General features: G+C 41.6%; 3 protein-coding genes across 10 annotated transcripts; 2 read left to right on the top strand and 1 right to left on the bottom strand.

Moving 5' to 3' along the window:
- Positions 1-3553: 3553 nt before the first annotated feature.
- Positions 3554-40125, bottom strand: ATG13 (autophagy related 13). 5 transcript variants are annotated; one of them, XM_063117475.1, is made up of 18 exons: positions 39202-40123; positions 33996-34077; positions 32515-32595; positions 30950-31069; positions 30088-30134; positions 21562-21702; positions 20047-20087; positions 19569-19665; positions 19188-19286; positions 18232-18325; positions 16327-16425; positions 14039-14149; positions 12123-12262; positions 11145-11262; positions 10791-10868; positions 10505-10621; positions 9674-9802; positions 3554-6741 (listed from the first exon to the last, which is right to left on the bottom strand). In XM_063117475.1, exons 2-18 carry the CDS (start codon positions 34062-34064, stop codon positions 6664-6666), a joined length of 1659 nt encoding a protein of 552 aa, XP_062973545.1. In that variant the 5' UTR covers positions 34065-34077; positions 39202-40123; the 3' UTR covers positions 3554-6663. The 5 variants fall into 5 exon arrangements, with proteins under 5 accessions (XP_062973545.1, XP_062973547.1, XP_062973548.1 ...); XM_063117477.1 differs by lacking the exon at positions 19188-19286 and having other exon boundaries at positions 39202-40125; XM_063117478.1 differs by lacking the exon at positions 14039-14149.
- Positions 40126-40197: 72 nt separating this feature from the next.
- HARBI1 (harbinger transposase derived 1) lies at positions 40198-45724 on the top strand. 2 transcript variants are annotated; one of them, XM_063118830.1, is made up of 3 exons: positions 40198-40267; positions 44309-45001; positions 45293-45724. In XM_063118830.1, exons 2-3 carry the CDS (start codon positions 44332-44334, stop codon positions 45667-45669), a joined length of 1047 nt encoding a protein of 348 aa, XP_062974900.1. In that variant the 5' UTR covers positions 40198-40267; positions 44309-44331; the 3' UTR covers positions 45670-45724. The 2 variants fall into 2 exon arrangements, with proteins under 2 accessions (XP_062974900.1, XP_062974901.1); XM_063118831.1 differs by lacking the exon at positions 40198-40267 and adding an exon at positions 40274-40573.
- A 12379-nt stretch (positions 45725-58103) lies between these two features.
- On the top strand, positions 58104-236030 carry AMBRA1 (autophagy and beclin 1 regulator 1). 3 transcript variants are annotated; one of them, XM_063117473.1, is made up of 20 exons: positions 58104-58348; positions 61385-61414; positions 64447-64522; positions 70725-70971; positions 71387-71445; positions 73505-73688; positions 74454-74626; positions 77501-77567; positions 78273-79738; positions 111698-111784; positions 117611-117793; positions 135660-135740; positions 135845-135945; positions 175111-175221; positions 184504-184692; positions 185101-185255; positions 195803-195942; positions 216280-216372; positions 217179-217372; positions 234274-236030. In XM_063117473.1, the coding sequence occupies exons 4-20, from the start codon at positions 70837-70839 to the stop codon at positions 234759-234761; spliced, it is 3906 nt and encodes a 1301-aa protein (XP_062973543.1). In that variant the 5' UTR covers positions 58104-58348; positions 61385-61414; positions 64447-64522; positions 70725-70836; the 3' UTR covers positions 234762-236030. The 3 variants fall into 3 exon arrangements, with proteins under 3 accessions (XP_062973543.1, XP_062973542.1, XP_062973544.1); XM_063117474.1 differs by lacking the exon at positions 61385-61414 and having other exon boundaries at positions 58109-58348; positions 78273-78419; positions 79326-79738; XM_063117472.1 differs by lacking the exon at positions 61385-61414.
- The last annotated feature ends 7678 nt before the right edge of the window (positions 236031-243708 follow it).

The raw sequence follows: 243708 nt of genomic DNA, 5'->3' as shown, positions 1-243708 counted from the left end.
TTATCCAGTGCTGCTGCTTATCTAACAGGACTGTTGCTTCATAGTTGTCTCTGCTAAAATTCATATAGTTTATTTAAAGCATCAGGCTTATAATCTAAAAGATGTGACACAAGAGGAAAAGGGATGAAGAAAAGAGCAAACTCAAGTTACAGCTTCTAATATGTGTTCTTTTTGGCAGGGAAGGGCAAAGTAAGTTCCCTGCTGCAGTTCCTTCTTTGCCCAATGTACGGAGAAAGATTGATGATCTCAAGAGGCAGGAGGTACACTCTCCCAGTGGCCCTTGGTTCTCTGACTGATGGATGAGGCTAGCTTTAATAAGTGACTTAATAACTGCTCCAGCCTGGGCTCTTGGCCATTATGCTTCCAAAGAGGAAGCTGGGGAGGGTCCAGATTCTCAAGATAAAAACACTGGCAAAATGAAGGTCTGGAAATATGCTCTTCTCCCAATACAAGTAGTTAGTTTCAAATGACGCATATTTGAATATAAACCACAGAACTTGGGTGGGCCATTCATTAATGGGGATTTAGTGCTATTCTGAATATATTTGAATCACTACAATATACCTTGCAAAGATGTTTGCATAAACTAGTCTCAGATGGGTTATGTGTGGTAGATAGGAACAATTTATAAGTTTGTGTCTAAATGTACTCTGCAAATCTCATTTTTGAACAGGATAAGTTTAATGATCTTGTTTTCCAGCAAACCTATAGGTGTTTTGAGTAGTGTTTCTTAGAGCTGTCATCTACGTGAACTATAGGTTCAACTTTTATGTCTTTCCCCTTCATAAACAACCTTAAAATAATGACAGGGAAGAAACTGGTGGTGACATTGTTGATACAACCCACCAGGGGTTGGGATAAGGCCCTTGTGGGTCATGACCTCACAAATTGGAAGTCCAATGGAGTGCAGCTCTTAACAAGGAATGGTACATTCTCCCACCCCACCCTCATAAACGCAACCAAGAAAAGGAGATGAGGCTCAGCTTAATTTGACATTGCTCCCTATTCTGACTTTCTTCCTGAGAATTGTGCTACCACTAGTTCATATGCTGGCTGCATAAATAACATAGTGGCTATGATCTAACGTTATTCATGTTTTAAGTCCCACTGAAATTAATGGGATAATTTAATTGTGACTAATGTGTCCTATTTATTTCGATAGGACATAATCATGACAGAGCGATATCAAATACGCCACTGTAGTCAACATCTTGGTAAATAAAAAGCCATGCTACTTAATGGAGTTCTGGGGCCTTGGTAACACCCAAGGGGGTTGCAAAAATGTCCAAAGATGTCTGACACAGCTTTCTGATTTTAGTATTATCTTCATAGTGGATTAAAAATTTGAAATGGATGGGCATGAGGTGCAAGTTAAGAGTCCTGTCATAAAGACTGTCTGCTAGTTTGCCCTTGGAAATGAATAAAAGTAATTGGGTCTCCCAAAGGGCTGCTGCATTAGGTAATTCAAGGCCATTCCCTTTCTGGTTACAGTAGAGCTTTAAGCAAGTACTACCTAAAGCAAATCTTATGTGATTTGCTTTCTCTTTTATAGCTCGTCTGAGGTCCTGGCAATTGTTCTTCGCACTTGTTCACCAGAACAGATGAATGCACTCTGCTACTATTAATACTGTGAACTCTACTAAGACATAGAGCTGGAGGCTGTGTCACCTGGCCCAATATGAACACAGTTACTACTATGCTCTGCCTTAAGGAGCACTTGGGTTCCAAGGGAGAAAACAACAACCCAAACAACTCATTTTCAACTCCCAAGTGACTGTGTTGAAACCATGCCACTCAAGATTTTTGTTTACACAAATTACACCTGCAAAACCAGCAGCAAGAGCATTTTACAGTCCCTTTCGGATCACAGGCAGGCACAGAGTTAATAATGCTCAATGAGTTTGTGGGTAGCTCCACACCTTGCCTGTTGTAAGCTATGGTGCTTGTGTGGCCTTTCATTGTCTCCCTGTCTCTCCCCTCCCCCAACCATAGATGCACGCTGTGCCAAGGAGTTGTTATTTAGAAAGTATTGCTGTTTGTGGCTCTAGAAATAGCACACACTCTCTGTAAACGATGTGCACAAACTAATTTTGCATGAAGCAAATTTTCTGAGCCTTTCCACATGATCAGTTTATTGCACAAGAAGTTTGCATGTCTCATTTGTTGACTTCCACAAGCTTTTAGTAGTGCACCCATTACTAATGTGGCTGTGTGAGTGTTGCCAAGGCCTAGTGGATAGTTGCAATCCAAGTATTTTATTTTAATTTCTGTCCTGACTTTCTGCAAAAATAAATGTAACAAAAGGCAGTTTTAATTAATTTCTCTATCTACACAATTTTGTGAACTTTTAAATAAAGTTACAGGATTTTAAAATTCTTGAGCTACTCCTCTCCCCCAAGAAGATGGTTGCATATTTTTCTCCTGTTCTGGATCACCCATCTACCCCACATTTTTATTTAAAAGAGGGTGAATAGTATCAAATTCTCCTTTATTTTCTGGATGTAATGCTTACATAGGGTGAACATATGAAAAGGAGGACAGGGCTCCTGTATCTTTAACAGTTGTATTGAAAAGGGAATTTCAGCAGGTATTATTTGTATATATGGAGAACCTGGTGAAATTTCCTCTTCATCACAACAGTTAAAGCTGCAGGTGCCCTGCCCTCTTTTAAATCTGGTCACTCTAGTATAGCTCCTGGACTTTAACTGTTGTGATGAATTTCACCAGGTTCTCCATATATACAAATGACACCTGCTGAAATTCCTTTTTCTATGCAACTGTTAAAGATACAGGAGCCCTGTCCTCCTTTTCATATGATCACCCTAGCTTACATTAAGTTCAAAAGGTGATCTTAGATTAGTTTACCTTTCCTCTGGTATCAACATTTTTATGTTAGAGCAGTGCTCTTCCATAGCTACCAATGTAGCTCATGGGAGACCATAAAATAAAATCGCTACAGGCATTAGAGAGAAGTAACCCTGGAAGGGGATGTAGAGTTGGCTCCCCAATCAACCTCTCTCTTTACAGGGAAGATCTGTAGAGAAGCTAACCATTCAGCTGAATGCAATTAGTTTCTCTTCAATTGATTCCCTATCAACGTGGGGAGTAGAACTGGCCCATGCATCCCCTCCAGTTCCTGTTCTCTAATGTAGAGAATAGTAGAGCTACAGTGGATAGATATAGCAGAGGACCCAGGCCAATTCCTTCTCTACGTCCTGTTAACACATTTTATAGTGGTATAAATACATTTCAAAAGATACATGTGTGGCCTTTACATGGTAGTTCTAGCACACAAGACACTACGGCTGAAGTCCTGAACATGCTTGCTTGAGAAGTACCCCACTTAACTCACAGGGCATACTTAAGAGCAAACATATAGCAGTGTGCTATCAAAAGGATGCATGTAAAGCAGCACTTAGAAATACCAGCTGAAAGGCTGGTTTTTCACTTTTTAGCAGCTGCACCACTTGTCCTGTTAAAATTTGATTCTTCAGCAGGAAAGATGGTGATCGTGCATGTACAAGGGGAACTGAGCGACTGGCTGACAGCTGAATTAAGAGTAACATACATAAAAGTTTTATTTGAAATTATATGAATAGATGTTGAAGTATTCTGAAAACTATTACCAAATAAATGTAATTCAGGACCCTTCTCCCTTCAACCAAAGCATTTGTAAGTTGCCAGTTATATATACATTCTCATTTATAGCAGTACATTGCCAAGTAGGTGGTCAGTAAAATATCTTTCTTTGAAAGTCTGCATCAGTTGATTCTATCCCACAGTGGGACTGATCTAGGCTAATAAATTAACATATTGATTAAGTAGAACCTAAAGAGTAATTTACTCTTAGAATGAGCAAGGTACTAAGACTCAGAAAATCACATAGAAAGGAGCATGTATTTTGATATAAGAAAAAACCAGCAGCTCTGAACATTCAGTAACTATTGTAAATGAATACCAACAACAGTACCTCCATGGTAGTTCTATTCTTCAATGCAGAATTTGTGACCTTGGTCTAAAATTATACTGACAGTAGGCTATCTGAACAAGCAATAACTGTAGCGAACTGCTCTTAAGCAACATAGCATTTCGGTGTGAAGATAAGAGCTAAAGAGAGGCAGTGCTGTGACACACAAAGGATCATCCATGGGAATGTGCACAAAAAACAGCAACCAGCAACCTTGTAAGCTCTACATAGTTGGCAGGTAGAGAGGCAAACTTGCACTTAATCATCACAGCAGGATCAGGACTTCTACAAGCAATGTACTTGCCAGAAGGCTGCCGGATGTTCCATGAAGTCATTTACCTGAACAGCATTGTTGTTAATGCTGTAATGCTAACTTGCTTGAACAAGGAAGGCTGGTTCTATAGCAGTACTATTGCTAACTGGTCTTAGACAAAATATTTGACACCTCATGGGTAACACAACGAATACCAATTTTCTTGCATTCACATTCCAGACTGGCTAGAAGGATAAAAGGTTTGGCAGGTGCTTTGAGACTAAAGCCCCAGATCGTGCAGACATGAGGTTTATGGCATTACTTGCTGGCAGATTCACTGGGAGGCTTTTGGGGTAGTTTGATGTCAATATCACTCCAGGCAGGCAACAACTACCTGGTAGTAATTTAGATCTCACAAAGTGGATTTGATTGTGTTTTTCATGGACCAATGGCATGTAATGATATCTCAACTAACTGCTTTGAATACAAATTTAAAATGCCATTTTTGAGTCTATATAAATAGGCATCTCACAATTTCAGTTAGTAACGCAAAATATCAGCATGCTAGAAGGCAAGAAATTTAACCTTCTGCTCACTTCTATGCAGCAGCAGGGGTTAGCAAGCTCCAGAAGCTATGTTGTTAGACAATTGCTGTCATTTAAAAAAAAATAAAAAAATCAACAAGCCCTCCCCACACCCAAACCCTTTCATCTTAAAGAAAGGTGGTGTGTAATTCAGGAAGTTAACATCTCACTAGCTTAATCAGGAAACCATAAAGGTCTTTCAAGCGTAAAAAGGCCCACAGTCATAAGAAGTAATGTCAAAGATGTAGGGAGAGGATAAAAAGGGTATTTTTTCAGCATCTTACAATGCAATCCTAAATATTACTCAGACATGCATTCTACGGAGTTTAATGAGAATTACTCCCAAGAAAGTTTAGTTTGCACAGGATTGTAGCCTCAGCCTGGTTTTTGATAGCAAGAAGGAAGGAGTTGTGCCCAGAGTCCAGCTAATCCCTGAGCTAATGCTTAGTGTCTTGTCTCTTCCCTTCCCCTTATTTGGTGAAGGACACAGAGCAGGCAGATCAAACACACAGCAATGCCAGCCAATCACATTGCTTAATGGCTAGCTCGTTACAAAAATAAACTTTTAGCCAATCAAAACCCAGCCGATTAAAACAAGTACCACAAACCTCTTAAAAATGTGCTTCTATGAATAAGCTACTTTCTAGCTGACCGCAGATTACAGTGAGCTCATTTGACAAGCCTGTCAGAATCCAGCTTTTTAGAAACTCCCTGCAAATTCACTGTACCGACATGTGCATTTTACTTATGACATCCATGGACCCGAACAGGGCAGAATGTAAATCAACTCAGTCCCCAGAATATCCATATCTTTTTCTCAAGATATATTATTATGGTTTACCCTGCAGGATGAGTGGGGGGTAGGGAGAGAAGAGAACAAGGGGGTTTGGTACAGAACTCTTGCAGTGGCAAAGGACAGAGCAGCCTATATGGCTGCATAACAAAGCGAAAACATTCACATACAATTTTTCTTTAAATATAGGTTTCTTTTAGAGTAATAAATATTTCTTGTTTATCTTATTATAGAGCAGCAACATCTGGGGGAGATAACTTTGGACTAAAGACCTCTAATTAAATAACCCTAGAGAATTAGGATTCCTAATTCATATTTACAACTACTGATGGTAAGCAGGACCTATGAACTCCAAATCTTCTCCAAATGCCACAGAAATGTGGCCTTAGGGAGAGAAATGCTTTGACATACTCTCAGTTGTCGGGTAATACATGAAAAGCACTTCTTTCAGCTTCTGTGGATTACTTCCCAACTGTGCATTAGGGAGGGAGGCTGGGCCCCTCACTTTCTATTTCCCACACATAGATGTGCAATGTTGTGTTTGTCTTGTGGAGGGTGCTAAAGTGAATCATTGGCCCCTTGCCTAATATCTGAACTGCACTCACTGAAGAGAGGCCAATTCTGCAAAGCTGGTATTTTGAACTCATGCTAGCAGGATCTGTCCAATGCTCCCAGGATAGTTTTGTTGAATTCTTTCTGCTTGGTGGCATTGAGGATCCAAGTGACAAGAATGACCCCTGGAAACCAGATCCTACCATCTTGTTGATAGAGGAAGCAAAACTGAAGACTCTCAAGGGGAAAGAGTGTGATCTTCTTGTTTCCTAATGCACTGTATTAGACATGAACCCCAAACAGGGAGGAAAATGAGTCACATCCACCCCATAACCAAGTTCAAAGAAATATACACCATTGTTTCTGCATCTGACGGGGCAAAGCAATCAGTGCCTACTAAATGGGGTGGTAGAGTGGGACAGAACAAGACACTAAGGGAAGAAAGGCAGAATGTATGGGCTTCCTTTTCCCAGGTGTCCAAGAGGAAGTTCAATGCTGCTGAAGGAGCTCAGGTTTACTGTAAAGTCTCTACAAAGGCATCAAATTCTTTGACGTTTTTCTCATGGACAGCCAGTTTCTCCGGCAGCGAGTCCTGTGAAGACAAAGAAAATTTCTGAGCAGTTATATCAACCTGATTTAAAGTCAGCTTTGAATCAATAGATAGGTTCAGAACACCATTTCTATTAATCCATGTATAATGCTCCCAAGTTCAGTACCCAAGTCTCTGAACCTGTGTGCAGAACTCTCTCAGAAAGGAACAAAATACTGCAAGCTATTATCAGCTAGCTAAGGCTTGTTCCTGGAGGTGTGTGTGAGAGAAAAAGAACAAGTGCATGAGATCTTGGTCTCTGAAGTTTCCTGGAACAGCTACAGCACAATAACAATTAGCCATCTGCTAAGAGAACATAGGAAAAAACAGTTAAGATAGGGAGGAGTAAAGACCTTAAATTCAGATATAGCTGAATAGTGGAAAGGGGAACTGTCCTAGCTAAAAAGCAGGAACAAACTGAAGGAAGAGCCTGAGATCACTAGCACTAAAGTAGGGTGACCATATGAAAAGGAGGACAGGGCTCCAGTATCTTTAACAGTTGTACTGAAAAGGAAATTTCAGCAGGTGTCATTTGTATATATGGGGAACCTGGTGAAATTCCCTCTTCATCCCCACAGTTAAAGCTGCAGGTGCCCTGCGCTCTTTTAAATCTGGTCACTCTAGTATAGCTCCTGCAGCTTTAACTGTCGTTTTAACTCTGGATTGTCCACAGGTATTGGATCTTGTCCAGAAAATCCATTCAAATTGTCCCATTAGGGGTTTTTAACCTCTTGGGGATAGTCTGGATTCAAAGCCAAAAGCAACATATTCAGATCACATATAATGCAGTGGGGAGTGGAGAACAGATGCCCTATCCTGCACCCCCACCAATGTGTCCTCCACTGCAGGAGAAAAGAAATGCCCAAAAAATCTTCTTGTAGTTATATGGTGCCACCTGTCATATGATACACTTATCAAAGGCAAGAATAATAAAGTACTTACCACAAAGAACCTAAAATAAACAATGGAGAAAACAAAAGGAGGAAGAGAAGAATGTGGGCAGAAAAGAGAGCTTAGCGGCTCCATGTTCTTGTTCTTATATAGGGAAAAGCAAAGATGAATTAGTGGAGTTGTGATAAGTTGCAACATACTTTGGGGGCCAGGGGCTGAGGGTGGTAAAAGTGGAGGTCACAAGCAATGATATGACGAGAAGCAGCGCCAAAAGATTGGGTAATGAAGAGTTTGTACTGGATATGGAAGGGGATGAAAACTCAGAGAAAGGGTCTAAGAAGAGGTATTGCCCGATCTGAGAGACAGGAAAGGTGAATGGTTTTGGCAGCAGAGCTTTGGCAAGAGAGAAGGATGCAGTAGCCAAGGTGGAGATAACCAAAGCAGGAAATGTGGTTTTAGCTAAGGAAACAAAGAGAAATAGGGATATTTTTGCAATATTATGAGGGGAGAGACATCACAAAGTGGCAGCTTAAGTATGTGAACAAAGAAGAAGATGGAAGAACACCACCTTTGGCATAGCTATGGCAAGCATAAGTGGATGGGTAAAGTGACTAATTTCCAGGCTGGGGGCGGTTAAATTAAATTAAATAATGTTAAATAACTTCAAACCCAGACTAGTACATATATTTATATTTGTACAGACCCTGAATATGTGTGTGTGTGTATATATATATATATATATATATATATATATATGTGTTGAATTATTTGACCTTTGTAACCACAACTAAAGAAAACAAAACCAAAAAACACAAAGTGGCAGTTTACAGAGCTGGCAAAGGAGAGAGAAGAATCAAAGATAAAAGCTACGTTGCAACTGAGCAATGGAGCATCTGTCAGTGCCATGCTCTGCAGCGACTCCACCTAAAGTTCGAAGCCAGTGAACCTGACATGAAGGTTCTTCATCAGTAACCATCTTGGAACTCATCAATTTTGGCTAGTTCTCGCTCTTCAGTCTGAGAATTGTTGATAGGGACACAACATTTATTTATTTATTTATTACATTTTTATACTGCCCAATAGCCGAAGCTCTCTGGGCGGTTCACAAAAACATGGCACTGACATGATGGAGTGGGAATGAGGTTCAAATTGTGTTGCTTCTCATCTAATAGGTGACTGTGATACTCATGTAACTACTTCCTAGAAAGTACTTTAAACTGCCATGACCTTGTGCTGGGAAAAGAACAGCATTTTAGCAAGATTAAAATAGTGTGGTTTGTGTTCTGGGAAAGTGGAATCCCCAAACAGAAGCAATTCCTTGTGAGATCCTGCACAACAAATGAGGAATAACTGTGTATTTGTTGTTCTACGAACTGATAAGTTGGAAAGGCCCTCACTGTTTGAGATAACCAGGGCTATGAACTTGGCAGGTACCACGATGGAATGAAAACTAGCAGCCTCTTCCTGTACAGTAAGTTAGAAATCTGACTTAAAATCTCAGTCAACAACAGATGAAGGGAAGTCTTGAAGCTATAAGGTCCCTAAAGTGTGTCACATTTCTAATGCAGAACAAGGATACATTTCACAAGCTAACAGATATAAAATGTCCTTGACAGCTGCTGTAGGCATACTACATAAAATTATCCTGTACTAGGTCTGCCTTATCTGAAGTGTTTGGAGCCAAAGGCATAAAAACAATGGTGACTTTCCAGAGTCTTTTTATGTAGCGCTTCCAAGTGTTTAAAGTATTTCACATATGATATCTCTGGAATTCCTACAACAACCCTGTAAAAGACGTCAAAATTATTATTCTCATACTCTGTGTGTGTTGGAGGTGGGTGCTTAAGGACACCTACTTTCATGGCACCTGTAAGAGACAAGATTTGAAGTGGGGACTTCCTGGTCCACAGTGCAGGCTCTTCACTATGCTATCACGGCTCTCTAACATAAGAGAGAGGTCCTCTCAAATTAAGCTTGTTCAGGTAAGTTGGGTATGGAAGGGAGTACTATGTCCCTTACGAACTGAAATCCCATTTTCTCATACCAGATCTTCTGCCATAGACTGAGCCCCAATGTCAATAGAAAGGCTGCTGAGCTGAGGAGGATTCTGAAATTCACGGTAGAATGTCCCCAGATCCATTGGGAGGATGTCATCTTTAGAAAATGCCGGTTTCTAGAATTAAAGGGACAGATGTCAATCAGCTCTACATAGGTAACACAACGGTCTGATTTGTATTATCATCATCATGTTGTACATCACTCTGAAATTGGATATGACAAAAGGATGTTACAAAAATGTTTTAAGTAAAAATCAAATCAAATCAATCAAGAGATTATCCACTTGCAATACATGTCACTGTTTCAGCCAGTGGTACAACAATGCATAGCATATAAATGAACATCAGTTTCATTTTTCTCTTATAAAGCTGGTCATTTGCCTATTTGCTAAACTGTGTGCACATCTCCACTGTAAAATATCTTCTTCAATGATGCTTTTTGCTTGTGCCATACTGTTATCTGAGCAATGGGGATAATTTGTTGAAATTAATTTGTTGGCAGTCTGTGAAAGATCCTACTTTTGGGCAGAAGCCTGTGCTAGACAGCCATTGAGTTGTAGTCCTACAAGTCTCCAAGTGTTTCAGATCCCTCAAAAGCCCCATTTTTCTGGACCACTTGCTCCATTCTTGTGCAAAGAATGAAGCTCAGCCTCTCAATATTCTTTGGGCCATTTCAGATTTTGGTTAAAGGGATATTCAGAGATATTGGACCCATATTGGTTCTGTAAAGCCACTTTTGTTCAAGAAATGTTATCGCTATTCTGCTTCAGACACTGATGCTTTACCAGAAAGACTTGTAGATGTGTCTGTGGACTTACAAAATCTACCATAACAAAATCATCATGGATGTTCCCATTGCTGCTGCCACTGGAGCCCACTGAGTGTAAGCTGCCCTGGAGGGGAGACTCAACTTCTGGAGAATCAGGAGGATTCACCTGTTGAAGAAATCAAAGTGTCAGACCAACATACCCAAACACTGGGTATGTTAAAGTTAAGCAGACGTGAGAAGCTAGCTGTTCAGTCAGAAAATACAAGCATGCTAATGTCTGGATTAGGAAATTCAGTGCTGGGAAGGCAGGGCTGAGAAGTATTGGCAGTACTTACCATGGGGTCATTATCTTCCAGTTCAAAGTGCTTGGGAGCAAACATAGCAAAAGGAATGTCCAAACTGGCCATCGTCACCTAAAAGAGGTTCAAAAGACAAAATCTCAACTGTCTTATTCAAATGTTCTCTTGTTGCCTAGCCTGCAACATGTCCCTTCAAATTTAGGCTAGGAACACTGAAACTTGTCAACCCAAGTTCAGAAATGAGAGAAATTTAAATGCTGCATAACTTACAGGCAGCATGGCCTATTGTTTTCTGCTTCCTGTGTCAAGTGGCAGGAAATTTCTTGTGCTCTTTCTTTCCTGAAGAAACAGCACGCCATGAAGCAATGCAGAACAATGAACTTAAATTACCTGGTTAATGGGTTTGTTGACAAAGGCCCCCACCTTCCGGACAAAGATGGTCTCCAAGAGATCATGTGGGGACCCACTCTTTCCTTCACTGCTGTTTGATACCGTTTCAGTGTCCTCACTGAGAGATGAAAGAGAGGGGGGTGGGAAGGTAGTTTAATTTACTCTTGTAGTTCTACACTAGCACTGGGGTGAACCACTGCTGCAGCAGTGTATATTCCAATTTATTTATTTATTTATTTACTAACAGTCTGCCTTTTTACTAGAAGTATACAAGGCAGCTTACACCACAACTAAATTCTTTTAGACTGTAAACTTGACAGCAGGGATAGAACTGGTTCGCACATAACAACCAAACATATTTTAATTACCTACGGTTGATCAGGGCTGTGTGTGAGAGTGCTTTCTCCAACCCACTCACTGCTTCCGCTTTGCATCCAGCTTAGCAAACAACCTAAGAACACGCTGTTCCTAGGTTGTTTGCTGCAACACCCGAACCTCTTGGTTGTTGAGACAGAAACAACCCAGAATTTTAACCCAAGAACAAACCATGAGATGCAAAGTGGAAGCAGCAAGCAAGTGGGAAGCAACGTGGTCACTTGTGGCCCAGACAACCCATGTATTAATAAACCAATGGGTCGTTGTTATGTGCAGAAACTGATAACCATTCTCCAAAGACCAAAAAAATACTAACCTTTAGATACTGCTGCATCAGTAGTAGTGGAAGTGATTACGATTAACTACTGAGCGACGTTGTTAAATAACTGTATTAACTCAGTTTGACTACATTTGTAGAGGTATTTTATTATGCAAAGGTTGTATCATTCCTAGAGATGTTAAGCTCCTCCAATGATCTTCCTAACTCCCTCTTCCCAAAATTACTGATCAATGTAAGAAAGCAGCTTACATCCAAGTAAATTAATTTTCATTTTAACACCTGTAGCAAGAACGTGCGCTGCAATGAAGGAATGGAATACCTACCTACTAGATGGAGTAACTGCAGGGTAATGGCCCCCATCCAAAGGGATGCATGTTACCATTCTCTCATGATCAGCCTGAGTGCCGTGCATTGGTTGGTTGGTAATCAAAGGCAGTCCTCCATCCTTCCCTGGAACAACCAACTGGAGAGGAAAGGGATGACCAAATAAGACATTTTAGTATTCATTCAAGAAAAGACTACAACAGAGGAAACTCTCGGCTCTGCTATTTTCAAGTGTTTGATTTTTTCACTCTCGATGACAGGTAACTGACAGCTGGGATGCATATCATGCTAATGATATGAGAAGCAGCTTGGCTCTGCCTGTTAAGAACTTTGAAAGCTTCCTACCACCAGACAAAACTGGAGAGGATCACAGGACAGAAAAATTGGGAGTGGGAGAAACCAAGGAAACTAGAAGCCAAGAAGAGAGATCGCTGGAAAAGAACAACTGACAAAGAAAGCAGGACAGTGGTTTTACATTCCCTTGTGTTTGACTGATCCCCTCAAGCTTTCTTCGTGTGTTGGCAGACAGCCTTCAGATGGGCAGAGCTGTGCTATTGCTCACATGGTTAGCACAATGTTGCTCAGCTCCCACTGTACCCTACAAGTAAAAGAGCAATCTTTGGACTATGGCAAAGGGGAAGAAAGTCTAGTGAGATGCTTTCTTAATTATTATTTTGTCTGTGGCTTATTTCCCTTTCCCTGATTTGTGAACCGGCCTAGTTACTGGCTTAAAGTCATCAAATGGCAGAGTGGGGATTAGAACCCAGGCCTCCAGGCCCAGTCCAACACTCTAACCACAGTCAAGCTAAACGATTTCACAGCAGTTCCATAAGATGTTCTTAGTGTTGAGTATCAAAAAGAAGAAATCAAATTCTGTAATTCTGAGATGCCTACTGAAAATAAATCTCCAATTCCCCATCATGAAGAGTAGACTCACAGATGTAATTGACAAAGAAATGCCCTTAGAGTGACATCATCAGAGAAATACTTGCTCTACCATTGCATCAGCGTAATTATGTGTGTGAATAAATTAGACTCCACCCATAGAAAGAATGCCTATTAAAATCTCACTTAATGTGAATTCAAAGCAGTATGAGATTAGCATTTTTACTAGCATTATAGATGTGCACCAACCTACAGATTCAACTCAGACCTCAAAACGGTAATTCAGAAAATGGCCCAGTTCTGCTTGGACCAGTTCAGAGGCCGAACTTGAGCCGAGATTCAGAAATCTGAGGCTTCGTGCCTCCCATTGACTATCATTGGGAGTGGCCAGTGGTCATATTATGCCAGTGTACTGACTACCAGTCCATTTCTGGGCTCAATTCAAATTGCTGATATTAACTTACAAAGCCTTAAATGGCATGGGAATCTATGTCCTATACCCAGACTTCAGCAGTTTAAGGCTTTTTTAATAGTGAAGCCAGGTGATGCTGGAAGAATGGCTGCCTCATGGTCCCATGCTTACCTTCCCCCAAAGCACAATGATCAGAGCCTCTTGTAAAATATGCCCTAGCATTAGAAGGTGGACCACTCAGTCGCTCAGCTGTCCTCCCTCCCACCTTCCACTCATTGCTGTTTTAGAAAAATGAAACACAAAACATGCTGTTTGGAGAGGAGACATAATGTCTGCATCTCCAAGCATGGATGGTTAATGAAGTCCTGTTTGGGCAGCTTCAGAAGGAAGCCCTCTTTGCCTTGGGAAGCCCACCTTGCCTCTGAATGGGCCCGATGCTGCTTGGGTTTCATCTGAAACAGATGCACATCCCTACTTAACATCTTGATCTTTTCTAAATATAAGCCTAGTTCCTTTGCCAGTGTCATATAAATGGATATAGAAGCATGTCAGCAGTTGTAAGGAATAGTGTTAGCTATGTATGAGATGAATGTAATGTCCTCAAACCTCTAAGAATACCTGGTGAGGATGTGCAGCACTCAAGCCGCCAGCAAAGACTACTGGGTAGCCCAGGTCAGTTGATCCAACTCCCAGGGCTGCAGGCTGATAAGAAAGACGAGAGCTGGAGAGCTAAGGAAATGAGAGGGGGAAGGGAAAGGGAGAAAAATGGAAAACCCCACACAGTCTGAATAATTTTCAGAATTATTGGACAAGGCCAGGAAAAGAAATCAGATTTGCAGTATAAAAGAGTAGACTGGAACTGTGGTTGTTAGATTCTAACATGCATGCATACACACACATTTCATCGATCCATCATATAGTTTCTTAGAAGAAAAGTTCCACTGTGTATAATGGAAGAATTTACTTCTAAATAGTTTTAGGATCATTATGGACCAATTCCCAAAGCTGGATTTTTCTTTATAATGGCGTACAACAACCTATAAATGATGGAAATTGCCTTAATGTTGTTTGAGAGATCACATGAAGGTGGCTACATAACATGCCAGACCACGGAGCAGTCACTCGAACACTATAATAGACTAAAGTAAACAGCAGAAGGTATTTCTCATTGAAGGGCAAGGACTGTCTCTCTACTGCATGTTTCCCAGATTTCCTGGGCCTTCCTAAATGTCAAGGACTTCATTTTTAAAAAGCTGAATGTCATTCTGTTCTCACACTTTACAAGAACTCACCAATTCTTTATAAATGCTTGTTGATGAACTTCTCCCACGGAGCATTTTTCTTAGTAGAAGAGACATCATCCCTTCCCTTTCACTACACTTATTGTTATTTATACACCAGTTGCTGTATCCTGACCCTCTTGTATAGGCATCGCCAGATTGAAAGTTAGACTAGATTGCAAATACCAGCAACTTGTGCAGCAGGGCTCTGAAGCTACCTCCCCTACCTGTAGACCTTGGACAGTCTAACAAGTCACTTCTAGAACTTGGGAGATATTTGGGGTTCACCTCTGACAGTGTGCAAAGGAGCTGGGATGGAACCAGAAAAGGGGAAAGCCAGAAATGTACGTGGAAGCCTGTGTGTGCATGGGGCTATTTGGATCCGGCTATGATCTGTTATGATCTAACATAAAAGTCTCCTCAATCTTTCTTCTCCTCAGGCTCTACAATTCCTCCTGAACCAAATCAGCATGGTTTATGGCAATATTCTTCCATTTTAAAAAAAAAAGTTTAATTCACTGTAGACTTAAAAAGATCAATGAAAGAAACTTTAAATGGGTGAACCCCAATACTAACAAAAAATGAAGAAATATTGTTTTTCTTAGTCCAGTTTTAGCTCTCTGCAGATTTTATCTGGAAAAACACTATGTAAACAGCTGCAAAAGAGAAACCTGATGTTGATGAGTTTTTTGTTTGTTTAAAATGCTAATGGAGATTTTTACTATGAGTAGGCCTGCCTGCGGACAAAGCATATTTGACAAACCATGGTAAAAATTATTCAGAGTAGTTGAAGATTAAATTCTTGACATTTATTAATCTGCACTATATTTTGCCAAATCCAGCAAAGTCAGATGCAATTCCACAGTTAAATTCTTAAATGTATACTTTAAAAGTGTAAGTCACACTGATTTCAATAGCATTTAGGCACGAATAGTTTTCAGTGGTAGAACCTAGCTTAAGAGGTCTGCTTTTGCAGGTTTTTTAATCAATTATTTTTAAATTAATTATATATTAATTATATTTTTAATTAATTATATTTTTTATGTTTGAACTCCATCAATTAAAAATCCATCATTTATTTGCACAAACTATTCTAAGCATAATATCTCTTTTTTGGGGAAGGGGGAGAACAGAATATATGTGGGTGTGCAATGGACCTCTTATCCCTTCAAAGGAGAAAAATACTGCTTAAACCCTGGGCCAGCTCAATAAAACATTTCAGCAGCTTCCCAAAGAAAAAGTTATTCCACAAGGCAATCAGGACTTCCCTAAAAGTTTTCCCTGGACCTTTTTAACAGTGTGTGAGCCTTACGCCTTTGCAAATTCCCTGTTCAGTGATAAAACAACTAATGCAATAACTTTAGAAACAATATTCGCTTCATTTCCTTCCTTCCTTCCTTCCCTCCCTCTTTCCTTTTTTTCTGGAACGTTATCAAGAACTGAAAAGAAGTTGCAAACTTCTAAGTAGAACAAAACCAAAGGCTTGCTTCATTTGAGGTTAACCCAGCCTCATAGGGATAAAGTCAAAGCAATGTTATTTATAGCTAACTGCAAAACCATTTTTGTCATGTAGTTCCTGGGTTTTAAATTTGTTAGGCCATACACGCTTTTCTACAATGAACTCACTTGATGTGAAAAGGCCAGCCCCATCATAGGGCCCTTCAAGGTATCCATCACCACAGGAGGAGGGGTCTGAAAATGTGCTTTAGTGACAGTAAACACACACTATACAAAGACAAAGACACACAAAAGAAAACACGAAAGGAAGAGAAAGAAAAGGTCTTCAGAAAGAAAAACTGAAAAGAGTTGGATGAACTGAATGCTGACGAGAGGAGGCTGCGGCCAGAGCTATTAGAAATGTTCCTGTATGTCAAGTGTCACAGAATTGCAGGGACGCTGCATGATTTCCAAAGGGTTTTAAATGACAGTGAAACTTTTATCCACTTTACACTGAACTGTTCCTAGTTATAGTTTGCATCATAGAATTTACTGCAGACCACACATAACCAACAGCCTGAGACTCTGTTCCAAATTAAGATGCATTTGGAACTATTAGCCTTACTAACAACTAGGTTGAATGATGACTACTGACAACTGAGGGTGCAGGCAGGTGGGAAAACCATATAAAATGGAGCTTACTCAATGCCTGCATACATCATCCCTTCAAAACCATATCCATGTGCATTAGGTTTAAAGATAATATGCAAGTTTTAGATAGTCTGGCTACACTAGCTTTGTGTTTCTCAATTGGTTATGCTGAATATTCCCATTCTGGAATTTATCTTATCCTATGGTTACAGAACAACTGATGAGAAAAAAACACACAGGAAAAATTCTGAACATAAACCCTAGAAAGGACAGAGAAATAGTCTTGGCCACAAATCTGTGGTGGCTACCAGAAATCCAGAAGCCATGATTCTTCAAACGTAAATTGCTTGATGAAGATTACAGCAGTACCAGATTCAAAACTCTTAAGAAGATCTGGTTTCTTTTGTGATATTTAAATTAACTATCAAGAAAGTATGGAAGGCAGAATGTCAAGAATGCTCCAAAATACATACAAATTGGATCTGGACACTAATACTCTGATCCAGAGTGAGGCAGATGACTGCATGCCCCTTTCTTTCCTCTGTCTAAGATTAAGATATGATATGATCAGCATTTTTACAGGACTGTGTGCATCCTAAATGTCACATGACTCCCCCCGCCCCCAACAGCATCTATCTGCAATTACAACAGGGACTATCTGGATTCAGAAAGTTGTTTCCAAATCAGGACTACTCTTGATGAATTGCTGCTTAAAACTAAATCTTGCTCCACCACCTACTACACAGATTCAGGGCCTTTTTTTACTGTCTTTTAAGTTCATTCAGAGTTTTTTTACAGCCATTGGCCCAAGTGTGCAAAGACTTTTAGAAGGAACACAGAAAAGAATTTGATCCATCCTTATTTGACAATTGCTTAGGTATAGAGGGTTTTTTTTTAAAAAAAAATTACAGCTGAATGGAGAAAAGTGAATACTGTATAATCAGTAGATTGTAAGAAAGATTGAGGCCATGGCTAGACCAGGCCTATATCCTGGGATTGTCCCTGTGCATCCAAATGACACACACAGGATCCCGGGAGCAGGTAGGGACGACCACTCCATTTGCCTGGGATAATCCTTAGGTCTAGCTAAGGCCTGATTTAGATCCTAAACTGTATTCTGTCAGACCAATACCAAATTGTTGTTTCATGTATAAAACAGGGATAATGTTTCATGTATAAAGCAGGATTAATTGTCTGGAGTGGTAAAATATATGGACAAGGAAACGTAACCCCATAGGCACACACAGGAAGCCCATCACCATTTAGTTTTCAGCAACATGGATTTCTGTATTTGTCTTACAGCTTACAAAAAGGTTCTATAACAGAATTGGCTATCAGCGAACTAAAAAAACCCCACTTGTTAGCAAACTTGATAGTACACTTCCTCTCTCTAAAAAAGGCATGCTGGAAAACGTCTAGAATTGCTTTGGGAAAGTCTCTTACCTGGGAGGGTGGAGAAGTAGAGAAAGAGGTGGTGCATGCTTCTTGGGAGTCTTCCACTGATGGGTATGCTACTGCATTTTCTTCACCAGCTGTTCTGTAACAAATCAATGGGATAAATTTCAGCATGGGGATGGATGTTCAATAAAACATAGAAATGAAAACTGACATAGACACTAAAGGCAGGAACTAGGACATTTTAGTGGAGTTGAAAGGAGAATTATGAAGGAGCTCTCTTTCCTTAGAAGGGCTGAAGAAAGCACTATTACGGTGGATTAAGGTGTTTTTGGATTTGATTTGTCTCAGAAGCATGAAACACTATTCTCATACCTAGGGGTGGGGTTTTTTTTAGTAGGAAGACTCTTCTGATAAATCTATTCTATGCTACTATTGCAGTGATGTAGTTTTAGCTGCTCATAAAAGCCAGTTCTAAGCACTTTGCCATTGCTTGTGGTACAACTATTAAGAAAATGCTAAGGAAGGAAAATTGACTTTAAAAGAAACAACTTATATACCAGAATTATCATACATTCACATATATGAAAAATATATCATAAAAATCTGGAATCATGCAAGCTTTCTCACACTGACACATGAGCATGAATCACTAAAATGGATGTTTTCAAGACAGTTGTGTTTTCTTTCTCCTGCAAGTCATTTGGTGTATTAATGAAGAATTTTCATTCTACATAATGTATAATCAGGAAAAACATCAACGATGCCAAGGAGATTTCTCACTAACCATTGTATGAACTGGAGTGGATCTTTAACTTTGAGAATTCCATCCACCCACTTCTAACAGAATAGGAAATGCAGGCTTTTTATTTTTTTAAATGCACTTCAATTAAGAAAGTGAGCAGGACTTACATCTTTTTCTACACCCAGGAATGCATGCTGTAAAGGCTCTATACTTGGAAATAACTGCCTTTACCTATTATTGGTGATTCCTGTTTCCTCACCTGTAATTGCAGGGGTGCATGGGAGAGGAGCTGGGATAGGGACGGTCCACAAAGTGATCAATGATAATCCCCATGATAGGTGGGGTCCTCTCAAACTGCCTGCAATGCAACAAGCAAATGGTGTTATTCATAAGACTGTTTTCCCTTCTCTACTGCAACCCCAGTTGTGGCAGCCAGAGTGCTCTTTGCATCAGCTAATGGAGAGCAGAGCGTCGCCACAATTCAACCCTGCAACTCCACATAAAAACAAGGAATTTGGTGTTCAGGAGTATAACTCAGGGCTACAAAACACCCCTCCACAAAATCCAAAAATCCCAGGATTGTGGGCTTAAGAAGTAGGTTTCTGGAAAAAGTGGTTTAGTATGGCTATGATATCCTTACCTTGTACACATGAAAGCTAGGTTGATTCTGTAGGCACAGGACAAAGTGATGGTGCCTAATGGAGTACCCACTGTCCCAACACGGACCGTCTGAAACCCTATAGAGGCAGAAGAAAAATTGTGAATGGCAACATTATTTTATTAAAAACATAACTGTCAGAAACAAAGGATGATTTGCTATTTCCCTGTCCTTGGATTACTGTTCCTGTAAAAGCTCTTTCATCAGTCCTCCAACTAGCAATAGCGGGATGATAATAATATGCTCTCCTGTGGTACACTTCAACTCACGCACGCCTAAAATATTATATATTCCTCATGAATCTCTATTATATAACCAGCATCTTGTTTTATTTTACTTAATTTGCTATTCTGTCATTCTTCATGTTCTTCTAATTCCCCAATTACCCTTATTTATTTTTTATTTACTGGTTTGTCAAAAACAAAAGCTTTCAGATAGTTTGTACATTGACCAGTCTTACCTTCACCCAAGCCACTCAGTTGCACTTCTCCAAAATATATTCTACAGGAGATGGAGATGGAGAGAGAAAGAAACACTTATTAGATTTATTTATTTGATTTATATACTGCCTGGCTGACAATGGCCCTCAGGGCAGTTTGCAATCATAAAATCCCAAAGCTATAATAAGATATCAAGACAATCGTTCAGCTGATTTAAATATAAGGGCAGAAGAAACCTAGACTTCCTAACAAAGATCACTAGTTACTTGATCCCCACCTTACCTGGGAGGTAAGAGGGTGTAACCCATACCTTGGATGCTTCCCTCACAGCACCCAGAGAATATAAAAATATTAAGATATTCAAAACATTAAGAATATTAAGGAGACAGCAGTAAAACTGAGAATAAAAATAACAAATGGAAGATTAAATGCCTGCTGGAGGAGGAAGGTCATGGCCTTGTGTCTAAATGTATACAATAAAGATGCCAGGTGTATCCACAGAGAGTGCATTCCAAAGACGGGGGGGGGGGAGGGGCACTACAGAGAAGGCTCTTTCCCACAACACCATTGTGGGCAGCAGCACCCACAGAAGAACCTCTAAAGATTATTTTAACAACCAGGCAGGAAGAAATATGAGATGGTGCTTCTTCAGGTAGACTGATCCTAAGCCATATAGGGTAAAGGTTAGCACAAACATTTTGATTCAGGCCAGAAACTGACTGGCAAACAGTGATATACTCTATAAAGTAGGGTGGAGGGAGGAAGCAGCAGCCAGGCACCTCTCCACCGTGCCTGGGTCCAGCTCCAGCTGAGAGCCCCCTCCCTCCTGCTACCAACTGTAACTGCTGAACTTTACAACTAAGATTGTAGTGCCTGAATTTGCTTTCCTTTTCCCCCTCCTCCTCCTCCCTCCCAATCCCCTTTCCTTTTGTGTCATGTCTTTTAGATTGTAAGCCTCTGGGCAGGGACTGTCAAGAAATACTTTTGTAAGCCGCCGTGAGAGCCTTTTTTGGCTGAATGGCGGCATAAAAACCCTTAAATAAATAAATAAATAAATATAAAGTACTATAGATATAGTTCGCATGATTAAACAATTCATGGATTGTTAACCATTTGTTTTTTGGGAGCGAGTGAGCGAGATGGCTGGCTCTTGTCTGCTCCCAGCACAGTAAAGAACACACTTGACAAACTGCACTCATAATTAAAGAGCTCTTGACTATTTAGTATAACAATTTCTGTGATAAAAAATTACAACTTTTTCTCACAATCTAGACAAAATAACTTTATCAAGAAGCTCAAGGAAAAAAATTAATACATAAATACATAGATCAATGAAAAGAAGATGCAAGAATATATGGAAGTTAAAGAAAAAAGCATGGGGAGGAAGAGGAAGCATGCTAGGGAAAACATTATAAATATATGGAAAAGCTACAGAAAAAGAGTAGAGACTTGAGCAAGAAGAGATGAAGAAGAGAGTGGAAGGAGTAAATATATATAGTTCTACTGTTTCAAAGGATTATCAGAGTGAGTATTACCTGTACAATATTACATATTCATGACCTTGTTTTCTTGAAAGTCTGTAGGCAGGGGTCACCCTTGTTATAGCCAGCAAAGACTTCAGCAATAGAGACAGCCTGTTATACACAGTATAGGAAACTTTGATTTCTTTATCACACCTGAAAGCACACACAAAGAGTTAGTTCAAATTTCCCAGTGAAATGACAAAAATTACACCAAGAGGAAAAAAAATCACACCAACCATGGGTTGGATCCAAACTTTATCATACATAGAACAGACCCAATGAAATAAATGGAAATTAAATTAATCATGACTAACTTAAGTCCTGTTGTTTTCAGTGGCTTTCCTCAAAGTATGACCTAGTTCACATCTCACAACAATACCTGTGTTACTTAACCTAGGAATTGTCAAGGCCTAGTAGAAGTGGACAAATTTGTTTCCTCCTGTGTGCTTGTTGCTTTTGCTTTAGAATAATCCAGGAAACCCCTGTTCCTAGGTTATCATGATGTCTAAACCCGTAATGTCAGGTTGTTTAGGGTTTGTTGTTTGGGGATTAACTCTGAGTTGTTTAACCCATAAACAACCTAGTGTTCTGGGTTTGTATGTCATGATAACACAACCCAGGAATGGTGTCCTGGTTTTTTGATTGAAAGTGGAAGCAAAGTGTTGCAGGACGCAGCACACTCACTCACCGCTGATTGGCTCTGACAATTCCTGGGTTAAACAACCTAGGGATTTTCACGACGTGTGAAGCAGGTCTAAGTCTGAATCCAACCTCATGAAATTTTAGATCTGCTTTGGAGAAACATCCATATAAGATACAAACAACTGAGATTACAACCTGCCATTAGGCTAAAAACAAATATGGCAGAGCTCAGGACATGCAAATATATTCACAGAATCTGTGTAATTTGTTCCAATACAATAATTATCTAATTCCAATGCAAAGGAGATCATAAAAAGATTCATGCATCAGAATTAGACAATTATGGTACATTTGTGAACTTTTTGCTTATATAGTTCATAGATATGTACATAATTTTATGTAGATATCTTTGATGAAGTACTTATCAATCAAGAGTGGGCAAAAGGCAAATCACAATCTCCTGATAGATCTCTGGGCAACTTGAAGCATACTGGCAAGGGTTTCTGACTTCTAACAATACCAACAAGCCAACCCCTGACCACCACCACCACGTGCTGCTGAAAACAAAGAAAGGTCTTGTGGTGAGCAAAACCCAGGATTGTTTTTGTGTGAGAAAAGGCTAAGTGTGTAGTCCTGATAATGAAAACAAACTTCTGGGGTGAGCATATGCTCAGAAGTACCCCTTACCCTTCTTTAATTCTAAGTGTATGTCTGCCCCACTGAACCACTATACAAACACTTGACTCCAATTGCTGGACCTCGGGAATCTAGTAAAAAACCTAAAATAGATCACACAAGCCTGAAGTCTGCTTATTTCTGAATTAAATGCCTATGTAATGTTTGAAGGAGAAATTAAAAGCTATGAAAAAGCAGATGCAATTACATTTGACTGATGCAGAATTTTAAAAATTTGGAACTAAACTTTTGTCTTATTGCAATTAATTGAGCTCCAGTTTTTCCACATTTGTCAATCAAAATAGGCCACTTATGGGTATGTAACCATGGGTCATCAGGAAGATTAATTATGGAGCTTTCTGTCATCTAATAATATCTGGTCTTTTTGGTCCAGGGTGGATTGATTTAAATCAGTGATTTAAAAATCATTAAAACAAAACAAACAAACCTGGTTTAAATCAAGTTTCCCATTTGTAATTCATGCATTTCCTGAACAAGAATGCATAATAACTGTCATGTCTAGCCCTGCTCCCCCTGTTTTGGAAGAAGGTGTTTCTGGTAATCAGTCAGAATCAGACTCTGAAGTAGAGGAGTCGGTGCCAGACACAGGCCAGCCTGTACCAGTGGGGGAGATAGCTCTCACGTTTTCTTCTCCAGCTGGTGATCTCTCTCCAGAGCTTATCTTGTCAAGGACAAATCATACACACTCAATGAGAAACCAACATTCTTCTGAAGGAGAGAGCTCCGACAGGCTAGTTGACCCTAGGGTGCGCCGCAGTCTAAAACGGGCGGAGCGAAAGAAAGGCGTTGCATTGTGTCAGAAGCCACCTCAGAACTAGCCTCTTTGAAGTTAACTGTGTTTTGGGAAAAGGCTTTCCATTCTCCTTGAAAGAACAATTGTCTCTCTTAATTTGCATAGTTTTGCCTAGGGGGAAGGTTCCAAGAGATTAGATTCTCTTCAGGTTTATTGCTTAAATAAAGCTTTGTGGATGACTTAGGACTCGTCATTGTCTCTCCTAAAGGCAGAAGGTTTTTGAGAAACAATGACAGTAACTCTTTAACCATAAAAACACATTGGTCTGCAATTCAATGAAGTCCATGTGCAATTAAAAGGGATAACCAAATTCCACGTTTTTTGCATTACACAACTATGCTTTGAGTCAAGGAGAGTGGGGGGAACTGTTATTTTGCAAAAACAGAAAAAAGTAAAAAAAAACTGACTTAAATCAGTGAGCGAGTTCACACCCGACCAAGACTTGTAGAAACCTGTTTGCCATGCAACCCATACAGGCAAATGTTTGTTTGCATAATCTCTTTAAATTTAGATTGTAAACCATGAGTAAACAATAGTTTGCAATCCTGAACTGCAGGGATTGTGCAAACCAGCTTGCCAGTTCAGATGAAGCTGCTAAATATAGAATCATAGAATAGCAGAGTTGGAAGGGGCCTACAAGGCCATCGAGTCCAACCCCCTGCTCAATGCAGGAATCCACCCTAAAGCATCCCTGACAGATGGTTGTCCAGCTGCCTCTTGAATGCCTCTAGTGTGGGAGAGCCCACAACCTCCCTAGGTAGCTGATTCCATTGTCGCACTGCTCTAACAGTCAGGAAGTTTTTCCTGATGTCCAGCCGGAATCTGGCTTCCTTTAACTTATTATTATTATTATTATTATTATTTATTTATATAGCACCATCAGTGTACATGGTGCTGTACAGAGTAAAACAGTAAATAGCAAGACCCTGCCGCATAGGCTTACAATCTAATAAAATCATAGTAAAACAATAAGGAGGGGAAGAGAATGCAAACAGGTACAGGTAGGGTAAGCAGGCACAGGGTAGGGTAAAACTAACAGTAGAAAGTAACAGTAGAAGTCTGCCCGTTATTCCGTGTCCTGCACTCTGGGAGGATCGAGAAGAGATCCTGGCCCTCCTCTGTGTGACAACCTTTTAAGTATTTGAAGAGTGCTATCATGTCTCCCCTCAATCTTCTCTTCTCCAGGCTAAACATGCCCAGTTCTTTCAGTCTCTCTTCATAGGGCTTTGTTTCTAGACCTCTGATCATCCTGGTTGCCCTCTTCTGAACACGCTCCAGCTTGTCTGCATCGTTCTTGAATTGTGGAGCCCAGAACTGGACGCAATACTCTAGATGAGGCCTAACCAGGGCCGAATAGAGAGGAACCAGTACCTCACGTGATTTGGAAGCTATACTTCTCTTAATGCAGCCCAAAATAGCATTTGCCTTTCTTGCAGCCATATCGCACTGTTGGCTCATATTCAGCTTGTGATCTACAACAATTCCAAGATCTTTCTCGTTTGTAGTATTGCTGAGCCAAGTGTCCCCCATCTTGTAACTGTGCATTTGGTTTCTATTCCCAAAATGTAGAACTTGGCATTTACTCCTATTAAATTTCATGCTGTTGTTTTCAGCCCAGCACTCCAGCCTATCAAGATCACTTTGAAGTTTGTTTCTGTCTTCCAGGGTATTAGCTATCCCACCCAATTTGGTGTCATCTGCAAATATGATCAGCGTTCCCTGCACCTCCTCGTCCAAATCATTAATAAAAATGTTGAAGAGCACTGGGCCCAGGACTGAGCCCTGCGGCACCCCACTCGTTGCCTCTCCCCAGTTTGAGAAGGTTCCATTGATAAGTACTCTTTGAGTCCGATTCTGTAGCCAACTGTGGATCCACCTAATAGTTGTTCCATCTAGCCCACTTTTAGCTAGTTTGTTAATCAGAATGTCATGTGGTACTTTGTCAAAAGCTTTGCTGAAGTCAAGATATATGACATCCACAGCATTCCCACAGTCCACAAGGGAGGTTATCCTATCAAAAAATGAGATCAAATTAGTCTGACAGGATTTGTTCCTGACAAATTCATGTTGGCTTCTAGTAATCACTGCATTGATTTCAAGGTGTTTACAGATTGACTTCTTTATAATCTGCTCCAGAATTTTCCCAGGGATGGATGTCAGACTGACTGGTCTGTAGTTCCCAGGTTCCTCCTTTTTGCCCTTTTTGAAGATAGGGACAACGTTAGCCCTCCTCCAGTCGTCCGGCACCTCACCCGTCTTCCATGATTTTGCAAAGATAATAGACAAAGGTTCTGAGAGTTCTTCCGCTAGCTCCTTCTTTACTCTTGGATGCAGTTCATCGGGCCCTGGGGATTTGAACTCATTCAAGGAAATTAGGTGTTCTTTGACCATTTGTTTATCAATCTCAAACTGCAATCCTGCCCCCTCAACTTCTGCTTCACTTTTTCCAGGGGGGTCATAGACTCGCTTTTGGGAGAAGACCGAGGCAAAGTAGGAATTGAGCACTTCAGCCTTTTCTTTGTCGTCTGTTATCAATTTGCCATCCTCATTAAATAGTTGAACCATCATTTCTTTCCTCTGTCTTTTACTACTCACGTATCTGAAGGAAGCCTTTTTATTGCTTTTAGCATCCCTCGCTAATCTCAGCTCATTCACAGCTTTAGCCTTCCTGACGCCATTTCGGCACTTCTGCGCCACTTGTCTGTACTCTTCTTTTGTAGCCTGGCCTTCCTTCCACTTCCTATATGTATCCCTTTTTGTTTTCAGTTCATCAATAAGCTTTTTGTGGAGCCACATTGGTTTCCTCTGTTGTCTTCTATCTTTTCTCCTTGTTGGAATTGTTTGTAACTGTGCCTTTAAAATTTCATTTTTTTAGATACTCCCACCCATCCTGCACTCCTTTTCTCTTTAGGCTCCCTTGCCACGGGACCTTACTTATTATAGTTCTGAGTTTATTAAAATCAGCTTTCCTAAAATCCAGAGTACGTGTGTGGCTACGCTTGACTTTTGTCTCCTTCATAATCAAGAATTCAAGTATGACGTGGTCACTTTCCCCCAGAGTTCCCGTAACTGCCACTTTATCCACTAAGTCATCCCTATTGGTCAATAACAAGTCAAGGATTGCCGATCCTCTAGTTCCTTCCACCACTTTCTGTAGGAGAAAGTTATCACCCATACATGTCAGGAATTTCTTGGAAGGGCCGCTTTTGGCAGTAATGGTCTCCCAACAGATATCAGGGTAACTGAAGTCCCCCATCACTACTACATCACACTTCCTTGAAACACTGGCAATTTGTTTCTCAAAAGTTTCGTCCTCGTCTTCTCCTTGATTGGGTGGTCGGTAGTAGACTCCGATTATCATATTCTTTTTATTCCTAGCCCCATTTATTTTAATCCAGACGCTCTCGACGGAGCTCCCAATCTCATCCGCCTGTATTTCTGTGCAGGGATAGGTATTTTTAACATATAGTGCAACTCCACCTCCCTTTCTATTTCTTCTGTTCTTTTTGAACAAGTTATATCCTTCAATTGCTATATTCCAGTCATGGGAGTCATCCCACCAAGTTTCAGTTATACCTATCAAGTCGTATTTGCCTTCATGTAATAAGAGTTCAAGTTCATTCTGTTTGTTTCCCATGCTCTGGGCATTAGTATATAGACATCGAAGACCATGTGTTTTATCGTCTGGCTTTGTTCCTACCTTGATGCAGACACTATTTTGGGACACTGTTGGAGCTGTTCTCTGTACTGTGGTGCGTTGGCCTTCATCCATTGTTGCCTCAAAATTTACGTCTCCCACCCCCGTAAGATTCAGCTTAAAGCCCTCCTGATGAAGTTCTTCATGCTGTGGCCGAACTCATTCTTTCCAGCCCTTGTGAGGTGCAACCCATCCCTTGCCAGCAGTCCATGTTCCAAGTAGCGTAGCCCGTGGTCCCAGAATCCAAAACTCTCACAACGGCACCACCTTCGAAGCCAGTCGTTCATCCGGAGTATTTTTCTTTCCCTTTCTAATCCTCTTCCAAGAACCGGGAGGATGGATGAGAAAACTACCTGGGCCCCAAAGTTCTTCAGTTTCCTTCCCAGAACTTCAAAGTTTGAAATGATTTCTTCGTAGCTCTGCTTGGCGACATCATTTGTTCCCACATGGATGAGAAGAAAGGGGTATGTGTCCGTGGGCTTTATGAGCTTCGGTAACCCTTCAGTCACATCTCTAATCTGTACTCCAGGGAGACAGCACACCTGGCGAGTCCATGGGTCTTCACGACATACTTGGGTTTCAATCCCACGCAGCAGGGAGTCTCCCACAACGACTACTCTTCTCTTCTTCTTGGTTGACCTACCTTCTGTCTCTTGGTCACTGTTGCATGGTGTCTCCTGTACTTCCTCCTCTGCAAACTGTCCTTCAGTCTCATTCTCCAGAAGCTGAAAGCGATTGCTTAACTCCAATGGCCCCACCGGTGCAGAACGCCCTCTAATTCCTCCTCTCCTAACTGTCACTCTTTTCCAGGGAGTTTCCTCTTCATTGGCTTTCCTCCCCTCAGCATACTCCACTTCTGCTTCAGCTGGCTGTTGTTCTTCAATCTCATGTGCTTCTTGTTGCTGTTGCAGTTCCACCGTTCGGTCTAAGAACTCCTCGACTTCTCTTATTCCTTGGAGGGTGGACACTCGCTGCTCAAGTCCTCTCACTTTTTCTTCCAAAAGTGCCACCAGCTTGCACTTGTTGCAGGTATACGCCATGTTGAGCTCAGGCAGAAACACGAACATTGCACACCCTTTGCAGGTCACCACCTCTAGGGACTCCTTTCCATCCATATTGTCGATTTCTGCTTTGGTTTTTTTCCTTTTTGATTATAGTGGAATTGTCTTTGCTTTGTTGTGTCCTCTCTGAAGGTACACAACTATATGAGTATGTCTTATTGGAAAGTAATCTTTTGGGGTTTTTTTTTTTGCTTTTGTTTGGTGGTGGTTTTGTGGGGTTTTTTTCTCTTTATGTATTTCTTTTTTCCCCCCACCTTTTTATTTTTATTTTTTTATTTTTTATTTTTTATTTTTATTATTTATTTTTTAAGAGGCCTCCCCCTTAACCTCCCCTGCCGAACTCCCCCTGTCAAACTCCTGTTTGCTCTCCCTGTTCGCTCGCTCCCTGGGAATCTGGCTTACTTTTATAGCTCCTACTTGAGCTGGGCCAGCTGCTCTTCTCTGCTTCTGCTTAGCTCCAAGTCAGGAACCAGAATGAGGTCACTGAAGTGCCAACAACAATCAACAGCAATTAGGCACTGATTGCTGAGTCCAACTGACAATCAGGCCACTCCCCCTTCAGCTCCTGCAGCAACTATAAACACCGACCTCTCACTCAGCACTCAGGAGCACATGGCAAGCACACGGCCTCTTTGAATTGGCAGCCTCCTGGGTTTCCTTGAGGCTTCTCTTCTTCCCCTTTCCTTGTCTCTTCTTCCCCTACACTCCCCCTGTCAAACTCCTGTTTGCTCTTCCTGTTAGCTCGCTCCCTGTTTGCTCGCTCCCTGGGAATCTGGCTTACTTTTATAGCTCCTACTTGAGCTGGGCCAGCTGCTCTTCCCTGCTTCTGCTTAGCTCCAAGTCAGGAACCAGAACCACATAAGGAGAGAGGGGACAGCCATAGCACAAGGCTTGTTCATGTAATGCCAAGTTATGATTTGGCATTATATGGCAACAAACTGAGTGTGTTTGATAGATGATCATGAATATTGTTCTGACATAATCTACCATGTTTATATTCAGTCCAAATTACATTTAAACTGGCTTTTTTTAAAAGGTGGAACAAAATACAATTGATATTACTTTGCTTCAATTTTTTAAACCTGATTTACATTTTTTAAAAACCAATTTATTAATGTATCATTGGTTATTATCTATCCTGCTTCTATTGTTGTATGTTATTTTTCCACATACTTCATATAATTCTTTATTGTACGATCCCACGGGGAAAGGTCAGCAGCAGCAAAGCCCTGCACAATGCAGTTGTCTTTACCTGTTTGATGGCAGGCTAGAGGATGAGTCCATCTGCTTTGGAAAGCCAATCGGCTTTTGGGATAACTTTCCATGTTACTTTTCACTACGTGTGTTTTCAGAAAATAGCCAGTCAAGAACCTTCATAATGAATAATATCTAGAGATATGTAAATACTAGATAAGCTTCTAAGAACTTTGTAATGTGCATATGTTCAAAGTCCGGGACATTAGTTGAGCAAAGATGTGCAGCTCCAGTCATTTACTGTTGCTTCCCTTTATGTGTTTTAAGAATACAAGCAGAATAATGAGAAATAGCTCTTGGTGCTTTCACTTAGAGATGTCATCTCCCATGCTCAAAGACACTAGGTTGACCAGGAAATGTTGATTCTTATCCAAAAAGCAATAACATACACTTACTTTTCATTCATTTCCAAACACCAGATTTCCAGCTCCATGGAATCCCCCTATAGTGGAAAAATGAATGCTTAAACAAAAACTTTGCGAGGAAAATGCTACTGCAGTTGATTTGTAAAGAGATTTTTTTTAATGGACAGCAACTCTTTGCAAAGTTTGTCATCATCTGAACAGATCAGCTTAAATCTCATGTGGACCTGGGGTGCTTTGTAAGAAGTTGAATTTCTTAGCATCCTAAATGTGATCATAATCTAAATTTTTAGCTATAGTTTTAATCTTGTTTGCAAATAGATTAAGGATGGGTTTATTTAAATAGGAGTCAGCCTCAGCATCATTTTTGTCCCTAACTTCCTGTTACTTTCAGATGGCACACAAACCTGCCGCTGCAGTGAATAGAGTTTTCCTCATAAGTTTAGCCCCTCCTCACATGCTTCTGGTGGGCTGTTTATTTACATGAAGTATACAAAATCTTGTATTTTGTAACCATCATACAGTCCAATTTTATTACTATTTTCTTTAAAAGACCAATAATTAAGCTAAAAAGCAGATTTAAGCATAGGTAACTTTGTCATAGGCATTACTCTACAACTCCTTCTACTTCAAAGGGGCAGAACTTGTCCCGCCGAAGCTTGATCCTGAAAAGGAGATCCTAAACATGACAACAACATGGTGACTGCAGTTTCCAGAACAGTGAGGCTCCTGCTTTTATGTATACTTCTTTCCTTAAATATGTCAACAGTAATGTGTTAAAATATTGTCCTATTATATATCATATGCGTAGCATGAAGACATATAAAGCAGCTTGACATGAGTTTCCAAAAGGGGAAGATGGCAAAAGAGGACCATATTTTTGTTTACGCTTTACCTCAGAGGTTTTGAGAGATATTTCCACGCACATTGACCGCCCAACAGCAGGCAGCTGTCCTGCCAAGGCTTTTTTTGCTTCATGGGTAACTTCTGGTATATCTTTGATTGCCAAGTTGAACTGCAAAATTAAGAGTGTAGACTTTAATTTTCAGGGACTTGATTGAGAAAACTTTCCTGTGGCATCCTGCAAAAATGTATGTATTAGAGCTCAGCTTGCAGCACATTCTGTTAATTCATGATTACAGAATGAAATATTCTCTGCTTTCACATATTGCAGTTTACTAATAACTATCTTGCTTTCCTTTACCATATTACTGTAAAGCAGGAAATACACCCAACGTAAACATCCTTTTGTTTTGTTTTCTTCTTCTGTCAATTTACCACTACTCTAAAGATTTTATCAGAGCCACAAATACCTCCATAAAAGGCAATAAAGTTCTAACCAGAATCCACCATGGAGGCAGGAACCGCTCAAACATAAACTATATTTGTATAAACAATCCCAGAAAAGGACAAAGTCATACTGTATATAGTTTTTAAAAATGGGAGCATATATTAACACTTTTGCATGGACCTATTTTATATAATTTTGCTTAAGCATTTCTGAACTGAGTTTTATTTGCCTATAGCACAAAGGCCATTACAAAATATAATACTATGTCAAATATAGCCCCCTACCAAAAATACAATATGGCAAGACAAAATACCAATGAAAGCGACCACACCAATAAAAGCCAACACACCTTTATAAAAGATCTGTAACAGATCATTTCCTGCAGACAGCTTTAAAAAATATGACGGATTTTCTGTGCTGCTACTGCAAAGGTTATCTGTGATGAAATTACTATAATCTGCCAACGTCACAGATAATGTCAGCTGGGGGGGGAGGGGGCATCCTACTCTTGTCAAAAGATCTCCCAGAAAGAAGGCCCGGGGTTCCTTATACAGGGGACAATATAACAGGTAATTCACTACATCTTCTACTTTGCCAGTACCACAGATACACAACTACTTTTCTTCCAGGTATGCTGAGGGCATTGTTTGAAAATGAAGAGCAGTAAACACCTTTCTAAGGGAAACTAAGGTCAACTTTTGAAGGTACTGTTGGAAATGTTGTCCTGTCTTAAACAGAGTGAACCATGAGGGAAATGCCTGGAATTGGCTGGCATGTGCATTTTCATAGCTATTCAACTTGAAGCTTCTATCTCTGCGAACTGTTTATCCTTATGGGCTAAGATAGCTTGATCCTCTCCAAAACAGAACAGCGAAAATGATAGCTAATAATGGGCCCATACACCTTTGGCAAGTTGCTCAACAAAACACATTTTTTGCCAAATTTCCTTCCTCAGCAATCTTTTGCCACAGATAATAGAAGCCTGAGGATTCTGGCCTCAATGGATGGGAGTCCAACTTCCAATTTCAGCAGGGAGGAAGGGGCCCGTGGAGAGAGCCCCAAGAGTTCCTTCAGGACCCCATTCTAGATGCTTAAGCATTTTTTTCATCTTAAGATGACAAAACAAGTTAGGGAGTTATGGGATTGCTCAAATAAGGAGTACGGTTTACCCAATCAGAGCCTGTTGGTGACGATGATGATCGAGTGCAAATCTTTTCTCCAAGTCGGGCCTGGACAATCACCTGTACAGTCTGAAAGAGAAAAGATGCATACTAAATTTGTGAGTAATGTTACTGTAAAGCAGGGGTACAGAACCTCACGCTGAAGGGCCAAATCTGGCCCTCCGGGGGTCCACAGAGGACCCCACCGCCTTTCCCCCAACCATAGATTGTTTGGTAGTAGTTGCATAGTTGAGATGCCCCTCCTAAGGCTTAGTTACTTAAAGCAAGAGCTTTAAGCTGAGATGTGTTGGTAGTTTGTGGGTTTGGAGTTTGACCCTTTTGCATCACATCCCTCATTGGAACATGGCTTCTGAGAGCTTAGCTGAAATGCAATTTGGCCCGCAGGCGGAAAGAGATTCTACATCTCTAATGTAGAGCCTCAGTCCCCTTGTATGATACTATACTGCAAAGAGATTAAACAAAACACAGATGCAAAAGTAGTCACTTTGAATACTGCAATCTTTTTTCTAATCTTCCAGTGTGGCACTCTGGCCCATTCTTTTATCCAGAAGTCTACCACCAAAATCATTCACACCTCTTGTTGCTCTGATTATACGACCATATACTCTAACCCTACTTAAATCCCTACACTGGCTTCCTGTCTGCTCCTGGATGTACCACAAGCTCTTCTGCCTTCCCTTCAAAGCCCTTCTTCCCCTGCTCTGATTCATCTGTCTGTGACCTTTGCTTATCTAGCTCCATACCTCAGACACCCAAACAACTCCGCTCTTCCTTCCTCGCTGTCCCATATACCTAGGACATGCCTTGCAGAACACCTATGTGAAGACATTCCCTCCACCTGATTAAAATCTCTTCTCCAAACACACTTTTTCTGTGAAATGTTTGGCACAACCCTTTAAGACCACATATTCTATTCTGACTGTGCCTAAGTATGTATGACTGGCAGAAATTTATTTATTTCCCCATCTACCAGTAACTCCATCACTTCCCTTCCTCTTGTCCCTTGTGTTGAATTTTAGATTGTAAGTTCCTTCTGTATCTTTAACAGTTGTTTAGAAAAGGGAATTTCATCAGGTGTCATTTGTACGCATGCAGCACCTGGCGAAATTCCCACTTCATCACAATAGTTAAAGCTGCAAGAGCTCTGTCCTCTTTTGTATCTGGTCACTCTAGTCATCAGCATCCATACAAAAGAACCATACAGAAGGCTGGTGTATACAAAGCTGACTGCAGGAGACTACTGTGTTTTCTTAAAATTATTTTTGCATACTATAATTAGTTGGTTTTTTTAAAAAAAAAACTAATTCAATCAAAGTCAGAGTATAGAAGAAAATGATTGTTAAAAAGGCTTAACTATTGCCTGAATCATTTTTGCATGTAGTAGTAACACTGAGATAACTGCAGGGAGTTTTCAGTTTCTCAAATTGCAACATAAATGCTGAAAAATTACACTTGTAATAAATAATTACCTTCAAGGCAAAAAATTTGATGAACTTGTCCAGGTCCTTCCTATCCTGGGAACTGAGATCAGTGTCCATTGCATATGGAAATCTGAAATAGAACAGGCATAGTCTTATTTGCGTTTCAGAATTTAGAGAGCCTCTTACATTTTAAAAAAAACAATCAAAGCCAGTGAACTGCTAGGGAATAAGCGTGTATGATTTACATCAGGAGTGTTGAACTTCTTCCAGCCCGAGGGCAAATTCCATTTCGGAGGAGCTCTCAGGGGTTGAATTCCAGTGGTTGGCAGCGCTGAGGGTAAAAGGGCAGGGTCCTAAAACAACAACAACAACAACAACAACTCAAACATACTTTAGCTAAAAGCTCCTGCTGCCAATAACTAAGCCTTTGGAGATGCATGTCAACATTTTAGAAAGGGGAAAAACTGCACGAAACCTGGAAAGCTGCCAAACAATTGGTGGTTAGGGAAAGGAGGTGGTACCATCTGGGGAAGCCCAGAGGTCTGGACTGCAACCCCAGGAGGGCTGGATCTGGCCCCAGGATTGAGGTTCTGTACATTTACATTAATATACCACTAGACTTACAGAAAGCTACCAAAGAAGAGAATATATACCAGTAAAAGTTACATTTTTAACTTTGGCAAGCTATGTGTGCCTTATCAGAATCAGCTCTGTCATGACAAGAACTGGAGCAAAAAAAAAAAAGATCACATTTAATTTAAATTGCTGAACTTGCTAGAGCTAAGTAGCAGATGAGTTAGCCATTGGCTGAGTTCGGATGACACCCTAACCAACTGGGTGGTGGTGGTGGTAATAGGAACAGAATGAGAAACAACCATTGATTATTATTATTATTATTATTATTATTATTTATTTATATAGCACCATCAATGTACATTAGCGTGTCATCCAAACTCAGCCATAATGTACAATTTAAGAAAGCAACCACATTGTCAGAGCCCAACAGCAGTCTGGAAAGAAGTATCCTGGATACATTATGCCAAGCCTAGGATGTGAGAGCAATTTTTCTGCTAACCTAAGGGCTTGGAGATTAGAATAACAGTTGGCTAACTGGATTCCCTGGGGGCATATTGTACCAGTGAAATGGCTTCCCAATGGGGTGAGCAATCAGCATAGAAACCAAAAATAAGGTTGATAGTACTGCCTCTTTAAAGACAGGGCTTGTAGGGGAATCCTCCCTCAACTGCAATTCATTGGGAAGAGAGCCTTGATCTTGTCTCAGGTCAATGAGCCTATGATGGTATGGCTGATATTATGTCCTGTAATAGGGTTGCCTGCATGGATATGCAGGCAGAGCTGGTGTCTGGCATGTCACATACCTACCTACTGTAGCTATGTGCCTAGTGACGAAAACAGTCAAGTATCCACATGGAGTTAGTCTATGAAAGCATATGCTACAGTATTTATTTATTCATTTCTTTAAGATGCCACAAGATTCCCCCCTCATATATACTTCAGAATGTTTCACAAATAGTACATATGTCTGTCTGCTTACGCAAAATGAAATTTCACAAAGCATAATTTCTCCAAAATCCTGATCATGTAAACATTTTTATTTATAACATTACGAGAACACTGGAAGTAGTAAGAGAACAAGTAGCAGTAGAGTAGCCACCATGAGCATTTTAATGGAAAAGTAGGGTATAAACATAACAAATTATAATAGATATGTAAGGCATTACACAGTTCACCTCAGTGATCAACTAATGATATGGAACAGAGCTGTGCCTGACTTTCAGATTATTTCTTCTTCAGCACAGAGGACCACCTAGCATCATCACAATGGATGTTCGTAGCTATGAACTGGTCAGCAGCTCTTGGGTTCTATCCTTGGAAATGTCATCTATTCAAAGAGTCAACTTTCTTGCATACTTCATGATATTTCTTCCAATGAAAACCAACATGCAGCACTTCTCAGAACTTATGAAGTACAGAATAGCATTCTAGCACAAGAGAAGCATAAGAACGGCAGTCTAGCACAAATTCAGGTATGTTCTCTGTGATGACCTATTTAGTGTATATTTTAGGCATGTTTGTGTGTGGTGGGGTTTTTTTTTTGCATGTTGGTAATTTCTTCAGTGCTAATTCTACTCTAGCCCGTTAACTTCTTCTGCTTTTAGTGCCTCTTTTCTGAAAAACATAATAGGCATGCTGCCTATCACAAAGTAAAGTAAAACTTTGACAGGATTTTTTAAAATCCCAGTAAAAAAATCACTTCCTGAATAAATAAGCAAATGAGGGGGTACTTAAGGGATGGTAGCTACCAGCCATGTGCAGGGGAAAGGGAAACAAATACTCATTAAAATAACTAGTTACACTGATACTATGGAAGACACAACGTTGTTCTAATAATATATCTTAAACACTCTCAACAATAATGTACTCTGTGTTACTTTCTTTGGCTGCAACCCTATACTTATTTACTTGGAGTGGAGTATACCCCACTGAATGCAATGGGATTTATTTCTGAGTACAACATGTATAGGTTGTCCATTCTGGCATCTCTACTCATTTCCTCCTTGTTAAAAAATAAAATGGAAATAATGATGGTTAAGAAATGGGTAACCCTATAGTATTTTGTTGGAAAGACAAGATGAATTAATATGTAGGTCATGTCTCAGTGCAGTGATGGCAACATAGAATGTTTACAAGGTTCTAGACTACCAGCAGTACTTTGTGATGCCCAGATTATTCACTCTGAATATTTCCCCCCTTTGGTTCAGAAGTAGCTCAGTGGTAAACCATGGGCTTTATATACAGGAAGTCTAGGTTTAATACCCAATAAAAAGGAACTCAAGTACCAGACCTGTGAAAAACCTCTGCCCAACAACCTAGAAAACTCTTTCCATTTAGAACAGCCAATACTGGGCTAAAAGCAGCTGTAGTCCAATTCCAAATGAGACTATTTCATAATGTTTTCCAATTAATGTCAGCATTTCTTTTTCCAGTACAAACTCCTTGAAAGCCACAACACCTTAAGAAGGATCCTGATTAACATTCAAAATAAAAGTCAAGAACATGTGTGTGGCTCACAAATTGTTTAAGAATCTTTTGCTTATCTACCTATGTTTTCAGAGGAGCAGCTGCCTTGGCAACAATTGCATCATCATCTCCCAAGAGAAACAGGGAGCACTAGACAGAGTTCCAAGTTAGGTGTTGACACTTTCAGGAAAAACAATTCTCCTTAAGTTCTGGTCCTGCCAAATCTACTGTATGCCACCTCACTATTAGCCTTTCTTGAGCCCAGAGAATTACTGAGCTCATCATGGCCCCATTAAAGATAAAGTTATGAGGCCTCCTGGTTGGTGTCCAGATGAGCGAGTACCTGGGAGCCCAAAGTAAGCTGTTCTGATCTTCCTGAAGGAAAAATAGGATAAACATAAGAAACAAAACATAACTTTTTTCACCAACACAAGAGAAAAACTGACTATAAAATACAAGTGAGACTTGCAACAAAAAGTTGCAGCATGGAGTGTTCCTGTACAGGTTTCCTGTCATGCAATAATTGTTCCATCCTGCAAAATTACTACATTTTCCCTCTCACCTGGTTTTCTGTCCACACCACACCCCAGTCAGTATTCTGCAGATGCTGAACACAGGCACTGAACAATCATTTCCCATTGGGCTGGTTTTGGCAATTGGGGGGGGGGGGGAGGGAGAGGGAACTGCACTGTTGAGCTTAAGATTTCAGTGGAGTTCAGCATGTTTACATTTGTGTTAGAATGTAGCCCTATCAGTTAGAAAAGTCTCACATTACTTCAGCCTCATTGTTGATTGAAAGATTTAGAAATGTCTCAAGATCAAAAATCCATGTGATCATATCACATGATTAGGACAAGGTAAAGACTGGCAGCATGACCCTGAAATGCCTACATGAGGTAATAACAGTCAGTGAAAATGTGTTCTGTGTTGTTAGAACTATTTGGACACTGGTGCTTTAAATTATTAACATTTCAAACACCATTGCAGTCAAGATTATCAGCATTGCTATAAATAAAAATCCATTTGGACATGTTCAAACATTAAAAGCAGATATGTTACAGATATACTCAAGTTCCACATCACACCATTGCAGCTGGACTTAAACCTAAGGTTGTTGCACTTATGTCATATTTTAATGACATCATTTTAAAATTTATTTGGGAACTTGAAAGTCTAACATGTCTTGTAAGTGGCCTAGAGCTGGGCCTCAACACTCAGGCAGGAATATAAGAGTGCAGGTGGTCCTTCAGATAGCTTTAAAGGTCAGTTAAGGCTTTAAAGGTTAATACCAGCACCTTAAATTTGGGCTCAGAAATTACTAGTCAGCCAATGTAACTAATACAGAATAGGTGTAATATAATCAAAATGCCTAGCTCCTACAAAGCTTCCAAAACCATCATTATGTAGAGCATACTATAGTAATCCAGTCTGGATATGACCAATGCATGTGTCACCAAGGCAAGATCGGTCTTCTCCAGATAAGGCTAGTTTGTGAACCAGGCAAAGCTGGTAAAAAGCACTCCACAGAAAGCACTGAATCCAGGAGTACTCCCAAGTTATGTGCTTAGCCCTTTAAGGGGAGGGCAACCCCATGCAGGACAAGTTGTACATGACCAGATTTCCAAACCTGCAACACTTCTGTCTTGTCTGGTTTAATTTTCAGTTTGTTTGCCCTCATTCATCCCTAAACTGATCCAAAATGCCTCTTCAAGATTTCCACCAAGATTAAAAGGGGGAAAAGAGAGGTAAAGCTGTGCATCATGTGCATACTGATGATACTTCAGCCCACACCTCTGGATGACTTCATCCAACAGTTTCATGTCGACATTAAAAAGTATGGAGGACAAAATAGAACACCGAGACAGCACAAAGGTCAATGGCTAATAGGAGGAACAGAAGGCCCCAACATGATGTTCTGGACCCTACCCAGGTTGAAAGCTGGAATGGATCTAAATCATTCATGTCCTCCAAGACCACCTATTTAATCGAGGTTTTCTTTTCAGAGCAAAAAAAGTGGGTACTGAAATGTTTATGCCTGGAAAGAAGCAGTCTTCATGACCAGATTTACCTTACTATATCAGTGCTCCATGCATTACCCTGAGATCCACTGTTGGTCCCCCTTACCTACATCCCCAGATCCTTACTTTAATCCAGCCCATTCGAAACCTGTGTAAATGTGGGTGTATCTGAGGTGCAAGAGGAAATTTATTACCTGTAGGGGGAAGACTGAGGTGATGGTTCGGGGTCTCATTCCGGGGAAGAGCCCAGAGGCTGTCCTAGCCCCTCTGCATGGCCAACCACAGGTGGGGCTTCGAGAAATCTTGATTCAAAGTGCGAGAAAGGGCCTCTTCCTCTGGATCTTTTCTATTTTCAGAGGGTGGAGGGGGCAATGTCTTCTGTGGAGAGGTCTTCCCAATAACCCAACGAAGAGACCCTAACTCCAAGGAAGCCCAGTCTAGAGAGCTACCCAGCACTCGCCTCCGTTCTCAGCGGGTGGAATTTCGATGCTGCCCAGTTCCGGCGTGGGTCGAAGCTTTTCGCAGTCCAGTCTCGGGAGAGAGGGGTCCCAACTCTTAGTCGCCCGTTTCTACCAGGGAAACAAACAACGGCCGCTCGGGGGAGGGTGAATGTAGTGGCGGTGGGCTTTAGCCCTTAGGCTAAAGGCCAGCACTCGGGCCCTGCTCCCGGCAGCGTCTCTCCCGAGCGCTTGGTCCTGCCAAGGGAGAGGGGGTGGAAATGCCCGTGGTTGGCTCACGAACGGGGACTCCGGCTGTGGCGCGCTGTCGAGGAAGGCCCTGAGCGAGCGAGGCCTGCACCCGAAGGAAGGGAACCCACTCTGTCTGCCCTGCGACCTGCCTCCCCGACAGAAGCCGCAGCGGGTCGGAGGCGCCTCAAGACCGCGGCCTCCCCCAGCCTCCCGCGGCTGCTGCCGTCACCGCCGCCATTCCTGCTGTTTGTTTTCATCCGCTTCGCACAAGCAAGGCAGCCGGCTGTTCATCCACCGCAGCACTTTCCACACGAAAGAGGTCCCACTAACTAACCTTCCTTTCCCCTCCCAGCGGAGACGTGCTTCCCCACCCCCGGAAGCAGGCTAGGCCTCAGCCCGTAATAGTGGTGGCAGAGGAGCCTGAAGGGAAATCTCAGCTCCAAGACAAGGGGGGAACCCGTCTTGGGAGGAATCTGCGTTTGGGAAAGAGCAGGCTGGGCGCCACGAGAGGGGACCGAAGCTCCGCCTCGCTGTGGAGGGACGCTGGGACCGGCTCCCTTGCGCCGCAGGGGTAAATCTGGGGCTCGGAGAGGGAGGTGAACACGTAGCGTTTTGATTCCCACGCCGCGAAACAGGGTCGAAGTTTGTCCCCCGGCTCTTCCTTTCAGTCGCCCGTCCCCGATTGTAGTAGCTCCTGTGAAACGCACCCGCCCCCCTTCTCCCGACATTCCCAGGTGACTCCTAAGCAGACCCCTCACGTCTGCTCCTCACCCCCAACAGTTCCTCTACTGTGGTTGCGAGATGCTTCGTTTAAAGGATCTTCCTGCACTGGGGATGCCGTTAGCTCATCCCTGTTCTACGGTCTCTCATTTTTAAGGTAATTTCCAGAAAGGCAGCCGCCTTTTGCAAGAAAGGCAACAGAGTTTTGTGGTATCCTAAACAGCTTTTGCCATAATAAATATAGTAGTCTTTATGGTGTTACAGGACACTCTGTCATTTTGAAATGTTAACCTGCCTATCTTAATATCGTTCTCCCAGTTTTCCCTCCTCGAGGAGCTTCTCTTATTCCCCTAATAAACTTGCTGCCATCTAGCATTAGGGGGGTCGCAGTAATGGATCATATATGGCATAGCTATCTTCAAATATATAGATTACATATTACATACAACATCCCAAAGAAATATTTAATATTGAAGTTGGGAATATCACGCTTTTTATTAAGCTTAAAATAGATTTAATTTGTTTCCAAGTGAAACTGTTGACAAGCTTTTAAAGCACAGTGATTAAAATTCAGTAGGACCATCAGGGGCTAGAAACATGGTTTAGGATCTTACTTACATGCTACCAATTGGCTATTTCTGAAGTAAGGTGAATACCTTTCCCATAGTGCACAAGTTGGGAATCCAGGGACTCTGCAGTGTGCTTGGACAGCGTAAGGCTATTGTATTCCCCTGCTCCCCAAAAGATAGAGCTCAGTTAAGTGGGCTCTGTGTGCATTACAAGACAGAACAAGACATACTTATACATTAATATGCCTGAGGTATGCCTCACACTTTCCATCTATTCCCCTCAAAATGTTGTTCTGGGTATTAAGAACACACCAGTTACAATATATTGTGAGTTTAACAATTACCTGCTTCAGATCAGAAGGAACTTTCTAAGTAGATATACAGCCTTGTCCTTTACTGTTACAAAGTAATTACCCATTTGTCAACTTTCATTACTTTTGTGTTAGCATTTGTCTTTAATGGTAGTGACTTGGTAGCAGAAGCCTGTGCTTGTGCTGGAAACTTTCCTAGCAATTGGTGTATTTATAGGTAACGCACAGTTGTTGTCATACAGTTTTTGTAGGCCCTTTCCTTCAGCCCACACCTTACTTGCGGAGAAACTTGGCATTAGACTCAAGGGCAAGCAGGATATTGGGAAGAGGGTGGTCATCACTTGGAAGTGGGGGCCTCTTTTTCAGGATCAGATTAGGGTGAAAACTTGTACCAGTTTGAAGAAGGTAACATTTTTCCAATATAATCTGTTATTCATCCACAGGATGAGTGAAGGGACAAACTAAGAATCAGTAGCCACAACAGTTGTGTTTGGATTTTTCTGTGCCTTCACATTTTTCTCTTGATTATTTTTTTGCATTATTGCTGATTAAGATATTGGGCTACATCCAGCATTGTGTGAGCAAATGCTCACTTGCACAGTGGAATTTTCCTGTCCTTTTCCTTCCTGTAGCCCCCATGTACTTTCAAAATCTTCTCCAGAGAGTCCACCAACCCTCTGACACAGATTTTTAGGGGGAGCCGCAAGGAGAAGGCGGAATTAATTTGCTGATAGACACAATTGGATTTTATCAGTTATATGGTATTGCATGATCTCTGCTGCACAGTAATGGGCAGTCATGTGATTGAGCAAATTAAGAGTTTAAAGTACTTGGATATCATTTTCTCTTCCCAGAATACTTAGAAAACTGTGTTTACATTAAAACTGGAAGCTGTCAATACATTGCAAGAAGTCTTATGATCTTATTACCAGCATGTAATGTTTTCAAAGCCAAGTGCATGTACAAATGCTTTATGAGGTAGAACTCTGGGAGCTATATAACATTAATGATCTTTAGGTCATAATGCAAAACAAATGTTTAAGCACCTTATTAAGTCTACCTTGTGACTGGGGAAGGCAATGGCAAACCACCCTGCTACAAAGTCTGCCAAGAAAACGTCAGCGAAAGCAGGCGTCCCTCTAGGAGTCAGCAATGACTCAAGTGCTTGCATGAGAGGTTCCTCCTTTCCTAAGTCTACCTACACATACTTTTACTGGTCTATCAGAATAAGTTTGGTTTCCTTTGAGTTACATCTAGGGCAAAGTATTTGTTCCCAATATTTATCTCAAACTACAGCTTTCAGAGAATTGTTTTAATGAAAAACCTGCAGAAAGGATAAGCCTTGCTAACTACTCTTGTATGGTATAATTAATTGCCTAGTATAATTAATTGCCTCCATCAGTGTTTTTTTTTTAGAGGACCAATTAACACTTTTTGAGTATACAGCGAAAGAACTAATAAGATATATTGGGCTGGTTCACATGACATGACAGGCCACCATGGGTTATTTAACCTAGTGGAGTGCAGCTGCCATTTTGCATATCCAGCCCTAAGACTATATCATGGGTTGTGTGGGGGTTCTTTAACCCTTACACAACCCACTCTCGTGGAGGTTGTATATGAAAAACGGCACCCGTGGTGTCACACCTTGTCAGGGGTTAAATAACCTACAACAAGCCATGCCATGTTGTGTGAACCAGTACACTGTATGATACTAATGTCTGAGAAGGGATTAACAATCAAACCTTGTCCGCATGTTCTGAAAGCAACCTATGCGAATATGAAATGTAAATTAGATACAGGAAAGAGCAAGTAATGCAGCTTAGGTTTTCACTTTTGGGCACTTTCCAGCAATTGAATCCAAAAGAACAGATTTTCTAGTGTAGATATAACTGTAGCCTTACAGGTTATATCTGCCAGCAAAGTGGCCCTTCTGTTGTCATTTGATTAGACTCCTACTTACCTCCTTTCTATTCCAATTACAGGGGGACATTGGCAGACATGGGGAAAAATCAGGATAGCAAGAAATAGTACTTAACTTTGTTGAAACTTTGATTTTGCACGATTGGAACTCCCTTTGGTTCCAAGAACAACAACTACTCTCAGTGTTGACAGACTTGTTTAATAATGGAAGAGAGCAGTTGGGTGGTGCCTCTCTGTTTATGTAACATGAACTTATAGGTGCATAGTTCCATTACATGTATTCATTAATTGAACAACCCTAGACTTCCTAGAGTTTTAGATTTTATTTGCGCTGAAAGAAAGAAAAAGCTGTCCTGGGAAACTTGAGGGAGTTCACAGTTTATGGATATGAATTTCAACAAAGTAACTCACAGTTTTTCAGTGCTGCATGTTTCTAAGAATAACACCAACTTAAGTATTGATTCACACCCTCATGCCTAGTACACTTCAATTAATTTTATACACCGACACAGAAAAGAGAAACAAACTTTCCTAGACTTGCTTAACAGGTTCAGAGAGAGAACATAAACATGGCACTAATTGCTTGTGGAATGTGCTCTACAATTGCATGGTTGTATATGACCCTAGGTCAATAGTAATTGTGCATTCTTGTACTGTGAATTATGTCCCATGGCACTGTGCAAAATTATACATAGTTTCAAAAATTTTCCATTATAACTTTGCCAGAACTGTGACCATGATTCATTGAACCTTTGGATGAAATTAATAAAAGGATCCCATGGAGATCTCATTTCCATCTTTCCAGTAAAGCTTTATCTAGTAGGGTTCAGGAATGTTAATAGAACTGTGGGAATGTTTATTCTATTTCTCTTACATTTTGTGAATTGCATGTTCAGTCTCACATCAACTAGAGTTAGTATGTACTAAAACCAGAGTATATATTTATAATTTCATTTTGAAATCCTATTCACAAATAGTGCCACTTTAAGCCAACAGGTATAGCTGTGCTTAACTGAACTAAGATGAAGATGGCAGTAGTAAAATATTTTCCTCTATATACTAAATTTCCTTATTTTGGCTCTTATGCAGGTGAGTACAGAGATCAACCCATCATGGCTGTTCCCATAGCAGTTCTTGATTGTGATCTCTTGCTCTATGGTCGTGGACATAGGACACTTGACCGCTTCAAGTTGGAGGATGTCACTGATGAGTATCTACTGTCTATGTATGGCTTCCCACGTCAATTCTTTTACTTTCTGGTGGATCTTCTGGGTGCCAACCTTTCTCGTCCTACCCAACGATCCAGGGCCATTAGCCCAGAGACACAAATTCTTGCTGCATTAGGATTTTACACTTCTGGCTCGTTCCAGACTCGCATGGGAGATGCCATTGGCATTAGTCAGGCTTCTATGAGCCGTTGCGTTGCCAATGTTACTGAGGCCCTGGTGGAGAGGGCCTCTCAGTTCATTCATTTCCCAGAGGATGAAGTTTCAGTGCAACATTTGAAAGATGACTTTTATGGACTAGCAGGTATGCCAGGGGTTCTAGGACTGGTTGACTGCAACCATGTAGCCATAAAGGCGCCCAATGCTGAGGACTTGTCATATGTGAATCGAAAGGGTCTTCATTCCTTAAACTGCCTGATGGTGTGTGATGCCAGAGGAATGTTACTATGTGCAGAAACACACTGGCCAGGCAGCATGCAGGACTATACTGTGCTGCAACAGTCAGCCCTCAGGAACCAGTTTGAAGCTGGGATGCACAAAGATGGCTGGCTACTTGGTAAGTTCATTCTGATGGCTGACCTCTCTGAAAGTCTGTTCTGGTGGAATTTCTGTTTAGTTCACTGACATGTAAGATAACATACTTATGTCACATAATTCCCTAGACCTTAGTGCTCTCTCTATGAAGATTAAACAAACAAAGGTTGAACAAATAAACCTTTAACTCTGTTCCCTTTGTTGGGGGGGATGACTTCAGATGGATGTCCAATGTTACTCTCAGCTACTGGAGATCAAACTAGAATTTTCTGTTCCTATTTGATTTGTGAACTCTCATTTTTGTGTTTGACAGGTGATAGTTCTTTTTTTCTTCGCTCTTGGCTAATGACCCCACTCCATATCCCTGAGACACCTGCAGAGCACAGATATAACATGGCACATTCAGCGACTCATAATGTCATTGAGCGATCGTTCAGGACAATTCGATCCCGGTTCCGTTGTCTGGATGGGTCGAAGGGCACATTGCAATATTCTCCAGAGAAAGCCAGCCACATCATCCTGGCTTGCTGTGTGCTTCATAACATCTCTCTGGAGCATGGACTGGATGTATGGTCATCTCCAACAACAGGACAGATGGAACAGCCAGAGGAAGAATATGAGCATAAAGAATCAATTGACTCTGAAGCTTATCGGGTTCGTCAGGAATTATTGCTCACTCATTTTAGCTAATATAATGAGACATACCAAGTTGGATTTAAGAATAAACATGGAAACAAACATGGTAGATCCTGGTTTCCCTTAAAATTTCAGCAAAAGAAAGCAATGGGGATGAGATTATTATATTTTGAACTAATAGAGTATCTTAGTTTCATTGTGCATGCTGCAACTGAGTCCATGAATTCTCAGTATTTCAGTACATTCTTCTTTTTAATGTTCTGACTTATTGGTGGATAGTTTATCAAGGACACATATGATAACAGAGAATATGATTGTCCTGATAAAATGTTATATGTTAAAGCATTGCAAAGTGCCATAAAAAGCATCTTGTGTACAGGGTAATCAGGTTCTAAACAACTGAGTTTAGATTGCTACCTGAAATTTATTGCAGACTTGACTTGTACACTGTGATAAATTATATAAGTATTCCTTTTTTCTGCTACATAATTTAGCACTCTTGTCTGGCCTTATTAATCCAGCAGCACCTGCAATTGTGAATGGGAATAGTATAGCGTCCTTTGTTTCATGGACAAAATTATAATGTTTGTGCCAAAGTATATTAGATTTCTCAAAGGGTATATGAAAGTATTTACAAATCCAAAAGTGAAAGGGGAGCCCCAAATATCTTTTAATAAGGAACATTAATGTGAGATGGTAAATATAGGCAAATGAGTTCATATCTGGTTGCATCAGTTTAGAAAGTTATGAAAACAACATGGATTTAAACTCATCAATCTCCCATAGCAAAGGAGAGATCCTTTATATGAACACAAACATCTAGAACTTTAAAAAGAAATGCAGGAGTAGCAACAGAAGAATGGGGTAGAAACGGAGGGAGGAACGTGCAATTATTCCAGTTACACATGCTTAGACTTAGTTTTGGGAATGTATTGGACTGGGTGTTGAACCAAAGGATTCATGAGAAACGTGTTTAAAACAGTGATTACACAAACAGGGAAATTCAAGCATAATCTAAAATTTAGCATCAATATTTTCCTTATTGTAAAGAGCTTAACTCAGACTAGAACCCCCTGAACCTCTGGGCCCTGGTAAAGTGTGCCCTATTTAAAATTACATTTCTATACCCTTTTCCTGAAAAGCACTCAAGGTGGTTTACAACTTAAAACAATGGTTTGTTATTTACAACATATTATTCACATTGTTACAATACTAGACTTGCTTAACGTGCTGAGACTTGAGGAGATAAATACCAAAGCAGGATGCAAGTACATCGTACTTGCTGTCTTAAGACATTTGAGTTCCAGGTTGTAAGCCTAAACAAACGAAGCATAATTACATATTTCTAATGGAATGAATATAGAAGGAATAGGGGGTATTGTATCAACTTTAAAGACTTTGGAGAAGATTCCATATTAGACACTTAATAAAATAATATACTTTTGCCCTGTGTTGTTGATATATTGGAACAGGGAAGGGAAGAACAAGTTGGTGGTCCAATTAAGACATGGTAAAATGTCCATCATTAAATGGAAGTGTTTAGGTTTACTTTTCTTATTCTACTGTGCTCTAGCTTGAACCTCCACTCAGGGAAATTGGGGAGGGGGGAATTTTGATTCCTGGGGAGCTGTATCCTCCCCCCTCACAGTACTTGACAGGTGGCAAAACAGTATTAAAATTAACAAATAAAAATAGCATCAATAAACCTATAAATATAATATTGTCTAAGTTCAAAACTTCACACCTCCCCACAAAGTCTAGATGTGTCACAATGACTCGCAGTCTTTAGCCTTACTCATGGTAATCCAGGGACAAAAGGCATATTGCATGGGCCCCTGCATTCTTTATACACAGACACATTGCACCCCATGAGGTACATGTTAGTTGATGTTAGATCACTGAGTGTCAGATGTGTTGGGGAAGCAGGCAGGATTGTGTCAAATTATCCCAAAATACAGCTTGTTTATTTTGTCCCATAGAATACAATGGAGCTATTGAGGACTGAGCCAGTTACTAGTCTGTCCCCCTCATCTGCACAACTCTGCTCTGGGTGTTCTTTCTTGATCATGATAGCTAGAGTGATCTGTTTTATTTGAATACTGCCTAGAGTTGATGTTTTTAACTTATTTTGTCATTTTATGGTGTTTTATTGTAAGCTATCCTGACACTGCATTTGAAGGCTGCAGTCTAAGTAAAGAATAAATAGAATGTGACAGACTAGCAAATGTCTGTTGTTATTATTATAACAGGCAGGGAAGAAAATAATTTTACAAAATATTTTACAAAATATTGTAAAAACACCATGGAGCAAGGTAAAAGATATTGTACACCTGGAGAGTTGTAGAAAAGGATAACCAAAGAGAACAAGGTGCTGGAGAATCTTCCATGCGAGAAAAGGCTACAATGTTTGGGGCTTTATAGTTTGGGATGGGGGAAGGAAGTAATGGACAACAATAAAAAATATGCATGTTGCAGAGTAAATGGATAGAAGTTTCTCTCAACACTGGAACCCAGGACCATCCAGTCAAATTGATTGGCAGGAGATTCAGGACAGACTAAAGGCACTACTTTATTCAACGCATAATTAATTTGTGGGATTCACTGCTGCAAGGTGTGATAATGGCCAGTAGTTTTAAAGGGAAATGGAGTACACTCAATGGAGTACGCTGCTGAATAATACCAATTGCTATGGAGCAACAGTGGGTGAGGGATATTGCCTTGCTGATCTTCCCTGAGGTATCTACTTGGCTTGGCCACTGTGCAAAATGGCGTTGTATCCAATGTTAGTCTAACTTTAGTCTAATCAATTTGAATGGTTCTACCCTAAGGAGGAATAACATTAAATACACCTCAGGATCCTGGACTAAATGGACCTTTAGTCTGATCCAGCAGGGCTCCTTTTACATTCATGGCAGCATCCTATAGAGATTTCTCTCTCTCTCTCACACACACACACACACACACACACACACACACACACGTCAAAGATGCTGGGGACATATTCTGTCCCACCCCCACCCCATCACAGCAGTTTCCTGCCAGTACTCTCAGGGGTGAGCAGCAGTCACTGTTGTGTATGACAGAAAGTAAAGGGGTATATTCTGGAAGATCACTGAAGTGCAGGCTAAACCTGATGTGTATCTGGTGTCTCCACTTTCTTTGGAGGGTGAAGTTTCCTGACTGCAGCCTATTTATTTTGTCCCATAGGACTCAATGGACATACCTTCCTATCTGTATTAACATGTCCTAGTTTGCATTTCTTAGGGTGCAGTCCTATTGTTTATGCCCTTGATACTCAAAAGTCTCCGAACTTAGAGGCATATGAATATCCAAAGCAGAGCAGGAGCTGCACTGCTCTTCCGGCACAGTATTTTAACTAGATGGGCATTTTCATGTATCTAGCTGAGGCATCGTGGAGGGGGAGAGTCAGAAGCAGGAGATCGCTGAGGATAGATTGTATCCCTGCTTTCCCAGTCCCCTCCCTGCCCACTAGTACCTGCTCCAAACCCTTCTCTCCACGCTGGGGTTTGCAGTGTTGGAGAGGCAACCTGCTTGGTTCTTTCCACACTGGCTGTGAGGAGGAGGACAGCTCGGAGTCCTGGGTCCGAGCCCTGTCTCTGGCCTTGGATCTAGGGATCCAAAAAATCCTATGGCCCCACAGATGCTGTCTAGGGGCCATAGGACTGCTGTCCTCGTCACACCAGACCCTACTGAATGACCAAGTTTCAGAAAACTGGGAACCAACTATTACACAGAAGAGAAGAAAAATTCTGAAGGCATTTGCAGAAAAATTGATTCCATATTCCCAAATTAATTTTACAAGACATGTAAAGTAATTGTGTTATTGTACATGTTTGCCATAACTATATTTTTAAACATGTAATAATGCTAGGAGGATGTGCTGCTGAAACATTGAATGAATGTACCACCTGTCAGTTTATCATTCTACTATTTAAACAACTCTGCTAATATATGTTGAACTCAGAAACCAGACTATGGCCATAGCTAGACCTAAGGTTTATCCCTGGATCATCCAGGGGTCAAACCTGTTCATCTAGGTGTCACACAGGGGATCCAGTGCTCAGGCAGGGTCAAACCCTGGATGATCCCAGGATAAACCTTAGGTCTAGCTGTGGCCTAAGGCAAAACTGATTAAGACTGAGAAGGCCTATGAAACTCAGTCATCTGCATATATAACAGATTGTTCCTTAAGCAGGTGGTGTAGGATCTTAATTAAACACCCATCCTTAATTATATTTGTGTTGTAATGATGATCCTGGTGAGATCATGGCAGAGCTGTCAATGATTGTGAGTGCTAAGAATAATAGAAAAGTATAACAGAAAAAACAAAGGGAACCTAGTCTTAAATTGTGAATTGAGAAAAGTTCCTCCATACCCAAAATCTCAGAAATGATTATTTCATATTATTTGTATTTAATATCATTTTTTCACATGTAGCAGCTTGGATGTTTGAGAAAAGGTATACACCTGTGTACCTTATCATTTGTTAAGATACACACATTACACATTACACACATCTATTCACTGTGCACCACCATTTGTTTACTAGACACATAGCCCTTGTAAAGGAAAACAGACTGTGCTGAGCAGAAGACCAATGGGTTATGTAGTTAGCCTGATATCAGTGAATACAAAATCTGAATGTCAAAGAACCTTGGCTGGCCACCTGGAGGCCAAGGGAGGGGTGAAACGGAGGTCAGAAGGGTAATCCTAGCATTGCTATGTACCAAGTCTGCATCACAAAGGCCCTGGAGGAACGGCAAACAGCCGTATTTATTTATTTATTACATTTATATACCGCCCCATAGCCAAAGCTCTCTGGGCAGTTTACAAAAGTGGCAAACCTTGGCACCAAGAAGGAAGTGGGAAGGCGAAAGGAATGGCAGGAAAACTAGTTTATAACTCAGAACTTGCCACAACCCTCCAGTTCTGATTTTATTGGCGAAAGGGTGTAGAGAGAACCATGATGAAGGGCGTGAGGCCCTACATGCAAGTAGGTAGCAACAGTTAAGGTTTTATTGTTTTATATGTTACTGGGTTTTTTATGCTATGCATGTTCCAAGTTATTCTTCATTGTTTTTCCCATATATTTACCCTACCCTTAATCTTAATAAAGCCTTCTGCTTTATAATTTGTGCGTCCTCTTTGTCCTAGCTTGGGTCCATGCTCGATCCGGTGTTAACGGCACACATAAAACCATGCTCAGTGTTTACAGCCCTATCCCTTAAATGCTGAGAAGCTGTATTTCTGACACATTTATATAAGAATATGGTAGTGTAAGGCTTATTACTAGAGTTCTACTGGACCGATTTTGCTCATTTTTGTTTTAAACTGAAACTTGAGCAGTGCAGACACGTAGGAATTTTTACAACTTCAAAGAAAGTACAAAGCTCAAACTTTAATAGCAAAACAGTACGTTTCTTTGCTCTGCACTAAACAGTCTCCTATTCTTCTATGATTCACTGCCGGTTTATTTGCTCCTCCCCAAACAGTGCCTGATCTGATGACCCAGCAAGGCAATTCTTCCATAAGAGTGATTTAAACCCCAGTGTAAACTTACTGATTTGAAAAGAAGTCCCACTGAGTTAATTTATTTTTTTTCCAGTGAAGAAGAGTGCGTGCTGAAAGTTGGGACTGCTGTGATCCATGTTCAAAACTCTTCTCAGTAGCTAAGTCACACTTGCTACAATTCCTCAAGTCAGATTGCAGACCAGTGCTGAAAAAGGAATAATCATTATTGCCACACTAATACAACATGGGGACAGTATCTTATACCTTTACATTTTTCTAAAAGGGCAGTGGTGGTGGTTTAAAGCTCTCCGGGTGAGGCAGTTTCCAATTGTAGCTGGAAGCCTGCTCCTCGCAGCATGGCAGGATTATTTATTTATTTATTTATTTATTACATTTATATACTGCCCCATAGCCGAAGCTCTCTGGGCGGTTTGCAAAAGTTAAAAATGGTGAACATTAAAAACAAATATACAAAAATTTAAAACCATCAAAAGCATAAAAACAATATCCATTTAAAACAACTATTCTGGGGTCAGTTAAAAAACAATAACTCAGCATATGTTGTTAAATTCCTGGCAGAAGAGAAAAGTCTTTACCTGGTGCCGAAAACATAACAATGTTGGTGCCAGGAGAGCCTCAGGGCATTCCATAATTGTGGGGGGGGGGGGAACACCACTGCAAAGGCCCTCCCCCTTGTTGCCATCCTCTGAGCTTCCCTCGGAGTAGGCACTTGGAGGAGGTGTTGGGAGAGGCGTTCCGTCAGGTATTGTGGTCCCAAGCCTGTAAGCCTTTATAGGTTAAAACCAGCACCTTGAATTTGGCTTGGAAACATATAGGCAGCCAATGCAAGCAGGCCAGAATCAGTCTTATATGTTTGAACGTTCTGGTTCTGGTTATCAATCTGGCTGCTGCATTTTGCATTTTGCACAGACTGTAGCTTCCGAATCGTCTTCAAAGGCAGCCCCACGTAGAGTGCATTGCAGTAATCTAATTTTGAGGTTACCAGAGCATGGACAACTGAAGCTAAGTTATCCCTGTCCAGATAGGGGTGTAGCTGGGCCCCCAAACAAAGTTGGTGAAAGGCACTCCGTGCCACCGAGGCCACCTGAGCCTCAAGTGACAGAGATGGTTCTAGGAGAACCCCCAAGCTACGAACCTGCTCCTTCAGGGGGAGTGCAACCCCATCCAGAACAGGTTGAACACCCACTATCCGGTCAGCAGAACCACCCACTAGCAGCATCTCAGTCTTGTCTGGATTAAACTTCAGTTTATTAGCCCTCATCCTGTCCATAGTCGCAGTCAGGCACCAGATCAGCACATCCACAGCCTCATCTGATGAAGATGAAAAGGTACTGATGACAACGTACTCCAAAACTCTGGATGACTGCACCCAACGATTTCATGTCAATGTTAAACAGCATGGGGGACAAGACTGACCCTTGTGGAACCCCATACTATAGAATCCACAGGGCCAAGTAATGTTCCCCAAGCACCACCTGGAGCTGACCAGCCAAGTAGGAGCAGAACCACTACAATGCAGTACCTCCCACTCCCAACTTAGCCAGTCGTTCCAGAAGGATATCATGGTCAATGACATTGAAAGACGCTGAGAGATCAAGGAGAATCAACAGAGTCGCACTCCCCCTGTCTTTCTCCTGATATAGGTCATCATACAAGGCGACCAAGGCAGTTTCCGTGCCAAAATCAGGCCTGAAACCCGACTGAAATAGACCCAGATAATCAGTCTCATCCAAGAGTGTCTGGAGCTGGCCTGCAAACACCTGCTCAAGGACCTTGCCCAGGAATGGAACATTTGCCACCGGCCTGTAGTTACTGAGATTTTCCAGGTCCAAGGAAGATTTCTTCAGGAGTGGTCTCACTACTGCCTCTTTCAGACAGCCTGGGACCACTCCCTCTTGCAAAGAGGCATTAACCACTTCCTTGGCCCAGCAGGCTGTTCCATCCCCACTAGCTTTTATTAGCCAAGAGGGGCAAGGATCCAATAAGGAGGTGGTTGCATGGACCTGTCCAAAAACTAGGGGTTGGGAGACCCTGCCCAGCCATGACATTCACTGAGGCCATAGCTAGACCTAAGGTTTATCCCTGCATCATCCAGGGGTCAAACTTGTTCATCTAGGTGACACACAGGGGATCCAGTGCTCAGGCAGGGGCAAACCCTGGATGATCCAAGGATAAACCTTAGGTCTAGCTGTGGCTTGAGTGGCCTTGGGCCAGTCAATGTCTCTCAGGTAGCCTAACCTACCTCACAGGGTTGCTTTGAGGGTAACATGGGGAGGAAGAACCAGGCATGCCACCTTGAGGTCCTTGAGGAAAGGCAGAGGGTAGCTCTGTTAGTCTATTGCAGCAAAAACAACAAAAAGGCTTGTGTACTTCAAAGACTAACACATTTATTGTGGCATAAGCTTTTGTGGACTCTAGTCCACAAGCACTTATGCCAAAATTAAAGTGTTAGCCTTTAAGGTGCCACAAGGATCTTTGTTTTGGAGGAAAAGTGGGATACAAACACAAATCTATCTATATAAATAAAAATGTAAATGTTTGTTTGTTCCTAATCTAAAATCTCCGAAAGTTCTTCACCGATTGCTTTGAAATTTTGACACAACGTTGCATTCGAATACGCTCGTGTTTTTATGTAACTATATTATAGATGGGGACAAAAGTGTGTCTTAGAATCGAAGAAATAGGGTATATAAAAGCCCAGAGGCCTCCTCCAAGCCACTTATGCAAATAGGAGAGAAGTCATTGTGACATCACCAACCAGTAGGCCAATCCACTGCCTCTGCCTTCTCTCCTATTTCCATGGTCTTTCCTATTTGGCGCCATCTAGCAATGTTTCTTGGAACTGCGGCCTTCTATGGAAGTTCCAAGTTCTGAAGAAAGGTAACTGCCAGGAGATTCCGGCCTAGCAGAGGGGCCAAAACCCACTAACCTCCTCACCACACCTGTGACAGGTAAAAACATTCTTTTTTGGAAAAACACAGCCATCTGTTGGACGTAAAAGCAACACATGCTGGTCAGGCTGGAAGATACATAAGCAGCAATGAAGCTGTATGGTGAATTCTTTCATTTCCCATACATGAACGAAGTCCAGCTGTTGTTCACTTAGCAGTACATCTAGAAAATGGACAACGCGTTTATTTCACAGCTGCAAATGTGCAACAAATAGCCCTGAATCCACTGGCTACAACGTTAACTGCTTTCTTCACGTTATGTCAAAATGACGCGTTTGCGAAAACACTGCTGTATTCGGAAGTGCCTACGTATTACACATGGAATGCGAGTAGAAAATAATTTGAACGACGCAAACGAGGAGAGCGAGTCGACGGACAACCTGGCGTATTCAAAGACACTACGATAGGCAGACTGTACACCGTGCATCCCAATCAAGATGAATGCTTCTTTCTTCGCATGCTGTTGATAAATGTGCCGGGTCCAATGTCTTTCCAGCAATTGAGAATTGTCAATGGCGTTACACATGCCACTTTCTGCAGTGCATGTCAAGCTCTGAATTTATTGGAGAACGACTGACACTGGGATGTATGCATTAATGATGCGTACAACACGTCACATCCAAATCAAATTTGTGCATTGTTTGCAATCATATTGACCGCCTGCTCTCCTTCATCTCCAACAGAGTTATGGGAGAAATATAAATTGCACATGGCTGAAGATATTTTCCGTCGAATACGCAAGGAAAATTCAAATATGAACATGGATTTCACAGCAGAAATCTACAACGAAGCGTTGATAATGATTGAAGATTTGTGCTTAGAAATTGCAAACAAAGTTCTCAATCGATTGGGAATGCCATCACTGAATCAATGTGCTCCTGCTTCGTTCGATGTAGAATTGCGTCGTGAACAAAATTACAACACGGGTGATCTTTTGTCGTATGTGCAATCAAATATTCCTAAGCTAACGCTTGAGCAAAATGGCATTTACGATCAAATAATGCAAACTGTCAATAACGGGGTTGGAGAAATGTTCTTCTTAGATGCGCCAGGAGGAACTGGTAAAACGTTCCTAATTACATTGCTTCTGGCAGCAATTCGATCCCAAAATGACATAGCCTTAGCTCTTGCGTCGTCCGGAATAGCTGCGACATTGCTACCAGGTGGAAGAACTGCTCATTCCACTTTGAAATTGCCATTGAACATGCAATTCATTGAAACTCCCACGTGCAACATTTCCAAAGCATCCGGCATGGGAAAAGTATTGCAGAAATGCAAACTTATGGTTTGGGATGAATGCACAATGGTGCACAAAAAATCGCTCGGGGCTCTTGATCGATCATTGCAAGATTTGCGTGGAAACATCAGACCATTTGGGAACGCATTAATATTGCTTGCCGGAGATTTCAGGCAAACATTACCTGCCTTTATGCACCATGTACATTGATGGTGCTATATAAATAAATAAATAAATAAATAATAATAATAATAATAATAATAATAATTCCTCGCTCGACACCAGCGGATGAAATAAATGCTTGCCTGAAATACTCTACTTTGTGGCGACACATAAAGACGTTAAAATTAACTACAAATATGCGTGTCCAGCTGCACAGATTGGCGTTTGCAATCACCATCAACAAAGCTCAGGGCCAATCTTTAGAATTGTGCCGTTTACATCTAGACACGGATTGGTTCTCACATGGACAATTATATGCTGCGTGTTCTAGAGTCGGCAAACCAGACAATCTCTATATCTGCACAGACAATAGAACAACAAAAAATATTGTATACCCACAAGCATTGTGAAATTAAACATATTAGAAACGTGCTCTTTCTCTTTTCTTTCTTTTCCATTTAACCAGACTGAGCCACAGCAATGCGTGGCCGGGTACAGCTAGTATTAAATAAAATAATAGTGAAATGTAGTGTGTGTGTGTGTGTGTGTGAGAGAGAGAGAGAGAGAGAGAGAGTAGAGAAAATAGCTTTGGGAACTATAGAAACATGTTCTTTTATTCTTTGTCAGTGAACAGTCTGTATCTGGTAAATACAGTAATATTATTATTTTTTGAAGAAACTTACTGCAGGAATTAAATGTGTTCTTGGGGTGTTGTTGATTTATGACTTTCTTAAAAACAACACAATTAGAGTTGGATAGCCTCATAATAAATTACAGTGCAATCCTATACATGTGTACTCAGAAGGAACTCATTGAGTTCAATGGGGCTTAACTAAGGAAAGTGTATATAAAATGGCACCTTTGGTCATGTTAGGGTGCAATACTTTGCATGTTTAGACAGAAAAAAAGTCCTACAACTCTCAGCATGTCTCTGCCAAGCTGGCTGGGGTGGGAGTTGTAGGACTTTTTTCTGTTAATATGTATAGGATTGCACTCTAAAGTTCTACAAGGTGTTTTTTTTTAAATAATAATAATAATAATAATAATAATAATAATAATAATAATAATAATAATAATAGTGCCTGTGAGAAACCTTTACTTCTGATCTAGATCCACAGTATCCCTAGAGCATCTGGTCAGTTGGCACCCTGCTGGGCAACCTGAATAGTTGTTTCATCTACCCTTATCTTACTTCTTTGTCCACCAAAATGTGAACAAAACATTAATCTCATTTCTTGAATAGGCTGGCTTGTTCCAACCACTTTTTTGTTTGTATTTGAAGTTATAGTCGTTAAGAAGGTGGGTCCAGCTATTATGTAATTTTCTGATTTGCTGGCTAGACCACAGGCATCAGAAATGGAGGTTACTGCATTGTTGGACAGACCAACCATCACTTTCTGCTAAGGGGCTGGCTTTTACTGAGCGGAGATCTCCATAAAAAAGATTCCCTTCCCTTGTCCTTCTAGAACTTTCGTATATACCAGGTGACTGGAAGCTAGATGCTCTCGCTCTCTCTGACCATCCTTTCTGCAAAAAAACTTGGCATAAGCTTTAAGACCCAAGGCTCTACTCAAGTAGGTAATGTGTATGAAATTCAATGTATATGTGATTATTGTCTTCCCTGCCCCCCTATTTCTCCCTTCCCCCAAATCAACTTTTATATTTGGTCTTTTGGCTATGTTGACGTAGGGACCGTAGTTCAGTTGGTAAAGCAAGTGCTTAGCATGCCAGAGGTTTCAGATTCAATCCCTGGCATCTCCAGATAGGGCTGGAAAAAACCCTGCCGACTTGACCTTGGGGGAGCTAGGGGTGGCGACAGCCGACAGAAAGCTCTGGCGTGGGCTGGTCCATGAAGTCACGAAGAGTCGGAAGCGACTGAACGAATAAACAACAAACCCAGGAGAACCATTGCTGCCAGTCAGTGTTGACAATACTGGGCTAGATGGACCAAGGGTCTGACTCAGTATAAGGCAGCTTTCTTCGTCCAAATGTTTTAAAATCCGATTTCTCACTGAACTTTTCCCCATCAGAAAGATCGCATGGTTACAAAGCTTGTGTTTTAAGTTGTTTTTTTAAAGGGGTTGAGACGCTCTCTGTTCCATGGCTTTGGGGAGGGAAGTCCAAAGCACCTCCCCTCCCAGGCCTGGGCTGAAGAGAGGCGTCCTTGGCAATAGGGTTCAGAAACACCCCAAGTAGTGGGACAGAAGTTCATCCTGACTGGTGGGAGCCTTTCAGCAATTCCTTTCTTGGGGAACTCAAGAAAGAAGGGGTCCACCAGGAGGAGGGAGAAGTTATCCGTCCTCCCGGTCTCGTAACAGCGCCACACTTGATCGAAGCCTTGCTCTGGAAGTTGATCACTGGGGCAGTTATAGGCGGGTGTGTGTACGAAGGATGCTGGAAAGGCAAGGGGAAGCATTGCGCCATGGATCCTCAGGTTGCAGGCGGGGTTCGCCACACGTCCCGCCTCTTTCCCCACCTTCCTAAACACGAGGGCTAAGCGATCTCGCGCTCTGCGTTCCATTCGTCAGCTCTACTCCCACTTTCTTTGCCTCTGCCGTTCGATCGGCTCGGGGCTCGTCCGTGGCGGCTCCGGGAATCGAACTGCTAGGCGCTCGACTAGGCAAACCTCGCCTTGGTAGTAACACGGAGCGGCAGCGGCGTTAGAAGCTGCAGTGGGAGACGAAGGCGGGGGAAGATCGCCGTCGGATTTGGGTTGTTTCCCCCCCTTCCCCCGGACCAGGCTCCGACCTATTCGGTACCCGCCGCCCTACACCGCTCCGGTCCTTTCCGGGACCCGAGTGCGCCAGGCCTTGGTCACTCCCTGCCCCAGGTAGGCTCCGGGCCTAGAGGCGCTGGGCCTGGTTCCTCTCCGGGGGTTCCAGGTCCTCTCAAGCCGGCGGGAAGAGGCAGCGGCGGCGGCGGCGGCCCTAAACGGGTGGGTGGGGTTGGCCAGCGGGGGAGTCCGTGCCGTCTGGCGAGCCGTGAGGGCTTTGGAGGAAGGTGGGCCTGGCCGGCGTCGAGTTCCGCCCGCGGACTTCTCCCAAGGAGGCTCCCCGGTTGTTGCCGCATCTCCGTCCCTCGCCGGGAGAGCCGTCTTGCCCCAATCACTGGCCTTCCTTCTTGGGACCCGCGTAGCGAGACTCCCAGGCCCAGGCCCACCCACTGCAGTTTCCGGGGCTATCTGAATAGTAGGAGGCCTCTGTGTAGAGAGGCAGAGGTGGTTTGCTTCTGCTGCCTCTGCCAACTTAATTTGATTTTTAAAAAGCCTTTTCTGTTTTTTGTTGTTCTTAGCACACGTAAACACTCTCGCACAGTTTCTCCTTCCACGCCCCCGTTTTCCTCTTCTCGTGTTTCTCTTTCTCTCTTCAGAGGTAGAGAGATGGGGCTGTAATGCTATCGCTTTGGTCCAAAATATAGTTTCATCGCAATCCTGGGTACATTTACCTCGGAGTAAACGGCATTGAACACGGGCTTACATCTGAGTAAATATGCATGGGGTTGCACTGTTAGAGGTATCTCTGTACAGGGGGAGTGTCGGCTACTGTGGTCACCACGAATATTTCATGTGAGAATAAGGCTGCAATCCTATGGATGTTTTTTTTGCAGTAAGCTCTGTTGAGCATAGTGAGAGGTACTCCTGAGCAAATGTGCTGAAGATTGCCCTGTAAATCAGACATTTGCCCTTCTGGGTGTACATATATATGTAAGAGAATGAATGCAAGGGAAAAGTCTAATTTGGTGAGTTACCACTACATATGTGCACATGCACACAACAGAAACAAACAAAAACATTAACGCCTCCATGTTTTCTTTTTAGTCTAGTTTTAATTTCTGAATTGCTTTTAGTTATTACAAAATACCATCTAAGGTGGCATGGCATGAGGTATAAGTAGGACAGCAAGATAATCTTTGCTGTGCAGTCTTAGGCTAAATCTTAAAATACGAATTTCTTGAGTGTTCTTTCCAAGCCATCATTTTATTGTGCAGTGCCTGTAAAATTATCAGTGATTGAAGGGATCCAATCACTGTACGTCAGCTGGTGCATCTGTTGCAGAAAAAGACTATCTTACTAGGAAAGAATTGTAGTATTTTTGTTTTTGTAAAGATGCCATTTTCCTGCACCAGTTTTAAATGTAATCATACAATCAGTATTGTATGGAAGAAGGCTATGTGAAGATTATGGTTTGGATCTAGATTTAGGCTGGATCAACTGCACTGGCAGAAGGGGAGTTCCCTGCCCCCTCCTAATCATGTCAGCTCTTCTAATCCCCTGAAAGGGTTACACTGAGAGTCAGGCGACCCTGCTGAATGGGGTGAACTGTGGTGTGGGGGGAAGGGCAGAAGTACCTGCATCCACTCTTACCTGTATCTATTGTTTAATATCATAGGAGAGACTCTGCCCTGTATTGAGGCTTTAACTAGACCTTCTAATAACAAGAGTGGTGATCACTAGCAAGATTTAGGTTTTGCTTTTGTAATAACATCTCTGCCACTTCACAGGCATTTTCATTTTTGGTCATTTAATTTAGTTTTGAAGGTGCTGAATTCTTCCTCTCCAGTAGGCAATGCACTGATTGTGTACATAATTAAAAAACATCGTAAATTTCACTTCACTGTTTGGAATATCACACAAGAAATTAACAAAACATTATTTAGGGCACACAAGACATTTCCTCCTCATCTTAAAAGCACAATGCTTTCCCCTATCTAGTCTATGCTGGCCTGTGGGATTTTGATGTAGCATTATGGTCAGAGGGAAATATAGTTGAGGGACACTTTGTAAGATCATATAAATAAGCCTTCTGTCTGTTTTTGGGCACCGTAAAATAAAATACGTATTTGGGAGCTGTATGTAGTTGTTAAAGGGAAGTGTAGTTTGTAATATTTCCTTGTCTTCTGCCGCTCCCAGACTGGAATGGCCTGCCGGGAGAGATTTGCTAACTTAACAGTCTTCCTGAATTTAAAAGGCCTACCCAGTCAAATTTTAAGATGTCTGGCTGTTATTTTAATAATGTATTAGTTTTATATTTTTAAAAATCAGTTTTATGTATTTTATAGTATTTTTGTATTTGATGTTGTTCCCTGCCTCGATCCAGAGGGAGAGGAGGGCAAGACATATATTATTATTATTATTATTATTATTATTATTGGTAAGCCATTTAAAAACACTCCAAAGAATGTTATTGAAATCCCATTCCTGGCATCTTTCTTTAGGTGGCGTGGCAAGAATGGGTCTGAAACAATTAATGTGATGAGGATTGTGAACCATGCATCCTATTTTGTACACAGGGAAGAAGATATATAGTTTTCCTGAGAACTCAATGTGCTTCTTCATATTTCTTAGAACTCTACCTAATGTAATATTTCACACCAGAATTGGAATATAGTTTTTCCTTTCCCTGTCATTGGAAAAAGTGTTTATATAACTTTTCAAAACCTGTGGACTGGTGTGTGTGTGTGTGTGTGTGTGTGTGTATGTATATGTTATTATTATTATTATTATTTATTTATATAGCACCATCAATGTACCTGCATGCGCTATACCATGAAATTCGCACTTTAGCTTAGCAGCATTTATTATGCTTGATCAATTTTTTTCAAAGAATAAGGGACTATTCAGCATGTATTTAGAAGAGAGAGCATTGTGATAAGGAATAAGTGGGTGGTGGGGACAGAGGACATGGAGCAGATCATTTGGAGAAGGAGTTCTACTCAGCTCTCCTTTCTATAATAAAATGGTCACCTTGCTAAAAAAAATACACTGTAAAGATGCATTGAAGTATGCATGCTTTTGAATAAGTTAGATGGCTGTCTGAAATTACTCAGAATCAAATTTAACCTCTACTCTGTTCTTCCACATGTGTAGGGCTCTGCAAAACTGCACGATAAAGCTCAAGTAAGTTATGAAGCTATTCAACAGCACAACCCTATACATGTGTACTCAGAAGGAAGTCTCCCAAGAAAGTGGTGATAGGACTGCAGCCTTAAATTTGTTCCCTCCCCAAACTTAAGGAAACATATTTCTGAGGGTAGGATAACAGACTATAGATATTACTAATCTTCTTCATCTCTGCTCAAACTGTAGCGTTTGAGATCTCAGTAGTTCAAGTTTATTCCCTAAGGCAGGGAATACCACAAATAATATCTGACAGATACCTGTCCATTGTGTTCTTCCTGTAAATCTAAGGAAATAAATTCTACAAATGCCTGTAGTTTATATTCACTGTTTCTTGTCTTAGAGGAGTAAATATTAGTTACTTTTATTGCTGTCTGGGGTCTTATTAAATATTTGAATGCTGGCAGCATATTATCCCTTTCTCTGTATTTAACAGGCTGGTCCCTTCAGTCTGTTTTAATCGAATTCCCTTTCCAGGCTGTTTATTATCTTTTTAGTTTTTCTCTGAATCCTATTCTGCTTACCAGCATCCTTTTTTAACTGAGGTGGCAGGTAAACAGCACACTGAAAGGAACTTCTCTGCGCACCATTGGTGAGATAATAGAAACATCAATTTCTTAAGCTTTGGAAACAGTGGCTGAGATCAGACAACACGCTAATCAGTGGTTGCTTCCCATTCCATTCCTATTACCCCCCCCCTCCCCCAGTTGATTAGCAGTGTCATCCGAACACAGCCAGTGCTTCTGCAGATACAGATCATATGATGGCATTGGGCTTTTGGCCTGCACTATTGCCTTGTTGGCTCATTTAATTTGTTATTTTTTCCTCAAAAGTATTGTTTCCTAGCCAGTTACTTCTGCTGTTAATATTTGTGTGTTTGAAGGGTCTTATATATGCATGATACTTTACATTTGTCCTTGTTGAATGTCAATTTGTTACAATCTAATCAGTTCTTCATTTTGAGAAGATCTGGATTTCTTTTTTCTTATCCTATCAAGTATTTGCCATTATCTCATTATCAGATAATGCATATAGCAAACTACTTCATCCAAGTTTTTAAAATTTCATTTTATGAACTTATTACTTTCATGACTGAAATTCCCCAGGTGATGTACCCATAAACATATAAATTGTTCTAAACTAGGGGTACGTCAAGCAGCAGTGAGCAAGAACCAGCAGATTAAAGGCTACAGCCAATGTCACACAGGTGGACATCTGCTCGTGCAGTAGACTTTACCTGCCTTCTCCTCCCCCTGCACCCCCAAAATCTGTTCCAGAGGGACCTCCAACTCCAGAGCAGATTAGGGGTGGGGATGGGGGCTACAGGGAGTAGGGGAAATCTGAACCACTGGCAAATACTGTTCTGTCAGTGGACTGACACAATTATATTTCACAAATATTTTAGGCCTAAGCACTGATAGAAGTAATGGATGAATGATGGAACTGAGAGCCTGAATACTAGGAAAACTACTTTTAAAACAAAACAAAAACGTGTGAAACTTGTTGCAAGAGACGTCAGGTTTTTTTGCTTTTGTAAAAGAAGATGAAAATAGAAATGCATTTTAATTCAGTAAAAAAAATATCCATAGCTGTTCATGTTTTCATATGAAAGCTAGAAGACATAAAGCTTACAGGTGGTGGATGAGCTGGCCTAAGGCTATCTAGGTGAGAAATGTATGTTGAGTTTTCTTTAAGGCTGCAGTCTTCCTGGAGGAAGTGACTTTGAATTCAGTTGGGCTTACTTCACAGTATACGTAGGATTGGGATATTAGTCCTCTGGTTTTGGTAGTGATTTGGGCTTTCTTGGAAATTTTCCTATGGAAAATAGTTTGCATGAAGTAATTAACATCAGAACATTTTCTGCTTGCATTGAAAATATTCTGATGCCCTTCAGAGTATCTAATTTAGTATTTTTTATTTTACTTCTATTTAGTCAATAACATAGCTAAAAAATGTGCCCCATATTAGGTTTTTTGTACCAATTTTGTCCAGAAATATTTGAGGGGGGGGAATTAAAGGAGATTTGATGTGATTTAAATGTTATATTATGTAGATATTTTAATTGGAATAAAATTTTAATTGGAAAATTTAAAGACAATGGGCAGTATCCAGTGGGGCTGTTGCACTCCTGCTGATTATGTTACAGAAGCGGAATAACAGATTGCACAACTGGGACTTAGTGGTTCCAAAAGTAGCCCTGGAAATGCTTCTTTCTGGATTGGGACAGATTAGCCGAGCTCCCTTCTGTGAGCTCCACTGACTGCCCTATTCTGGAATTAATGTTTCAGCTCATTTCCTGTTGATTTTAGAACCGCCAACTCCCCATTGCATTAATTGTTGTTTCCGCTGCTCAATAAGATACTGCCCATTAGCCTGTACTTCCCTTACTTTGTTTAAATTCAAGGGGGAGGGGGAAACAAAGGTACTGAAAACCAACACACTAATAAATTGTAGCAACTCAAAGAACTGTGCCTGATAGCCTGACAACCATTCATCTACAACTTTGAAACTGCCAAGCTTGCCTAATAGTGTATTTGCAATTGGCATTCATTGTTACTGAAGAACATATGAAATTAAAATTTTACCGTGGAAAAATAAAGCACTAGATTCATTTTTTTCAGAAACTTTTCTACTCCGCATCACTGATTTCTTTGGGTGCTAAATATTGGGTCCTGTCTAAACATGTATAGAGTTGCATCCTAGAGCGCTCTTGGTTGGCTGTTTAAGAGTGGACCCTTGTGTAGAGGTGACAGTCTTGTGGAGTGCTATGCTTCAAATCTTTCGGTGTTCAAGTCCCTTAGAACATGTTATATTGCTAGGAAACTTGTGCTTTCAACAGGTCTGTCTCAGAATGTTTCTGATTTCACAAGTTCTAGTCTGCTGTATTGCCTGAGTTTGTTCCAACAAAGGGCTGTTAATGAAAAACCTGTTTACAAAAATGATCTTCTTATGACCCCCTTTCCTGTTGGATTTGCCCTTGTGAAGTATCTTTTCTTTCCTTACATCCTTTTTTCTTTCATGTCTCCATTTAGATTGCCATTCAGAAATGCACTAGTTCTAAATCCGGCCGAGTTGTACCATCTGTGAATCAGCCTTTCCTTTGTTTAGGTAAGAAAAACCTTCGAACTATCTCTTAGAACTATTCTTGTTTTTGTTTTTTTAATGTGTTGGTTTCTGCTGTAAACAACTGGACAAGTCTCATAAATGATCATTCAGTTAGTAGGAGCTTTTGATTTGAGTTGGTAAGTTTCTCCTTTGAGAATATGAACTGACTTTGTGTTATAGATTTTTGTTGTTGTTATCTAATAGTCCAACACATCTCGGGCATCAGGATGGGGAAGGATAATGTAGACACATGCCAAGATTCATTGTTTTTTTTGTGGTCCTCTGCAACCCATTTAACAGATGTATTGGTGAGAGAATTAAATGCTGGTCTCTCGCACCATGCTTCAGGCACTCTCCATCTTAGGAAAAATATGCAGTATTTACACGTATTCAATGTAATGTATATTTGAGAGTTGTTCCCCATTTTTAAAACAGAATATATTGTTTTAAAATGTTGGAAACTGCTTTTGGGAGGAGGGGGAATATTTCACTGGTTCCTCGTGATTCAACACTGTACACCCCGAGTTTCTGCAGAACTGATGAGAAGAATAGGTTTCCCATGAGTTTGATCTAGGAGGCGAATTTTGTAAGTTGGATCAAAATGTAGAGAGTACGCTTCCACAGCTGGAACATCTGGGCACATCTTGAGACTAGCTTCTGCTGTTACAACATTGACTTTCTTTCAGTAAAAGTGAAGGCCGAGTAGGCCTGTGCTTGGCTGATGATAAAGGAGAGAACTGATCATGCTTCCCAACTGGCTAAGAATTCCTCAAAGGGAAATGCCAAACACAGCAGGGAGGTTGCATGTGTCTCCACAGGGATAAATCTTGTCCATTATGACCTGGTATTTATCACTTCGATGCATGAGTTCTGTGAAGTGAAAAGGGCAAATTAATTGCAGCCCTCCTGCTTGCGCTATAGAACCCTTGGGAAAACCACGTTTCTGTTCATGTGTAGCAATATGACTTTCTGTCCTTTGTGGTTGAACATTGAGGCACTGGCAAGGAATGGTTCTGGGAAGAACTTCCAGTACTAACATCACTGCACTCCCATTGGGCCAGAGGCTTTGTGGGATGTTGCATGTGGGCTTTTTGAGAGAGCTAGCTGCAAGGAATCTGCTTTTGAGCATTTTATTTAGCTTTTTATAGTATCTGCTTCATTTATAGCAGTGTGCACAATTCAAAACCTACAACAATAAAACATCATTAAAACCCGGTCAATATAGCAAAATAACAAAGACATGCAAAAACAGTTGCCAACGGTCAAATAGCTCAAGAACAGATTTGCAGTTTCTATTGTGTTAGTCCATCAAAAGCACCTGAAATAATAATGCTTTCATCTGCCTGTGAGTAATCATTAGAGTGGGGGCCAGGGAGGCTTCTGCTGGAAGTGTATTCCCCAGAATGGGTTTTATAAGGTAGCAGGCCTGGCTCCCTGCCCTTGTATCACAGCTGCGCGAAAGAAGGGGCATGGGGCAGGGCATTCCCAGCAGGTCAGGGAAGTACGGATGGAGAGGTATATATAGAAGAAGGCAGTTTCGCAGGTATGCGGGATTCAGACCTTCTACTGCTTTAAAGGTCAGTATCAGCACTTTAAATTGGGCCTGGAAGCAAATATGCAGTTGGTATAGCTGACAGACAACAAACATAATGAGTTCTTTATTCTGTGTGCCCATTATAAGGCGAGCTGTTGAATCTTGCGCAATCTGCAGCTTCTAAAGAATATTCAGAGGCAGCCCCTTGTCGAGTAAAAGGCAGTAATCCAAATGGGAGGTTACTAAAACTTGGATGACTGAGGCCAGATCCCTGTCCAAGAGAAACGGCCATAGCTTCCTCAGAAATTGCAAATGTAGTACATTTTGGGAAAGTAGAATCATAGAACCATAGAATAGTAGAGTTGGAAGGGGCCTATAAGGCCATCGAGTCGACCCCCCCCCGCTCAAGTTAAATATCTCTCGCACACCATTTGTATTGTTTCCCTTCTTCAGCACTCCAATTATCTGACATTTTGCTGCCCATTCTTAGTGCTATATTTTTTTTTAAAAAAAAAATCAATGTGATTTTTCTCCTTACTTTTGATCCAGAAGAGTCTCTGTCATGGTTTATGTACAATCATGGAGTATAAGTATACTAGGGCTGCTTCGATCCCCTCCAACATGTGCTATTCCCCATGCAATAGTACATATCCCTCCAAAACCCCAGTTCTCATTAAGTCATCATCAGCTTTCAATCTATTTCACTCCCATGATTGACTGGTCCACTGTCTGGTTGTGCACTCTTTGCTCCCCCCACTTCGCCGCCACCCAGACAGCAGGTCTTGTTGCCATCCAAAGGCAGAGAGGGAGGAGCTGCGTGCAGCAGGTGAGCTGCTGAGCAAGAGTAGTGGGGTTCTGTAATTCTTTACAATAAGCTTTTAGGTTTGCATCATCTGCAGACTTTGCCAGGTATTTTTTATTTAAATAAGTTCTATCAATGTACATTCCATTCTTCTAGTACATTTGCAGGCACTATTATTGATATGACAAAGAGCCTGTGCAAATTTTTGAGGGGCATACCTCACTTTATTTTTCTTTGGGAATTGACTCTTCATAGCTGCTTTCTGCGTACTATCTATTATCACTTGAAACAAACTATCTCTTGAAACACTTTGTGTTCATATTCTTGTTCTGCTTTTAGGATTAAAACCCAAACATAGGACTCATAAAATGTTTGCTGTTTCTCTCATGTGTGCATTCCTTACGTTGGCTAATCCAGTTGGTTACACAACATCGTAAGATGTCTTTGAGGAGAGCAACAACGCAAGTGCTGAAGCAATCAGTGTGAAATGATTGGCCCTTGTTTTGGCTGTTGAGGGCTTGTCCTAATACTGGATCTAAAAATTTGGGATTATTGCTTCAAATTTACCGGTAAACTTTTTTTTTTAAAAAATGATACTGTTATGGTCAAAAGGTTTATTCTGATAAGTAAATTCCATTATGCACAGCAAGCAAATAAATGTTGTTGGAATTTAATAGATACATTTTTAGTTAATTTTATAGTTTTCAGTCTTCCATATATAAAAAGGGATTTTTGCTCATTCTTATAACGTGGCAACTTATTCCATATTGTTTGGATGTGGGAAAGTTGGATTGATTTCACAGATTGCTTGTACCTGTGCTCTGGATGTGGCTTTCAGTTAAAAAAAAATCATTAAAAAATCAACAACCTTCAAGTAGGAATTGGGGAATTTATGAATTTGCTTTTGTGGTGTGGAGTTATGGGATACTGTGAATGCTACCTGGTGAAGAGCACAGAACTTCATATTCTGAGTGTAACATTGCCTGGCTAAGTAATTGTTTCATTTTAAAAAAACACATTAGGCCCATTTTTATAGTTGACAAGTACCATATTATGAGAAGTGTCTTGAATTATTTTTTTGTAAACTGCTCTTCTAGCTTCAATCTGATACTGATTGTGTAATGTAATCTGAGATGTGGATGTATAATGGGACAGATGCAGTCCATTCCTAAACATGTTTATCCAGAAGTAAGTTCCTTTAAGCTCAACAAGTCTTACTTCCTGGTGAGTGTGCTGAGGATTGTAGCTGAGACAATGTTATGTTTAATTATAATTCTTGAGGTCTTGTGTCTGTTGTTCAGGTTTCATGTTGGCTTTAGCTCTTTCTGCTTTGAACAGTCCATGAATGATGTGCATCAGCTTAAGTAGAAAAGCATAGGATTAAAATTCTGAAGACTATCAATTTAAGAGGCTTTGTTTTGGACAAATGCTATTCCAACAGTGTTAACATAATGTTTTGTTGAGTGTGTTTCCTATAGAGGATCTTGTGTGCATTCCTGCTCCTAAAACTTCTTGTTATGTATGATTATTGTTCCTTACATGCTCTGTGATATTCTCAGTTTAGAACGACACTGATTTCTTCTTTCCTACATGAAGTCTAAATATTTATTCATTAAACAAATGTGTGTCTATTGGGTAAGAAGAACATCAAGAGCATTGAGACATCCATGATGTTACTTATAAACTTGAGTGCTCTTCCACTCTCAAGTGAAAGTTTTCCCCATCTTTTCTTTGGTTCATAGGTTCTTAGCTGGTTAGCATGTCTCAAAGTTGTTGAAGTTGCACACTGACTTGAAAACTAAATTGCTGTCTTGTGTTGATTGAGTCTACCGCTAACTAAACAGGAGTTGTTACAATTATCCTGCTTGTATCTGTTTGGAATTGAAAGCAGTCGAAACGCTTTTCTCTAAAATCCACTAGATTTCTTTATCAGGTAGATCTCTGGAATGGTGAAGAGTGACCCCTGTGTGTGACACTGTTGGGGATGCTCAGTGGGATGTCAAAAGTGCTTTCAAGTGCCAGATCAGTTATTCCCAAAGGGTGCATCATGGGAGCATAAATGTATGGATTACTAAGGGCTGCTTGGCATTTCCAGTTGGTGGCAAGACAGGGTTTGAGCGATTCTCTCGCTTATTCTCCCCAGCCCAAATTATGAAAGGGGGATCTTTCTATCCCTTCTTTTCATAATGGATTGAAACAGGATAAGAAGTGCAGTCATTTCTGTGGAATACTTGAAGGAACTATAAGTGGATGAGAGTTGGAATGGACACATTTGTCTTCTGCAGAATCCTATTGGTAACTTCTTAGTAAAGGATTTGGGAGTCACATAGTTTAGATTAAGCCGCAAACCTACTTTACCTATGAGATCATACAGAAGTATAACATATTTTTTTTAAGCAAGTGTTTGAAAGAAATTAAGCCTCGATTTTCCACTCCTTCAGTTTAATGCCATTGCCTCTTGGGCTGGTTGTACTTGATTCCAATCCCTCCTCCCTCAACAACACAGATTATACTCAAAGTAGATTATGAAAGTTAATCAAACATATGCAGATTCACTAACTTCCATGTAAACTTGATTTGTTCCATCTGAGAGCAAAGCAGTTCCTCCCAGAAATTCCCTTTAGATCTCTTGTTAGCTTTCCCTTAGTTAGGAAAGTTTCTCTTTTGGAAGCTGATTAACAATATCCCTCTCTGTAAACGTCTGTTGTCTTAAGTCAGCAGTTTGGAAGTTCACAATAAAGTTAAGTTTGTAATGAGAATTCCCCAGTTTCCTTCTTTATTTCTTGGTTGTTTGTACCATTTGATACAATTCTCTTTCTTGCAAGCTTCTGAAAAGCCACTTGATAGTGTGCCTGAGCTGAACATACATTCAAATTGAAACTCAGACATGAACTTGCTATGTAGCCTTGGTTAGGTCACTGATTTCTGCCAGTGACAGAACTCATAGGGGTGTCTATAATTTATTTATTTATTTATTTATTTATTGCATTTCTATACTGCCCAATATAAGTTCTCATGGTGGTTCACAAAAACAGGAAGACAGGAAGTAATACAGCAACAGTAAAATTGTTGTGTGTGCTGCTGTCTCATTGAGTAGAATTGTTTTTGAGGGATCTCTACCTTGACTGGAAAATATTCTTATTCTAAAATAGTAGTTCAGTGTATACAAAATAAATAAACTTGAAAATAGTACAAACCAACGTTTAGTGTAGGCTAAGTAAAGTAGCTTGCCAATAGTATCCACATAACAAATAGAATGTGAAACAGGTGTTCAATGAAGTGTAGCTAATAAGAAGGAGACTTGCTGCTTGTTAAATCTCTAGCCCTAGCCACTGTGCATTGCTGGTCATACAAATTCAAGTCTGTTGCAAACAGAAGAAGCTTTTCTTGGAAGAAAGTTATTCAGGATTTCTTTGTGGACGACTATTTGCAGGCTGACACCTTTGGGATGGGTTTGGAACAAAACCATTGGTTCTGGGCTCATAGTTCTGCAACCTGAAATAAATCTGTCTTGAATTCACTGCAATTACGATGTTGTCTGTGGAAAAGTCTACCTACAGAGGCTGTAGGTTCTCCATCTCTGGAGGTTTTTAAGAAGAGGCTGGACAGCCACTTACTATTATTATCATCAATCATTGATGGTTTAACTTGTTTTCCTGCACATTGCAGAGGGTTGGGCTAGGTGATCCTTGTGGTCCCTTCCAGCTCCACAATTCCATGATTCTATGATCTATTTTCCTCCCAGAATCTGATGTTAATAAAGGAACACTGTGGTGGTGGGGAATGTTAACGATTATATTCATAAAGAGAGCTTAATTGCATTGATCCTTGTCTTTGGCTCTGTTTCAAAATTCATCTTCCCTATCTAGATTTCCATGAAGACAGCCTTGCAAGGTGTGGATGGCCCTTCTGTAGAGTCTTGGCACTTGTGATCTGGTGTCTGTCGGTGACTGTTTCCCCTGCACTGACACAGTGAAAGCCATGAAGGTTGTACCGGAGAAGAATGCTGTGCGAATCCTTTGGGGCCGTGAACGGGGTACACAAGCTTTGGGAGCGCAACGTCTTCTGCAGGAGTTGGTAGAGGACAAAACGCGTTGGATGAAATGGGAAGGCAAGGTAAGGTTTTTGATAGGACGTTTGCAAGTTGGTCTCTGAGTTTAAAAACATAAGCAGGTGCTTTAGACTGCCTAGCTCAGCTGACTGGCAGCCGTTCTCTAGGGCTTTGGATTGGTACTGAACCTTTTGCATGCAAAGCATACTGTATACTCTTCCACTGAGCTGGGGGACTGTTCTGCCTGTCTAATAGATTTGTTAGGTTGCTGGCTTTGGTTTCAATATTTGTATCTCGCACATGCCAAGTTCAGGCTAAAGACAGATAAACCTTTTAGAAGTTATATAACCCATTGATGCTCATGGAAGTATTATGAATGTGTCTTGTTTCTCCTTTGCTGACCTCTTGCGAGGGAGGAGTGATGTTATACATAACAGATACTTTGCGCTCAGAGAATATTTTGTACTCTTTGACTTTCAGAAGGTTGAACTACCAGACAGCCCCCGCTCCACCTTCCTGCTAGCATTCAGCCCAGACAGGTATGTATTTATTTCTTTTCTGTTCTCTGCTAAATATTCTGTCTTTCAGAAAAGTTTGTGAAGAGAAATGTGTCCCAACAAACTTGGAGCTGGTGGTAAGATCTTTCATGTATAAGGTTGCTGTATGTTGAGACAGAGACCAGATCATGTGCTGATGGGATTGTTGCATTGTGTCAGGAAAAAAATAAGAAGTTTGAGTGGGTGGATCTTCCTGTAGGGATGAGATAAAATAGGTAGTAAGGGAAGAAAATTCTCCAAATTCTATTTTCATATTAAAAGATAAGAGCCTTAATCAAATATTAGGGCTAGGTATTAATTAGTCAAAAACAGGTTTGGTCAATTTTCCGGTCAGCTATTGTTAAATAATAGAGATATTTTAAATATGCTAAGTGGAACAAAATCTCATAAATAAATAAATAAACATTTTATAAAAGAGTACTTACTTTAAAGTATTTACTTTATTAGAACAGCAACAAAGATTTTAATAATTAATAGGTTTTAATACTTGTGCTAATTACAAATGCAAATTAAGAGATCAATCCTATGCCCCCTGGGGGACATTGGATATGTTGGTTTATTTTATTTATTTATTTATTTATTACATTTTTATACCGCCCAATAGCCGAAGCTCTCTGGGTGGTTCACAAAAATTAAAACCACAATAAAACAACCAACAGGTTAAAAGCACAATTACAAAATACAGTATAAAAAGCACAACCAGGATAAAACCACACAGCAAAATTGATATAAGATTAAAATACAGAGTTAAAACAGTAAGATTTAAATTTAGGTTAAAATTAAGTGTTAAAACATTGAGAGAATAAAAAGGTCTTCAGCTGGCGATGAAAGCAGTACAGTGTAGGCGCCAGGCGGACCTCTCTGGGGAGCTCGTTCCACAACCGGGGTGCCACAGTGGAGAAAGCCCTCCTCCTAGTAGCCACCTGCCTCACTTCCTTTGGCAGGGGCTCACGGAGAAGGGCCCCTGTAGATGATCTTAAGGTCCGGGTAGGTACATATGGGAGGAGGCGTTCCTTCAAATAACCTGGCCCCAAACCGTTTAGGGCTTTAAATGTCAATACCAGCACTTTGAATTGGGCCCGGACCTGGACTGGCAGCCAATGAGGCTGGAAAAGGACTGGCGTAATGTGATCTCGCCGGCCAGGCCCTGTTAGTAAACGGGCTGCCCTATTTTGTACCAGCTGAAGCTTCCGGACCGTTTTCAAAGGCAGCCCCACGTATAACGCATTGCAGTAATCCAAGCGAGAGGTTATCAGAGCACGGATAGCTAGGCCATCTCTATCCAGATAAGGGCGTAGTTGGTATATCAACCTAAGCTGGTAAAAGGTGCTCTTTGCCACTGAGTTCACCTGTGCCTCAAGTGACAGTTCTGGATCCAAGAGCACCCCCAAACTACGGACCCGATCCTGGCTCTGTGCTTGGAGCCGATCCTGGCTCTGTGCTTGGAGCCAAGGAACCATGCTTCCTACCTCCTGTTACTCCCTCTGGCAGCCAGCTTGGAAAGAATTGTGCTCATTGCTGCTACGAGCTTGCGGATGTGAGCTCGTCAGCTGTGAAAGGGGTGGGTGTTCCTGGGGTGGGGAGGGAGGAGACTGGGGACTTGGGGGCATGAGATATCCCCAGTTTGAAGGGGAGCTGTAAGTTGGGGCTCAGGTATCCCCAGGTTCGGAGGCTTATGAGTAACCAGGGCACATCCTGTAGGATGTTATTGTGAAACCATGAAATGTAACTTTTAAAAGTTGTAAATATTATTATTTTTAGCAATGTTAGGTAAGGTTCCTATAACCCTAGCGTGTTTTCTTTTAATTAACAGTTAGTTTAATCTATCACTGGCTTATTTTTAAAAGCTGGGTATAATTGGTGTTAGAGCTGTGATGTCTGAGTGGTTTGGGTGTTGGGCTTAACTTGTAATGGACAATTCTCTGCACAGGTTCATATACTTCCATCCGTATGTCTATTTCAACTTCCAGTATCGCTGGCTAAATGACATGCACCACCTCCACCCTGGTCAAACTTTTATGGTGCCTTTTCTTTTCCCCAGGACCCTCATGGCTTCTACTCATGTGAATCATAATATTTACATCACAGAGGTGAAAACGGGCAAGTGTGTTCACTCACTCGTTGGGCATCGACGCACACCATGGTGCGTAACCTTTCATCCTACTATCCCAGGACTTATTGCTTCAGGGTGCCTTGATGGAGAGGTTAGAATCTGGGATTTGCATGTAAGTTCCTTCTATTGTATGTTTACTTTCATTTTATGTGGGGCTGGTTCATGCATTACCACAGTGGTGTGGAGCTCCTTCTCTGTGGCTTCATCCTATACCACTATGGTAATTATTCTGCAATCCTCATTGTTCTATGTTAGTTTTATTCACTCTGAGCATGAAACACCAAATGTTGCCTAGTTTAAGGTCTTGCGGCCAGGCTGTAGCAGCCATCTTCACTAAATAATGATAAAGCCTTTTAACAACCCTTGATTATTCCTGAATTCTATGGACATTTCTGTGAAAGATGACGGTAGGTTTCCAGAAATAAAAAAGGCCTTTTCTAGGTAGGAACCCCCCCTCTTTCTCTCTCTCTCTGTGCCATGAGGTGTGTGTTTCATGATGTTTATCCCTCTCCAGTTTGGAATAGCTCAAATGTTTGCCAACTCAAATGAGCTGTTTTAATAACTTTGGAATTTTTTGTGGCTCTTGGATAGTCTGTACAAGTTATATATGTGTGGTAAATGTGTGTGTGTGTGTCTATATACACACAATGTGCCTATTAGTCAGATAAAGAAACATAGTGATTGGATGTGCAGTTAGGGTGGGGGGGGGTGATATAAAATGGGAGCACATGTGATACTACTTGTTGTGATAAGAGACTAGCTCACTTGTATGTGTGGGATTTGTTTTAAGGAAATAAGAGAAACGTTGTGGGGTCCTGTTTGTTTGGATTTTCTTTGTTTCAAAACCATTGGTGACTGTAGTCTGGCTTGCTTTCAGGGTGGAAGTGAGAGCTGGTTTACAGATAGCAACAACGCCATTGCTTCCTTGGCTTTCCATCCAACTGCCCAGCTCCTGCTTATTGCAACTGCCAATGAGATCCACTTCTGGGATTGGAGTCGCCGGGAGCCTTTTGCAGTTGTGAAAACAGCTAGTGAAATGGAACGCGTGCGGTAAGTAATCTTACGTCAGTGTATCTCGTCAGAGAGGAAGCCATCTTTTAAAGAAATGCTCAGGATAATTGCTTGGGCCATTGTTACAGCAAGAAATTTAGAAGTAACTGTCAAATTGGGGGCTTTTTGGCATCCCTATCCATTGCACCTCGGGGTTCACTGTTAAATTAGATTATGAAAAAAATGGTTTTGAAGGCACATGATGTGGTAAATCTGCTCAAGCTGAGCATGTCTGGCACTATAGACTGCCTGGATGGGAAGCTTTCCGAGAACCATGTGTAAGCTGCTCTGAATTTTCCAAAGAAAGAGTGGGTCAAAAGTGCAAAATAAAAATGGGTATTAGTTGCTCCATTTCTAGAACTAAACACGCTATAAAATACCAAGTCAGTAGCTTGCACCAGCGACTCATGCATTTATCTTAAACTGGCAGAACTCTGAGATTAGTCATCAACATTGAACTCGATCAGAGAAGTGTTTTACTGAGTCCCAGCTCTCCTAGTTTTTCAGTCTCTAGCTACACTTTTAGACAACGACTGCAGTGTTTCAGTAGAACCATTACCAGGCAATTGGGCAATAACATGGAATTTACTACGTTTTTTTACTTAGAATCATGGCAAAGCAGTCATTGGGCTTTTAGCAGCAGAACATATGATGAAAGAAAATGTCAAAATAGGAGCAGACACTTGCCTTAATGGTTACTACTGGTTCAGGATCTCTTGGTAGCCAGAGTCTGAAAAAAGCCCAAGTTTGCCTCCTGGCAGGCTGACAGTGTCAGATTGCATCACGAGGCTTGGTCATGCTGCCTGTAAAGCCATCAGGAAAAGCCCGGAGACAGCTTGAAGCAGCCCTGCACTATTCGAGAGAGTGCTTATCTGGGAGGTAGCATTTAAGAGCAAAGAGAGAAGTGAACGATATTGTTGCTCTTTAGAAGCTGCTACTGTGGGTTGTCTGAATAAAGGACAGAAACAAATAGTTGCTGGTAGTTAAACCTCCAGTTACTAAAGGTACTTCCTTGGTAACCCCATATGGAACACAGAGATGCTTAGGCTTCTTCCACTAAACATAAATATATCCTTTGGATGACTCATAAAAGGAAGAGAAGCTAAGTGGCACACCTGTTTTAAAGTCTCAGCAATGAGAAACGGCAATTAGTAAAAGGTAGCCATTCATGTGTGACTTGGCCTATGTCAATAAAGTTAGTTAGGCTCTGGCAAGCTAATGGAAGTTCATGCATATGTCAAATTAGCTCTTACCACATTGCTAATTCTTCTGTAATAGTAAGCTATAAGCTCATGTGTTCTTTTTTTAAACAAGTATTAAAGCAGCAAGTTACTGCTACAGAAATATTAAGCAACAAAAGTGTTATCTTTACAACTTGAAAGAATTAAATAAGTCAGTTAAAACATCATAAACTAAGTTTTTAATGTTTGGAAATAAATAATTATGTTCCTGAAATGATGCAATATGCAGAACACTTGGCTCTGTTTGGAGGGTTTTCTTTTAGTTAGAAACTGGAAGCATGGGAGTCTGCAAGTGTATATACAGGCTAATTCTCTGGGGCTGGAATTCATAGGGTGAATTTGCTACTGGGCCAGGTCTGGGGTTTTGTTACTAGTATATAAAGCCCTAAATGACTTGGGACCAGGATACTTGAGAGAGTGCCTTCTCTTTTATCAACTTGCCTGGTCACTGAGGTCATCAGATGAGACACTCCTGATGGTTCCAAATGGCCCAGATGGAATATTTATTTGTTTATTACATTTTTATACTGCCCAATAGCCGAAGCTCTCTGGGTGGTTCACAAAAATTAAAACCATAATAAAACAACCAACAGTCTAAAAACACAAATCCAGCTAGAGTAGAGCCTTCAGTGTAGTGTGGTGTCTGTCTGTCTCTCTGTCTCTCTCTGTGTGTGTATATGTGTGTGTGTGTGGAAATCCCTGCCTTTGGATGTCAGGCAGGCACCAACATTATTTTGGTTCAGATGTCTTCTAAAGACTTTTTTATTTCAACAAGCCATGGTTTTTATTGGTACTCTGTTTTTAAAATAACTGCTAATACTGATTTTTATTCCTTTTATTTTTTATTGTTCACCACTCTGGAATCTGGGGAGTTGTATATAAATGTTGTAAATAAAATAATGCTGTTGTTTGTGCAGCAGGGCTTTCCCCGCCTCCCTCCTGCAGCCCCCTGGTGTGCCCCCTTCCATTTCTGCTCTGGAGGGTCTCCCAACCTACTAGAGCAGATTTTGAGGGTGCATGAGGGGCTGCAGGGGGAGAAGGAATTGCTCCCCTCCCCATTCTGCTGATAGAAACCATTCTGTCTTGCAAAGAGAGATTTATTAGATACCACTTACAGACCAAAAGTGAACAAATCACTGTACACTGATGGTGCTATATAAATAAATAATAATGTACAGAGATTTTGCCGTTTGGGCAACTGGGTGTAATCTCAGGTTCATATTTTCTTTGCCTTTATTACACATGTGGATTCAGTTTTCTCTTTCTAAGAAGGAGACCTGAAACCAGTCATGTTTTATTTCCCTTCAAAAATTGAGCTGCTTTGGAGACTGAAAATACCGACACATTATATAGCGGGAAACTCACATGCCACTGTGCCCATGCAACATTCTCAATCTACTGTGCAGTCTGTCTGCCTCGCAGTTTCTGCTGGTTAAATGTGTTAGTGTTGGGGGAACGGAGTACATTTCAGGGATGGATGAACCTCCCCCCTCCCTTTGTTAATCTGATAAACCGTGTGTGTTTTTACACTTTGTAACACTACAGAAATGCAAGACGTCTTCTTTGATAGGACTTCAAAGTACTGTTGGCTGGACCAGCTTGTTCTGAAAGAATTCAATCTTATTTTTTTCAGACTAGTACGATTTGATCCCCTTGGGCATTATTTACTGACAGCGATTGTTAACCCTTCCAACCAACAGGTAATGATTATTCTTTCACTCTGTTATAAGGTGACTAAGCTGCCCTAGCCCTAGGAAGTCTGAGGTTTTGGATACAGCTTCAAGATGTCTCTTTGTGTAGAATTTTGGTGTAGAGTTCTGTGTGTTATTAATTCAACTTTGGCATCTACTGTTTTTTGAATGGATTGAATATGAATGGCCTGGAAGCACCTGATGTTGTTAAAGCTCAATATGCGTGAATTTGATGGCATCTGGATGGGAGACTATTGGATAAGCTGCTCTAAGCTTTCTAAAAGAACCATAGGATATAAGAAGAAGAAGAAGAAGAAATGCTTATTCATACTGTGTCTGGAAAGTTCCACAAATATTTGGCTTTGTTGAGATGATAATTGCCTTGCCAGTGCACTCATCCATGCTGGTGGTCCCAAAAGCTCTTTGACCTGACCATTATTATGAGCTGCAATAGCACTTTACTGTTGTTTACTGTGTAGAATATAGCTGTGGTCCATCTGTGGCAGAACTGCCCAATTGGAGCGGGTGATCACAATATAAGGTAGGTTTTTCTGAAACTGAGTAGACTCTTTCTATAAAGTGTGGTTCACAGTAACTTTTATCCTGCCCAAGGGCAGGGCCTGTGCTTTGCTTGTTGCAATGCTTATCCTGTTGTTGTTTTCTGCCCTCTAATGTTGATACAAGGTGACTGATCACTTGCATTTTCCTCTGCAGAATGATGAAGAGGTGGAAATTCCTGTGGATAGTACAGAAATGCCACATTATCGCCAGCGCTCCATCCTCCAGTCTCAGCCTGTGAGACGCACACCACTCCTTCATAATTTCCTGCATATGCTGTCCTCGCGCTCTTCTGGCATCCAGGTGGGAGAGCAAAATGCCATGCAAGACTCGGCTACTCCCTCCCCTCCTCCTCCTCCCCCTCCACCACCGCCACCGCCACCACCACCTCCAGCTAGTGAAGCCTCTAGAGCATCTGCCTATAATGGCCTCAGTGAGCCTGTCAATTACCCCTCGGTAAAATGTTGCCAGCATCTGGGGGTGTTGTGCCTTTGCAGGCGATGTTCTAGTGCAAGACTTCCTTCTTCTCTCTTCCCGTCCCAGGACAACGCCCCTTCCACTTCCTCTGGGTCCACTGGCACGTCCTTTTCTTCTGTGCAAATGGAGCCTTACCAGCCCCAGGAGCAGGCATCTACAGCCCAGCAGGAGCAGGGCCTCCTTAACCGACCATCTGCTTTCAGCACTGTGCAAAGCAGTACTGCTGGCAACACCCTGCGCAACCTTAGCCTGGGCCCCACTCGTAGATCCCTTAGTGGGCCTTTGTCGGGCCACCCGTCCAGGATCCACCCAAGAGAGATGGCCTCTGGGTTAGAGGGTTCTGAGTGGACTCGAACAGTGTTGAATATGGGCCCTCGCTCTGAGTTGGAAGGTATGCCTCCTCCTAGAACCAGTGCCTCATCAGTGAGCTTGTTGTCGGTACTGAGACAGCAGGAAGGAAGCTCCCAGTCTTCTGTATATACTTCAGCTACAGAAGGAAGGGGTTTTCCAGCTCCTGGAGCTGAAGCAGAAAGCACCAGTAGTGCTGGCCCAAGCAATCCGGCCAGCCTTCGCAATGAGCTTCAGTGCGACTTGAGGCGGTTCTTCTTGGAATATGATAGGCTTCAGGAGCTAGATCAGGGAATAGGTGGTGAACCCAGTCAGTCACATCAAGCCCAGGAGATGCTTAATAACAACATAGAGCCTGATAGGCCTGGTCCTTCTCATCAACAGACCCCACATAGCAGTGAAAACAATTCCAATTTGTCACGGGGGCACCTGAATCGCTGTCGCGCCTGTCACAACCTGCTGACTTTTAACAATGACACGCTCCGCTGGGAAAGAAGCACACCCAGCTATGCACCAGGGCAGGTCCAAAGCACATTTGAGGGTGTGCCATCCAGCAGTAGCCAGCTACCACCTTCTGAGAGAATGGAAAGCCGAACTTCTCCCTCTAGCAGACTGCCACTGGGAAGATCCTCTAACCCGCCAGAGGAAAGGACTGTCAGAGTGGTCTTTAACCAGGAGACGGGGCACTGGGAAAGAGTTTACAGCCAATCTGCTTCAAATAGACCTGGGAATGTATCACAGGACGCCTTAAACCAGGAAATGCCTGAGGAAAGTTCAGAGGAGGATTCACTAAGGAGGTAAGACGGCTAGGCTCTTCCAGTTACTTTCCTCCTCAGTCTGTGTCATCAAATGTGAGTGACCAAAACAACCTGGAGGTCACTCTTTCTGATATGGTCACGAATGTGCCTTTTGGCAGACCTGGGTGTCGGGATGACCTGGTATCTGCAGTAGGTTCCATATCTGATGCAGAGGAAATTTAAAATATGATGGAGGAAACCTATACACATCCAGGAGTTGGAAGTGATCATTTGTTCCTGTTATCAAGTTGAAAGTGATCATTTGCTCATGTTGTCAAGGCATTGCTTCATGTAGCTAACAGGGTGGATTTGATTTAAATCACTACTCAGACTCGATTTAATCATGTGACTCCCCCCCCCCCCCCAAAGTGCACTCTTCCTCGCTATATTTTACATAACAGAGTTACCAAAGACTCATTCTTGCTGGTATAATCTTAATATTTACAACCAGCTGAAGGTTTCATTTTTAGAATAGTTTTCAGATTAGTTTTACAGTTATATCAAAAAAATACTGATTTGGTTATACTAATAGATAATTATGAAATTATTGCAAGGTGAACTATCTCCAGTTTAATAGGTTAATCATTCATATTTGGACAACTTTTCTGCTGTACTTTATTGGAAGGAGAAAAATAATCGTACAGAAACCTCTGGAAGAGCATGACATTGTGAATGGATTAATGGAATGCATTTACCAAAAAATTTAAACAGCCTCATGCTACATAATTAAAACTAATCCTTATTTTATGACTAATAACCTTTGGACTATAATGTATATTAAATAGAAAACTATCTTTAGATAGATTTTTCCTCAAAAAGCATTTTATTAAAAAAATCCGATTTAAATAAAAAAATCAGATTTTTTTGAAAAAATCATTGGTTTTTATCCACCCTGATAGTTAATCATGATACTTATTGCATTAACTATTAAACTTATTTATTTATTAAAACATTTGTATCCCACCCTATATCACTGGGATCTCAGGGTGGTGTACAGATAAAATCAGAACAATGTAAACATAAATAATATACTCAGCTAAAAAAGTATTAAATCATTAAATTAAAACCAGTAGATAATTTTAAAAGTAATTAAAACAATTAAAACTGTGTGTGACCATGGAGAATTTAGCCTTCAAAGGCTCTGATAGAGCCATGTTTTAACTTGGCGCCAAAATGATGCCAGTGTTGGTGCCCGCCAGGCCTCCAAGGGAAGGGTATTCCACAACTGGGGTGCCTCAGCAGAGAAAGCCCTCTTCCATGTCCCACTATGCTGTATGTCTTGCATTGGTGGGACGCAGAGGAAGGCTCCTACAACAGATGTCAAATCTCGGGCAGGCATATATAGGGAGAGGTGCTCGCTGAGCCGTTTATGCAGGGCATACCAATAGACTTTCCATATGTTCTCACCAATAGGCTTTCCATATGTTTTTATTTGCTAATAGTAGTAAAAGCCTGATTTCCTTTTTCTTGAAGATACAGTCAGCTGTTGATTATCATTCAGGAATAAGCTTGGATCTAAGATGGTTGAATTGCTTATAACTACTCCCCACCCCTCTTGCGAGAAATATACCAATTCTTAGGTCATCTTGCTGTTGAATTGTATGTCTGACAGTGACTTGTAAGAGGCAGTTAAGAGAACATTTTGAAGTGTTAGTTCCTTGAACTAGCCCATGCCTTATCATCTTAGAGGGAAACAAAAATGTTGACCACTGTATAATATGTAGTAATGGAATCAAATTGTTTTGGGTATTTTGTGGGGCAAGGAGGTCATCCATTTTCTTTACTGCTTCAGGACATTTGTTTCCATTTGAATTGGGCGCAGTCTTTAGCTTATCTTTGCTACATGTTGAATCTTGGTGTTGACAAAATAACCCTTCTATTTTAACTCCCCCTACTTCACTGTCTCCCCGCACTGGCTGTGCTTTGGCAGTTTTCTACCTGATTGTAAAATGAGAACTTCTTCTCTTGTCCTAAATTTACCTAATCCCAATCTTGTCAGGTTCCTGTTCTTCATGAATAACTAATCTTACCTTGAATGCCTTTGATATTTGCAGACTGTAGACCAGTTTCCCCTCCCTCATAGCTGTGGGTACATATACAAGTCTTTCCCCACCAAGTGGCATATAGTTATTGCACCAGCCCACATCATTTCCTAGCAACCAAGGGGAGTTCAGCTCAGGCTGAACTATCAGTGTTCTTTGAAAGACACTGGGCAAGGAACAATGATTGCCACATGCAGCTGGCCTGAAAGTTCAATCTTTGCCCTGTGTAACGGTTGGAAAGTCGTCACAGGCCTGACTTCTGTGTAAAGGCCTTTGCATCCAGAAGACTAAAATAGAAAGAATTAGTTGAATCTGGTTAACACGATACTAATTGATATGTTCTCCCCCCCCCTCCAAGGCTCAAAGAAACGTCCATTTGTTATACTGCCTCCAATGCCAGAAGAGGCAGCAAACGCATCTGAGATGGGTGGCTGGGTGAAGGTGTGCATGTTCATACATTCAAGATAAAATATGGAGAGGCTGTGTATATTGTTCTTTGCATTTTCCATTGCGCCAGGTGAAAGAAACATTTGTAGGAGCTGAAAAGGATAATTGGTCAGAACTCATTGACAGCAGGATTGTATCTTGTGGAATGTTGAAAAGAATGTGTGGGGAAACCTCATCTTGTGGGTCCCTTGTTCTCTAGTTCAGTTATAGGTAGAAGGAAAGTTGGTCTAGATGTAATCCATTCAGTTCCTTCCTTTCATTTCTTATGATCCAGCTGATTCAATCTTTGGGCTGTCTTAACTGTCATAAATGGTTATGTTCTGCCATCTCCTCTGAGGCAGCGGCAGCTGTGCTCAGCCAGTCTGTCAGTCATTTACCTCTTGAAACAGATGCTTCATGCTATGGTAAATGAATCTGGAGTAGGCAACCTAGTGCTTGGTCTTGCTTTGGTATTCAATCCATGGGAATTCCAAGAGCACAAAGCTCCCCCAGTAGCTCTTCTGCGCAAAACACTTCTGTGCTCCACTTCTGGCTATGCTCGGAGGTTTTTTCCTTTTTCGTTCTTCATTATGGAGCAGGAGCAGATGCCCTTGCCCCGCTTTTACTATCAGCAGTGTGAACCACTTTTCCATATCTTCTTCTCAGGTTGGTTGTATTTCATCCAGAGGGGGCCATTCAAATGGTGCCTTTCTATGCTGTGGTTGCTTGACAAAGTGGGAGCAGCAGTGATCAGGTGGGCAGATCCTATGCAATAAGCCCCTCCCATTTGGTTCTCCGATTCTAACATTACCACCAGCAGTTTAACAAAGTATTGGAAAGTGGCTGGAAGTAAATGTGAGTAGGGCCAAACACTGTTCTTGACCAAGCATTACAATTGGGGTGGGACATGGTGGGGTGAAGGTGTTCTCTAACATTCCTTATGCCAAGGGTTTTGTAGATCAAAATTGGAACCTTAAATGTTGTTAAGAAGGCAATAGAAAGCCAGTAAAGGGACTAGAACTTGGGTGTTAATTAATGTGCCTCCTGGTCATCCATCCCTGTCAAGAGGTAGTCTGGTGCTTTATGCACCAGCTCTAGTTTCTGTGCACTTTTCAAAGGCAGTTCCCATGTAGAGCACATTGCAGTCCAGTACTTGAAATCTTGAGGTTAAATTGGTATACATGATTGATGTAATGTCAAAATATGACACCAAGACCTGGAGCCCTTTCTCAATTGACAGAAGAGAGAAAAGTGCTTTTGTCATACTGTGACCTTCTTTTGCTACCATGTAGACATCCAGGATATGGGAGTGTCCCCAGACTGTAAGGTTAAATGACCAAGGGAGGCTAGAGTCTGTTAATGACAGATGAGCCCAGAGCGACAGCCACACACTTCTACATATCAAAACTGCTGAACCAGGATCGGATGTGAAGAGGAGAGCTAACTGCCATCAGTGTCCTGCTGTTGCCTTACCCCAGATTGCTTTGTTATTTCACCCAGAAGTCTCATTGCACCATTTGAGCAGGGGAAAGGAGAAAGAGAAATCTGCAGAACTCCCAAAGAACCCCCTTAGGCTGGACTGCTGGACTGGAGCTTGGGGATGATTAGAAGAAAACCATGTATTAGCTAGTCCTTCCAGCAGATGTCACACTTTACAAAGTAGTTATTGGATTAGTGGCTGCAAGCCTTGGACAAAAGTAAAAGATGAAGGACAATTGTGTTGCTATCTGTGTACAATTTGTTTCCTTGACCTGATTTATCAGTTTGAGAAGTTTTGTTTGGGAAATGTGCTTTTGCAGCAGAGGAATGGAGTTAATGATGACTAAATGAAGGCTGTCCCCGTCTGAATCACGTTTCACAGATTGGCCATGTGTGAAAAGAGAGTTCTGATGTTTGAGTGGAATTGGCTAATTATCTTAGGCTAATCACTTAGACATTAATAAACTTCTAATTGGCGTTCTTGATTGGCATCCTTGGTCTCAATGGAAGGACGTAACCAAGAACCCCATTAAAAAGAGCATATGCCCCTTCCATGCCGTTGGATCTGAAAGCAGCAGGATAGCACGACTTGCAGTTAGATTCTGGTCTAACCATGGGACTTTGGTCTCTGGGTAAATGCATAATGCAACATTTTGTGGATGTGTACACGGTAAGGTGAAATAAGGCCATATGTCTGCTTCAAAGCAATAAAGGGTGTGAAGACTTAATTTTCTCCAGTGATCTTCAGATTGGTGCTGTTTGAAGGACAGGACCATTTGTTTACAGATGCTTTCACCATCTGTCTGTCTATATCTGTTGGCCCCAGGGTGACTGAGGTTTGGAAATATTGCTGTATCAGTGTGCAAACTATTTTATCCAGTGATTCTGGTGTATGAGAGGAAACTAACAGAACAACACACGAAGTTGGTGGCCTGGTCATTTTCTGGTAACTTTCTGCAGTGTAGTTCTCTATGTTAGTGCTCTTCTAGACTGAGAAGTCGGTTCTACAGAATTCAGGATTTTCTCCCAAGTAGATATGTGAAGAATTGCAGCCTTAATATTTTTAAAGAAGGAAGCCTATAATTAAGCCTCCATGTTATTGTGTAATCCAAGTTTTCCTTGTTATGTAGAGGTTCTAAAGTTGAGCTCGAGATGCTAAGCAGATGGTGACTACCCATATGCTTGTCAAAACATTTAAATTCATTTTTTTAAAAATCTAGGTTATTGTAACTTGAAATAGTAATATTTGATTCACACAGATTATATAGCAGGTAATACTGTAGGTACTGGTGAAAGATTTTGTAGATTATTTCATTCATTAATCAGTTTTGCCAAAATTCTTAATTCCTTGGCTTGGAAAAGAATCTTAGCAACTTGTAATACTTGATTTCAATCCAAGGCAAGCATTATGACTCAGAGTTTTTATCTGGCTTCGATTGTCCAAGATGGAGAAAAACTCCCCACCCAGGTAACTGGTTCCTCTCAGTTACACAGACACTGCTTGCAGGCTTACAGTAAGCATCCTGTGGCTCCACTGAACATACTTGGTCCTCTTTGGGCTGTTTTTGGCGCTCCCTCCTTAGGGATGTTTTCTCTTAAAAGTTTGTTTTCTAAGTTCTGCAGATCTTGGAATTCCCCCTAGCTTGCTGATACTCCTTTTGTGCTTAGACGGTGCCGTTTTGATGACATAAGTGGATTATTTCCTATTAGCATATATTATGATGTGCTGACCTAAAAGATTGGAACCAATAAAACAAAGGCTCTAATATGGTACATACGGATGAAGAAGAGAAAGGAGCAGACTATGGAGACATCCTATATACTCTGTTCTGGGCCTTGAGTTCAGCCAAAAAGACTCTTAATACAGAGTGTTTATTTAATAAAGGGCCTTTTCTATAACGTCAGTATCTTTGTAGAATGCCTTACCTATGGTATTCTAGCTGGCCCAGTCCCTACCTGTGTTTAAGAAAGGGGTCAAAGCCTTCCTCCTTTGGATGGCTTATTCTTGTTTTTAAATTATTGTTTAACCAACTGCTGTAATCTTTTTTGTATGTTGTGCTTTAAATGGATTTTGTTTTAATTTGATCTTGGTGTCATTATTGCACTCATATTTATGTATGTTTTAATCCTTGTAAATTACTTCGAGGGCAATTTTGTTTTGCTGGGAAGTTTGATATAAATGTAAACAATTTGCTAGCTTAAATATATGACAAAAATATTTACAAATCCACCTTTCCCAAAATAACCTATTTTAGTTAGTACGTGGGTGCTTATGTTAAAAAGTTTCCCTTCTTGGTCATCTAGGGCCAGTTGTTACTTGCCACAGGCAACCAAGACAGTGGCTACTTAAAAGTCTGTTGTTATGGATTCATATTTCTTAAGACTCTCCCTTGTGCCACACTAACAGGGCAATTTTATACATGTTGTTGTTATATTTATTTATATCCTGCCTTTCCCCCAATACTGCGACTCAAGGAGGCTTTACAAAATTAAAACATAAACAATTAAAACATATAATTAGAAATATACAAAAGTAAAAAAATATAATTAAACCAGCTGAAATATTAAAACATTTAAAAAAGTTTAGTTGAAATATGTCCCATGTTGTTAAACGGGGCTAAATCCTAGGTAAATGTATATAGGAATGCAACCAAAAGGTGTTACCATTTCATATAATTTTACTGTAAAGCAGTATGGTAGCGTTCTATCTCCTGATGCTAAGCATCCTTGCAGACACACTGGGGAGGAGTTGTTAGCCTTCTGGAGAAGCTTGGCTCTTGAATGGCGTCACCTCCATTTTTTGGAGATGGGTTCTCTTCTCCGGGCCTCCTTTATTGAGGTAACGTTAGTTGACTCCACGTAAGTAGATTGTTCTGACCTCAGTTGGTGTAGTCTTCATTCTTCCTTTTCTCCCTCCTCCCTCTTTTAAAATAGTAGCTAAGGCACAACTTTTTAATACAACTTTAGGCTGGGGAGCAGCCTATTCTAGAAGGGGTTGCACTCTTTGAAGAATCAGGTTACAGCTTTGGGATGCTTCTGGGTCCAACATTGCTCCTGGAGGATCAGGTGGCTGATGTGGCCAAGAGTGCCTTTACCTAGTTTTGATTGGTGTGTCAGCTGTGCACCTTCTTGAAAAAGGTGGATTTTGCCATAGTGATTCATGTCATAATCATATGTTATTTAGATTATTGCAATGTGCTCTACATGGGGCTGCTCTTGAAGAGTAATTAGAAACTGCAGTTGGTACAAAACGCAGCAGCCAGACTGTCTGGTGTATACTTCATAGGCCACATAACACCACTCTTATACCAACTACACTGGCTTCCAATCTGTTTCTGGGCATAATTCAGCATGCTGGTTCTTACTTACACATCTCTAAACAGCTTGGAGCCACAATATCTGAAAGGCAGCCTCATTCCATATGAACCTGCCAATAATTTACAAACATTTTATGAGACCCTGTTGTATGTTCCACCACCAAAAGAGTTCAGGTTGGTGAGTACATGGGACAGGGCCCGTTCTCTAGCAGCACCCTGATTGCAGGACTTCTTCCCTCAGGAGGTCAGATTGGCTGTATCTTTGCCTAGCTTTAAGCAGGCCATAAAAACCACTTCTGTTCCACCTGGCAATTTTTGGTTTGTTTTTAAGATGGTTGTGTTACTGTACAAATGAGTTTGGGTTTTGATAGGTAGCTTGATTTTAAAATGTTATATCTCTGTGGGGGCCCTTACAGGCACATAAAGGTAATTGTAATTGTGTTTTTCGTAATTGTGTTTTTAACCTGTTGGGTGTTTTATTGTGGTTTTAATTTTTGTGAACCGCCCAGAGAGCTTCGGCTATTGGGCGGTATAAAAATGTAATAAATAAATAAAATAAAAATAAATAAAGGTGACTCATAAATATTTTGATAAAAAAAATAATTTTGTAACTAGCAAGTGCTAGGCAGTCCACTGGATACCGACTGGAGCATTTGCAAATCTTCTGTCAGCCTCTACTTTAATGAATCAGAGAGCAAGATTCTTGTCCTCAATTTGACATCTATTTTTTTAATGGAACAAAAGTAACCAGCTTGTAACTTGGCTTGGCATCAGATGAGATCATGAGCCAGACACAGTTTTTGAGCCAAGCTCCTGGCATCAGTTTTGTATCATCTAAGATGAGGAAATACAAATATTACCACAAAGGAGTTCAATACATTTATTTCTGCCTGCAGCAATTGTTTGCTGATAAAGCCTATAGTTTTGTGCAGAATAATGTTAATGCTGTTTTTGCTGATGGAGATGAACTGTCTTAATTCTGAATGAGTAAGAGAATGTTCTAGAACATTACTGGAAGGGATTGGCTTTGATTGTATTAGCCTGCCCGTGCCTTCATTTTCTGTATTTTCTGGCTATCTTGCAGCTCTTTTCAGAACGCTGCCTGAAATTTAACAACATTGTCTTCTGCCACAGGGGTACTGGTAAATGTTGAAGTGCAGGTACTCATCATGACAGTCCCCATAACCATGCCCCAAGGAGAAGCTGAAAATGCAGGCAGCTGTGTTGATCCAACAAATCAATTCTAGTAGTTTTCTTCTCTTCCAGGAGCTGATCTTTTATAAAGCTGTTGGATCTTAATTGCCTGTTCAAGACTAGGTGTAGTGAGTTTGAAGAGACACATTAGAACTGACAGTGCCCTATATTCTGTTTGGATGTATAGAGACTTGTGTAGTTTAATGTAGTGAGTAGATTTTAGCAGGCTTTAGTTAACCAAACTTAGGCCTCTTGTATAATGGAAGTGAGCCTCTCACACAGGCAACAGCTTCACCTTGAAGCTTTTTTGGCCAACTGGATGATTTAAATTCCTTGGAGATGAGATAAGTTTCACTACCTATGGGAATGAAGGCCATCTTCTGTGTGCCAGCTTTTCAGCTCCTGAGCTAGGGAGAAACACTTATAAAATCCATTCCACTGGCCTTGCTCTTTGTTTTTGCTCCAATGGGAAATATATGCACTGCCAGCCTGGAGAAACTTGTGGTCCTAAGAACAACTTCTCGTCTATCATGGAGACTCAGATAGACATTCAGCTGTAACAGTTTCATTGGCTGATGAGAAACATGAGCTTTGTCTGCTTACTTTTCTTTCTGCATCCATTTTCTATCAATAAACTGTCATCCTTTTGCACAAGTAGCTTTGTTTCATCTTGGTAAAAGAATCTAGGACTTGACAGAATCAAGACCCCAACTTAATACACTAGGCCATCCCAAAATACTTTGCGTTACAACAGGGCTAGCTCACAACTATGTATTGTGTTACTGAAAAACAAAATATCCCACCTCCACTAGCTGCTGTGAGGATTGTAGCTAAACTCAGAGGGAACAAGGAATAATGAGTGGGGTGGCAGATGACGTCCATGTACCTGCTAATCAAAAAATGCCAGTGTTGTGGCTTTGCGAGCCCTGGTTCCACTGCATAGGGGCATCTTACTGCTGGCTGTTTCTCAGCGCTTTATAGCTCCATGTAACTTTTTGAATGTACATATGTATATGTGTGTTGAGATTTCTCTCCTGAATTTTTAAAATGTTTTTCTTCCACTATTAGAAGATAGGGATGGTAAGTTCTTGCTGTTCGCTTTGATTGGAATTTCAGGAAAGAAGCAGATACTCTAGAATTAGGAAAGCTGAACCTGGATAAGGTCTATTGCCTAAGGTACTTTCACATACCATTCTCTCGCCACCACCTCATTCCCAGGTTAGCCTAAGTTACCTGTTAACTGGGTTCACAACACAACCTTCCAGACTCAAAGGATGAGTATGAGTTGAGTTGTGTGTTGTTGAACCTTGGGTCGTTGAGTTGTGTGAACCAAGCTGCTCTAACAAACCATTGTTTGTTAAACATGAAAAACCCACAGTTCACAACCCAACAACAAACCATTGATTCTCTTCATGGGTTGTTCATGGTTAAACGAATCAGCTTGTTAGTGTGGCTGGGTTCACAAAACACAACAACCCATGGTTCAGCAATAACAACCACAAGGTTGAGTATGGGTTGTTGTTAAATCATGCATTGTTGTGTTCTATGAACCCAGCCACTGTCTGTAAAAGCATGGGGCTGATTTCATGTTTGAATCAGTGATAGGTAAACATCCCTTGCTCAATTTGGAAGCGGCCCAGTAATCACAAGCATCATCAGAGAACTGTTGAGAAAAATATATTTTGAGCTTTGTACCTTGTAATTTTTTTAATTTATATTTTGCATATGCTTCCCTTTTAGGCTGCATGAATATTGTTGTAAGGTGGAATTGCAGTTCTATGCACTAGTCAGGGTACAGAACAGCTTGTAAATCCAACCAACCTCAAAACACATGCAAGAACAAAGAAGGGTTTAGATCTGGATTTGGTGTGGGTGAGACAGCAACCACATTTACAAGATATAATCAAGAGAGTTGATTCAGTTATTCACCAAACCAAAGGCTTGCTTGATCTGGTAGTCTGGTCACATAGCTCAGCCAATGAAAGTTTTATGAAGAGTGAGGGGTTAGGTTAGCATTCAGGAACTTTTTCACATGGCCCTACAAGACAGCTGGCTTTAGGCACACGATTTACTGAATGATGACCACTCATGATTAGTCTTGGAGAAGGGCCGCAGCTCTGGTAGAGTGCTGCTTTGCATGCAGAAGGTCCCAATACTGGCATCTCCAGGAAATTCGTGTCTGAAACCCTGGAGATCTGTTGCCAGCCAGTGTTGACAAAACTGGACTAGTTGGATGAATGGTCTCAGAATAAGGCACCTTAATAGTCTTATTTTACATCCCTTTTTTTGGTGGAGAATGTCTCACTGAAATGGTGCTTTGGAATATAGCTGAACATTGTGAATTGAACAAATTAATATTCTAAACCAAGTAATTCCAAACTTCAGCCACATTGTTTGATTGAATTCACTTGTCTTTGACTCCATATATTTCTGAGTACCTGCTTTGTTCTTATTGATCTTGCTTCTTCATATTTGCCAAAATATGGTACCTCTGTATTTAAGTGGGTTAATATTAACTGATCCTGAAATCTCTCTGTGCTTTGCCTAGTCCCTGAGACTATGACATGCCTGTTCTCTGCAGACTCCAAGGATTTCCTAAATTGCTTTTTTAAAAGCTCAACTTTTACTTGAGAGTTTTGTCAAGTGTGCAAGGCATCCCTGTTAAATGTTTAATTTATTTTATATAATCATTTATATCCTGCTTCTTTTGCCTAACTAGCAAGCGCAGAGCAAAGCCAGATGTTTTCTGTGAGGATTACCTGACCTGCTTTAGTGTAATAAATACTTCTGATGCTTAACCTGCCTTTCAGCAATGGCCTTGACCAACCTTCCCCAAACTACTGCCCTACAGATGTGTTAGATGATGGGAGTAGTAATCACCAGAAGGCACCAGATTGGGGAAGACGTACCTCGTAAATGCAGCAAACCCCCTATATATTTGTTAAAATAGGCATGGATTTACTTCATGCAAGAGTGCTTTTTCCTTCATGCCACTAGAGGGTGTGTCTCTCAAAGGTTAAACAGTAAGTTGACAGTGTCTCTTCTAATGATAGGACTAGAACGCTATTGTAAAACAGAATTACAGAACAAAAACGTGCTGGTTTTTTCATCTCCAAAGATAGATAATTTAAGGAAGCTTCACCCACCCCCCATCTCTTTTGTACAGCAGGAACAGTAGTGTATGCTGGACCTCAAATAGTATGTCATATATATTCTCTACATATGAGATTACCCTTATTTAGGAAAAATAACGTCATGTAATATGTGGGGAAAAAACTTTAATATATATTCTGTCTTGAATGTACTGACAGTCAGTTTCACTGGATAAACCTGAGTCCTAGTTTTAGGAGAATTGTAAAAAATCTGTCTAATTTAGGGGTGGGCAACTGGGGTGTGTATGTCTAGGAGCCAGAGTTGGGCAGCTATCTGTGCAGCGACTAAAAATATTAAAAACAATTTTTTTTAAAGGCGTGGCTACAGAATACCGAAAGGGTAGAAATTAGTTTTTTTGGCACCCTATTGGCATTTCACAACTGCTATGCCGTTCCTCCCCATTTTTAAAAATCGAATTCAGGGGTAGCAAGGTATCTAATTGCCCTACACGCTTTGTAATTTTATATATAATATTCCCTCATAACCACCTGACTTGTCTTTCTCTCAAAAGCTCAATCCCAGATGCTTTAGAATTTCCTTCTTGGGAAGAGGCTCCAGTCCCTTGATGATTTGGTTGTTCTTTTTTTGCACCTATTCTACCTCTACGATATCTCTTTTGAGATGGGAGTAACCGGAGCTGTACGCAGCATTCCAAATGTAGTTGCACCAGAGGTTAATATAAAAGTATTATGATACTAGCTGTCCTATTTTTCAGTCTCGTTCATAATAATCCATTGGATGAAAAATTGCCCTTTTCACCTCTGCCATACAGATAGTTAGCTGTTTCATTGAGCTGTGTACCACTATCACTTCAGACACCATTAGTGTATGAATTAGTATTAGAATTTTTTTTTGCTCCAGGGTGCATCATTTACTATGATTATTTACCTTGAATCTCACTTGCCACTTGGTTTCACTCAGTTTTGAAAATCCTCTGGAACTCTTCACAGGCCATAAGAGTTTTCATCTTCCTGAATAATTTGGTGCCATTGGCAAACTTGGATCCCTCATTGCTCATCCTTGACTTGTGATCATGTTATAAACGTTAGATAGCAGTTGTTGATCCAGATTCTTAGGGTATCCCACAGCTTACTGAAAGAGTCTGTTTATTCCTTAATCAGAGGTTACTTTTAAAACTAGGGTAATAGAAACCTGACTAGTTCAGAAAGATACGAACAAGTCCAAGGATCATAAATCATAAAAGGGAAGAAGGCTTCATTTAACAGTAAAAGACTTCACCAAACAGGACCAAAAAGGAGGCAAAACAGATTGAAATTGATAGGAAGGCAAGTGAACAAGCAATGAAAAGCATAGTACAAAAGATAAATTAGAAAATTGTTGAAATATATCAGAAGCAAGCAATTAACCATAGAGGTAGTGGGACTATTAATCAATAAAGGTGTGAAAGGATTGCTAAAGGAGGAAAGGTTGGTTGCAGAAAAGTTGAATTAAATATTTGTATATGTTTTACCATGCAATATATTGAATAGAGAGCCATGCCTGGACCATGTCTTTTCATGGAGGGCATTTGAAGAGCAAGCTGTAATAGAGATAATGAGATGAAGTTCTAGAACTCCCTTACATGTTGAGTGAGGCTATCACAAATTTGAAGTTGTAGTCAGTTCATGGTTTAGATCGGTTGCTCACTACTGTATTTACAATTGCCAGGATCTTCATAAAGCTTTCAATGGCATGTTTAAGGCAGGAGTACATGGCTTACCTTGTGTTTGAGGGTTTGACAGGAAGTCCTGTTGTTCCTGTTCAAATTATGATTCTCTTAACTGCAAAGGGTTTGGACCTACTGTTTTTCTCTTGACTGTCATTTCTCTAACTGTACTGCCCTTTATTTCTGTACAACATAATCTATCCTTAGAGTTGGGTAAACAGCTTCACTTCTTTGTAATGGTGGAGAATTCTGGACATAATGGTCTCTGGCTCCTTCCTGTTGTGATCACCCTCCTTAATCCTAGTTTGATCATCTGCAGGAAAGGATGAGTGTAAACAGACCAGTGGAGCTGTCAGTCTTGAACCTCTGATACTAATCCTTAATGTACTGCATTTCCTATGCAGACTAATTTGCTGCTTACGCATTACTTTCACTCACACATTCCCTACCTGTTTCTCTTTTGAGTACAGTAGTGGTATGTACAACAAATAGGGTCTGATTAGAGATGGCAAATACCAAAAGCATGACTGAAAATAGACAAGTAAGGAAGGATTCACACTTTGAAAACCTGTCAAGAATGCAGAGCGTTGGACATGATCAAAGGGAACGAGTGAATGTCGATCCTGAACACAATGAAATGTGGGAAATGGTCCTTTGTCCACCCCCAATTGGACAAAGGTGTTGGGGGTGGACAAATGGTCCTTTGTCCACCCCCAACAGCACTGCTGATGGAAGAAAGACAGGCTTGTATTCTTCCCAATTGTTTCCTCCTTGACTCATGCTTCTGTTTGAGCAAGCTTTTCTGCACCCACTGTAGCTTCCTATTTTAGGAACACTAATGTTACTGCTATTTCACTACTTTCGCCCTTTTACTTTGATTCCTTTTGTTGCTGAGGCTTAGTGGGAGAAATTTATGCTTGCTCCACCCTCACTTTCATAGTGACTAATAGAGGACAATATGCTTCTTCTTCTTTCTAAGTTCTGTTATAAACTAGCATCACGTGTCTGTGCGTGTGGGGGTAATAGCTGAGCCACTCCTTCCCTAGGCTTGGTTACTTTATCAATGTGATTACCGTAGAAGTAGAAATCTTGATTTTGTCACTCTAGTAATAGCTTGCTATTTGTATAAAAATGCATGTGTCATTCAAAACAGTGTTGCCAAAACACCCAATAAGTATATTCATATTTTTTTTAATTTCCAAAGAGCAGTTTATCCCTTCTTCCAGTGGGAAAAAGTATTAGTTTTATGCCACAGAGATAAGAAACAACTAAGTTCCAGTATTTCTTCATGCAGTGTATATTTAAACTATGGAATTTACTACCTCAAGATGTAGTGATGGCAGCGATTTGGATGGCTTTAAAAGAGAATTAGACAAAATTCATGGAGAATAAACATATCAATGGCTACTAGTCCTGATGCTGTATGCTATCTCCACTATCAAGGGTCAATATATTCCTCTATATGCCAGTGGCCAAGAACATAAGTGGGCAGGTGCTATTGCAATCATGTCTTCCTTGTGGGCTTCCCATAGGCAGCTGGTTGTCCAGTGTAAACAGAATGATGGATGAGATAGATCCTTTGTTTGATCCAGCATGGCTCTTATGTTCTTAGTTCATATGTTAAACCTTCCTGGGTTCTTGTTAAAACATGATACATTTTGAGAGCAGATATCGCAATATGTTGTGTGGATACATGTGTCCCAGTATGTGCACCCTGCAAAAGCATGTTGCAGAGAACTGCAACAATTTTTATATGATATAAAAATTGGAGATGTGCAAACTCACCTGGGTCCAGCTTGTGTGCCTCATGACAGACCCTGGCAGGCACCTGACTGGGTGCACCATGCTGGATGATCCGTGGGTCTCCAGCAAGCAGTGTGTGGCTGCCCACCCGCTCCCTCACTAAGCCGCCATTTTGCATAAGTGGTTTATTTACGCTTGTAATTTTGCATAAATCGACCCTTTACAGCCGCCATTTGCACAAATGGTTATTCACAAAAGAGTCTGAGCTGCCATTTTTATGCAAAATGGTGCCTCAGCGAGGGATCAGAATCCGCCACTTGCCTGATTTGGCAGTGGAGGTGTAATTTCTGTATGGAGATCAAACACTATCTTTTCAGGGCAGCTGAGCATCCAAAGGGGTAGGCAAGAAATTTGCTGTAGTCCAGCTGATGGGGGAGGTCTGGGATGATCAGAGTGAATGAAAAGTATTCCTAACTTTATGAAGAACTTCCTGAAGAGCATAGAATTCAGGGTATTATGCTAAGTAATACATGGCCCTTTTTAGAGAGGACTGGAAGTTGCTAATTAAGAGGGGACATACTATCTGGGATTGCAGGACTGGAGAGAGTCCCCCCCCCTAAATTTGTACCTTCTTTTTGGTAAGAGGTAGAGGTCAGGCTTAAATTTATATTAATTACAGGGAAGGGGGGGACGCCTTAGGTCAAGCTGAAAATGTAATATCTGTTCAATATTTGTTTATATTATTTGATTTATATGGTCACCCATCAATGCATGTTCTTTGGATGGTTTACAAAGCAATAAGCGAATGAATGAATGAATGAATAAAAACATTAAACAGTAAAATGCAGCATAAAACCTTCTTCTCTGGCAGAGAAATATGAAACTGAACACAACTTTCACAGAGAGCCCCAGTTTCTTTTGTTCACGGTGAAAGTTGTTTGAAAGGCCTGGGTGAATGAAAAGGTCTTCACCTGGTGCCAGAAAGATGATAAAGAAGGCACTAGGTGAGCCTCTCTGGGGAGGCTATTCCACAGCTGGGGTGCCACTGCTGAGATATTGTGATGTGACTCTGAGCGCCTAGCTTCTTATTTCAGTAGATGAGCTAGAAGAGCAATAAGGCACATTTCTCAGCACTGGTTTTCGTGAAAGGGCACATACATTAGCCCACTGCTTCACTGTAGTGCTAATTTGATATCCTGAAGAAACGTAAAGCTGACAAGAGAGTTAGTTTGAAATGGGCAGAACTTAGATTCATTGAACACCCACTTTGTTTCTCTGTGTCTCTTCTTCAAATCCACATGGAGCAGCTTTAGCCTTCATTTATTGCCCCAAGTTGACTTAGTTGTTTACTACGGAGTGGAAAAAGCTACAGCTCTTGGATCCAGTTATTTGGGGACCTTGAGCCCAGCAAGGTCCTTCCGAACGCAGAGAGAGGGAGACATCTATGGTTTGACAATGAGTTTAACTAGAAAAGTGATAACTTTGGCTTTCTCCAGTTTAGCCACCCTGATCTGTTGAGTAACTAATATTCTAATTATTTTTCCACGTGCTCACTTAACTGATTGCTCCAGATAGCTGGGAGTTTGCTGTGATATAACCGATCCCATTCTTTCTGTATGGAACTAAAGAAGGAATGAACAGGAAAGATCATCTTCTAGAATATGTACTAATCCTGCCCCCTACTCCCACAATAACCGATAATTTCTCTAGGATCGAGTTGCTTTTGGAAATAGAATACTAAACCTAGAAGAACCATTAGCGTGATCCAGTAAGTGTGTTCTGTGTCAGTTGTGTGCCCTTTTCCTTCTGTTTCTGAAAAAAACGCCTCTGAAGCAGGAGACTAATGTTCCTTTCTGGTAGTCATGTCTTATTTCCCAAACTTCTCACACCTAAGGAACACTTATTTCCCCCCCCCAAATTAAAACTGGGGGTACTTTTCACTGTTCAAGGCTAAGAATTACCCCTCCTCCCCCTCTAAGCAGCCTGCTTGATGTGTTCCTGCAGGAATTGCCATTCAGTGTACACCTGACTCACGCAAAGATGCAGTAGAGGCCTCCTCTGAGGGCTGGGAATTGCTGCATCTCTTGTGTCAGGAATGTTTGAATGCTGAAACTGCACTTCATGCAGTACTGAGGCAGCAAGCTAGTGTACCTTTGCTTAAATAGATAAACACAAGTTGTAGTGATTGCCACCAGTTTGGATGGCTTTAAAAGGGGGTTGGATAAATTCCTGGAGGCCAAGGCTATCAGTGGCTACTAGCCCTGATGGTTGTGTTTTATCTCCAGTATTTGAGGCAGTAAGCCTGTGTGCACCAGTTGCTGGGGAACATGGGTGGGAGGGTGCTGTTGCACCATGTCCTGCTTGTTCATCCCTGGTTGATGGCTGGTTGGACCACTGCATGAACGATGGACCTTTGTTCTGATCCAGCATGGCACTTCTTATATTCTTAATCTCTTCTTGATGTATACAGGTTTTTTGTACTCCTCCCTAAGAGCAGCAAGCTTTGAAAGTCTCATATGGGCCATAGCTCACCTGTAGAGCACCTGCTTTGCATGCAGAACGTCCCAGTAGTTACCGCGCTTTAGCAGTTTTGGGCGAATCTCCACAGAAGTTTTTAAAGTTAAATTTGTGCAAATGTCCCTGAAGGTGGAAAAAATAATGTTAAATTTGTGCAAATCTTCTCAAAGGTGTGGGTGGGTGGGTAGGGGGAAGTGTCCAGGAGGCAATGAAGTGGAGGAGTAAATTCACTATAGTCATTTCAAGACAATAGAGAGCAGATATCATAGATAATCATAGATCGTGAGATATCATAGATTAGTGAGATTGTGGGAAGCGACGGACTGTAGTCTAGTTCTCAGAACTACACTACGGACTGTAGTGTAGTTCTCAGCTGTTAATTTCAGGCTGTTCATATTTGGTGGAAGCATGTCAATATTGTATTTAAGTAGCCCCCTAACATGTTGAGACTTGAAATAATTCAGCATTTTATTCTCAAGTGGCTTTTGACCTGCTTGACCCAGGCTTTGTTTTGGGTATCTGTAAACTCATGAATGTTAGAAATGTGTGCAGTTTTGACAAATGTGGGTTTCTTGACACACATTTCTTGTCTGAGCTTGAAAAAGAAAGCTATAGTCACAATTCATGGAAATTTGGTGATAGATGTTTTCCTAAAGACCCCTAAAACATAGCATGCTGTGTTCTGTAAAGCAAAAAGAAATACAACTTTTTAAAGCTTATCCTCATTTGAATGCTATATGTATGTCGTTTCTAGCCTTATGCTTCCTTTCAGTTCACACCCCACTGTATACTTAAGTTGTAGATAATTTCCATCTTAAGTACATGTTACTTTACTCAATTACTCCTTACATTTACATTTCCTGATTCTGCATACATTTTAGGATACTTTTTTTAAATATAACTATAGAGATGCAGGTGAACATTCTAACTATCAAAATGTCCTTAAAACACTGCCTCTTCCATACTATTCCACTTGTGTGATCCACAACATAACTTCCTCTTCATTCAATACCTGTAGGCCATGTTGGGACATTACCTTAATTAACAATTGCTTAGTGAGCTACGTAGTAGTTTATTTTGGAAATAGTCCACAATGCCTTGCCACATGACCAGGTTAATAAGCTACTATGCATAGCTTATTAAACTACTGTGCCTAATCTGACCCTTCCTCCTGCCCCACTGCAGTCCTCCTATCCAAGCAGTGGGGCTGTTTCAGTCACTTATTACATCGCAGCAGAGACTACAAGGAGGGAAAATCCCAGGTGCATCCAAAAGGAGGTGGCACCCCCCCCTTGGGTGTTTGTGTTGCAGGATCAGGATCAAAATTCATACACAGCTTCCCTCTGCGAGGAGACACGCAATGCATCCCCACTTACTTTTCGCACTTGATCAGTTGGGGTTTGGCTCTGCGGATTTTTAAAAAACCCATATATCACTGTAGCGCATTAACACTATGGAGGAAGATCGCTGTTATGCCCATTCGCAGCTTCGGAGTTGTGCACTTCAGGAAAAAAGCTACTGGCACTTGGGGACAGTTCTACCCAGCTTCCCCCCATATTGCACAGAACTGCATTAGCGCTAATCTGGAGTGCCACTGTTTCTCTCATTCAGCACTTGCGCACTTCACAGACTGGGCTATTGGCACCTGGGGAAGGTTTTTCAAATTTATTTCCACTATGTCCACGCTGTTTGGTGTTTCCATTATAGAGAGTTGCACAGCAGCGAGCTGAGCTACTCTTGCCGCACAACTCTCTAGGCAAGCCCATTAACCCACTGTGCCCGACAGAAGATACGATAACCTGTCATGGGTTACATTCATTTATTTATTTATTTATTTATTTTTATTTATTTATTACATTTTTATACCGCCCAATAGCCGAAGCTCTCTGGGCAGTTCACAAAAATTAAAACCATAAAGAGCATAGAAACATCCAACAAATTTAAATAATCCACTCTGGCCATCTAAACGTCCTGTTTATATGATGGTTTTAAGCAGGTGCCATGGATGAAGGAAAATGGTAGAACCTGTCCTATATGGCAAGAGCAGACCTGATGGTAGCATGAATCTTATGTGTAGAGCCTAGACTTTTTTTCTTCCTTTAGGGGCAGTTTTTTCCATCTAGAAGATCTCATGATTTTGTCAAAACTATTTTTCAGACTGTGCTAACTGCCTCAATTCTCCCCCCTCGCCCCTGGAGAAGGTTTTGGGGTCATACAGAGACTGCAGCTGGTGGGGAAAATTCATTCTGCCATAAGTTTCTGTTCCATTAATGGATGGCCACTGTTGGATTTAACCTAGTATTCGAATGCAGGCTTAATCAACAATTGAAGTGCAAGTATAGCACCACAAGCTCAAATACACATCTCAGAAGTTGCTCCCACAATCACTCTAGTGGCTGGATCTCCAAATGTGATTATATGTTTGTCTTTCCTCTTGCGTAAAGTAGGGCATAAAACCAATGGAAGCATTCCATGGTTACTTACCATGAAATTTGAATTATGTGCATGCTTCGTCACTTCCTCTCTTTTAATTGTCAGGCTATCTCCAATTCCAGGCATTCTGTGAACAGTTGAAGGAGTTAAAGCAGGATAAGAAACTCTTATTCTGGAATTTGAGGATTCATGTGATGGAAGGCTATTTGGGTTAGTTGATTCCATCCGGCGACCTAACACAACCAGTCTAGTATAATTAATAAGTGGGAGTTTTATGGCAGCTTTAATAGCTGGTGGATTGTACTTTTTGTCAGTTTACTTCTCCAAATCCAAGAGAGAAGTCTCTTGCTTGTATAATCCTCTATGTAGTATGCTGTTTAATTTTTGTTGGCCTCATGTGAGTATTATAAATTCTCCTTAGTGGGTATCCATTAATCGTTCTCTGGATGTTGTCAGTACTTGTGTATATTTTCTATATAGTACTGTCATCTTCGGTTCTGATTAATGCGCTTTCTTATTATATGAAATAACAAATTATATTAGTAGTTTTGGGACTGCTTAGGGGAATTCATCATCCTCAATAGTATTCTTCCAGTAGCTATGGTTAAGACAAAGTTTCCAAAATTCTGCTGCTTGTCTGTGGCCTCTGTTGCTAAAACAGAGATTAAAAGTGGTGAGCCAGTTGCAACAAGAATAGAACTGAACAATCAGTGTGATATTCTTACAACCAACATGTTTGTCTACTCAATGAAATTCTATTAATTATATCAATAATAAGCTTTTTTTTTTTTAAAAAAAAGTAAAATGCAGCAAGTGTATTCCTGCTTTTTGATACTGTATGCTGTCAAACTTTAAAATATAAATAACTTATAAACATTGTAAATGATAGCAGTCCTTTCTTTTTCCAATTGTGCTTTGCAGGCTCAAATTAGAGAGGCTCACAGTATGGTCTACTTCATAGTGTTTTCCATAGACGGCTCAAATGAGTTCCCTGTAGGAAAGCTTCTTGAAGAGCGAAGAAGACTTTTCCCTATATGGAAATCATCATGTGTGAAGTATTCTTGTTAAATCAAGCGCTCCTGTTTTTTTAGTTTTTTTAAGTGATCAGAATTGCAGGATGGAATTGCAGTTGAACAAAGGCTTTTGGGCCTTACCTGTTCTCTAAGCATGCCAAGTAATGGTTGTGAAATTCATTTTGGTGACTTTGTGAGACTTGAAGAAGAGTAGGAGAGAATAGCAGCTAGCTTGTAATTACATCTTCTTCATTTTCTTAGATATTAACCTTTTTGATTCTTTGTTCTTGCTGCATTCTTGTTGCAATGTACTTTTTATGTATAGAGCGCTTTTAGCAACCAAGCATTGGAATAAATATCAGTGTTCTTATGGTTGGGGCAGATGTTAACACTGGCTTGGCCATTTAACTAGGATTAAGGGAGCAGGAGTGGAATACACAGGTTCATGAGCTTTTTCCTCCCTGTTACTCAGCTTCCTAGAATATATCTTGGTTTCCAAGGCTTTGATCTCCTCTGAGATCAGAGCTCTGTCTCCATTCTCAAGAGTGGGAGATCTGCTGCATCCTGTGGCACCTTGGGCACTGTCTAAGAGCCATAGGATTGCTCTCTCAATGGCCATACTATTGTTGGATGTGCACTTTATCGGTGCCAGGTCATGACCTTTCTCTTCTCCCAGGCATTTAACAGCATTTAACAGCATATGCTAAGTTTGTTTTTTGAATGGACCCCAGAACTGTTATTGTTTAAAATGTATACTGTTTTATACTGTTGTTTTTATATTTTTGATGGTTTTAAATTTTGTATATTTTTTAATGTTCACTGTTTTTCACTTTTGTAAACCGCCCAGAGAGCTTCGGCTATGGGGTGGTATATAAATTTAATAAATAAATAAATACCATGCTAATATCTCAGAGAACTTTGGCTATTGGATGGTATAGGAAAGGAATGAATGAATGAATTAGCCCTGATGGTCCCCTGTGAGAGATGGATTGATTATTGTCTGCTCTTTCAATGCCACATTTAATTATAATCAACAATACTTCTGCAGTGGCAAGTGTTCAAAATATTCCACTTGCATTATCTAGTTGTAATCTGTAGAGCAATCCTGCAAAGTAAGCCACTATTATTATCCCTGAACTGAAAGAGAGTGGCTTGCCTAAGACTACTTAGTGAGTTGCCTTCTGGCAGAGACAAGATTCAAATGAGGCATTTCCTGATTTCACACCTTAGTCTTACTATGCTACACCAGCTTTTCTATATAAACCTTGCAGCTGTGGTAGCACAACTTACCACATCTTGTATGTACAACAAATTTCGAGGAGTGGGTGCAATATTTAGTTATCTAATCAGATAGATTAATGGATTTTTAATTGGAGAGCAGATTTTTTTGGGGGGGTATTTTAAACAAGTACTTACAAAACACAGCATATGGCAGATGCCATCTCAAACAAGACATTTGCTTCATTTCTTTAGGACAAAATATCTCTTAAGATGGCTGCCACCCATATTGATGCCGCAGGTTTTTAAGGGAACATGGGTCCAAAGCAGCGCCGTAAAGACATCCCCCTAGTTAGGGAAATAGCCACCTAATGAATGAAGATGTTACTGTAGGCTTCAACCACATATTTATTTATTTATTTATTTATTTAAGGATTTTTATGCCGCCATTCAGCCAAAAAAGGCTCTCACGGCGGCTTACAAAAGTATTTCTTGACAGTCCCTGCCCACAGGCTTACAATCTAAAAGACATAGATGTCTTTAAATTAATTAAAATTCATTGATGTGCTTTAACAACTAAATAACCCCAAGGTGAGTACCCATAGGGTCCCCTTAGTATGCATGCCAAGTTTCAGTTGTCTAGGTTTCACAGTCTTGGAGCTATGGCACTGACAGACAAACACACATCCTCTATTATTATAGATAACAAGGAAGTTGCCTTTAAAATGCTTATTTTGTGAGGAAGAAAAAATGCACAAGGAACAACATCCATGTTGGCTGCCTCTTTTTTTTTCTTGGTGCTTGCTGACTAATTTTGCCAAGAATCTGATGTCTGAGGGCAAGGAGGTACTCTTGGAAGCACTGGCAGCTTGACAGAACCGTTTCCTCTTGATTGTGTCTCAATCTTTCATTCTGTTTTCTGTTTTTAATTCCATTCCATTCCAATTCTGGTCACAGTATCTTTGGGCAAAGAGAAGATTAGAGAAAAACTTAGGTTTAAAAACTTAGTAGCAGTGTAATTGCGGCTTCTAGGTCCATTTCTCTAGTTTTCCGCAGTAGTGTATGTTTACTTAGTCCCTGAATAACATTGAGCAGAACAGTGTCAGCTGCAAAACCCTTTCCACAGGTAGCAATATCTGGAAGGCAGACAATCTGTTGAGATCACAATAGAGAACACTGTTGAACAGACGACAATAATAAAAGACGATTTTTTTAAAAAAGTCTTGAGCTAATTTAGTAAGCTAGGTCTACAGCATCTCTCTGTGTGCATCATTAATCTCCATTATGGAGGCATTGATTGACAATCTGGAGGATGTTAATGCGTGGTTCTCCTGGAGAGCAAGGAAACCGAATAGAAATAACAGTTTCTTGTCTAATTGTGCTTTAAATGTCATTTGTGACAATTTTCATGTTGTCTAGACTGCTTGCAAAGCAATTGCTTCACTAGTGCAGCCTTGCCCTGATGTAGTTCAGGGCAATATTAGCTGAGCAGAGCTTAGGAGTCCAGGGGGAACCCCTGGCGTGACATCAAACTTGAACATAGCTTGATAAAGAGTTTCAAGAGGAGGATGCACAAATGGAGCATTTTGTTTTAATTCTTTTCTCTTTTCCCTCTTGACAAATGCAACACCCAGGACTTGTTATGTGTGTCTATTCTTAGAACATCTTGTTCAGGGCTGAAATATTCTGATTTCTAAGTGTCATAATTAAATGTTTAGGCATGAAGGACAAGGCCCTGCTCTACTCTCTCCTAGGCTATAGCCAGGGCTGTATGTGCTGAAACTATTAAAGCCAATTAAAAATGTGTGCTAAGAAAAGCTAAATCCTATAACTTGCATAAATTATGCAAACTGAGCAAAATAGCCCAATTGTCTTATTTTGTATCACTTACTCAATTTCTATCAATTGTTTTATAATTTTGTTCTCCAAACCGCACATCCAGTTTATAGACTTTAAAAAGAAAATGTTCATGAACATACAGGTTTTAAAATGTGAGACATTTTGGCACAATAAAGTGCCAGCTTCAGTTAGTGAAGCTGGCATTTTTGGCCAAAAACATTTCACATTTTTTAAAAGAAGTTCATTTAGAAAATGATTTTTAATAACATTTATAAACTGGATGCTTAATTGCTGGTTGTTTGTTTGGAGTGACTTATACATCTCACAATTTCTGCTTATTGGTTAATTTTGTTCTGATTTTAATTTTTTGTCCTTGAGAAGGGAAAGGAGATGTGCACTGAACTCTGCCCCCAAACACTAGAAAACTTGTTGCTTCTGAGACTTCAGCAGATGGTGCCCATATACTTTCAAGCATATCTTAATAACCGTAAGAACTCGAAACTTGTGTTTTGTGCTATTCTTTTTGATTTCCAGTTCAATTCTGCACACTTTAGCACAACCTGCTTTATCTTTTGTACTTCTGCACAGTCCTGGAATGCATCTCTGACTTTGCATGATCCTGTGTTTCTAAAGTAAAATTTAGTACCAACTCCCTTTTGCAAAAGTGTGTTTAAGGCAGAGGCGTTGAACCTGAGTGCAATAGTGAGTCAAACTCCTCACTTGGCAGATATCCAGGAACTATACCCATAATCCCCTCCCCCAGTACTGATTTTGATGGGGGGAAGGGAGCCAGTATGTAGGCTTAATTATTAGCTCATAAAAATACTCCACACTGCGCAGTCCAAAATCCTTGCAGCGACACTGCCCCCATTTGCAGCTCTTTTCTCCCAGACCTGAGCATCCCCCAACTCCCATGCGCCACTGTCTGCTCTCCAGAATCTTTTTTGATCACAGCACTTCCATGATTTGCTAGCCTAAATGCCCCTGTTATCAGTCTACTTGTCCACTGAGCAAAGACTGCCACCCTTTTGCACACCCTTTCTTCTTGGCTAGAGTTAGATATGAATGTTGGCTGCATTGAAGCCCCCAAAAGGCCTGGAGTGGCTCCCCACCCCAGCTATTGGCTTGAAATATGTTGGGTTGGGTAGAGAATGACCATTGGTCAGGGGTGTTGCATCTGCATCCTGCAGTGTAGAGCCTGCATTGAGCAGGGGGTTGGACTACATGGTTTCTGGGGTACCTTCCAGTTCTCTGATTCTTTGAATTCAAGGCTTGTTAGGGCTTGTTAAAATTGGAGTTGCTTTCTGTGTGCAGATTCCTGGAACTCAGCCTAGTCTCGAAAGTGACTTGTTTGTCACATCAGCATTTCTGTTGGTTTTAGACTTGTGGCTTAAGTCTAAAGAATACAAAGTGTAAGCGGCCTTAAAGCAAGACTGGGTGCTCTGAAGACTTTTAATGGCTCTATTAGTGTTGCAGGTCACAAAATCTTTGATTGTAGAAACATCTGCATTATTGAACCCATTCATCAAGCTGTTAGGATGTGCTCTTCAGTGCAGCTTGACCCTCAATGGCTTTAGCACTGAACAAGTTTATTTTAACTCATAAAATGTGGGTGTTTGTTTCAGACACAAGCATCTGCTGATAACCCCCTGGAGCACTGTATAGCACTATTGTCTCTCTGAAACCTGCAACTGTGTTCTCTCCTTGTTGGACCCTAGGCTCTCTTTAGTGTTAATGTGTCTGATGTCCAGAACATATTTTTATGCCTCTTGATATTTTGACAAGGCTCTTAACAGAAGTAAATGTGCAGAGGCTTAAAATCAATTTGGCAGCCTTTCTTCAGGCTGATTAAAGAAAACATCAGAAATGCACTGAGGTTTTCCTTTCTGAGTGCAGGGGAGGAAGAGCTTGGCTGGCATCTCTCAAGTCTTCTCCTAAAAGCCATGTTTTGCTCCCCAATACTGTGACTCTTTGAACATGGTAAAGCGCTATATTAATGCTACCATTATTATTAAAACCTTTTCTGGATTGAGGACTTCTGCCTACTGGGAATTGGGGGAGAGGAATTTCCTGTTGGCAAGCTACATCCTCATTGGAGGAAAATTAAAAGGTTTTGCACGTATCAAATTTTGTATATCAAGAAGAAGGATTCAGCCTAGTCTTCTCTGACATGGTATTTTTGTATCTGCAAGGATTTGCAGGGTGGGAGGGAAGAAAGCATTTAAATATGTACCCACCCCATGCGCGGAAGAGTTCAGGAACACTTTATGATTAGATTCTGCTGATTGTATAAATGGGCCCTCAGTGGCCAAGGATAAGTGCGGGTTTATTTTAGTAGTATGTTTGCATTCATTTTTAATGATGGTGTTTTATAAATGTTGCCTGCTTAGAGCCCTCGAGGATAAGTTGAGTTATAAATCTAAATAAATAATAGGCTGCATCTCAAAGATTGTTGAAGAAATGCATCTTCGCTGGAATGTTCATTGGAATGGATCTGGTGGGAACTCCTTCAGGGGCATTCACTTTGTAGCTGCATAATAATGGGGTGCTGGGCTAAGAAGCTATGCAGAGGCCAAGCATCCCAGAGACTTTCCCCTGTAAGCCAGGAAGCAGGATTGAACATGACTAGTTGGTAATAACCTGTGCTTTGAACGTTGCAGTTATTCAAGTTTGAGTATTAATGAACAGCGAACCTCCTTGAACTGCCCTTCTCCTAACCTGCCCAATTCCTTGATCATGCTTCAGCATTGCTACTGTCCTTCTATGTTTGAATGTATCGGATAATACTTAGTAGCTAGCCCATTCTAGACACAGATGTTTGAGGATGGTAGATTGTTGTGTGTATTGATCCTTTGGTTCACTTGATAGCTTGACCACATTGTTTCCTGTGCCCCATATTTGCCATTTTCTGTAAGACTGATGTGATGTATTGATTGTAAGTATTTTCTGTAGCTATTTTCAAATGGTTGATGTGCTGTACCTACATTATCTCAGTAATATTTGCCATTTCTCTGTAACGTATGCCAGCATTAGGCCCAAATTGCAGGTGGTGGTGGGGAAGTAGACAGCAGAGATGAGAATACTGGCTTGTCTAAGGCTACTCAATCAGTTTGTGGTTGAGGCAAAACTTAAAGTGGGGACTTTCAGCTCACACTAGTGGCCTTTACACTATACAAACTCTTGTTCCTTTTATAAGTGATTTGTACCATGCTAAAATTGCTACTAAGGGATGCTGCGGCAGAGATGATGTAAGTTACTTTCCATCGCATGCAACCTGGAGGTTGGACCCCAAACAAAGCAGAATCTTAATGTTTCTAACCAACTTCCACTGCCACACCTTCCTGTGCTGTGTGCACAGGCATGGCTGTAGTACACAGTGATCAAGCAAAGAAGCATGGGGAAGCCAGATGCACTGAGACCCACCTGAAAGTGGGTCCACAGTTTGAAAAACGCTAGTATAGGGAATGTTTTCACATTGCCACCTTAAAAGTAAGAAGTATAAGACTGTATCCACAGATCTCGAAAGCAATTTTGTTGATTTAAAATCACTAATATTACATCTTCAAAAAGATGTTAAATGAAGCAGCTATCCAACAATGTTAAATGACGATATGCATTGATGAGGTTAAAATCAGTCATGAAACTTAAAATTCAATAGTTACACATAAATACATAGAAAGCTTAATGTATATGTGAAATTGACTAGCATGAGTGGAATAGCCAGTGCATGCATGTGTGTCTGGCAGCAAAAAGGGACAGAACCAGAAAAGGCAACACATAAACAAGGTCCAATAAGGGTGAAAGAATGGAGTATTCTTTGCAAATGTGAGGAGAGAAGAGTAGTCTCAGTGCCATTTCAGCGGGGGTTTAGATGCCTAGAGAGCAAACATTGCAATGGGAAAGGGAGATAATTAGAACTGGGAAAACAGTGTCTGAAGGCATAGAGAGAGAATGCTTCTGATGAGAGGGATTTCAGAACAGAAAGACCTAGAAGAGATTTTGGACTGCAGTTTTTAGATTTTAGAGTAGTTAAATGCTCTTTGGGCGAGCACATTTATTCTCGGGAATGAAGGAAAAAGGAGGTTGTCTTTTTGTCCTGGATTTTGCACTGTGCAGCGAACAGCCAGGAAGAATGCTGTTCATTCCCTTCTTGTTCAACTCTTGAGAATAAGAGCATTCACCAAAAAGCCAAAGAAGGGGAAGACAGTAGGTTCAGCAACTATCTCCCTAGACCCATTAAAACTTGGTGAAAAACAGAATGAAAATCCCAACCAAAGCTTTTGAAAAGGGATGGAGCAAAGGAAGTCAGCGAGTTGAAACTACAAAGTTGGAAGGCAAATCTCATAAGGAACCAAAAAGAGATTGGAAGACAGGGTGGGACAGGTCCCCCCTTCCCCAATTCCTCTTACATAGGCAGTGGGATTCTTTTCTGGGGTTGGGGGTGGGGGAAGAGTCCTGATTTTCTGAGTCAACTAGTTTCAGCTTAATAATTAAAAATAAATAGAAAGACAAGAATTCTGTTTCCTAATGGTCTGTCACAACTGATTGGGATGCTTGCAAAGGTTTAAAAGGTTGTTAGTCTGAAGGTAAAATAACTGACATTCTTCCTCCTCCTGGCTTACGGAAGAAGGCAAAAATGAATATTCATCTGAATACATTGCCTTGTAGTTACAACCATGGCTGGTGCCTGAGGCATGTTTTACGGTTTTGCAAGTAATATCCGGGAGGGAGGTACAATCTCAGATATTAAGTTTGGAGACAATGTACCAGAAGAGTGATGCATTAGTCACAGCATTTCATTGAAGGATCCCAGCAATGGCAGAGATTTCTGCAATACCTTTTCTGAGAGTGGAATTGAGCCTCCTGTCCAGGCATAGGTTATGTGTTCTTAAAGCAACAGAATTTAAGGGAACTTCATAACAGGTGTTACTGGACAAAATGTATGCATCCAATGCAATATATTAGATTTTTAAAACTATTTTATTATAGTACTTTTATCCCGCCCTTTAGTCAAAAAAGGCTTTCAAGGCGGCTTACACAAATATTTCTTGAGACAGTCCCTGCCCACAGGCTTAACAGTCTAAAAAACATGACACAAAAGGAAAGGGGTTTGGAAGGGAGGAGAAAAAAAGAAGAAGCAAATTCAGGCACTAGATTCTTAGTTGCAAAGTTCAGCAGCTGCTTCCTCTCCCTCTAATAGCCTCATACAGGTGAAGGCACAATGGAGAGGTACCTGGCTGCTACTTCCTTTCCCTCTGATGGCCTCAACAGCGACAGTTGGTAGCAGGAGGGAAGGGGGCTTTCAGCTGGAGCTGAACCCAGGCACGATGGAGAGGTGTCTGGCTGCTGCTTCCTTTCCCTCTAGTAGTGTATGTGCGTAAGTAAAATATAAGCCACGTGTACTTTAGAAAGAACTGCATTTTTAAGTTCGAGTTTCTAATTCCTCTGCTAGTTCAAAGCATGAATTAACTCTTCAGACATGTTTCGCTTAAAGACACAGTTGCTTGAGAAATCCTAATTCAGTTTTAGTGCGGCATCCAACGAGAGGACGCTAAATCTGCTGTGAGTGCAGAGAAGTTTTCAGTTCAGTATTTGTGTGCTCCCTGTAGCTCATACAACATCATAAGGATGGTATTAAATGATCACTAGTTGACATGGGGTAGCTCTTGTGCAATTCATTTCTAAAGCTTTGGTCTGAAACAGGTATCTTGTGGCTCGCTGAATTCAGAAGGGTGATGATGTAATCACCAAGGTTTGAACATTGGAATTGGAAAATTCTGTAAACAATAGGCAAACACCTGTTCCCAAAACCCTCTTATGAACCTCCCCCATTCTGTGTCTTGACTTATGAACAACTATCAGTACCTAAGTAATCCTTTAATTCCCTTGTCATCCCATGGTTGAACCAACTCTCTAGTGTCTTGGTTCCAAGCCCCCCCACCAAAACGAGAAACAAAAAAGAGGTTCACTGTGCAACCCACAAAAATCTTTATTTGGTTAAAAAATACCACACCCAAAGGGAGTGTGAATGCTAGGAGCTATTCTCTAAGCTCAGTTAGCCAAACTGCCTTGCTTTGTTTCATAGAATAGCAGAGTTGGAAGGGGTCTACAAGGCTATCGAGTCCAACCCCCTGCTCAATGCAGGAATCCACCCTAAAGCATCCCTGACAGATGCTTGTCCAGCTGCCTCTTGAATGCCTCTAGTGTGGGAGAGCCCACAACCTCCCTAGGTAACTGATTCCATTGTCGTACTGCTCTAACAGTCAGGAAGGTTTTCCTGATGTCCAGCTGGAATGTGGCTTCCTTCAACTTGAGCCCGTTATTCTGTGTCCTGCACTCTCTTCTCGATCCTCCCAGATCCTCATGTTGTGCAGCTAGTCTGGTGGACCGCCTTCCATCTCCTCTGAACTCCACCCACTTGACTCTGCAGTGGACTCTGGGATCTGTCAATTCCGATCCTCCCTCTTTCTCCGACAAAGACTGAGTTCCAGTGGTGGGAGGGGGAAGGCGATCTTTGAGCCTGGGCCTCCTGGGAAGCTCTCTCCCTAACTCCTGGAGAGTCCTGGAGAATTTCCTGCCCTGCTCCTTGTCTTGGCTGCGCTTCTTCTAGTTCATTCTCACGAGTCTGATTCAGAATCTGAGGCCAAACCAGGAAGTCTGGGCCTTATCTTGACACCTTGCTAGTTTCTTATTTCTGATATATTTAAAGATATTGTTGGTCTTAATCTGGTTAAAGATATGCACTTCAAAACCTGTTTTGCATTCCCTATTGTCTACTTGGATTTTTTTTTCCTGTTTAGAGGTGTGTGTGTGTTTTCCTAATGTGCAGTAGGTATAACATCTATTTTCTGAAGAAAGCTTTTTTTCCCTCCTTGAATAGCTTCCTTGACTGCCCATTAACCATGTTGGTGATCTCTGGACATTGAAGCCCACACATTCTTCAGATATGTCAAACCTGTATTAAAATTTCTGTAAAAATTATGTGCAGGAAATGTTAGCATCTAAAGTAACCTTGAGAAGGAGGAGTATCTGGGAAATAGATATCATCTGCTTTAGCTCCAGGCTGAAATTGCTGTGCCTTGTAGGGTGGTTTCATGTGAAAATTAGATCACAACGGTTCCAATTTTTAGCCTCATGTTCTTGATAACATGTCATGAAAGAGTGATTGGGCCATGATTTTTAACAGAAATTGAAATATACTTGTGCCATGCTTAGGATGACTACAAACAGTGGGGTCATCCATGCCCTCACCTGGCCTTGCTAAATCTATATATAGGTTTAGATATCAACTTAAGTAAAGAATTAGTGAGTCATTTATTGTTAGTGGCAAGATGGTTGATAGCCAAGTATTGGAAAGATGGTAAAGAGCTTAATATCGTAAACTGGTATCAGAGAGTTTGGCAGATCGTTCTTTTAGAGAAATTGACTCAAAAGTTAAGGACTGCTTGAGGACAATTAGATAGTGACAAGTATGGAGGAAATTCATTGAATATGTAAATAAAGCAGAACATTGGAGAATGCCTCTGTTGGCATTTACAGAGCTATGGAGAGCATAGGACTAAGGAAAAGATGTTCGCTTCTGAACCTGTTTGAAAGAAAACGTGATCTGTAAACGGATGATCCAGGGTTTAAGAGTGGGGAATAATAAAACGAAGTGTATTATGCAAGTTAACGGATATCAGTATTAAAACCAGGTGGAAATTGAAACTGTAATTGTTTGTAAATGTATGATTTATTATGTAACTTATGCACCAGAATGAAAGAACAATAAAATTATCCCCCCCCCCAAAAAAAATCAACAATAAATAGCGACATGCAGTTTGCTCCAAAGTTTGATTTGGAAGAAGTAAAAAAGCTGGATGTATGTGGTGTTAGTGGCTTAATATTCCCAGTTACAATTTTTGTTTTTTCCCCTCTAGGAGGCTGTTGGAATCTTCACTCATTTCACTATCCCGTTATGATGGGGCAGGATCCCGGGAGCATCCAATCTATCCTGATCCAGCTAGGTAAGAACAGAATTCAGTCCAATGATTCGGTACTTTAATGTACCACAAAATAAGTAGAATAGGTGGCATGCCTTCTGGTTGTCTTCAGCTTCTGACTATTCCTTTTACATTATGTAAATTGTTGGTTTTCATATTTATTCCTTAATCCCTAGAGTTCCCTCCCAGAAACCTATGTGGTACATCAACTCTCCATTCAAAACCCTTATTTTTCATAAAACCTTTGGCCTAATCTCTTTGTCTTAATCCCCATATAAAATAAAAGCTAGGTAGCATTTGTTCACATTCCTTCCTTGTTATCTTTAATTCTCCCTTTCATTTTATCTCCTACACTCCGTAAAAAAAATAAAAATTATAAGCTCAACTTGGCAGAGAACTACCTCTGTTACTTATAGATACTCTATGAAGCACCACCTGTGTTGGTGTTAAATATAAAAATAATTGGGAATTGACTATAAGAAGCTACTTTATGTAGGAAGAGTCCTTAATGTTTATGCACATTTGTGAATCTTGTGGCCTTGGCTGTGCAGTGTCTGCTCTGGATAGTACAAGTGACAAGAAGACAAGTAGCTACAGAGCTAAATAGACTGATTGAGCTTCCTAGGCAATGTGAAAGATAATGCTGTCATCAGAAACGTAACATATAATTTGGAAGAAAATCTGTCTTGGATCTGTTGCTTTACTAATGGGAAGGGATTGAATGAGGGAAGCAACAAGGAAAAGTGTTGGTATTGGTGACTGTTTTTTGGGATTTACGTAAGACATGGGAATTCAGAGTGCAATGAGAGGGATTTGCAGAAAGCAACTTCTGAATTTTTTTTTAAAAATAAAGTAATGAGAGGAAGTGTTAATACAGGAGACTCTATAGATGCTGTAATTAAGGTGCCATTGATGACAGGTCCTTTTGAAGAACACAAATCCACCAAGAATAAAGAGAACACTAGTTTGGAAAAGTTAAGTATTGGATAGGCGCACACACACACACACACACACACACTCACTCTTTATGCAGGTATAGGCAAGTAAGGCAGGGAAAGGAGGATAGATGGCTCAGTGAAGAAAAAAAATAATGTTGCTGAATGGAGGTATGAGCAATGAAAACTGTTTTGTACAAATGAATTGGTAGGTGGGGGTGCTGGTGGGGATCCTGCAGGAAAAATAGGATAATCAATACATGGAAAAGATGAAATCAAGTATGTATGAAGTGGTTGATATAAACTGCTGTGTGGTTGATATAAGCTCTCTTCAAAGAAAATGAAGGCAAGGATGACCTTTTTGTGTATGGAGATAATGAGATTTTTTTTTAAAAAACATAGCTATAGATGGAATCAAGTGAAAGAGTGTTGAAAAATGTGCCGTGTGAAAGATAGCACAATCAGGGTGCTAAGGGAATTGACAAACAACATTGCTGACAATTATTTCTTGAATTTGAGACAGAAATGCTTAGGAGTCTGTTCTCTCTAGCCTACCCACCCTCCAAAAGGGGGAATTCTTAAAAGTTGTCACCCTAGCAGCCTGCTTGTTTATTTATTTACAATTAAACAAAAGCTTTAAACAGGACAAAGAACTCCTTGGAAGGGCTCAATCCTGACAGCATGTTTGGTCCTCCATTGCATTTATGTAAAGAAGAGACCAAAAAGGCATCAATGTGTATTGTAACCTGTACAAGGACAATCAGCTTATTTTGGAAACCTGGTGTATTACCTAGGAGATTCCAGTATTTGTTTGTATTATGTCTTAGAGATATTGAAGTTCTTGAATGTTAGACTATAAAGCACTCAATTTATGCCTGTCCATATTTGACTAGTTCTGTCCTCTGTCTCTTCACAAACCTCAAATGTGCTTGCTGCATAACTTGTTAACTGAAAACCTCTGTCACTCAGATCTTGACTTTGCCGGGCTGCCTGACAATCATAGTCAAATAGAATCTGAACAATTTTTTTCTTAACGTGAAGAAATGTCCATTAGACAAAAACATAAAGAGCCCTGCTGGATCAGACTAAAGACCTATCTAGTCTACCAACCTGTTTCCCTCTGTGACTAACTAGATTCTTGTGGGAAGCCCACAAGGAAGACATGAAGACCTCAGCTGTTGTTCCCCAGCAAGTGGTATTCAGAGGCATGTTGCTTCTGTTCCTAAAGAAAGTATACAGCCATCGTGTCTAGTAGCTAATAATTCCTCAGATACAGTTGGTAGGAATTATTCTGTTTGAACAAAGAGTTTGGGCCAAGCTTGACAAGATGGAGACAGATACATTTGATTAAGCATGGTTCTTCTCTGATTGTGTAGAAAACACGGCTGGGACATCCATTTTTAATACCAAATGGGAAACATGGATAAAGGATGGAGAGTTCTCTGCCTGTCTCCTGCTTAGTTTCCCCATGGTCTTTTTCAGCTGAGTTGAGATACTGAAAGCATGCTCACCTAGGAAAAAGTGTTGGAGAGAGGCTGTGGAGGAGTAAGCAGATGGTGGTGGTGGGGTTCAGCACTACCCACCTACAGGCCTCACTTGCTATTAGAAACAGACACCCCTTGATTTCTACATGTTTGGGGAGATCTGTATTTAAACATAAGGATCTACCACTATCAAGTACACTTTGGCCCTGGCCGTATGGCCTTTTTAAAGCATACAGATGTGTCTTTTAGGTAGGTTTTTTCCCTTTTATACTGTAATTCTTCACAAAGGATATATATTAGCTTCTGTTGACTTAATTTGCTACTGAAAGAGCAATATCTCCAGGCTGCTGTGCCAGATTTTGAAGCTGTCATCTATGTAGTATCACCAAACCCAGCTATTCTGTTGACATGGATTCCTGGAAGAAAAGTTGCATTGAAAGTTGAAATTCTCTGTATAAAAGAGGGTCATGATTCTTATACTGTATTTGGTTTGTTTAAACTATTTAGGATAGCTTTCATTTGAATCTCATCCTATTCAGGAAAAATGAGGAACCATGCCCTGAACGGGCATGAGTCTTTCCTTAGAGCACAGGTGTAGAATATCTGGCTTGTGGGGGCCCCCAATCTGGCCTGCACAGCCTCTTGGATTCCACCAGGAAGGTTATGCTCCAAGCCCCTCTCCCTGGAGGAAACCCCTCTGAGGGCATACAACTCTAAGATCAGAGATAACAATGGGGATTCTCCTGCTGGAGTGGGCCAGCAGCAGAACTCCCACTGTTATCTCTGATCTCAGATCAGAGATAGCGGTGGAGATGAGGGGCAGCAGGACTTGGCTATACTAGGGAGAGCAGGCACTTCCCTGTGTGTGTTGACTCCCGCCGCCTCTCATCCAGCTGCTGTTTCCAATCTCAGATCAGAAATAGTAGTGGCGATATGGGGTGGCCTGGGTCCTTTTCTCCATGCTAAGAGGAGGAACAATTCTGTACCTCCTTCCAGCATGAAGGAAAAAGAAAAAGGAAAGGGGATGATATCAGAGGGAGCTGGGTCACACTTCCTGATGTCATCTGGACTGCAGTGGGCCTGGTGGGGGCAATCTGCCCCCCATCCCTAAACAGTTCTGCACTATTGCCTTAGAGGAACTGGCTACTCTGGCTCATTTCGAGGAAGAACTTGAATTTAGAGAATAATTACTAGTGATGCTCCTTGCCTTGATCACACACTGTCAGTCTATTACTGCCAGCTGGTCAAATCCAGCAATTTTAAATATGAACTGTTGGAAGAAGCACATACAAATTTCCTGCATTGGGTTGATCTTTTGCAGAAAAGAACAAGTAATCTACATTAACACTTGTATCCCTCCTCCTCCTCCTCCTCCTCCTCCTCCTCATGGAAGAGCGGACATTGTTGTCAAAGAACTTGTCATTGTTGACGAGCTTAACAACAACCCCCCACACTATATATCCCAGTGTAACTGAGCCTGTGTGTTTGCTTGAGTCTTTCACAAACTCCAGATGTTTTAATTGCCCTCCACATCTGTTGGACTACAACTCCCTGCATCCCCCCAGCCAGCTGAAGTAGACTTGTCAGAGCTACTTTTGTTTTTTTACTAGAACCTCAAAGTCCATCAACCAGAGCCAGGTTCAAATGACATACACCTAGACTGGAAAGGCAAGGGTACCTCTGAGCTGAGGAATTTATTTTCAGTAATGGAATGGAACTGCACTCACAGTCCTTTTATATAACAGTCCACTTCTGGTTATCCCAAGCTTGCTTCATTACAGCAGTGTCATTTAGTTGAAAAAAGTCACTTTGTTGGGAGTCAGATCTACTGCACATTACAGAAAACTGCCGGTGGATGCCAATTTATCTTCTTCTTATCCCTTGACTAAACAACCAAGTAAAAAGACAGGCAGTTGAGATGTGGTTTTGGATGGAGGGAGAAAAGTAGAGCTCTGTATTCATATCATAGGCATATAGCTAGTACTGAAAGCTATGGGACTTCATGATGTCATCGGGAAAATGTGTGTAGAGAGGCAAGATCTAATCCTCGATGGACCCCAGTGGAGAGAGAAAAAGCAGAGGAAAAAGACAAGAAAAAGGAGAGGATGTATTTAATGGACAAAATTACCCATCTTTTTCTGTATATACAAGAACACAAATGGAGATACTGAATAGAGGGGGTGAGCTATTTATTTATTTATTTCATTTCTATACCGCCCAATAGCCGAAGCTCTCTGGGCGGTTCACAAAAATTAAAACCATGAAGAGCATAATAAAACAACCAACAGTTTAAAAACACAAATACAAAATACAACATAAAAAGCATGACCAGGATAAAACCACACAGCAAAAATTGATATAGGTTAAAATATGAAATTAAAACAGCAGAGTTTAAATTTAAGTTAAATTAGGTGTTAAAATACTGGGAAAATAAAAAGGTCTTCAGCTGGCGACGAAAGGAAAACAATGTAGGCGCCAAGCGAACCTCTCTAGGGGGCTTGTTCCACAGTCGGGGTGCCACAGCAGAGAAAGCCCTCCTCCTAGTAGCCACCTGCCTCATTTCCTTCGGCAGGGGCTCACGGAGAAGGACCCCTGTGGGGTCCTTCTCTGTCAGCTAGAAGAAATGATAGTTTATTGGGAGAGCAGAGCAGAGCAGAAGAGTATAGGTGTGAACTGAAGGCAGTAAGAAGGGATTGTAAGAGGGAAGAAGAATAGACAGTGAGCCAGACTAAATCTACTGGATAAATTGACTGAAAGTCATGGGATTATAGGAGAGCATGCAGAATATGGATCCTGTGCAATAATGAAGCAGATGAGGTGATGGAAAGATGGAGATACCACAAGAGAGAGTGAGAGCAAGAGAGAAGATTGATTGTATGCTTATGGAGTCTAAGCATACTCCTTGCCCACGCCCCACTGTCTTCTGGCTTTGAGAAGATAGGAAGAATTGGTGGAAGGTGGATGAAGCAGTTGTATCAGGCCTACTTTCCTAGTGTTTGTAGCTTGTAACCCCCATATGTCTGGGAAATACTCCTCACCTCTGGTTAATCTAGTTGGGCTGTAAAATAACAAATGCCTCTTAGGCCACAGCTAGACCTAAGGTTTTTCCTGGGATCATCCAGGGTTCGCCCCTGCCTGAGCACTGGATCCCCTTTGTGTCACCTAGATGAACAGGTTTGACCCCTGGACAATTCAGGGATAAACCTTAGGTCTAGCTAAGGCCTTAGTAATTATAGATAAGGGATGTTCAGGCACACATCTATAAATCATAAATTAATGATTGATAAAGCAAGTTCAGGAAGTATGGCAGCTGTTTTTCACCTTTAGATTTAGATAAAGTTGCAATCCTATTCAGACTTAACTAAGAAGTACATCCTACTGTATTTGGTATGATTTGCTTCTGAGCTAACAGTAGTCTCTCATGTTCTCAGGTTGTCTCCTGCTGCTTATTATGCCCAGAGAATGATCCAGTATCTTTCGCGCAGAGATAGTATTCGCCAGCGATCCATGCGATATCAGCAAAATCGACTTCGTTCTTCCTCATCTTCTGCTTCCACCTCTGAGAATACAGGTCCATCTGTAGAAGGAAATGATCTGGAATTTGAAGACTTTGAGTAAGTGCCTATCCTTATTTCACCAAGCCCAACGAGTGACTTTTTCTTCCTCTTCTTTTCACAAGTGCCTTGAGCTTTCTGTAGAGATCAGGTTTAGTTTATACTTCTCAAAAACCAGGAATTTAAAATATTTATCAGTCTGTTATTTTTAATACATGAAAGACAAATTACACTAACTGCTGCTCTCTCTGACTTTTCATGCTGTTTGTCATTTAGATGACAAATTAAGTAAACAGAATAGCTAGTTCAGCTGAGGTCTGTTCAGCTGTCAAAGTCAAGATTAGTATCAGTCATGAGGATCATTGTGTTCTTCTGTTGTCTTTTTCAATATGCATAATAATCCCTTGTAAGCTAAAGCTTATGTTTGCTCCCTTTATCGAATATATTATGTCTTTGTTAGGGCACAATCCTACAGTGACAGACAACAGTAGTTTCTGGAAACTGAGGTTGGAGCACTGGCTCACACCTTGGTTCCCCAAACCCGAAAAATCCTATGGCCGTCTAGACAGCATCTAGTGGCTGTAGGATTGCACCCTTAGTGTGTTAATCCTATTACTGTCACATATTAAAAGTGCAGAGCACTTTTGAGGACTGTCAATGTTCTTTGCCACAGCAACCCTGTAGACTATTCTAGCCATTGTATAACTACAGAGCTGAAAAGAAGGAGAATGGCTTATTCAAAATAGTAACTTCATAGTTGAGCAGGGTTTTGGCCTTCTGTATTCTTGGTCTGGTTTTGAGCCTGTGGATAAAAACTAACTTAATATTGGGGTGGAACATATGAATAAGATCCCTAATCAGAGCTGAAGAGTACAGTAGTAATCTCAGGCTTGCTAGATCACCTGTCTGATTAGCTTAGTCTCTTATACTATGACTCTCAAAAAGTTGTGCCTAGCTAGCTCTTTAACCCAGCACTTTTGTTTCCCAGAGTGTTCTGTGATTAGCGGATATGTGCATGTGTGTCTTTTCTGACCTGTTTTTGAGCATGCCATTAGTTTATTCAATTTCTATGTGGGTTAGGACTCTTTCATGTGATCTTTTGCATTATTCTCCGTGCTACTTAAGCTCACAACACGTTGTCGCTCCTCAAAAAACTGCAGTATTTTCTCTAGTTCTGGGCCTTCATATGACCTGTAAACTGCTTGTCCAGGTTAGATTTTTCTTATATCTTCAAAAACACTGTCCAGCTGAGACTGGGGAGATGGAGCACTTCACCACAACCTGTGCTCATTCTAGAGTGCCACCAACTGGGGCGAAATGCTAACCCCATGTGCCCTTGAATTCCAGTTAAACATCTCTAGGGCCAGGTAGTCTGAATGTGGCTCCTCCTAGAACAGCAGGAAATAATCTTCTGGAAGGAGAATTTAAGGTGGAGGCAGAACCCTTGTTCTTTGGAGCTGTCATTTCATGCTCCAGCAATTAACTACTCGGAAGCACAGGGGGAATGAGTGTGTCTTCCCCTTTTCATTGTGGTTTTGTTTGTGTAAGATGTAAATGAGTGGAGAGATGTAGAAGCGTCAGCCGCCTAATAGCTTTCCCTAAGCAGCACCGCAGGCTGCAGGAGTAGGAGTGAGGCAGCCTGCTGGGGCCCATTGTGATGGGGAAAGCTCAGCAAGAGCAACCCTTAGTTATTTCCATTACTGCCTCCTATTCATCCTCTAGGGAAAGGGGTTCGACTGCTAAAAAGGAACGGTACATTCTTCATTCACAGGGCTAGGCAGATACCTGTGGAGAAATGTGTTCCCCTGCAGATAATATTCACACAGGGAAGGGGTCCATTCAGGAAAGCGATTCAGTCAGCCATACCAAGACCGCTTTTTCTTTCATGCTGAGTGGAGGGAAGGAGTGTGTTTCTGTCCTATGCACTAGCTGCGCTTTTGCTAACAAACGTTCCATTGTGATCTCTGTCCCTCTGTGCATTTGTGGTACTCTGTCCTTTCTATGCAGTTATCCTCATTGGCTGATAGAGAAGCTGGTAGAGGGGGCTTTTGAGGTGGAGCCTTTCCCCCAGTGATATTCCACAATGATTTTTTTGTGTGTGTCTATGTGCATTGAATTTCCTGGCCTCATCCCTTTGCATTTATATGTTTATAGACTATAAATAAAATAAAATAAAATAAAAACCATTTCAGGGTGAATAGGTGGTGCAGGCTTCTCTTTGATCTTTACCAGAGCAGAAAGAGTACAATATCTTCCCCTTTCTCCAACACACATCCTTATATCCCCTAAGGATGTAAGAACATTAGGACTAAATGATTCTACGTTTTTATTTGACAATAACAATATTGTACATCACCTTCTTTAAATAGTAGATTGTGTTGCTTCTGGTGTTTTGGAGAATGACCTCAGTTCCTGAAACTTCACGGATTGCTGCACTACTCTTTAACTTGATTTAAAACTTCAAAATAATAATAACTACATTGGTATCCTGCCCTTTTGCCAAGGAATTTAAAATAGTATTTTTAGCCACACAACAATCCCATGAGTTTGTTTAGCCGTGTGTGTGTGTGTGATTTGCCCAAGGTTATCCAGTCGGTTTATTGTTGAGTGGGGAATTTCAACTTGAGTTTCCTCACATCTTACACCCAGCTCCTACATCAGGGGTGGGCAACTTGTGGCCCTCCAGATGTTTTGGCCTGCAGTTCCCATAAACCACGGCCAGCATAACCAATAGTAAGGGATGATGGGAGTTGTAGGCTAGAACATCTGCTAGCTCACAGGTTGGCCACTCCTGCCGTACATCTACACCATGCTCTCATTTAAAGCAAAAAAAAATGAAATCTGTACTTTAATTGGATATAGATCTTTTGGGAAGCAAACAAAGCACTTCTGCATAATCTTTAGATTATTACATTCTCATGTCACTTTCTTATGCAGCCAATTTGCAGAGTTCACATTTATGGGTTGCTTCAGAATTCTCCATCACACTTTGAAATTAGGCGCATGTGTTAAGATTAGCTATTGATTTAGGCTTGATTCTTATAACCCCTTCTTTACATGAAAGCTAGCTATTGTGATATATTGGTCCTGAGCATCTCCCTGGATTTGGACCTGTAGTAAGTAGTTTCCTTGATCACAAAAAGGTTAAATTTCCAGGCTGATATATTTCTGCATCTGAATATGGTATTGTGCTGAATACTGCCATCTGTCTCCAGCAAGTGATGGAGTGTATGCAGATTTTATTGTGTTTGACACAAACTGAAATTCAGATTTTCAGCACAGTGTGTTGCTCTGCTCTCTGGAAAAAAACCCTGAAATCCTTCATCACTGTTTCATAAACTGTGCCTGTTTGCCTGCCTGTCTTCAAGAATCAGCTACTTAATTGAATATAGATCAGAAAACCCTTGGAACAAAAATAATTTGTTTACAAATTGTACCTCTTTTGATTCTGCATGCATTCTCTTCATTGTGGTAGTTGTGTGATAGCTTATCTCATTAGTAGGGATCAGCGTTGTACTGTGTCTGAGTTACCTGTATGTCTTCCCTTCTGTTTTTTCCCAAGCCGGATTGTATGCAAACTGTTCTGTGCCATTCCTTTTTAAAAAAAATACCATGAAGAGAACAGTCAAGGAGGCTGCTTTCTGTAGCATGCATCAGGCACATGAATTGTCCTGAGTAGCATTTCAGTGAATATGGGTTTCAATGTAGAGAGTCTGAATAATTATTAATAATTATTTCTGGTATGCCTACATTCATGAGATGCTGTACATAAATCAAAGTAAGACATAGGCCCTGCCCCCAGGCTTACAATCTAAAAGACAAGAGACACATGGGAAGGAGACTGAAGGAAAAAGGTATGGGAGGGAGATCAGTTTGACAATGCCAGAATAAATTTGATTTATCAAGACCATCAGTCATAATAGTCATGATAAAAATAGCATAAAACCATGGGAGAAAAAAAAGTAGTGTGTGTCTAGAATGATTTAGTGCAGACTTGCTGATGTAAAGGCATATAATGCGAGCAACCTTTTCCATGACCTTTCCGAATTTGAGGTTATTTTTCTCATGGATTGCTTTTCTGTGAAGTCAGAAATAGTCTTTCCATGAGCAGAAGAAACTTCGACACTAGTGGAAGGGCACCTTTTGGATCCAGCCCTTCTTATGACCTTTGGCATCTCACCAGAGCGTGGGCTCGCTGACCATTTTAAGCTTGTTTTGGTTTTTTGGTCAGAAATTTAAATATCACTAGCGCAGAATTGTGTCTGTTTCCAAAAGTGTCTTTTAAACTCTACACATCTGGCTGGACATCTTTGGAAGCAGAATGCTGAACTAGATGGATTCTCGGTCTGATCCAGCAGGGCTGATCATATGATGTGTTGTGTTCTTTTTGTGTGTGTATAATCACTTCAATTATCTTAATGTTAAAAGTGGTGAGAGACTGATCTATCAATTGCTTAAATATTTGTTGTTTATTCGTTCAGTCGCTTCCGACTCTTCGTGACTTCATGGACCAGCCCACGCCAGAGCTTTCTGTCGGCTGTCGCCACCCCTAGCTCCCCCCAGGTCAAGTCTGTCACCTCCAGAATATCATCCATCCATCTTGCCCTTGGTCGGCCCCTCTTCCTTTTGCCTTCCACTTTCCCTAGCATCAGTCTCTTCTCCAGGGTATCCTGTCTTCTCATTATGTGGCCAAAGTACTTCAGTTTTGCCTTTAATACCATTCCCTCAAGTGAGCAGTCTGGCTTTATTTCCTGGAGTATGGACTGGTTTGATCTTCTTGCAGTCCAAGGTACTCTCAGAATTTTCCTCCAACACCACAGTTCAAAAGCATCTATCTTCCTTCGCTCAGCTTTCCTTATGGTCTAGCTCTCGCAGCCATAGGTTACTACGGGGAATACCATTGCTTTAACTATGCGGACCTTTGTTGTCAGTGTGGTGTCTCTGCTCTTAACTATTTTATCAAGGTTTGTCATTGCTCTCCTCCCAAGAAGGAAACGTCTTCTGATTTCCTGGCTGCAGTCAGCGTCTGCAGTAATCTTTGCGCCCAGAAATACAAAGTCTGTCACTGCCTCCACGTTTTCTCCCTCTATTTGCCAGTTATCAATCAAGCTGGTTGCCATGATCTTGTTTTTTTTGAGGTTTAACTGCAACCCAGCTTTTGCACTTTCTTCTTTCACCTTTGTCATAAGGCTCCTCAGCTCCTCCTCGCTTTCAGCCATCAAAGTGGTGTCATCTGCATATCTGAGATTGTTTTTATGGTGACGCAAGATACACACATACCATGTTTACCAAAAGAACGCTTGAAAAAAGGGGGTTGGACACCCTGAAATAAGCAAGGTGCTGCTGAATCTTCTTTAGCCAGGAAGGACCTGGGGAATTGCAATTCTCTCTCCCTCCCCCTTTTCTTTTCTCTCCCAATCCTGTTGTAGTCCAGATTTTTTGGGGAGTGGGAGCACACACAGAGACACACAGCATCTCTCTCTCTCTCTCTCTCTCTCTCTCTCTCTCTCTCTCTCTCTCTCTCTCTCTCTCTCTCTCCAACCCCCCCTCCCTCCAAGCCCCCCCTCTCTTTCCAACCCCCCCCCCTCCCCCCAAGCCTCACAGTATCTGCTGGGCTGATTACGACAGGAGAGCAGCAGCTCAGAGGGGAGATGGCCCCAATCTGCAACTCCTGACAGGGGAAGGGAGCCTGGTGATACCTTGCAGCAGCACAATCAGTCCTGCTCCCCACCCAGCCTGCCGGCTGACTGCTGTTCTTGGCAGCTGCTCTGCCACCCGCCGTCCTCCACATGCTCCTTCCTCTCCGCCACATGGCTGCTGCTCCCGCCTTGTGCAGCAACTATCGCGAGAGGTCTGCTGGGGCAGCTTGTAGGAGGGAGCAGCTCTGGCCGAGGGAGGGAGCGAGTGAGCAGGCGGCGGCGGCTCCAGCAGGAAAGAAGCCCTGGGCCCTCCTAGGCAGGAGAAGAGTGGGCAGAGCAGCTGAATTCGCCGCTGTTTCCTGCTCTGCTGCCTCCTGTGGGCGCTTCCCCCACCCCCTACTTCTGGTGGGGCCTGCTGTTGGCTTGAGATAGGAGGAGAGAGCGGCTATGTGAGTGAGAAAGTCCTTCCTGAGCAGGAGCGGTGTGGGGAGAGCAGCTGAATTTGCCGCTCTTTCCTGCTCGGTCCCTGGGTTTTAGGACCTTCTGGAGAGACCACCTCGAGTGCCCCCTGCTGCCCCTTTGCCTGTTAGCGCCCCCTGCCAGCGCCCCCCTGCCCTCCCTTTGCCTCTTAACACCCCCTATGCAATCCCACCGCCCCCAAGGGGCAATACCGCCCACTTTGGGAACCACTGATCTAGAGGATCACCCATTCTCCGCCCCTACTGTAGGGATAGAAACATTTACGTAGCATACTGATGCCCTGGCTCATGGTCACTGAAAGCCCCTCTCTGTACCCTACAGAAACTCCATGCTTGTGGGGGGGTATGTCTGATTATTAGAGAATTTTAGAATCCATATAAAGCTAGGCAGTCCCAGTTTTTATTTATTAAAAACATTTATATTCTGCTCTATATCATAAGGATCTCAGGGCAGCATACAGATAAAACCATACATATAAAATAGAACAATAAATATACAATTCTAAAACAAATTGAACCATTAATATTTTAAAACCAATATAAAATTTTAAAACAGAAAATCCAGTTAATATAAGACAGTGTGCAGGCTGGTGGATTTTGCCATCAAAGGCTTTGTTAAAAAGCCATTTCTTAACCTGGCTCTGAAATGAAGCCAGTGACGGTGCCAGTCGGGCCTCCAGAGGGAGGGCATTCCACAGCCGGGATGCCACAACAGAGAAAGCACTCTCCCATGTCCCAGCATAGCGTATATCTTGCATTGGTAGGGCATAGAGAAGGGTTCCTCCGAGTTCTCGAGGTCCCAAGCCATTTAGGGCTTTAAACATCATTACCAACACCTTGAATTCCGACCGGAAACATATTGGCAGCCAGTGCAATTCCTTTAAGACCGGTGTTATATGGTCTCTATGAGATGTTCGAGTCAGCAGTCTAGCTGCTGCATTTTGCACTGGCTGCAACTTCTGAGTCGTCTATATATGACATTCATTAGAAATAATTTGATTAGAATACATGCTCTTTTTCTTATCACTTGTTGGCATTATCAGTTGTAACTGGGAATGTACAAGGCAATTTGATAACTTTTGGCTCTCCCTTTAGGAGGTTTAGATACTATAGAAGTACATCTCGGTCAGTTGGTCTTCAGTAACTAGAGTCCAGTTAGAGTTAATATAAGCAATAGCTCCTCTTACCATCTATCCATTTTTAAAAATCTGTTTTTCTTTTGATCTCTTCTCTTTTAATGTGATTTTTTTAGACTTCAGCTCATAGAATTCTTGACCATTGGCCATACTGACAGGGCTTCTGGCAGTTGAAGTCCAAATCCTCTGGAGATTTATGTTCCACCCACTCCTGGTATAAAGCAAAGATATTCACATTTTTAAATGAGTGATAATCAATTTTTAAAATGTTATGCTATTTCTGTTTTGGGGCAATTGACATGAGACTGTTGCTACTAAATATATGGCAATATTTATGTTACCTCCTTGAAAGGAAATGATGCTAACACATCACATTACGCCAGTCCTTTTCCAGCTTCATTGGCTGCCAGTCCAGGTCCGGGCCCGATTCAAAGTGCTGGTATTAACATTTAAAGCCCTAAACGGCTTGGGGCCAGGTTATCTGAAGGAACGCCTCCTCCCATATGTACCTGCCCGGACCCTAAGGTCATCCTCAGGAGTCCTTCTCCGTGAGCCCCTGCCAAAGGAAGTGAGGCAGGTGGCTACCAGGAGGAGGGCCTTCTCTGCTGTGGCACCCCGGCTGTGGAATGAGCTCCCTAAGGAGGTTCACTTGGCACCTACATTATATGCTTTTAGATGCCAGGTGAAGACCTTTTTATTCTCCCAGTATTTTAACTGTCTATAAATTTTAAATAACATGGTTTTAAATTTGTAATTTTGCATTGCTGCTGTTTTTTATCTGGTTGAGCTTTTATATTGTATTTTATATTATGGTTTTATACTGTTGTTTTATACTTTGAATGGTTTTAATTTTTGTGAACCGCCCAGAGAGCTCCGGCTATTGGGCGGTATAGAAATGTAATAAATAAATAAATAAATAAATAAAATCTCTGCAGTTAAATACTCCATCAGGTGGCTCTCCAATCCTTGCTCTGGTTATCTGCTGCCCTGCCTGCCTCTTCTGCTCGCAGCTACTTATGTGGGAAGCTGGATGTTCCAGCTGCTGCCTGCCTCCTCTCTTGCACTCTCCTGACAGCAGAGAGAGATGAAGCAACAGCTAGAAGGGCCCTGATGGTTTTCTTCAGCTACAAACACAGTGAAGCATCTTGGCTGTTGCCAGCTTTATGCAGATTTTGTTTCTTCTAGCTTTAAAGTTCTACACCAGATCTGTAAGGCTAGAAGGAAGGGAACTAAAGCTGTATATGCAGTTTGCCTTGCAAAAACCTCTGCTGGCTAATAGCCTATGAATGTAAAATTAGCTTACCGGAAGCAGAACTTCTCTTGGCGGGTGACGTTAGAATAAGCTTTCGCTATTGATAGTCTGTTTTCTTGGTATCATCAGTGGTGTAGTGGTTAGAGTGTTGGACTGGGACTTGGGAGATCTGGGTTGTAGTTGTAGTTCCCCATTTGGTTGTAGTTCCCCATTTGGTCATGAAGTTCACTGGTTGACTTTGGGCCAGTCACTGACTCTCAACCTAACCTACCTCACAGGATTGTGGTGTGGATAAAATGGAGAGGAGGAGGACTATGTAAAAGGAATTTGGGTTCCTTGTAAGAGGAAAAAGCTGGGATATAAATGTAAATAGATGATGATGAGTCACAATACACCAGAGCAACTCCAAACAAACAGGAGTAAGAGATATTGTTTTCCATCACAAGTTCCCACAAGTCTAATAAGAAGATGCTGTTTAGATAAATAGCCTTCATGTCTTTTTAATCTCTACTGATGCTGCATTCATGTGGTAGCCATTAACACTTCAGCTTATTTCAGAGGGTATTTGTCAAGTGTTCTCTCTTTTCCCTTTGAAACAACCAATTACCATGTTATCTGATGACCCATTGCAGCCGTTGAATGCAATAGCTTATTGTTGGCCTGGTAATTATTTCTCAGCAAGACAGGTAGGATCAGAGGCGACTCATTTAGTTTTCGGGTCAGAACACAGACGTGTGACTTTATTCTTTCAAATTGGCTTTCCTGTAGCAATTCATCTTCAGCATTTAGCAGGGCTCTGCTGCAGTGCATAGAGCACTTGGCCAGGTGATGAATCCTCTTGTATTTGGTACTTGTCAGAGGTACTTGATCTTGTGAAGTGCTTTCTATATTGTAGAAATCTTTTTATTCTTCTTTAAATGGCCCTGTGAGAAGTAATCAAGGCTATGTTTTTTGACTCTTGAGAGAGCCATTAATAACCCGCTACCTGCAATCCTGCTGGCTTAAAACTTTAGCTGATAAATTGGCAAGAGGGTTAGTGTGTGTTTCCACTGTGACTACGTTTTAACAACTGAGAAAGGCAGCCTAAAAATTTGGCAGGCAGGGCAATCTGGTTCTACCTGGCTGCTATTATATAAATGAGAGCTGGTTCAAACATGAGATTTGGGTTGCAAGGGGAGAATCTAATCTACTAGCACTTTTACAGCCAAGATAGGGTTGTTCCTTGCATTTTTCTAGTATTTTTTTCCTCTTTAAATTTTATTGCCTTTCAAGTCCATCTCTTGGGAGATTGTTTCCACAGTCTAATACATATTCCTGTCAGGAGAATACTTTTGTGTAGTTTGAATGTTCTTTAGTTCAGCACATTTCTTTCTTTTTGCATTCCAGTAAGAATATTTTTCTCCATGGTGATGAAACCTTTCAAAATCTTAGTATTTGAATTTTCTATTTTTAACTTAAATTTTTCCTTTTAACTGATCAACACAATTTCTAGACAGAAATTAAAGGGGGGAATCTGCTGCTCTTCTGTTGTTTCTTCAAATGTCTCTCCTTTACCATGAATTGATCACAGATTTCTTTTTCTGGTCATTTATCTTGCAGCTATAATAACCAGCCAGAGCTTTAAATTAGTAGTTTATACTAATCTTTCTTTTGCTCAGAGAGGGGTCCCTAATACTTAGGAACATCAGGGCATTTGGTTGACCTGTCACAGGAGTGGGGAAACTCTTGCCCATGGGCCAAATCTGGCCCTCTTGGGATTCAATCTGGCACTCCAGGCTTCCTGTATTGAACTGGAGGCTAGTTTCTTTTGTATTACCGAGATTGAAACAAAGCCAGTTGTGCAAAAGGATGACAGTTTATAGATAGAAAATGAATGCAGAAAGAAAAATAAGCAGATGAAGCTTACATCTCTCATCAGCCAATGAAGTTGGTAGCACGCTTATTCCTCCTTGGAGCGAGACCAGCCTAAAGAAACAGGTGGCCCTAGGGATGACTTCTCATCTATCTTTGGGACCCAGAGAGACATTCAGCAGTGACAGCTTCATTGGCTGGTGAGATGTGTGAGCTTTCTCTGGTTATTTTTTCTTGTTGCATTTATACCTTGGACCAAAAGTTGTTGCCTTCCCCTGGCTTACCTCCTGGCAGCAAGAGCTTTAAGATACAATCCATTGCACTTCTGTATTTTTGCCCCAGCCCTTTTGCCTTTTCCACTTTCCCCCTGCCCATTACTGGAATGTGACCCCTGGGAGCTTCTCTGAAATTTAATTTGGTCCTTGGGCTGAAAGAAGTTCCTCACTGCTGACCTATCATCTCAGTTTGTATTGCTTTGTATGGTGGGCAGTGAAACCAATCTGCCTGGATTTGCTCAAAATCAGTGCAAAAATCTTAGGTATGTAAAAGTTATAGGATGCTCCTGTTCTGTTTTTTTATATATACCTGAATAGCTTGTGCAAACTAAGAAGGCTTTGTCCCGGTTCTCACATCACACTGTCGCTGCAATTCCTGGGTTCTTTAACCTAGAAATTGCTGGGAATGAGTGAAGTGATGAGCTCCTTTATAGTTTCTGCTTACAATTAACAACCTAGGAACACCCTATTCCTGGGTTGCTTTGTGTCGTGCGAACCTGGAAACTGTGGGGTGTTTTTGGTTAAACAACCCAGAGTTAACCCAACAATTGTCCATGGCTTGTTGTCTGGTTAATTTTCATAGTTTAACCCATAAACAGAGTTTGGGTTTGGCCATCACAAAACAAGCCAAGAAAAGGCCATTCTTGGGGTCCAAATTGAAAGTGGAAACGGCAAGCATGCGGGAAGCAGTGCACTTATTGTTTCGCTCGTCCCTGGCAATTAATCCAGGAATTGCTGCATGATGTGCAAACTGGATCACTGTATCGTAGTTATGAAACTATGAGGATACATAATAAAAATTGTATTTACTACACTCTATTAACCCCCTGTCAACACCCATTTTTTATATCATTTTTGATGATAGTAGCACTGGGCCTAGTGTAAAACTTTTCAACAGGCTGCCCACCCATCAGCTTTTTTTCTTGTCTTTATTCTAGCTTGCAAAGGAATGAAACTAAAATGTGATTAAATTCTAAGCAGGTTATTTTTTTAAAAAAAATAGACACTCTGAACATAATAGTTAAAATGTTTTATATATGGATTGGATAATATCTATTTTCTTAGCTATTTACAGAAGCACTCTATAATAAGCAAGCAAATTCTTTGATTTTTCTGAAATTAACTGCAGAGGATTTTTTTTTGGGGGGGGGGGGGAGACTAGCAACTTACCATTGCTTCTGAAGTAACCAATACATTTCTTATCCTGGCCTTGAATGGTGGGAGACTTGAAAGTGCTTTGGCAATTTCAATATAAAATTTCAACTTTGCCCCATTTTACCACCAACTGTGGGAACATAAGTAGAGTCATACTGGATCAGACCGAGGGTCCATCTAGTCCAGCACTCTGTTCACACAGTGGCCAATTAGCTGTTAACCAGGGACCCACAAGCATGACACGGTGCAACAGCACCCTCACACTCATGTCCCCCAGCAACTGGTGTATGTAGGCTTACTGCCTCTGATTTCAGAGATAGTACTTAGCTATCAGAAGCCGGTGATAGGAAAAATTCCAAGGGGGAGAAGGAGGCAGGTGAAGAAGACCTGAGAGCTTTCTCTAGTGGATTTTCTCTGTTCCCCAACCCGCCCCCCAGGTCATCTTCCACCAACTGTACTGTAGGAGGAATCCCAGGAAAGTGAGGGAGGGATGCAACTGCTAGAACTGGGCTGTCCCCTCTGTCCCCCACAGGGCCTTTCACTACCAACTGCACAGGAGAGTAAGGGAGAAAGGCAAAGATGACCTTCGAGCCCTGTTCCAGCCAGACTCTGTCCCCCCCACCCCAAAAGAGGGCCATGTGCCATCAAATGCTCTTTTATGTAGATATTGTTTGTTGTGTTTTAAAAAAATAAATTTTGATGTTACTTGCAAATCACTTTAGAATGGAAAGCAAGATATAAATAATTGTAATAAATTAATAATACATTAAGGATGAAACCATCCCCTACATTGCATTAGCTTTCACATATACATATTCCTTCCAGTTCCCAAATTCCTCAACAGCATGGCTTTGATATGATTGACCTGCTTGCTAACTTGGCTATGGCTTCCACTCTTCACTGAAACTATTGACCTTTATATTGTGAGCTCTGAGGAATCCCAATTGCCTCCCCAGTTAGTTGTATTCTGCATAGATGGCTGGTTTCTCTTCTCTGCTTTTGGTTTCATGACACTGACCTTGAGTTGCCTTTTTCAGTTGTCAGTCTGCAATCAACTGCTTTTCCTCCTTTTCCCTATATATTGGGATTTCTTGGATTTATTTTACCCTGTAATATGGTGATGCCTGATGACCATGCTTAAATTTCTGATTTGTTTTAACTAAGTTGAACTTTGCCACCCACATCTGAGAAGTTGTTGTGCTTCTGGATACTGCAGATGTTTGGCAGAAAAATCCTCAAGTTTCTTATTCAGTAGCATCTTTTCATGTCGTTGGATAAATCCCTGATGTATTGCAATAAATATGCCATCTTCTATTAAAAGCCCCTTCATTGCTAAATTGGTTGTGCAAACAATCCTAAATATATAATTCCTTAATTTCCGTGTGAAATTAGCCTAAATCAATAGGCTACAATCCTAGGCACATTTACGTGGAAGTAAGCTCCATTGAACTCTGTCAGAGTAAAAAAATAAGCTACAAATCTTAATATAGCATTTTTAAAAACATGAATCCTTCCTCCCCGAGAACTTTGTTCAGTCCTAGCAGTGATATTTTGCCTTTGCACTGCAGTCATAACATCTGCCTTCCTCACCCTCTGTGTAGCATGTAAACTCTGCCAAGAAAAATACACACACAAAAAGCCGCCCACCCATCTTGAGCAGTTGGAAGTGAGATTTTCTTTTGGAAGGGAGCAAAATAACCTTGAGTTGGCAACATTACAACATCAGCTGCTCCAACCCCTTTGTGTTAGGTGCTGAAAGTTTTCATACCATAAAACCACTGAGATAACCATAAGGACATCAGAACTGTTTTGCTGAATCAGGCCAACATTCCCTCTCTAACAGTGGTCACCCAGATACTTCTGGAAAGGCAATGGAGAACGACTACTTTCAGCGTCATTTTGAGAAGGGAGATGAAGGGGCGTGAAAGAACTTCTATAGAGGCAAAGGAAGGAGGGAAATACTTCCAAGTATGGATGTTGGGAGCTGCACAAGTTGTTCTGCCTTTCGGTCAAGTCAGTCTGATTTATCAACCCAGTTTAACTGATTGGGTCATAAGAATACTATTTTCCTCACAAAGTTTAGCTTATCCTTTCATCTGTGTTTCACTAATGGAAACTCTGTATAGAAGTTTGCATTATAACTTGAAATGTGATATATAGCTAAAAGCTAAATAAATCTAAAGGCAGGTGGGGCACATGAAAGGCTTTCCTGAAAATAGGTTTCATAACAAAAAGAACTTGCTCCTTCCTCTTAGAGGTGATGCTTCCTATTATGTGCAGACAGACAACAGTACTGCCTCCATAGATTTCACTGGGAACATAGAGGGAGAGGCCAGGCTATTGTCTTCAGCAGCGCCTTGCATTGCTCCTGCAAGCTAATAAATAGGCAGTTCAGTTTGCATAGAACCCTACTGCCCAGTTGCGGAAAGTGGTGATGGCTAACCATGATCATTTTCTTCTTGTCTGGATTCAGCGTCATCCAGTCTTGTCCACCGGTTGGGAGAAGACTTCTGTGCCTGGATGAAACTTAAAGGAAAATTAGACTAGGATCCTATCAACATGTTGATGAAAAACTAGGCCATGTAAAGAGGTAACACTGCCTAATTGGCAAACCAACGTTTGGCAATTGGGAATATAGGACATGTAAAGGGGTAACACTGCCTGATTGCCAACCATTATTTGGCAGTCAGGAATATCCTCTGGGCATTTACACTCCTTTCCCTCCCTCTTTCTCTTATGTAGCCATTCTCTTTCCTTTTGATTTTGTGATAACTATGGCTAGGGTTACATTTGCACCAATATCTTTGGATTGAAACTATGGTTTGACGCCAACCACAACTGATGCAACACTAATCATAGTTATCCGCAAAACTGGAAAAGGAGCTCAGGACCATCATTTTGACAATTGGGTACCATTACATGTGCAATGAGTCATGGAAGGATAAATGGGAGAACACTGGGTTACTGCACAGGACACATCTTAGGAGTTGGAGGAATCCCCTTAGAAAATCCTAGAAAGGAAGAGCAGCCTCTGCACAAAGCTGTGCCTCTTGCTTCTGCCAAGTACTTTAGGTGGCTAGGAGAATATCATAATGTGTTTAAAGATGTTGGAGGTTTAGAAGTATCAGCAGGGTAGTCCACTACCCTATCAGTTTCCAGACACAGTCGATCGAGCAGGACTACCAGGATCCTCTGGGTTCCATGGCCAGGTTGAAAGCTGATTTGGTATGAATTAAGAAATTAATACTTTTTGTTTTTAGATGTTCACATGTGTCACAACAAACGTCATTTGAGAATAGCCCTTCCTCCATCTCTCTTATATGGAAGCCTTCGTCTAAGACCTTGTTTGCCACATGTATTACAAATGTAAGATTGAAAAACTGCTGCTCGGTTGATTGGAGGCAACGTCTTCATTGATCAAAATGTTTTAAATGATTGATCTAAGACAGAGGTCCCTAAACTTTTGGGGGACAAGGATGTATTTGGAAACCTACAAATCAGTCATGGGCACCTCCTCAAAATGGCTGCCAAAAGAGACAAATAACGTCTACAAGAAACTGAGTATAAAATAAAGATTAAGTCTGAGCCCCAAATACCAAAGCACAACAAAGTACCCATTTCACAGAAGGAAAATCTGCTAATGCTCAGAAAACCTCATCCCGAAAACAGATAAGGCAAGCCACTTCACACCTCAACACATGGACACATCCATACACACCCAGGCAAAATGCCCTGGTCACCACTCCCCCACCCTAAACTCTCCCCAACCCCCCCTAGTGTCCTAAGCTTACCATACTGCTGAAGCATCTCCCTTCCTTCCTTCCTTCCTTCCTTCCTTCCTTCCTTCCTTCCTTCCTTAAAAAAAGTCCATTTTAACTAGCTGCCTGGGTATAGTGGCTTTTATTGGGCTTTATTTTGACTTATTTTGAACTTCCTGGATTTCTTGATATGCAGATAGACAAGATCTGGTTTCATCCCTAACTTTGTTCATCTGCAGAATAGCATCTAACTTGGGTCGGTGCTGGAGTGCGTATAAAATGGCAGAATTTCTGAGAGTTGGCTCATGGAATTTGAATTAGTCTTTGTTCAGTACCAGATGCAAGAATAATTTGATAATGTTCATACACATCAGGCCGTAGCAGTGTGCCCTTGGATTTTAAAGGATGCTGCAGTAAGCATGTTACACATATTCTTTCCCAGGGTACTAGCAGCTCTCTTGTTTTGATGAGAACAATTCTGTGCCTTTTTTTTCACCTCCAGAATTTGAAGAGTGGTTTAAATGAACATTTTAGCTCTTATATTGAAAATCTGCCGGTAGGGATGTGTCTTAGCCATGGAAGGATTGAAAGGAAATACTGAACTTTAGTTTAAATAGAATAAGAGCTCTTACAGATCTAGTTGTTGGCTGCTGGCACATGTTCTTCAAGAACAAGTGTTCTTGAAGAACATGAACAACATCATTTTGAAGGCTGTTAATGAACTTTTTTTAAAAGTTAAACACCACTGCTATTGTGGCTTACCCAATTTTGAATTTTAGTCTGGTGAGTTTTATAGCTTCAGGTTCTAGTCTCAAAATTCTGGGGAGGCCAGGAAGAGAAAACAAGCAAAGGAAGAAAATTGTATAGATTTGGGGTTAAACTGCATGATACATGCCATGCATGTATTCCTTGCAGGGGCTCTTAAATGGTGGTGTATTATTGATCTGTTGCTTAATGGACTGGAGGGAAGCCTCAGAGTGGGAGGCATGAACAGTAACTTATTTGTTTATGTGCAGCTTGTTGGTTATGTACAAACTGCAGCTTTAGGTTCAGGTGGAACCAACTTGACATAGTTTGGACAGTGGAGTTCGAGGAGTGAAATCTCTGTACCTGTGGCTTCTTCTGCAAATGAAGCTGCCTACATTTAGCTGCCTACATTTTATAGAATCAGCCATTGTTAGAGTCATACTAAGAACCGTGCAAATTAGGATTCAATGAGGTCGTCTTCAGAATGTGCATGCATTTTTCTAATTTTAGGGCTTTTGTTTGTTTGTTTAGGAAAAACACAAAACAGGGCTGTGTATAATTATAATATCCTTTAAGAGGTGGGCAGACTTCAAGCTTGCATGATCTACTTTGTTTTTTACTTGAACTCCAAGATCCACCCACCAGAATCTGGGACAAAAAAGAGACAAGGAGAGAATCAAGCAGCAGGGTGCCTGTTTTGTTTTCAGTACCAGAACAGAGTTTATAGTTCTCTCTCTCACACACACACAAATCACACAGTTCTGTTTTTATTTTTATTTTAGAAGCCTAATTTAGGCTGGGGGTGGGAAGTCCTATTGTTGTTGTCAAACAGTTGGGAGTGAGAAACAGTTGCTGATGTACTGCAGAACACCCAGAGATGATCCAATCTACCTTCTGCATACCCATTTTAAAATACAGTGGTAGATTAGTACTATGCATAAGGATATGTGCTAGAGTCTGAAAACATAAAGCTTCTTTCTCAGAGGCAGTTCTCAGTTGCTGTCCATGATGAAGTTTGTTTCTGCATAGCAAAGAAGGGGCAAAGCTAGGATTGCCCTGTATCTGATGATAAAATTTGATCTCTAAAAGACTACCAGAGTCTGAGGATTGTCCTGTAGAACTAGAATTGCTACTGGGCAGGTTAGATTCCTGTGACAGCTAGGTCCGAGACATCTATACCTGTACTATGTACACTTTCTGGCCTAGATTATTCTGATGAGATCATGAGATGATCTCAAGTTTTTGCTACTTCCTCTCTCCTTTCCCACCCCCACCCCCCGGGTGTGGGTGTGTGTTACGAAAGAATTAGTACATCAAATTGATGATCTCTACTGGTCCAATGGAAATGGGAGAACTTTTTAAGCTGTTTAATATGGTTTAAAATCTATTTAATATTGTTTTAGTGATTTCTCCGTACTTTGATTATATTCTAACCCACTTTGGATTCCCTACTTATAAACGTTTTTATACATAAATAAATAAATAAATAAATAAATAAATAAATAGTAAGCTGGTTGCTTTAGTTCAGTATTGATTGCAGTAGTTAATGTAAGAAAAGAGTGTGAGTCTTCCTTTACAATGTGGAATTTGTAATTAAAATACTCTTTTTTTTCCTCCCCCACCACTCTCTGAAGGGACAATGGAGACAGATCAAGACACCGAGCCCCTCGGAATGCCCGCATGTCTGCACCATCCCTTGGACGCTTTGTCCCTAGGTAAGGCCTACACACCCAACAAGGGCCCGAGAAATGTGTTATCCCTTATCTACACTCCTCATTGGGTTGACAGTATTTCTCACAACTTCTGTCTTCCCTTCTAGGCGTTTCTTGCTGCCAGAGTACTTGCCTTATGCTGGGATTTTCCATGAACGTGGGCAGCCTGGTTTGGCCACTCACTCCTCTGTTAACAGGGTTTTGGCAGGTAAGGATATCATGTTTCCTCTTTTGTTGGGATATTTGGCAGGTAAGGATATCATGTTTCCTCTTTTGTTGGGATATTTACTGATAATGTAAATTCTATACTTTGAAAGAAGACACGTGCAGGGGAAGCCTAGAATGGAATCCCAAAAGGCAGATGGGCAGAACAATTTTTTAAAACTCCACCTAATCATACGTGTTTCTGTTCCTTTCTTTCTCTTTAAAAATTAACATTCTGACAAGCTAATGATCAGTTTGCTGCAGGTCCCTCTAATTCAATTATAGGGTGCCTTGTTCATGTTCTGGCTTGTAAAGCTTCTCAAGAGCAGTTCAGATTCAATTAGGATCCTAATAGGTGCATATTAAAACTTTGGCAGCATCTGCTTATGGTGCATAGGCAATTGAAGAGTTTTGTGTGAGAGTGGGAAGATGGCAGATAAAATGGGATTTTGCCTGCCTGGAAATGATGCTCAATGATGGTGGAATTTCTAAGAGTTGGCTCATGGAATTTGAATTAGTCTTTGTTCAGTACCAGATGCAAGAATGATTTGATAATGTTCATACACATCAGACCATAGCAGTATGCCCTTGGATTTTAAAGGATACTGCAATAAGCACATTACACATATTCTTTCCCAGGGACTTTCTTCGTTACTGGTATTTTAAAAAGCCTCTAACACTTGTTGACCCTGTTCAGATGATGCATTAAGCCATGGTGATTAAGCATTTTGGGCTAAACATTATGGCTTAAGTGTGTCATGTCAACCGTTCCTACCACGGTGGCTACATAACCATGGTTTAAACATGCTCACTAAGCATTTGCTGCAAAAGAGTTAGCGGCCTCACCGTGGCTCAGTGTGTTGTCTGAATAGGCCCATTGTGTTGCAGTCTGATCATAGGAAAGTATACTGGAAAGGCTTTTCTTTGTTCTGAATAGCTTGTTGGTATCAAGATTGTAGCTAATGATGCGAATATATATGTCAAGTAATATCTGGGCACAGATGTATAACAGTGATAATACTGAAAATAAATAATAATGAAGTCTCCAGTCCTAATGATTATGGGTGACACAATCAAGATACTACACGATTGATGCATAGGGTAAAATCCAATGGTGCTCAAAGTGGACTTCTCCCTTCTCGCCTTCCGCGGTGTCCTCCCAGAAGCTTCAGGGGGGAGAGGGAATCGTGCTCCCCTCCCCCCATGTGTTCCATGGATGGAAGCAGTTCTGTAGGTGGGAGGAGTTAATTGTTCATCAGATAATGCTTTGGTTGGAGAGTTTTGGACTAGTAGATCCACAGTTGGCCTCAACATTCTATTTGGTCCTGGGACTTCAGACTTGCTTCCTTAATGTGTCTCTGCTCATGACCAGAAAAGGAAAAATTTTGATTTCTCTGTCAAATCAAATTTCTGGGAAAGAGTGGAAGGACATTCCATCCCAGTCTTTCAGAGTCCATCTGCTTTAGGGTTCCTTGATGGTCTCCTTATTGGATTTTGATTGTTCCATAGATACTAGATTTTCGCTCTAAGCCTGAATGAGAAACCACCAGCCTGCCTGCCAGCCTTAAGCCATGGGGCCTCTCCTCCAAGACTCCACACACTCTCCTTGGTCCCAGACGTGGAAACAAGGGCCAGGGCTGGTCCTACCATTAGGCAGAGTGAAGCAGTCATGTCAGGCAGCAGAGGCTGAGAGGCGGCAGCAAAGTGCTGGAGGAAGACCTGTATGCCATGCTGCGCCGCGCCGATGCTCTGTGCCACCTAAGTTAACGTGCTACCTTCAAGTGCAGTGAAGAATGCTGTGCCATAATCACTACTAAATACAGATTAATCTGCCAATGCAGACTGCTTTTGTATGTGTAATAGAGGGGGCATCATTTTGGTATTTGTTTTTGGCAGCAAAATGTGTTGGGCTGGCCCTGACAATGGCTATCAAAACTGCCAGCCTCCCCTTTCTGGCTCCACCCACATTCATCTGTGGCTTGATATGAAGTTGTCTTCTAAATCCTGGCTTGTTTAGGAGCAATTGACCATACTTGTTTTCAGACATAAAGGGAAGCTATGTTAATTGCAGCTTCCTGGTTTGTTTATCCACTCACGCAAAAGGAAGAGTGAATGGGCAGTGTGCACAAGCATGCTGGTCATCACAGTTTAATAAGCCAGGATTCACAACTTTCAGTGAAGAGCAAATGCAGCCTGTGTCTTTAGAAAGTGTGTGTGTGTGTGTGTGTGTGTGTGTGTGTGTGTTTGAGTGGGTTTAGTGGTCAGAGAGTGGCAATGATCTAGAGAGCGAGTGCCACCATTGGCATGCCAGCTCTGACGGATTATCCCTGTTTTAAGCGTTTGGCTGTTCCTGATTGAGGTAGGATGCTCTCTCTCTCAGGTCAGGCCATTTTTAACTTCCTGCCTCCTGTTTGTTGAGGTAGAGGACTTGTAGCTCAGTGGAGGAGCACATGCTTTGCATGCAAAAGGTCCCGGGTACAATCCTGGGCATTTCCAGAAGGGCTGGAAAAGCCTCTGCTTGAAACCTTGTAGAGCTGCTGCCAGTTGGTGTTGACTCAGTATAAGGCAGCAGTACAAAGCAGCTTTCCATGTTCCAGTTCCCTTTGCTCATCCCTAGAAAAAAAAAGACTTTACCAGATAAGACAACATCTTCCCTTTCCTTACATTTTTGGTGCAACACTTTAAGGCTGCTAAGTACCTCTGTGCCAGCAGTGCTTGATGAACAGGGAGGAGGCCTGTGGTGTTTAGCTGAGAGCATCCTTTCCCTATTCCGGTTGCCTGTGTGGGATTTTGTTGTAGGCATATGGAAATAGCTCACTGGGAGATGATAATTTGCTGCCAGGCAACACTGCTGAATTCTTTTCCAGCTCTGCTTTGCTGGAGACATCTGCTTTTCCTCCCTATTCAACTTCTTGTGGTGGTAACCTTTCTTGCTATTTGGTGTTGAGGGTGGTAGTTGGTTTCTTGAGATTAGATGCAACCTTGAGATTAGATGCAAGTAAATCCTTAGCGCCTGAGAAATGGCAGTTTGTTTTACCAATGAAAATGTTCTTGTTTATGATGGACAGGCTCCCAAACAATGACTCCATTCTATGGTAAACACCCCAATTTCCCTAGCATGTAAGTTGTATCATATAAGAAACTGTTGCATCCTCCTGCATCTTTATTATGCAGCCAGAGCAGTACTGTTCATGCTCATATTAATATCCTGTTCAGTTTTTGTTTTATTTTTTTACTGGGCCAGTAGTAGGATGGATGAGGGTTTATAAACTGAAGTTGAATCCAGATAAGGCAGATAATATTAATGGGTGGGTGTAACCATGGATGTGATATTCAGCCTGCGCTGGATTAGGCTGCATTCCCCTTTAAAAAGCAGGCTTGTAGCATGGGGGTGCTCCTGGTGCCAGTATTGCTTTTAGATACCCATGTTGGAGCTTGGAGTTCCTTTTTCCAACTTCAGGTGATGCCAGCTGAGGCCTTTCCTTGAAAGGAGTGATCTTGCCACGGTTATCCATGCTTTAGTAAAACCCAGTCCAGGCTAGATTACTTACTCTGCGGCGGTCTTTGAAAAAGACTGGTTCTGAACACAGTAACCAGGCTGTTGATAGAGTTGTACTAATGTGAACATATAAGACCAATTAAAAGAGCTTTCTTTGCTCCCAGTTTTGTTTCTAGCTGTATTTGACCTTTTGGAGCCTTATACAATCTAGGGTCAGGGTACCTGAAGGACTACCTACTTCCATGTATATCTGCCCAGCAACTGAATTGTTGTTGGAGGCTTTAAGGCAGAGGTTAAGCTAGGCTCCCCCTGCCCCAAAAGGGTCTTTGCTGTGATTGCGCCTACCTTGCATTTTATTATTCTCCAGAGTCTAGAGAAAGTCTGTCTGGATTATGTTTAGGTCTATTCGATTTAGCTGATTAGTTTGGTTTTCTGGCTGCTGGAATTATTTAACGACAATATTTGGGTTTTCGTTTCTTTTATCTTCTGTTCTATCTTATAAATTTGTTTTTATCATTTTAATGAATTGTTAAGATGCCTTTAACTTATAGTGAAAAAGCGGTATTCAGTTTTAAAACTATTTTTGTTGCCATATTCGTACTATGTTTTCTGTTCAACCGGTGGCTCCCTGGGTGTTATTCTATGTAGGACTCTCCTACTAGCATGGTAAAAATAAAAAATGGAGATTTTTTTTCTTCCAGATGTAATGAAGTGCAATCCAAAAGTGAATTAGATAATCTTATTTAGAGATTTCATGGCTGAGATGGAAAGCATTTGTCATATCAGTGATATGATATAATAACTGTCCAAAACCAAGATAGCGGCAGCATTCAGAGGTTCTTCTTCGTGGTCTCTATGCATCGCACATGTGGGCTCTGCGCCCGCGTGGAGACCTGAACCGGAACCTCAGATAGCTAAAAATAACGTTTTAGGCAGGAACCATCCCCAGCGCCACTGCGCATGTGCACGCGGTTCCCGCCTATACCTCAGTTCTTCGTCGTCCGCCATTGTGGCTAGACCTAGAAAACTGACCTCTTAGCGTTTTTCTCAAAAAATCCTTATAGTTACTCTTAAATTGTATCTTTTCTCTCAGTATTTTCTTCTCTTTCTTATTTCTTCTATACTATCTCTAATTTTTTTTAAAAAATTACTATTTCTTATTTTCTTTTCGCGGCAGTCTGCTGGTCGCTGGGGCCTGTTGGTCCTATGGCAGTGAAAGATCCTTTTCGAAAATGTGTTAGCTGCCGGGCTAAACTCCCTCCGACGGACAGTCACTCCCTTTGCATAATTTGCTTAGGCGAAGGACACAAAGTAGAGACTTGCCACCATTGCATGTCTTTCACGAAACAGACACGCAAGAATCGCGCCGATCGGCTCAGATCCATTTTGTGGGAGAAAGCCCTCAGGGCGACCGACGCTCCAAAACAGAAAACTATGGAAAAACCTGCAATTCCAAAGAAAACCATTACTCTTACTCAACAGAGTACTGACGACGACCAGGGCTCTGGCGTACAAACTTTCGTCATTTCGGAAACGACCATGGCAGAAAAGAGGATGGATATACCCCTCACGCCTGGTCGCTCTTTGGTTAGCTCTGTGGCTAGAAAAATTTCTAAAAAAGCCCGGACTCCAAAGTCTGCTGATTTGCAGAAAAGGAAGAAAAAGAGAAAAGACTCTAACAAATCTTCCTCACAACGTGTCTCTACCATACCGACTGCTACGGTATCGAGCAGGCCTGCATCGGTACTGACGTTGCTACCGAGGCCATTAGAGTCAATCTCGGAAGGCGAGATTAGAGACTCGACGCCAACGCGATCGGTACAGCCTGAAGTTCCTCTCTGCGAGCAAGCAGCCGCAGACCTCGACAGGCAGGCACAACAGTCTATGCCTCCGATCTCCCCAGCCAGGTCTAGATCTCCCAGACCTACAGGTTATAAGGAGCGGTCATACTCACCGCGCTCTGACTGGGACAGGCAATCAGCATATGCTGATCCCCACAGACGCCGAGAATGGGACGATTGGGAATACTATCGCCCACAGGCATATTTACCAGCGGAGGACTACTATTATCGGTACCGACAACCTATGGAAAGAGAGTTCACCCATCCACCAGTATCAAGAACCCTTCCAGGCACTATGGCACCTCCGCTGTCGGTACCGACGAGGAGTGACCACTCTGCGCCACCAACGCCGACATCGTGTCGATACCGTAATCAATCGGCTAAGGTACCGAGTACAGCAATTGTACCCGTACTGCCACAACAGCCAGAGCAAGAAGTTCAACCGTTACCGTCTTCTCCACATCACTCTATTTCACCTGACGATGATTATCAGTCGGATTCTTTCTCATCTGTAGCACCGACACCATCTATTCCATCACCAGAGGATGCAGTAAATTCTAAAGATCCTGCGTCTCCATCCGAAGATATGGGGCATTTCTCTGAGCACATTTTAAGAATGGCTCAATCATTAGGGCTCATAACCCATCAGCCTCTAGAGAGACTTGATGAACCCATCTACGACGTGTTCCACACGGACACCAATGCACCGGTCGCCATACCTTTCCCTCCTACTTTGTTGCAAACCGCACAGATGTCTTGGAAAGCACCATCTTCCACGGCACCGACTTCAAAGCGACTCGAGGCGATGTATCGCATTCAGGAAAAGGGAGCAGAATTTTTATTTCAACATCCGAAACCCAATTCCATCATTGTCGAATCCTCACAGGGGAAATCCCAAAAGATCCATTCTGCCCCTGTCGATAAGGAAGGTAGAAAATTAGACTTTCTAGGAAGAAAAATTTACGCGTCTACTTCACTAGGTTTGAAGACCGCTACTTACCAAGCCACTATGGTTCGTTACCAAGTTTTCTTATGGGAAAAAATTGGATCACTTTGTGACTACTTGCCCGAAGGTAAAAGAGAGCTCGCCGGAGTGTTCCAGGCGGAGGCAATAGCAAAGCAGCAGCTCAGCACTGCTAGACACCAAACAGACTGCGATTCTATGGCCATGATGGGCTCCATAGCCCTTCGAAGACATGCGTGGCTTAGGTCTGCCGGGTTAAGCCATGAGACTAAAACGCGAATTGAAAATTTACCCTTCGACGGCGAAGGCCTTTTTAATGCAAAAACCGATGAGGCGCTAGAATCTATCCACAAGGCATGTACAACGGCCAAGAGGATGGATTTTACCGCACCAATGGTCCAATACAGGCTCAGACATTGGTCCAGGCAACCATTTTTCTAACAGCAACGCTCTCATTATGATAAGCAGCCTAGAAAGCAACAGCAGCAAATGCAGAAAAAACGTAGCTACCAGCCTCGGTACCAACAGGCTCGACGCCAGCCGGATTTTGGAAAGAAACAGCACCTTTGACTGCCCCTACCCATACCTACCACCTTTCAGACACCGACTCCAGCAATTCATTCAACAATGGGAAGCAATAACTACGGACTCTTGGGTCCTCACTATCATTCGCAACGGTTACAGCATCGAGTTAGATACCATCCCTCCTTTTTCGGGAGTAAAGATAACACCATCTATTCCACTTCTCCAAGAGATTCAAACGCTCCTCGACAAGGGAGCTATCTCTCGCATGTACCAATCCCCCAACTCAAACAGGGGTTCTATTTCCGTTACTTTACTGTCCCGAAAAAAGATGGAGGTCTTCGACCAATATTAGATCTGAGACAACTCAACAACTTTATCACCCCCCAAAAGTTCCGTATGACCGCGGTGACATCGGTTCTTCAACTAATCCAGAAAAATGTCTGGTTTGCAGTGATAGACCTGAAGGACGGGTACTTTCACATCTCCATCAGAGAATCCAGCAGACCATTCCTCCGATTTTTAGTTGGGGACCAACCCTTCCAATTCACCGTCCTCCCATTCGGACTTGCAACAGCACCACGAGTGTTCATGAAGGTGATGGCGGTGGTATGTGCTCACCTCAGACAACAAGCAATTTCCGTCTACCCTTACATAGACGATTGGCTACTGGTAGCAGAAGACAGCGCTACCCTACAGGACAGCATTACCACTACCCTGCAACTCCTCGACAGCCTGGGTCTCTGGGTGAACCTAGAAAAATCTATCCTAACTCCTCGAACAAGGGTAGATTTCATAGGTGTTACCCCTGTCGTCGGTAGAGGGAAGAGCCTACCTCCCAACATCGAGGGCAATAACCCTACGCGACCAAGTGCTCGATATCAGAGCTCAACGCCTTACCACCGCGTGGTCGATACAGAGACTATTGGGGCTAATGTCTGCGACCACTGCAGTCATCAGGTTCGCGAGGTTACGGATGAGAATCCTACAGAACTGGTTTCTCAGAACCTTCGACCTCCGTACCAACCCTCATCGGGCTCGACTGTCTCTACCACCTTCGATGCCGTCATCTCTTCTATGGTGGACAGTACACAAGAATCTCCTTCGAGGAGTTCCCTTTCAAGCCCCAAGTCCATTGAAGACGATCGTTACCGATGCTTCGTTGCTAGGATGGGGCGCTCATTGCGGATCGCTCCAGGTTCAGGGCAGGTGGTCTACGCCACAGAAGACCGAGCATATCAACCACCTTGAGCTGCTTGCAGTAGAAAAAGCCTTGAAAGCCTTTGTACCAACTTTGCAGGGACACAGTGTACTTGTAGCCACTGACAACACTACTGTCGTCTGCTATATCAACAGACAAGGGGGCACAAGATCTCATCCCCTGACAAGATCAGCCCTTCGGATATGGAACTGGTGCATAAGGAGAGACATCTTCTTAACCGCCATCCATGTTGCAGGGAAGATGAACACTGTAGCAGATTTTCTGAGCAAATCGTTCCATACCGACCACGAGTGGGAGCTCGATGTCGGGACGAGGCAGGACCTCTTTCAATACTGGGGTACCCCCATGATCGACGTCTTTGCCTCAGAAAACAACGCTGTATGCCCCAAATTCTGCAGCAGAGCAGGCAAGGGCACACATTCCTTAGGGGACGCGTTCACCAGGACATGGAAAGGAGCCCTACTCTACTTGTTTCCACCCTTTCCACTGCTAACACGCGTCCTAGCCAAGATCCAGATGGACAAATCGGACTGCATCTTGATAGCCCCGTGGTGGCCTCGACAACCGTGGTTCTCCCACGCGCTGAGACTGTCGAACCACAATTACATACGGCTCCCGTCGACACCGATGCTGCTGACTCGGGATCGAGGCATGATACGGCATCCGGAGTTGTCGACACTGAAAATGACGGTGTGGAGGATATCACTATGCACCTGAAATATTAAGATGACACACCAACCCACCTCCAGGTATGTCAGCTTGCTAATCGCCCATATGTATGATGCATAGAGACCACGAAGAAGAAATGCAGGTTGCTTACCTGTAACTGTAGTTCTTCGAGTGGTCATCTATGCATTCACACAACCCACCCACTATGCCCTCTTGGTGGTGTATTTTAATACTTTCTGTGAATTGAATTACACTAAATGTTTTTTTATACAAAGTTTATGGGGCTACAATGTCAGACTCCTGTAAACTGAGGTATAGGCGGGAACCGCGTGCACATGCGCAGTAGCATTGGGGGATGGTTCCCGCCTAAAATGTTATTTTTAGCTATTTGAGGTTCCGCTTCAGGTCTCCGCGCGGGCGCAGAGCCCATATGTGTGAATGCATAGATGACCACTCGAAGAACTACAGTTACAGGTAAGCAACCTGCATATATTCCAAATCCCTGTGTACGTACAATTTGCAATCCTGATTTTGGAGGGCTTGCTCAAATCATAGTTTGTTGGTTTGGATTTAACCTCAAACTGTGGGTTGATTAGATTATTATATTTTTTGATCAGTAACTATTTGATTAGTATTTGTATCAGTGACACTATAATTAGTATTATGCTTAGCCATACCCAGGGAGATGGTGAGGATGGAGTGCTGATTTTGTGGCTCATTTCCAGTCTCTTAACCAGGATTTGGGCAAACTTCTGAATCCAGCAAAATTGTCCTGGACAAAATGATTTTCTGCTTGTAGCTATACATGGCTCTTTAATTTATCATTCATTCACCTTTTATGTAAACTACTCATTCAGGTGAATGACTTACGATACATTCCATCCCAGTAGGAATTAGAACTGCTGTTTTAAACGCCTTAGGTAAATGGACAATTAGTGGTGGTATGCTGGCTGTTGCTTCAATAATTAACCTAATTACTTTTCACTTTTTCCTTAATGATGAAAGTGAACATGTTAACAAGCTGGTTTAGTTACCTTGGAAACCATATCCCAAGCAGCTACTCAGACTTCCTTATCATACTGGGCTGATGCTTCCCCTGCATTCAAACCCCTTTAAAATTAAATTAATCTTTGCTCTGAGGGTCTCTGGCGTAGATAATTTGCCTTATGATCCCCTGTGCTCTTTAACCCCCCAAAAGCTCATGTGGTTCTGTTGATCAGACATTAGTACCACCATGCTCTCTTTTGCTGAACATTTTGACATCACAGGATGTGCTTAATTACTGAATGGCAATTGTACAGGACTACTTCAACCTTTCTTCATAGGACTTCACTATTTTTATTGCCTTGCTCTGGACATGTGGGGATTGTCAGTATCCTTCTTTAACAGTTCTGAGCACCATAGTTTAAGAAAGACATCAGTAAACTGGAATGTGCCCAGAGGAGGGCAGCAAAGATGGTGAAGGATTGGAGGTGAAGTCCTATGAAGAAAAGTTATGGTTAATTTGGAATTGGTTATGCTTAACTTGGAGAAGAGACTATTAAGAGGTGATGTAATAATAATCTTCAAATATTTACAGGGTTGTCATAGATCTGGGTGGGCAGACTTTGAACTTACGGGATTTACTGTCTCACTCTGCCTAATGGTAGGGCTATTCATGCTAAAGAATGAGGCCCTGAGCAGACATCAAAAGGCAGCAAAATCACCAAGGACTCAGTAGCAGTCAGCAAGTTCACATCTCAAATTAGACAGCTATGGCAGGACTGGATTGAAGACGTAACAGTCCTGCTAGAAACAGTGGGATGTCCCAGATGTTGTTGGATGTCGCTAACATTACAAATTCTGTTTTTTTACTTGAACTCTGAGATCCATCAACTGGAGTCTGGTGCCAAAGACATACACTTAAAAGTAAACAATTGAGAGCCCAGGAATTTGTTTTGAGTTCCAGAACTGAACTGATCTCACAGTGCTCTTTGGCAGAAAAATCCACTCCTGGTTACCTCAACCTATCTTTATTTCAGTAATATAATTTTTTGATGGGGAAAAATCATTTTGTTGCTATTATTGTTAAACATTTGTGAGTCAGAAATCTTTGCAGATCCATTGGAAATTACTCAGAGATCTACCAGTAGATGCTGATCTACTTTCTGTCCAACCCCGACATAAGCGATGGACCAAATTTCTTTTCTGATGTTCCTGAGAGCAGGACTGAAATGAATGGCTGCAAATTACAAGAAAGGGGACTTCAACTAAATATTAGGAATAACATCCTGATGGTATGAGCTTTTGACAGCAAAGCAGACGGCTGCTTGGAAAGTGGTGGATTTATCAGAGAGAAGGTAGTAATGAATTTCCTCTGCTGGCAGGAGGTTGGACTAGATGACTTCTGAGGACTCTTAGAAATTAATCATTCTATGATTCTGTAGGTCTATATAAGCCCTTGTCTAAGACATCTACTTCAGTTTTAAATAGTCAAATGTCTGCACCTGCATTTCCTCTCCATTTGTTCCTCTGAAGTAATTTTGACTTGTTGTGTTGCACTTTGTTACTAACTGCATTATGAAATAGGGCCAATTGTCCCTTTTTAGAACTTAAGCCTACATGGCAATCTGTTGATATACCTGTGTAATTGAGGCAAGTGAGACAATTTTTCTGCAAATGAAATCCTAATGTGAAGTGTTTTACACTTCTACTCCCTTGAATTATCTTTTCTCAGCAGTAAACGCAAGCTGATCTGTAGTAACTCCTTAAACATCTTTTGTTTGATAGACAATACCATAGCTAGTGAAGCTTGGTGGCATGCTGTTATGCTTGGAGCAGTGTCACACAGGGACGTTGAAACCAAACCTTCCATCTTGTGCATGTTAACAAATGCATAGTTTTAAGCTTCATTGGGGGGAATGCCTAAACTAAGTGTTCAGTGTAATCTGTCATAAGCCAACAAGTTCCCATGATTTGTAGAAGCACATATCCAACTTTTACTCATATCACTATATAGTAGACTTCATTCAGCAGAAGAATTCTTAGAAGATAATGTGGCTAAACTAAAGGTACGCAATAGATTTGTTTTTGTTTTGTTTTTTAAAAAAAGATGTCCCTGTTCAGCTCAAGTCTCAAACCCGAAGTCACTCCACTTCCATTTTAATCTTTGCTTGTTGGAGATAAATGCAACAGTTTGGAGGATCGTTTTGAGCAGTGCTGTTCTAGTGTGCAAAAGGATTGCACCAAGAGGTTTCTAGGGTTATGGAAATGTTCATAGCATCCCACTGCTTCTTCTGTTACGTGGGAGGAGATATCCTTTGACAGCATGTCTCTATCAGTGTAGGGAGGAGTGCGTTAGGAAATGATTAGCTTTCTGTTTGGTAATTACCATCATCATGTTAGGAAAGGGTACTGGCATCATGATTACATTGTGAAATGCAGATATGAAGCTTTAATTGCACTGCTTTTTCAGCTTGTATGAATGCAGACCCTATGGCCTTCATGTTCACTTATTCAAGAATTACATTACTAGGAACAGTTCTAGAGACTTAAAAAGGGCCAAGTCGACAGAAAACACTGCGGTGATGCAGACAGCTTTCTGCAGTGAGAAGTTTCTTTGACTGCAGATGGCTGCTTGTTGAAGCGATTTCAGTTAGCATTATTTTAATTGGAAGTTCAAAGTCCACAGGAGCAAAATGGTATAGTAACTGGTAGAAGCTGGAGACTGAACGGCGAGGCTGCCTCATTGGAAATTCATATCCGAAGAGTTGTTAAACCATTTAATGAGTCATCTTTTAATTGTCTGCTGCCATTTCCACCATTTGGTGGCCAGAATTCTTCTCATTTTGTGTTCTTAGTGTGGAACTAGCCCCTACCCCACTAAGCATCAGGTGCAGTGTGTATGTGTGTATATATTAAATTGTGCTTATTGGTTTTGTTTCTTATCTAGCTTTTATACAATGTCCGTGGGCTGAACAAAGCAGGATTGGATTTTCCCACTGGAGAATTTCACGTTCTACAATTTGTTGTTAGGAAAGAGGCTGAGGTGAGAGTTGAGGTACAGTTAGGCATGCGGCATTCTGTTTGGAAGAGGATAGCCTGCCCTGTTCTAATATTAGTGTCCTCCCTACTGATTTTTACACCTCTGGGTATTGTTGTGACTTGAGGCTTACACCAGCCAAGTATGATCAAATAATTCTCTTTGATGCCATTTGAAAAACAAAAGCTCTTCCAGAATTAGGCTTTGCTCATTAATGTCTTTCAATTAGTATGTGCTGGTGCAGACGGAACTCTGGCTGTCTGCTAATCATGGTTAGCATAGCACAAATGAATCTCCGAAATGTGTGTTGTTGTCCTCCCTCTTTACTGGTAGTTTCAGATCCTGGTTTAAGAGGGATATATTTCCTTTAATAGTGGTGAACAGTGCTAACAAGCTGCTAACCATGCTTAAGGAGGTTATGCTTTTAGACCCAGGTGAAGACCTTTTTATTCTCCCAGCATTTTAACAGTCTATAAATAAATTTTAACTTGGTGTTTTAAATTTGTAATTTTGCATTGCTGCTGTTTTTATCTGGTTGAGATTTTATATTGTGGTTTTATACTGTTGTTTTATACTTTGAATGTTTTTAATTTTTGTGAACCGCCCATAGCGCTCCGGCTATTGGGCGGTATAGAAATGTATTAAATAAATAAATAAATAAATTTCTAATTTCTAATTTGGGGAGTCTAAGAGCCAAACTAGATTTAATTGCAGATATCCATCTGTTTAAACATGAAACTGTCCCAGTCAGGTAGAAAGAGAAGAAGATGGATGTGCACTTAAAAGTAGAAGGGATGCACAAGAGAGCAATGCAGAAGCCTCTGTCTTCAGCTGAGCTCCAGTACTGGAATTGTCATCAGCGCGTTCTGACTGTACATTCCCTTTTTTCCTCCTCCCACCCAAATTTCGATTACTCGTCCCCTCTTTTCTGTGTGGTTACGGTAGTTCCTTAATGGAACTGCCACCATCCCATTTAGCTTGGGCCTAATGCTTCCAAGAGTGGCAGGGCCCAGCAGTTCCTGGATCTGCTGAATGAGAGACTTATGTAGTTATGCATTTATTTTTATTTTAGTTATGGCTGAAATGCTAGGTTTAGGTTTGAATAGTGAGGATGCTATTGACCAGAAAGCTGAGAGATAAATAGAAGTAGATGGCTTTGAAAGTTAATGCATCTGAAGTTGAGAAGAAGTTCCAAATTTGGAGATAATCTTCATCCAAGAATTTTGAGAGCTGGCACATAAAAAGACACACACAAAAGCAAATGTTTGAGGACAGAGTTGTTAGCTTATAGCTAATGCTATGAATGGTTTCACGTTACATACCAAACAGTGACATTAGGATGAAGTGAAATTAATTGATTATAGGTCAGGATGGGCATGTCTCAGGAGATGGCTTAAGTGCAATTGCTGAACTCCTTGTGGGAAAGGATCTTCTGTCTGACCCCCAGAGCCTGTTCAGTTGCATCCAAAGCCCCTTGGTCTTTTTAAAAACCGACCTATGATAGTAGAGTCTCCCTTGAGACTTCTTAGGCTGTATTTGCATATCATGCTAAATCATAATTTTATGTAGGGGTGGGCAACAACCTACACCAGTGGTCTTCAGCTGTTCCAGATGTGAGACCCACCTCGGACTCCCAGGCTGCAACATGGGACCCACTTTCACAATTTCACAATTGCCCAACATGGCAGCAACAGCTTTGCTGCGATCCATCTGGACTGATCTTGCGACCCACTTTTTGATCACCATCCACCAGTTGAAGGCCGCTGTCCTACACCATTGGCTATTCTGGCTAGGGCAAAAACACCTGGAGGGCCACAAGTTGCTTACTTCTGGTTTAGTGCAACATACATGAGCAGGGGGGAGCTGCAGTAAGCCTTGCAATCATGAATGTGAACCTCCCAGAGAGCTTCGGCTATTGGGCGGCATAAAAATGTAATAAATAAATAATAAATAATAAATAAATAAATGAACTCTTCCTTCCTTTCTCCTCCAGTGCTGCCAAGAGGAGGAGTTCAAAAGCTTAACTGATTTCCTGTGGTTAACACCAGCTATGGTTAATTTTAACAAGCCTGCTTCAAAAACACAATTTGATGTTTTTTGAAACTAACTGTAGTATTAACTACAGTTTGTTGCATCAGATTACATAACAAACCATAGTTTACCAAAAGCGAAAGTAAAGGCTTCCTGAATCCTTCTCCCATCTATCTGGGAACACAAGAGGGGAGGGGGAAACTTGAGCTCACTGTGGCTCCTTCCTGGTGGTGCGCATCACAGTAATCCATGGTTTAACATAATGTGCCAATGCGGCCTTAGTGTTGTCAGTGTGCAAACGTCAGAACCGGACCGCTGCCTCTTTAAGGATCTTAAAGTGGATTTTGCAAGGTTTTATCTTCTATGTGCAAATAGAAAACTGCAAAGAGTAACTGCATTTGTATTAATATCATGTTCAGAGGGGCATAGACAAGTGCCCTAAAAAGACAAATACGTGTTTGTGATCAAAGGATTGCATTACTCTGCCTCTTTAATATCATGCCAACATTGCATATTCCTAGGAAGCTATCAGTATTCTGGAAGGGGTCTGTGCTTGCAGCAGTGCTCCGGTCTTTGTGGGCGACGAAGGGCCCCTTGAGGCTTGTGTCTCTTTGTAGGCGTTCAGGCTTGCTTAGTCAGCCATAAAAGTACTTTCTCACATCCCGTTGGGTCTTTTAAGAGGGCATTACCCACAGTACACGTTTTTGCACAAAGAGAGAGAGAGAATGACTAATGCAAAGACCCTTGAAACTGTGCAGGAGTTAGTGAAATTTTGTGGCCCACATTGCTTTCAGTAGATGTACCATAGAAGGAAAAAAGACAAGCATATTTTGGGGATTCTTTTTTGATGAAGCCTTAGTGATGTACCTCAGGCTAAGTTAAAGATATATTTCACAGAGCCTGTCAAAATTCTATGGCACTGTTATTTTATTTGTTCTAAAATGTATATTCTGACCTTAAATGTGGATATTCTAAGGGTGACTATTGATGGAGCTTAGGCTTGATTTTATGAGAAGAGAGCCTATACACTTTGTAATTCTAGTGTAAAAAAGGCGGAAGTTTGATTTAATATGATTTTTTTTTTGCAAATGGTGTAAATTATCCTACCAACCATAAATTCTAGCTCTACTAAGCAAGCTGTCCTGAGCAGACCATGAATGCACAGCTATAAGATGATAAGCAAAGGATGGGATGTTCGTTGATTCTCAGTCCAGTGAAGCTTCACAGTATTGCACTTTTGTTTTTTAGAAACCCCATCAGCTTTGGAGAAGCTCTTTGTTAGCGGAAATGAAGATCTTATGACATTGACCAGGCCCTGAATAAAGCAAAGAGAGGAAATTGTACCGATTTCCTCTTATAAACAAGCATTTTTTTCTTTGTGTATTTGACCCATCTGATGACCAGTATTTGTGCCACCACTCGTCTGTTATTAAGCCTTGAGTCAGTTAATTTTAAAGCTGGAGGTTTGGTGGATCCTTGTAATCTGGGTATAGGTAAGACAACTGTCCCATTAGGTGCTCTGTGCAACAGAGGTCACCTGAGATTCTGAATTTAGAGCTGGCTTCAGGAGCGCTCCCAAGCTGTGAACCTCTTCCTCCCTTCGGCGGGGCAAAACTCCACCTAGAACTGGTTAAATGCCATCTCCCTGAACTAGGGAACCATCTGCTGACAGGACTTCTGTCTTGTTGAGATTAAGCTTCAGTTTATTGGCCTCATCCAGTATGTTACCAAATCCAACCAGATGACTCAGATGACAAAGAGAAGTAGAGCTGGGTGTCAATAGCATATTGATAACACTTCACTCCAGGTCTTTGGATAAGGGATGATAATAGTAGTGTTAAGTGTTTGGTTTCCTCTTCATGCCCTTTTTGCCTCTTCCTCTTCTTTTGAATATCATAAGATTTCTTTTAATGCCCTATTCCTTTTCATGCTTCTCTTTGTTTATTTACTGATTGATTGAAAACATTTATACCCTGCTTTTCCTCCAGAGATCTCATGCTAACAAGGATAAAATAATAAACAATTTAAAAATAACACTTACAGTTTAACAATAAAGCAGTCCAATATTAAAACTGCAGCAAAAAGTAACTGAAAAACAGCAGTAAAAATTATTCAAACACCAGAGACAGATTTAATTAATTAATTAATTAATCACAACTCAAGATGATTTACAATAGAAATTTAAAAATAAAAAACAACCACAGTTAAAACGTTTAAAAACAAAATGCAAAATATCTCAGTTAAAAACATTTAAAACGAAAAGATAAACATCTTCCATTATAACATTATCATTGGAGAGCTCACAATCAAACTGGACAGCACAGTCAGGGAAGGCCTGACTTGAAAAGGCAGGTCTTTAACTGGCACCTAAAACATTTATTTATTTATTTATTGCATTTTTATGCCACCCAATAGTCGAAGCTCTCTGGGCGGGTCACAAAAATTAAAACCATTCAAAGTATAAAACAACAGTATAAAAACATGATATAAAATACAATATAAAAACACAACCAGGATAAAATCAGCAGCAGTGGAGAAATACAATTTTAAAATACAAATTTAAAACAGCAAAGTTAAAATTAATTTATAGACTGTTAAAATACTGAGAGAATAAAAAGGACTTCACCTGGTGTCTAAAAGCATATAGTGTAGGTGCCAGGCGAACCTCCTTAGGGAGCCCATTCCACAGCTGGGTGCCACAGCAGAGAAGGCCCTCCTCCTGGTAGCCACCTGCCTCACTTCCTTTGGTAGGGGCTCACGGACAAGGACCCCTGAGGATGACCTCTGTCCTCTACTTACCTTCCCACTGAATTTGCTTGCTTGCTTGCTTGACTTTTCCTCATATCCTAATATTCAGCAGTTTTTGACTCTCATTGAATCTCTCCCTTAGTATGTGGGAGGTGTTGCTGTTGCTTTATTTGACTTGGCTTCTTTTGGAATTGCCATAATAGCAGAATATATATTCAGGCCTATGCAAGTTGCATCCATGTCAGGCAGCTTTCAGAGTTAGCAAGATGCTCAGTAGCTTGTTACTACACTTGCATGAGACTCTTGTCTCTAAATACATCTGCAGTACTTTTTTCGCTTTCAGGTGTTGTGTGTTGAAGACCTTGCAAAATAATGGGGTGGTCCAGAAGAGTGATTTCCAAGCACACCAAAGAAAGATGAAAATCTTGTGCTTGTTTATCAAAAAGGGTGATGGGCTTTTAATGGATTTTAAATGGGATTGACAATACTACTTGTATAGCATTCTTCGCTTCTCAGGGCTCTACATAGCTGGTTAAATATGTAATAGAGTGAGGCTTGATTAATAGAGCTGGAGGAAGCATGGGCATTTAAAATAACAAGGGGTCTTACTCTAGCTAAATAGCAGGTGGGAGTTACTCCTTGTCCATGTCGGTAGAGAATTTTGGTGGGAAATGTACAGCTTGATTTGCCCTGTGCAGTTTGATGTATTTCTAGCCACATTCACACAAATAGAAAAATGGTTGAGCTAAGGTGCTTCACAAGGGGACACATAAAATGGCAGTGGAACTTTGCTTTCCCACAACAAGCGTTAAATCTACAATTGCTTGGTCCCTCCTAAAAATTAAAAAAATGAACTAAAAATAAATGACATTGCTCTATTAATTCTATTACGTGACCAGAAACTACTGTGGAATTTAGGCTGTAACCCTATACAAATTTAACTGGGAGTAAGTCTCATTGAACTCAGTGGGGCTTACCTATGAGCAGACATTCATAAGATTGCACTGTAAGTCTGTTATCTGTGTATTGATGGGTGCAGCTGTTCTGAATAAATGTTCCTTAATAGCAGTAGTAGTTCATTTCTTTTTGTGACAAAATTTCTTGCTATTTTCTGTTCGCAATTTGTTCAAAGAAAAGAATTGCTATTATGCTGGATAGCCAGTTTGTGGTCAGTTCTGCTTAGTGGAGTTTTGAAGAACTAATTCAAACTGGATTAAGGTCAACTCTGCCCTCAAAAGAAATTCAACTTATTTGAAGTATGTATCTTTTTTTCTTCCAAGGGCCAAATGCTGAGTAGCTCTTCTATATTTTGCCTTAAGCTCAGGCTTGATTTATAGCTTGCCTGAGACAGATTTGGGAACTTTGACTTCTTAAACAAACACACTTAGGTCACAATCAAATGTAGAATTAGGCATACCTAAACCCACTGGAATTAATGGGTTTATGTCTGTTTGGGATTGTGGTTATCGTATAGAAAGACATAACACCTTTCCTCTTTGCTCTTGTATCTACTCTAACTCCTGCTGAGCTGAAGTAGGATGGCAATCTGCTGAGCCACCAGCATAAGCAGGTATTGGCCAAATTAACTATTTAACTAGGTACCAGCATGGAATTCTACCTGTTGAGCTGAACTCTGCTGCCAAGCACTTTAACTCATTTTCTGTCTGCTAAGTATCTTTTCTATGATGTTTTGTATTGAGCTAAAGCCTTTTTCACAGATGGCACTAATATTTGCTTAGAGACCTTACCTAAGGCCCTCAAGTATTAATTCTTCCCTTTTTAAAAATCATTTAACTTTTAAATGTAAAATATTTTTTACATTTTCCACTCTATTTGAGGCTTCCAATAACTCACCTGTTTCTTATCCCAGAAATCAAGAGTGAATTGTGGCTGGGTTAAAAACAGGGAAGCCTTAGGAACTAACTGGTTTCTTGTGCCGTGAGATTTTAAAAACAGTAGCCTCCTTTCTTAGATTAATGAAAAAGGAAGTTGGTAGAAGCTCATACCTGGACTCCTGATTGGTTTCTTCTCTAGTAAACGAGAGTTGAGCTTCTACCATCTTCCCTCTTCATTAATCCAAGGAAGTAGGCTGCTGTTTTTAAAATCTCATGCCACAAGAAACCAGTTAGTTTGTTTATGGATCCAGGATAGTTCCGATGCAATACTACCCTTTTCTACCTTGCAAGTTATAGTTATTTTAGCTGCTTCTGCTTGTAGAAGGTACCAAGCAGGAATGGTCAGATTGTGCACACCAGTATGCCACTCTTTACCAATAAGCCTGATTTCTCAGACGTTCTGGCATACTGTTTTGTGTGAGTGTGGCCTTTGTCTGCTTGGCTCTTCTGCATGTGAGGGTTTGTTCTGTTTCTTACTTATCTACCAGATGGCTGGATTCTCATTGCTCCTTCCCACCCTGTTGGGCTCTCCTTAAGCTTCCTGAGACCCAGCATCACAACAATAAGATGATCACAGACCGGTCAAGCACCCGTACATTTTCAACCTGGATATGTAGTCAGTTGTCACTGTGTGTAGAGCTTTGGGACCCATTTGATCCTGTACATCTCTTCCAGCTTTGATTCCTCCAAGATATTTTTACTTTCTTGCTGGTCTTATCAAATTTCTTGATACCCCTATTTTTATTGTCTTTCCCATTGATTTACCACTTCACCATTCCTAGAATATGCTGTTCTGCTCTTTTTACTTGTCCCTGCTTCCCTGTGAGAGAGCTCATTTGACTCTCCTCACACCCTAGCATCTGCTGAAGCGCCCTTGCCATCAAATTTGGGAAAGAATCATAAATTACTCCCTCAGGCACTGTCCTTCAGCCTTGTGTCTTTCAGGGAAAGTGAATACTGCTGCTCTCCTCTCAGGCGAAGCAGCTGGCCTGGGAGGCATCGCACTGGGTAGTAGCCCTTAATGAGCACAGTGTGCTCTTGGAGTGCAATATATAGGCGTGAGCTGTCAGCACTTGTTTCCTTCATGGTTGTCTTTACAAGGAGGGTTTTATTTAAGTTGTCAAGAGCTTCATTTTTATTAATGAAGCTCCATTTTCCCTATGGGAACGCTTATTAGCCTTAACATCCCCTCACATTAGTATGAATTCAGTTCAAGTAAATACCATTTGAGCAGAGCTACCCCCACCATAGGATATTGCAACTGTGAAAGGTAATCAACTGTAGTATATGTTTGTATGTTCCCTGGGTCACTGTATAGTGAGACCAGAATTATGTTGCTGGGCTGATAGCATTTTTTCATTGATGTGTCATGTTTTTACTGTATGTATTGAAGTAAAGAAAAATGAAACATATTTTTTCTATGCTGAGAAAAGGTTTAAGCAGCACTTTCCAACATTGTAGCTTAGTACAGTTAAGGCAAAGGACAGTGAAATGGGGCTAGTAGTCTTAGGGAGCAAGCCTGTGTTCCCTAGAGAGTGTCTGGGGGACATAGGATTTTTTTGGTTTCTGGGCTCCAAGGTCAAAACCATGGCCTTGACCTTGGATCCAGAAACTTCACTCCTCTCCCCTTCCCCCTCCCCTCATGGCTGCACCAGCTATGTCGCCACACTTAAAAATAGCACAGAGACAGGGACAAAGGGGGTGGTCCCACTGGATAGGAGGGGAGGAGACCGGGGAAGCTACATTATGCAGCTTCCTCTGTGCACCCTGACCCCCTTCCCTGACCCCCACCCCCAAAGCCTGCGCTAGATGGGTGAAATTGCCCCTCTAGTAAAAATGCAGAGAAGTTGGAGCACAGAGGCAAGGATCGCCTCTGTGCTCTGGCTGCCCTTCATTGGCAGCCTCTGACTTCAGAGGCTGCTGACTTTCTTGATAGGATTGCGCCCTTAAGGAATTCCAGCCTGCTTCTTGTTCATTGGAGGACATAACATAAGTGGTCCAGAATCTTTGTGACTCCTCATTGTTCTCTGAACACAAATTGAAGTTCTTGTTTTTTTCTTGCAGCCCTATATATCTTATATACCTACTTGTGAAGACAAAGCCATTTTAGGCATTTGTTGAGGCATTAACTGTGGTCCGAGAGAGACATGCAGGGTATAAAATTAAAGCACAAAACATAGATTTACAGACTTGGTGAGGTGTTAGAGAATTTTCTGAACATTCCATCTGCTCAGAAGTCATAAAACTATCAAAAGACTGTTGACAGGAAGGGGTGAAGAGAAGGAAGTAGCAAACCCACCATAACAGTAATCTGCTTTTAGACTCTGTATGGAGGGAGGGGCTGGGAGAATGGGAAAAGAACACAGGGAAGGTACAACCTGTGAACATTCACAGGTCTCCTTGGGTGTAGCCTATTCCTTTCCATTATTTCATCTCAAAATGGGTTTGACCATTCTTGGTTTCTCCATTTCAAGTTGATGCAGTAGAAGTGTGTAGAGGCCTTGGCGCAGTTTGCACATCGCCAAAACAGAATGCTTAAAAAAATATGGGTTATTGAAAATGCAGCAGAACAAAGAGTGTGTGCTGGTTACCATACGCCCACACTGCTCTAAATAACCCAGGAATTCCAAGTTAAATCATGGGTTCAAATTTCCCAACAGCCCAGAGTCAGACATCACATCAACTATGAGGAGTCCTCCAAAGACCTTGCAAAATCTCAGCCAGAGAGGAGTTTGGATCAGCAAAATGGTTTTCATCTTGGATCAATTTTTGGACGGCCAAGCCTAATCTCTTCGAATATAGGATGCTAAATGTTCAGATTTCTCTTTCTAATTTAAAATGTTTGAGTTTCATTGCCTATATAACCAAAAGGCAACAGGCATGCACAAGAGGGTGGTCTCAGCAGACCTGGTTTTGTAGAAGTAAAGAATAATCTTTAGGGGAAAGACGCCCTATGGGAGGACCCTCAAAAGAGGCAAATGAGAATTGAGTGTGCTCAATGTCCACAGAATGTTGACTGGGTGGGAGGGGGAATGGAATGGAGTCGCTAGAAAAGGAAGACAGGGGAAGAGACACATACAGATAAAAAGGATAGAGTGAACACCTCATTGTCTGGATAGGTGATTTCCTGATTCACTGAGGAGCTATTTTTAAATCTTCCCAGGGAAATCAGTGGAGAAATTCGAGATTTTGTTGTGACTGAGGTCAATGTATCCACCAAAACAGCCCAATGTGAACTGAGACACAGAATGCTTACTCACTGTGTGTGTGTGTGTGTGTGTGTGTGTGTGTGTGTGTGTATGTATGTATGTATGTATGTATGTATGTGTATGTGTGTCGAATGGACTGGCTAGAACACCAGAGAGATATAGTCCACGCTGCAATATTTTGCTGCAGAGCTGCATTTGCTATCCATCTGCTTTTTGTCTTGAACTATATGCTATTAAACAACAAGTATTAACTCTCCAAGCGCTAGGGACAAGGCAGGTTACTTTGCTTTATGGAATATTTCGTTCACTCAGCCCCTTGATATTCTGCTTCGCCAGAAACTGATACATGATGAGAGGCAGCACTCCTTCATCATAATATGGTGAGATCAGAGTACTAGAGGAGAAATATTTTGGACTATCATACCTTGAATCGTGGAACCTAAAGAGGGAAAGTGAAGCAACTCTACGAAGATGGCCTCCCTTGTCAATGAAGCTTGGTATATTAATCCAGAGCAGAATGGTCAGTACAGCAAGAAAGGACAGCAGCTGTGATTGCTCTCTAGTAGTTGCCTCCAAGAAGGAAGGATGCAGGTTGTGCTTACTGGAGGAAGGTTGCCCTCATTGTCCTGTGTTACAAGGCTTGCCATCTGAAGCAATTAGGATTAGCAGGCATATTTCATGCTCTGAAAAGTCAGAAAGAGGGAAGAGAGAGCTTTACACAAAGGAATGCCTGCCAGGCACAGTTTTCACTTTGTTTTTGTGCAAAGTATAAACAGTGACGTGAGGCTAAAAAGCAGATGTCCACAGCATTTAATGAAGATGCAAGTAACCAGGCAGTGGGATCAAGGGATAGGACTATAGAGGCTAGCCCTTTTGTATGAGAGGCTCTGTAATACAGTACAGATCAGCTTTCTGAGACCATGCTAGCTAAAGTTCACAGAGATTTCAGAAGCCTGAGGAAGTGAGGTCAGGAAACTGCTTTCAGAAGTCACTAGTAAGCTGAAAAGGTGAATAAACAATAAAGAGAATTTGTGAACTAGTTCTTACATTTTAGCTGGTAAAGGACCTAAGTAAAAAACAAATGTCTTTAATTTTATTTGCAGTTAATATGAACATGTTTTTACTAACTCTAAATGGTGGGATAAGTAAATCTCCATGCAACACCCCTCCCCCCAATTTTATAAAGATTCCTTAGACTTTGGGCTGGGAGGAGGAGGGTCAGATGTGACAGCACACCTTTATAGTATAACAGATCCCTCTTTTGTTTCATAGTTTCCAAGCTGGTTTAGGCATGCAGCATTATTGTTAACACTCAAACAACAACAGATTGTTACTGGGAAATTTTGATCCCCTCCTCGCACCGTGGTTTTCGATTGTTGTCTAGTTTCTGAATCTGGCCATTCTCATCAGACCACATATGATTGCTTGAATTTTCCTCCTATGTTCTGTTCAAGATCTAATGTTAATACATGTCCCATCCTTGCTCTGATCTTACTCCCTTTTACCCTTGATTTTTATGTATTAAATATATTACTAATGATATGTTTTATTCTTAGGTTATCTTATTGACCTTTTGCTTGAAATAACTGTACATTTCTTTTTCTGGTCTACTGTAAATAAAGGATTGATTGTCTAGAATATAAGTATATGAATTTTATAGACACCTATTGCTAATGAACAAGACATGATGATGAGCAGTACCACTCCCTCCATCATGGTTACAAGATATATTGCTCCTTAACACCAGCACTCCATCTGCTATGACATGTTTGTACCAGAGCTGAAACTGACCTTAACAGTAGTTCTATACCTTAGAGCAAGACTCCAGATTTTGCCTGAGATTCTAGTTGGCTTGCAGCAAAAATGAGACTGACAAGAGCTTGAGACTAGTTGTCTTTAGTTTCCTAGTGCACAATTAAAAAGAGTGGTGGTGGTGGTTATCCCACCTGGAGCAGGTTATTTTCACAACATTACATGTGGGGTAGATTTTAGATACTGACTTGTAAGATCTGCAAAGACTAGAATGTGGAAGAGGCATGGTTTAAATGGAGAAGCCTCTTAACATATATTTGCCTCTATTCTTAAAAAAAAGTGTGTGTCTGTCTGTCTAAGTAACCCAACTTCTGGTCCTTTTGGCAATACTAAGCCTAAACAAGACCTTCCATTCAGTTTTGCACGGTGTACTTGCTTGATGTAGCTTCTTATTTCTTGAACCCCTGATGTCCTGAGCAACATAGTCATTGCAAATGCCACAGTAGCATATGTCTACATTTTAGGCACTCCTGTTGTCATGATAATGTGTTTCAAGATTACAGAAGAGATTAATAAATATATAAGGTGAAGAACACAGGAGTGGCTGCCTGGATGCATATGGAGACATGGTATGGGAGGCACAAGCATCGTCTGAGACACCACTACAGAGTCTAGGTGTACGTTATAGGTGGATCTGGAAAGTGCTGCTTCCAACCAAACAACACTTTCAGTAGCCATGAAAAAAACCCAAAAAACACTTCCCTTACTCGGCTTCGTCCTTTTTCTTCTGCTGCCCCTTACGCCTGGAACGCTCTTCCAGAACACTTGAGAACTACAAACTCAATCACTGCTTTTAAAACTCAGCTAAAAACTTTTCTTTTCCCTATAGCCTTCAAATATTGAGTTTGTTCTGACTCTATACTGTTAGCTTCACCCTACCCGGTGCCTGTTTACACTTCCCTGTGCCTGTTTGCATTCTCCTTCCCTCTTTATTGTTTATTACAACTTATTAGATTGTAAGCCTATGCGGCAGGGTCTTGCTATTTACTGTGTTATCTGTACAGCACCATGTACATTGATGGTGCTATATAAATAAATAAATAATAATAATAATAATAATAATAATGAATAGTGGGCCTTTATTGGATTATGTGTCGATAGCAGAAACGTGTTGCCTATGAGGATAATTTAATAGTGTTAATCTGCAATCCGGTGTATGTTTAGACAAAAAAGGCCTACAACTCTCCACATCCCTCCAACCAACCATCCTGTCTGGGGCATGCTGGGAATTATAGGGCTTTTTTCCTGTCTAATCTTGCATAGAATTGAACCTTTAGCCTATTTTTGCTATGAAAGATCTGACAGCAGCCAGTTCACAGCCTTTCCTGATGCATGGAGGAGGAGGAAGAGGAGGAAGCAGCAGCAGCAGCAGAAAAAGAATAGTCTGAAGGGTGTACTATGTATAATTACTAAAAAAAAGTCTGTGTACAAAGAGCTAACAGTTAATGTAACAAAATACTGATCAAAGAAAGTAACAATTTAGTGCTTCCCATATGCACTAAGTGAAAGTAATTGTTGAAGAGTCTACAATTTTCTCATGAAATAACAAATCAGATTAATCAGCTGCATTCAGTAGAACCCATCACAGATCACTGCCAAATGGAAACAGAGAAATATGTTTTGAAGCCTATTCTCATGAGGAAAGTTCAAATCTATTATTCCGTTCCCTGGCAAGTTCTGCAAACCTAGAAGCAGGGGTGAGCACGTTGTTGAAGTAATTTTTCTGTTTCACAACTCAGGGTCTCACTGAGGAACAGGTCCTATGTAACAAACGAAGCACATGGAATTCCTACTTGTGTGCTTCTTATGTCCACCAAACAGCATTCCCATACCAATTTCCTAAAATGTATAATCTTTTGGGGAATCAGTCATGCCACACCATTTGCTATGTGCCGAGAAGTTTGTTTTCTGTTCCATGAGCCTCCAGCCTGATCTCAACATAGGAGTAAAGGCTAGTAGCCTTTTGAATTGGCAGTTTGGCTCTGTATTTTGGGGCTGATTGTGAAAATAAGGAGCTGTTCAGACGAAAACAGATGTTAACACATCTAGGGTATCAGGAGAAAAGTGTTCTTCATAATTGATTGCTTTTGCGTATACTGTGGGAAGCCTCCAAGCTCTTCTAGGCATGGTGGCTACACAACTCCAGCATTTAGGGTGCACTTCCAACTGCTGCTCATACTTCCTTCTGCCAGTGGGAAACAATATAGTGGCTTTATTTATGCATTTGGAGAATTGCAGGAAATAAGCACACATGTTTTTGTGTCTCCGTATTATTTGAAATAGAATTTTTACATCTCCCTCTATGGTGATATACACAAGATGCAGCAGATTGAATTATCTCTGCATGGGGAGATGTCAAAGATTGTTTTGTCTTACTAGGAACATAAAGATCTGGAAGAGTTGGGATAGTTACTCTTGTTGCCTCGGATCATCCAAAATCCACCCAAAGCTCTGATCTCTTGGCAGTGATAGAACCTGTGTTTTGTTGCTGTAGTGCTTTTATATTGTAGATTGTGGTCCAAGTTTATTTGTTTTAGCCATAGGTCATAAAAAATAATTAAAATACTCAATTATATAAGCACAGAGCATTCTGTTTTTAATATAAAATCCAATTTAAAAGTCTTCAGTTGGATCCAAGTGCCAGTATACTGCATGGGATGAAACAAAGTTCATTTGTGCTTTGGCCAAAGTCATTGAAAAAATGGCCTTTGTTTGAGAATGCTTTTATTTTCATTGGCGAGAAAATGTTTTTTATACAAATTTAATCCATCAGTACCTTTCAACAGCTAATGAAAACTTCTGTCGTCAACATTTGCTAGGACAACAAAACACTGCACAAGAACCTTGAAATTCTCCATATTTTGTGTGATTAGTTGTATCATTTCCCCTTGTAAGCAGTATATGGGCTAGTCTGTACATAATAGCAAATTGTGGGTTAATTAACCCACAATTTGCCAACCATGAGCAGAAGTGAGTGCACTTACTTCTGTGCATTCCTCACTTCTACTTTTAATCAACAACCTATGATTGGCCAGGTCATAGGCTGTGAGCATGATGTGCGAACCTAGAGTGCTGGGTTGTTAAGCGGCTAAACATCCCAGTGGTTAACCCATGGTTTGTTGTTGGCTTAAGCACTGGGTTGTTTACCCTTAAACAACCCAGTGGTCCGAGTTTGCAAGTCACAATCAAACCTACAGCCCAGCCAATTGTAAATTATTAATTAAAAGCGGAATTGAAGTGTAATTAACTCATAATTTGTCATTATATGCAACCTGAGTGCATTTGTGTGAGTGGCTGCATTCAGACATAACGCTAAGCAATGTGACATTCCTAACAGCCCATTGTGGATTAATTTACCTGTGAGGAGCTGCAGCGCATGATGGCTGCTATTATGAATATGCAAACCCTGGCAGGGGGTGCTGTGGCTTGTTTATGTCATGCAATCCATATAACCCTCAAATAACTGGCAGGAGTTATTTGCGGGTTAAACAAAGTTGAAACAAGCCAACTTTACATCATGATTTATGTAGTTAAGTTGTTTTGATAAATCATAATTAAGGTTAATCACAGTCTAGTATTTGGACATAATATTAAACTGCAGCTAACTGAAAATGAAAGTGAGAGATTTCCAATCTCCTCTTTCTAGCTGTGCTGGAGGAGTGGGGAGTGCACACGCCCAAGGTTCATTCAGGTTTAGGATTACATTTGAATACGGCCAGTTGGGGGAGGGGACACACTGTGTATCTAATATTCTTATTTATTTATTTATTTATTTATTTATTTATTACATTTTTATACTGCCCATCAGTCGAAGCTCTCTGGGCAGTGGGGCAATTAAAAACCATAAAATGTAACAAGTATAATTTAAAGCATTAAAAAGTTAAAGAAGGCAATATAAAACCAGCTACATTAAAAACCAGGGAAAGCCTGTGTAATATGGTGGCTCCTATTTGTTGATATTATTTTCAAGTTCAGACCAGTCCTGTAGTGTTATGACTTCTTGCATAATAGAACTTCTCTCCCCCCCCCCGCCCAGCAAATAGTAGAAAATTGTCATAAATTGGTAAATTAGTTGACAAAGGAAGCCACTTTTTCACATCATGTTCTTCTTCTGATGCTTCATCTTATTTTTGTGGCAGAGAACAAAAATGGATAGGTCATTCAGGTCAGAATAACGATTTTGGACCAAAAGCAAAATGTTCTTGGAAGGTAAAAAAATAATTTTTCCTGCCTTAACAGGCACTCAGCTATTCCAAGTTTAGGCCAATGTTTACATGATTTAGCTCTCAAATGTCTCATATAGATTATTCTGTGTTTCAGAAGCATAGATCTTCTCATTGGATTTAAAATGATGGATAGATAGATAAATTACATGAAGGAATCTCGTAGTGGGGGTTGGGGACTACAACCCCATTTTGTTGAAGGGCTAATCCCCCCCCCCCAACTCATCTGTCATGTGTTGACTGGGGGTGGTTGGAGATGTGGGGGGGGGTTACTGCAGAAAGAATTTATCTTCATTTCTGTCATCACCCCAGTGTTCTATTATCCATTGATAGACAGACGCAGGAAAGTTGCCAATCAAACCCACATTCACTGCATTTCAATTGCCCTTCAGCTTGTACTTCAGCGTTTTGAAATCTAAGTAATCTTTGAAGAGAGGTTGCGATTTCCCCCTCAGCAATGGCAAGCACCAGACCATTGAATAACTGCTTTCATCGCCCTTGAGTCTGCCAGACAGTGAAAGCCTCAGAGGTCCCCAAAACAGTTTGCCAAGTGATTGCCGAGATTGGTTTGTGAAAGAGCTGGCTTTGCATGTCCAATCCTTAACTGATATGGTCACAGATTTGTAAACTGTCCCATAACATACTGGCTCGCTTCATTCCTATTCTTTATTTTGCAAGCTGAGAATATAGGAAACAGTTTTAATTAAATTAATAGTTCAAGAGATTACATTTTGAATAATTATTTTGGTTAATGCAAAAGTTCTGCATCTCTGGATTTATTTGTGATACGATATGACGCCTTATCCGTTCCCTTCTGTTGCCAAATGTGCTTTCCCACAATATGCTTTTAGGTGGGTGATGATTGCTTAGATGCAGACTATATAAAATTGAATGACATTTTGCTAAATGTAACGGGGTGTAATCTAATAATTATGTGTATCAATTACATAATTAGTATAAGTGCAGGCAATTTTAAAATTAATGTGTATAAATTACAGAATAAACACTTCTGAGGTGAGCTGATTTGCAACCAGTACATATTGACCCAAACCATTTTGGCCAGAAATCTCCATCTAAAGGTCACACAGATGCTTCAACTGCTGTCTTTACTCATTCTCTCTCCCTCTGATACTACCTGAGATAACACTTGTCTGTAGTTGGCTTCAACAAGGAAGTGGGCAGGATGTGGGTGAATGAGAATAGCTATATTCTCCCCACCCCCACCCTGGCCTTTGTAGGAAGAAATGGACTGAAGGCTAACAAAGAAAAGAACTGGCAGGAATGAAAAAAAACTCCCTGAGTGGAGTGGCTGGGCAAGGAAAACACTTTCCAACAAATAGCTTTGATGTGTTCATAGCAAAAAAATAAAATAAAAAATGGGGCGTGTGTGAATTTTTAACATATAACTGCTGCCCCTTCAAACCAAATAAACCGAGATCCCGAGAATGATTGTTCATTGCCATCTCCTTTAAAGTTATGGCACTGGTATGAGAAATGCTATGCCTGAAAGATGCTAGGATGCAATATTGGCGCGCAACTTGAGGCTGCTTTGCAAATTACTTTTTTCAGCGCAGAGATGAATCTCCATGACAGAATAAGCATTTATTTTGAAATGTTAAATCATAGGTATATCACTTTTATTGTGAGTATGTGAATCAGAAAGCTGCTACGTGTAGGTAGAACGTTAATAGTTTCTTACCAATAAGAGAACTGCTCTGCTCCCTGGGCATGTTTTTCAGATTGGCACTCATACCTGATTTTGCTCATCTAGAAGTTTTGCTTTTGTTTTGTTTATATTTTCGAGGAGTGTGATAGTGTAACCTGCATTATATTCTTGGTTGAGTAGCTTTGTAAGAATGGGCTAGTAACTAGTTTGTTTCAAGGCTGTTTCTTGGAAAGATCATGGTCACTGATGCCCTGGGAAGGAAGGGAAAGAACAGTGCACAGAGTTATATTTGACAGGTGAGTTCAGGTAGCTGTGATAGGAGCCCTGATGTATGCTCTCCAAGCTATACTGTTGACTTTAAAATAATGTGACCTTCCAAGGAATTTTGGCACGGTTATATTTCCTTCTCATTGGGATAGCTGGAATTTTAATATCCCATATTGTTGATCATGTCAACAAACCTTTTTTTTTTTAAAAAAAATTACCAGAGAAGAAACATGTCTTCCAAAATACTTCAGATTTTCTTGTCTTGCCTATAGCAGCTTGTTTTTATTTTGCTATTTCCTAGGTGTGCCATATTAATAAAGGTGATCCAATCCAATCAACCTAAAATCTGAATTTCCTTCTCTTTTTAGTAGCAATTTTCAAGTCTGCTTTTCCTGAAGATTCTTTCTAGCCCATAGAAAAGATCTTCCTATATAGGAAAGTCTTTACTTGCCATTGGAATTTGGCCATGCAGGTTTTCCCTGGGATGGAATTCCACATGGTGGATGTTTCAACAGAGAAGGCCGTGCTCCTTATTTTTTTTGAGATTTCTGAATTCTTCATTCCTCTTCCTACATAGTCAGTGAGGGCCAGATATGGCCAAAGAGTGACTACATGTCGGTTGTTCCACCGTGCTGGGCCTTCTACCTTATTTGTTCTTTTTCTTGTCCTGGGTGACAGAAGTGTAACTAGGGATAGAGGTTTTTCTGCCATGACCTAGTTGTATATGCTTCTGTGCTGAAATACTACTGCTGATCACATTTAAATATAGAGGTTTATTCTTTATCCCTTTGATTTATGCTAACAATCCATGTGTTTTTTAAGGGTAGAGAACTAAGAAGGAAAATTGCTGGGCAGATGTACGGTGATGTATTTGCTCTGCCTGCAAGTGCAATTAAAAAACTATGTGGACCAAGCAATGCATAGTAAAGAGCAATTGGCCATTGGGGTTGATGTGGTAGACAACAAAATTTGAAACTTTTTATGTTTTTGATAGGACTGCAATGAACTCCAGATCATTGCAGTTACCTATCAGCATATGTTTGTCTGGATTCAGTTTAAATCAATGTGACCACAACCTCAACATTTATTCATTATTCATGTAGTGGAATATTAGTCATAGAGCTACAAGAGACTTGGGGAATTGTTTTTTTATATAAGTGATATTGTTTTAAAGTTGTGTTTATACTAGCTTAGCTATATTGTAAGCCACTTTGTGAAGGAGTTTTCCCTTAAAAAGAGAGGTATCAATTAAATACATTTATTAAATTTATAACTCCTTTTTCTTTCAAGAATGGCAGTCGAGGCAACTGACAGCTAAATGCAGATTATAACAAGATCTTAGTTAAAACATAACATAAAAACAAATCAGATAAAAACACAATAGTAAAAGACATAAAAATACAACCATAAAAGACATAGCCAGCATCCAAACAGTTACATCCCCCCTCAACAGCAGACCATCTGACATGTCAAACTGAGACAGCTCTTCCTAGATGCTTGCAAAGCAAGGTGTTATCAGCATATTGATGATACCAATTCCAAAGACTTAGATTATTCCTTCCAGTGTCTTTATAAAGATATTAAATTGCATTTGTGATAATACTGTGCCTTGTGGAATACCAGGTGCCAGCCCCCATGTTGCTGAGTTAGCATTGCCAATTATGTGACATGTTGAGTGCTCTCCCATTTTAAAAAACAAACAAAATTGAACTACCCAAGATCTAGACCAAACATCTTTAGGGTCTTAGGAGTTTAATTTCCAAAATTTGGTGGTTCACCGTATCAAAAGCCAGGTTTATATGCAAAAATCAAAAGCCTCAAAGCCAATGTAGGTGAATTGGAATGCTTGGTACTCAAATGGAATAGCAATTCAGTGGACATATGGGGAACCTTTTGGAAGAATGAAGATCACTGGGTCAATGTTATCTTTAAATATAAAGGATATCTGCCCTTTCCCTAAATAAAAAGGATAGCTGTTCTTTCTGTAGAATACATCATACTAGAAATGGTGTAGCATGTTTGTCTATGGGTAAGAAGGAATAGATCATGCCATTATTGAGTCATTGGTGAGATGGCAAAATTGGTGGATGTTGCCAAACTATTTCAGATGGCTTGCATGCATATACTCTTTCACTTTGTCTATGCGAGAGGGATGTTTACTGAACTTATACATAGATTTTATAGATCTTAAGAAGCAGTGAAGTTACTCTTTGTCTTCCACAAATATTCCACCATCCCCAGCTCCCCTTTAGGGAATGATTTCAGCCTATAGACTTTGGGGATGTAGTACATAGACTTTGTCAGTGTGGAGTCTAAGGATAACAATGAAAAAGTTTGTTCCCCCCATTCCAATCCTGAATGTATACCCCTTCACATACTCATTGAGGTTAAGAGCACAGTGGGGGGTTGAACAGCTCTCACAATCCCCTCTGACTTTCCTTCCCCAACTCCCTGCAGACCCGTAAACCAGGGGTGGGTGATCTGCAACCCTAGCGCCACAGCCATAGGCCTAATTTCAAAAGGCCATTGCAAATGATCAGCGGTCACTCTGGCACGAGGAACCATGGAAAACGCAGCCCCCAGGGTGCCTTATGTATATAGTATGGACAGACACTTTGGAGAGTTATGATTCTCTGGCCCCAGGGACACTGTTGTTGCACCCTTCAAGATTCTAGGAGAGAGGTACACTGGCTCAGATGACAGTGTGAGCCAGAAGAACTTTTGAAGTAAAATGTGCTTGGTTGCAGCACAGTGCTTGGGCCAGAGAAATTTGTATTCCGAAGTGTGAATATCAGTGACATTTCTAATTATTATGTGCAGGTTTGGTTTACTGGGGGTTATTCTCTAATGGCTAGAGGCTGGACAATTGAACTGGTGTCCTATATCCCACTAGGATGTCCTGCCTGCTTTATCCAAGAACTACACTAGTTTGCATTTTCTATGCCTGTAAGCATCAGAGTTACTGCATCATAGCAGTTGCGGTATTTTTTCTTACCTAATATTCTGACTTTTATTGTGAACATTACTAGATTATTCAGAAAACTTAATCAAGAACCAGAGCAACTAGATCACTTCCAGCTTCCTCTCAAAATTTGTGGAGCAGTTGAAATGTATAATGTGCTTGGCTTATTGGCACATGGAGAGGCCAGTTGTACTATAAAACACACACACACACACACACACACACACACACACACTGCTTTAGTTCTCATGTTTTCTTAATTTTAGTACAAAATTAAGCCTTTTCAGAAGTATACCTCCTGCACTGAACGAACATGTGAGGGGGCGGAGCTGTGCTGACTAGCCCCACCCCAACATGCATGGTGACTAGCCCCTCCCACTGGCATCCACATCTATACTGTGAAGATCTGCAGGGAGGCAGCCTTCCCTGCTGACATTCACACCGTATGTCTAGATGCTGGAGGAGAGACTAGTTGCTGCACCTGATATTAGAAGTGGATCTAATCAGTGTAGCCTCACTTTCCACTCAGTTATCCAATATATTTATTTATTTATTTATTTAAGGATTTTTATGCCGCCATTCAGCCAAAAAAGGCTCTCATGGCGGCTTACAAAAGTATTTCTTGACAGTCCCTGCCCACAGGCTTACAATCTAAAAGACATGACACAAAAGGAAAGGGGATTGGGAGGGAGGAGGAGGAGGGGGAAAAGGAAAGCAAACTCAGGCACTACAATCTTAGTTGGAAAGTTCAGCAGTTACAGTTGGTAGCAGGAGGGAGGGGGCTCTGAGCTGGAGCTGGACCGAGGCACGGTGGAGAGGTGCCTGGCTGCTGCTTCCTCCCTCACTGGTGGCCTCTCTAGAGACAGTTGGTGGCAGGAGGGAGGGGGCTCTCAGCTGGAGCTGGACCCAGGCACGGTGGAGAGGTGCCTGGCTGCTGCTTCCTCCCTCTCTGGTGGCCTCTGCAGAGACAGTTGGTAGCAGGAGGCAGGGCGCTCTGAGCTGGAGCTGGACCCAGGCACGGTGGAGAGGTGCCTGGCTGCTGCTTCCTCCCTCTCTGGTGGCCTCTGCAGAGACAGTTGGTAGCAGGAGGGAGGGGGCTTTCAGCTGGAGCTGGACCCAGGCACGGTGGAGAGGTGCCTGGCTGCTGCTTCCTCCCTCACTGGTGGCCTCTCTAGAGACAGTTGGTAGCAGGAGGGAGGGGGCTCTCAGCTGGAGCTGGACCCAGGCACGGTGGAGAGGTGCCTGGCTGCTGCTTCCTCCCTCTCTGGTGGCCTCTGCAGAGACAGTTGGTAGCAGGAGGGAGGGGGCTCTCAGCTGGAGCTGGACCCAGGCATGGTGGAGAGGTGCCTGGCTGCTGCTTCCTCCCTCACTGGTGGCCTCTGCAGTGATAGTTGGTAGCAGGAGGGAGGGGGCTCTCAGCTGGAGCTGGACCCAGGCACGGTGGAGAGGTGCCTGGCTGCTGCTTCCTCCCTCTCTGGTGGCCTCTGCAGAGACAGTTGGTAGCAGGATGGACGGGGCTCTCAGCTGGAGCTGGACCCAGGCACGGTGGAGAGGTGCCTGGCTGCTGCTTCCTCCCTCACTGGTGGCCTCTGCAGAGACAGTTGGTGGCAGGAGGGAGGGGGCTCTCAGCTGGAGCTGGACCCAGGCACGGTGGAGAGGTGCCTGGCTGCTGCTTCCTCCCTCTCTGGTGGCCTCTGCAGAGACAGTTGGTAGCAGGAGGGAGGGCGCTCTGAGCTGGAGCTGGACCCAGGCACAGTGGAGAGGTGCCTGGCTGCTGCTTCCTCCCTCTCTGGTGGCCTCTGCAGAGACAGTTGGTAGCAGGAGGCAGGGCGCTCTGAGCTGGAGCTGGACCCAGGCATGGTGGAGAGGTGCCTGGCTGCTGCTTCCTCCCTCACTGGTGGCCTCTGCAGAGACAGTTGGTGGCAGGAGGGAGGGGGCTCTCAGCTGGAGCTGGACCCAGGCACGGTGGAGAGGTGCCTGGCTGCTGCTTCCTCCCTCTCTGGTGGCCTCTGCAGAGACAGTTGGTAGCAGGATGGACGGGGCTCTCAGCTGGAGCTGGACCCAGGCATGGTGGAGAGGTGCCTGGCTGCTGCTTCCTCCCTCACTGGTGGCCTCTGCAGAGACAGTTGGTGGCAGGAGGGAGGGGGCTCTCAGCTGGAGCTGGACCCAGGCACGGTGGAGAGGTGCCTGGCTGCTGCTTCCTCCCTCTCTGGTGGCCTCTGCAGAGACAGTTGGTAGCAGGAGGGAGGGCGCTCTGAGCTGGAGCTGGACCCAGGCACAGTGGAGAGGTGCCTGGCTGCTGCTTCCTCCCTCTCTGGTGGCCTCTGCAGAGACAGTTGGTAGCAGGAGGCAGGGCGCTCTGAGCTGGAGCTGGACCCAGGCACAGTGGAGAGGTGCCTGGCTGCTGCTTCCTCCCTCACTGGTGGCCTCTGCAGAGACAGTTGGTGGCAGGAGGGAGGGGGCTCTCAGCTGGAGCTGGACCCAGGCACGGTGGAGAGGTGCCTGGCTGCTGCTTCCTCCCTCTCTGGTGGCCTCTGCAGAGACAGTTGGTAGCAGGAGGGAGGGGGCTCTCAGCTGGAGCTGGACCCAGGCACGGTGGAGAGGTGCCTGGCTGCTGCTTCCTCCCTCTCTGGTGGCCTCTGCAGAGACAGTTGGTAGCAGGATGGACGGGGCTCTCAGCTGGAGCTGGACCCAGGCATGGTGGAGAGGTGCCTGGCTGCTGCTTCCTCCCTCACTGGTGGCCTCTGCAGAGACAGTTGGTAGCAGGAGGGAGGGGGCTCTCAGCTGGAGCTGGACCCAGGCATGGTGGAGAGGTGCCTGGCTGCTGCTTCCTCCCTCTCTGGTGGCCTCTGCAGAGACAGTTGGTAGCAGGAGGGAGGGGGCTCTCAGCTGGAGCTGGACCCAGGCACGGTGGAGAGGTGCCTGGCTGCTGCTTCCTCCCTCTCTGGTGGCCTCTGCAGAGACAGTTGGTAGCAGGATGGACGGGGCTCTCAGCTGGAGCTGGACCCAGGCATGGTGGAGAGGTGCCTGGCTGCTGCTTCCTCCCTCACTGGTGGCCTCTGCAGAGACAGTTGGTAGCAGGAGGGAGGGCGCTCTGAGCTGGAGCTGGACCCAGGCACAGTGGAGAGGTGCCTGGCTGCTGCTTCCTCCCTCTCTGGTGGCCTCTGCAGAGACAGTTGGTGGCAGGAGGGAGGGCGCTCTGAGCTGGAGCTGGACCCAGGCACAGTGGAGAGGTGCCTGGCTGCTGCTTCCTCCCTCACTGGTGGCCTCTGCAGAGACAGTTGGTAGCAGGAGGGAGGGCGCTCTGAGCTGGAGCTGGACCCAGGCACAGTGGAGAGGTGCCTGGCTGCTGCTTCCTCCCTCTCTGGTGGCCTCTGCAGAGACAGTTGGTGGCAGGAGGGAGGGGGCTCTCAGCTGGAGCTGGACCCAGGCACGGTGGAGAGGTGCCTGGCTGCTGCTTCCTCCCTCTCTGGTGGCCTCTGCAGAGACAGTTGGTGGCAGGAGGGAGGGCGCTCTGAGCTGGAGCTGGACCCAGGCACAGTGGAGAGGTGCCTGGCTGCTGCTTCCTCCCTCACTGGTGGCCTCTGCAGAGACAGTTGGTAGCAGGAGGGAGGGGGCTCTCAGCTGGAGCTGGACCCAGGCATGGTGGAGAGGTGCCTGGCTGCTGCTTCCTCCCTCTCTGGTGGCCTCTGCAGAGACAGTTGGTAGCAGGAGGGAGGGGGCTCTCAGCTGGAGCTGGACCCAGGCACGGTGGAGAGGTGCCTGGCTGCTGCTTCCTCCCTCTCTGGTGGCCTCTGCAGAGACAGTTGGTAGCAGGAGGCAGGGCGCTCTGAGCTGGAGCTGGACCCAGGCACAGTGGAGAGGTGCCTGGCTGCTGCTTCCTCCCTCTCTGGTGGCCTCTGCAGAGACAGTTGGTGGCAGGAGGGAGGGGGCTCTCAGCTGGAGCTGGACCCAGGCACGGTGGAGAGGTGCCTGGCTGCTGCTTCCTCCCTCTCTGGTGGCCTCTGCAGAGACAGTTGGTGGCAGGAGGGAGGGCGCTCTGAGCTGGAGCTGGACCCAGGCACGGTGGAGAGGTGCCTGGCTGCTGCTTCCTCCCTCTCTGGTGGCCTCTGCAGAGACAGTTGGTGGCAGGAGGGAGGGCGCTCTCAGCTGGAGCTGGACCCAGGCACGGTGGAGAGGTGCCTGGCTGCTGCTTCCTCCCTCTCTGGTGGCCTCTGCAGAGACAGTTGGTGGCAGGAGGGAGGGCGCTCTGAGCTGGAGCTGGACCCAGGCACAGTGGAGAGGTGCCTGGCTGCTGCTTCCTCCCTCTCTGGTGGCCTCTGCAGAGACAGTTGGTGGCAGGAGGGAGGGGGCTCTCAGCTGGAGCTGGACCCAGGCACGGTGGAGAGGTGCCTGGCTGCTGCTTCCTCCCTCTCTGGTGGCCTCTGCAGAGACAGTTGGTAGCAGGAGGCAGGGCGCTCTGAGCTGGAGCTGGACCCAGGCACAGTGGAGAGGTGCCTGGCTGCTGCTTCCTCCCTCTCTGGTGGCCTCTGCAGAGACAGTTGGTGGCAGGAGGGAGGGGGCTCTCAGCTGGAGCTGGACCCAGGCACGGTGGAGAGGTGCCTGGCTGCTGCTTCCTCCCTCTCTGGTGGCCTCTGCAGAGACAGTTGGTGGCAGGAGGGAGGGCGCTCTGAGCTGGAGCTGGACCCAGGCACGGTGGAGAGGTGCCTGGCTGCTGCTTCCTCCCTCTCTGGTGGCCTCTGCAGAGACAGTTGGTGGCAGGAGGGAGGGCGCTCTCAGCTGGAGCTGGACCCAGGCACGGTGGAGAGGTGCCTGGCTGCTGCTTCCTCCCTCTCTGGTGGCCTCTGCAGAGACAGTTGGTGGCAGGAGGGAGGGCGCTCTGAGCTGGAGCTGGACCCAGGCACAGTGGAGAGGTGCCTGGCTGCTGCTTCCTCCCTCTCTGGTGGCCTCTGCAGAGACAGTTGGTGGCAGGAGGGAGGGCGCTCTGAGCTGGAGCTGGACCCAGGCACGGTGGAGAGGTGCCTGGCTGCTGCTTCCTCCCTCACTGGTGGCCTCTGCAGAGACAGTTGGTAGCAGGAGGGAGGGGGCTCTCAGCTGGAGCTGGACCCAGGCACGGTGGAGAGGTGCCTGGCTGCTGCTTCCTCCCTCTCTGGTGGCCTCTGCAGAGACAGTTGGTGGCAGGAGGGAGGGGGCTCTGAGCTGGAGCTGGACCCAGGCATGTTGGAGAGGTGCCTGGCTGCTGCTTCGTCCCTCATATAGGAAGGATACTTCTGAACAGGAGTATTATATATTGTTATTGGTTATGCAATTTCTGAATGTGTGTCTCAATTCCTTGGTTAATACTATGGTGTAAGCTTGATGATTTATTGTTTATCATCTTTCTCCAAAAGCTCTCTTTGATGTTGCCGCTTGCCAGCATATTTAGTTGTATTTACCTTTTTTCTCTGGCTTTCATGCATCATATGACTTGCCTTTTTCATTTTCTTAAGGAACCGAGAAACCTTTGGCCTTTGAGCCCTAACTTCTGTTTTTCCTCCTTTAACTAGTGTGTTTTGATTATCTGTTCTTTGAAGTTGAAAGATTTATTTAGTGATCTTTTCCCCTTTTTTTGTCCTTAGGGGCTGTAATTGGAGATGGACAGTCTGCTGTGGCCAGCAATATTGCCAATACCACCTACCGGCTTCAGTGGTGGGATTTCACCAAATTTGACTTACCTGAAATAAGCAATGGTAAGCTGAAAAGGGGATTGGTACCTCCTCTGAATTTCTAAGGCATCTTGTGGTGGGAGGAAGGGTTGTTCTGTACTACATAAGATAAGACCATTGTTTAAGCAGATGAATCATAGAATTGTGGAGTTTGAAGGGACCACAAGGATCATCTAGTCCAATCCTCTGCAGTGTGCAGGAAAACCAATTAAACCATCCACGAGAAGTGGCTGTCCAGCTTCTTCTTAAAAACCTCCAGAGATGGAGAACCCACAACCTCCATAGGTAGATTGTTCCACTGTTGTACAGATCTTACCATCAGGAAGTTTTTATTTATTTATTTACTTATTTAATTACATTTATATACCGCCCCACAGCCGAAGCTCTCTGGGCGGTTTACAACATTTAAAAATAGTAAACATTAAAAGTATACAATTAAAAACACACACACACACACACACACACATAAAAACAGTATAAAAACAACAGTATCCATTTAAAAACAACAATTGTGGGGTCCATTAAAAACAAACTTAACGTTGTTAAATGCTGTTAAAATGCTGTTAAAAATGCCTGGGAGAAGAAAAAAGATATATATATATATATTTCCTTATATTTAATCAAAATCTAGGTAGCTGTAATTTATACCCATTATTTCAGGTCCTAATTTTTGTGGCAATGGAAAATAGTTCTTGACCATCCTCCCTGTGGTACCCTTTTATGTCCCTGAACACTGCTAACATATCTCTCCTCAGTCTCCTTTTCTCCAGACGAAACATCTCAAGTTCCTTCAGCCTGTCCTCATAGGACATGTCCCCAAGTCCCTTTATCATCTTTGTTGCCCTCTTCTAAACCAGTCAATGTCCTTCTGGAAATGTGGTGCCCAGAACTGTACACAATACTCCAGGTGTGGTCTCACTGGTGCAGAGTAGAGAGGAATAAGGACTTCATGTGTCTTTGATACAACACTTCTTCTAAGGTAGCCCAGAACTGCTTTAGCCTTTCTAGTGGCTAGATGTAGCATGTATATTTCTTTTGAATCTCAATCATGAAATGGTCTTAAATTATTGGCCTTCGGATAGAACTATGGCAATATTCTGCTTGTAATATTCAGATGTACATCCCCATCTCCATCTAATGCAACTAGTCACACATAACTTCACATGACTAGAGCTGAATTGGGGATAAGGAGCATTAACCTGGTTCCATTGGCAAAAGGGCTGTCCCCGCTCCCCCCTTCACCAAAAAGGACAATTGCTTGATGGAGCTGGGCACAGAAGTATTTGCAGAATTTGGGCCTCACGCCCTTTGCCTTAGCTCTAGTTTCCAGTTGGTAGCTACAGCTGGCTTATGCAATTCGATATATAGACATACTGCTATTCTGTAAAGACTTTTGTTTCTTTCTGTACGTTTGGTTATATTGTAGAAACATTTCCCTCAGTGGGAGCTGTCATTGGGATGAACCATTTTTTATAACCTGTCAAGTTCTGCAATTAAGGAGTAGAAGAATTGTCTCGCTAGCAGTACTCTGGTTAAAATGCTGCTTCAGAGATTAGTCACCTGTCTATATAATGGTGGAAGATGGTCTCAAAGCACTCTAGGCTTAGCTTAGCTTTTTGTGGAGGGATAGGATTACAATACTATTTTGGCCTCAGCATGTACCTCATCGCCCAAAAAGTTACTTAGGTGTGTTAGAATTACACTATAATATTGAATGGCTTGGGAAATCCAAGCTTTCAGAGAGTATTGTACTACTGGTAGATATGTAGAGTCAATTCAATGACAGAGGTCAGTTGTTATGTGCATTTTAAAAAAATGATTTACGTTGGCTCGTTTCAGATGACACTTTAGTCAAAGTGTTTATTTATTATAAATGTAATAAAATAAATAAATAAATAAATAAATAACATAAAAATAAAAAGCAGTGTGAAAACTCCACTCAGTGGGTGAGCTTTTAGGGGGTACTCCCCATACAACATGTTCTATCTCCATCATTGTGTGAGTGTGGGCTGTTGTAGAGTTGAGTAAAATCCAGCACAATATTTGATTGACAGTTCCTCTGCCCTCTCTCCTGCCCTGGTCCTCCCGGTGGTATCCCATCAGCCATTGGTGCAAAACAAAAATCCCGGTGGCTCTTCTAGAGCAGCACTCTGTAGCCTGTTGAAAAAGTTCACAACTCAACAACATACCATGGGTTCTCTTTATGGGTTGTTTATGGTTAACAAGCCATGGTTTGTTAGTACAGCCATATTCAAACATCACAGCAAGCCAGAATTCAATAACCTACAACATATGTTAGCATTATGTGCGGACCAGGCTGTATTTAGCTACATCAAGCCAAAAATGCTTACTCTGTAAACCAGATATGCATAAGAGTTCAAAGTTGGTTTATGAATCCTGACCTCTTTGCAAGCACTTAACCATAATTCCTGGTGCACATGTCATAGGAAGCCCTGACAACCATCTGTTGAGCAGGGGATTGGACTCGATGGCCTTGTAGGCCCCTTCCAACTCTGCTATTCTATGATTCTATGATTCTAGGAAGCTGTTAAGTGCTGAATCTTGGTTAGTTTACATTGTGTTTTCCCAGCTACATGATTTGAGCTTTGTACAAGAGGGTTGTCTACCCAAAAATAATTTCTAATTGGTATTGGAGTCAAATAATTTCTAGAGTAGAATTACTACAATCTACATGGTGTACCTGGTGATATCCTAGATTAGTTGAGTTATACCACTGATTTTTATTAACTTTGTAGCTGGGCAAATAATGTTTGAAGTGATACTCTTTAGTTTAAAAAGAAACTAAGCAAGAGTGATAGCTGAAGAAGGCAAGATTGGCAGGTGGACCTTAAACAGGCACAAAATTCTATAGGTGAATCCTCTTCGTAAAGTTTAGGGATCAAAGGAGTTACGTCTTGTTCATCTGGTGCCTGGCTTTGGGGCCTGCTTGCCTTTATATCACCTAAATATGAAATTTGTTTTATATTTTCACCCACCTCAAGTGTCTGGATGGCCTGGCATTGTTTCACTTCAGCTCCTAGAATTGCAGTAGACAAAAGAGAACTACTTCACACAATGAAATTCCTTAAGACTGGCCACTGGCATAGATGGCTTTTAAAGAGGAATTAGACAAATTCACAGAGGCAATGTCAATCATCTGCTGCCAATCATCTGCCATAACCATGATGCACCTCTAAATACCAGGTGCTGACAACAAACGATAAGGAGGGCTCTTGCCTTCATGCCCTGCTTGTGGGCTTCCCAGAAGCATCTGACTGGACATTTTGGCCATGCTGGCTGGGAATTATGCGAGTTGCAATTTGACACATCTGGAGGGCATCAGGTTGGGGAAGGCTGAACTAGATGGATCCTTAGTCTGATCCACCAGGGCTGCTCTTTTGTGCTTTTCCAATGACTGACACATTTAAACTCAATGTTTAATGTTTTTTAAGGAAGGGCAAAAGATTAGGAACTTGTTGACCATGAATTCTAGATTTCTGTCCTACTAAACCGCTTTTGACTATTGACCTTAATGAAGCTTATTTCTCTTTTGCAACATCCTCCTCCTAAAGATTTTCATACAACAAAGTAGTATTTCTTGTAAAATTAAAGCAGTTTCAAGCCAGTGTTCAAATCCCCCCCAAACTACATTCGTCCGCTGGTGTTATCTCTGTTGATGAAACTAACTCAAATATACGCAGTAGAGAAGCCTAGATCTCCTGTGCCAATTCATCATTTGTTTTGAGGGAGTTCTTAACAATAAACTCTATCCAGTTTTATTAGTTTAAGACAAACTAGTTGAGGTTTGTGTACATATAATTACTTTTGGTACTTTAACTTTTCTTCCCTGAAGAAATCTTAACAGTGTATCTCACTACAGAAACAGATCATGTGAATTGGGGTAGAGAAGGCTAGATGTTGTTGCTGTTAACATATCACAGTGGGTTTGTTCGTGAGAAGGGGTCACAAGGCATGTATGGCTCTGATCAGCTCTGATATATACTTTTATACATACTTTTATAAAACCAGTCATTGTTTCCAGGAGACATTTCTCAACCTGGAAAAAAGTGTCTCTAGCATATGCCTAAGATATGTTCTATTTCATAATTGCAATAAAAGTGCTAGGTATGCAGTGGCAATATAGAGGTTTGCCTTAATGGACACTTACCAGTTGATGGCAGTAATCTTACTGAAAAATTAGCATATGTCACAGCAACAGTGTAATAACAGAGGCTGTCAGAAGAATCAAATGCTAGACTTAAAAGCTGAAGTGAGTCACAGAGCTAATCATGACTGCTAGATTCATTCTCTGTGAATCCAGGAAAGCTGGATTTTAGGATGCAGAGCATTGAGAGTGAGGTGAAGGTGGATTTTGGCACAAAGAAGAAACAGACCCCTTTAAAAATAGAATGGAGATTGCAAATAGGGGGCGGGGAGGAGGATCGCATACCCTTTCATTAGGTCAATATGAATGCACTTCTTTGGAGATCACTAACTTCTTACATTTATTGTGAGCAGTTAATATTGCATGTAATAGTATTTGGGACAAGGCAAGGGGAATTCTCACTCTGTGTAGGACTTGGGCCCTGGGGTAAATAATTCACTGAAAACAGATGATTAGGTGATTACAAGATTCAGAGGTAGAGCAATCCCACTAATGGGGGCAGTGGGTTCAGACACTAGAAGCTTTGAAAAATCTAAACTCCTATCAGGCTTGCACCAGCAGGGTCCGGAAGAGCAGTGCCATTGTTATTTTATTTGTGTCCCCCCCCCGCCCCAGTTCCATTTTTTAAAATGTCCTTTCTGTAAAACTGTTTCCCTTCCATTGATACCAGTGGGAAGAAAATACATCAGCTCCAGGAGAAACAAATTCCTCCCTTCCCCCCTGTTTCCAGTACACCCATGGAAAGTCCCTGGAACACCTCCTTTTTGTGCTCTTGTTCAGCGCTCCCATATTAGAGAAGCTACAGCTGTGGCCCTTTCCACAGCCTCATGGAAGAGGCTCATGAGGCCATGTCTTCCCTTCTGAGGCCTCAGAGGGAGAGAGCGAAAAATCTTACGGCCCCTAGAACACTACAGGGGCTATAGGATGGCAGCCTTAATCCCAGAATCTGAAGTATTTTACTGTCACTGTCCCTCTTTTAAAACCAGGAAGGGAGGCACAACCTAAAGTTACAAAGAGTAATTCTCTAGTTTCAAACCATATAACCTGTCTCAGACTATAACCTATAGAACTAGCAATATTAGAAAGCTAGAGTTGCTTTCCCTCCCTAATCAAACCCATTTTCCCACCCTGGGGTGCCCATTCATAAGTATTTTTTTCTAAAGGATAAGATGTAAATCAGCTCCCTATAGGAACTCACACATCTAACAGTATTGCATAACTAACAATGAATTTAGCAGGAAAATCTTGGCAGGCTAACAGCACTTCATGCATTTTAAGACAAGGTCTCTGAACTTGAAAAACCATTGACTTAGGTAAAGGAATCATTATTCAAGCTAGAAAAGAAACAATTGCACTTGACACACATCTGTGTATGCTGTTCCAGTGATGGGGTTGTGTTTTCCCCATCACTGAATTACGAAGATCAGAGCATGCATTGCTCTTAACAGGGCAATTGGATCTTTTCACTCCAGTTGTATCATTGCAGCAAGAGCGTTACAAGTCATGACTGAAATAGCGCCATTTTGGTGTACACTCTCCGTTTCCAGTGCTGTTGTGTGGTTTTTGCTCTAGTCTACTGGACCAGGGAGCAGGCAGTAGCATTACACAGGAGAAATTCATAGGAGTTCATGTCTGATTATCATATCCATGAGTACTATGGGCTGTTCCTGGCTTTGCCATTTGTGGCAACCATGCTGTAGGTTGGACACTACCTACACACATATAAATCAAATTATACAGGCATAACTGCTTCACTTTTCAGTTTGGAGAACTAGTTCAGAAATAGCAGAAGATAAAAAAATGTGCCCCGCAATTGTATGCATAATTAAATAATCAGAGATTTAATGTGAATATTTAGGGGTAATATGGTAAAATGTCAGCCTATTCTAGGTCCTATTATGCTAAAGCTATAGATGAGGGAGCGTGTGTCCCCCTCCTCTCTGAAAAAAAATAGGCTTAATGCCAGTCAATTGAGTGGATACACTGTTGTGGATTTTGATAAGACTCAGGATTTTCGGGGTGGGGTGGGGTCGGGGGAGCATTGCCAGCTGCAGAATTCGGATTTTGAATCCCAATTCCACAAGTAAATGCTAATAAATGTAACACTGTCTCTTTCTACAGTGGTGTGATTTCTGCTGTATTGCCTGCTTCCCCAGATTTTACATATCTGACACATAGTCAGTATTTCATGTGGAGGCATGTGAAACATATTACGTCATAAGTCATGAACAATGGCAATTTGTGGCCATCACCTGATTACTAGCCAGAAATTCTGTCTCCCATGTTAACATAGGTCAAGGTTTCATTGAGAGACAATAAGGTTGATATCATAAATGCTCCTTTTGTTATTATGTCACTTAACATATTGGAAATAACTCAGTTACAAATGAAATTAAGAAGGAATGAGATGCCAAATAAACAGCTCATAAGAAATTGAATTGTTGAGAATGATCGCAGAGTGTTGTGGCTGCCGTGAATTCCTGAGAAACTGGAGTCTGTGTCTTGTTGACAATCCTGGGCCTCCCTTGGTGTTGTGTAGAAGTGTTCTCTGGTGTCTATTTTGATCTCTGAGCTTGGCATCATTAACAATGTAAAAGAAAACCAGAGATGAAAGGCAGTCTCATTGTAGCAGTTTTCCTGATGTAGGCAACTCTTCCTCCTCAAAAATGCTCATGTTAGCAGATGATAGCTTAGTGCAGAGCCTTCACAAATTTAGAACTTTGTATGGCATATTGAGATTTCTGGGCATTGTAATCTGAAAACTGGTGTCTGTACTGTAATCTGCTACGGATTTGATGGTGGTGGTGATGGCAGCAGCCGTGATGGTGATGAATGTTCAGAGAACGAAATAGACAAAATAGAGTGCTTGCAAATAATCTGAGGGAAATGAGAGGGCAGTTGGGGTGGGTCAAAAAACACCCACTAGAGAACTTGGGTTATTGGGCAGTGCAATAAATAAAACCTCTCATTGGCTGTAGGGATAGGAGGATTTGTGTGGGCAAAGAAAGCACACTGAGTGATAAGAGATACCAGCAGGAAGGCTGAAGAAAGGGGGTGGTATCACCAGTGAGCTGAGATGCAGGAACGTGACTAATAATTGGTAGTGAAATTGTAGGCAGGCGGAGAAGAGAAAGAGAAGTAAATATAGGGAGGTAGAAAAGAACACTTGAAGCAACTTAAGGGCAGGAGACACTGTACGTTAATTGGACAATATTTGGTCGTCCAGATGTTTGACTGCAATTCCTATCAGCCCTAGCCAACATCTCGGGAGCCACACATTCCCCATCCCTGCTGAATGTTGTTGGCAAGAGACAGGGTGTGAGGAAAAGGATGATGACTGGAAGCCAAGGTAGCTGAAATGAATTAGATCAGCCTTCCCCAACTTGTTGCCCTCCAGATGTTTTAGACTACAGCTCCCAGCATAGTAGACTTTTGCCAGGAAAGCCAGGAACCATAGACTTTTGCCAGGAAAGCATCAAACATGCAAACGAGCTCTGGAAGCCAAAGGACTGTGGGCCAAATAGCCAAAGGGTACATATGATAGAAGTGGCACATACCTTTAACAGAGGCGCCGAAGAAGAAACTTCTCCTGCTGTAGCCTTCTCTATCACTGCAGCACTGTTCTGGGGGAAAGCTGCACCTGGCTCCATTTATTTATTTATTTATTACACTTATATACCGCTCCCATAGCCAGGGCTCTCTGGGCAGTTTACAGAAAACCGTTTTCCCTTTCTGTGTAACTTTTGACTTCTCATGGACTGGGAAAACCCTAAAGTGACAGTGGTACTCAAGTGGAAGTGAAGGGAGACCAAATCTACTCTGGTGGTAGAAAGGGCAAGGCTCTCACCACAGGCCTTGAGACATCAGTAATGGAGATGCTGGTACCAGACTTGGCTTAGTTTTTTTTACTTACTCTCTATGGCAGCAGCATACTGGTCCTCCCATGTGACAGGATAAAGTCTTCCAATTTTGGTGGCAGACTGTGGGAAGGAGTGGCGGTAAACTTTGGAAGAATCCACACTCCCCTTCAGGCACCAGTAACATGTGAAGGAAAGAAGCAGTGCAGATGTACTCTGCAAAAAAATTGTGTCCTGTTTCTCATTCACTAAAATTTCAACAGCCCACTGGAAAATGTCGTCTCCCATAATCCCTTGTGCTTTGCAACCCAATGTGTTACTAATCAGTGTGCCAGGGCAGTAGTGATAAAAGGAGGGAAAGGCCAAAAACTCATCTCCCCATGTGTCCTTTCCTTTGCACTAGCCATCATTTGCAAGATAAGGGAATGGAGGGGAGGGGGCTGATAGTAATGGCCAAGATTTGTTTTGTGTGTCGGATTTTAATCCACATGGGAGAAGAATTTGAGGACTTCCAAAACTCTCCTTTTCTTTTGAGGCAATTTTACGACCCCTGTCATGCTTCTCCAAGCCCAAAGAAGTTCCCAGAGATCACTAGGTAAAAATGGCAGGACTTTGTAACAGCTTGGATGATGAAGGGGAAAGAAAGGGATATGCTCAACTGAACAGACATGATAAATCTCTGTGTAGAGTGCCACCAAGATACATTTGTTCTTTGTTAACATATTGAATCCATACAAGTTTGCATGTTTAGTTACTACTGGTGGCTTATTTAACCCCCTTCTTCCAAAATAGGGATGCTTTGACTTCTGTAGCATTGGCTGCAGACACCAACAAATACATGGAGATAGCATTCTCTTAAAATTTGCCATCTCCTGGGCTTCAAATTCTCCCATTCATGAACACAAAGCATTGCCATGGCAACAAGAGCAATTGGTAGCATGGAACCGTAACATGAGAGTAATAAGAAGCAGTAGATACTTTTTATATTGTTGCTTAACAGCTGAAAATAAAAATACTAGAACTATTGAATGGGTATTTGCCAGGGACTAAAGTGCTTCAATCATGCTTAGTTCTACGATATGTATGGATCTTCATTCCTCAGGTCCTTGAAAGTTTATTTACTTTTTAAAACCGATTTTAATCCAGCAAACAATAAATGCACCTGAAAGCTAAAATTCTATCACCTCTTGTATAAAATAGTTGGGGGGTGGCGTTCGGATTGATCTGTTTTCCCTGTTTTCCATCTTAAATTCTTGATTACCCTTTTTCTCTCTCTCTTTGCAGCCTCTGTGAATGTGCTTGTTCAGAACTGCAAGATATACAATGATGCCAGTTGTGATATTTCTGCAGATGGGCAACTCCTGGCAGCCTTCATCCCTAGCAGCCAGCGGGGCTTTCCCGATGAGGGAATACTGGCTGTATATTCCCTAGCACCACACAACTTGGGTGAAATGCTGTATACAAAGCGATTTGGTAAGAGCCCATCGATGGGTCACAGGCTTGAGAGAAATCTCAGGGTTTTAACACAATCATACACTCAAAAATAGAAGTGTAACATTTGAGAGATCAACTGATGCACAGTATGTTACAGCTGCAAGGGAAACGTTTGTAGAACCCTGATTGTGTACAGATTTGCCATGTAAGAGCCCAGTGTGAGCACTACCATGTGGTGTCCTATAAAGTGACCACTTAACTAAATATAGTTGTGACTAATATGGTAATGGACAAATAATCATCTTAGAGATTTCTAACTGGTCTTGAAATCTTTCACAGCTTGTACAGTGACTTTGTTACAGCCTACCTTATGAAAATGGACAAGAAGAAAGATAGAAAAGGTCTCTTAATGGTGAAAGCAAAGACCTGTTTATGTTTCATCCCTAGGTCCCAATGCCATTTCTGTGAGCCTGTCGCCAATGGGCAGGTATGTCATGGTAGGACTGGCATCCCGCCGTATCCTGTTGCACCCTTCCACAGAACATATGGTGGCTCAGGTCTTCAGGCTTCAGCAGCCACACGGAGGAGAAACCTCAATGAGGGTAAGTGTTATTGCTTTGCTTCTTCAGCCCTTTGTCTCCATGTCTGTATCTTGTTCAGTTGTCTTACAACATACTCCTATGTATGTTTACTTGAAAGTGAGTACTACTGTGTTCAGTGGGGCATACTCCTAAGGAATCCTGCAATGGATTGCAGCCTTAATTGCGTGTTTAGGTTTCACTGTCCGATGTCTTGGCTTTATTGATTGATGGGCAAGCGTCACAAATATCTAGGGAGGTGCAATTTAACCAACCATTTCAATCAGTTGACTCCCTACTCATTAACCTATTTAGCACGATGAAAACAACCCACTCTGGTTTTAAGCCATTGTGGCTTATTTAAATCACAGTGTGTGCTGGGCACAGTTTCCATAATCAAAATATCCCACTGTGGCTTGTCATGTTGTCTGAACCTGGGCAGCATGGCTTGTTGGGAGGGGGAAGAACCCTCCAATAACCCATGGGCTGTTGTAATGTTATAGAAGGGTTGTTTCCTCCTTCAAAGAGCCATGCCACCTGCATTTGAACAACATGACAAGCTGTGGTAGCTTATTTTGATTGTGTGAATTGGCCCATTGTTAACTTTTGAGGATCAGGAATATTGTGGAGCAAGAGTGCCGCTGCATGCTGCTCGATTCCTCCTGCTTGGCCCCTCCTGCTAGGGGGAATGGCTAAACACACCATGAACTCTCTGTTTGAACCAGCTTGTTCCTCTCCTAACAAGCTAGAGTCATAAGCCAAGGTTTGATTTTGACTTATGGTTCTGGCTTGTTAGGATAAAAACTAGCGACGCTCCTGGTTTGGATGTTACAGCAAATAATAAATGGAGAGTTGCTGGCTTGTTTAGCTGCTCCCACTGGCAGGAGGGGCCAAGTGAGAGTGATCAAGCAACATTCACCAGCACAAGATCATACACAGTAAGACAAAATATTTGGGGTGAGGTGGGGCTTACAGTGACATGTGACCGCAGCCAGTGTTACCAGTTTAGCAATTGATGGAATGTTTCCTTCTGTCTACTGACAATGGTCTGTGCATCTTAATTTTATTTATTTATTTATTTATTTGTGGCATATAAATAATAAAATCAGCAGTTCACAATATTAAAATATTAAAATACTTATATTGGTGGTGAGCATGGCCCAGACTAAACAGAGGCAATTATGGAGCATGGAATCCATCTTGACCACTGGATGGCCTTGGACAAATCATCATTGCTCAGCCTTGCTTATCCTTCTATAAAATAGAAATTTCAGTGTTTGAGATGAATGAGGTGTTGCTTATAAAGTGCTGTATAATGAATAATATTTCTGTGGCCCAAACATTTAATTACATGGTGCTATCTACTTTCAGATTCTTTTATTTGTAACCAATGTTGCTTTCATCATCTGTGAACCAATAAACTTCGATTATGAGCCCTTCACTGTCAGGGAATGTCTCAGTATAATTGCTGCTTGCTCTGAGCTCTTATGATAAAGGAGACTATAAATCTAAACTAAACTTATTGTCTGAACAAGCCAATTGATTAAATGGGGAATTGCCCTAGTCTTTTTAAACACTGTACTAAACAAAGTTCTTTATTTTATTTGTGGGTTTAATAATCCCATGTATATTTTAAGACTTAGGCCTGTTGGTTAGATAAGACCTTTCCAGTGTATCTCAACAAGTAGTTTCCGGAATATAAATTCAGAAAGACAATGCTGTGTGTTAATTATTTTCTGCACATATCAATTGTGTTGCTGAACTGTTAGCTTTAATTGGTTAAGTTTTCCATGTTACAGCAACTTTATATCATGCAACACTGCCAGATATATTTATTATTCCTTCCATCATGGCTTAGTTTTGTTGTTGTTGTTGTTGTTGTTATGAAAGCATCAGAAAAATGTTGTAGCATATAGACATTTCGGTATTTTACTCCTAATGGAATTTCCTTAGTATCCCCAAATATTCCTAAACTTTCAAAAAAAGTACATGACACTTTCATTCACACACTTGCATATACTTCAAGTAAAAAGAAATAAGCAGTCTTTTTGGATTTTTCTTTGCAAAAGTATTAGTGATATTGATTTTAATTCTGTGTTAGAGGTATTGTGATAGTGATATTAATTTTAATTCTGGCCATCTGTAACTCAAGTAATTCTTATCCAGTTTTTCTTGTTTTGTCTTAATAATGCTGGTGTTAGAAATGCAGTAGAATAGTTTATAATTATGTAGTTACCCCTGAAGGCAAGATAATTCAGTAAAATCCGTCTTCACATAGACTTTAGTGTAAATACTCCATTTGTAGATAATCAGCGAACTGATTTCCTGGCCCCATAGATGTCAAATATGTTACTGTATTCAGACTAAATTTTCTTTTTGAGTTCTGACCCATTGATTTCAACCTTATTTTATTATTAACTCTGCATTCAATCTCCCTTGTGGGTTTCATTCATAGATGTGGCTTATCTAAAAGGTCATCAATTTACTATGCACATGCTGAGCCCAGTTGGTGTGCTGCCTACATATCCCTCCAAGCCTTGCTGAACAAAATCAGATTCTGATCATGTTTGTGGAACTTGTCTCAGTCTTCTGTAATTCTGTGATTATGATTTGGTAAACCGCATTCATACACTTGCGTATGCCCCTTGATGTCAAATCCTTCTACCGTAGACCTAGCCTTGGTCTCTTCCCTGTGTCTGCTATATGGGAATTAGACCATGAAGGAGCTTGTTACTTGTCCCCCCCTTCTCCAAATATGTTACTTGTCCCCCCTTCTCTTAATAACCCACTTGTTAGTTTCTCTCTCACACTTTTCATATTCTTTCTATTACCACCTGCTGTTGTCCACCCTTTAAAAAATGTCAAGGATTTGTTGACTTTCATTAATATGCTGCTCCCTTTTCCCCAGATGATTAACTAAGCTGTTAAGAACAGTTGGTACCAAATTGAGAGCCCCCTGCTGGCTGGCTTGTCTGTGAACATCTCTTAATATTTCAATCCAGTGTTTAATCTGTGACAGTGTCAACTCTGGGCAATTGTGAATAACTTTTCCAGTCTTCATATGTCATGGCATCAAGTGCTCGTCTAAACTTCTGCTCTGCTTCATTAACTTCCTTCTGTTCAATCAATTCTTTTATAGTGGAAGACTTGACTAACAAATGGGAATTGCACTTTTATTTTTAATGTAGCCTTTCAACTGAAAAATAAAGTGTGTGTACTTTCAAGCATCTTTGGAGTAACACCTCAATATCCACCAAGTGTTGTTGTTTGGTCCCCCCCCCCCTCCAGTCTTGAGTATTGGGCATGGTACTATAGTCTGGACAGGTGAGCTCATCAGTAGTACATCTACACGGGTACATCTGACAGCAACCAGGAGGACAGCCCTTTCTCTTGTAGCGCTCCACCTTTGGAATTCTTAGTTGGACTAACAATTGATTATAATCGGGGGCCTCAATCTATTTAGGGCAAGCTCATAGGCATATGAGTCTCAGCATCTGGCATCCCTGGGGGAACTAGTGGTTCATTATAATGGAGAGGTTAGCAAATAAGTAGTTTTAATTTCTGTCATTTACCCAGTTTGATAAGTTCAAACAACAATTTGGCTGCTTGCTTAGCTACAAGGTGGATTCACTTCTTCTGAGATTGCTGTATGCTAAATGGCACATCTTGCGCTTTTTGAATTTGCTCTTTGCATTGAACCTCAGTCCAAAAAGAAGTATTTGCAATTGGTGCATGTAGAGCAGCTTAGAAATGTAATAAAATAAACATAGGCCTGTGATCTTTTCTCTTGTCATAGGTTTGTATTTAAACAAGATGACCATCCTCTATGGCCAATTCCTTCCTGCCCACCATTTTAGGGCATAGGTTGACCTGCCATCCCTGGCTGACTGGAGGTTCATCTCTGCAGGCTACTCTCTGCTAAAAACGTTATCTGGAAGCATTCATATACAGTTCTTGGCCCTTACTGGGGCTTGGGAAGGAAGAGGACTTTTTTCGTAGAGAAGTATATCCTGCTTGGTGTGGCTCCTGCCTTTTATGTACCGCTTTCATACCACTTCCATAGTGCAATATCCTGTTTGGTGTAGATTAGGCTCTACTTAAAAGGGAACAGAGCACGTGCGCTGCATTGAGAAGGTCCTTAGCTTCTCCACCCCACCCCCCTTTTTAAGAATAGCTGTGAAAGTCTTCTGCCAAAGACCATGAACAGAGTAAATCCTGGACTGAATGAATACACAATCTGACCTGGTATAAGACAGTTTCCTGTAAGATCACTCATGCATGTGTGACATTCCCTTTCTCATAAAAAAATAACTGCAAGGCAGAGCTCTGTGGATCCTCTAGATTATGATAGGCTTAAGAATGGCAAAGGAAGAGATTCCCCCCCCCTGTCCACATTCCCAGCTAGCTTGTCTAGTAAACCTTATGTGTAATACTCATGTTTGTTAAATATTGAGAGAATCAGTTTCTGATACAGAAAGGATGACCAATGTTGGTTTTCATATTATGCTCTTGAAAAAAAAATGCAGGAGACTAATTAAGTTGCTATAATTTATTTTATGAATAAATGTATCATTCAGAGATTATTGGTTCCCTTTTCCCCCTCAAGAAAGAGTGAGTGTTAACCTTTCTCTTCCATTTCTTCTTTTTAAAAAGAGCAGTTGCACAGCAGTGCAGTAACAAATGCCAAAGCTTAAGGTAATTTGATCAGGACCTCATGAACTGAGGAAAAGCCAGGGAGAAATTGCCCTGAACTTTAAGCCCCCTGTGAAATATCCTGCATACAACAGTGGCCCAGTTCACATGTTGCAATAACCCATGGTTAAACCCTGGGTTGTGTTTTTAATGAAGCATAAGCAAGCATGATGTCCCCCATCCGCTTCCCACTCCCACTGAGTGAAACCACCCAGGAATGTTTTGTCCTTGGGTTGTTGTCTGTTATGTCTGAATCCAGAATTGTAGGTTATTGGTGGAGAAACAACCACACTTGTAACTCAGGAACTTAAAAAATGATATTAGGGCACCATGGTTTCCATTCATTTCCTATGTTGAGGCACTTCCAACTTTCAATAAAGTTCCAATGAAGTACAGTTGCCTATATATTTTTCTGATTAATATGCACAAATACAAAATGACCTACACTTGCACATGCTGCTTTTATATGCTGCAGAACTTGTATTTTTACTTTCATTAGATATTGTGCTCCTTACTTAGGCCATTTTATTGTAGATGTTCTGTAAGTATACAAGTTATAGACTAAGGCTGTTTCTACACCTGCCTGCCTCCCCCCCCCCCCCCGGAGATCATCCCTATGCATGCAAATGACACACAGGGGATCCAGGGAGAAGGCAGGGACAATCCCTCCATTTTTCTGGGATACTCCTTAGGGGTAGAAAGGGCCATTAGTAATTAGTTAATTCCTATGTTTCATCAGTGATTTATTATTATGTGCATTCTTTTTCTTGCTGTTATTTTGTTAACATTATTAACAACAACAACAACAACAACCTTATTTTGAAATAAAATTAAATTTCATGATAAAAAAGAACAAACCTTTGGTTACAAGTGTGGGTTGTTCCTCCCATAACAACCCATATCTCTGGGTTGTTTAGCACACTGGGAGTGGCTGGCTGGGCAGGAGGGAGCTAGCATACTTGCTTGTTCCTGATCATTCACAGCTACCCAGGGTTTGTTTTATTGTTTGTTTGTTTCTTTAAACCCTGGGTAGTCAAGATGTACGGACCAGTTTATTGTCTCAAAGGCTTCTCATGCGCCGTCTTAGTACTTTAGCAGCTGTTATTTTCAATGCTTAAGCATTAAACCTAACAAATTAGTTAATGGCTAGGCTGCTGAGCAGTCCCAAGAATTGTTTCCCTGATGCTCCTTCCCTCCCAGTCTAGCAATTGCATGCAGGCACACACAGATGCCATTGCATGACATGTTTTCTTTAAAGAAAATATTGTGCTAATTGTATGTGTTCTAGGGTGCGAAAATAATTTGTAGACAAATGTACACAGCTTTGGTTGTTCCCTCAATTTGTCCCAAATGGAAGAATTGCATGAACACCTAATGAAACTATTAAGATATGACTCAATTGCTTAGTGCTTGTCATTGTGGAAGAACACAACAGGTGGGAGACATTAGGAAAGGCACAATAAATCCCCTGTTTAAAAACTCATTTGAACATTGTTTCCCCTCACTGCCCTGCCTATAAGATAAATTGCCACTTCCATGAAGAAAGCCTTTAGAGCCTGACAAAGATCCAACTGTATTTAGAGGAACAAAAAAGGAGCAAATTCCTTTATGCAAGGGAGGAATTATAAATAATAATAATAATAATAATAATAATAATAATAATAATAATTTATTTCTTACCCGCCTCTCCACTTGGATCGAGGTGGGGAACAACAATGAATATAAAACACATTAAAACTGATTAAAAACATAGCATACATGATTAAAACATCCCCAAAACATAATAATGTCTAAAAACATAAAAAACATTTTCTCCCCCCACTCCCCTTTCACTTTTGTGCCTGGAGATTCGAGGGAGGGAATCTATGTAGAAATCAAAGCAAGGTGGAAGGCAAATCGTAAAACTCACCAGGAATACGTACCTTTCTTCCTCTAGACATTGGTAGGTACTTTTCCCATGAAAGCGGCACTCTTCATTTGCGAGATAGTAATAGATTTTATTCAATTCAAACAAATCCGATTATTAGATTCACCTTGTCAAACAGACAAGTTAAGAAACTATCAGTATTGTGGCTGTCATCTTGTTTGTCTTGAATCATAGGCAATATGGAAATTTTTGTAGGGGGAGGCTTGAATCCCCTAGGCAGCTTTTAGAGGCATAAGGCTGCATTTCTCAGGTGAGTGCATGTCCAGATCCATAGGCATGCTAACCAACTTCAACCTTCTGCAGACAAAGGTAGGTTTGGAACAGGGATGGGCAACTTATGGCCCTCCAGATATTGTTGGACATCATTGGCTATGCTGGCTAAGGGCTGATGGGGCTTCCTTTCCAGTAACATCTGGAGGACCACAAGCTGCCCATCCCCTGGCTTGAAGCATCCCAAGGAAGGTTTTCAAGTAGGAGATGCAGTTATAATTGGATTCAACCCTGAAATATAATGTATATTAATTTGGTCCTTAGGAAGCATGTTTTGAATGAAGTGGACTTGACTGTAATTTATCTTTAAGAAATCAATAAGGCTAGGCAAAGCCAGCTTCAAATCCAAAATGGATGGCTGCAACTGAAATACCACAGCCACAAGAATGCTAATAGCTGCTCAGATGTGTTCTGAATGTGTGCTATAGAACAGTGTGCTGTCATCCACTTTCTCTAATATACATATAGGCTGTGAGGAGAATTTCTGCACAAATGCAGCTAAAGCACTGTCGTCTCTTGAGGGTTGTTTTTTGAAATCAATGTTTACTGCTGTTTTGCCAACTGTTGAGTCTCTCATTAAGGCTATCTGTGAGGGTGCTCTAGGGGGCAAAGGCCAGTGTCCTTTCTCAGGAGCAGGCCAGATAATGATCTAGGGAGATGCTTTTAACTGACTAGGAGGCAGTTAGAAGGAAATTAACAAGTACTGGTTCTGGAGGAAATAATCAGTGTAACTTCCATAGGGAGAAATACTTTGCTTGTGACTAACCAACAATACCACCGGAAGACCTCTTTGCAGGAAGACCTCTTTGCAGGAAGATGGTTTGGATCTCTCCTCCCCCCCCCTCCCCGCCAAATGATCTTATATGGAAACAGAGTCATCTAAATAACAGCATCAGGATGCTGAGAGGCTTGATTATGCCAGAATGGATGTCCTTATTGCTTTTATCTGATAAATGCAATACTCATGGATGGCCATGGGGTCTGCCTATTTGTGTGGGATTTGGGAAATAAGAGAAAGAGGGGGAGAGAAGAATTGAGAGTTTGGTTGAATGAAACTAACATGTGTTGACATTGGAACCAACAACAACAAAACCTGTATTGCTTATAGACTGAGGCCATTGCAAACTATACAATATCTACCACAGAGATTAATAATAATAATAATAATAATAATAATAATAATAATTTATTTATTACCCACCATTCCCTCTGGATCGAGCAATTGGGCTTCCTAGTTCTCATTTAGCATAAAAGCCATAAATAAGATATATCCTTTATAAAAACTGCCAGTAATTACTTTGATTGAACTTGCTCAGATTACAGATTTACTTTTACACTTACTTCATAATATTTATTTGAATTTTCTTTGCTGTTGCAAATAATGCAGCATGATAGAATACAGCATTCATACTCATATAAAAGCTACTATATCATTTGTTGACCACATTGAGACACATAATAAGATAAAAACTGTTCTGAGAGAGTCAGAAGAATGGACAGAACAAAAAATGGACAGCCAGTGTGGTGTAGTGGCTAAAGCGATTGACTGGGAGTCGGGAGATCTGGGTTCTAGTCCCTGCTTGGCCGTGTTAAAATACCTCCACTGGCTTCCAGTCTGTTTCCAGGCACACTTCAAAGTGCTGGTTATGACCTATAAAGCCCTATATGGCTTGGGTCCATGTTATCTGAAAGACCGTATTCTCCCTTACGAGCCTGCCTGTGCTTTGAGATCTTCTGGGGGAAGCCCTTCTTTCAGTCCCACCATCTTCACAGGTGCGCCTGGTGGGAATGCGGGAGAGGGCCTTCTCAGTGGCTGCTCCAGTGCTCTGGAACTCTCTTCCCTGGGAAGCTAGACTGGTTTCCTCTTTGATGTACTTTTGGAAACAGGCAAAAACTTCTTTGTTCCGGCAAGCCTTTTGTGAATAATCTGGGCCTCCATCTATGCTAAGGACTTTTAAAATTGTCATGTATTTTAAATGTTTAATTTTTTAATATTGTAATATATTTTTAACTTCTGTATTTTTCTTTTATATGTTTTAAAATGTATATGTTTTAAATTTTGTAAGGCCGCCTTAAGGCCCAGTATTGGGCAAAACTACTATTACTACTACTACTAATAATAATAATAATAATAATAATGGAAACCCACTGGGTGACTTTGGGCCAGTCACAGACTCTCAGCCCAACCTACCTCACAGGTTTGTTGCTGTGAGGATAAAATGGAGAGGAGGAGGAAGAGGATTATGTACGGCAGCATATAAAAGATAGCATATAAATTCAGTAAACAAATAAAAATAATAATAAAGGTTATGTCCTATATGGATATTGCTTTCTGACTGTTCATACGTTTTGGCATGCTTCTCTTGGTGGCTGCTTCCCTAGTCATATGTGGCTGTAGCTTTATATTCTATGGCAACCTTCCCTGACCTTGTACCTTCCAGATGTTTTGAACTACAGCTTCCAGCTGTCTCATCCAGCATGGCTAATAGCCAGGGATGGTGGCAGTTGTGCCCACCAGATGTTTTGGACTCCTAGGTTGGGGATGGCTGTGCCCCTATAGAGTGCCCCTTGTTGAGAGAAGCAGACAGATGCATCTCCTTCAGACAGATGCAGACAAATCAGGGGCTTCTAGGCAGCATATAAAAGTGAGTGTGCAGCATTATGTTTGCAAGAGTTGGAGGCAATCCCAGGAAACCAATTTTGCCAGCTACCATTCCCTAGCAGGAGGCAATTGCCCAGGATAAACTGTTTACTCATGAAATAAGTTTGCAATTTAATCACCGGTGTGTTCTTTTCGTTCTTTCAAACTTCAAACAATGCTTATTTTCTGAATAAATGCTACTGTGCTCTTATAAACGCCTTCCTGTTATCATAAGCCCATTAAAATTGGAGTGTGTACCATAATCTCCATGGCAACAGATGCTATCAGAGTACATAGCATTCTTTGGTACCTCGTCTAGAGAAGAGAATAGTACAAATATGCTGAGATGGTGTAAGTATTGAAGATAACACCAGACATTTGACAGCCTCAATTGACACTGAACTTCTCTGAAAGTCACTTACTTTTCTGAGTGAAATAAAAGGCCAAAGAGCACTGATTTTCTCACAGAGAAATCTGGGAAGTCATTTGATAATCTACTAGTGTTGCTTTTGTTTGGTGCACGACTTTATTGATGCATCATTGTTGACTTCTCTATTGCTATAGCCATTAAATGTTTGACTGCAAGCTCACCATGCTAGGGACTGTACAGACACACAGAAAAAGTGATTCCGTGACTTAAGAGGATCAGAGCGAGGAAGAGAAGCAGAGGTTGGGAGTATTCCTCAAGATATGATAGAACAGAAGCAAACCAAAGGTCTTTAACAGCTGTCCTGCAGTTCATTGTTATCTTGACACACACATCCCTTGGTATTTCTGGGCTATAGTATTCTCTGATATCCCAAATTTGGGTGCATTCTAGATTGTGCACTGCTTCACAGTAAAGGACTGTGGCATCCACACAGGGAGAGTGGGCCTCATAAGGACTTGAAAATTCTTATCTTCATCCTGCTTATAGCAGACTGCACATTCCCATTGTGGCTAATTAGTAGTTTGTTCTGTTCTGTAGAGAGAGTTTTCTGTTTTGGCAATCTTGGTATAATCTGTTTGAATCACCAATGTGTGTTCTTTTTCTCCTTTCAGAGAGTGTTCAACGTGTTGTACCCAATGCCTGCTGACCAAAGGAGACATGTCAGCATAAATTCTGCTCGCTGGCTGCCTGAACCTGGTCTGGGATTGGCATATGGCACTAATAAGGGGGACCTGGTGATCTGTCGACCAGAGTAAGTGGCATGGTTTAGCACCTGAGAGCAACTTTACCTTTATTTGTTCATTAAAATGTTGGTCAGCAGTTCATCCATATTTATAGTGAAACTTTATAAGGTTAATCTTTACTTGTGGTGTATGTTTCCTCTTTGAACATTAACCGAACTGTTTCTGCTTCAGATGACACCTTTGGAGGCTGTAAAATGGTTTTACTTCTTTCTGTCTGTGTATCAGGCATCTTGGATTTCTTTTTAATTCAATAGTATTTTATTGCTCTCTTGGTCAGTTGGCTTATAATACAGCTTCAGTGTTAACTTTTTGTTTTTAAAATAATAGAGTTTTAATGAATATGTTACTTGAAGGAATATTAATAATATCAGAGTATTCACTGACCTTTGGAGGTACTTAGAAGCTTTCTACTATAAAGTTAAAGGCATCTGTTTCTCATTGCCTCTGAAGCTCAGCAGCAAGTCAGAGACCCCAGAGTACTCTGTGCATGCTTAGGGAACTCAGAGGTTAGGGATTTATTTTTCTCCTGACAAATACAAAAATGAGAGACCCCTTCTTCCTGTACCATATGCATAGAACTTGAGGAATAAGAGGCATCTCTCTCTCTCTCTCTCTCTTTGATAAGGAGCTGGTGGTCATTAGAATCAAAGATATAAGTGAGATCTGCAACACAATGTTGCAGTGTGTCCTCAGCCCTTTAGAAAACTGCTCCTGTTCAGAGTTCCAGCTGACATGGAACTGGAGTCTTCTAATGCTGTTCAGGGCTTGCTGGATGGGTGGGTAATTTCAGGAATGGGGGACCTCTACACCCCCCCCCAATGCACCCCCCCTGCACTTCTCCTGCTGTACTATATAGCACTAGAGGACTGCCAGCTCCAAACATGAGAGTCATCTTAACCTTTATTTATTAGTAGAAATGTTCTATTAGAAATGGAACCTCTATCAAAGTCTCCTCTTGCTTTGCCCTGCCCAGGCATAGTTCACCATCTTTTTGGTCCTAGCACACAAACTCAGACATGACCTTCCCAAAAGGGTGGGTGGGATAGGCCGATGGTGTGCCTTCCACTTGGTGGCTTCAATATACCACCTCAGCCAGTGTGTGGTGACCCTCACCTCCATTGCGCCAGGGCCTTTCATGCTGAGCCTCTGATTCATGCATGTGTTAGACTCCTTTCTATAATAGCTAAACAAGTAGTAGAGGGCGGTATACAATTCTGGACAATTAATCATTCGTGTGTGTGTGTGTGTGTGTGTGTGTGTGTGTGTGTGTGTGTGTGTAGGAAATGAATGTTTTAACAGTACAGCTTGCATGCCCCAACCCTAATTCCCCCATTCCACAATACTTACTTTAAGATGTCAGGAGCTTGAGCATGTCAATTTCCCTGTCTTCCTGTCTATCATGTTTCTTGTTTTGGGATGAAGTTTCAACTAATGTCATAACATTTAATGTTTCAACTGCTTTCAACTGTAGCTGTAATTGATAGACTTGTAGAGTCTGTCTGATTTCTGATTTTTTTAGACATCCTCCTCCCTATTTAATTGATAAACCTTTATACTTCTGCAGTGATGGGGAGTGGCAATAATGGCAAGTCCTTTTCCCCAGCATATCAGGTACTACTTCTGGCCTTACAAGCATGTGCTGAAGGGGCCTGACTGAACTCAATTGGAAAGAAGTTCCATAACCGTGGGGCCACCACTGAAAAGGCCCCGTCTGTCTTGTTTGCCAACCTAACCACCCTTACCTGTGGGCCTGTGAACAAGACTGCAGAAGAAGATCTTAGTATAAGGATAGGATCATACAGAAGAAGGCAGCCCTTTAGATAATGTGTTCTCAAATAGTTTATTATTGCAGTCAACAGACCAGAGATAGGTTTACAAAACAAAATATAACAGCATAAACAACATTAACTCAAACATACAACAATACAAAAGCAGTCTTAAGGTACAGAAACAATCTCACAACATTGGTTGGTGAGTTAGTTGCTTCCTAGTTCTCATTGCTACTGACAGGAATTTGGCTGCAACTAATGTTAGTGATAAAATTTTATTTAGCAGCAGATATTTCACATAAAATTGGGCTGATCTGCCTGGTAAAGTATCCAATAAAGGGACACAGCAGGATGACTTTGAATTGAGCTCAGAAACATATTGGTAACCAATGGAACTGGCATAAAAATAGTGTTACGTGCCTACCATACATCTATCTCCTCCCTTCCCTGCAGAAATGTCTAATGAAGGGGTCAACAACCTGGTGCCCACCAGACCCCTGAGTATGCCTGCCAGACTCAGTTGTCCTCCTACACTCACCCTCATTGCCGCTCCTGCCTCCCGCTGCCATCAGCAGTTAGGAAGTGGGAAGGCCGCATATTGATAGACTTCTTTCCAAATCTGCTGACTTCCTGCTTCTTCACTTCTAAGGCGAGCATGGCAGGAGGCAGAAGTGATGATGGGGATAGTTGTGGTGGAGCTGGGTGAGATGGGAGGCTGCGGAGGCATGGAACCCAGAGCGGGAAGAGAAGGAGGAAGAAGGAGAAGGAGGGAGTAAAAAAATGGGATTCTTGGAAGCGGAGGAATCAAGAAAGGTGGGAATCCCCAAAATAAGTGCATGCAGATCCAAATGACCTTGGGACAAATGCGGCCTTAGGCCTCCCCAAAAATGACAAGTGTGCTCATGGGTCTGAAAATGTTGCCTACTCCTGGTCTAATAGAAAAGGAACTTTAGATTGCAGAATGTTGATTTTCCCAAAGGTCTAAATATAAAAGTCAAAAGTAATACTACGGGGAAGCATGCACTCCAATGGAATTGGGGAAAGGAAAAAAACCAGTGGAGCTAAAATAATTATATTAATGCATTTACATACTTGGACGGGACATAACACTGTATTAAAGCTAAGCTTGCCTATTGGTTGATGTGTGGGCTGCCTGATAGTTTTGTTCTGCATACTAGCTGGTGTAGCCCAAAAGTAGTAACACCCAAAACTCATCAATCCAAATCCTTTTTTGTTCTGTCCACCAGGTCCCTGTTTTACTCCTATCTGTAAGATATTTTTTGAACAAGATTCTAACTAAAAATGCTTCTCTAATTGTATTTAAATGTGCATAAAATGTTACCCCAAAAGCAGTGAGAAAACATACTGAATTCTAGTTTATTGAATCCAAAGAGAGGAATAATTATTATTTATCCCAAGTTTTCAGTCAAAGATTGGATTTCCTAATTTGTAGTAAATTAAGTTAAGAGGAACAATCCTAGCATGCAGGCTTAAGGTATGACTGTTTTGTGTAACATTGATTAATAATTATATTAATATGCTATTATGGAATGCAGGATAATCCTAAACCTACTTGTGACATATGGTTTATAATTTATTCCTGAGGTCTCTTTTTCTGTGCCAGTCATTTTCTTGTTCATGCAATATGTATTTTCTCAACCAGTCATGGGCACTTCTGAGAAGGCGGCTTGTTTTTTGTCTTGGTTTAATGCTGCTAAGTACATAGCTGTACGTCTTGCTGTGCCTCTGTCTGTCATGTGTCGTGCGTGACCCAATTTCTTTGCCAGCCATTAGTGGAGATGCATCCCAGCAGCATTGGCCCTGACACATTGTTTGCCTTTTAAGAGTCATCCTTCCTGGCCCAGGGTGATGGAGGGACTGTGGCACTCTCATTCTTGAGTTTACTCTTTTAGCTATCCCATGCAGCCAGTTAAAGATCCCACGAACTGGATTGCAGTTCAGAAAAGTGTATTTTATGCCATAATAAATTTGTTAGTCCTTAAGGTGCCACAAGACCCTTGTGTTTGCTACGGCAGACTAACATGGGTACCCTCTGAAATTTATTTCCACAGTTCCCAGGGTAAAGGAGTTGAACCAAGAACTCTGTAGCATTGCCTACAAAGGCAATGCTGCCTGTATAATTAAACAGCGTGATGTTCATATCCAGGTCTTCTCTGATATGTCAAATGTTGCTAACAGAAGGAAGTTCTGTTTTTGCACTCCTGTGGTACTTTTTCAATGCTACATGTTCACTTTGGATTGAGGATCAGCTTATTTAATAGCCTCTAGCTTCTTGTACATTGTGTGTTGTGAATTATTTTGCTTGCTGCTTTCTGTCCCCCTGGGAGATGTTAAAGCGTTGACTAATGTGATGCTACTTGCTTGCAGCTAGACAGCTCAGAGATTTTCAGTGTAGAAGTAAATGGTCAACTTAGCAATCCAGTCTGCTTGTCATGTTGCATATAAAACCCTTGGGTCTTTGCAAATCTTAAATCATTTCAGTATGTTGAAGAGTAGCCATATACAGTAGCTTATATTTAGAGCAGTTTTTTTCACTGAGTATACCAAGCACTTTGCTGAGTGTACTTTGCATGTAGTAATGTAAGTAATATTAGCACATTAGTGTTTTTTGAGAGAGAGATGTTGCTCATGGTTCATTCCCATTCTAGGTGTTCCAAGATCTCATTTTTCTCTTACTTTATTACTTTTTTGAAAAGATTCTGAAGACTGCTGATTATTCAGTTCTGTCTGCTTTTTCTTTATTGAAGCTCAGGGATATATTCATTTGTGGTCTAGCTTCCCATCAAGTTTAATGGAAGGGCAAAACCACTCTAAATCCAATTATTTTCATTTTATTTACCAATTTTAAAATACCTGTTTATGTTGTGGTAATACCTGTTATCAAATAATTAACTCCTGTCATAAAATTATGCCCTTAATTGTCTAAATTGTCCTGGCTTTTTCTTCTTTCCTTCTTTTTGCTAAGTTTAGGTCAGTCACTCAAGCCATTCTTAGTTATATCCTTTTCTTCAACAATGAATGGACATTCTCATTAGCTCTACTTTCCCTTGATGTATTTAAAATATCTTATTCTTATTCCAACCTAAAGTCATTCTGAATGGATTATTTCCTTGTCCTTTTTCTTCATAGCTTTTTCATTACTACTCCCAGAAAAGTGGCATGTTCTTATAGTCTAAGGTTCCCAAGGGGTCTGACTCCCAGGATTTCTCCCTGATGGTACAGATATACTGGCTTGGTTTATTCAACCATCTTGAGGAATGGTTAAGCATGACTGGGTTTGGACAACATGCCACAGCTCATTGTGGGTTATTTACCAATGACAAGGCGTGGTGCCTGTGGGTGCCATGTTGAATAGGCAACCCCTGTTGGGGGTTGTTTTGTTGTACAAACCCAGCAAATGTGGGTTATGTAAGGGTTAAACAGACCATAGTTTATGTAGAACCCGTACTCTCTGGGTTCGCACAACAACCCCGAGTGGAGGTTGCACTTTCAAAATGGCAGCCCCGGGCACCGTGGCTCACTGTGAGTTAAACAACCCACAATGGACTGTTGTGTTATGTGAACAGCCCTCATGTTTCTGCTTCTTGCAGAATTATATCCCAGGATATTACAAAATCACACCAAACAGCTTCTCAGGATTTTTATTCATAGGTAATAAAATGTGTAATACCTAGTCCACCTAAAGCAAAGCTTCAGCAATTCCTTGAAGATGCAGTGATTCCAATTTCCTCTACCTAGATTACAGTCAGCTGAGAAAAAACTAGAATGTTGAAATCAGCTGCATTATTATGGCAAAGGTGATGTCAGTAATAGGTCAAATGTCAGATGGCATGTTGACATTGTAATATTTTTTGTTGAGCACCTAGAAAACTATGATCTATACAACTTAACAGAACAGGCCTACCCAAATTGGCATTTGGGCAATAAAAACAAATTAAATTGGAAGAAGCATGCCAAAACTAAAAGTATAGCAACTTAGTCATAGGCTAACTTAATAGGCGATGGAAGAGACTCAGTTAACTAAACATCAGATGGCAATGAATGCTGTAAATAGGAACAATAACAGAAAAAGCACAAAAATATAAAAACAGAATTAGAAACAAGGTATAAGTAGTGACAGAGAACCAAAAGACTGCAAAGACAAGAAGGTGAACATACAAAAATAAAAAAATGAAGCCTGAGCAGGATCTGGAGAATGAATACTTTTAAAAGTAAATAAGGCCAGAGTTGAATTCCAAATTTTATTAAGATAAACTATTAGATCAGCAGGATCTCAATTGTGGCTCACCGCAGCTGCTTTGAAGGCCACATGAACAGACTCCTATCTCAGTTGGGTATTAGAAACCACTACCATCCATTGGGCCACCGACCCCCAGCAGATGAAATAAGCCAGAATGGTCAGGGTCAAACATGTGTTGTAAGGCTTTATTTCTCCAATAATTTTATCACATTCTCAAGCCTCACAAGCTAAAATTTTGTTCTTATGAACATGTCAAACAGAGACAGTGGGAACATCCAGAACCTATTCAGTAATTAATGTCTGCAAAAGCAAATTCAATTGATTTTATCCCTAAAGAGCTTTGCAGATTGGTCACAGCGGGCTGCTAAGAATTCAGTTTTTCCCCCCGAGGGACCAAATTGCAACAGGTCCATCACCACTTAGTACAACAGCTCTGGATGGCACTGTGCAGATACAATGGTGGTGAAAAAGTAAATATTCTTGCCTGCTGTCCCTACCATGATCTTAAATGCACTCTAACCCATGTTTGATTAGCTTATACAACAGTTTCTAGTTATCCTTTAGTGGCTTTACTTGTTTTCCATTTTTTATGCTCTGAATCAATGCTAACTGTCTACAACTTACAGCTTTGGAGGGACAGTTATTGTAAAGTTTTTTGTTCCATATGTGTTACCTATAAAAACAAATGCAGACACTGAATAAAAATAGTGTGTGGGGGACCTTACATAGCCCTATTTTCACGGCCTTAATGTCTACTTCTTTTTGCCCTGTTTCCTCCCCAGTGTTTTTTCACTGAATTTGGAGGTGAAATAGAGACAAAAAGCACTTGCTGACTTTTGGTGTGTTTCAGAGATTGGGGCAGCACAACAGGAATCAGTAGGTAATTTGAAGAAAGCTTTAGGGCACAATTCTATGCAAGTTTAGACAGAAAAATGCCCCTACCTGGCTGGGGAATGCTGGGAGTTGTTAGGACCTTTTTCTGTCTAAAATGCATAGGATTGCATCATTAGTTCATTGTCTCAAGCAGGGATGAGGAGAGAAAAGGAAAAGGGATCAGGCAGAGTTTTCCCATTTGCTGAAAAATTGGAAGAAACTGATTGACGAGAGGAATTTGGATAGAGGGCATAAATGTGTCTTGGAAAAGCAACCCTCTGACTGGAAATGAACAAATCAAGGAGGAGCCCTGAAAGAAGGGAACAACTCTTATCTGCTGTTTCTCCCTAGCTTACAGAATGGAGCTTTCAGATTGTTTCTCATCTTTCTTTCTATCCCCAACTAGGGTAAAACACAAGGGAGGGACTTTAGCAGTACGATCTGTCAGAGCCCTGTCACAGATGCCCTTTCCTAATCTGTGTCCACCTTTCCTGCCAAACATCTACTTGCTGTATTGTATTCCTGTGTTCCTGTTTGGGGGCAGGGATAACCTGAAGACATCCAAGGTTAAGATATCAAACTTGCTTGTTTTATGGGTCTAGCTAACCCTTAAATGTAAGCATGATAATGACTTGGGGGCTTTAATCTGGTGTAGATTGGAAATTTAGCATAATGCTTTAGTACTCCATTCAATATTCTGTACTTAAAACTGGCTATGTTTCTTTTACTCTGAACTAAGGTTTTAAAAAATCTCCATACGTTTTGCTAAACAATTGTTTTAAAGCTTTTAGCCTTTAATCATTTTAAGTATTACATTTTTGTTTGTCTTCTGTTGGGACTTAATATAGGCTAAACACTATACCAAGCTTTGAAGAGTGTACTGAAGTTTAAGCTCCTGTAAGGACTTACACGATCTAGAATGTTGTAAAGCTTTAGTGCAGTTCAAGCTGCTTAAGGATTTTTAGTCACACTCTGCTCTGACAGGACCTAAAGAGTTTAAGCTATTCCAAGGGATCAAAACATCTTAAGCAGTGGTAGACTTAAGACTGTTATCATCTTAGGAAGCTATTTCTTTATTTTGGCATTGTTTAAATGGTGTATTCGGGTCTGTTTTTTGTAAGCTAATGCATAGAATTTTATTTGTAAAAATAGTAAGCCTTTGAGAGCTTTGTGGGGAGGGGCTTTAAGCTTGTCCATTCTTTCACCAATAGGGGTAGAACCATTTGTAAAGTCATCTACAGTGATTTTTAGTATCCTTCTCTAATCATCTCTGTAAGTCTAGTCACATTAATTCTTTTCCCATTTTACTACATCACCCCATATATTAAAACCCTCACTAAAAATAAAATAATCAATTAAAGATATGTTGAGAGACATTGGCTCTGTTCAGAGGACACCTTAAAACACAAGCTTTAACCACGGTGAATAAGGCAAAAAGCCTTATTCACCATGCTTAAAGCAGTGGTTTAAGGTGTCTTCTGAATGGGGCCATTGTGTTCTTAAACTTGTGCCATGTTGTTATTATTGCTTCAATACAAATGTTAGGATGTCTTACAGTGTCTGTTTTACCAAACATTTCCCAACTATATCAACTTATATTCCATATAGGATGGTATAAAGGATGAATGGATATTTCATACTAATGGAATTCTTAAGCTATCTTGCTCTAAAATAATCCAAGGCATACTTTTCTATATATTTATCCATTGGACCATTGCTTTTAATTGACTAGCTTTATAATGTAATACTAGATTGGGAACTTTTAAGCATCCTCCTTTATAAGGTTTTTCCATAGTAGTGCCTGCCATTCTTGAAGTTGCAATTCTCACTAGTTTTTGCCATCTGTTAAGATCTTTATTGACTGCATTTATTAGAGTCACATAATTAAGGTAGTAAAAGCTCATTTAAATTCACTGATACTGAAGTGCCAAGGTATTTTACAGCATTATTAGTCCATTAGTCCATTATTGTTGTAATGTGGGTTGAGGGTTTTAATGGAATTGTTTTATGTGTTATTGTAAAGCGCCTCGATGCCAGAAATGGTGAGGCGGCGCTATAAAAATGCTATAAATAAATAAATAAATAAATAAATTAATTCCACATTTAACACTTATCACCACTTTGGCATGGCTTTATAGCCCCAAACCTCTTCAAATGTTGTAATACATTTTAAAGCTTCATATACATCAGATGTTCTTGCTGTGCTGTCCAAGGCAGGAAATTCTCTCCAAACTGTTGGTTTAATTTTCCATTCTTAAGCCTTGTTTGCTACATTTGATCCAAGCTGTTATAGCTAGCGTTGAATATCTGTTTAACAGCAGATACAATGTGTGGCTATTAAGACAGTAAAATGTCACTGGTCACCATGCCTGAAAACGTATTGTGCTGGCCTTTTTAAAAAACGGCATGAGTTTGAACAGAGTCCACTCTGTAATCCTGTTTGTTTTATTAGCAGGCATGTTTGTGCAGTCAGTTACTGCTGAGCCAATTATCTTAACAGTATTGGCTTCTTTCCCAAAACAAATATCAAAGCTGCAGCCTGTGCTTCCAGTTTCCTTCTCCTGTTGTTTCTGTTCATATATTCATCGTAGGGAAATGCCTTCCTGGGAAGGACAAGTTGGAAGCCCTATTCTTCAGATGATGGGTCTAAGGTGGAAGCTTTCATATTTGCATTATCAATCCATTATCTTGAACTCTCGCCATCACCAGTTTCATTCTACATCCCTCCCCTGTCAAATGCACAGCAATTAGATCGCCCCTTGACCTGCTAGCTTCAATCAGAATGGAGACTTCATCTTCATATGGCAATTCCATATATGCTTTATAGCCTCATGTCTGCATAGATTCCTCCAGGTTTTTCTTTATTCTGATGACCTGTCTGGTTCTATACAAGCTAAATGATGAGCACATGAAGGGGTGGGACTGTAGTGGCATTGCATTTCTTGCAGACTTTGCCTTTCATGTGTACCTGAAATAAAAGATTTAATTATATCACAACAATAACAGTAAGCTCTTATTCGCAGAGCTCATATGAAATGCACCTGAGAATAATTGGGTTGTGTACATAATACTGGACAGCTAGAGGTGTTTCAGCCTTTTTTAAAATTTTGTTTTTTTAGAAGGAACCACATTCTGAACCACTGCTACAATCGTAGTTTCTACTCTGCTACTCATTGTATTCAGGAAGGGATGGAACAAGAAGAATTGGTTACCAAGGCAATCAGTAATGGGGCTTATTCTGGAGAGATACTCATTTGGAAGACCTATTTTTCTCTCTAGGCCAGTTAAACCATCCATTAATTTAAGAACTCTGGCTTTCTTTATGACATTTTATATTTAAAAGTATCCTTCCAAGTATGTAGGCTGGGCTATGTATACAACTGAATGTCTCCTTCCAATTCCTTTTGAATCTGTCAGTAGAGAATGGCTGTCTGTCTCTGTAGTCTTCTGGCATATAATTAATTTGAGTTGGAAGAGAGGAAGAAAATCCTGGGCACAAAATTAATAAGGAGGTTTAGAAAGCTGCTTTGAAAATAAGCAAAAGTAAATGGGAGCAGTGAACTGGATTGAAGGTGCTACCTTATTCATGGAAAAGTAAATAAAAATGTGGCTGAATTGACTTCATTCAATTGTTAGGTTGACGCAGAAATGGTTCCCTCAAATAATTTGGAAAACCAGTGCCCTAATTAGAATTGAGATCAATCAGTTGGAGAACTTAGTCATGTACAGACTTAGGGCTGTTTCTTATGTTAAATGTTTTCTGTGTACTTAGGCGATAATTACATGTTTCTGGCCATCTGGCAGGGAGAAGATTGGCTATGACTTCTTGATATGGGCACATTGATATGTGCAATGACATTGGGGTATACTTTGCAGATCAAAGTTGAGCCTTAAAACCTGAGTGCTTAGTTTTATATTTCCACTACATTTACATTGAATTGGTTCTTTGTATGTTAACTGGGCATTTTTGTTTAGGTTGACTTGTATTTGCCATTTGTGCAACTTGCAGCACTGCTCAGGATAATCTCAGTCTAGCCCATCATGGGGAACTTCAGGTGCTTTCTGTAATTGTATTGGTGAGCGTTGAAAACATAGTAAGTGCTTAGAGGGGTTCTATTTCCAAGCTAGGAGTTAGAGCAGGAGGGAACCTGCACATTGCAAATACTTGATTTGAGCTTCCCTTCGATGAAAGGTGTCACAAATGTGATACCCTTCACTAAATATTTTGTTCTTTTAATTACATAAAAATATAAAATGTTTGATACACTCTCAAATTAAGCTTGAATTATTGATTCTAGCAAGTGCATTCACTCTGACATGCTGTAACGTTTCACTGTATGTCCTCTTATTATTATTATTATTATTATTATTTATTTATTTATTTATTTATATAGCACCATCAATTAACCAAAATGACAAGTGAAAAACAAGAATTAACTTTTCCACCTAAACTCGGGGGTGGGGTGGGGACAACATATGGTTCAAATAAGGAATCTAAAGAAGGATGGCTGGTTAGGTCACAGAGATAGTATTAGGATTTTTGTTTATTATGTAAATGAGTGAAGAGTGCATAGAACTGAAAACAGTTCAGGATGAAGGCAGCCCAAACACAACAGAGGTTGAGGAAGGGAAATTCTTCTATGAAATCAAGCAGCATTCTGTTTGGGGGAATTAAGGAAATTCTATTGTGCAGCAGTGCTTACAAAGAAAAGAAATATATACATTACTCCCAGATAATAGCTGGCTGGGAATTTTGTTAGGAATACTATTACTAACTCTTACTATTCTATGATCTTTTGATTTTTGTATATGTTCTATGCTCTCATATCATACCTTGTTATCATGGTATGTTTGGTATTATCAAGATTGTTTGATGTTTTGAAGTAAAAGTTCTCAAGAGTGTTGCAGATTAGTTTGCGAGTCTATATCACAGATAGAACCACAGATCCTTAGATGATGCTTTGCTCTAGGGAATTGAGTGTGATCAATTGTTGGCTGAGGGCCAGCTGCATACAAAAATCACACTGCGTAGAATCCCTGGGCAAGGGCAAATTAATCACAAAGGTTTGCCAAGTAGGCAGTGTTATAATTTCAGGGGGGAAAGGGTGTACTTGTCAAAAACATAAATTTTGATGGTATCTAATCAGGGTTGCATTGTTAGAATGCTTATAAGCTGAATGAGAGAATGGGGTTGTGTAGGTGATAGAATAGATTGTCCCGCTTCCAACTATAAGAGTGTATGTGTGTGGGGATTTTTGAATGCTTCCCAACGTCAACAAAAAACTGAACATAATTGGAAGAAACATTTTATCACACACCCCTCCCTGCTGTGCTAACTACTACTTGCTGACACTTTTTCACATAGGGCAGCATTCCAAAACGTGATCCTCCATTTGATGTTTGAAGCAATAAGTCCATTCTACCCTCTCCTTCCCACCTTGTTTTGCTGCATCTGTAGATTGAGCTTGAGGTGACAGGTAGCTCCAGATAATGTGGGCTTGAAATGTAGTGGAGGTAGAGCTTCATAGAGTGTTGGTAAGCAAACATTTTCAACACGAACTGATGTGATTTGGGGAGTCAAAATGCTCCCTCGGGTGGGGGTGGCGAAACTACCTCTTCAAACGTTCATCTCTGTTCATGCCTGTCCACAGCCTGATCAGCTGCTTTGGCTGCTTCATCACAACATGATCCCAGCCAATCAGGGATCACATGGTGAACGCCATAACATCACATAGCTAGTCCAATTTGACAGCTTTACTGAGGGAAAACAAAACTTATTCAGAATGAAGGCAATTGTCATCATTCTAAATGAATATGGTGGTGGACAGCATCCTTCTGAATGTGTGTCAGGTGGAGGAAATTGTTCACTAAGCACTTCTGCACCAGCTGTTGCGGCAACAACTTTGCTACCTGCCCCATTGGCCTCCACCTCCTGTCTAATTACTATTCCCAGCAGAATGGTTTTCACTCTTACACAATGGGAAAGCATTTCCCCACTTTTAGGTTTGCACCTGTCCTCCATATCAAAAAAAAGGAGCCAAAATGATGCTCATGGAAATTGCTTCCGTTTTTGTCTTTGTCTTGGTTGGCAGCAGAATAGAGAGAGAAATAAACAACATATGGCAAGGAAAGGGTGAGGTATATGTGTGAATATCCTCCTCCCCTTCTCTTCCTCCTCCTCCCCCTTCTACGTCTTCATCTTCTTGTTTCTTCTTCACTCGTGCACTTCAACTCATGCCTCTGCCAAAGTGACTTTAGTCAACTTCTGCTTGTCTCTTGCTGTAAAATATGAATCCAAATGGCATGGTGAAAAAACCATGAGCTCAAAAAGTGACCGGAGTTTAGATCCTCACTGCTGTCACTACTTTATTTGTAAATAATGCCTAAGTGAAGCTTGTTGCAGAGTCACAGGGCTCTACTAGAACACCATGTAGGCTGTAGCCCAACATTAAAAACAAAAAGGTGAACAAGAAGTTATCTCCACAAAATAACATTTCTTTAAAGTTTAGTGTTACTTCACTCTTCATAAATTATGATAAACTCAAGAGGTTTTTTTTTATTTACATCCTCCTCAGATTTAACTGACAGATGGCAACCTATTCCTAGTTTCCTGCCAAATCACCTCAGTGCTCCATTTGTTGCAGAGAATGCAAATATGCCAGTTAATATACAAGGGGAAAGTATCAGAATTAAAAATGAAGCTTCTGGGAATGATAGGAGCTGCAATCCAACACATCCCAGAAGGCACCAGGTTGAGGAAGGTCATGGCCGTTGTTAGATGGGAGCGCAGTTGGGCATGTGCTCCGGATCATCCCAGCTGTGCCCCAGATCTTTAGCGTTGCCCCAATGCCATCACCTGCCTTTTCCTCTCTAAGTGCAGTATCCTTGTAGTTACTAGGAGACCTTAGGGCAGTGGTTTTCAACCTGTGGGTCGGGACCCCTTTGGGGGTCGAATGACCCTTTCACAGGGGTCGCCTAAGACCATCGGAAAACACATATTTCCGATGGTCTTAGGAAACTGTATTGACTGAACTATGTCATGTATCATCTTTTGTATTATTAAAGCTATTGTTATGTGTTATTTTCATTAGCAAACCATCCCATGACAATGGATCGTGTAGAGAAGAATGAAAATAATTTTATGGTTGGGGGTCACCACAACATGAGGAACTATATTAAAGGGTCGCGGCATTAGGAAGGTTAAGAACCACTGCCTTAGGGCTTCACTCCCTTAGCAGACCAATAGGGAGTGTAGCATGACGGCACCAGCCTTTTAAACTAGAGGGGAGACTGCTGCCTTTCTTTCTACAGTCTCCTGATTTGTTTTCTGTCTCCCTACCTTTCTACTCTTACATGCCCACTGCTGGGTGATGGTTTGCCATGAAAATTTGAGGGGCAGGGAGGGGTAAAGGGCAGGAAGAGCTTCCTGTGAAATACTGGTATTTCACACAGCATCTGATTTTACAACCCCAAACTGGAACTTTTGGCTCTGCAGAAGTTCAGTAGCTTCAGCAAAAGAAAGCATTTAATCAGCCTCCAAAGACCTCTTTCTTCCCCTCCACTTTAATTTCTCCTATATAGCTGCAGGCAGAAGTTTATACTAAAAGGAGGGTTAGGACTGTGTGACGACATCAACCAGGAAGCGCTGGGGCTTTGAAATAGGTTTTGCGGTTTAAAAAAATCAAAAAAAGCCTTCTGCCAACTCAGCCCATAAAATTTATTTAAGTATGTGCAGGCCTCCTAAATTCCTTTGAAGTGTTACCTCTCTGAAAGAAGACACTTGGTTTGGAAAGTTTTTCTCTCCTCCCCCTCTCTTGCAATCTCCATTCTTCTTTTCCTCATCTTCCTTTCCCTATCCTGGTTTTTCTTTATGTTCTTTATTCCATCCAGAGCATGTTTTGGGGAATTCTCAAGAGGGGAAGGTGGTGGGCAAGACATATTTTGAACTGCATTTGCCTTTTATGCAGACAGACAAAAGGATTTGTTTTTCTCCTTCTCCTCACCCAGGTGTTTGAGAAATGTGGGTTCACAGGGTTGCAGAAGAAGGAATCTGGGGATGTTTTGTTTGTCTGTTGCCATTATTCAGCAATAGGAAGGGCTGTAGCTCAGTGGTAGGGCATATGCTTGACATGCAGAAGATCCCAAGTCCAAACTTTGGCATCTCCAGGTAGGGATAGGGAGGAATTCTGCTGGAAATCCTGGAGAGTCATCAAGTCAGTGGTGTCGATACTGGGCTGAATGGACCAATGGTCTGACTCAGTATAACAGATGCAGGAAGAGAAGGGAAACCCCGTGAGGGAGTGAAAAAACAAGCCGAAGGCAGGGGCGGAACCAAAGATAAACTTGCAAAATATTATTATTTGCATACAAAGTGTTTAATGAAAATGCCTACGCGTTTCGGACAAAAAACGTCCTTCCTCAGGGCTTATTCAACAAGGTTTTTGCTGTTGTCTGCTCAATGAAATCATAAGCTTGACTGGTACAGAGAGATGTGAGATATATAGAAGAGAGACCTTAACAACTAGGTAAGAACAGCTGTTTATGATAACGTTGCTGATAGTTCCAAGGATTCAAGTTTTTTGTGGGGAGGTTTGCAGCCTGATTTTCTGGGTGTTTAAGTCCTGAGCTGTGAGCGTGGTAATGGAGGCTTAATAAACTGCCCACCTGATTTCGATCCACTGAATTGGCTACCCTTTCCACCCAATCCTATCCTTTGTTTGACGTGTGTGTGTGTGTGTGTGTGTGGGTTCTTTCCCCTTTTTGCATGGACTCTGACTTCATTGGCAAGGGAAAGGCACTTAGTACAATATCGGAGGTTCTCTATAATTCAGCCCTAGTTTTGAAAACAGACTCCTTGGCTGGAGATGTAAAATTCCCAGAAATTTTGAGGCAATGGAAAAAAACCCATTTTTTTTCTAGGAGGTTTTGGAAACCCCCACCCCCCCAAAAAAAAATTGGAAAAATTGAGAAATAAATGGTAGTTATGTATTGGGCACTCTTTAAAGAAAGACAGTTTTTCCCCAACGTAGTGACCTTCAGCTATTTTGGATTTCAGCTCCCATCAGCCTCAGGAAGCATGGCCAATGGTCAGCACTGTTGTCCAAAACATCCAGATGGGTGTGGTTTAGGAACATAAAGCAGCCTTTCTGTTCCTAAAGTTACTTTATGTATAACTTTGTTAGCTCATAAAATGCTCATTATTTTTAAAAACTTTAAACAGTAAACTCATTAGTAAATTTGCAATTATTGTCTGAATAGATTAGAACTACATTAAATGACTGCTACAGCATCAGAAACACAGGACTCTTTAGAACAGAACCCAAACTGTAAAGAATGCACATTTACTGTCAAGAATACACAATGGTGACTGTACTCACATGTTGTGAGCATAAATGTCTGTCAGTAAAATACAGTTTAGATCAGTAATTTTAATAAGGAATGGAAGAAATAACTATGCTGGGAATCTTACAGAGAGCATTAAAAATATTTTCCCCCATGGTTTCATTTTACCAGACATTTTACATCTCTAGTCTTCCTATAAGATGCTCTTATTACATTGTTTTTAGAAATTGTAGAAATCATTTTGTGGTGAACAAAATATAAATACTTTGTCGTAAATTCTAAAAGAAAATATTTCATAATCCCCAAGCTTTTCTAACTTACCGTAGGAAACCCCCGCACCTGATGGCATTTAAACTTAGAGGCTTTTTGCATACTCGGTTTGTAAGCCCTACCTGTAGTCTATATTGCTGTGAGCAGGGCTAGTGTGGGTCTGTTGCTGATTGCATGGTCTCGAACAGGGCTTACAGAAAGCATATACTGTTCCTAACTTTTAGCTCTGTTAATTCAGGGAGCTTTAATGTGCAGCCTTTGTCATTACAAAGCTTTCTTGCTCCCAGGTCATGTGAAAGCAAAATGAAAGGAGGGGGGTACTGCTTGAAATTAAACTAAATAAACTCTTGACTCAGCTTTAGGTCAAATCATTTTGTCCTGAATATAAAATTCCACCTGAGATACATGGTCTTATTTATGCAGCTTTTACGGTGCATGCATTATTCACTACTGCCTGATCCTTTAAGAAGCCCTTCTGCTGTCATTAGGGTCAGTAAAGCACTCTGCCACTGAATGTTCTCATTGGGCTGATGGCTACCAGATGAAGGTTGCTCCTAAGTTTACAGCAGTGCTTCATGTTGATCAGATTTCATTGTTTGACTTCTGGACATTTGTGGTAGGGTGATGAAAATAGCCCAGCCCAAGTGGAAAATCTCAGTATATGTGAAACAACCCCTCATAATAACAGCCATCACCTGGAGTGTTTTAAAGTGGTTTCCATATTGCAATCCTGTAATGTAATGCCATTTCTTGTCTGTCAACTTAGGTGATGTTTTCCACCTCTGCCTCAGTTTGAGATTTAGAGAGACTTAAGAAACTCAATGTTCTACAAGACTTGTGTTAAAATGGTGGGATTATGCACTTTCATATAATTTGAAGGACCGGGTGTGTGTGGTTTTCAGCAAGGTAGCAGCTAATACCTCTTCTTTAAACGCGATAGTTCAATAAACCAGAGCAATTTTGCCATTTAGTGATGCTCTTGGAAGATGTAAGTCATCTGTAACAAAATTACGTAATTGCTGGAAATTCTGTATCTTATGTGCCAAAGCTCTCCTATGACGATTGCTTTGTGCTTGAGCAGATTTAAAACTATGTGCATCATTGTGAGAATGTAGGTACAGTAGTGAGAAAGTTTGTGAACCCTAATGATAATTATGGAAATTCCATAATTTCGCCATGATAACCTTCGTGAATCAAAACCAGTCATTTTTTAAATATTCAAAAGGGTTTATATTAACCAATTCCATGTCTTGTTAAATAAAATGATGAATAAATTAGGCAAACAATGATTACTTCAGATTCAGGATATATGCAAAAGTTAGTGACCCCCTGGTTGCATTAGCTTAGTTAAAGAGAATAATTAGAATCAGGCGTTTAAGTAATTAGGTAGATCTTCAGGGGTTAGTTTGGGTGACCCCACTCTTAAAAAGATCAGAAACTTTGGTATTCACCATAAGGTTGTGTAGAAATACATTATGCTCCAATCAAAAGACATTTCTGAAGACCTCAGAAAAACAGTTATTGAAAGCTGAAAGGGTTACAAAACAATTTCTATGGATTTGGGCTCCACCAATCTACTGTCAAACAGATACTCTACAAATGGAGAAGGCTCAAGACCACAGTCACTCTACGCAGGAGCAGTTATCCTACCAAAATCTCTCCAAGAACAAACCACTGCATCATCAAGGAAGTCAAAAAGAACCCAGGAGTAACATCCAAGAATATGCAGGCCACTTTTGCCTTGTCTAATGTGAAAGTTCATGAATCAACAATCAGGAAAAAAAGTGACCAAGAATGGTAGTCATGGGAGGATAGCCAGGAGGAAACCACTACTCTGTAAAAAGAATATTGCTGCCCATCTGAAGATTTATTTATTTATTTATTACGTTTTTATACTGCCCAATAGCCAAAGCTTTCTGGGCGGTTCACAAAAAATTAAAACCATTAAGAACATAATAAAATATCCAACAATCTAAAAACCCAAATACAAAATACAATATAAAAAGCACAACCAGGATAAAACCACACAGCAGAAATTGATATAGGATTAAAATACAAAATTTAAACAGCAAAGTTTAAATTTAGGTATTAAAATACTGAGAAAATAAAAAGGTCTTCAACTGGCGATAAAAAGAATACAGTGTAGGCGCCGGGGTGCCACAGCGGAGAAAGCCCTCCTCCTAGTAGCCACCTACAAAGTTTGCTAAAGATCACATAGATGATCCCCAAGACTTCTGGAACAATGCTCTCTGGTCAGATGAGTCAAACGGTAGACCTTTTTGGCCACAGTGAGAACTGAGTTCAAACAGAACATCCCAACTGTCAAGCATGGTGGTAGGAATGTGATGGTTTGGGCCTGCTTTGGTGCTTCAGGACTTAGGTGACTTGCCATCATTGACACAACCATAAATTCTGCAGTCTATCAGAAGATTCTAGAAAAGAATGTCAGGCCATCCATCTGGGATCTGAATACAACAATACAATGATCCTAAACATACAAGCAAATCTATAAAAGAATAGCTGTGGAAGAAGAAATTCGGTGTTTTAGAATGACCTAGTCAAAGTCTGGATCGAAACCCCATTGAAATGTTGTGGCAGGACCTGAAACAAGGTGTTCATGCAAGGAGGCCCTCAAATTTCACTGAGTTGAAGCAGTTATGTACGGAGGAATGGGCTGAAATTCCCCAAAAGCAATGTGAGAGACTGACCAACAAATATAGGAAATGCTTACTTGATGTCAGTGCTGCTCAAGGGGGTGCCATCAGTTTCTGAATCTAAAGATTCACATATTTTTTTCACACATGGATGTTGAATATTGAATCGACTGTGGATAAATAAATGTTGAAAAAGCATTGTGTGTGTGTGTGTATCTCATTTTTAATCAGGTTATCTATTGTTATTTATATAGGATTATGGGGTTAGATTAAGATCTAGCAACGTTTAATAATAATAATAATAATAATAATAATAATAATAGTAATAATAAATTTCTTACATGCCTCTCCGATTAGATCAAGGCAGGAAACAACAGCAAGCATAAAATACATAAAATACTGATTACAAACATAGTATACACTGTTAAAAAACATCCTAAAAACATACTAAAAGTATTCTAAAATTCTACTGGATGGGTTGAAAATGTGTGACAATCCTAAGGGGTTCACAAACCTTTTCTCGGCACTCTATGTCACAGTCTTATCTGACATCACAGATGTGTTATGTGCAAATCGTAAGAATAAACTAATGTTTTTTTTATGGTGACTGACATGAGTTCAGTACCACATTTGTTGAAATAAAATGCCCTAGAGTTTGTGTACCTTTCCTAAATTGCATGTAATCCAGGAATACATTAAGTTGAAGTTGTTTGCTGTTACAAGACCAAGAGGCATGTCCATAGGCTAGATGTCTAAATCCGTCCTGGTTCAGTGCAATAGTGCAGAACTCCTATGCTATTCCTGCAGTCATCCAGTCATCTTAAAGCTGAATTCACAGTTCAGATTGGATCCTGTAGACACCCAAGTTTTTCTTCTTTATATTAACGTCTTAAAAGTAGGGAAAAAGTGATCACCTTTGTGGGAATGTGTTTGATTATGCAGCAAGTAGTGACGGAGTCCTAAGTCTTCCTTCAGTCCCATTCATTTCAATGGGCCTACTCTGAATTGGACTAACTTTGAATACAACCTGAAATCTGCTGCAAGTTTTGACATTCATTACTTTGCATTGACCAGTTGTTGTACTGTCAATGACAAGTTTATTATCATGAGCAACACAACCTGCAAATGCCTTACGTAGAAAGATCTCTTAACTACCCCTTTCCTTTTATATGACAGGGCCTTAAACTCTGGAGTTGAGTACTACTGGGACCAGCTGAATGAGACCGTCTTCACTGTGCATTCCAACAGCAGGAGCACCGAGCGGCCTGGGTGAGTCTCTTGGGGGATGAGTGTAGAGGCAACCAGTCGTAGTTGGGAGAACATGCTGAACTGTATGTTTCCACTGAGTTTACAAGGGTTGGCTGTGGCTGTGTTTCTCTCTCTTCTTCTTCTGATGTTGATGATAGAAACTCTGCATATTTAAAATGTATCTTCCCCCTTGGCACTTTGCTAACACCAGATGGTATACTACCAGTGGTTAGCTTTGGTCAACTCACTAGTGCAGGTTGAAATGTTAAAAAACATCTGTTAACCACAGTCCTTCCATCTGTCAGTAATACCCTTAAGTCTTTGGGAAGCCAGATTCCAGCTGGACATCAGGAAAAACTTCCTGACTGTTAGAGCAGTACAACAATGTAATCAGTTACCTAGGGAGGTTGTGGGCTCTCCCACACTAGAGGCCTTCAAGAGGCCATCTGTCAGGGATGCTTTAGGGTGGATTCCTGCATTGAGCAGGGGGTTGGACTCGATGGCCTTGTAGGCCCCTTCCAACTTTGCTATTCTATGATTCTATGAAGTCATATGTGCTCTTTTATGAAAATATTACATGAAATTAAAACAAATTATGATAAGGTGTAAGTGCTTTGAAATTGATGGACTAGTTATACTGACAGGAAGGTAGAGGGTAACTAAATATATATATTTGCCTGCTCTCTAGATAATTTTCCATTAAAGATGCTAATGGGTGGCTGATGAAACTGCAGAAGGAACGATTAAGAGTTTGGTTTCAAGGACATAGAGGGTGTTGTGCATTTGCCCTTGAGTTCTTGAATTTGTTTGTTTGTGTCTCTCTTCAGAACTAGCAGAGCTACATGGAGGACAGACAGGGACATGGGCCTAATGAATGCCATAGGCTTGCAACCACGGAACCCAACCACCTCTGTGACATCGCAGGGCACTCAGACTCTGGCTCCTCAACTGCAGAATGCAGAGACACAAACTGAGAGGGAAGTTCAAGAGCCAGGAGGTTCTGCCTCAGGGACTGCAGAAGGTAAAGAATTACTGTTTGCATCAGAATTTATCTTCCTGTACATTAGCTGGGGTGTCATATTTTTACAAGCAGAATTTATCTATGTATATCGAAGCTGCACTTTTCCCGTTCAGCAGACTGAAAAAACAGATTTAAACAAGAATGGGAGAGAGCCAATCAGAGCTTTGAAGTAAAGTTTGGAGAATTTCAGCAAGCTGGAGCATCCCTGTCTTTCACATCCCTACCATTTTTCCTAGTGTGAAAGCAGATTAGCATATGAAAACTCTAGCAAAGGAAACTTTCCCTCTCTGTGCAGTGTCCTCCTTGCACTGGTTAAAGAAACATCCATCTCTCACAAGTAATTGACTCCAAACTGTGTGGCTTGCATAAATTTGCACATATCCTGACGACTTCAGTGGATGATGGCAACTGAATTCAGTTATTGGTCTCTAGTCCTTTATCTTCAGATATTACTTCCTCCAGCTCTCTTCCCTGTTATTAGGTAGGATTTTCCTCCAACTCCCTTCCTTGTGCCTACATCTAAATAACTTTTTTATGTTTAGCTTTGGAGTCTTACAACCTACCCGTAATCTTCTTGTGGTGGAGCAATTGGGGATGGGTGGGTTTGGACATGAGGAGGGGAAGGTTAACCCTCTTGCCTGTGTGCTCTGGCCCCACCCATTGAAATCCCCCCCCCCAATGCAGTAATTAGGCTTGAAAAAAGCCACCCATAACAACCATTGGGAGGCTTTTTTCAAACCAAGTTGCTGCTGGGTCAGGCATCCTCCTATTGTGAAAGGTGGAAAGGTGTGAATCGGAGGAATTTGTGGCTTTGATCCTGCCCAATTTTGGCTTTGGCCCCGCCCAACACTGGCATGCAATTCCCAAAGGGTTTCCCATGAGTGGAATGTGTCCACAGAGTGAAATAGATTCCTCACGCCTGTTTTAGCAATTGCATGAACTCTGCCTCTGGCTTCTTCCCAGGTCAGTATCTTCCTTTGCAGTCCCACTGAACCACTCCTTTAACCAGGCATTAGTGACTGCCCTAACATAAAATTTCTGCTTTTAAAGAGCCATATAAACAGGATCTTTCCTGAGAAGGGTAAGTCAAAACTGCAACAGTTTTAATGGTTGCTTGTTCTTGTATATCAGAACTAATAACAAGAATAGAGCTCTTCATTAGGTTCCACCTGGTATATGGTGTTCAGCCTCCTGTCTGTGCTTTATTTTTAACTATTTGCTGTACTGAGCAGTTCTTTATTTAATCAGTTCTGCTACCAGCAATAATTTGGATAGACAGAGCAGTAACTCTACTAAAAGAACAAAAAGTCTTCTGGCACCTTAAGGACTAAAAAATTTATTGCAGCATAAACTTTTGTGTACTATAGTCCACTTCCACTAATGCAGTGTGTCTGTGAGTGTAAGTACGCTGAAATTATTGATTACTCTCACCATATCCAACTTAAGGAAGATATGTTGGTTAGTATTGCATCTGTGTGTTTTTTAATCTGAAAATAGATAAATTCTAAGAGAATATACATACTATTATTCTTGTTACATTTGATTTCACTCCCATTCCTCATAAATCTTCGCATGCTTCCATTTCCCAAAATTACAGGCTCAGTTTGCTTGTCAGAGTTTGTTTGTTTTTTGTAATATACATTTATGTTGCACTATTTTGCATGAAAAAATAGAGGCAGAACCTTGTAAGGATATCATAAACTGGCCAGTTACCAGGATGGTGATTTATCTCCTGCCAAAAGAAATTAGCAGGTGTCTGTGTGAAGGGGTGTATGGAATGCAATGGCTCATATTCACTGCTAAAAATAAATCTAAGATGTATAACAAATCTGATAATGGTGCAGTGATAGGCCAAGATGTAGGAAGGACAAAATGTCTGCCCAGATCTATCATTTGAAAGCATGTACTACTTCATATGAGGTAAAGGATTTTGTGTTGGAAAAAATAGTGCAAATAGTGATGAGTTCCTGGGATAATGTGTGGACTGCACTCCATCTTCACACAAATAACAGCAGCAGATCACACAAAAGTGCCAGCCTGAGCACAACCTAAGGAACACAGTCCTTTTCCACTGTCACCCATGAATCAAGATTTGAATTTTGTGTTTGTTTCCTTTGAAATATATCCACTAGATCACAGGAACTAAGGGCAATTTCACACATTACATTTTTATGTGTATATCTAGGATGCGTGAATATAAAGTGTGAATGCAGCAAATGTGTGTGTGTTTGTAAATGGGTACACTCTGACAAACTCAAATTTCCATATGCGTAATGCCTCTCCGCCATTATAAAAGTTGAAAGAGCATCAGCATTTGGAACTGGAAGCTTGGAAATGAACTTCCCAGTTCAGAACACTGTGCAGTTTACCAAACACTCATAAATTTTGGCACCAGCTCTTCAACAATGTCTCCTGCCCTGGGAAGAGGGGACGTTAAAACTAGCAAAGACGGCTATCATGGAGGGCTTGTAGCAGTATGCAAGCCTCATTTTTAAGACCTAAATGCTGTAGTTCACTGGTATAGAATATGTTCAGCAATATATAAATCTGTTAAATAAATAATTGCTTCTAAACATGCTCGGACGGCTGCTGGGAAATGGAGTTTCCGATGTCTCCCACCTTAATCCATCAAACCAAGAGGCCTCAGGAATTCTCAAGCTCCCCATCAGTGATCTGAATATGGGCAGAAGAAATTCCTAGCATTGAGGTCTTAAATATGAGGTGTCAATATGGCTGCTAGTCTTCCATGTTAGCCCTTTCTGTTGTAGTGCCCTCACTGCCACCATGGTAGGTTTTGGGAAAGGTGGGGAGGGCTACGTTTAAGGTTCCCTGAGCTTGATTTTTTCCTGAACTTCCTCATAAAAAGCTTGGAAAAACCATCATCCCTCCACTCAAAGTATTTTCCCATGAAAGCTTCGAAAAACTGAATTGATTACAATGCAAACCAGGGTGTGTGAGGAAGCTCACCCATCCCTGCAGAAGAGAAGCAGTATTCTCTTCCAATCAAATAACATGTTTTGAATTCAGGAATTCCTGAGTGAATATCCCAGATCTGAGACAAACTCAGTATGGATCCTTTGAAAATGATTGAATATGCTTGTAAGTTGGAATAAACATTCCCTTGGAGAGGTTTTGTGGATTAATTAGTATTTGCAAAGAGCTTTGTTGATATAAATCATTATGAGACTTGAGTAGCATTGGTGGCACTCAGCAGGACAGTAAAACACATTACTTCAGGAAGTGTTCAGTGACTGCCTTGGAATGAGGCAAAAGAGAAGAATTGTATATTATAGGATGACTTGCTTTTGTTTTTTAATGTGTTTTCTGCTTTGCTGGAACAGGCCCTGGGCAGGGCATATTTTTTTAGACATGGATGTCCTTTGGAAAGAACTAAAGTGTAGCATAAGAAGCAGTTTTTTTGTATGTTGGTGAATGCAGTCCATCCTCCACCTCTGCAGGGCTCTCTGCAGAGTCTGTCTTTCTAAGAGCCTCTGCTGCTCCTTCTTTGGAAAGATGACAATAATGTGAGTAAACTTATTAAAAGTGAATCCCTCTAGTGCAGATGTTTCTTTTTCTGTCAGTTAATTGCTGTCTTGTGTACTCTGTTGCTTCTGAAGCCTGCATCAATCAAAGAAATGTATGTTTAGGCAAAAGATTCGGAGAATGGCATAAATAAATGTTAGTCTCAAAGATCTCTTGTTGCTTAAAAGAAAAAGAAAGGAAGGAAGAAAGAATTACTAATAGGGCAGAATCCAACTGAAATTCAGCACTTTCAAGTCCTGTTGATTTCAGTGAGGGAGATTTAAGAACATGTTTAACTCTTCCATTGAAGTAAATGGGACACAGGAATGTTTAATATTGGCTGGATTGTGTCCCATCATGTTGAGTACTGATCAATCCTGGCCAAGCTCTGAGGCCGTCAAAGTACAAATATGGGAGTGGTGGTAGGACAGTGAAGGAGAATTTGCCCCTACTACCCCAACCTAATGCCTTCCAGATATTTTGGACTTCAACTCCCATCAACCCCAGCCAGCATGACTTATGGTCAGGAATGATAGTGGTTGTAGTCCAAAACTTTTGGAGGGCACCAGGTTGGGGCAGGGTGACTTATTCTGTGCCCCTACCATTAGGAAGCCACCAAGCCTTTCAATTTCTACTGAGAGCAATTTTTTTATTATTATTCTCAAATCAAATCCCTAAATAAACCAACATGGCAAAGAGAGCATCTTCTCATTTTAATGACCTGGTTTTTGTTCCATGACTTGCGATTTGTAGCCAAGATACACTAATGCCCAATGAGCAGATGTGCAGCATGAGTTGATGATGATCCTAGAATGGATGCAAACTCTGTTACAGTTAGATGGCTTTCCCCCCAGCTATAGGGGCACCTATGAAAGGTGACTCCACATTTCACTTGCACATTTTGGATTCCACTATACCTTCCAGAGTTTAACTTTGATGTTTTTCCAGACAAATGTTACAGTATTTGTTGAACACACAAAAGAAAACCATTCTGGATGTAGAATGACTCTTATTATCCCTTACCCCATGAAAAATAATGTGCGTAGTCGCAGATTGCAGCTCAGTGGTTACCAGATTTCAAGTGTGTGATACGTGCTTTCTGAATGTATATCCAGCAGCAAAATGGATTGGAATTGGTAGCACACACTTATTCCCCAATCTGTAGGATGAGGTACTATGGGAATGCTTGCATGCATAGGGAATAGGATGTTTTTGGAACTTTGAGGAGGACTAGGTAACCTTGATACACTGGACATATATTCTTCACTATTAATTGTACTCATTCTGTTGCTAGCTTTAGGCTGTTTAAAAGACTTGGTGAGTCCATGCTCTGAATGACATCCGTCTAGGGCAAATAGGAATGCAGCTCAAGTATTTGGAGGGCAGGTTTTACTTTGAGGTGCTTTCTACCAAATTGAAAGGACAGCAGCTGCTTTTCTCTGTACACTACATCTGCTTGCATGTCACCCAGAACCTTCACTTTCTTGAATTGGTTGCTTGGCAGTCTGAATTTAGTCCTTCTAGTGTGGAGCATCTGGCTAGTCATATCACTGTCATTGTCTCCTTGTAAGCAGTTCTTCTAGTTAGTCATATCATTGTCATTGTAAGAATGAATGAGGGCTTATATCTGTGCATGGACGCATAGCAGGCCCCAGTTTCCCCATTTTTAGAGGGTAGTGTCAAAGATGTCCATAGTCATCCTTCCTTTTTGTTTTACTTACAGAACCATTTGCTCAAAGGATTAGAAGTAATGACAAAATAAAGGGTTATATATATAGGAACTTCTGAACTTAAGATGGAACTCTGCTAATTATCATGTTCCTACCATTTTAGAATTATTAAGCTTTCCCTCAAACTGTTCTGGAAGAAATTACAAGTTTTAGAGATAATAAAATGATTCTAAATCAAAGATATTTGCTTCCAAGGGTAACGCACATCACACTTTTTTTAAAAGTATACATTTCATAAAGAAGGATTATTATTATTTAAAAAAACCCCACCAACAACCTTGCTATCACCTTATCAGGCAATATAAAAGATCTATAGAACTTAAACTTCCTGCCTTTTAATTAAACTTTAAAACCCCATTATAGTGTTTGAAGAGATATACAATATCCTTCCTATACAGAATTTCATGTATACAAATGAATCTGCTTCCAAAAAAATGTCTTCTCTCCTCTCAACAGTACACTTTTTTCTGATATGATAATGTTAGATGTGCTATTGGCTCTTTCTATTGCCAACTATTATTTCTATGGTTGCAAGGATATCAAAATAGGGAAGAAGACTATAAACTATATCCATGCATTTGGATTCCAGCACCTAGGAATTCAGAACCCAGGGAAAGGAATATCGTACAAATGTAGTCTATTCCACATCCATTATCACCAGGGGGACGACAAACATCCAATACTTGGGTTCAAAAAACTAGCAAGAAAAAGGATTTAAGAGAACTGCATATGTTGTTTTAATATGGAGAAACAATACACTTAAGTATTTTAGAAGAAGATCGTAAATAGAATATCTGTGATTCTTTTGCATGTTTGTAAAAGAAACGCCCTACAAGCATTGCCCTACAAATTAGGTGTCTTTACTTCTTATCACAACAGAAGAAATAATCTCCAAACAAAAAGACTCTAAGCACTAGGTTAACTATATCAAGAACTAATTGATCTTGTTTTAGATGTAAGACCAGCCTTCGTGTTAGTCATTAATTCGAAAACCACTGCCCTAAAGAGCCCTTGGGTTTTCAGAGAGTAGGTGGGTTCCTCAGAGACCTATCAGGGCTTCCTCAATAAAATGGTCAGTAATGACGAGCAAGCAAAGCGGCTTGCCCAGTGCTACTGATCCTCCTTTGACTACACAGTTGCCTTATACCAGGGGTGCAGAACCTCAAGCCCGAGGGCCAAATTTGGCATGTTTGGGGTCCCAGTCCACCTCTCTGTTGGTTCCCCAGATGTCTAGGCTTCCTTTCCCCCAACCACCAATCGTTTGGTGACTTCCCAGCTTTTGTGCAGTTTTTCCCCACTCCGAAAGCTTGAAATGCCTCTCCTAAGGCTAAATTGCTGATAGTAATTTGTTTAAAATAAAATGTGCTGGTATGTTTTTTGCCCCAGCCCTTCTGCCTTCAGCCCCACTCACCACTGGAAAGTGGCCCTGCCCTGACAGCTTCGCCAAAATAGAATTTGCCCTCAGGCTGGAAGAGGTCCGACATCCCCCACTTAGACTGTATGGTGTGCTCTATGGCACACTCCATGTGAAGCAATGGTGGGGCCCAATCAGTGATCTTCTTGAACAGAGCATGTGCCCTAGAACATTTTCCAGAATCTTCTGCAACATATCCATGGCAGGTGTGGGGGGGGGGTTCCTTGGGATACAACTTCATTGTGAGAGAGTAAGAAGTTTGAAAACTACTGGATTAAGGAAATATCTCCTGAGCAATGAACCATATGGGGAAATGCTGCTATTTCATCTATTTATACCATCATGATTAGAGACAAATTTATAAAGCTTAAGCACAGATACCATATGGTGCCCACCTGTCTAACATTTCAACTGTTTGCAAAAGAATACATGGGTCTTAGGTTTAACTCCCCCATTGATCGTTAGTGGCATGGGAACGGCTTCTTCATGTTAAAATTCCATAGGACTTCAATTAGCATTCAAACCTAGGAGGCAGCTGTGTGTTTCCTTCCCACATTATCATCTCGTTTCGTTTCCCTCCCTGGCTCTGTGACATTCCAGTGGAAAGTAATTGTGTTACTGGCTTGCATGTGTCCGTGTAGATCCTCGGTTCAAATACTTGCTGGAGCAGCATGGGATCTCATTACAAAACAGCAGTCCAATGAGTGTAACTGGGGTTCTTTTACCTCTCTGGATCAAACCTAGAATGTGGCTGTCTCATAACCACAGCTGACACATGGCAAATCAACCTACAGAAAAGAGATGCTGAGCTGTAGTTGGGAGGGGAGGTGTTGCAGCAGCAGTAGCAGCAGCAGCAGCCAGAAATGCATATTTGTGTAAAACAGCATCAGAGGTTTCTTGATACAGACTTTAATAATGCTTGATACTTGGTTAACGTTAGTGGGGGCGGGGTGGGGTGAGTGGTATTTCCAGGCATTTAAGGCCCTAAACGGCTTGGGACCTCGATACTTGAGGGAGCGCCTCTCCTTATATATGCCTGCCCAAGACTTGAGATCTGTTGGAGGAGCCCTTCTCCACATCCCACCAGCACAACATATATGCTATGATGGGACAAGGGAGAGGGCTTTCTCTGTTGTGGCACCCGACTGTGGAATGCCCTCCCCTTGGAGTCCCGATTGGCACCAACACTGATTTCATTTGGAGGCCAAGTAAAAACATGGCTTTTAAACAAAGCCTTTAATGGTTAAATTCACTAAGATGGCACATTGTTTAAACTGTTTTAATTGTTTTTACTGCTTTTAAATTATACATTGTTTTAACTTGGTTCATGGTTTAATTTGTTTTTAGCTGTGTATATTTTTTGTTTTATACTGTATGCTTTTATCTCTACGCTGCCCTGAGATCCTAATGATATAGGGTGGGATACAAGTGTTTTAAATAAATAATTTAAAAGCAGAATCTAATAGCAAGGACAAGAGACCTCTTCCAGAAAGTTAGAAACATTGGAGGTAAATTCCAGGCAAAAATGGGTATGATCAAAAACAAAGATATCAAGGACCTAACAGAAACAGAAGAGATCAAGAAAAGGTGGCAAGAACATACGGAAGATCTGTATAGGAAGAATAATAATATCGGGGATAGGTCAGACGGTGTGGTCAGTGAGTTAGAGCCAGACATCCTGAAGAGTGAGGTTGAATGGGCCTTAATAAGCATTGCTAATAACAAGGCAGCAGGAGACGACGGTATCCCAGCTGAACTGTTTAAAATATTGCAAGACGATGCTGTCAAGGTGATGCATGCCATATGCCAGCAAATTTGGAAAACACAAGAATGGCCATCAGACTGGAAAAAATCAACTTATATCCCCATACCAAAAAAGGGAAACACTAAAGAATGTTCAAACTATCAGACAGTGGCACTTATTCCACATGCCAGCAAGGTAATGCTCAAGATCCTGCAAGGTAGACTGTAGCAATTCATGGAGCGAGAATTGCCGGATGTACAAGCTGGGTTTAGAAAAGGCAGAGGAACTAGAGACCAAATTGCCAATAACCACTGGATAATGGAGAAAGCCAGGGAGTTCCAGAAAAACATCTATTTCTGTTTTATTGACTATTCTAAAGCCTTTGATTGTGTGGATCATAACAAATTGTGGCAAGTTCTTGGTTGTATGGGGATACCAAGTCATCTTGTCTGCCTCCTGAGGAATCTGTATAATGACCAAGTAGCAACGGTAAGAACAGACCATGGAACAACAGACTGGTTTAAGATTGGGAAAGGAGTACAGCAGGGTTGTATATTCTCACCCTACCTATTCAACTTGTATGCAGAACACATCATGCGACGTGCTGGGCTTGACGAATCCAAGGTTGGAGTTAAAATCGCAGGAACATTTAACAATCTCAGATATGCAGATGATACCACTTTGATGGCTGAAAGCGAGGAGGAGCTGAGGAGCCTTATGACAAAGGTGAAAGAAGAAAGTGCAAAAGCTGGGTTGCAGTTAAACCTCAAAAAACCCAAGATCATGGCAACCAGCTTGATTGATAACTGGCAAATAGAGGAAGAAAACGTGGAGGCAGTGACAGACTTTGTATTTCTGGGCGCAAAGATTACTGCAGACGCTGACTGCAGCCAGGAAATCAGAAGACGTTTACTTCTTGGGAGGAGAGCAATGACAAATCTTGATAAAATAGTTAAGAGCAGAGACACCACACTGACAACAAAGGTCCGCATAGTTAAAGCAATGGTATTCCCCATAGTAACCTATGGCTGCGAGAGCTGGACCATAAGGAAAGCTGAGCGAAGGAAGATAGATGCTTTTGAACTGTGGTGTTGGAGGAAAATTCTGAGAGTGCCTTGGACTGCAAGAAGATCAAACCAGTCCATACTCCAGGAAATAAAGCCAGACTGCTCACTTGAGGGAATGGTATTAAAGGCAAAACTGAAGTACTTTGGCCACATAATGAGAAGACAGGATACCCTGGAGAAGATGCTGATGCTAGGGAAAGTGGAAGGCAAAAGGAAGAGGGGCCGACCAAGGGCAAGATGGATGGATGATATTCTGGAGGTGACAGACTTGACCTTGGGGGAGCTAGGGGTGGCAACGGCTGACAGAAAGCTCTGGTGTGGGCTGGTCCATGAAGTTACGAAGAGTTGGAAGCAACTGAACGAATAAACAACAAAGGACACTGGGGCTGGTGAAATGTGTTTGGCACACTTCATGTGGGGCCCACCATTGCCAGCCCCAGTGTCTGCAATGTGTGATCAGAGAAGTGCCCCCACTCCAGGGCCCTTTCCTGCAGAGGACGGAAGACACAACTTTGACTTGCCCTGTAGCTTGTGAGCTGAAGAACATGTCCCAGTATCCCCTGATGTTGCAAGGGATTTGGGGGTGTACTCCTTGGATCATGCACTGCATCCATTTCTCTTATAGTGAAGAGAGAGTGCTATGCCTTTACTACAAGGTACCGTTAAATTCTTGTCTTCTGTGAAAACCTCTGATGCATTTGCTGAAGCAGGCCGATGACATGATAAAAACGTTAGTCTTCAAGATGCCTCAGGACACTCTGCTGTTGCTGCAAGCTACTAAATCTGCTTTTTTTTGTTGAAATTTGTCATCTGGAAGGACACGCAATACACACAGAGGAGGGAGAAGGGGCATGAGCTAGGCCAAGAAAGCAACAGGTCAAGTGGTGAGGCCTATGGGGTCTAGCAATGACGCTGAAGATCAGCCCCTTGGTAGAAATGCTAAGTTTGGCTTCTCTGCATTTCCTCGTCTTTATTAATCTGATCTCTCCTGACATGATAAATTACCAAGCAGCCACTCCGGCTGCTGTGGAAGCAGCACCTGCTGCTTCTGTGATTCGGCAACAGCCCCAGCCCCTGGAATTCTGCCCTTGCCACAGATTTAAAGCAGATGTCTTGTGTGGAAGAGGAAGGACAGAAAGATGAGGAGTGTGTCAGCTTTCCTGCTTAACGGCTGCCCACAAGGAGTCTTCAGGCTCAGCACGTGCTCATCGTAGTTGACGTGGGTGAAGCACTGCTCAGCAATTGAGGTTGTTTGGCATCTCCCAAAAGCATGACCCTCCCCAGTTTATACATGTGCAGAGGAGTAGATTTCAAGTTCTAAGTTAAGGAATATTTAGAGTTTCAAAGTTTTCTGATATTTGGGGACTGGTTTGTTTATATTATGCAGCAGAATATATGGGTGCAGTTTGCATATTGTCACCTAGATATACGATACATCTATTTCACTCAAACCACTTCATCACTATATAATAGATGATGCTATATCTAGTTGAAACTCTGGCCCCTTGAGGTAAGATTAGCATTTGCTGAGAGAGAATGTCTGAAAGCATTTCTTGCTTGGAAATGGTCATCCTTTCATGGGATATTCTCAACAAGTAGAGAAGTGCTGTGGAGTTAGTCACTGCAAACGGTTTCAATAAGCAGAAATCAAGGGAAATGGAAGGGCCGTCCCTGCTTGCCCCCGGGATCCCTGGTTCCAATTCCACATCACTCTATCCAGTCTGCTAAAATCAATATCCCTTCCCCGAATGTCAGTGTTACCTACTTGCAGTGTGGAAAATTAGACAACAGCATTCTCGTGTAGCTTGCTGGAGCTCATTCCTGACTGCTTAGAGCCCTGAACACATGTGGAATAACTGCAAGTAACTAGGCAGGATTTGATGGTACAATGTTTCTATATTCTGCACTGCACGTAAGCCCATCAATGGTTCTGGTATTTCTGTACTGGGATACGGTGCCAAGTTATTCCAAGCTTACGTTGGGTACATCATGTGTGTTAAGTGTTAGTTTATTTTGCTTCTCTTTCAATATTAGCATTTAAACTGTCGTCTTTCTCATGTTCTGTTTGGATTGCCTGTTGCTTGGGAAGCATTTGGCCACTTCTTCCTCTTTTGTAATCAGTCCGGATGGCTCTGCAAAGGCTGGAAGGGAGATTGATATCTTTAATAAGGATCAGGTAGCCTGTGGCTGCTGCATCCCTCCATGGAGCAATTCAGCACATTCTGTTGAATAAGAATCTTTCCTTCAGCAGCCTACAAGTGAGAGGCAGCTAATTGCTGATCCTTCCATGAAGGTGCTACGAGACCTTTTTCTCCAGCTATGATTATTCCTTGGGGTACTGGGCTCGCCACACTGCATGATTCTTTGAGAGCTCAGAGATAGTGCTTTTTATGCAGACTGTGAAGAAAGTGGGCAATGATTTGTTTGGGAAGCAGCCAGCCCCAATAAATGTTATGCATAGTTCATGTGTCCACTTAAGTGGGATTGAAACAACAGCGTAATCGCATTGTGCATCATGTGTGGGCGAAGTCACGAGATGTCTGTTCCTTTCATACTGCAACTGACTCCCCCCCCCCTCAGTTCCTCAGCCTGCCAATCACAGTTCCTTTTTTTCTGTTCTGCTCTGTAGATTTTAGGAACTCCAAACCACATTGTCTTACCAATCCCACCAAGCTGCTGTGCTTGAAACCTGCTCAGGGTCATGTGCCGTGCCTTGGCTTCCCCCTCACAGGCCCTAGTGGCCAAAAGGAAACTTCAAAAATGGGCTGCCTGTTTTCAAGGTTATATTGGGAAATGGGGGGGGGGACTATAAGAAAGAGCTCGTCTTTTAAATAAATAATTAAATTCTAGATGACGGTGGTCAGTTCAGTTTCTTTTAAGAACCTAGTACAAAAACTTATTTTCACTTTCGTAAGTTGGTTCTTGGTAGAAGGGTAAGACATTGGGTGGGTGGGAAAGATCTGCCAACACTGGAAGTGCTGGGTACCTTGTATGTGCAGTGGAGGTTTTGATGAACCATGTAACGATGCTTTAAACAAAACAAAAATCCACAAAAATTTGAATAAGAAGTTAATAGGAAAGAAGTTGGTTCCTTACCATGGACAAGTAGCATGCACCTGCCCAATAGGTAGTTGGACAATGCTGTGGCCTACAGTGTCTGCATTAGCATGTGAACTCCTTCGTCTACTCTCCATCCCTTTATAATGGGATTGATGTGGTGGTGGTGGGTGTAGATTGCTGCTGTCCCCTTGAACAGAATGGGGCAGGAGGAGGAGTACTCAGTGGGAACATACCGCCATAGAAATGTATATTTATTTGGTGAATGTTTACATAATTTATAATCCAGTAACTTTGCCAACAAAGCAGTAAAAAGCAATAAAAGTACAATTAAAAATAGAAACTAATAAAGCATATGAACATAGACAACATTCATATATCACTTATAATGACTCTTTTATTACATTTGTATACCAGCCAATCGCCAAAGCTCTCTTACATTACAAAAATGCCAGAAGGTTGAACAAAAGTCTTCCAGTGCTACCTCCTGGAATTGGTCCCTATGTAGGATCAGAACCTCCAAAAGACCATGACACAATCACCAGAGCCCAAAATGGGTTATTTAAGCCACAGTGGGTGCAGCACAGGCCAGCTGCCATTTTGAATATTACAGGTTCCTTAGACAACATCACAAAAAACTTCCTAATGCTTACAACAGTCAGACCATGGGACCAACTGCCTAGGAAGGTGATGGGCTGTCCATTGCTAGAGGTATTCAAGCAGAGACTGGGTAGACATCTTTCAGGGAAGCTTTAAACTGGATTCCTACACTGAGCAGGGTTTGGACTCAGTGACCTACAGTAAATGACCCCTTCTAGCTGTGATTTTATGAGACAAATATTCCTGTTGTAGCTTATTCTTGATACTATTGGTTCTTTTTTAAAAAACGATAACAACAACCCTTCTTTGTTAATTGGTGACAAGAACTGAAACAATTGTTGAAGTTGCTTTGTGATTTCTTTTAATGTATATAAATTGCAGCATGCCTGCAAAAATAGAGGTTAAATAAAAACAGTTTACAATTTTGCCTTCAAAAGGCTGCCCTTACTTTTTGCCCTCCCCACCCCCACCCACCCACCCAAAACCTTTTAGGCTGAGTATGCCTGAGCCAATTTGAAAAGCTCTGCAAAATGACTTTCTACAGATGCAATGGAGCCAAAGTATTGCATTTTCACAGCCTCATAATAGGCTTCATAATGAGCTCTATCCTATATCTGATCAAATTCGGATTGAGTCTTTTGCCACTTGTTTTCTAGTAGTTTCCTAATCTGTTTTAATCGTCCCCAGCAAACCAAGAGGTTGGACAGTGTGGGGGAAGACATTGTAGGAGAAATTGTTTTGATTGCTCTGGTCAGCTTTCTGTTCCACACGGTGACCAAAGCATTGACAAAAACACCAGTCGTGCCAACCAGGAAAACCCCAAAGAGATGTAGGAATTCATTAGATTCCATCAGCCTCTGGGGGTAGATCATTCCAGTAGGTTTTCCGTAGTTTCTTGCTCTATCAGCAAATGCTATTGACACTCTGTTAGAGGTCCCTTACACTAGTGCATCATAATTTATGTTAGCATTCATGTCTTATTGGATACTGCCAGATATGTGTAAATACTGAAATCAGTGCTGTTGGTCACTGCCATGTCTATGTAAGCTCAGTCAACTCGCTTTATGAATAATATCTTTAAACCTTAGTAAATTACATTGTTTCCATGTATTTAGATTGCCTCCAATTTTAAACCCATAAGTGTACATGATGATGTCAATAAAGAAATCTCTGAACTTATTTTCTTTCTACATTTATCCCATTCTTCTGGTGTTGCTTTTAACCAAAATTAGATTTTCTTAAAATCATAACCTGACTATTCTTTCCTAAATAATACCAACTAGCAAAACTATGGAAACATAGTACAACTTTGTTCAGTACAATGCCAAGTTGTATGTCTTTATCAATCAACAATGGGTGTCATCTGTATCTCATCATCATTCTAAGTGATATTTGGGATCTTCAGACTTCCTTTTATATATTTTGTAGTGTTGACATGACAACGCTTGGTTTATATTTTCCCCAAAGGATGTTTTTCAAAAGTTTCTGCCAACTTTTAAGTGCCTCATTGGGAATAGAAATTGCCACATTTTCAAGAAGAAATAGAACCCGTGGGATTACATTCATTTCTAATCTTCCTAACTATGTGAGAGCAAGCATTTGCCATAACTTTAAATAATTTTTATTTCTTTATTCTTTAAATTATTGGTGGAAAAGTAACTTGAATTTATTTGTTTTGGTTACAAAATAAATACCCAACTATTTCACTAGTTTTGTCAACAAATATATTGTTCTTCTAAATATTTTTACACCCTCATCTAAATTAATATCCATAAATTCTGATTTTTAAAGATTAATTTTATGTCCAGAGACTTTGGTATATAGATTTATGATCAATAAATTACATTTCGGGCACTGCTTGACTGTAAATGAGTTACAGTCACTACAATATCATCTGCATACAATACTATTTTATAATTCTATTGATTTATTCTAATGCCAGAAATCTTTCTATTCAATCAAATGTTTAGAGCAAAGGAATCAGTAAAAATTGCAAACAAAAATGCTTAGAGAGGACAGATAAATATACTTTTTGTACTAAAAACTTAATTTTTTAAAAAGAGAAGATGATACAATGCACAGACATGGAAGTGGAGCATTGTGTGGTTTGCTACAAATGACTTCGTATGTGTCAGATTCCTGACCCATGTGCTCAGCCGTTTCAAAACAAAAACAGAGGACTGCACCACTACATACTGGGGGAGTGAATGTTTGAATGCTCCACCACATAAAGTAGAATCATAGAATAGTAGAGTTGGAAGCGGCCTATAATGCCATTGAGTCTAACCCCCTGCTCAATGCAGGAATCCACCCTAAAGCATACCTGACAGATGGTTGTCCAGCTGCCTATTGAATGCCTCTACAAATGCCTCTAGTGTGGGAGAGCCCGCAACCTCCCTAGGTAACTGGTTCTATTGTCGTACTGCTCTGACAGTGAGGAAGTTTTTCCTGATGTCCAGCCGGAATCTGGTTTCCTGTAACTTGAACCCATTATTCCGTGTCCTGTACTCTGGGAGGATCGAGAAGAGATCCTGGCCTTCCTCTGTGTGACAACCTTTCAAGTATTTGAAGAGTGCTGTCATGTCTCCCCTCAATCTTCTCTTCTCCAGGCTAAACATGCCCAGTTCTTTCAGTCTGTTCACATTGGGCTTTGTTTCCAGACCCCTGATCATCCTGGTTACCCTCCTCTGAACACGCTCCAGCTTGTCTGCATCCGTCTTGAATTGTGGTGCCCAGAACTGTATGCAATACTCATCTTAAGGCCTAACCAGGGCCAAGTAGAGAGGAACCAGTACCACACGCAATTTAGAAGCTATACTTCTAGTAACGCAGCCCAAAGTAGCATTTGCTTTTTTTGCAGCCACATCACACTGTTGGCTCATATTCAGCTTGTGATCTACAATGATTCCAAGATTCTTCTCGTTTGTAGTATTGCTGAGCCAAGTATCCCCCATCTTGTAACTGCGCATTTGGTTTCTATTTCCTAGATGTAGAACTTGGCATGTATCCCTCCATGCACAACTAGAATGCTAGGGAGGAGGCTTTTAATTAGCCTTTCCTTTGGGTATATGTGGAATATATTTATGTGGTCAAGCATACAGTATATAATGGTACTGCTAGCAGCAAAAGATTTTGTGTGAGAGACTTCTGCTTGTCTATTTTTGCTCCTACACATAAGTTTCTGTAGAAGGATGCAGAAGCTGCCTGACTTAGCTATTTTCCCCACTACAAAGAATAGTGTATCCGCTGCTAAGAAAGAGTGAGAGCCCCATAAGGTAACACAATCCCAAAGGAAGATAATGTGGAATGAGGGCTACAAATGAGTATGCAACATCCATTGTGCAAAAGCAGCTTGTGCTGTGTGGGAATTCCAGGCTGATTCTAGGCAGTTTGGGCATTCTAGGATTTTCTAGAAAATAGCATCCTTTGTTTTCTTCCTCAGTTAATGTGCACCAACCTGTTTTCTCCTTGGCTATTTCATGATCTTTTTTGTGTGTCATAGATTTCTGCCTTTCAGGTATTGGATGAAAGCTATTACTTGCTTGCTCAGGCTTTTGATGGCATTTATTTGGTGTGTTTTATTCATGCATTTCCTGTTGTAATATTTGCTTCTGTTTGATCTTGTTCATTGTATTTTGGTGTATGAGACTGTTTTAAATAGTGTTGAAAGCTGCCGTGGGGAACCATTTTTGTTCCAAAGATGGAATATAAATCTTTTAAACAAATCTATATATAAATAGAGCTGCCTTCTTTTTGCTCTTTTCCAGGTGGTCCAGAATATGGGGCTACCGGGGAGGATGCTCTGATCAGGATCCAACGGCTGATGGCTGAGGGTGGCATGACTGCTGTGGTCCAGCGAGAGCAAAGCACCACCATGGCATCCATGGGCGGCTTTGGCAACAACATCATTGTGAGTCACCGGATCCATCGCAGCTCTCAGACTGGCACTGAATCCACTGGAACAGACAGTGGCTCGGCTCAGCCATCCACTTCCCAGGAGCTGGTAGCTGAGCTGGAGGGACGGACCCTTTCTGAGTCCATGCAGGTGACAGAGCGTGGCCTGAGCCCCCGGACATCCTCTGATGCACTGGAGGGAGCAGAAGCTGGTGGGCAGAGCCTGTCGGAGCAGGCTCAGTCATCAATGGACACTGAGGGACCAATTGAGTACAGTGACCTAACTAATAATAACCATCTTCCTGACAATACCAATTTCTATAGTAATGGTAGTACCAGTGGAGAGTCTCGGAACAGGTAGAGATGAATTGTGTGTTGGTGCTACCCTTGTACTGCTAAGCAGAGACTTGTACCTCGCGGCTGGCCAGGAACTGAAGGAGTAGGGAGATTGGGGCTCCGACCAGATGCTGGTAATTCAGCGGGCATTGATATACAGGGGTGGGATATGAGAGGGAGACCATCAGTTGTACAGGAAGATCCTTGAAGAGGTTTTATTCTGTGTCTTAGCTTCCCGCATCCGTTTTGCTGCACATTTTCTACAATAGCTGTAATAAACCTTGATATTCAGCTGAGCCTTATGTAAATTTCTCAGCTCACTGGCTACAGGAATCCATTAAGCTTTGCCCTAACCCTGCAGTGCTTTTAATGTTACTTTTTATTTTGGGATTTTTTTTAAAGCTTTCCCCACTTTTGACCTACCAGCTAATCCGATCAAGGGGCACTGTCGTCTCTTCCTTTGGAGACCTGCAACCTTATTGAGTGTGTATGTTTCTTGAAGTGCTACTGTGGAGGGGATTTGTACCCCCAACTCTGCTACCAGAGTGGATTTATCTTCCAGGCCAGAGTTCTACTCCACGCCGCCCTGCCAGGAAGCACTGGGCAACTCTTCAGCAGTTGAGAACTTGGGTGGCTTAAGGGAATGCAGACTGGATAAGGCAAAGTCATCTTCTCTACTCTTCTTTCCAGCCCCAAACTGGGAGTGGGAGAGCTGTGCTTGGGCTTCACCATCCCTTCATGCTCAGGAACCTCTCAGGAGTGTAGGCCTTTTGTTTTAAGAGTATCTACTTTGTATGCAAGCAGGACCCTTACAAGGGCTGCTGAGGGTGGGGCAACGTATAGTTGTAAAGCATGTGGGTTGGGTGGGAACCCCTCCCCAATGAAGATGGCACTTATACAGAAATTGCCCAGGGCTGAGCACCTCTTGCTGTGCCAATAATAACATGTTGTAATTCATCCTGGTGAGGTTTGGCAGGATCATGGTGCCATGGCCAGGCTGCACTTCCCTATTTGGGGTGGGGTGGGGTGGGGAGAGAGGGGGCTAGCTCCGCGTCAGAGCGTGAGGTATGTGTCTGTGATGTAAGGTGTTGCATGTGAAACCTTGACCTTGTACATGTAGATTCTAGTGGAGAAATCAAGGCTCTGATATTTTTTGTTTCTAGTCTAAAATGTGATTTTCCTTTTTGTTTGTAACTCTCCATCCCAGTGAGCTTGTAGCAGGAAGGTAGGGGGAGAGTGTGTGCTAATGAGGGAAACACCAAAGATCAATGTCATTAAAACATGACAAACCCTTCTCTGGTCTCCTGTCTTCTCTTGTGCCCCTGTTGCACGCGGTTCCCTGCTCATGTCAGCTGTTCATTTGACCACACTGGAGGAAAGAGGGAACTTTATCTTGAAAGCCCAGAAATATCTTCCTTGTCCATCCCAAGAAAACTTAGCTCAGCCTTCTCCACCATGGTGCCCACCAGATGTGTTGGGCTGGCTGGGGGGTGCTGGGTGTTGTAGCCCAACTCATCTGAAGGCATCAGGTTGGGGAAGACTGACCTACTGGGCCAGAGCCTTATCTGCTTTGCTCTGGAAATAAGCAGCAGTGGTCTATTCTGGGAAGACATTATTCTTTAGCCCTTGGCAAGAAAAAGCAGGGAGGAGGAAGCAGAGACGAAGAAGAAACCACCTCTTACCCTGATGGTGTGGTAAAGTGAATTTCCCCTGATCCTTTGGAGAAAGAGGCTGCCCCCTACCCAGCTCCTGTGTTTTCTACGCTCCACAAGTGTGTGACAATAAATAAAGCCCATTGTTAAGCAGCTCTTATGCTCACAGTCAGAAGAGTCTGTTAGAGAACATTAAGCAAACGTTGCCTTAAATCACAGCATGGAAATGAACTTTAAATCAAATCAGTTGGCTGCCAGGCCTCATCAGAGTGTTAATGAAGCACTAAAACCTGCCCTGTGCCAGTTACTCTTCTGAGCTACGGGAGCCTCGGCTTGATAATGGAATTCCCATCTATAGCTTTGGAGCGTGTTTACATGAGAGTAGGCTAATGCCTAGAATTCACAAGCAGTTCACTCTGCTGGAGAAATGTATGAGGGAGGGGAGGTTTTGTATCGGTACCAGAGTGAAATACGGTATTGTGCGATACCAAATCCCCAGCTATTTTCTGAAGACTCCCTCCCAAAGAGCTTGCAGAGAGTACCTGCCAGAGGAGTTCTTAATTGTGTTTCACTGCCACTGATGACCAAACAGCCAGAGTTGAAAGTTCTGACATTAAATAGAAAAGTATAATTTCTTCTAATGCCTTTTCTCTAGAAATGTTTGGTGCCTCAAATTTGTTTTTTTCGACTACCCAGGGTTTTGTTTTAATTTTGTTTGGTAGCACTACTTGAGCTGCACAAAGTTTTGAAATCTTATCAGCCACTGATTTCCAGTTCCAGGTTGGGGCAACTCAGCAATTTATTTATTTTTTAAAAAGGTTTTGATGGGGGTGCAATTACCAAGTCAGGAGACAGGACACAATTGATTCCTGGAGAATATCAAGTGCTGCTTGGGAAGTCCATTGCTTAAAATACATGGATTCCAGTGATCCATGAACCTCTTTGTTCCTAGTTTTGATCCCACTGAAGTTGTGTGAACAGTGGGACCATGGAGTTGAATGCAGGGGGTCTGTCTTAAGGAATCCGCATCCCACCAAGGGTGCTGATTCAATGGGAGAAAACCTACATGATCAGGCCTGCCGATGTGGTCATGCTGTTATCACATGTGACAGAGCAGCACATAGGTAACCACCAACCACGTATCCTCTTCATCCCCACCCACCCACCCCAGCCCAAGTAGTTGTACTTATTAGAGCCTATTAGTTTAGCCATCTGGAAGAAAGTAGCTTGTAGACTGGCACCTTCAGTAACTGGCAGTGCTTGAAGTACAGGAGTACCAGAAGGAGACCACCTTTTGTAATAGCCCCCAGCTATTGTTTTTAGAGGCTATGGGGGGGGACATTAATTCTCTAAAATTGGGAGAAGTCAGGATAGGGCTTGTGGATTTCATTAAGGGCTCTCATACTTTCCCCCATAATTAAATTCAAATGTTTGGGCTGAGCAATTTTTGGTGCCTACTCACATATAACAAAACCATGTCCCCAAATGCATATTTTTGCCACGGGACCCAATTGATTTTGTTCATAAGCCTCCCTGGGAAAGCTGAAATAAATACAAATCAATGGCAGCCACTGAGGACTCAGCCAAGCCCTTCATCTCCATAGCTTCTCCCTGGGATGAGTTGCATTACTGTGTGACTTAAGAGATGGAATGTTCAGTCCGCTCTTTTTCCCACAGTAAATGGGAAGGATGGGATTGAATAAGGCCAACTTTATATACTGGACCAAGGGAGAAGCAATCTGAGGAGATCTGCAGTCTGGCAACCACATGCTCCTTAGTGATGTATTAGTCTTCTGTTGCACTTCCAGAACATGCAGCTTTCTAAGGACTATAGGTGAGATTAGCTCTGACATAACATTTAAACAAAAATTGCTTTGGTAAGCCTGACTACACACAATCCTGCCATTTGCTGATGTTCCCAGCAACCTCAGTTGAGGGCAAAATGAGATCTCTACCTTTTGGATGCAGGAAATAATCTGAGAACTGAAGGCTTTTGCTGGCTCAAACCACCTGTTAGTCATCTTTTTAAGAAGCATGGATAAAGGGAAAAGCTGGTGGAGAGAATGTATTTTAACTTTCAAAAGGCCTTTTGATAAAACATCTCACAAGATAAGTTTTAAAGAAAGTTGGCCCTTTAGGGCTAGAGGTAAGGTTCTCTTGTAGTTTTTCAAACCAGTTGTGATAGGAATCAGAAATAAATGGCCAATTCTCAGCATGAAAAGAAGTTAATCATGGGCTGGGCCAAGAATCCAAACTAAGGCCCATGTTCTATAAATGTCTTAATGAGCTGCAAGAAGGGTGCTAGCAAAACAGTGAAACTTGCTGATGACACACAAATATCTAGGTTACTCAGAAGGAGGGAACTGGGAAAGCAAAGCTATTGCAAAAATCTGGTTGAGGGCTGGCAATGACCAAAAAATGCTTCATGGTGAAAAAAGGCAGAGTCAATCCCTCTTAGGCAGAAAACTGGATATAGACTTGTTAGACACCCTAAACAATCAGAGGATGGTCAAAGACCAACCCACCACTGGGACCAAATTTGGGAACATGAACAAAATAGAAGGAGCAGATCAGGCAATGGGTGAGTGCTTTGGAGGCAGGTAGAATCTCTCTACCTCATACTAATACAGGCCCTTGTTCCTGCTTGGTCCCTTTATTGCCACATCTCTTACATTACTCCTAAAAGTCACCCAAAACCAGAACTTGCTGAAGGCCACAAACATGTGACTTATTTATGAATCTTAGAAGGACTGGGCTTCAAACTGAGAGTAGCCCCTAGCTGTCTTCAGCAGTGATGGTAGGTTGCTAGGGAATGCTGCTCTCAAGGGAGATAGAGCATGTTGACCCACAGAAGGCATTGTGGAGTGAGGTGCAAGTGGAATGCTGTAGCTAGGAGGCCTAAGCAATTTGCCCTCCCAAGTCCTCCTTGACGTCAGCCTGGTAAAGTGGGCTTCCTTCTATGCACCCAGCTGCCATGTTCTTTTGTCATGCTTTGCATTGAGGTTTCAGGTCAGGTTTTAACGCAATCCCCAACACAAATGGGCACGACAGCATGAATGCCAAGCAGCACTACCAACGCTGAAGAAGGGGAGATGGATTCTTTTATTCCCATTAACATAGATCCTGCTGGTGTCAGCACATCTGGCAGGCATTTCAGCATCAAATGGCCATAAATAAATGAAAGCCTGAGGAACAGGTTGTCCAACCGCAAACCTCAAGCAGTATGTAAGTCCATAACACACTCAAACAACACTTTTAAATAGTGGATCAGAACCCAGACAGTGTCGCCTTGTGCTCCTGCCACAACTGGCAGGAAAACAGGCATGTCTGAGTCTTTCTCTGAGAAATTACTAGTAGGAAGGAGCCCTTCTGGCTCAAAGGTGCAGGTTGAGGAGGATCCTCAGGGAAGGCTGTTCCTTAGTCTTTGACAGGGCATTGGGATTAGGAGCTCAGAACGAGCAGTCCTAGAGGAATAGAATTTCCCCTAGTTCATGATTAGGAGGAAGAGCTGACTTCAACCCAGTTCAGGTACTTCTGCATCTCTGAGAGCTATTGTAGACTTGATACGCTTTCCTTCTGGTTGTCTTAGTTATAAGATTGCAAAACCTTTTCTCCCCATTCCCTGCTGAATCTGTTCCCCTTGTTTGCTTTGTTCTCCTTGAGAGTGTCGCAGTGTCTGTTCATGAAGGAATGAAAATGTGTGACGGTGGGATTTCACCACCTCGGCCCCTATAGAAATGAATGCAGGTGAATGAACCTTGCTACAGCTGGTTGGGAGTAGGGGTCCTGCCCCAGTTTATAACACTCCTTGCAATCAGCTGTTCCCACACCCCCACACCATTCTGTAGGGGTGAGCTGTAGGGCTGACCTTCCAAGCCAAAAAAGGATTCCTCTGAGCCACCCCACAGGTCCATGCTGGAAGGGAGTTGCCGGCCTGGAGAAGGACAAGGACCAGCCCTGGTCCGAGGCTGACAGAAGCAGCAGCTTTTCTGGGAGCAGCTGCTCTTTCCACTTAGTTGCAATCTGTCGGCAAAGCTGTTCTCCAACAGGAAAAGGCATATTAATTAAAGCATGCCATGTGGTGAGCTGTCCTAGCTTTAATTGGGATCTCAGCACACAGCATGTAAATGTCATTCTCCCGAATCTGTGCAGAGGAAAAGCGCGCTCTGCTTCGAGCGGGAGGGGAGGGGAGGAGGAGAGGGAGAGGGCAGGCGCCGAGGGGACGTGGCCTTTGATTTCCGGCCAGTGCCCTCCGCGAAGCACGGAGCAATTACTGCCTCATGGCCCTTCCGCTTCTACCCCCGGCCTGAAGGAGCGCAGGCCTCTCACCACCAACTCCAACCTGCTGTCATTGCCTGGCTTCCCTGCCATGGTAATTGGGTGGGAGGCTCATTAAAACATGTTCGCTGTGTTCCAGCAAATATACGTATTTGTTTCCCCACAGCGTCCCTCGTCAAAGCACATCTCATCTGTTCTTGGTTACTTCCCTTTACTAATGTTTGTTTTTCCTTTTGAGAGATCGTTACTGGCGCACAGCACATGCTGCAGGGAGCAGCACCCAATCTGTACTGCCTGGCGCACCACCAGGGCCAGGTTTTTCATGTTTTGGTGTCCCACCTGTGGAGCTAAAGACAGTAAGGCCAGAAGCAAAAGGGGGGAAATTCAAATTTAAAGCAGATGGGGCTTCCATGGGAATGTTTCTATCACCATCTTTTTCCCTTGGCTGACCCCACTGATGTGAAAGAAGCAATGCTGGGGTGAGGGACCTCTTTCAGGCCAAGGGCTGAATTCAGTTTTGGAGAGGCTTTGGAGGGGCAGGTTCCAATGGTGGGTGGGGCCAAAGGGGTGGGGCTAAAATACCAGCATAGTGTAGCTTAAAGCTTTGACAGCCAGTAAAAAAGCCTTTAAAGAAGCATTTCAACCTTTTAGAATGGGGAAAAACAGCAAAAGCCAGGAAACCACCAAATGATTGATGATTTCCTCAACCTTTTGTCCAGTCCATCCTGGGCACCTCTTAAGCTCCAAGGAATACAGGAAGGCAGAAAAGAAAGCCATGGCAGATCTGCCCTAACTAACACTGTTTACTCCTGTAGTCCAGATCAGCAAGTTATTTATTATCATTTAGTAGTGATACTTAAAAGTGATAATTATATACCGTTTAATATAATAAAATCCCTAAAGCAGTTCAAATATATATTTAATCACATTTAAAATATGTGATTAAAAACAATTACAATAACAGTACAGAGCAACACACGGAGCCATAAGATGGAACAGTTTATGATTAATTACGATTAATTTCAAGCCAGAGAAAGCCTGGATGAACAAATGCAGTTCAGGAGGCATTTGAAACATGCCACATTTTCTGCCTCCCGAACTGCACAGTGGAGGGTTTGGTGCCACCACCAAGAAGCCCCACCTTCGAGATATTACATGGTGACATTCTGTTGTTTGCAGAATGTCCAGCAAGGCTTCCTCTGAAGATTTTAAAGGCTGGCTGGCTTGCTGGCTGGCTGGCTGGCTGGGTGTATGTATGTACAAGGGAAAGAAGTCTGCTAGATACAGTGATCCCACATTATTGAGGGCTTATATGTCAACATTGAACATGCCTCGGTAGCTAGTAGCAGCCAATGCAGTTCTTTTAACTCAATGTTATGTGAACATAGCTGGATGTCCCTGTGAGCACCCCAGCTGCTGAATTCTGTAAGTCCTAAAAGTTCCAAACCAGGCACAAGGGCAGCTCATTACAGCAGTCTAATCATGAGGTTACCAGTGCAGGCATCACCGTGGCTAGGCTGTCCCTATCCAGCAACAGGTGTATTTTGCACACCAACTGAAGTTGGCAATGTACACTCTGGGCCACCAGGATCACCTGGGCTTCCAGTGATAGACTACATATCTGCAACCCCATCCAGAACAAGCAAACAGCCCAAGATTCAATTTCATTTTATTGGCTCTAATCTAAGCCATAACTGTATCCAGCCACTGGTTCAGAATGTGCACAGCTTATCCCAATTCAGATGTCACAGACGAATAGAACTGAGTGGCATCAGCATACTGGTGACTCCTTGCCCCAAGGAGGTTATCCATCAGGGCGATCAAGGCAGATTCCATCCCCAAACCAGGTCTGAACCCAAACCAGAATGGATCCAGATAATTAGTTTCATTCAAGAGTGAATGTCGATCATCTTGCTAGGAGTATTTCTGCAGACTTCTCTTATCCACCCTCTGAAGAAGGCCTTTGAAAGAACACAGGCTGGAATGCGTTGGGCTTTGAAATAAAAATATTTAAGCATCCTGAGAACCTCTTTCTCTTTTTTCTGTCCTGATCTGGATGCTCTCCTTCTTTTGTTTTTTCATTCGAGACGCCCGCAGCTGAGATGCCACCACTGTCTTGAGCACCTTACTCAAAAAGCGGGTATTTGTGACCAGACGATAGTTGACATAGGTCTCTGGATCCAGGGAGGTTTTTTTCAAGAGTGGTTGCACCACTGCCTTCTTCAAGGCCATAGGGACCACACAATCATGCAATGATGCATTCACCACTCCCCCAATCCAGTCAGCCAATCCTCTGAGGCTAGCTTGAATAAGCCATGAAGGGCAAAGGTAGAGAGCATGCAGTGAGTGGGTCATACAGATGCAAGCTTCTTGTCCACATCCTCGGGCTCCAAAAACTGAAACTGATCCTTCAAAACAGGGTAAGATTATGGTCTGGTCAAACACTGTGTCAATAGTGGTGTTCAAGTCACCATGAAGGTGGGTGATTTTATCCTTGAAGTGTCTTGCAAACTCATTACAGCAGGCCTCTAAGATTTCCAGTGTTTGATTCACTGGGTTAGATGAAAGCAATCCCCAAGCCACTCAGAAAAGCTGTGCTGGATGGCTACTTGAGGATGCAATGGAGTTGGCAAAGTAGGCCTTCTTTGCCATCTTCTCCGCTGTGTAGCAGATGCAATTATACACTCTTACATGTGCTTGATCACCTTCATGATGAGCCTTACACTACTTATGCCCCAGCTATCTTCTGGCCTCTTTCATTGTCTGGCACTCCACAGTAAGCCAGGGTGTCTTCCAATCTCCACGGTGCCAAAAAGGGCACTCAGGAGTGATCATTTCAATAGCTCATCCCATCTCGCCATTCCATAGTGCGACAAGGACCCTAACAGAATTGCCAAGTCTGGCGATTGAAAAATCCCCCTGAGCATTCAGGAATCCCTTGGTTTCCATAAGTTTCTGGGGACGGACCATCTCAAAGGTCCATGCAGGGAGGGGCTGGGTGAGAGACCAAATTTCACCAGGAAGTGGTCTGACTGTGACCAT

The sequence above is a fragment of the Elgaria multicarinata genome, chromosome 2 (assembly GCF_023053635.1).
Source record: "Elgaria multicarinata webbii isolate HBS135686 ecotype San Diego chromosome 2, rElgMul1.1.pri, whole genome shotgun sequence".
NCBI lineage: Eukaryota > Metazoa > Chordata > Lepidosauria > Squamata > Anguidae > Elgaria > Elgaria multicarinata.
Note: the sequence above shows the minus strand (reverse complement) of the source record. Positions and strands in the feature narration are given on the sequence as shown.

Bases quoted from the DNA above. Each gene is read 5' to 3' on its own strand.
- ATG13 (XM_063117475.1), bottom strand. From the start codon at position 34,064: ATGGACACTGATCTCAGTTCCCAGGATAGGAAGGACCTGGACAAGTTC. The intron at 31,070-32,514 runs GTAAACCGTACT...TTAATTTTGCAG, and splicing joins CACCAACAGGCTCTGATTGG to TTCAACTTGGCAATCAAAGA. The intron at 16,426-18,231 runs GTAAGAGACTTT...GTCTTTGTATAG, and splicing joins CTACTTCTCCACCCTCCCAG to TGTGTGTTTACTGTCACTAA.
- HARBI1 (XM_063118830.1), top strand. From the start codon at position 44,332: ATGGCTGTTCCCATAGCAGTTCTTGATTGTGATCTCTTGCTCTATGGT. The intron at 45,002-45,292 runs GTAAGTTCATTC...TGTGTTTGACAG, and splicing joins CAAAGATGGCTGGCTACTTG to GTGATAGTTCTTTTTTTCTT.
- AMBRA1 (XM_063117472.1), top strand. From the start codon at position 70,837: ATGAAGGTTGTACCGGAGAAGAATGCTGTGCGAATCCTTTGGGGCCGT. The intron at 79,739-111,697 runs GTAAGACGGCTA...TTTCCCCTCTAG, and splicing joins GAGGAGGATTCACTAAGGAG to GAGGCTGTTGGAATCTTCAC. The intron at 217,373-234,273 runs GTAAAGAATTAC...GCTCTTTTCCAG, and splicing joins TGCCTCAGGGACTGCAGAAG to GTGGTCCAGAATATGGGGCT.